This window comes from Globicephala melas, chromosome 8 (genome assembly GCF_963455315.2).
Source record: "Globicephala melas chromosome 8, mGloMel1.2, whole genome shotgun sequence".
Lineage (NCBI taxonomy): Eukaryota > Metazoa > Chordata > Mammalia > Artiodactyla > Delphinidae > Globicephala > Globicephala melas.
This window is the reverse complement of record NC_083321.1, coordinates 50750638-51030723: the sequence shown is the minus strand read 5'-3', so window position 1 is coordinate 51030723 and position 280086 is coordinate 50750638. Positions and strand designations below refer to the sequence as shown.

Genomic DNA, 280086 nt, shown 5'->3' with positions numbered 1-280086 from the left:
GAGCCATGTCCGCTGAGCCTGCACGTACGGAGCCTGTGCTCCGCAATGGGAGAGGTCACAACAGTGAGACGCCCGCGTACCGCAAAAAAAAAAGAAGAAAAAAAGAAAGATAGGGCCACTGGTGGAGGCAATAATAGGATGTGTTAAGAAAAGCAGTTTAAGTTCTGCTTATGCATCCTCACTCCTAACTCCACCTTTGCCTTTGGACAGGGGTGGCAAACTGCCCTCGCACCAAATCCAGCCTGCTACCTGTTCTTAAGTTATGTTAGACCTCAGCCATACTTTCTCACTGCAAAGATGGAGTTGAGTAGTGGAAACAGGCCTTAGGGTAAACCACAGCTCTCCCCTGTACTATAGAAATGGAGGCCACAGCCCAGACTACAGGCTCAGCGGTAATGTCAGGGCAGTATAAAATCCCTGAGAGGGAATTTCCTGGTGGCTTAGTGATTAGGATTCCATGCTTTCACTGCCGTTGCCCCAAATTCAATCCCTGGTTGGGGAACTGAGATCCTGCAAGCTGCGCAGCGCAGAAAAAATATAAAAAATCCCTGAGAAGTGAGGAGCTGATGAAACTAGGTGGGGAATAACCTGCCTGCCTTAGGCCTTTCACTCACTCTTTACCCTTTCAAAGCATCAGTTAGTGGACTGTGATCTAGGGAGACTGCCTCCTGCAAGAGCTGCTTCTTCCTAAACTGGGTTTAAAGGTAAGGCCTTGAAATAAAGTTTGGTGAGATGATACTGAATGGGAACAATACATGTGGTCTTGTGGTACCTAGAACTCTGTCCCAAGGTTTGTCCTTTCCCCATCTTAAAACTTGACATTCTGGTCTTTGACCCTTGCCCAGTATACCATCCCAGAGTTATAACCCATACCCCAGGAGAATTTGGACTCATAAGTCAGAGCAGTTGGATACCTGAAAACTTCCTCAAAAGAAAAAGTGAATACCATTTGAAGCAGAACTACTTGAAAAGACAACCAATAATTTAAAGATGGCATGATAAATATTGAAGAGGTAAAATACTACCAGTATGGAACAAGAATCATAAAATAATCAAATATATTAAGTGAAAAATATAATAGTTGAAATAAAAAACACAGGTAAGTAGTAGACTGGATTCTATTCATTGAATTAGTGAGAACGTTCAATTGAACTCTTTCATTAGAAAGCAAAGAAACAGAAAAATAAAGATTAGGAGGAGAATAGTATATATAGCAACATTCAGAAATTCCAGGGAGATGAAAATCAGGAAAATTAAAGTACTGAAAACAAAGAATTTTGAAGATAGTATTTGTGACAGGCATATGTGTATCTTCTGAATGCAGTTTCTGAAATGGTATCTGCCTCCTGGTACTCATACATTTGCATTATCCTTTTCCCTTGAATATAGGCTGCACCTGGTGACTTTCATCTAAGAAATAGGACACAGCAAAAGTTACATCACTTTGAAGGTTAGATTATGAAAGACTGTGGCTTTTGTCTTGTTCACACAATCTGACTCATTTGCTTTTATGCAGCAATCTGCCACTTTTGAGCTGCCTGTAGAGAGGCCCAGCAGCAAGGAGCTGAGGGCAGCCTCCAGCCAGTGACGGACTGAGTTTCTTCTTAATAAGACAGCCTGGAAAGAACTGAACAAAAAACAAGCCACAGACAAAATATTTGTCGATTGCATGCTTGATAAAGGACAAGTATTCAGAGTATATGAAGAACTCTCATAACTTGATAGAAAAGACATAGAAATTGCTTGATATCATTAGTCATTATAGAAATGCAAATTAAAACCACAATGAAATACTACTACATACATATCAGAAAGGCTAAAATTTGAAAGATTGGCCGTACGAAGTGTAGGTAAAGATGAGGAGCAACTAGGAATTCTCATACACAGCTACATGAGATTTTGGAAAAACAGTTTGGAAGTTTCTTTAAAAGTTAAATATACATTTATATATAGTAGCTATTCCACACCTAAGTATTTACCCACAAGAAATGAAAGCATGTGTCTATACAAAGACTTGCACACAAATGTTCATAGCAGTTTTACTTGTATTAGCCAAGAACTTGAAATAACCCAAATGTCCATCAGAAGGTGACTATGTAAACAAATCATGGTACATGCTTACTGTGGAATAGTATGCCATAAATCAGAATGAACTGTTGATACCAACAACATACCTGAATATCAGAAAATTACCCTTCGTGAAAAAAGTTGGACAAAAAATGTAAAGTATATATTTTATGTTTTCACTTATATAAAATTCTAAGAAATGCAAACTAAACAATAACCCTCCTTTTCTCCCTTTCTCCAGTCCCTGGTAACCTTTCTGCTATCCGTCTCTATGAATTTGCCTATTCTAGGTACCACATATAACTGGAGTCATACAGTATTTGTCCTTTTGTGTCTGACTTCCTTCACTCAGCATGATGTTTTCAGTGTTCATCCATGTTGTAACAGGTATCAGATTTGATTCCTTTTTGTGGCTGAATGATATTCCATTGTATGTATATACAATATTTTGTTTATTCATTCATCTGTTGATGGACACTTGTGTTGTTTCTATCTTTGGGCTATTTTAAATAATGCTGTTATGAACATTAGTGTACCAGCATCTGAGTCCCTGTTTTCAATTATTAGTGTATAACCTAGGAGTAGAATTGCTGGATCAAGTGATAACTTTTTGAAGAAATGCTAAACTGCTTTCCACAGCATCTGCACCATTTTACATTATCACCAGCAATGCATGAGGGTTCTAACTTCTCAACATCCTCATCAATACTTTTTATGTTCTGATTTTTTTAATAATAGCCATCCTAATGGGCGTGTAGTGATATCTATCTCATTGTGGTTTTGATTTACATTTCCTTAATGACTAATGATGTTGAACATCTTGTTTACTTGGCATTTGTATATATTCTTTGGAGGATGTCTATTTTGTTAAGTTCCTTGCAGGCTGTTTTACTGAGAAACTTTGGAGATATGTCTGTTCAGTCCTTTAACCATTTTTAAATTGGATTGTTTATTTTTTGTTGTTATAGGAGTTCTTCATATAGTCTAGTTATTAATTCTTTGATAGATACATGGATTTACAAATATTTCCTCCATTCTGTGGGTTTTCTTTTCACTCTAAGAGTGTCCTTTGATGCACAAAAGTTTTAAATTTTAATCAAGTCCAATTATCTTTTTCCTTTTTTGCTTATGCTTTTGGTGTCATATTGGAGAAATCATTGCCAAATCCGATGTCGTGAACATTTTTTGCCATGTTATTCTAACAGTTTTATAGTTTTAGCTCTTAAGCTTAGGTCTTTGATCCATTTTGAGTTACTTTTGTAAATGGCATAAGGTAGGGGTCCAACTTCTTTTGCATATGGATATTGTTTTCCTAGCAACATTTGTTGAAGACTGTCCTTTCCTCATTGAATGGTCTTAACACTCTTGTTGAAAATCAACTGACCATATACGTGAGGATTTATTTCTGGATTATCTTTTCTGTGCCATCTGTCTATGTGTCTGTCCTTATGCCATTACTACACTGTTTTCATTACTGTAGCTTTGTGGTAAGTTTTGAAGTCGGAAGTGTGAGTCTTGCTGCTTTGTTCTGATCACTTTGGGTAGTTTGTCATCTTAATATTAAGTCTTCCAATCCATAAACACAGGATGTCTTTCTGTATTAGTCTATCCGGGCTGCTATAACAAAATAACACAGACTGGGCAACTTATAAAGAACAGAAAATTTATTGCACAGTTCTGAAGACTTGGAAGTCCAAGATCAAGGCACCAGCACAGTCACCTGGTGAGGGCCCTCTTCCCAGTTTGTTGCGAGCACCTTCTTGCTGTGTCCTCAGAGGGTGGAAGGGCTGAGGGATCTCTCTGGAGCCCCTTTTATAAAGGCACTAATCCCTTTCATGAAGGCTTCACCCTCATGATTTAAGCACCTCCCAAAGCCTACTTACTAACACCATCATCTTTTGGAGGATTCAGTATGTAAATTTTGGGGGGACACAAACATTCAGACCATGCATTCTGCCCCTGCCCACTCAAAATTCATGTCTTTCTCACATGAAAAATACATTCATTCCATCCCAGTAACCCCAAAAGTCTTAAACCTGTTCCAGTGTCAATTCAAAAGTCTAAGTCGAAATTCTCATCTAAATTAGATATGGGTGTTGACCTAAAACAAATAGACTCCAGGTTATTTCTCCAGCAAATAGGGGTTTATTCAGAATCAGTGGAGAATTGCAGTTTGGGGTCTGCAACCATGGCAAGTCCCTGCAAGGCAAGGAAAGGAGAATGCTTTTATAGAGGGGAAAAGGAAGTTGGGAGGACTATGAACAAAGCCCATGATTTTTCATTGGCTGAGTCCTTGCCAGGAAGGAAGACTAGTCTGTCTGCTTGTTGGGCTCTGCTGTCATTGCATGGTTTGAGAGCTCCCTCTTCTGGTCTCCTGACTATTTAATTGAAGCTTCCGTTTATTAATTTTTTTAAAGTCTTTATTGAATTTGTTACAACATTGCTTCTGTTTTATGTGGGGGGGTTTTGGCCACGAGGTATGTGGGATCTTAGCTCCCTGACCAGGGATGGAACCTGCACCCCCCGCATAAGAAGGTGAAGTCTTAACCACTGGACCACCAGGGAAGTCCCTATTAATTTTTTACATGGATGAGATTCAGGGTAGATTCAGCTTATGGCAATTGGTTTCCAGCTATGAATCCATGAAGTCAAACAAGTTATGTGCTTCCAAAATACAATGGTGGGACAGGCGTAGCATAGATGTTCCTATTCCAAAAAGGAGAAATAGAGAAGAAAAAAGGGATAAGAGGTCCCACGCAAGTCCAAAACCTTAAGGCACACTGGGGCAGGGACCTGCACTTTGGACTAATGGGTGGCCCCACCCCAGCCCTCATGGGTTGGAGTCCCGTGCCTGTGGCTCGAGAGGTGGAATCTCATGCCAGTGGCTCTACCAGTTTGGGGGTTTGAGGGTAGTCCCATCCCCACAACTCTGCTGGGCCTTGCTCTAACAGGAGCTCTCTACTGTACCCAAAAGCGGCCCTCTGTGTTGCACATCAGAGGCTCCAAAACAGTCCATCCTTTGGAATCTGGGTGGAGGTAGCCACATCTGGTGCTGAGGACACTGACAAGATTTACTACCTGTGCCCTCTGGAAGGACCATCGCCATGGCCTGCACTACACCTGGGGTAGCTGAGGTGCCAGGTACCAGAATTTGGGGAGGGGGGAGCAGAGCCTGGGATGTGAGAGAGTGCCAGGCAGCAGAAGCTTCTCCTTTGAAATTGTTCTGCCCCACATGCCCTTTCAGTTTGGGACTGTGATGGGAGTGCCTTCGGGGTCATTCTTCTATTGTCTTGGATAATAGGTCCTGTCTTCTTTTAGATGACCAAGCAATCTCCCCATTGTCTTGAATAGCTCCCAGCTTCTGTTGGAGTGGTAGATCCATACCAATCTTCTTATCAGATCCTGCCACACACTTTGCATTCTCTCTCAAATGAGTTTTCTTATTTCTTTCAATATGGATAGGCTGAGAATTTTTCGAGTTTTAAATTTCTGCTTTCCCTTTCATTAAGAATTCTACCTTTAAATGATTTCTTTCTTCTCACATGTTAAAAAAGAAACAACAGACCCAAAATGGAGTCACTTGTGCTAAACCCCATGTCAACAAACCAAGACTTAATACCTAACCTAATTGCAGTTTCAGCCTCTCCCTGGAATGTGACCTTTAACCACTTGACTTTTGAATTACCTGGTCAGCACTAGTGAGATAACCCACCCAATAGATCCCATCTGACCCCATAGGAAGGTCACCTTGCCTAAAACATTGTTCTTTGCTAGAAACTTCCTTTTCCCATTCCCTGCTGCCTGTAAAAGCCTTCAATTTTATACAGCTCCTCAGAGTTCCTTTCTATCTGCTAGATGGGATGCTACCCAATTCATGAATCATTGAATAAAACCAATTAGATCTTCAAATTTACTCAGCTGAATTTTGTTTTTTAACAGATGTGGTGGCAGCAATTGGACTGAGGAAGGACGCTTCTGATGGCTTTAGGGACATAAAGAAACACAGGCATACCCACGAACCCTTTTGAGGTCTCCTTCTCGCCATTTCTGAAGATTGGGGGTAAGTTCCCCTCAGTTCTGAGCTCTGCTCTCTTTCCATCGAGCTCCCAATCTAATTGGCTTTCCACTGTTCCCCATTTTGAGTGGAAAACCCCAGGATTTGGTTGTATTCCCAGATTCCACATCAGGGACTATTGGTGGTTTCTGGCCAGAGTCACACTGGGTCTGACTTAAAAACCAGACTGGATCCAGGCTTAAACTGGACTGGGTCCATTGTGTTTTGTGTAGGTAAAGGCTATTGCTAATGGAAATCTTGGAAGCAGCCACAAAATTGGTGGGCATGCGTTGAGCATGTAAAAGCTAATAGAGCACTTGCCACCGACCCAAAGACTCCTTTGTTAGGATAAGCTGGTTATGGAACAGGTTAGATTGACACTAGGCCACCTGCCAACCTCAAGAAAATTTCCATGCAACAAGGTACACTGTAAAACATCACACAATTCCCAATTCAGCTGCACATCCCTTTCAAGTATTAGTTTAGGGGACTTCCCGGGTGGTGCAGTGGTTAAGACTCCATGCTTCCAATGCAGGGGGCCCGGGTTCAATCCCTGGTCAGGGAACTAGATCCCACATGCATGCCACAACTAAGAGTTCACATACCACAACTAAGGAGCATATGAGCCACAACTAAGACCCGGCGCAACCAAATTAAAGGAAAAAAAAGGTATTAGTTTGGGTCCAAGAGACCCAAAATCTTAGCTAATTAATTATTTAATAAAAATGGTATCTTTAAATTCCAAAGTGTTGAGCACACCACCTTCCAGCCCAACTGCTTAGTTTATGTCTAAGAACTATGGTCCCGCAAGCCATAGATATCTACAAAAAAAGCAAAAATCTTATTGAAAACAACCTAGAATTACAAAGTCCATTATTACAAATGTTCCAATTCAATAAGATCATTTAAGGGACTTCCCTGGAGGTCCAGTGGCTAGAACTCCACACTGCTTCCACTGCAGAGGGCACAGGTTTGATCCCTGGTTGGGGAGCTAAGATCCTGCATGATGCACAGCGCAGCCTTAAAAAAAAAAACAAGCAAGACTGTAAACAAAATCTGCCAAGCTAGTAGCCTTGCTGAAGGCCCCATATCTACCCTCGAAGGAGGGCCCCCAAATGGGCCTCTCCCTGAGTTGACAAGACTCTGAGGGATTTTTCTGATAAACTTCTACATTAATCTCTTAAACAGCAAAAAATTTAAAATTAAATTAATGAAGAATCTTGCCAAATTCTGATAGATACCAGAGCCTACAGAGTGGCTCCTGGGAAAACTGGCAGAAGCCAGCAAAGAGTGAGAATTCTTACCAGATCAGCTCTCCCAAATCTCTGTCTGTGGTACCCGGTTGAGAGAGGAGAAATAAATTTTACACTGTCCCTTGCTTTCCAAATCCAGACCCATTTGTTATTGATTCTTTCTCTTCCAGGGATAGGTTTGTTTTTGTTTTTTTTTTTGGCCGTGCCACACAGCTTGCAAGATCTTAGTTCCCCAACCAGGGATTGAACCCGGGTCCATGGCAGTGAAAGCACTGTGTCCTAACCACTGAACTGCCAGGGAAGTCCCTCCCAGGGATAGTTATTGCCTTCTTGCTTATCTTGTCTTGAGTCTTAAGAACTTGGCCTGGCTTTCTGCCTGCCTCGGACATACAGGTTGTCAGTTCCTTCTTTTGGCTACTTTTTGGGAGTGACTCTGGATCTTGGGAAGGTAGTATCCTTTGTACCCTTTTTGATTCCGCTTACATCCAAGGAGGGGTTGTTCAATACTACCAGAAATATTTACTGTTTGTCCCAGCTAGAAACTAATAAAATATTTAAGAGAGTTTTTTAGGCCTTCTCCCTTAAGCTAAAATAAAACTATGTAAACAGTGGGAAAGAAAAGCCTTAAATTTTAAAGCCTTGTGGAAAGATTTACTAAAACATTCCAAAGACACAGAGCTCTAATCCAGAACATAGAAATCTTTTGATTTACATCTAAGCTGGAAATCTTCCTGATATATAAAAAAGCAAACAGAATTCCCTGGCAGTCCAGTGGTTAGGACTGGGCACTTTCACTGTCGAGGGCCCAAGTTTGATCCCTGGTCAGGGAACTAAGATCCCACAAGCCATGCAGCATGGCCAACAAAAAAAAATAAAAATAAAAAAGCAAATTGAAGCTAATGTGGTTGTGTGGGTGGACCAACTTATGATGTCATTTAAGTTGCAATGCGATTCCTTAATAAACTAAAAGCAACTGTCCTTATCTTACAGATCTTTACAAAAACAAAAATTTGGCTCCAGAAACAATTCACTGTTTCCTTTTTAACAATTAACCTTGCCTATTCATCTCAAAAGACTTGTAACTATGGTAAAAATTCTGGCCTTAGGGAACAAAAGTCCTTCCTGGAGGAGCTTGCATTTTTTTCCCCCATGCCTTTTATATGTAAATGTTCTACCTGGTCCTCTCGGGGGTTTTGGGGGGGTTTTTTTTGGTTTTTTTTTGTTTTTTTTGTGTGTGTGTGTGGTACACGGGCCTCTCACTGTTGTGACCTCTCCCGTTGCGGAGCACAGGCTCCGGACGCACAGGCTCAGCGGCCATGGCTCACGGCCCCAGCCGCTCCGCGGCATGTGGGATCTTCCTGGACCAGGGCACGAACCCGTGTCCCCTGCATCGGCAGGCGGACTCTCAACCACTGCGCCACCAGGGAAGCCCGGAACTCTTGTTTTTTATCTAGACCTTCTCCTTGAAATGCAAGCTTCAGGGAGTTATTTCTTAACAGAAGGGGGGAAAAAAGGGGGAGGAGGGAGAGGTCTTCTCCAGAAACATTAGTAGAAAAAGCTTTAGCCATCTGAGCAGGTAAACTTAACTTATTCCATAAGCTAGTGAGTTTTGCATTACCATAACCTGTCTCATGGCTAAAAGTTTTAAATGAAAGCTATAAGGTCTCTGTTTGTGTCTATCTGTATTTTTATGTCCCCCCCCATATCTATATCTGTGTGTGTGTGTGCATATGTGTGTGTGTGTGTGTGTTTGATGTATTTTCTACCTCTGGGTGGTATTGCCAAAATTAGTTCATAAAACTCTTACTTGATTGGCTTAAAGAAAATTAAGCACTTATGAATTAAGTATTCCTAAAAATCTCAGAAATATAATAGAGATTTAAATGTTTTTTCAGGTTCATATGATCTAAGATTAATCTTTAGTAAATGAAAGCTAGTTTAAGTTTGTTGGTTTAGTTAAAACAGGCATGCCTTTAGAGTTATCAGCATTAAATATAATGTTCTTATTCTACCTAGATGTACTGAAAGTTAAGTGAGCTCATGTTGTCTCTGTTATAAAATTTGTCAACAACAACAAAATAGCTTGGGATGATGGCTGATTTTGTCTAATGTCTCGTGAAGTTTTTATGGGTAATCTAAACATAGTTGTTAAGCAATAAGAATCTGTTCTCCTTGTAATAGGGCACAGTTGGAAACATTAGCTATATTACCAAGGCTTTGACTGGAACGTCACATTTGAGAGAGATGTGCATAGACTCAAATATGACCAGACAGCTTTAAGAAACTGTTGACTTGGGAATTCCCTCATGGTCCACTGCAGGGGGCATGGGTTCAATCCCTGGTTGAGGTACTACGATCCCACAAGCTGTGTGGCGTGGTGAAAAAAGAGAAAAAAAAGGAAACTGTTGACTTTATAAAGCCAATAAAGCCCCTTGGGAAAATTGGCCTGGTATTCTGCTTACAGGGTTCCCAGCAGCCTTAAGAGGTGAATAAGGAAGGTCATTGCTTGGCAGGACCAGGAACCTCAAGATCTTTGTGGGGACGTTGAGAAGAGAAGAATTCACCCAAACTGATGGTGAGTTCTTGGCTTGGCTTACTGGCCTCAGAGGCTGTAAGAGTGCAATCTGAGATTCCTTATGAAAAGTTTCAGCAAAGCAGGCTTAAAAAGAGCTTATATGGTCAATTAATATTCTTGTTGCATTTATGTAAATAATCAAGACAAGTTTATTGCAAACAAATTAGTTTTACTATGATTATGTTTAGTAAAAAATGGGGATAATTGTAGAGAGAAAAATTATATTTGCATCTTTGTAGATACTCGATTCTAGTCCTGTTAATTGTCTTTAAGGTTTTAGTTTCCTCAAATATCTGGCTATGATTCTCCAAACTACTGTTTCTAATTTTTCCCCACCCTTCTGATTAGGAATCACTAAGAACAGACTGCCCTTAAATTTCCTTGGAAGGGACTATATTAGGTCTTCCTCACTATCCAGATAGCAGTTAAACTTCAGGGACTTGAACCTTGGGTACATATCTCACAGCTAAAGAAGGCACCACCTGACATCTGGTCCTGTGCAGATGCTGGAGACCTCCAAGTCAAGTTGACAGGGAAAAGAAGTAGCTAACATCGATGTAGACTGCTTCCACCTCAGAACGACTTCCTACTTTAACATGAAACCCTTTCTTCTTTTCTCTTTCCTTTACTCTGGCATTGGCCTGGAAAGATAACACCATAACCCGTATCTCCCAGGCCATTGCTAAGGGGAGTAACCTTTCCAACTGCTGAATTTATCATCAAAAAATCCAATCTGTCCACTAACAGTGCCACCTTAGCAGAAATGGTTTGTGCCCTGACAGGCTTTATCCTTATCTGTGATACTTATCATTCTCCTTAGGCCTATGAATGCCTAGATAGCTGGAGCATAACCAGAAAGTGCCTCTTACATTATCTAACTATGCCCTTAACTGTTCACAAGCTGAGATGCCACATTGGTCAGCCCCCTGAATTTATTGTTTGTTTCGTTTTTTTTGCGGTACGTGGGCCTCTCACCACTGTGGCCTCTCCCGCCGCAGAGCACAGGCTCCGGACACGCAGGCTCAGCGGCCATGGCTCACGGCCCCAGCCGCTCTGCGGCATGTGGGATCTTCCCGGACCAGGGCACGAACCCGTGTCCCCTGCATCGGCAGGCGGACTCTCAACCACTGTGCCACCAGGGAAGCCCTGGTTTTTTTTTTAAATGTAAATTTATTTATTTATTTATTTTTGGCTGTGTTGGGTCTTCATTGCTGCACGCAGGCTTTCTCTAGTTGCAGCGAGCGGGGGCTACTCTTTGTTGCGGTGTGCAGGCTTCTCATTGCGGTGGCTTCTCTTGTTGTGGAACACAGGCTCGAGGCACGCAGGCTTCAGTAGTTGTGGCACGTGGGCTCAGTAGTTATGGCTCACGGGCTCTAGAGTATAGGCTCAGTAGTTGTGGCAAATGGGCTTAGTTGCTCTGTGGCATGTGGGATCTTCCCGGACCAGGGCTTGAACCTGTGTCCCCTGCCTTGCCAGGCAGATTATTAACCACTACACCACCAGGGAAGTCCCAGCTCCCCTGAATTTATATCTTCAAGTTAGAAAGGACCTACCAGGAGGCATTCATGATTCAGGATTGATGTCAAAATATTGGCTCCCTGTATACCAATGCCAAAATGAGATACGGAGACAGAGTTTTGGAGGAAAAAGAAAGGGTGGCTTTATTCTTTGCCAGGCAAAAAGGGAACACAGCAGGCTAGCGCCTCAAGAAATGTGCCCCCCCCACCCAGGGAATAGGGAGAGGTCTTATAGTCAGGTCTTATGGTCAGGGGTATGGGGTAAGGATCAAGGCAGTAACAGTCTTGCATTCTTCTTCTGCAAAGTTTCAAAAGGGTGGGGTTGCTGATAAGATTAGGGTATGTGCAGGGTCTCAGGTGGTCAAGGTCTCCTAATCTTGATGAGCTTCTCTGGTCCCTTTATTCTTGCCTCAGGTGGTTTCCTGACTGCTCCTCCCGTGATTAGCAACTGTTCCAAATCTGCCCTTTGGAACTCAGGGAAGGTCATGGAAGCCAGAGTCTTGCCTACAAGAAATGGGAGACAAAAAGGCCTCCATGCCCAGGAGCCCCACAGGGCCCCCGCTCGGTTTCAGGATTTGCTTCCTTTGGCAGAGCCCTAATTCCTAATTAAGAGTAAATGCAAATAAGGCTATGATAAGGAACCTCTCCTTAACAATGAACATATTGCAGAATCTGCTGCTAAAACAATAGCTGTCCAACAAAAATCAAACTCTGGCTGAAGTTGTCCTTGATAATAGGATAGACTGATTATTTTTTAGCTGAACGAGGAGGTGTTTGTGCTATGGTTAGCACTACTTGCCGCACCTGGATTAACAATTCTGGGTAAGTTAAAACTCAGCTACGTAAGATTACCGAACAAGCCTCTTGGCTTCAGAAAGTGATTTCTTCAAGTGATCTTTCTTTGACTTTTAAATTTTGATTTGTTTGGGTCTTGGGGACCATGGCTCCAAAGTGTACTCCAAACATTGGGAATTATCCTGAACATAATAATTACAGTAGTCCTCCTGGTGTGCTGTATTCTCTCAAAAGCTTTAAATGCATGTTTGCAGCCACCTACAACCAAGCAAATGATCTCCCTAAGACTGGAATGCCAGAAAAAGTATGAAGAAAATGACTGGCTAAAAATGGAGCCTGGTGACTTCCCTAGTGGTCTAGTGGTCTAGGAAATCTAGTGGTCTAGAGTTCCACTGCAGGGGGCACGGGTTCGATCCCTGGTTGGGGAACTAAGATCCTGAATGCTGTGCAGTGTGGCCAAAAAAAAAAAAAAAAGACCTGTGAATATACACAAAGGCTCAATAAAAGCTACAAGACTTCAGAATGGTAGCTAGGAATGATGCTAATACCTTAAATTTTGATCGTATCTCTCAGGCTAAAAGTCTGATCAAAAGGGATGGATTGTTAAAAAAGAAACAACAGACCCAAAATGGAGTCACTTGTGCTAAGCCGTGTGTCAGAAAACCAAGACTTAATACCTAACCTAATTGGAGTTTCAGCCTCTCCCTGGAATATGACCTTTAACCAGTCAATCTGGAATTACCTGGCCAGCACTAGTAAGGTAATCCACCCAATAGACCCTATCTGTCCCCCCTAGGAAGTCACCTTGCCTGAAACAATCCATTTTTTGCTAGAAACTTCTTTTCCTGCCCTCTTCTGTATGTAAAAAAGCCTTCCATTTTGTATAGCTCAGAGGTTCTTTCTATCTGCTAGGTGAGATGCTGCCCAATTTATGAGTTGTTGAATAAAGCCAATTCATTTTTTGTTTTTTGTGTGGTTTTTTTTTGGCCATGCCATGTGGCTTGCCAGATCTTAGTTCCCTGACCAGGGATTAAACCTGGGCCCTAGCAGTGAAAGTGCCGAGTCCTAACCACTGGACCACCAAGGAATTCCCAAGCCAATTAGATTTTCAAATTTACTCAGTTGAATTTTGTTTCTTAATACACATTTTACCATAAGCATTCAAGAGAAGCCAGGCTGTTCCTTCAACATTTTGCTTTAGAAATTTCTTCAGCCAGACAACAATTTCATCACTTACAAGTTCTACCTTTTACAAAAAACTAGGACACGAACACAGTTCATCCAAGCTCTTTGCCACTTCATAATAAGGATTGCCTTCTCTCCTGTTTCCAGTAACACATTCCTTATTTCCAACTGAGACCTCATTAGAATGGTCTTTCCCATCCATATTTCTACCAATATTCTGGTCACAACCACTTAAGTATCCTCTAAAAAGATTGAGGCCCTCTTTACAGCTCTCCTCTTCTCCTTCTGAGCCCTCATGAGAATTGCCCTTAACAGTCATTCATGACAATATAGGCTTTTTCTAGCATGTACCTCCAAATTCTTCCAACCTCTGCCCATACCCAATTCCAAAGCTGTTTCCATATTTCTAGGTATTTGTTATGACAGCAATCCCACATCTCGGTATTAATTTCTCTTAGTCTGTTTAGGCTGCTATAAAAAGATACCACAGACTGGGTAGCTTATAAACAGCAGAAATTTATTGATCACAGTTCTGGAGACTGGAAGTCTGACAAGATCAGGGTGCCAGCATAGTTTGTTGGATGAGGGCCCTCTTTTGGGTCACAGACTTCTTGTAGTATCTTCACATGGCAGAAGGGGCTAGAGATCTCTCTGGAGCGTCTTTTATCAAGGCACTAATACCATTCATAAGGGTTCTGCCCTCATGATTTAAGTACCTCCCAAAGCCCCATCTATTAATACCATCACCTTTAGGGGATTAGGATTTCTTTATTTTTTTAACTATTAAACAATTTTTATAGTTTACTCTTTTAATTGAAGTATAGTTGATTTTCAATGTTGTGTTAGTTTCTCATGGGATTTTATTTTTTAATTTATTTTTTAAATGATTATTTCTTTTATATATTTATTTATTTATTTTGTTGCACTGGGTCTTAGTTGAAGTAGGCGGGCTCCTTAGTTGCGGCATGTAGGCTCCTTAGTTGTGGCATGCAAACTCTTAGTTGTGGCATGCATGTGGGATCTAGTTCCCTGACCAGGGATTGAACCTGGGCCCCCTGCATTGGGAGCGTGGAGTCTTAACCACTGCGCTACCAGGGAAGTCGCTCGTGGGATTTTAATGTATGAAATTTGGGGAATACAAACATTCAGACCATAGAACTTTGCATTTATTTATATCTTAATTCTTTTCAGCAATGATTGATTGGTTGATTGATTGGCCATGCCATATAGCATGTGGGATCTTAGTTCCCTAACTAGGGATTGAACCCACACCCCCTGCACTGGAAGCACAGAGTCTTAACCACTGGATCACCAGGGAAGTCCCCTCAGCAATGGTTTAGGTCTCAGCATACAAGTGTTTCACCTCCTTGGTTAGGTTTATTCCTAAATATTTTCTTCTTTATATTATTGTAAGTGGAATTTTTCCCCTTAATTTCCTTTTCATATTGGTTAGTGCTAGTGTATAAAATGCAACTGATTTTTGTGTTGACTTTTGTATCCTGAAACTTTGCTAAATTTGTTTATTAACATTTTTGTGTGTGTATGGAATATATAGGGTTTTCTACATTTAAGATCATGTCATCTGTGAATAGAGATGATTTTACTTCTTCCTTTCCAATTTGGATGGCTTTTATTTCTTTTTCTTGTCTAATTGCTCTGGCTAAAACTTCCAGTAGAAGTGACAAAACTGGGCATGCTGTCTCATTTCTGATCTTAGGGGAAAGCTTTTTAGTTCTTTCACTATTGAGTATAATATTTGCTCTTGGTCATCCAATTTGTTGGCATACAACTGTTCATAGTATTCTCTTATAATCCTTTTTATTTCTGTATAATTGGTAGTAATGTCTTCACTTTTATTTCCAATTTTAGTCATTTTAGTCTTCTCTTTTTTTTTTAGTCTTTTTTTTTTCCCCTTAGCTGAAGTTTGTCGATTTTATTGATCTTTTCAAAGAACTGACTTTTGGTTTCATTGAATTTCTCTATTTTCTTTTCTTTTCTCTATTTCACTTATCTCTGCTTTAATCTTTGTTATTTCCTTCCTTCTACCAGCTTTGTGTTTAGTTTGTTCTTCTAATTCCTTAAGGTGTCCAGGTAGGTTACTGAGATCTTTCTTCTTTTTAATGTATGCATTTATAGGTATAAATCTCTCTCACAGAACTGCTGTCAATTTCCTGATATACTGACTCTTTATCTTTATAAAATGCCCCTCTTTATTTTTTTTTTATAAATTTATTTTATTTATTTATTTTTGGCTGCATTGGGTCTTTGTTGCTGTGTGCGGGCTTTCTCAAGTTGCGAGTGGGGCCTACTCTTTGTTGTGGTGTGCGAGCTTCTCATTGCAGTGGCTTCTCTTGTTGCAGAGCACAGGCTCTAGGTGCGCACGCTTCAGCAGTTGTGGCTCACAGGCTCTAGAGCACAGGCTCAGTAGTTGTGATGCATGGGCTTAGTTGCTCTGTGGCATGTGGGATCTTCCCAGACCAGGGCTTGAACCCATGTGCCCTGCGTTGGCAGGCAGATTCTTAACCACTGCGCCACCAGGGAAGCCCATCCATTGTATATATGTGCCATATCTTCTTTATCCATTCTTGTATCAATGGACATTTAGGTTGCTTCCATGTCTTGGCTATTGTAAACAGCACTGCAATGAACATTGGGGTCCATGTATTCTTTAGGACCATGTTTTTCTCTGGGTATATGCCCAAGAGTGGGATTGCAGGATCATGTGGTAGCTCTAGTTTTAGTTTCTTAAGGAACGTTCATACTATGTTCCATAGTGGCTGCACCAATTTACATTCCCACCAACAGTGTAGGAGGGTTCCCTTCTTTCCACACCCTCTCCAGCATTTATTGTTTGTGGATCTTTTTTATTTTTTTAAGCCTCACAGCATGTGGGATCCTAGTTCAAACCCATGCCACCTGCATTAGAAGCACGGAGTCTTAACCACTGGACCACCAGGGAAGTACCTGTTTGTGGATTTTTTGATGATAGCCATTCTGACTGGTGTGAGGTAATATCTCATTGTAGTTTTTTTTTGGCTCCATTGGGTCTTTGTTACTCTAGTTGCAGTGAACGGGGGCTACTCTTTGTTGCAGCGCAGGCTTCTCATTGCAGTGGCTTCTCTTGTTGCGGAGCATGGGCTCTGGGCACGTGGGCTTCAGTAGTTGTAGCACGCAGGCCCAGTAGTTGTGGCTCGCGAGCTCTAGAGCACAGGCTCAGTAGTTGTGGCACATGGGCTTAGTTGCTCTGCGGCATGTGGGGTCTTCCTGGACCAGGGCTCGAACCTGTGTCCCCTGCATTGGCAGGCAGGCGGATTCTTAACCACTGTGCCAGGGAAGTCCCTGATGCTTACTCTATGTGGCATATCTTTTTCTTTCTTTTCTTTCGTTCCTTCCTTCCTTCCTTCCTTCCTCCCTCCCTCCCTCCCTCCCTCGCTCCCTCCCTCCCTCCCTCCCTCCCTTCCTTCCTTTCTTTTCTTTTCTTTTCTTTTTTCTTTTTTCTTTTCTTTCTTCTCTCTTTCTTTCTCTCTTTATTTTTTTCCCGGCCATGCCACACAACTTGCGGGATCTTAATTCCCCGACCAGGGATCAAACCCAGGCCCTGGCAGTGAAAGTGCTGAGTCCTAACCACTGGACTGCCAGGGAATTCCCTGGCATATCTTTTTCTGTTCTTCTACTTTCAACCTACTTGCACATTTTAAAGTGTATCTTTTGTATAAAGTTATATAGTTGGGTCTTGCTTGTTTGTTTATTCTGACAATCTCTGTCTCTTAATTTATGCTTTTTGTCTACTTACCATTAATGTAATAATTAGTATGTTTGGATATAGGTCTGCCATTTTGGTGTTTGTTTTCTTTGCTTCATCTGTTTTTAAATTCCTTTATTGGCTTATTTATTTATTTACTTTTTTAGAAATATTTACTTATTTGGCCGTGCTGGGTCTTAGTTGTGGCATGTGGGATCTTTTTACTTGCAGCATGCAGACTCTTAGTTGCGGCATGCGGACTCTAGTTGTGGCATGAGGACTCTTATTTGTGGCATGAGAACTCTTAATTGCAGCATGCCTGCGGGATCTAGTTCCCTGACCAGGGATTGAACCCAAGCCCCCTGCATTGGGAGCTTGGAGTCTTACACACTGGACTGCTAGGAAAGTCCCTCCTTTACTGGCTTTTTTAGCTTAACCTCTTTATATTTTCATTGGTTGCTCTAGGAATTCTAATGTGCATCTTTGACTTATCAGCATATACTTAATATTGTACACTTCACATAAGGAAAAGGAAACTTGTCATAGTTTAACTCTGTTTTCCTACTTCCCCCCACTCCCCTTGTCCTCTCAGCAATTTTTTTGATTCACTCATGATTTTGCCTATACTTAATGGATAATTAATTCTCACTGAATAGTATTCCATCTTGTGAATGGAATATATCAATGGATCCACCTAGTCTAGAGTTTGAGCTTTTGCTTTTATTACACTCTTGTACCTATTATTTTTGGGGTGAACATATGTACCCATTTTTGTTGAGGGTACCTAGGAGTAGAATTGATGGGTTAAGAGGTATGCATATGTGTGAGTTAACTGATCAGTTTCCAAAGCAGTTGTACCAGTTTACCCTTAAACAAGATTTCTAATTGTTTCACATCAGTACTTAATGTTATCTACTTTATCTTTAGCCATTTAGTTGGGTGTGTAGTGATATCACATTTTAATTAAAAACTTTTAAAAACCACTGTGCTGACCAGACAAAACAATATGTGGGCCAGATGTGGTCCATAGGCCACCTCCAGATTAAACTGTGTTGTCTGTGAGAATTAATGTTTGTCTTAATATGTGTGTGAATAATTTAATAATTGTCTAGTGAACAGCTGGAAGATAAAAAATTCATGCTGCAACCATCAGTGGAGAGATTTTGAAGCAAACTGCACCTGGAGCATCGATTTGCATCTTTCTTGCCCTGTTTGGTGGGGTGAGTGGAAATAACCATGGTATCATCAGGACCATGATAAATGTAGCCCTAAGACCATAGATGCCCAGAGAAAAGAGCCCTTAACCCAGCTGTGGGAGGTTCTCTATAAACTGGTCCATCCACTACCACTCCTCACCATGCAACTTGCTGTGACATGAGACTGTTTCCTGAACTTCACAGTGCTCTCAAGACCAAAATGTTTTTAGGCCTCTGTTCATGCCATTTCTTCCATCTGTTCTTTCTCCTTTCTCTGTTTGACAAACTCCTACTCATCCTTCAAGGCTCACCCTAAATTTTCACTTCCTGTCCCAAAGCTTTCCTCAGCCCCCTTGGCACAGTTGGATACCTCTTCCTCAGAGCTCCCACTGCACCATGTTCCTATCGAACTTCACTGAATCATTGCTTTTTGTTTATGTATCCCTCTAAGTTGGTGTCTGGGAATGTGGCTGAGGTGGATACCTGATATTTTTGCCACCCAGCTCTCACCTAGTCATCCTACTTCTGGGAACAGTGCCCTTAATTTCTTTTGGGACACTACCCCAACCCTGCTCTAAGCTCTGTTATTTTAGACCATCTTTTCCAGATCACAGTAGATTCAGAGATGGCCACAAGACCCAATTCAGGCTAATGTGCAACAGTTTGAATAAAAGTCATGCCAGGACTTTTATTCATACTGTTGGAGGAAGAGAGGCTCTCTTGGCTACACTTGAACCAAGGAGGGCATTAGTCTCGAGCTGCTGAATATCACTGCAACCTCTGAGCCAGCCCAGTGGCTGTAAAGATGGAAACAAAGCAAAGTCTAAGTGATAATATTTGAGTCCCTGGACCAAGCAGTTTCTGGACTTCTCAGGTATGTGGCCCAATATTTTCCCTTCTTGGGATTAAATCAGTTTGAGCATGGGGGTTCCTGTTACTTGCAGCCTCAAAAGGCCTGAAGTAAGATGGTTGTTTCCTTCCCTGGCCACCTTTGTCTCTATGAGTCTAACTCATTGATTCAACTCCAGAAGGATGGGAACCTACTGGAAAAGACCTCACCCAACACCACAGGGCTCTCAGAAAGCAGGCAGGGCATAACCTGGATCATCCATCAGCTCAGATGACAGAGATTCTGATGCAGCCTCTCCTCTCAAGCCCTCAGGAACAGCCAACTTCAACCTGCCAGCTTATGGGTGGGGAAAGCAAGATACAGAAATGTTAAGTGACTTGCCCTAAATTGCTCAGCTAACATTGCTGCCACCAATTCTACCTGACCTCAGAATCCACACTTTTCTCACTATACCAGAGAAGGCGCTAGTAGGTGCTGAGTCATAGAGGTGTTCCAGGGAAACAGGGCCCCCCTGGGGGAACAAACAAAGCCAGAGTCAGGGCTAGAGCCAACCACACCTTTATTAGTCTCTGCAATAGGGCAACTGGAGCCCCTATCTACGAGGGAACCTTAGCAGGCTACTCTGGCTACTGGGCAGGGATGTTAGCATTTCTACTAGTGATTGGGACAGGATGGGGGAGGAGACTAGAAGGGGACCAAATGGGGAGACTGCGGGGCCACCTGCAGGGAGGCACATGTGGGGCCTTCAGGACTGAGACAAAGGTGGACCAGGTCCCAGAGGTGAGCACTGCCATCTCCCCAAGAGTGAAGGAAGAGACAAAGCCTGAGATGCTGATAGCTACAGCTATGGATAGGGGGCCAAGCTTTTGGGGAACAGAAATGCATTTCTTGATGGAGGCACCAACCTAGGGCGAGTCACAAAGAGAGCTCACCTGCCCCCCAGGAAGAGGACCCCAGGTTCAGCTCAATTGCTGCCCCAGGCACCTTGACATGGAAAACAGGTGCTTTCTGAACACTGAAGGAACAAAGGATCCAGAAATCTGGTAGCTGGGAAGGATGAGGCTAAACTCAGGGAGTGTTTTGGGTTTGGGAATTAAAACAGGCAATATATTCATTATGGTGCAATCATGAAACTTCCCTCCAAAAAGCTCACACCTCCCCCTTAGCCAGCAACCTCCTTAGCCTGAAGGGCCATCATGATCTGACCCCTGCCCACACCCCAGCCCAAATGAACTCCCATTCAATTCTTTGGATGTGCCGTTATGTTCACGGCTCTGCACTCTTGCCAACAACTTTACTCCTAGCCTACCTTCCTCACTTTTTGCCATCATACTGTCAAAAGACTGATAACTCCACCTTGTAAAGTGTTTGTTTACTCCAGTCTGCCGCACCAAGCTTGGAGCTGCCAGGGGAAAGAACCTGATTCCTGTGTCTCCAGTGCCTGGGCAACTTGAAGACCCATGAATTGCATTTTCTGTGTCCTGGCGTGTTTGGGGGAAACATATGTGTCTATAACGGATTTCTGGGGTGTCTAGCAGTAGATAAAAGAAATTTGAGCTATGTTTGTGCCTGGGATGATAGCTTCTGATGTGCAGGGTGAGGGTGGGGAGTGGGAGGAACGATCCGAGCCCAGAAGGGGCTAATGGAAACTAAGGGGCCAAGTGGGACAGGGTTTGGATGGTGGAGGGTGGGACCAAGCAGGAAAGGGGTCTTTCTGGTCTACGCGCAGGGTCCAGGGCTCAGAACCAGCAGGGCGACCACATGAGCGAGCCGAGTGCTGCACCTGTGGCGGCTCCCGCAAGCATGCTCATGGCCAGGGGGGCGCCCGCGCTGTAGCAAGGATCCTCCCGGACCACTACGTGCGTCACGCCGGGGCCTGCGGAGAGAAAGCCCGTGAGGACCAGGGACTTAAGAGGAGGGAGCAAAGAGATCATCCGCCTCCTTCTGCTAGACTCCAGCCCAAACCAAGATAAGGCGCTGAGCCCACTCTCCTGCTCCCCAGTCGGAGAAACTGAGGGCTTGATGCGGGAAGGACGCGCGCTCTGTTCCCACGGCTTCTATGCCCTGGATCTGCTACGGACGTTCTGGGACCGTGGGGCTAGGATGGACTGGCGAGGAAACCCCGGGGTCTCTAAGAAACTCCAGACTGCACCTGATGATGGATGGGCCTTCCTAACCGCCAGACCCTGGAGTGAGAGGAGGTAGCCTTTCCCGAATTAGCCACCAGGGGTCGCTACCAGCTCAAGAATGGGTATTGCTGAGCAGCCAGCGAATAGGGGCCGGCCTAGAGAAGAGGTCAGCTCTGGAGTGGGGAGGGGCTCTGGTTCAAGAACCGTTCTGAGTCATGGGATGGGGAGGGGGCCTTGCGGAGGGTCCCACCTGGGAAAATCCATGGTCACTAAAAGGGTGGGGCCTGGCCCCTACTGATAGACCAGGGGCGGGAATTGAGGCAGGGGGAGGGGTGGGCCGGAGACTTACCATAGGTCGGTCCATAGTAGCTGCGGACATATGTGGCGTCGTGACCGTTGGGGGGCACCACCCCATAGTAGTTCTGGTATGGGCTGTAGATGCGCACCTGGGGAGCCCTGCCTGGTCAGCTGCCGGAGAGCTGGGCCCGGCTTTTGTCCCCTCCCCCCCACACCTGGTTCAGGCCCTTCTGGGCCCACAGAGCCACCACACCAAGTTTACAAATGGGTCCCCAGATACCAGCAAGCTCCTGAAGAAAGACCCTACCTCCCCACAAGGCCCTTGTCCTCTAATACTTCAGCCCCTCCATCCAGCTCCCAGCGATGCCATTTTCCTGCCCTGGCTTCCTACCTAGCACTCCCCTGATCAAAAATTCTCCATGGCTCCCTACTTCCTTTGATAGATAGTCTAATATTTGGTAGCAGCTCTCCAGTGATGACACTTGGAGAAACCCAATGGACTTCTCTACTCTCCTGGTTATGGAGAGGGGGGCCTGGGCTTTGGCCAGGAAATAAAAGGGGGTTGTGGAGGAAGGAAGGGAAAGGAAAGGTAGAGGTGGGAAGTAACTAAAGTATTATTAAGCATCCACCATGTTCCAGGTCCTAAGGGAGATGCTGACATGTGTTATTTCCTCTCATCCTTACAGCAGGCATTATTCACTCTACCACACAGCTGGGGATGGAGGCTCAGAGAAGAATGGTCAGTGTTCTCTCTGGGAGGGAGGAATAGACTGTCCGCCCTCTCCCCTCCCCCATTAGATTTTTACCAACCCCTCAAAGCCTAATTCAAAAGTCACCCACTCCAGGAAGCCCTTCTGGCCTCAGAAAGAATCCTTTCTTCCTGAGTTCTCTGTGGACTATGCTTGTGCCTCTTGTTCCTAGCCTTCCTCCTGGCCTTTCCTGCCTGCACCCTGAATGTGAGCTACCTATTGGCAAGGGCTTTGATTCATTTGTGTTGCCAGCAGGGCCTAGGGAATAGCAAGGACTAATAAATATATGCTGAATTAAATGGAAGCTCTTAATCCAAGACCCTCATTTTATCCATGGGGAACAGACTTGGAACAGACTTCTTAGCCCCCTTGCACCTTATATCTCTAACTGAGCTTAACACCTAAATGGTCCAGGTGGTCCCTTAAAAGTCCAGGTGTCCAAACTTAAACCATCTCAAAGTAATTTCATCATCCTTCGATCCCCCCAAACCTGCTCTTCTGTGAATGCTTTCCTCTAAACACCACCACCATGTACTCAAACCAAGACATCAGGTTGGCACCGCTGTCTTCACACACATCTTCCACATCATATTAGCCACCAGATCTCATGATTTTATCTTCTGAATATGCTCTTCTGTCCATCCTCTTGCCCAGTGCCAAGAGAATAAGCCATTGGTTTATTGGAAATTGTGGGCGACCTTGAAAACACTTTTCAGAGGAGTGGTTGGAGGAAGAAGCCAGACTATGGAGGACTGAAGAATGGTTGAGAGAGGAGGGATGGAATCAGCATGTCATGACATCTCTTTTAAGAAGTCTGGCTGTAAAGGGGAGTCCTCCAACCACACCTGTGATTTCAGGTATCCATGCCATTTCCCTTTGAAAGGGATTCCTTTCTCATCTTTTTAAATTCAACTACCTAACCTGTCTTTTAGACTCAACTCACATATCACTCTCCCTGAACCTCAGGTTCTGTTAGGGTCCCATCTGGGCACCCACAGCCCTTAGACTTCCATCATCACAGCACCAACCACTCTATGGTGTCATTGTTGTATCCCTGTGAGGTGTCTCCTCCATCAGACTTGAAGAAAACACCTCCTGCCCCCAACAAGGGCAGGGACTGGGCCTAATCAGGCCTGACTGGAACATGGTAGGTGCCTAATGTATTGAATTTATCTCAAGTGAGTCAAATACAGGGTCAGACTGGAACTAAGGTCACCCAACTCTAAGTCCAGTTTCAAGTTAGGTACAATGACCAGACCCAGAGCAATGCAAGAGGCTCAGACAAACAATGCTCAGTCTCAAGTGACTTCCCTTACTGTGCTCCTTCCCCAAGGGTGATCCAATAGGGCTTTCTGGTAGGGGTGACCAAGATCTGAGCTCTAAGCCTGGAGGGGCTAGAGAGATCTAAGCACTCAGAGCCCCAGTTTTACTGGTAGGGAAGTTGAGGTCCAGAGCCTACATCTGCCCTGCACTGTAAGCCGGTGGGCCTGTCCAGGCCCTGGAGAAAGTAGAGAGCACCATCTCATGTCTCTGTGGGGCACCTGTTTCTACCCTCCAGGCCTAAGAAGCCCAGAGGCAAGCTCATGTGGGTCACCTGGCAACGGGGCAGGGGATTCCCCAGAGACCTCACAGAATCTAAGGGTTTGATCCAGATCCTCTCCCTCTCCAGGCCCAGCCCCTTTTGTAGGTGGGGACAGGGTCAATCAGGAGGTCACATGCAAATGGACCCCTCACCTCAGAAAAGCTCAAGTTTATAGCTTTTAAATTCAATTTTTAGGCATCCCCACTTTAAACAAACTTTTATCCTAGTTTGGGTATGGGGGATGCCTCAATGCTGGGCTGGGAATCCCAGCCCTGCCACTGATGAATTAAGTGACCCCGGTCATGTTATGTAACCTCTCAGAGCTTTAGTTTTCTCATCTGTAAATGAGGACAGTCTTTCCTACACTGCCCACTCCCAGGGCACAGTGAGAATCCAGCAGAACCATGTCTATGCATCTAGGTGGTCCTAGCACTTCTGGGCTCAGTGGTTCTGCACATCAGAATCGTCAGGAGAAATTTTTTAAACCATAGATTTCCAAGGCCCCACCCAGAACTACAAAATTAGAGCATCCAGAAGTAGGATCTGAACATCTGAATTGTTCTTAAGTCCATAAGCGATTCTAATGCACAGCCACATTGAGCACCACTGTGCTAGCTGACCACAGGTACTCTAACCCAAGCCCCCTACTGTGCCCACCCCAGGTCAGGCTGAGTGCTGGAGACAGAGAGGGGATTCATCCCCAAATCCTGCTTTCCAGAAACACTGGGGAGAGGGGTGTGTGGCAGGGAGACAGACACGGACTAAATTATAATGCGCAGTAGTGAGGCCATAACAAGCGGTTTTTTTACTCCTTCCTTCCTCTCTTTATTCATTCACTCATTTGCCCATTCAGTGATTACTGCTTGAGGCCTACTTGTACCCCACCCTCATGCACCAGGAATAGGAGGGTCAAAATAGACTGTCCCCGGGCTTCCCTGGTGGCACAGTGGTTGAGAGTCCGCCTGCCAATGCAGGGGACACGGGTTCGTGCCCCAGTCTGGGAAGATCCCACATGCCGGGGAGCGGCTGGGCCCGTGAGCCATGGCCGCTAAGCCTGCGCGTCCGGAGCCTGTGCTCCGCAATGGGAGACGCCACAACAGTGAGAGGCCTGCGTACCGCAAAAAAAAAAAAAAAAAAAAAAAGACTGTTCCCATCACTGAGCACTCATTGTGCACCAGCTGTATACCCAGCACTGTGCCAGGTTCCACAGGGGCAGAGCTGACCTAACCTGATCCTTGCCTTGAAGGAAGTTCCAGGTCTCCTGGGAGAATAGAGACAAAAATATAGGAACTAGAAATCAGGCAGAATGAAGACAGGACTAAGCACTAACGCAGTGGGTTGTGGGAGGGAGCAACAATGTGTGGAGGTCTGGGAAGTCCTCCCTGAGGAGGTGGCAGCCTTTGAGGTGCATCTTAGAGGATAAGCATCATTTTGTCAGGAAATTAAGGGTCTTTGCAGCAGATAGAGCAGCACATGCAAAGGCTGGAGAGACAGAAAAGGTTGGGCATAGCTGGGAGCAGGGGGTTGAGCAGAGCAGTTGGAGCGCAGGGGATGAGGGGGATGAGGTGGGCAAGTCTGGCCCAGGCCAGATTCCGAAGGCCTTGAAAGCAGAGCTGTGGTTGGTGTCCTGTGAATGATGGGGAGCCATGGAATGTTTGTGAGCAGGGAAGGGATGTGACTGGGCCCACTGCTGGAGGTACATCCTGGTGCCAGAATGGAGGCCGGGAGGGCTGAGCCAGCACTTACCCAGATCCGCCTCTCAACATTACAGGGGCTCCACGAGCAGGTCACACACCTGACCTTGGGGCAAACCCGGCGGCTCCTGGGAGGGACGGTGGCTCCAGCTGGGGCCTGCTTAAGCCACAGAAACCCAAGAAGGGGAGGGAGGCGGGTGTCAGAGGCCCTCTACATCTGGAGAGACTCAGAGCTCTTCACAGGCCCTAGCAGAGCCCTCTGCCAGCTGGGCAAGGGAAGGGGGGTATCCTCTTCTTCCCCAGCCCATGGTAATGGTGGGAAGCTCAGAAGGGGTGGTGATTTTGCTGAAGTTACACAGAGAAGACGGATCAGTAGTGTCTCTCCAGAATAGCCCACCTTCGCCTGTTTCAGGCTGCTGAGGCCCCCAGTCTCCAGGGAGGACAGTACAGCTCTGATCTGCCTGCCCACCCACCTGCACCCAGCACTGGCCCCACAGCCTTGCCCCTGACTGTGCCCCCGGCCCTGTGTCAGGGGCTCCTCCTGGAGCCTCCACCCAGAGTGGGGTATAAACCTGCAGGATGTGGAGGGACAAAGCACAGGTCACTACAGGACAGACAGACACAGGCATGAACACTAAGAGATGGGCAGACACTAGTACAAAGACACAGAGGTACAAACACACCCAGTTCGAGCAAGCCTAGGGACCGGAGGGATGCGCGCGTGTGTGTGCACGTGTGTGCGTGTGTGCATATGTGTGTGTAGAGCGGGGGGAGGTGGAGTGGAGGGTCAGAGTAGAGAGATTTAGGAAGCAGAGCAGCAGGAAGGTGGATAGGCAGAGAAGACACAAGGCAGCTTCATAGAGTCACAGAGTACAGAACGGTCAGCCCTCACCTCCTTCCTCCTGCCCCTCTTGGGTGGGACTGGTCTGCCCTGCGTAAGTGGGTTTGGAGCTCAGAGCCAGGTCCCTCCACCCTGATGACCACTGCCCCAGCCTCCACCCAGAAGCCTGAGTCTGCTCCAAAGCCTGACCACAGCCCCCCTGCTTAATGCCCTTTATTGCTCCCCACAACCCTCAGGATAAAGTTCAGTTCCTTCCCCTGGACTTCAAGGCCGTTTGTGACATGGCTCCTCAGAGGTCATGTCTCCTATTTCTTTCCCTCCACACCTTACCCTCCAGCCAGGCCAGACTCCTGGCCTTTAGACACACATGTGTGCATATACACACTTGCACGTACCACTTCCCCACCTCTGCTCGTGTAGCTCCTACTGCAGTTAGTGCCCTTCCCTCAGAGTCTCACTGACCTAGGTTCCAGTGCAGGCTCTTCCACTGACTTAAGACGATGAGACTTTGGACGAGTCAATTCCCCTCTGAACCTCAGCTCCCCAGCTATAAAATGGGACTAAAAATACCAACCCCTACCCCTTCTTATTGAAGAATAATGATACAACCAATGCCGGGTGGTCAAGCACAACGCCTGGCCCTCAGCAGGTGAACGCCTGAGGGAGTTCCTAAATGCATCCCAGTCTTCCCTGCTACTTCCCAGCGGACTTTTTTTTTCTAGATGAGAAGGAGCTCCACCGTGCCACAGGTAGAAGGAGCAAGCACAGAATCTGGGGTCAGGCAGATGGGGGTTGAGGCCAAGCTTGGCCACCCGAGCTCCTCAAAACCACGCCTTTGGGCAGCTCCTCGAAACCATACCTCCATCAATCACTAAGTTCTGTTGATTCTACCTCTTAAGTGTGTCTTATCCTCATCAGCTTGTCTCTGCCAGCAAGGCCTTAGTCCAGACCCACAGGCAGTCACCTGCACACTGTCCCAGCCTTCTAACAGGTCTCTGGGCATCCACTCTTACCCTCTACAATCCATTCCCTACCTACCAGCCAGACTATCTTTTTAAAACTACAAGTCTGGTCTGATCTGCTCATGCCGTTCCTCTGCTTAAAAACTTTCAGTGACTTCCCAGTATTCTTAGCGGAAACCACTATCCTTAACAGAGCTTTTAATGCCTGGCTTTACTAACCCTCCTTCCCCCACGGCTCTCTCTCTCCCTGAGATCCAGCCACCCCAGCCTTCCTTCTGTTCTTCAACTTGCCAGCATCATAACCCCTCTCAGGGCCTTTGCACCTGCAGTTCCCTCTGCCTGGAAAGCTCTTCCCTTCACCCCACCCCAGCCCTTTCACCCAGTTGATTTCTGTTATCCTTCAGGTCTCATCTTAAGCCTTGTCTGGACTCCCACCTGGATCAGGCCATCAAGGTGGATGCACATTGAATGCACTGCAATGGAATCACTAACTCTGTAATTTGTGACTTCACGTCTAGCTCCCCATTAGGCTGAGTCCAGGAAGGCAGGGCCCACATCTCCTTAGCTACCCTCTGATCCCTGGTCCTTGGCACAGTGCCTGGCACATAGTAGGAACTCAGTAAATATTTGTTGTGTGGATGAATAAAACTCAATCTTATCATCTGCAGAGAGAGAACAATAATCCCAACCTCACAGGACGGTTGAGGGGAGTAGCTGGTACTGTAACTATATCACACCTGACACATAATACTTGCTGGACAAAAGATAGTTCCTTTCCCCCTGCTCACGTGCCACCCCCTTCAACAAGCCTTCTTGGAGGCCTCTCTCTCCCTCTTCCAAGCACCAGTTGGATGTCTTCTGTCCTTTTCCACTCGGGACTCAGTCACTCAGATATATGGAAATTGAGAACTGCTGGCTGGCAGAGACCGAATCTGAGTCACCCATGATTCCATGGCAGGTAGGGGTGGGGAGGAGACAGGGAGGGAAGGGGGCTCACCGGGGTGGAGTTCGCCTCCAGCAGTGCCGTCTTCCATGCTCTGCAATGCAAACCCACCAGACCATGAGGAGGGAGTTCAGGAGAAAGGAGATTGGGCCCCACATTTTAGACTTTCCTCCCCAACCCAGCCTCTAGCCCTAGTCTCTTGTGAAGGGGGAGATCCTCTTGACTCCCTCGGGTAGACAAAGGTGACCCCCTCTGCTGCTCCAGTCACATAGACAAGCCCTCAGTTGAGCTGCAGCCTCCTAATGCATTCTTAGTCCATCGTCTCTTTCCCTCTAGAAATTCCGGTTCCCCCATCTGGACAAAAGACAGCTGGGCTTGGGTGGTCCCTTAGGAGTTCAGATTCTGACATGCCTAGGCTGCTGGTTCTCTGGCTGCAACCCACCTCCACATCCCAAACCTACAAACTCAGTTCCCCAATGCTCTGACCCCAGAGCCCCGGGAACACCCAGTGGACACCGGACAATTGAGCCTTTGTTGGTTGCCATGGCACCTGGCTGGGGTGGACAAGGCGGCTCTGTGCTTTGTCTACCCCGAGCTCAGCCTCCCCGACTCCCACACATCCCATCTCTTTCACTCTCCTGTAGCACAAAGGCCAACTGACCCTCCGCCAGAGAGTGGGAAGGGCAAGAATGTGAGTGAGGAAGACACGCCCCGTCTCTCAGTGTGGATCTGCATCTCACATGGGGGGCCCCCCCGCGGGCTGCCTCTGTTAGGCAGGGTAGGGTCTATCCCTCAGATCAGAGTACCCCCTGCCCCAGGCCATCTTCTAGGAAGGGAGTGAGAAGGAGGGCCTCTGAGGATGCCATGGGGCTGTCTGTTCCTTTGTATCACCCCCAAGCGAGGGCTCACCTCAGAGGCTGCTAGATGCCCAACTCTGAGTGACCAGGGACCACACACCTGAGGTAGGTATGCACACCCCTCCCCCAACAGTCCTGAATTCATCCCTAACCATATCAGTTTCCTGGATACCATACCGATCACCATGAGCCATTCAAATCCACTCTGCCCAGACTCCACTGAGACTACCATGCTCACTGGTCTTTGTCCCCTTTTCCTACCTTTAGGGAACTAGAGGCCCAATGAGGAGGAGGCGTCTGGTCATATTCCTCAAGATCCCACCCCATCTTCTCCTGGGAACCACTCACATGGCATCATCCTGGGTCTCTGCACACAGGTACAGGCGGCCACCCTCTCGTAGGTTCACGATCAGCAGGCCATCTCGGCTTCTGCCCTCTGGGGGCTGCACATCTAAAGGCAGACACACATATATGGGGTTTCCACAGGGCACAGGCCCCAGGTTTCCCCAGTAAACCAGAAACAAGCATAGGAATTGACTTCTCTGAGTCCTTTTTATTGGCCACTGCCAACATCATCTGATCCCACACACTTTCCTTGGGATTCTGCTCAACTCTTTAGACCCTTCCACCTTTCCACATTGCCTGCTTCTCTAGTTAGGTATATCTATCTCCCAGTTTCCCTGTATAATTATGGCCTGAGCCTTGATCAAGGAGATTTGCTGTGTGACTTTGGGCCAGTCACTTAATTTCTCTGAGCCTCCTTATTTCATTTCATCTTTTTCCATTCCTAGCACGGGAGAGGGTAAGAACTGTGTCTGACTCACCTCTGTGAACCCGGCATAGGGCCCAGGTCCAGCACAGAGTAGGAACTCAATAAGGAACTGATTTCTTAATTCACACCCACATGAATTGGAGGTGATAGAGGCCCAGAAGCAATGTCTATGGAAGGCCTCTGAAAGCCGCAAAGAGCCTTCCACCTGAGAAGAGCAGGTGTTCTCAGGCAGACACAGTGTGGGGGCCGTGGCCATAGTCACAGTGCCAGAGAGAAAGGGGCTCTGCTTACCGTGGCACTCTTGGCCTATCTTTATGTCTCGGACGTTGAAGCGGATGAGCACGCGGTCCTCCTCATCCTGCGCAGTCTCATCTTGGTAGTAGCCCAGGGTTCCATCCAGCCACAGGGCAAACCAATTCCGCTTCCAGCGGCGGAGGATGGAGCCTGTGCGATATTCCAGACCCACCAGGCAGGCTGATCACAGAGCCTGCTGGGGGGCAGGAGCCCTGGGTGGGTTCCCAGAGTCCCCTTACCCCCGGCCCCCAGTGTTATAACCACCCCGTCCTTGCCCGTCTACTCCCTGAAATGATGGCAGGACCTCTGTCTTGCTCACCCATTGCCTCCCACTGGGCCTAACACATAGTCAGGGCTCCATAAATGTGCTGAATGGTAAATGAATGATCAGATTCTTTCCTTGGGGGAAGCTGGAAATCTTTTTTTTTTTTTTTAAGTGTCACAAGACATGGAGCACCTCCACAAATTTAAGTTCATGTCCAATTGAACATTTGTTTCTATATGTACAGTTTGTCAGAGAAAAAGCGTTAAGTTGTTTTTGTATGAATGCAGAATATGATTTATGCAAGAATTAACAAAACAACTAGTCATCAAGTGCTTGCCTTAAGGAAACCCTTAGTTTCCATTGCATCCATTCTGCTGAGGGGTGTACAATTATTGCTTATAATTGTGAGCATACTTGAAAAAAAAGGCCAAGCCCCAGGTGACAGTCATTTGTGTAGTGTCTGCCTCTTCCACCAAATGGGGAGCAGAGGGATTGGCCATAGCTCACCTCACCTGTCCCGGCACCCAGCAGGACCTGGACTCAGTGTTTGCTGAACTGAATGAAGTGAGTACGGATCATAGGGTGTGGGGAGCTCCTAGCCCGGGACAGCTCTGATTCAGATCATGACTCTGGTCAGAGGTGGGTCTGAGCCCTAGCTTTAGACATTCTGTGACTGGAAAACTTTACAGAAAAGGGTAAAGACATAAGAGATCTTCCTAGAGCTTTACAAATTCCAAAGCACAGAGGCATTTTTCATTTTGTTCTGCACCTTGTTCTGTGGCCAGCCCTGGGTATGCGTGCTGTGGACACACAGAGAATTAAACCCAGTCCCTGCAGTTGAGGTGCTCACAGTCTGGAGCCAGTATGAGGTGGGGGAGTGGTGAGGCCCACAGGTAAAGACGGTTATATATTTATCAGGGCTATAACAGGGGCACGTATGAGGCACTGGGAACACACGAACCCAGCTTGGTGCTACAGCAGGGGCTGGGGTGGTGAGGAGAGAAAAGGCAGAGAAGGCTCCTCACAGAAGGGGACATCTGAGCTGGGTTTTGAAGAATAAGTAGTTTACCAAGCAGTCAGGAATGTGAAGGACATTCCGGGCAGAGACAAGAGTATGGACAAAGGAGGGGAGGATAAAAAGGGCATGATTTCTTGGGAGAAGGGTTCACTGTGCAGGTCCAACAGGCCACTTTCCTCATCCCTGCCCCTGGACAAGGTGCAGGACAGATGAGGGCTTGGCCCAGGGTCACTCACTCTGTCTCCACAGCCAGCCGCCCCTCACCAGGGCCATTTCCTCAAAAGGACTTTCCAGGGCAGAGTCAGGCGAAACCTGTCAGAGGAGCCAAAGGACACACGGGGCTCATCAGCTGCTCCACAGCAGCTCCTCAGAGAAAAGCCCCCACCCCTGTCGTCCCAGGGGGAGCCACCGAGGAAACGTTTAAAGGAGTGTGAGTAAACAAAGAGGGCAAGCCTGTCTGTCTCCTTCCCATTCTCTGCTCCAGGCACATAATCGGAGCCCTGTGCTTGTAGGGTCAGCAGGGCAGCCACCCACTGCGCTGGGGTGGGGCTGGGGGTCAGAAGCCTGGATTCCAATCTCAGCCCCATAACCTTGACCAAGTCCCTTCTCCCTGGCCTCCACTTCCAGATCTGTAAAAGCATGTCCATCGGGCAGGTAGAGACTGAAGTGACGAACTCTTAAAATGTTAGAAACCCTGGAATTTTGAAACGCTGGCAGCAGAGAATATTAGAATCATGGCAATGAATGAGGGACTTTCATGATAAGAGAAGCCTCCCTCACATTTGAACCCCACTAGAGCCATTTACAAAGTGCATAAAATAATAGTTCAACAGCAACTATGATTGATCGAGCACTATGTGCCAGGTATACTTCTCAAGTGCTTTCATCTAGTATCTCGTTGAAGCCCTACAATAATCCTTGTTATTCTCAGGAAACTGGGGCCTGGAGAGGTCCAGGCACTTGCGCAGATTTGCTTGGTTATTAAGCAGTGGAGCCAGGATTCACACCCAGCAGTCCTGGCTTCTAACCATTATTCTGGTAGGAGCTTTTAAAACTCCCGATACACAGGTCATACCCACTAATAATTAAATCAGAATATCTGGGGGCAGGAGGTAAGCACTGATAGTCTTCCAAGATACCCAGGTGATTCAGTGTACAGCAAAGTTTGGGCCCCACTGCAACTCTATTGAGTACTTTACTAGATGGGTAGGATCTTTCCTCCTATTTTACAGATGGACAAACTAAGCTATAGCATGTGACTTGTCCATGTGTGTGACGGAGCTTGGATTGGAATCCAGGTGCCCTCTGTTCTTGAGCGCGGCTTACTTTTGAGCTGGTGCCTTCGCCCCTCCCCCCACTAGCTCACACCTGTTGCTGCGCAGCAAGGGCTGGCTGGAACACCTGGGTTGGAAGGCCCGGGCTTGTCCCTGCTTCTCTTGCTGCTCCCTCCCATCTTCAGGCTCAGACACAGGTCAGATAAGACGGCCAGGTGCAAACTCCCTCTCCAACCCCCCTTGATGCACCCACCTGTCTACACCTGTTGCGACGCTGCTGCCAAAACGGCCGCTACTTGGTGCTGCGGCCTCCCAACCCGCTGCGCCTGCGCTTTGTGCGCCCCAGAGCGCCCGGGGCTGTTCACTCCCCAGGCCGCGCCCGGGGTCTAGCTGCCTCGGGGCCCCGCCCTCCGGTCCCGCCCCGCCACCGGGGAGGGGGCGGGGCGTGTAGAGATGTGCGACAGGAGGCCTTCTGGGACTTGTAGTCTGCAGGCCTAGATATAGGTAATCAATATACAGCCTCTCGTGGGTGGTAGCCCTGTGCCCAACTGGAGCACAGGTGAGAGGCCGCACCTGCGATTTTATTTTGCTATTAGTCATTATTTTGTTCATTCATTTATCATGAAATACTTTTTTCCCAAGAATCTTGACCTCTAATTTTCTAGAAAAATGTAAATTACGAGGAGAAACCAGGCTCCTAGCTTTGCCATGTTTTCTTGATACTTAGTTTGTGCCTGGCACCGGGCGTTAGTGGAGGGCATAAAAAAGCATCCGACAAGGCCCTTCCTCTTCTTTTCCCAGCTTCCCGTCTGGTGGAGGAGACAACATAAACACACAATTAAAGCACAGGGCATGGTTTGACAATGGGAAAGAAGACTCTGACTTTGACCAAGAGGTTCAGGAAGGCTTCCCAGAGCAGGCTGGAAGAGGTCTTGAAGGATGAGTATGAGTGTCCAGTATTTCAGCGTGTTTGGAAGGTAGAGTGCAGGGGTGGGAGTGGGGAGGGCATGGGGATCAGCAGGTGATGAAGCTGCAGGGGTTGCAAGGATATAACATGAAAGTCTTGGATGACAGGCTCAGGAGCTTGGGCATTATGACATAGTGACTGGAGCTTGGGCTTGCGGGTTTCAAGGTGAGGAGTTAGGTGATTCAATTTATGGGTTGGAAAGGTATTTCTAGGACAGTCAAAAATGGATTGAAAGGGGCCCAACTAGAGAAAGAAGACTGTTTCTCTATCTACCACCACAGTCTGTTCCTCCAGGATCATTTCCTTGAATAGCTCAGCCCTACAAACCCCCGCCTAGGAGCAGACCCAGGATGTCATTCAGAGGATAGAGCTTGTCAGGGCCTGAAAGATCCCTTGAGAATGGAACCCACCCTGCCCTGGGCCCTTTCTCCTGTCCCAGAGATCTCTTTCTTACCGGAGTTGCAGGGCTCATGGTTCCAGGGCGGCCAGAGCAGCATGTCTCAGAAGGCTCCTGCAGGGGGACATTTCCCTAAGCGCCTTGGAGATAAGGGGATCAGGAAGGTGCTACCAAGTGGAAACCGGAAGGGGGTGTCAAAGAGAGGGGGCACATAGATCCTAGAGAAAGTCGTCCTTTCTCTCCAGTTCCAGTCCCACCTACTGATCCCCTATTTGACCTTCAGTTCACTGGATAACAAGTCATCTGTGATTCTGAGGTGGTCTTGGACTAGCATCGCTCAGATTCCCTGTGGGGGGCGAAGCCAGCCCTCCTCCCTCGGTTGGGGGCGGGGCTCAATCCTCCTCCAGCCGGGCTTGACCTGCCATCACCCCAGTCCTGGATGCACAGCTTGGCTCTTTAAGCTTCCCTGTCTTGCTCCTGGTTTTCTGTAATCCTGACCTCAGGCTAACCCGGTGCCTCGGACCTCCATGCAGTGCGTGCCTTGCTGGGGGATCCGCCAGGGCTGATCCTATCTGCCTCTGAGCTCATCCCCTCCATGCCGCCCCAGGAATCAGTTCTCCTAAACCACGCTGTTTTCCATCCTTGTGTCTCTCTGGAATGTCCCACCCCTACCTTCTCCAGACTACAGTTGCCGCTGCTACTGCAGCAAGATGGAAAGGAGGGAGGGTAGGGTGGAGCTGGCCTCAGGGAATCTGGGTGCTGCCCCTCTTCCCTGCTCTCCCTGCTCCCCTTGGTGGCTCCTTCAAAGAGGGATGGGTCAGGGGAACAGTGCAGAGAGCTCCCAGATGACATTCTCTGGATTTAGTAACAGATGGAAAGAGAAGATTTTCCAGCATCAGTGTGGAATTCAGGGAAAGGTCTCCCCACTCCCCAACCAAAGATGGGGGCGCTATGACGAGAAAAAAGGGAAAGGGGAAAGGATGCTTGGCAAACTAAAACCACAGATGCCACTACGGAATCTAAACGCAGCATGACCTGACATAAATCTCTAAAATGTTGGTCAATGACCCTCTTTGAGAAGCTGATAAATGTTGTAGACGCTGCCCAGGAAAAAATACACACACATCACATTTTGCATATAATTCCTGGGACTTCATAGACTCCTGAAGCTATGACGATTACTACTGAGATTGTTTTTAATCTTCGCAGCTGTGCAGATGGGTGGGAAGAGTGTGGATTGACAAGTGAGAAGTGCTGAGAGCATAGTAGGAAACAGCTTCAGCAGTACTGGCTTTGAGAGGCTGTTTAATTAACTACAATGTATTGAGACCAACAAGCCAACAAGTTAACTTTTACATTTCTGTTGTAACTGTAGTACATAGAGCCATTAGCAGAGAGAAGAGTATTTTGCTATTTCAAATGTCTCTGGTGGATGAACAGCTCATGGATAATATATTGGTTAGAGAATAGTGGGCTGGCTTATCAAATTAAAATTTACTGCTTACATTTTCTAGAGAGTATAATATAATGAGAATAACTTATATTATCTCCATTTATCAAAAAATTCTGAAATTTATATCAAAATGCAACTGGAGCAAAACCTCTTATGTAAAAGTTTAAAAATAATTTTAGTGAGATATAATGTACATACTACGAAATTCACTCTTTTAAAGTATACAATTCACTGTTCTGATATATTCACAAAGTTGTGCAACCATCACCACTATCTAGTTTCAGATCATTTTCATCACCCCAAAAAGAAACTTGTATGGCCAGGCCACTCAAGATGGCTGTTCTCTTACTCTGTGAATCCCCTGCAGGACCGGTGCCTGCTTCACCTAAACCCTACGCAAATGACTGACCTTCCTACATACTTGCCCCAGGCCCCAGCTGGTAGTTGTTCTTATCAAAGAGGCAGTGATACTGGTTTCCCTGGTAACTAATGAACCCACCTGACATCAATTCCCCTATAACTGGTAATCTTCCCTTACCTCGGGAGCGAAGACTGCCACCATATCCTGCTCGCCATCTGCCGTGCATAGTGGGGTGCCACTCCAGGACCTTGCTTCGGACGTGTAAGCCCCCCCATCCATTAAACCATCGATGTCTCTGTTGATGACTTCGGGCTCTTTCTTCAGTCTTGAAGCTGGGCAAGCACAGGCCGTGTAGGCCTGTGGGGCGCAGCCCAACAAAACTCTGTATCCTGGGACTTACCTGGCAGTGCAGTGGTTAAGACTCTGCGCTTCCACTTCAGGGCGTGCGGGTTCGATCCCTGGTTGGGGAAATAAGATCTCACATGCCATGCAGCCCAGCAAAAAAAACACAACAAAACAAAACTCTATATCCTCTAGCAGTCACTCTCAATCCCCTTTCTCCCCAGCCCCTGCCGACCACTACTTTGTATGAATTTGCCTATTCTGAACATTACATATGTAACCTTTCATAATTTGCTTCTTTCACTTAATGTTTTCTAGTTTCATCCATGTTGTAGCAGGTATCAGTACAGCTGACCCTCTGTATCTGCGGGGAATTGGTTCCAGGACTCCCCAAAACACACACACCAAAATCCTCGGGTGCTCGAGTCCCTTATATAAAATGACATAATATTTGCATATAACCTACACACATCCACATCCTATACTTTATTTTTTTAAATTTATTTCATTTTATTATTATTTTTTTTTGGCTGTGTTGGGTCTTTGTTGCTCTGCGTGGGCTTTCTCTACCTGCGGTGCGGGGGCTGCTCTTCGTTGAGGTGAGCGAGCTTCTCATTGTGGTGACTTCTCTTGTTGTGGAGCACGGGCTCTAGATGCGTGGGCTTCATTAGTTGCAGCACGGGGGCTCGCTAGTTGTGGCTCACGGGCTCTAGAGCGCAGTCTCAGTAGTTGTGGCGCACGGGCTTAGTTGCTCTGTGGCATATGGGATCCTCCTAGACCAGGGCTTGAACCCGTGTCCCCTGCATTGGCAGGTGGATTCTTAACCACTGTGCCACCAGGGAAGCCCCACACATCCTATACTTTAAAATATCTCTAGATTACTTATAATACCTAAAACAATATAAATACTGTGTAAATAGTTGCAAATACAATGTGTTTTTACAACTACGTAAATTTGCCTTCCCTAGGCAAATTCAAATTTTGCTTTTTGGCACTTACTGGAATTTTTTTTTTTTGCAGTACTCGGGCCTCTCACTGTTGTGGCTTCTCCCGTTGAGGAGCACAGGCTCCGGATGCGCAGGCTTAGTGGCCGTGGCTCACGGGCCTAGCCGCTCCGCAGCATGTGGGATCTTCCCAGACGGGGGCACGAACCTGTATCCGCTGCATTGGCAGGCGGACTCTCAACCACTGCGCCACCAGGGAAGCCCTGGAATTTTTTAAAATATATTTTTGATCTGTAGTTGATTGAATTCACAGGTGCAGAACCTGCTGGTATGGAGGGTTGACTGTACTTCATTTCTTTTTATTGATGAATAACATTCTATACCATGTTTTATTTATCCATTCATTAGTTAATAGACATTTTCGGTTTCTACCTTTTAGCTATTATCAACAATACTGCTATGAATATTTGTGTACAAGTATTTGGGTGGACATATGTTTTTATTCCTCTTGGGTATGATATTGCTGCATCATATGGTAACTGTTTCACATTTTGAGGAACTGTCAAACTATTTTCCAAAGTGGCTGCACCATTTTACAATCCCACCAGCAACCCATGAGCATTCCAGTTTTTCTCATCCTCATCAACCCTTGTTATTGTCTCTCTTTTTGATTACAGCCATCCTAGCAGGTGAAAAGTATTGTCTTGTGGTTTTGATTTGCATTTCCCTAGTGATCAGTGATGTTGAGCATCTTTTCATGTGTTTATTATCCATTTGCATATTTTCTTTGGAGAAATGTTTCTTCTCCATTTTTAGTTGGATTGTTCTTTATTGTTGTAAAAATTTTTTTAACTTAAAAAATGTAGAAAATTTTCATATAACTTTGAAGAAAAAAATGAAATGGTCTTGCAGTGTTTCAGAGGTTTGAGTAGAAAGAAGGGTTACTTTCAGGCTCAAAGAACCTGGAAGGTAAAGTACTTCCATTTCATGGACAGGAATGTCCAGAGAAAAACCCAGCCCATGAGGGAAGATAAGAAGGACAGCAATCTCTTAGTGGAAAGCCATCCCTGAGGGCTTCATCCAGGCTTGTGGCTTGGGAGGCAGTTAGCTTTGTTTTATGTCTAGGCTATAATACCCATTATTCAATCAAAATGCTAATCTAGGCGTTACTGTGAAGGTATTTTGTAGATGTCGTTAATCTCTACAATCAGTTGACTTTAAGTAAAGGAGATTATCCTTGATGATCACCCAATTAGTCAAAGGGCCTTAAGAGCAAAATGGAGATTTCCCTGAGGAAGAAAACTATATAGTCTGTGGACTATAGTCTCAGCCCCTGACTGAGAGTTTCCAGTCTGCTGGCCTGCACTACAGGTTTCAGGTTTGCCAGCCCTCACAACTGCATAAGCCAATTCCTTGAGATAAATCTCTTTATATATGTATGTATAGCCTACTGGTTCTGTTTCTCTAGAGATCCCTGACTAATACAGGAAGATGTCTTCTTGTCAGGAACTTCCTGTTTGAATGTATTGGAAACACCAGATTTGGGAATGGAGGAAGAAAGCCTGGCAGCCAGGGAGAGGGTCTGAGGGGAAGGGTGTTGAGACCCTCCTATCTCAGAAGAAACAGCACCCCATGCCCAGAGATGAGGGCTTGCAAACGCTCCCTGGAAAATTCTCCATCTGGATCATCAGATGCATGAGGAACCACTTCTAGAAGCTCACTGTTTCCACTGTTGTTTGTCTCATATCTGCAATGTTTTGTCTTGAGATGAAGAGGTTTCTTTTAGCCTCCTGTGCTCTTGTCCAGTGATCAGGACCTTTTGGTTCCAGGGAGATAATTTGGTTTTGAGAACAAATGATGCTTTCCAGCTTTTCATAAAGGTCTTTGATTTGCTCTCTGAAGGTCTTCAGCTCTTCATTTGCATGCTCATCTTGTCATTTGCTTCAGAACTTTCCTCTTCTTGTTCCAAGTAATGATCTTCCTGGACAGATAATTTCTCAAGAGACTCCATTTCTTTCTCTTGACAATGTTCAGTCACTTCATTTCCTCTTCCCTGAAGACTTTGATATGCACTTTTTCAAAAGTCAAGATTTGCTCAGCCTGAATACTTCTAAGATGATTAGTCATGTCGGCTTTTTTGTTTCCTTCTTTAGCAATGTTGATGTAGAATTGATTTCTCCCTCCATCTTGGATGTTTAAATGCACACTCAACTTTTCAACATCAGTCAGTTTCCTCCTGGCTCCTCTAGTCTGGTCATAAATACTGTCTCCACTTCCCAAGTCCAAGTCATTATCTGTGTTCTCTTCTCCAAGGGGAGCTGTCAGGTCTTTCATCTTTAGCCAACATTCCTCCAGAGACTTGACCTGACTCTTCACACATGCCCTGGAATTCTGTATGAAGGTCCTGAGTCTTTCTTTTATTGCCCACATAGCATCAAGTTTGCTTTTTCCACTTGTATTTTTGATGGATTTGGTTTCTGCTTCCAGAGACAGGATCTTTCTCATGTTATAAGAGATTGGCTTATCTTGATATGAATATTGAAGTTTTTCTTTTCCTAGCTGGTTTGCTATTAAGCATAAGATGGACTAAATCACGTGGTTAGGCATTTCCAGGGTGTCAGGCACTTCTTTCATTGCAGTGTGAAACTGACAAGGCCTTTTATTTTATTACAGCTATTGCTGAATTGTTAATAGTGTGTTCCTTGACTCTTTGTACAAAAAAATTCTGCCTAAAACCAAGAGAACTGTTAACACATATACTGTCATGGCACATGGAACCAACTCCCATTGATGCCCAGGAGAGTGAGACGTGGTCTCACATTGTCAGGTACTCCCGCATAGAACTCTGCAGCGGCTCCCAAGTTTGCCAACAGTGCAGCTCCGTGTCAGGACAAAGCCCCTCCACAATATCTAGGCTACACAGAGCCCCCTCTGCTGTTACCAAGTCCCTCTGGGAGTGGAGAACACTGAGCAAGCCTGCATCTGGCAACTGGGCAGACTGTGAATGAGAGGGTCAAGGCGGGACAAGAAGAATACAACAGCCCTGTGTCAGATACCCTGAATACAACAGACCTGTGTCAGATACCCTGATACACTCAACCTTGTCCAGGGCTCCTTCTTTTCTCTACTTAAACCTCTCCTTCTGTGGCCCTGGAGGCCTCATCCTATTCCCTCTGCCCAGAAAATGCTGTCCAGCTGTGGGCAAGGCCCATCCTGTGGTTACTTGGCCTCACCGCTGTCTCTGTGTCCCCTGTGCCCAAGGCAGAGCTTGGCACAGAATAGGTGCTCAGTGCTCCATGAATATTCTTGGAGAGAATGAATGAATGAGTGAACAGATGAAGGAGGGACAAAGCCATCATTCGCCATCGCTGCAGATTCACACGTAACACTAACTCTGTTGCCTCAGGAGATGGTTCCCTTAGGAGAGCTTAAAACTCCTTTCCAATCCAGTGTAAGATGGTGGAGAGAAAGGGGCAGTGGGAACTCTGCCCTGGGCTCCTCATTCCTGGGCCACTCCCACCCTGCCATCATGTGTAAATTGGGACAACAATGTTGTGAGGAGTAACACAAGTTGTGAGGAGTAACACAAGAGTAGACATAGAGCCTGGCAGGTAATGGGTTCAAAAGAGTTTAGTAAAATTCCGTCATCCAAGGCATTAGCAACTCCTTCCATTAATCAAGTATTCTGTTATTCCACCCAGGTTTAGCAAGAGCATTGAGATAAGAAAACAAAATAGCAGTTATAAACTTAAGAAAAAAAGAGATAAAACTCTTTTTACTGTTAACAGTATATGCCTGGTAAACATTAAGAGACTCTAGTAAAAACTGCTAGAATTAATAAAAGAATTGGGCAAGGTGACTGTATATAAAATAAACAAAAAGTGCAAATGCTTTTTTTTTTTTTTGAGAAAACTTCGTATCGAGGTATAAAAAGCAACCGTAGACTGTTAGCTCCTCTCTCCTTCGATTCCCTCCTCTGGAACCTGGCGTCCCCAGGCCTGGTTGGTTCCGCAGCTCGCCAATGCTGAACATATTTCTGGGGGCAGAGCGGTGGGTAGGGAGAACTATTTTATCTGGCTTTTGTAGTTGTTCTCAGCAGAAGCACTCACTGCCAAAAGCTGCTCTATCGCACTTGGAAGCAAAAGTGTCAATCTGTTTTTTTAGCTCTTAGAATGAATACTTACAATGAAAATTGGAGGGAAAATTACATTTGTAGCAACCAAAACTATGGAATACTTCAGAAAACACTTAACAAGAGAAGTATAGAACCTATAAAGAGAAACCACCAAATCGTATTAAAAGGTATAAAACTAGACTTGAATGAGTGAAAAGACATGCTGCATTTTTTTTTTTTTTTTTTTGCGGTACGCGGGCCTCTCACTGTTGTGGCCTCTTCTGTTGTGGAGCACAGGCTCCGGACGCGCAGGCTCAGTGGCCATGGCTCATGGGCCCAGCTGCTCCGCGGCATGTGGGATCTTCCTGGACCGGGGCACAAACCTGTGTCCCCTGCATCGGCAGGTGGACTCTCAACTACTGCGCCACCAGGGAAGCCCTATGTTGCATTCTTGAATGGAAAGATATAAATTCATAGAAGTGTTAATTCTCCAAAATTAATATATACATTCAATTAATTCCAGTTAGAATACTAACAAATTTACTTCATCTTTTTTTTTTAGGAATTGACAAAAGAAAGTATGAAGAATAAAAGCAGAGGAGATATTGCCTAAACTTGACCTCTGTTCACTGGTGTCGAGTAGAAACAAGGAGACAGAGTTTTGGGTGAAGTAGAAAAGAATAGATTTATTGCTTTGCCAGTCAAAGGGGGCCACAGTGGGCTAATGCCCTCAAAATTGTGTGTCCCACCCTGGAGGGGGTAGTGACGAGTCTTATAGTGTTCAAGGAGCAGTGCGTGAGCAGCTCATGGGCATTCTTCTGATTGGTTGGTGGTGAGGTAATTGGGAGTCAACATCATCAACCTTCTGATTCTAACCTGCCTGGGAGTCTACGAGCTTGTGGGCAGCATACGGATATCTTCCACCTGGTGGGGGTTTTAGTATCTGCAAAAGAGCTCAAAGGACATGGCTCAGAATATTATCTGTAGCCCTTGAGGAAGAACTAAATGTCCTTGACTTTGTTTAATGGCTAAACTATTATTATTTTGTCCTGCTTGACTGCTTTCCTTTCTTTCTGCATCTTCTCATTTCTCTGATTAAATTTATTCTTTTTTTTTTTTTTTTTCAGTACTTGGGCCTCTCACTGTTGTGGCCTCTCCCGTTGCGGGGCACAGGCTCCGGACGCGCAGGCTCAGCGGCCATGGCTCACGGCCCCAGCCGCTCCGCGGCATGTGGGATCTTCCCGGACTGGGGCATGAACCCGTGTCCCCTGCATTGGCAGGCGGACTCTCAACCACTGCGCCACCAGGGAAGCCCTATTAACTTTTCTTGAAACATAACATACCTACAGAAAAGTACACAAATCATAATGGTGCAGCTTGATGAAGTTTCACAAAGTAAACATGCCTGTGTAACTAGCACCCAGATCAAGAAACAACACCAGCCTCCTTCACGCCCCCTCCTAGCTGCTGACCACAAGGAATATATTTATATTTACATATATGTATTTGTAGTTATTTTTATTTACATATATTGTATTTATTAACAGAAAAGTAGTTTGTTTTCCTCCCCACTAAATGCATTTAAACACGTATTTAAAGAAAGTCATTTTAAAGGCACATCAAGTTATTTGCCTTCACCAGGGCACCCACAAATCTCCATCTGGCTCTTCTGCTGCAGCGGGGTAAAAGCATCTTGAGGTGTTCCTGGTTGTAGCCAAACCCCTGCAGTTGGGAAGGTGTGCTACTGCCCCCTTGGGGCCATACTTGGTTTCTGCATCCAAGCTGGGCACCCAGATCAGTATAGGACTTTACGATGCTTTAGCCAAGGTGAAGAATTAGATAAACTGGGCTCCATTCTGGACTGGCATTTTATTTATTATTATTATTATGTTTTGGCTGCACCATACAGCTTGCAGGATCTTAGTTCCCTGACCAGGGATTGAAACTGGGCCCCACCAGTGAAAGTGCCGAGTCCTAACCACTGGAGCATCAGGGATTGCATTTTAGAGCAACCCTTCTAGTTGACAGTCCCCCGCTTGAGTAGCACCTGTAAAGGTACTCCAGGGGCTAGTAGATGATGGCCACCAGCAGTGGTGATTGTCCTTCATGGGGAGAAGATGGGTTAAGATGGGGAGTAGGGAAGGGCAGCTGAAGGTTCCTCCTGAAAGAGCAGCCAGCTTCGACTAGAGACTGGCTTTGACATTCTCAGAACATGGTATTTGGGAGGACCCTGCGTGGGCCCAAATGGCTGAAGCCCTGAAGCCCCACTTCTCTGGAGCTTCTCCCTGACTCAGGTCCTGTGGGAGAGGTGTGGGAAGCTTCAGTAAAAACCGGGGGGCATGGCCACGGAAGCCCTGGACTTCACAGGCTAGGACCCACCAGTGTGAGCAGGCACAGAGAGGAAGATAGGGGCGAACACACAGTGCGATGGAAAGCAGTGGAGGATTTTCGACAAAGAAATGACATCACGAGGGCTTCCCTGGTGGCGCAGTGGTTGAGAATATGCCTGCTAATGCAGGGGACATGGGTTTGAGCCCTGGTCTGGGAAGATCCCACATGCTGCGGAACAACTAGGCCCATGAGCCACAACTACTGAACCTGCACATCTGGAGCCTGTGCTCCGCAACAAGAGAGGCCGCGATAGTGAGAGGCCCGTGCACCGGCGATGAAGAGTGGCCCCCGCTTGCCACAACTAGAGAAAGCCCTCGCACAGAAACGAAGACCCAACACAGCCAAAAATAAATAAATAAACAAATGTGGGTTTAAAAAAAAAAAAAAACACTTCTCTAATAATAAAAAAAAGAGAAATGACATCACGTGATTTATGTTTTTAAAAGCTCACTCTTTTTTTATTCTTTTTAAAATATTTATTTATTTTGTTACGCCAGGTCTTAGTTGCGGCTCACAGGATCTTCATTGCCACACGTGGGCTCTTTGTTGCAGCATGTGGGATCTAGGATCGAACCTGGGCCCCCTGCTTTGGGAGTGCAGCGTCTTAACTACTGGACCACCAGGGAAGTCCCTCAAAGCTCACACTTGGGAGGTGAAAGGAACTGGTGATTTCTTGAGGTGAGACCTGGTAGATGAAGGGCCACGGAAAGTGGATCCGCTGGGGGGGTCTCTATGAATAGATAGTGCTGCTGGAGGCCTTGTCTCCTGCCTCTCACAGCTGGGGCTTTACCCTGCAGCTTGAGGAGCGGGTCTGGTTGAGAGGACAGAGCTAGTTGCAATCAGTTGATGTTGACAGTGGTCAATTCTAGTTTATGGCTACTTTACTGTCCCTATCTTACAGTTTCCTCTTTGCCTGTCATGCAAACAAGTTATGGGACACACACCACTAGCCCTACTCAGCAGGGCAGTTATAAAAGAGGGTAAAATAGGGGAAGCTAACAAGCAGAGAAGTCAGGCACAGGCAATCCTTGGAATTCTCATTACCCACTGCACTGTGGCCCAGTAGAAAGGGACTGTTCCAGCAATGCTGAAATGGAGAAGGAACATATTTTGCTGACATGAATGATTTTTACTTGTTTTTTGACTTTTTTTTTTTTTTTTTGGCCACACCCCGCGGCTTGTGGGATCTTAGTTCCCCGACCAGGGGTTGAATCCGCACCCTCAGCAGTGAAAGTACAGAGTCCTAACCACTGGACCACCAGGGAACCCCAGGAATGATTTTTAAAAAGTAACTTAAATAGAGTGGATATGGGGAAGAGAACAGCTATGTGTCTATGTCACATTGGAAGCTCCCCTGTCGAGGAAGTAAACTCGTTAGAAAGGGGGCGCTCCTAGAACGCAACAGCTGACACCACTGGGCTCATAGAGACATGCTGAGCTGACTGTCTGGGGGGTGAAATGAGCCTCCATTTAAGGCCATCCAGATATATCTCTTTGTAGACTTAAAAAGATATTTCGTATCAATTACGATGTTTTTGGCTGTAATTAATTCTTCCCAACGGAAAGTGACTAAAGCCATAGAAGTTTTATAATCTTGTTTCACAGGAAGTCAGCTGCACAGCCCCTGGTTTGACTCAGTGGCTCAATCTGTCACTCAGGACCTTGCTGTCTCTCCCCTCAGCCACCCTCCCTGGCAACATCTTCCTTCAGGGTTGTAAGACGGCTGCTGCAGATGCAAATATCACAGCATTACACAACAACCTACAAAATCCCCCCACCCCACCCTGCCCTTGTCTCTCTCTCTTTACTCTTCTTTTTTATCAGGAAGTGAAATCTTTCTTAAAATTCTGCTTCCAACCTCCCACCAGGAGACCTCCCCTTTCATCTCACTGGTCAGAAGAGGGGCACACAGACTCCACTAAACCAACTGCAGGGGACAGAGGCTGGTTTGGACAAGTCATGATTCATCCTATCAATGGGGAGAAAGAGAGAAAGCCTGTTGGGAAGTGACTGCCTGTGTCGGCCATTATGTTTTTTGTTCTCGTCTCTCATTACAAAAGTCGTATATAATCATTGCAGAAAATTTGGGAAATCCAGAGAAGGATAAGAAGAAAATCTCCTAATATTCTACCACCCAAATCCAACCACTGCCTTATCCATTTTGCACTGGTTTTATCCTTCTCTGCACTCCTCTCCTCCCAGCTGCCTCCATCCTCATTTTGCACCAGCCCAGAAATCTGCCCGCCCACTCTCAGGCACTCAAAATGTTGTTGTAAGCCATGGCCCTGAACTTGTTGCTCACTTTTTTTTTTTTTTACTTAAAAAAAAAAACCGAGGGCTACCCTGGTGGCACAGTGGTTGAGAGTCCGCCTGCCGATGCAGGGGACACGGGTTCATGCCCCGGTCCAGGGAGATCCCACATGCCGCGGAGCGGCTGGGCCCGTGAGCCATGGCTGCTGAGCCTGCACGTCTGGAGCCTGTGCTCCGCAATGGGAGAGGCCACAACAGTGAGAGGCCCGCGTACTGCAAAAAAAAAAAAAAACAAAAGAAACCCCCAGGTTATGTATAATGGATGTGTATGGTTTAAAGAATAATGATGTAATGAGCACTTGTGAACCCACCATTTGGCTTGAAAACTAAAGCATCACTAATACCTTAAAGTCCTGATCATCCCCTCCTCTCCCTTCCTGAATTTACCTATATTGGTCGACTATTGACACAAAATGCCAAGTGTTGCCTCAAAATTCAATGAGCATTTGTCTCACTCTCATGGTCCACAGGTTAACTGCTTTGCACTAATCTAGGCTGGGTGGTTCTGCTTCAGGTTGTGGGTCAGCTGGATTTGGATCCAGTCTGCTCTACGTGTCTCATCTTACTTGGATCAGAGTCTACCTGGGGCCTATACTTTCGGCAGCTCACTGAAGCATGAGAGCCACGTCCAACGGCACAAGCACAAGGCACTGCTCATGTTATATCTACTAACAGCCCACTGGCCAAAGCAAGTCACATGGCTAAGCCCAACCTCAGTGGGGCGGGGAAGTGCAGTCCTTCACAGCAGAGGGAGGTACAGTGAACATTTGCTAAACCATAATCCAGACTGTCACAAGCATGCCTTTTGTTTTCTTCAAGGCTTTACCAAATAGGGATGTATCTCTAAATTATATTATTTATAATACAATATATATAATATTACATAATATATAATACATTTATATCAGTTGTTTTCTTCTGTTTTTGAACTTTGTACAAGTGGATTCAGGGTGGATATGTTTTTTCTGAGCTACTTTTCTCCTGCTTCCTCCTAACTTGCTCTCTCCCTGTTTTATCTGTGAGGATGTTGGTTATGAACACAGACACCATTCCCAGCTCACTTAAAGGAAGGGAATTTATTGGAAGGGTGTTAGGTAGTTCATAGAATTGGTGGGAAAGCTGGAGAACCAGGCTCAGGAAGCAGACAAGATGCAGATCAGGTAGTGGCCTGAGGCTGGAGATGGAGGAGGAATTCCCTGTAAAGGGGTGCAAGGAAACTTTGGGCAGTGATGGAAATATTTTGTATCTTGATTATGGCAATGGTTACACAGGATATATGCATTTGTCAAAGTTCATCAAACTACATGTTTTATTTTAATTTATTTTTTTAAATATATTTATTTTTGCCTGTGTTGGGTCTTTGTTGCTGAGTGCAGGCTTTCGCGGCGAGCGGGGGCTGCTCTTCGTTGCGGTGCGTGGGCTTCTTATTGCGGTGGCTTCTCTTGTTGTGGAGCACGGGCTCTAGGTGCGTGGGCTTCAGTAGTTGCAGCACGTGAGCTCAGTAGTTGTGGCTCGCAGGCTCTAGAACACAGGCTCAGTAGTTGTGGTGCACGGGCTTAGCCACTCTGCAGCATGTGGGATCTTCCCGGACGAGGGCTCGAACCCATGTCCCCTGCATTGGCAGGCAGATTCTTAACCACTGCACCACCAGGGAAGCCCAAACTATGTCTTTTAAATGGGTGTAGTTTATTGTATGTGAATTAGACATTAAGTTGATAATTTTAAAAAAAGGACCTGCTTCATTTAATAATCATTTTTAAAAGTCTGTAGTGGCTAGGGTTTGAGAAAGCAACTGTGGGGTTCTCCCCAGACCAGTGTTATATGATTTGGGGTGATATTTCTGTCTCCATACCTGGTTCTGTAGGCCTCTTGTTGATTCTGTGAGATCCCTGATAGCATTTTTTGATTTTTGAATATAACAGGTTTATTGAGATATGTCTCAATAAACAATTCAGTGCTTTTCAGTATATTCACAGAGTTGTTCAGCCACCACCACAATCAATTTTAGAACTGTCACCACCCCAAAAAGAAAGCCTGGATTCTTTAGCAGTCCCTCATCATTTCCCTCTAGTCCCCTGTATTAGTTTGCTAAGGCTGCCATAACAAAGTACCATAAACTGGGTGGCTTAAAGCACCAGAAATTTATTCTCTTGCAGTTCTGGAGGCTAGGAGTCCAAAATCAAGGTACTGGCAGCACCACGTGCTCTCTGCAGGCTCTAGGTGAGCGTCTGTTTCATGCTTTTCTCATAGTTTCTCATGTTGTCGGCAATCCTTGGTGTTCCTTGGCTTGTAGGTGCATGGCTCCAACTGCTGCCTCCATTGTCACATGACATTCTCCCTGTGTCTTGTGTTTTCACATGGCATTCTTTCTCTGTGTGTCTCTTTGTGTGTCTATTCTCTTCTTATAAAGACATCAGTCATAATAGATTAAGAACCCACCCTACTCTAGTGTGACCTTATCTTAATTTACATCTTAATTACATCTGCAAAGACCCTGTTTCCAAATAAGGTCACATTCACAGGTACAGTAAGTCCCCTACATACGTACGAATGAGTTCCGTTCGAGAGTGCATTCCTAAGTCCAATATGTTCATAAGTCCGACAAAGTTAGACTAGGTACCCAGCTAACACAACCGGCTATACAGTACTGTACTGTAATAGGTTTATAATACTTTCCACACAAATAATACATAAAAAACAAACAAACACAAAAAGAAAAACATTTTTAATCTTACAGTACAGTACCTTGAAAAGTACAGTAGTACAGTACACAGCTGGCATACAGGGGCACGTTTGCATCTTTGAAAGTTCGCAACTTGAAGGTTCGTAGGTAGGGGACTTCCTGTACTAGGGGTTAAAACTTTAACATATCTCTGTGGGGGACAATTCAACTACAAACTCTCATCCCTAGGCAACCACTAATCCACTGTCTGTATTTATGGATTTACTTACTCTGGACATTTCATATTGATCTTGGGTGGCCTCAACCTGCAGTGGCTTGAAGCAGGATCTGAGTTCCCTGACAAGAGACTGAAGCCAGGCCACGGCAGAGCAAGTGCTGAATCCTAACCACTAGACCACAAGGGCCAGTGGCTAGTGACAAGGCCCTGGCTTGTCTGCTTTGGAGAAATGAATTTCAACAAAGAGATGGAAAGTAGTGAAACAAGTAAAATGTTTATTAGAAGGAAAAAAAGGTACATGTGGATAGACACACATGGGTGGGCTCAGAGAGAGAGAATCACATCTTTGTGGTAGTTTAAATCATTTATATGGGGCAGTTCTTCTGGGTTTCCTCTGGCCAATCATCTTACTTTGCGTGGCTCTGAGTCCACATTTGGTTTAACTCAGGGTCCTCCCCTGTGCATGTGCACATCTCTTAGCCAAGATGGATTTCAGTGCAGAGACCTATGGGAAGGTTGATACCACCTATTATGGGGTTGTGTCCCCTCCCTTTTTGACCCCTAAGGAGGCTTTCTGAACATGTGTAGTCAAGGAGGTCTCCTTGCCCTCAAGAATGAGAAATACATGGTCTCTTTATCTCTTATCTGAGCAGGACTCAGCTCCTCCTTGCTCCTGCCATTATCTTTATCTTGGAGTATCTGTCCACAGGGGACAGATTCCAGCTGCTCAGCCTGGGGCCCATCTATCTCCTGCCTCAATATAGGTGTTATTATACAATGTATAGTCTTTTGTGACTAGTTTCCCTCACATAGCATAATATTTTCAAGGTACATCCATGTTGTGGCATGTTGGATCACTACTCCATTACTTTTTTTTTTTTTTTTTTTTTGTGGTACGCGGGCCTCTCACTGTTGTGGCCTCTCCTGTTGTGGAGCACAGGCTCCGGACACGCAGGCTCAGCGGCCATGGCTCGCGGGCCTAGCTGCTCCGCGGCATGTGGGATCTTCCCGGACCGGGGCACGAACCCACGTCCCCTGCACCGGCAGGCAGACTCTCAACCACTGTGCTACCAGGGAAGCCCTCCATTACTTTTTATTCCAAATAACATTCCACTGTATGGATATATCACATTTTGTTTATTCATTCATTAATTGATGGACATTTGGGTTGTTTCCACTCTTTGGCTATTATGAATAGCACTCTCTGAATATTCATGTACACATTTTTGCATGGACATATGTTTTAATTTCTCTTGGGTGTATACCTAGGAGTGAAATTGTTGGGTCATATGGTAACTCTATGTTTAATCTTACGAAGACCTGCCTGATTGTTTTCCAACGCAGCTACACCATTTTCATTCCTACCAACAATGTATGGGGTTTCCAATTTCTTCACATCCTTGCCAACACTTGTTGTTATCTGTCTTTTTACTTATTAGCCATCCTAGTGAGTTTAATGAATATCTCATTGTGGTTTTGACTTGCATTTCTCTAATGACTAATGATGTTGAGCATCTTTTCATGTGCTTATTCCCATATTTTTAGATAAATCTCCTCTCTTAAGGGCCAGAAATTTTTGTCATGTTTTTGTTGCTTACAATTGTGAATCCCAGAAATGTTCCTGAAGGTCTCCTTGAGAGGTGTCTGTCTTCTGAGTTGGTTGTGGGCCTAAGAAAGGGGTTCTCTAAGGGTTTTTTGAGTCCTCACTAAGGTCCCTGAAGATCCCATGGGTACAGAAGTTTCATTCCATGGAGACACTCCAAATTCACCAAGGCCTTCAGGGATGAGAAGCTGTTTCCTAACTCATTCAATCATTCAGTAAACACTCACTGACTCTCCCTACCTGTCCCTTGTCTGGCTCTGTGCCTGGGGTTCCGCCTTCAAGGAGATCATCATCTGCTACAGAAGGCAGATGTGGACATAGCTGGTCACTGCTCAGAGTGACCAGTGCTACTGCAGAGGAGAAGGCAGGGGCTCTCTGTCCCTGGGAATAGGAGGCTTCTTAGAGATGGAGACAGCTGAGGTATGAATGGGAGATAGCCAGGTGTCAGGGCAGGGAGTGTGGTGGTGATCAAGGAAGGACTCAGTCAGAGGGACAGCTTTGTATTAGTGGTGATATACGTTCAACTGCTGTAACAGTGATCCTAAGGGACATAAACAGATCATCTTTAACAGTTCAAGGTAAGCAGTCCAAGTAGGAGTATAAATTACCTATTTCTTCATAAGAAATTACCCCAAAACTTAGTGGCTTAAAACAGTAGAGATTTGTTGTCTCATGTATTTTCTGTGGTCAAGAATTTGGAAGTGGCTTACCTAGGTGATTCTGGCTCAAGGTTCTCATGAGGTTGCAGTCAAGACATCAGACAGGGCTGTAGCATCTGAAGCTTAACAAGAAGCTTGGGTGTTGGTGGGAGGTCTCAGTTCCTCATAATGTGTATCTGCTCTCATGATACAGCAGCTGGCTTCTGCCAGAGCAAGTGATCCAAGAAAAAGTGAGACAGAAGCCACAAAGCTTTTTTTTTAGTCTCAGAAGTCATACTCTGCAGGGATGTGAATACCTGGAGGTAAGGATTATTGGAGGCCATCTTGGAAGCTAGTTTATGTAATCTGCCTTCTTAACTCCAGTGATTTATTTATTTGTTTGTTTGTTTATTTTTGGCCATACCATGCAGTTTGTGGGCTCTTAGGTCCCCAGCCAGGGATTGAACCCGGGCCCTCGGCAGTGAAAGCGCAGAGTCCTAACCACTGGACCGCCTGGGAATTCCCCTTAACCCCAGTGATTTATAGCTCTCCTACATGTAACACACTCTCACCCTCCTCCAGCTCCCTCAAAAGACTCATCCCATTACAGCATCAACGTGGAATCCAGAATTTTGTTATTTTAGTCCAGTTCAGCTGCAGATGAGGCTCCTTGGGAGTAATTCCTTAAGTATTCTTATCAAGTACAGTTCTGCTTTATTCGAACACTAGCAAGAGAGAGACAAGTTATCTGCTCTCTACCCACCCAACATACAATGATGGGACAGGCCTAGGACAACTGCTATGGACTCTCCTACTCGAAAAGGGAGGAAATAGGAGGCACAAAGGAGCCACTGCTCCATAGCAATTCTGAAATCAAGCAAGGCACATTGATTCTGAAATCAAGAAGTTCCATGGTTCAGACCCAACCTGAGAATACACTGTGGGTCTCTGAGTCATCTTTTTTTTTTTTTCCCATGAACGTTAGCCTGTTTTTGTAGCTAAGTAGTTTTTTCAGCCAATTTCTTATTTGTACAAGTTTAGGAGTCTAAAGCCTTCTTTTCATCTTATATCATCTCTGTCTCTTTCAAATGTAGGCATTTGAATTTGTGACACATGGTATAGACAAAGGTCTTATATGAAAAAATAAAATCTGCATTCAGGAAACTAGGAGTTCAGCGTGGCCAAAACATTTGGTGTTCCCTGGGTTTCTTTCTGCTAGAATGTCTAAATATACTCACAATTATTGTCTAGTTATACATCAGCCCTCACACCCAACTGTGAGAGCCTCTAGGACAGGGCCTCTTTCTCAAAGAGAAATGACAAATCCATAAATATGGTAGATTTTCACACAACTCTCTCAGCAACTGTTAGAATATGCAAATTGAAAAATCAATAAGGATAAATAAGATTTGAATAAGATGTTTAAAAATTTTGACCTAATTGACATATATAGAGAACACTGGATCCAATAACTATAGAATACAAATTCCTTTCAAGTGTATATGGAATATTTATTGATACGCTAGGCCATTACATAAGTTTAACCAAATTTCAAAGAACTGAAATCATGTAGAGTATGCTCCGTGATCAGTGTTGGATTACAGTAGTAATAAATTTTTTTTTAATTAAAAAAAAAGGAAAAGAAAAATGTTTGGAAATTGAACAGTATACTACCAAATAATCTATAGGTCAGCAAATAAACCACAATAGAAATTACAAAATATTTAAAAACTTGTGGAATGCAGCCAAAGCAGTACTTAAAGTGAAATTTATGTTTTAAATGTATGTAGTAGAAAGAAAAAAAATTGCTGAAAATTAATTATCTATATATCTACCTCAAATAGGTAGGAAAATCACCCAGAAATTAAATCCAAATAAAGTAGGAAGAAAATAATAAAGATGAGAGAAGAGTTAATAAAATAGAAAACATGAAAGAGAGCATCAAAAGAACCAAATGTTAATTCTCTGATAAGACTCCTAAAACTGATACATTTCTGGCAAGACTGATGAATGAAAAATAGAGGATACCCAACTATCACTTTAGAAATGAAAAGAGTGTGTCATCATTACCAATTCTACATTCATCAAAAAGATAACAAGAGGGGAATTCCCTAGTGGTCCAGTGGTTAGTACTCAGCGCTTTCATTGCCGAGTGCCCGGGTTCAATCCCTGGTCAGAGAAGTAAGATCCCACAAGCCGTGCAGCGAAGGTATTATGAATAACTATATCCCAACAAACTTGAAAATTCAGATGAAATGGACAAATTCCTAGAAAAACAAAGCCTATTAAAATTGACACAAGAAGAAATAGGAGGGCTTCCCTGGTGGCGCAGTGGTTGAGAGTCTGCCTGCTAATGCAGGGGACACGGGTTCGAGCCCTGGTCTGGGAGGATCCAACATGCCACGAAGCAGCTAGGCCCGTGAGCCACAACTACTGAGCCTGCGCGTCTGGAGCCTGTGCTCCACAACAAGAGATTCCGCGATAGTGAGAGGCCCGCACACCGCAATGAAGAGTGGCCCCCGTTTGCCACAACTAGAGAAAGCCCTCACACAGAAACGAAGACCCAATACAACAAAAATAAAATTAATTAATTAATAAACTCCTACCCCCAACATCTTCTTTAAAAAAAAAAAAAAAAGAAATAGGAAAACTGAGCAGTCCTGTTTCTAATAAAGAAATTGAATTAAAAAAAAAAATCTTCCCACAAAGAAAACTCCAGGTCCAGATATTTCCAGAGAATAGGAAAAGTGGAAGTACTTTTTGACATATTTTATGTGATCAGCATTACCTAGGTACAAAAACCTAACAAGAACATTGTGAGGAAGGAAAATTACAGGTCAAACAGAGATGCAAAAATTCTAAACAAAATATCAGCAAAACTAAACCAAGATCTATAAATAAGATAATATGGGACTTCCCTGGTGGCACAGTGGTTAAGAATCTGCCTGCCAATGCAGAGAACATGGATTTAGTCCCTGGTCTGGGAAGATCCCACATGCGAGGAGCAACTAAGCCCAAGAGCCACAACTACAGAGCCCGCATGCCACAACTACTGAAGCCCGCTAGCCTAGAGTCTGTGCTCCGCAATGAGAAGCCCCTGCTCGCCTCAACTAGAGAAAGCCCGAGTGAAGCAACGAAGACCCAACGCAGCCAAAAATAAATAAATAAATAAATTTATATATTTTAAAAAAGATAATATTACACAACGAAATTTTGTTTATTCCAGGAATACAAAGTTGGTTTGACATTTGAAAATTAATATAGTTCACCCCATTAACAGAATAAAGTTTTAAAAAATCGCAGATCATCTCAAGAGATGTAGAAAAATAACATTTGATAAAAGTCACTGCCCATTTATGGTAAAATTCTTTTCAAACTACGCATGGAAGGGAACTTCCTTTAGCTGATAAAGAGTAGGCACAAACAACCTACAGCAAACATCATGCTTTCTGGGAATATATAAAAATCTTTCCCCCTGAGATGGGGATGAGAACAGGGTGCCCACTATCACAATTTCTATTCAACATTGTAGTAGAGGTTCTCCCAATAGAATAAAAAGAAAACTTAAAAGATTAGGGGCAATAAAAGGTAAAACTGTCATCATTTGAGGGCTTGGTCTGATTCTTCTGCCAGGGCCTGGCACAGAGTAGGTGTTTGGTGAATAACTGCTGAGTGGACAGATGGAGCAATAGATGGACCATGAGAATGTTAAGTAATGGGCCCCAAGGCAGGGGCCTTCACTATGGACACTGGCCACTACACAATCAGTAGAAAAAATAAAACAACAGTGAAATCCCATACAGTGAGAATTTTTATTGATGAAAAGTTGTTGGAAGAATCACAGAAATCTTGATAAAATGCAGACCAGCCAAGTCCTGTCTCCATTTCTATTTTCTCTCTAGGAGCTTCAGCAGAGAGGTCAGGAATTTGGCCCACTGTTTTGACCCTAAGGATGTTTTTGTCTTGTGTTTATAAATGCAGATTTTTAGATGGAATTATATCATATTGATTACTTTTGTCTGAGATAATATTCCCCAGAACAAATGCCATTAGGTCAGTTCAATACTTTTGATTTTTCTACACAGCCTATTAAATCTATTTCCAACCTATCCATATTCACTTAAACTGAGCTACAATTATCTTCATCTGAAAAACAGTTTTTTATATAAATTTTATAATGATGATATGAGTTAGTCAATTAAAAAGATCTATATCACACTTTAATAATTATAGCTTCTGCCATCGTAAGGTATCATCTGTGGTCATTATTTCTATGTTTTATCAGGTCTACTTTTCCTGGGACAAATTTGCCAATCTACATTTTGTCAAGAAGATTTATTTGATTTTTCCATCAAGTTTTAGTCAATACGTAATTTCTCTGTGTGCAATTTACTACTGTCAGTGTTATTTTTTTTCTCTTGATTATGTAGTGGGTACAAATCTTACTCCACAAACTTAGGGGAGTAAGAAATGACATTATTTTATTCAATTTAAATCAGATTAAGTCCTGGTCATTATTTGGGTTCCTTCCCTTCCAAAGATCTGGGGTGTTAGGCAAGAAAAATATTTGGGGAGTCTCCTTCCCATGCTTAGTGGATACCAATAGACTTCTGTCTACCATGCCACCTCCAAAGAACAGGCCACACACATGTCCAAGCCCCAGACCTTCCTGGTTCTAGGAATCTCCTCTCTTTCACTGCCTTCAAAGGCACTGGCCTTCTTTCCTCCACCCCTTAACACCCCCCGCCCCCAGCATAATCATTTCATGGCCTTTCCAGAAAACAGCCTCCCAGACTGTCTTGGGTGAGAAACAGACAAATTTCTCTTCCCCTTAATTTATCTATTTAAGGACTGGAGTATTTCAAGGGAAGTTTAGGAGAAAGCAAAATGCCTAGAAGAAAATATGAGAGCTGGAAAGGATCGAGTTGGTCTGGGAGCACAGAGTTCTCATTCTCTTTGAAATCAGTCTTGATGGACAAAGGAGGTCATCCACAATATATAAAGACTTTCTAAAATTAGAGAAAAAAAGAACCGCCTCCCCCTTAAGACCACAATGAGAGCAGACTGGTGGGTACACAGGTGGTTGCTATTCTGTCCTCAGACCTTTTCCATCTCTTGGACTTCATTAACGTAGCAGGCCCTACATATTTGGGCCAAGCCCCAGCCTTTGAGGGGTATCCTGGTTTCCAGGCTTTTCCCTCCTGGAGGTTGTCCTGTCTCCATCCTGCTCTCTCTGTACTGTTTTGTTTAGCTAAAGTGTATTCTCTGAGAAGTGCTAAGATTGCTCCATCCTGAGACAACTTCTCCTTGCCTGAACTTGCCACTCTGCTCCATGCATCCGGTCATCCACAAGTGCCTTTTGTGAATCTTTCTGGAGCTTTCCTCCTTCATAAAGAACAAAAAAAATACAGTTGTAAGCAAACAAAACAGAAGGCAAAATACTTGTCTCTGTACAGAGCTTAAGGGTTAAAGAGAAATTTACATTAGACTCTCAGAACAGCCTTGTGAGGTGTATGTGAGTAAACTTTCCCAAGGGACCTCAATCCAGAATGGAATTTGATGACTAGAGTGCCAGTGACCCCTGTCTTGCCCCCTTCCCATTCCCATCCTTGCGCAGCCATTGCAGGAGTGTCTGTGCAGGGCAGCCTATTCTCTGGCAATGCAAGGAGCTTGCTTTGCTGGTGATCTTTGATGGAATAGGTTAGCAAGGCCAAGTCAGAAGCTGGAAGGAGGCCTGCTGAAGCTCCAGGTACAAGAGCCCTGACTGCCTTGGGGCCCAGGTGACTGCACAGCACAGAGCTGGGGAGAGGACCCATCTCTCCTCTTCTGAATGGAATCTGGTGCTCTCCTGAACCTGAGGCTGAGCTAAGGGGATGTCAGCACAGGGCACAGGGGAGCTGGGCCAGGGTTGAAGGAGCATGGGATTTACACAGGGAATTTTTTGTTTCCCTAGACCTTGAAGTTCATGAAATCTTGTTTGTTTTGGCTCACAACTCAGAACCCAGAATCTAATATGGTATCTGGCAAATGGTAGATATTCAGGAAAAGCTTGATGAATGAATAAATGCATGGACATTATACCTGTGGGAGTGGGGGTTGGAGGGGCTTTGTAGGGGCACAAAGTCCTGTGCAATGTGACTTAGTTTATATTCATTCACTTGACAAATATTACTAAGTGATTAATACAGGCCTGGCACTCTTACTGTGTTGGGGATACAGTAGTAAACAAAATAGACAAACATCCTGGCCCTCATGAAACTTATAGTGTCTTGAAAAGAATCTGCAGGTGGCAACACTATCCTTATACTTGACCTCTTGGCCTGGGTTAGGTGTTCCCTCTGGGCTCCCGCAGTCCCTCACTTTCTTCCACCATGACACTGATCACATTGGGATATAACTGTCTGTCAGCAGATTCCCCTAGACTGTGAGCTCCTTGGGGACAAGGCCATGTTCAATTAACCCTGGGGCCCTAGCACCAGCAAAGGATCTGGGGTCAGTACCTTAAGCTGAATGAATGATGAATAAATATCAAACATGGTCCATCTTCTTCCACAGGGGTCCACAGACCCCAGCTGGAGGAACCTCAGCTCTTCTGGGAATAGAAGCCCTTTGTTCTTACCCTTTTTATGGAAGGCTTACCCACCTTCTAGTTGAAATGAAAATTGGTGGCTCCCTCCCTCCCCCTTCCCCATCATCCATACATAACTCAGAAAAAAAAGGAAAAAAAGGAAGGAAGGAACAAGGGGAAAGAAAAAAGAAAGGAAGAAAGAAAGAAAGGACGGAAGGAAGAAAGAAGGAAGAGAGGGAGGAAGGATCTCTCCTGCTCTCTGGACAAAGCAAAGTTATGAAACTCCTAGGGGTCAGGCACTGAGTTTTCCGTGAATTAACTCATTTCACCCTATAGGGAGATAATTTTAGCCACATCTTACAAGTGAGGACTTGGAGGTCCCGTAAGGAGAAATGATTTTCCCAATGTCATAGCCTCTAAGTGACTGAGCTGGGTTATGAACCCAGGTCTGGCCTCCTCATATCTGTACATTTTGTATGACACCAGAGTTCTTCACACTGATTTGAAGTATGAGCCATCCCAGGAGGCAGGGAAAGAACTAAGAGTGCAAGAAGGATTAAGAACAGAAAAGGCACAGATTCAAAGACAATGGATGTTAACACCAGTTTTCCATAGCTGCTGTTAGAGATGACAGATTAAGTGAAACTGAGAAACATTTCCCAAAATAGGTTCCTCTGAATCTATTTGGGGGACTTAAGATATTTGCTAATTACTTGATTATGTGGGTTTCCAGTTTAATTGGTGTATTAGTTTCCTCCCTGCTGTCTTAGCAAATTGCTACAAACTGGGTGGCTTAAAACAACAGAAATTTAGGGCTTCCCTGGTGGCGCAGTGGTTGAGCGTCCGCCTGCCAATGCAGGGACCACGGGTTCGTGCCCCGGTCTGGGAAGATCCCACATGCCAGGGAGCGGGTGGGCACGTGAGCCATGGCCGCTGAGCCTGCGCGTCCGGAGCCTGTGCCCCGCAACGGGAGAGGCCACAACAGTGAGAGGCCCGCGTACTGCAAAAAAAAACAACAGAAATTTATTCTCTTACAGTTGTGGAGGCCAGAAGTCTGAAATCAAGGTGTTGGCAGCGCTGGTTCCATCTGGAGGCTCTGAAGGAGAATCCCTCCATGCCTTTCTCCTAGCCTCTGGTGGCTGCCAGCAAGCCTCAGTGTGCCTTGCTTGGGGCCACATGCCTAATCTCTGCCTCTGTCCTCACATAGCCTTCCCCTTGGTGTTTCTGTGTTTCAGATCTCTCCTTTCTCTTATAAAGACATCACGCATTGGGTTTAGGGTCCACCTAAATCCAGAACTGATTTCATCCTGCCTTCTTTACTGCCAAGACCTTCCTACCAAATGAGGCCACATTCACAAGTCTGCAGGTATGGGGGTTAGGACTTGGACATATCTTTTTTGGGAGATGCAATTCACGACTCAACGCACTATAATTGGTATGCTTTTTGGGGGGTTAAGTTTATCAACATGAGCAGCTTTATGTAAAAGATTCTCCTAAGTGTAAACTTTCCTCCAAATTCTCTTCTAACCTTTATCACTAACAACCCTCACCTTGGTCAGCTTTTCATAGCTTGTAAAGCATCTGGTGCCTTAATTAACTATTTTATCTACCCTGGGAGTTCTGCAAGGTCAGCCATTTTCCAGATATGGAAATAGGTGCAGGAGGGGAGGGAATGTGAGGACACCCAATCCTGGCTGAAGCGGCATTTGAACCCAGGATGTCAAGGCTCTTTCTTCACTGCTGCTGCTGCGCTGGAGCTTTGGTAGCTGTAATCAGTTTTTGCCGATTCATTTGTAATTTACTTGTGCCCTAAATTTTATTTAATGTGCTCTTTTCCATTGTCAGTAATTTTTTTCAGCTTTATCGAGATATTTCCCTTGTCATTTTAATTGATTATCTATAGCGTCTATATACATCATGTTAATTGATTGATTCATTCATTAATTCAACCACCATTTACAGAAGCCTTACCCTGTGAGAAGCTTCAGGCTGAACTGAGCTCTATGCCACAGAGATGAATGGGACCACCTTGGTCCTTGTCCTTGAGGGCAGTAAATTGACAATGAGCATCCAGTGTGAGCTGGCTGTGGGAGCTGAGTGGCTCCTAACCTAACTGGGGGGTCAGAAGAGGCTTCCTGATGTCTGAATTAGGTCTTAAAGGATAGGCAGGATGCAATGTTATTCCTTTACTATTGGCTCTTAGAATTAAATATTAGGGTGGGCATTTGACATTCATCTACTGAATGTCAGGAGTGTGCTATTAGTTTTCTAGCACTCTTCCAAGCTGGCATAACAGGTTTATATATCAGCCTTCATCACAAATGGCAGAAACATCCATTTGCCCAATGTTGGGTCATTTACAAAACATTTTCACACTCCTGGTCTCATTTGCTGTCACAAAAAGCTCTTTGAGAATGCTTTGTTTATACCCACATATTCCTCTTGCTTTGTATCCTAGTCAAACTCAAAAATTTTAATTTTCCAACAAGATAAAGTGCAGGGACTTCCCAGGCGGTCCAGGGGCTAAGACTGCACTCCCAATGCAAGGGGCACAGATTTGATCCCTAGTTGGGGAACTAAGATCCCAAATGCCATGTGGCTCAGCCAGAAAACAAACAACAGGATGAAGTGCAAAAGTTTTAAAATTAAATCAGATAATTTTGGAAATTATAATCATTCAAATTGCACTGAGAATTAAACCAGGGCCTGGTTTCTGTTCCTAACATGGCCAATATCTCCTTCTCTGGGTCTTAGTTTCCTCTACTATAAAATGGCCATGTGAAGGAAATTTAGGCTGTAGGATTAAATGAGATAATGGATCTTAGACCCCAGCACAGCCCCTGGCTCATTAAAGATTGGTTCTCCTAACATGGTCTCTAACATCCATTTTCCTGCAATTCTGAGGCATTCTTAAAGTAATACTCCAGCCCACACTTGTGTGCCAAGGCTCCTTCCTAAAGAGGTGCTTTGAGAGAGAGAGCTCAAAGCCGGCTCATTAACATAGCTGGGACAAAACCATTTCACAGTCTGAGTCAATCAGATAGTAACAGGCAAAGGATAATGTTTTGACACTGTCATTTTGTCCCTGAGTTTGTTTTTGTTGGGTTGCAGAAAAAAAATTGGACGGGTAGAAATAACACAAAATAAAAATGACAATGGCTAAAACTACACGTGGTAAAAATTTCTTATGGATGGAAAAGCAAACTGAATGATCCCATCTTTGTTGGTAACATTGAACATTGCAAAGTTGACCCCTGGGAAAATTCCACTTGGTAGAAATAATCAACACAAAATAAAACTGCCAATGGCTCAAATTGCTTCCAAGAAAAGGTGGACTTTGTGGAAATAATGACTAGAAATTTCATGACAGCTGAAGCAATAATCAGTAAAAATCGATAAAGATAAAAGATAACAGATGAATCAAATCTTATAAAACTGATAGAGAAAAGGATATATCTTATGAAATTTCAATTTAGAAAAAAGTCTAGGAAAGTCAGAAATTGTTTAACTGTGCTATATAGAAAATTTATCAAGAAATTAAATTGGCTTAATAGAGCAAATTCCTTAAATACTTTAATAAATTCATTAATAATAATATAATTCTGAGTAAAAAGTTTACATGCCAAGGATTAGATGCAGGGATTTGGAGAGAGAGTTCTCAAATTAGATGAAGGGTTGGATTGTAAGTGGCAATTTACAGTCTTCAAAGCACTTTCATACCCACTGTTTTATTGGACTCTCCTAATAACGTTATGAGGTGACACGCCAGGAATCATCCTTTCATTTTACAGATGTAAACATGAGGTTCAGAAAAAAAAAAATTAAGGGACTTACTAAAGGTCACACAGCATGCTCACGGCAAGGTCTAATTTAGGATCTGATTACCAGATTCCTAGTCTGGTAAGCTTCCTCATACCTATTCCCGTAGCTCAGATACGCTTTCCTCGCTGGACAGATCCGTCCCTTTTAATTTTGATTGCCCATCTCCCACTGTCTGCCAGTTGGAGAAGTGGAGAAGAGGAGAAGGAATGAAGTGGGTTTAGAAGATGGGATGGTCAGTGCAACACTCAGAGAGGGGAAGGGACTTAGCCCACACTTCATAGGCACATTTCTTATTATTCTCAGAGAAGGGAGCAGAGGATATAGGAATTTTGGGGGGGAGGGGACCTGGAATTTTAAGGCTGGGAGAATAGGATGAAAAATGAGGTAGTTTGAAAAAGACAGTGCCTGACGTATTTGGGGAAAATGAGTCATAAGGCATAGGAGTGTAATTAGATTTAGGTGGGGTGAGGCTGCTGAAGAGATTGCAGCAGGACTATGGACTAAATTAACCTTTGATTCAGGCAACCTGGGCTTTCTCTGATAGGCCTGTGCTTCTCCAGCGGGCTGGCTAGCGGAGCTCGAATGTTCTGGTGTTTTCTTGCAGAACGGTGAGGAATAATTACACAAAATCTAAAATACTGTAATTGAATACTGGATTTATGTTAAGTCACAGATCATCTGATACTATATTCCATATTCTAGAAGAGCTGGACACAGAAGGAAACAATTTTTTTTTTTTTCACGTGCCATGTGGGATTTTAGTTCCCCCACCAGGGATGGAACCCGTGCCTTGTGCAGTGGAAGTGCGGCGTCTTAACCACTGGACCTCCAGGGAAGTCCCAGAAGGAAACAATTTTTAAGTGTAAGACTTATTTCTTCAGTCTATAGACAATGCTTTGTTTAAATATTGCTTTGTAGGCCCTTTACAATAACTTTATTTCTCTCTCTTCATTCCTCTTCCGCACAGTGATCTCTGGCTCACAGATTAGAAACCATCGCTAGAAGAATTCAGACACAAGGAAAATCAGTATGCCTAAAATATATGTTCTAGGGAAGGTAGGACTTTGGCTTTGGTTTCAAGAATGAGTAGGAGAAAAGGAGGAAATTGGTGTGGAAAGACCAGAAGAAGGAAAAATTTGAGAAGAGACAATGAAAATTGAGTAAATCCTCCCTACTAACTTAATGTTCTTTTGTGAATTGTAAGTGACCACCATTATTTGTTTTACTTATTTTTATTTATTTATTTATTTATTTATTTATTTATTTGCGGTACGCGGGCCTCTCACCGTCGCAGCCCCTCCCGCTGCGGAGCACAGGCTCCGGACGCGCTGGCTCAGCGGCCATGGCTCACGGGCTCAGCGGCCATGGCTCACGGGCCCAGCCGCTCCGCGGCATGTGGGATCTTCCCGGACAAGGGCACGAACCTGTGTCCCCTGCATCGGCAGGCGGACTCGCAACCACTGCGCCACCAGGGAAGCCCTACTTATTTATTTTTAAAATATTTGGCTGCACTGGGTCTTAGCTGTGGCACGTGGGACCTTTGTTGCTGAGCGCAGGACTTTTAGTTGCAGCATGCAGGATCTTTTAGTTTCACCATGCGGGCTCTAGTTCCCTGACCAGAGATTGAACCCAGGCACCCTGCATTGGGAGCTTGGAGTCTTGGCCACTGGACCACCCGGGAAGTCCCCACCATTATTTGTTTTAATTAGTGGAAATGTTGAGCTCCCAGAAAAACCAGACAGACCTCGTTTTGGAGCACCACTGAGGGCAATAGAAAGCCATGAAAAGCTTTTAGGTAGCAAAGACAGGTTGTTGTTGGATTTGAAAATTATATTTTTTGAAAATAGTTTTATAGCTTAAAAAGTTATGTGCTCTTTTTAAACAATTCAGGCAATATGAAAATGAAAATTACTTGAAATCTGACACTCTTTACTCCAAGATAATCACAGATGTTATTCTGGGGAACCTCTTTCCTGAAATCTTTCTATGCTTATAGAACATTGTCTCAAGCTTCATATAAATTAGATCATTCTAAACTTGCTATCCTCTTATCAATTTTTTTCTCTCGAGAATAAATTGTGAATAGCTTTTGATGTCAAGAAAAAGATCCATATCATTATTTTAAACAGCTGCTTAGTAATGCATTGTTTGTATATATAATTTAACCAGCTCCTGTTGAAGGACATTTACGTTTACCTCACTGTAATCAACAATCTCAGATAACAACCTTATCCATTCTTTTCCAAATTGTTTATCTTTCTAAGGTAAATTCTTAAAAGTAGCGGAGCTGGGTCAAGAAGTACGCTCTTTTTATATTTGGGTTCAAGCTGCCAAATCGTCTACAGTTTTGCAGGGAGAGCAGAAGGAGGCTGCTGCATTAGCTCTGGTGCGAGACAGTGGCAACGGGTATTGCGAAGAAAGTACAGACTTCCAAGTGATCTAGCCAATGTAGGCCTGTTCTCGGTGGGTTGACATATTTCCTTCCTTTTTTCCTCTCTTTCACTTCTTTTTCTTAACATGGAGGAAGAACTGAGAACTGCATCTCCCAGCATTTCGCAAGTACCACACTCCCTGGGAACTGTAGTACCGGGTCTGAGAAGGGTCCGGAAGGAGGGCGAGAGTCTGTGGGCATGCTGGGAAATGTAGTCCAGCGGGAGGTGGTGGTGGGGCTCCGTGTGGTGAGGTGTGCGCGCGCGTAAAGAAGGCGGAGACGCCGCTAAAAGCGTCCCTTGGGGGATGGGGCCGCTGTGGTGCCTAACCTGCCTCCTTTGTGGTCTTTGAGTCTACAAAAGCCACCCGCGGATGGTTGGCTTTATTCCACTGTCCGAGACCAAGGAGGGACTAGTCCCTCCGCATCGGGCGCGCGCCGGGAGGCGCCGGCTGCGCGCGGACCGGAGTGGGGCATGCCGGGAGTTGTGGTCCCGGCGGGCTGAGGCTGTGGGACGTGTCGCGGCACTGCGCTGGCTCCTCCTTCCCAGCCCTTCTCAGCGGTCCCCCGCCCCTTCCCTCAGTCTCCTCCTCCCTAGCCCGCAGCCCAGCGTCCCCTCCCCCCACCCGTCGGGCTCCTCGGCGGCTACTGCAGAGGATTCAGAGCCGAGTCGCTGAGAAGGAGGAGGCTCCCAGTCCCTGCGCGCCATCCGCCACCTTACTGGACACGGGCGAGGGAGCGAGAGCGTCGCCTCTGTAGCCTTCAGAGAAGACAAGGGCATCGCCGCTTCAGCTGCCGCCGCCGCCGTTTTCGCCTGCAGCAGCTCGCCGGTGAGGAGATCACCCCCCCACCCTACCCCGGTCCGCTCTCCCTGAGCCTGGGCCGGTGGTACTGGGGAGAATGAGAGTGGGGACTGCGGAGCCCCTTCGCGGGTTGGGGGAAGGGGGTTGAGGTCGCGATGGAACGGCGGGCTGGCTGGGGAGACTTGTCCAGGCGCGGGCTGGGGGTGGGGTGAGGGTGGGACACAAGCAGGTTGGAGGGGGAGAGACAAGGGAAGGGGACTTTTAATGGGAACGATCTGGGACAGGAGCGTGGGGTTGTAGGGTTGGGGTGGAATTTGGATGGTTTTGGGCGAAATGGATGTTGAGACTGGAGTGGGATGGCTTTTAATGGGGGAGGGGACTGACTGAGGGTGGTGGATTTGGGGTTGGCCTGGAGCAATTGACAGCTTGGGATCTGGGCCGGGTTGCGGGGTAAGGGGTTGATTGTAATAGAGAGTGCGACTGCAGAGTTGGATAGGACCCTGGGGGGTGACTAATTCAGGAGGGTGGAATTTGGGGTGGACCTAGGGCAGGCTGATAGAGGTGGTAGGAGCCGTGGGTGAGGAGGGGCTTGGCATGGGCTGAGACCTGAGCTTGAAGTGGGCGCTTGCCATCTGGGGGTGGTGGAATTTGTTGAGATTTTATGGAATAGCGTGGGTTAGGAGAGCAGAGGAGGTAGAATTCGGGGTTTTCCTGGGGAGTGCTTATGGAGGTTGGAATAGGAGCTGGTGGGGGGTGGGACTTTGAATGAGGGGAGTGTGAAGGTGAGCTGGCAGGAGGGCGTAAAGTAGAAGTTAGGCCCAAAATGGGCGAACAAGGATTGGAATTGGGCGGGGAGGGGAAGGGGGGGAGCACAGTGGGATGGGATTTAGAGTGATCTTAGAACCACTGGTGGCTTCCTGGGTACAGGGTGAAGGCAGAGGGCACAGAAGATGCTTCTGGGCTGGACTTACTGAAAGAATAGTGGCAGGTGGTGAGCAAGGTTGGGGGATGGTATCTTGAAGAAAATGTCCCTTGGCCAAGGTGGCAGAGGGAGTTTTGGAGCAAGAATGTCTGAGATGAACTGGTAGGACTGGAGAGGTGGTTGCTGATAGTGAGGTAGCAGATGTGGCTAATTAAGGAGTGGGAAACCTGGGGTTGTTCATATGGAGGGGGCAGGGAGGATGGAGAGGGGCAGTGAGCAGTGCTGGGAAGAGGTGGATTGGATGATTCTGAAGAAGGATTGAGAGGGCCTCCAAGAGACACAAGAGGGTTGGGGGTTGGACTTAAATGGACAGCTTTGGAGGCTGTGGTTGGGGAGAGAGAAGGTACATAAAAGACTTTTCTAGAGGACTTCTTAAGCTGTTAGTTTTTGTTTGTTTCACTTGTATTAGTATCATATTTGGAAGTAAACCAACACAAAGGGTAAAGTTGAGAGGGGCTTCACTTAAGGTAGAATTGAGGAGGGGAAAGTATCTTCTTTCTTTTTTTTTGAGGAGGGAAAAGTATCTTCTATTATTCATGTATTATAAAAAGAAAGTTGGGGGAGAAAACCCCACTCCAGTAACTAAAGATGAAGAAGATGAAACTGGAATGTGATAGATGTCTTTCTATTTGACGTCTCTGCCTTCTCCTTTCCTCTCTCCTCCAGGTGCATTTAAAAATTAGTCCTGGAATTTGGTATTAAATAGATTTGATGAGCTTGAGGTGGTTAAGGGAGCATTCCTTGCTTGAGAACTGATGAATGAGACTGAAAAATACAAGGCTGAATTTATTTCCCAGTCAGGCAATGTGCATGTATTCAGAAAGAGCTTAGGCCTTTTTTTTCGCCTCCTCTTAAAATTGATTGCTTGAAGACTCCATTTATTGGTGTCCTGGTTTGCAAGGCAATTAGGCCCATCATTGTATTGCAGGCTAATAATCCAGAGATGAATCTTGGTACCACCGTTTTATGTAAACAGAGAGAAGACAGAAAATATGGAAATGTCATAAATATTCATTGGTGAGATAGTTTGGTATTTTCATTTGATTCTCTTTTGACATTACCTGATAAGATTTAAAATAATTGGACTATATTTCTGTAGATTGAATTTTCTTCTAAAGGAATTCAGGTGGTTAGAATTCTGTCAGATGTGGATAAAAACATAAAGAATCATTTTTATTTTATTTTATTTAGGAGATGTAAGCGTATTCCATTAACTACAAAAACAATACTTCCATCTATTCATCAGAAATTTTATTTAAAGCTTAATGATATGCTCATTCTCATGGCAGAAGAGTGATGCTGGAAAGTAGAGAAGGGTGTTAATGGAGGAAACATCTTTAGGAAAATAGTTTTCTGGACTTAATTGCATTAACTGTGATATGTTAAACCTGAAATGGCTGTTGATTAGAGCTTAGATTGGGGAAAAATGGGGAGGGATGTAAGGCACCAACGGGATCAAAATAATTCTTTTTTTGTTCAAGCTTCAGGGTTCAGCTTGTAAACAAACCATTTTCCTTGGCCTTCACAATTGAACACATGAAAATACCCAATATTAAGAATCTTTTTTTTTTTTTCGGTACGCGGGCCTCTTACTGTTGTGGCCTCTCCCGTTACGGAGCACAGGCTCTGGACACGCAAGCCCAGCGGCCATGGCTCACGGGCCCAGCCGCTCCGCGGCATGTGGGATCTTCCCGGACCGGGGCACGAACCCGTGTCCCCTGCATCGGCAGGCGGACTCTCAACCACTGCGCCACCAGGGAAGTCCCAAGAATCTTTTTTTTTTTATTGTAGCTCCAAAATGGGCAGAATGATTGAAGGTTGGACTTATCCTTGGAATTGAAAGTGTTTTGTTATGAGGAAGCTTTCCGTATTGCAATAAAAATCAGGTTTGAGCAGTTACCCATAATTTGATGAGAGAGTAATCTAACTAATGCAAGCATTTCTCCTCATAACTTTACTCTGGGGTCCAGACGTTGCTTTTGTGGATCTGCAGGCTTGATCTAGAGGTGGGATATCTATATGAAAGCCCTAGCTTTTGAGAGCTCAAAATGGAAAGTAATCGCTTGGGAGAATTGTCTTGGTGGATTTTCTTTTTCCCCCTCACAGCTGTGTTCACCTGTGCAGTAGAAATGTATATAAAGTGTTTTAGTAACTTCACCTCATTTGATTCTTCCAGTATTCTGGTGAGAAGGGGAGAGCAGTGGAGGTATTGGTAGACAGGTACCTTGGTAGAATGAATAGTTTGTTAATTTAGAGGTTGAGAGTCCTGAGTTCAAATCCCTTTTCTACCACTTGATAACCTAGTGATTTTAGTAGTCATTAAAAACCTGTCATACTTAGTGGTAATGGTTGCATAACATTGTGAATGTACTTACTTCCACTAAATTGTACAATTAAATACAGTTAAAATTGTTAAAAAGTGAACAAAAAACAGTTGTAAAGGAGCTTTCAATGTCATGGGAGAGATAGATGATTTAAATGTCGTGAGAAAAGTGAGGCAAAACTAACGTAGTGGTCAAGAGTGTGGGTTCTGAAGTTTGTCCACCATTTACTACTACCTATGTGACCTTGGGCACAGTGGTCTCATCTGTAAAATGGGCATAAGAGAACTAATCTCATAGGGTTGTTTTGAGGATTAAACAAAAGAATCCACGGTAAGCATTTAATACAATGTGTTACATTGTACACATTAAAAATATTAGATGTTATTATTATTAGATAGAAGAGACTAGAATGTGAATAGCCTTGTGTGTCCTACCGTTGAGTTCTTAGTATTATGATCTATTATTTAGTAAGGAGGTATTACTTTGTATTATTATCTCACAGTTTATCTGCATATTAGTATGTTGGTACTATAGTCTAGGAACTTAAAAAAATATATATTTATTTATTTGGTTCCGCCGGGTCTTTGTTGCAGCTCGCAACTAAGCCCATGAGCCTTTATTGAGGCATGCGAACTCTTAGTTTTGGCATGCGTGTGGGATCTAGTTCCCTGACCAGGGACCAACCCAGGCCCCCTGCATTGGGAACGCAGAGTCTTAACCACTGTGCCACCAGGGAAGTCCCTAGTCTAGGAACTTTAAACAGTAAAGTACTAAACATATATTAGTTGTTAGTTTCCTCATCTATCAAATAAGAAGAAAAACTGCTGAGAGGTAAAATGACTTGCTTAAGATTACACAGTGAGTGGAAGAGTTTGGGTTACAGCCCTGAAATTCTGATTCTTCAACCCTGTTTATATCTTCTTTTTAAATTGTGAGATAAACCATATGTATAAAAGTGCATATAGTATAAATCTTTAATTTAAAGAATGATAGCAAATTGAAGACCTATGTTTTTGCTACCCAGTTTAACAAAAAGGAGATTTTTAGTACCTTTAAAGCTTCTTGTGATTCCCTGCCTGATTGAATCTCTGTCCTTCTCCCTCAGAAGTAACCACTTTCCTGAATTTTGTGTGAATCATTCCCTTGCTTTTAAAAATAGTTTTACCAAACAAGTATGTATCCTAAACAATATATTTTGTACCTTTATAACTTTATATAAATAGAATCATAGTGTTAAGTATTTTTCTGTGACTTGCTTTTTTCTTATTTATTATCCTTATTTTTTAATTTTAAAAGAGCTTTATTTCTTCCACCATTAATTAAAATAACATGCTCATAGCAGAAATTGAAAATTACAGAAAAAGTAAAAGAAGCAATATTATTGTCTATAGTCCCATTACTCAGCAGCACTTCTTATTTGTATGTATATTATATATACACATATAAAAATATATTCTTTATTATATGTCTGTAAGTATGCGTGTACATACATATATGGGTAGTCTAGATGGCAAGAGGAAGCCAGTTTGCATTTATGGATGATCAGATTATCCAGATGTGTATCAATCATACTTGGAAGTAGGAATGGGAGAGGGTAGTAGCAGCCTTTGTGAGCTGTGAAAGAACAGCATCTTAAGAGTTTTTTCTTATTGGCGGATTTTTTATTTACTAGATACTGATTCTTTTAATACCAGCTTAGAGCTTCATGTCATGTTTTGGCAAGTCACGTAACTCTTCTGATCAGAATTTCTGTGCATGTTTCTTTTTGCAGAAAGGCAGCCTGGTACATTGGTCCTCACCTGATTGTACAGGAGGGTCTGTCCTCTGATGTACAGAGTGGACCATGAATAGGAAGTCGTTAGTTATGCATATCAGAAGCTTAGCAACCTAAACCCCAAGAATTTTTTGTCTAAGAGATGTGAAATCCAAATGCATTAATAATCTGTTAGAGTTTCAGTTTACTCTCCTGTAAAGTGGGGCTCAAATGAGGTAATAAATGTGAAAATACTCTTTAAACTGTAAAGCACTATATAAATGTTAGTTGGGTTTTTTTTTTTTCCCCCCTCTCTAGTTTACAAAAATGAAATCAGGGCACCCCACACAGAGGTGAAAAGCTTGTCATATTTGGTTTATTGCCTTTCCAAAGGGTTCTTCTCCCAGTGGAGGAGGAATACGTGAAGATCAGTTCACAGTTTCTCCCTTAAAACTTGAAGATTGTTGGATATAGTGGGACAGAGAGGGTGCTAGAGGACTTTCTCCTAGTGAATTTATGGGACCTGGTTCTACATTAACTGTGCTGGCTTGCTCAAAATGAAACAATTGATGCTTTTTGAAGTGGAGAATGCAGTATACAACGTTTGCTCTTCACTATCCTGACAAATACAGTCATTTCCCTCTTAGTTTTCTACCTGTAACTTATTACAAGGTAGAGTAGTACAGTGAGATGGATTATTTATGCATATGTAAAAGAGAGATAATACTCAGTTATTGGGTTGTTAATGGATTATATGAGATAAGAAGGGCAAAGAACCCAGAACACTGAATGGCACATAAGTAGTTGATGCTTAATATGGTAAATACTACTGTTGTTATTTTTATTTTACTTATGAATTGTTTACAGCTAACTTTTCCTCCAGGCTATTATTTTATTATTCAGTGTTTTCCTGCTGCTATATCTCCCCTTACTCATTTTACATTTGGAATATAAATTTATTTTAAAATTATCATAAGTAAAGCAAAACAAAGAATGTAAATCCTCAACGCATTCCAAGACCAAGGAGCTAGTAGTCGGTGTGTGACAGATATGTTTAAGACATCTGTTCAACAAGTATCTATTGAGTGGTTATTAGATGACAGTCAGGGAGTGCTGGGAGTATGGGATACAAAAATTAAAATTCCCTACTCTTAAGGAGCTTATAGTTAATCTAGTGTGGAGTCAGACATGTCACACATAACTGTAGCATAATGGAATAATTGCTATGGTGGGGACCTGGGCAAGGGCCATGGGGAGGATGGAGGTTGACATGGCCTGACCTGCCTGAGAGAGCAAGGAAGAGAGAGATGCTTGGGGGAGTTAATGCTTGAGCTGAGACCTGAAGGATATGTGGATGTACTGGGGAAGTAGAGGTTACGAATGTTTCATGACGTCAACAGCACAATCTTCCTTGATTTTTCCCTCCCAGTGTTCTTGTAGGCCTTACTTTGTACCTCTTTTTAAGGGCTTTCTAGCATATATGCCTACTGTAAAACCAAATAAACCGGGGCTTAACCACTGATGGCGCAGTGGTTAAGAATCCACCTGCCAATGCAGGGGACACGGGTTCGAGTCCTGGTCTGGGAAGATCCCACATGTTGCGGAGCAGCTAAGCCTGTGCGCCACAACTACTGAGCCTGCGCTCTAGAGCCCGCGAGCCACAACTACTGAGCTGTGTGCCACAACTACTGAAGCCCGCACGCCTAGAGCCCGTGCTCTGCAACAAAGAGAAGCCACTGCGATGAGAAGCCCGCGCACCACAACAAAGAGTAGTCCCCTGTTCGCCGCAACTAGAGAAAGCCCACGCATAGCAACAAAGACCCAAAACAGCCAAAAATAAATAAAATAAATGAATTAAAAAGAAAAAAATAAGGGGAGAGATTCTCCCCTCCCTTTTAAAAAAAGACATGCTGTACTATTATGCCCTTATTCTTTCCATATGTTGTGCCTTCCACCTGGAAAGCCCTCCGCCTACTGAGTTCCTTAATCTTTACTTTGTCCATTAGATGAGCTGTACTAGTGAATGTATTTCATGGTTGTTCTTTCCAGTCTGTTGTTTAGCAGGAAGAGATTTTTGAAGCTTTTGAAACTACCTGATATTTAAGAAGAGATCTTTATTGTTTCTGCTTTCTCAGTAAATGTTGATATTCCTTAGTGTTGGCTCTTTGACTCACTGGACTTTTTAAGTTTCTTTCTTTGAGTAGTGTTGCCCACTCTATTGGCTTTAACTGCTGCTGTGTGGTGATGACTCTCAAAATCCCTATCTCCAGCTCAGACCTCTTTCCTGAGCTCTAGACTTGTATATCTCACTGTCTACTGGCAACCTGCATACATCCATTTTGATGGTCCTTAAATTCAGTAGGTCCAGAACAACTCATTTTCCCCATCTCCTTCTGGCCTCTCCCCTTTTGTATCTCCCTCAAAAGCTAAAGTCATCTCTTCCTGTAGTTTTGTCCTAACTTAAAGGCACTGCTGTTCATCCAGTCATTCAAGATATGAATCTGTGCTATTAGTCTTTTCTTCTCCCTTATCTCTATAGCCAAAAATAAATCCTTCTAAATATTTCTGAAACTCATCTCCCCTTTCCTACGGTTATCCCCTTAGTTCAGGCCCTAATCTTACCTGGACAAGGGCAGTAGCCTCCTAAGTAGTTTGTATATCACCCATGTTGTAAACCTGTCTTCCACCCAGCAGCCGGAACATCTACCCAGTGGTGTATATGTCCACATCACTCCCTTGCTTAAATCCCTTCATTGGCTATACAGTCTTAAGCTCCTTAGCATGACATATTAGGCCTTCTATGACCTGTCGTTATGTACTCCTTCTGCCTGATCTCCCATCACTGGTAATACTGAGTAGCATGTAGTTTCTACAGATATTTTACAGTTTCACACCTTTGCTCATGCTGTTTCTCCTTTTATTCATCCCTCTGGGTTAAGTGCATCTCCCCTAAGGAACCTTACGGAATCCTTAAGGTTGTCATAAGTGCCCCCATTTTGTTCACAAGGAGTATCCAGTGTGTGCCTCTGTCATAATATTGATATTGCCCTGTTTTAGGAAAATTGACTGTTTCTGTCTGCTCCTTCACTTAACTGTAAGTTTCTTGGGGGCAGGGGCTGTGTTCTAGTCATCTTATACAGTCCTAGGTCCTGGAGGGTGCCTTGCAGGTAGTGAATGATTAATTTTTGAAGTGAACATAGTAAGGAGAGATGACAAAGTATGTCATGTTCTAACAAGGAGTAAGGTGATAGGTGTTTTTCCAGATGTAGGTTTTTATTTATTTAGAATGGAATTTAGAATTTAATTGGATTGATAAAGGCTTTGATGATGATGGTGTATAGCACAAGGCTCAAAAGTAGAAGACAGCAAGATGGTGTGCTCAGGGATTGGCAAATGCTTTCTGTAGAAAAATATTTTAGGCTTTGTGGGTCACATACAGTCTCTATTATTTTTTTTTGCTTCTCTTTCCCCTCCCCATCTTCTCCCTTCCCCCCCTCCTATGTTTTATTCTTAGCTCACAAGCCATACAGAAACAGGCCATGGGTGTGCCATAGCTTGACAATCCCTGGTACGTTATCAGAAATCAGACTTAAAGTTGTAGACTCCCCACCCCCACCCCCGCCACCGCGAGGCTTGCGGGGTTCCCCGAACCGAGCCCCCTGCAGTGGAAGCACGGCATCTTAACCACTGAACTGCCAGGGAAGTCCCTTAAAGTTGTAGCCTAGTGAAGAGCAAAGAGACTAAAGCAAGTTCATTTTTCTTGTTTTATTTATTATGAAATTAATTCCTTAGGAAATTATGCATATCTTTAGTACTGAAAATAATTGTACAGAATCTTTTTTGTCAAACTACTGTTTATCTAAAAGTTTATTTTGTTAAATAGGCCATTGATTTTTTTAAAAAAAATTTATTTATTTATTTATTTGCTTGTGCTGGGTCTTAGTTGCAGCAGGCAGGCTCCTCAATTGTGGCTCGTTGAGTCCTCCGTTGTGGCATGCGTGTGGGATCTAGTTCCTTGACTAGGGATCGAACCCGGGCCCCCTGCATTGGGAGCGTGGAGTCTTAACCACTGCACCACCAGGGAAGTCCCTAGGCCATCGATTTCTGTATAAAGATGCTATGAAAACATCTTGGTTTATAAAGCTCCAATACAGCTCCCCCACCTTCTTCCTTTTAGGCAGGTGTCTGGGTACTTTCAGAATATGCCTATTTTTATGATATTATAGATTGTGCTTTCTCTTAGATACAGACATTTTGAAGGAACCCTGGGCTGATATATTTTTCACAGTAAGCTTCAATCCCTGGCTGACTAGAGATTATAATCTCGATTTGGCTTCTGATCATGTCCTTCAGGCTTGATAGTTTCTGCTGATGCTCATATTTTCTAGCTTCTGTTTTATAGCCTTATATACATATCCTAGTTTTCTTTTCTTTTTTTTTTTTTTTAAGTATTGTGTTTTTGTTTTAGTTTTTTTTGGCTGCACCACGAGGTTTGTGGGATCTCAGCTCCCTGACCAGGGATTGAACCCAGACCATGGGAGTGAAAGCCCGGAATCCTAACCACTAGGCCACGAGGGAACTCCCTATCTTAGTTTTCTAATGTGTTGTCCTCTCTCTTTTATTTTGAGTTGGTAGCAGAAATCCCTGTCTGTAAATATAGTTACACTATTTATAATTCTGCAAATATAATTATACTGTTTTATTTGATCTACAGTGTATAGGTTGGTCATGTAGCATTATTTTCATTTTAAGGATGAAGAAATCAAGAGTCAAGAGGGTAATTTATTTTTGGCCTTAGGAGTAGTAGGAGATGAAGGTGGAAAGACAGAAAGGACTTAATATTTGAATATCTGTGGTAGGCAATATGCTGGCTGCTTTCTTTCCCTTATATAATTTAATCCTCACATTTACCCTGTTTAGAGTATTGTGCCCATTTTACAGAAGAGGAAGCTGAAGCAACTGAGGCCTATAGGGATTAAGTAGCTTGCTTGCATTTGGTTACATAGTAAAAGAAGAGAAGCTTGTATTAAAAACCTGATCTGCCTTGCTCCAAAGTCCTTGTTCTTTTTACTGTGTTGTATATAAAAGTTCCCTGGTTTTAAATTCTTAGATCAGTATTTTCAACCTACTTAGGTGAGCAGTAGCTTGGCTACACATTAGAATCACCTGAAAATCTGTCTTAAAAAAAAAAAATGCCCTACTTCTACCCTGACCAGTGTTAACAAAATTTCTTCACGTGAGCCTAAAGCAGGTGTGTGTATGGGTGTATTTTTTTTTTAGAAAATATAGATTAAAAAGAAATTGTATTGAGGTATATATACAAGAAAAAGTGCACAAAAAGTGTAACCAGCACTCAGATCAAGAAAGGGAACGTTGGGAATTCCCTGGCAGTCCAGTGGTTGGGACTCGATGCTTTCACTGCTGTGGCCCGGATTCAGTCCCTGGTTGGGTAACGAATATGCTGACTTCCAATACCATAGATTATTTTTGCCTACTTATGAACTTTTATAAGGTATGACTGACTTTTGCACTCAGCTTTGTTTGTGAGGTTCATTTATGTTCTTGTATGTAGCAATAGTTTATCCTTCTCATTGCTATATACCAATAGTTCTCAAAAATTTTGGTGTCTTCACTCTTCCTATTAAAGACTCCAAAGAGCTTTTGTTTGTGGGTTGTGTGTACCAGTATTTACTGTGTTAAAAATTAAAACTGTGCATTTAAAAATAATAAACTTATTAAATGTTAGCATATTTTAATGAAAATAACTATATTCCACAAAATAGAAGAATATTTAAAATTTTTCCAAATCTCTTCACTGTCTGACTGGATACATATCTGCTTCTACATTCAGTCTGCTGCAACTGGTTGTTTTGTTGGTGGTATATTAAAAAAATCCAGTCCCACATATATGTGGCTAGAAAAGGGAGGAATTTTTTTTTTTAAATAAATAAATCTATTTATCTATTTATTTATTTATTTATGGCTGTGTTGGGTCTTCGTTACTGTGCGCAGGCTTTCTCTAGTTGCGGCGAGCAGAGGTTACTCTTCGTTGCTCTTCTCATTGCGGTGGCTTCTCTGCTGCAGAGCACCGGCTCTAGGCACGCAGGCTTTAGTATTTGTGGCACGAGGGCTCTAGAGCGCAGGCCCAGTAGTTGTGGCACACGAGCTTAGTTGCTCTGCAGCATGTGGGATCTTCCCGGATCAGGGCTCGAACCCGTGTCCCTTACATTGGCAGGCGGATTCTTAACCACTGTGCCACCAGGGAAGCCCTGACAGGCGGATTCTTAACCACTTCGCCACCAGGAAAGTCCCAGGAGGAATGTTTTAATTGACTTCTTTTTTTTTGGCTGCACCGAGAGGCTTGTGGGATCCTAGTTCCCCTACCAGGGATTGAACCCAGGTCCCCGGCAGTGGAAGCGCAGAGTCCTAACCACTGGGCTGCCAGGGAATTCCCTTGATTGACTTTTTAGATAACTGGATATTCTTTTTTTATATACTACACCAAAACTTGTCAGTTGGTAGTTTCTTTAGAGGTCCATTATTTTGTGGAATCTGAAACCATATCAGTGAGCCTTTCATACTCTGTTACACTAAAGTCCATTGGTCTGTTTTGTACATTGAATGGATTTTCTACTCATGCATAATTTTGCGTCATCATGCTTTGGTCATTTTGAAAACATTGGTTCATTGAGTTACGCAGATCTTCTAAAATGTTGACATATTTTATTATACCGTATCAAAAAATCACATTTGTTAATATCTCTACCCATTTCATCAGACAAGTCTTCTCTAGTTTTTGCTTGAAAGCCCAAATTCTATCATTGGCAACAAATACTGACAGTTGTTTTCCTTGAAGTGACAGTCTCACATTGTTCATTTTTGAAAGAATGTCTGCCAAACATCCAAGTCTGAATTGTCTGGCAGTTGTTCTTTCAAGTAAAAATGGTGTTTCATGAAAAAAAGCAGGTAGTTCAGCTTGCAACTTAATTGCACAAGTGCCTAAGTGCTTTTCCTTGAGATAACTCTTGTACTTTGCTATGCAGAAAGATGTGTAGTTAAGGACTGAGACTTTTGTGGCTTCAGCAAGACCTCAGAATAGTTCTTTTTTTTTTTTCTGGCATGGCTATGTAGAATTCAATGACACTATTACAGTTTGATGTCACTGCCTTAATTCAATACAATATGATATAGTTTTATTTATTAGTATAATTATGTTTCCAGGCTTTACTGATTGCTTATTGAAGGAATAGGTGGATTTGTTAAACCTTTACTAAAAATACTGCTTTGAAAGCTAGCATGAATGCAGTTGGTCTTTCACTTAGTAGAACTTTAGAGTTGAGCAGTTTTACAGCTTTGTCAGGATGTTAGAAAATCATTGGGCTTGGGACTTCCCTGGCGGTCCAGTGGTTAAGACTTCGCCTTCCAGTGCAGGGTGTGCGGTTTCGATCCCTGGTTGGGGAACTAAGATCCCACATGCCTTGTGGCCGAAAAACCAAAACATAAAACAGAAGCAGTGTTGTAACAAATTCAATAAAGACTTTAAAAATGGTCCACATCAAAAAAAAAAAAGAAAAACATTGGGTTTGATGCTTATTCTTTATCACTTATGCACGTGTGTGTGCACGCACGCGCGTGTGTGTGTTTTAATATTTATTTATTTATTTTGGCTGTGCCGGGTCTTAGTTGCAGCATGTGGGATCCTTTGTTATGGCGTGAGGAATCTTTAGTTGCGGCATGCATGCAGGATCTAGTGCCCCTACCAGGGATCGAATCCGGGCCCCCTGCCTTGGGAGCGTGGAGTCTTACCCACTGGACCACCAGGGAAGTCCCACCACTTGTGTGGAAAGAAAGGCATGAAGTAGTCTTTAGAGAACTGTGCATAGCTATGTATAAAAGTGATTCTGTGTCTTCCTACCCTTAACCTGGAGCATTTGCCGCAGAAAAAGAAAAAGATGCAGATGAAGCCACAGCCAAGTGATCTTGTTGTGTAATGACTTTGGTTTTTCACTATGATTGGGCAGAGGGGGATGGAGGAGGTTGGCTAAATAAGTCATAATAATGAGCATTGTTTTACCTTTCAGCCAGCACCCCTATACAGCCTGGTTCCTTAGTTATGGGGGGAGGAGAATTAACATTCATTGTGTGCCTGCATTGTGCTAGGCCCTTTATGTGTGGTAACTTATTTATACTCACAATTAGACTGTAGGGTGGCCATAATTATTTTATTTTACACATGAGAAAGCTTAGGCTCAGAGATGTAGCGCCTACTCAGGCCCACCAGCCAGTAAGTGACTAGGGTGGGATTTATTCTCAGACTTTGCTACCTCCATAGCCTATGAATGGTCTTTCCTATATTCTGTGCTATCTTCCAAGGACAGTGTGTCACTGATTATTGCTGTATCCTTGATACCTGGAACCTAGTAGGGTTTAGTACTTTTTTTTTTTTTTTTTGCGGTACGCGGGCCTCTCACTGTTGTGGTCTCTCCCGTTGCAGAGCACAGGCTCCGGACGCGCAGGCTCAGTGGCCATGGCTCACGGGCCCAGCTGCTCCGCGGCATGTGGGATCTTCCTGGACTGGGGCACAAACCCGTGTCCCCTGCATCGGCAGGCGGACTCTCAACCACTGCGCCACCAGGGAAGCCTGGTTTAGTACATTTTTGTTGAATAATTGAGTTGGTGCTAAATGAGTGAACCAGTTTTTACAGAGTAGGATACAACCTAACACCCCTGGGCTACTGTGTAGATTGGTGCATGGTAGGGTCTGGTCACCATTTGTTGTTGTGGGGAAAGGGTCAATCTTCTTAATGATAGACTCTTTGAAACTATTTAAATAATTTGGATATTTAGGAATTGAAGAGATCTAATAGGATGAATTTTCCTTAGATTGTCAATAATCTCTTCAGAAATAGGTAATATATCTATGCTGCCCTTGTTTTCCCCCATACTAGCTGTGAGACGTTGGGCAAGTTACTTTACTTTACTGTACCTCATTTTTTTAATCTTTAAAAAGGGAAGGACAGCAATAATAGTACATAATTCCTAGGTAGTTGTGAGGATTGAATGAGATAATTCATATAAAGAACTTAGCACAGTGCTTGGCATATATTACTATCAATGAATGGGAGCTGTTATTCATATTATCCTTCTAGAATGAAGCATGGATTTAATGTGACTTTTAGCATGTGAAGAAGGAACAGTATTTTGGCTTTTAAAGCATTTTTATTAGAGAAATAAAGCACTGAATTTATTGGGGTTTTCTTTTTTTTGAATTTGTTTTCTGAGTGTACTTTACTTGGTCTTCCTGGCAGGGAAGGTCTATAATTTTGGCTGTTTGCCTGGGTTTGTTGGTGAACCAATGCAGGTATAGTATGGCTTTTGGCTCTCCATCAACTTTTTAAACTTTTTAGTCTAGTTGAAACAGTTTGAATTGTTCTGGAGAGTTCACTGATGTTGATAGTTCTTTCTAGATGAAAAATGTCAGTGAATGTGAGAAATGCCCCTTTCTAAATTTTTTTTCTAACTATACCACTCATTACTGAGGGGATCAAATATTTCTCCATAGTACTCTGCCCCAGAACCAAAGGAGGAGGGTGTTTGAATTTTTCTGCATTTATTTTTGTTGGTGGTAATTTTATCCATACTTTTGAGGTTTATGGCTTTGACAGAACTTTTTTTTTTTTTTTTTGAAGTATAGTTGACAGTACATTTTGATCAGGCTGTGGAGTTACGGAGGAGAAAACCAACTATCCATTCTAAATGAGCATATCTGAAAGCCTGCCTGCCCTTCAGTCAAGTGTCAGTGTAGGTACACTGTCTCCTAGATGGGGGTCCCTAGTATGTTTTTTTTTCTTTTTTCGGTACGTGGGCCTCTCACTGTTGTGGCCTCTCCCGTTGCTGAGCACAGGCTCCAGACGCGCAGGCTCAGCAGCCATGGCTCACAGGCCCAACCGCTCCGCGGCATGTGGGATCCCCCCAGACCGGGGCACGAACCCGTGTCCCCTGCATCGGCAGGTGGGCTCTCAACCACTGCGCCACCAGGGAAGCCCCCCTAGTATGGTTTTTAGTAAGAGAGTTAGCTCAGTGTTCTCTCCCTAACTCTCTCCAGTGTCATTCATTGTTCGCCTCTCCTCCCAGCTTACATGTTTTACCTTTAGTACTAATGATGTGTATATTGTTTGGTGTTTGCAGTTCTCCAGACTTGCCAAGCTTCTTGCTTTAATGTCTTTGCACATGCTCCTCTCTGGGCCTGGACATCTCCTTTTAACTTTTAACTTGTCTAACTCCTACTCAGCCTTTAAGACTCAGCCTAGGAGTTAACCTTTTCCAGAAAGCTTTCCTTGACTTTTCCGGGTTGGGATTGGGTGCCCTGTCTCTGGGTTGCCCTATCTCTGGGTTGTAATTATCCATTTATTATTTATTGGTCTCCTCTACTTGCAGTGAGCAGGGATTGCATCTAATCATCCTTTTATTCTCAAGAGCTCATTTTTGGACCTTACACGGAATAGGCACCAGTAAGGTCTTGTTGAGTGAATCCATAGTTTCAGCCTGGTCTGTTAGCAGTGTAACTTCCCAACCATGTTGTTCTAGGCTGAGTTTTAGTAGAATGACTTTTCTTTTGTGGCCATTGCACCTTCCCCTGCCTCCGCTTGTGTTGTGTCCACTATACTTCAGCTCACACTCATCCTCTATTCTTTGCCCATAGCTGGGTCAGTGGAATGGTATACACACTAGACATGTATATCTTCATAAAGAACTTGATTTGTGACAGATCCTGGAATCTCACTTGGAATGAATGAAGTCACATTGGTAAATGGAGAAGTTGGGACCTTATGATTGCTTTTCTAACTCTTAGCTCTTTTCTCCGCTTCCAAGTTTCCTCTTTATTAATTTTTTTGTCAATTTTAACTTTTAGGTAACATAAAATGAATGCTACAAAACCAAACCACGAGTACTCTGCTTATGCATTTGATTTTTTTGAGCCTAAGTATAGGATTTGACCTCTCTGTTATGGTGGTGGGATGACTGAGACTTTAAGAAATGTAGGGTTTTTAAGGCTTATTAAGCCCTTCATAGTTCCTGACACGTGATTTAAATTATGGCTTCCAAAAAAAATTTTATTGATTAGAGTCTTAGTAGCAGGCAAAAATAATCATTTATGCTTGCATTCATTTAGTTAACATGGATATCAGGTTCTTTGCTAGGTAGGTTCTGATGATACACAGAGGTGAGTGAGATGTGGTCTCTGTCTCCAAGGAACTCCCAGGTGCAAGGGAGACGCTATAAATAAATACATTACAGTTCAGTGTTTGGTACATGCTGTAGAATAAGTAGCAGAGAGGGAGGTGTTAATGACTTTTTCAGGGAAGAGTTCTTGGAGGAATAGACACCTGAGCTTATTTCTGAAAGAACATTAGGTCTTGTGTGTGGAAGATTCTGGATATATGGTCATAAAATCTGGATTTGAACCCCAGCTCTGCCACTTACTAGCCGTCTGACTTGGGGCAAGTTGTGTAAGCACTCTGAATCTCAGTTTTTTTCCCCTGTAAAGTGAGGATGACCATGTCTGTATCTGCTTTTGAAAGTTGTGAGGATTTAATATATGTGAAAGAATTTCATAAATGTGCTAAACAAATATTATATCCTATTTGTTTTTCTTTTTTAATAAATTTATTTATTTTTTGGCTGCGTTGGGTCTTCATTGCCGCGCGTGGGCTTTCTCTAGTTGTGGCGAGCGGGGGATACTCTTCGTTGTGGTGCTTGGGTTTCTCATTGCGGTGGCTTCTCTTTGTTGCAGAGCACGGGCTCTAGGTGCATGGGCTTCAGTAGTTGTGGCACAGAGGCTCCGTAGTTGTGGCTTGCAGGCTCTAGAGTGCAGGCTCAGTAGTTGTGGCATACAGGCTTAGTTGCTCCACTGCATGTAGGATCTTCCCAGACCAGGGCTCGAACCCGTGTCCCCTGCATTAGCAGGTGGATTCTTAACCACTGAGCCACCAGGGAAGTCCCTATATCCTGGTTTTTGTGTTTTATTTATTCATTGATAATAGTATTTTGACAGATTGGAGCATAAGTTTTCTTACTCAAACCAGAAATGAGAAAAAGAAAAGGATTGGGTATGTTAGTATATAGATGTCGTTTATAAAGCATTAACACTGTATAAACATCACGATTTAGAGCAAAGAGTTTCTAAGTCCAGAATCCATGAAACTTTGGTTCTGTGCTTCTATGGAAGATACTGCTTAAGATGCTTAAGGAGTGGTCTCTAAAAAAGTACTGAGTGTGGTTCTGAGTGACTTGGATGGCAATAAGCCAGACTGGAAAGAGCTCCATTTCTTGTCAGGAGACTTATATCTGTGCCACTATTAAAGGTTATTTAACATTTCAGAATTGCATTTTCCCCATCAATAAAACAGAGAAAAATAATAGTAATTTGCAGACTGAGAATTAGGGATAAAATGGGTAAAGTGCATACTATTAGCCATAATCAGTTAAAAGTTTAATTTGTAGAGTATTAAAACAAATTTTCTCCTCTTTCAATACAAGAGACTTCTTTTAGAGAAACTTGCTTAAAGAATAGAGGGGACTTTCTATCATTTGTACTATACTAAGACATAGTATTTTACTTCTTTCTTCAAGTTCATTCCTCAAAAATTTTGCAAGGTGAGTTTAAATCCCAGCTCTTGCACTCATTGGCTGTATGACCTCAAAGTTACTTAATCTTTCTGTAACTTATTTTATGCATCTATGAGATGGGGATATAGTGGTATTTACAATGTATAGTTGTTGGGAGGATTAAATGAGATAATTACATAAAGTGCTTAGATTGGTGTTTGGCACATGGTACGATTTCAGTAAATGGTAGCATTGTTATTATCACTTTCATTTTATAAATAAGGAACTGGATACAGATTTAGCAACCTGAATAGATTCGCTTGAAACCTGGGATTCAATCCAGGTTTGTGCAATGCCATTACTCTTTATCCTTTTACCAGGCTGCATTTTGTAATTAACATTTTATTTGTTTGGATACTATTCTGAAGTGCTGTAGAGTGTGTTTGGAAATAATCTATTACTCTTAGGTATTTAAAACTTCCTTTCTGTGATGTTTTACTAATAGTTTATATAAACTCAGAACTAAATTGGTTAGGGAAAGAACTCTTTGGCCTGGTTTTCCTGTGATTAGACACAATTTAAGGGCAGATATTCTGGGGTCATGGTCAGTGATTAGTAAAAAGAACAATGTGTTTTTTCCTTCCTGAACAGGTTTATTGAGGTAAAACTGACAAACAGTAAATGACACAAATTTAATGTAGTTTGCTAAATTTTAGCATGTGTGTACATCTGTGAAACCATCACTGCAATTCAAATAGTGAATATATCTATCACCTCCCAAAAGTTTCCTGGTACCCCTATGCAATCCCTTCTTCCTGCTCTCTCTGATCCCTCATCCAAGCAAACATTGGTCTGCCTTCTATAACTTTTTACTTCTATTATTATTATAGATTAAACAATGGTTTTGAAGTCAGAGCAATCAGGACTGAGATCCCCAGTCTGCCACTGTGTTAGTTGGGTGACTTTGGAGAAGTCATTTTATCTCTCAGCCTAGTTTACTCACATGTAAAATAGGGATTCTATCACCGGCCCAGAGGACGATGAGGAAGAGAGGAACAGTGTGTAGAAAGAGCCTAGCGTGGCGCCTGACTCATAGCTGGCCTTCAGTCCCTGGAAGTTGCCGGCCCAGAGTACATTTAGGAGTCAGAGCTCCAAAATGCTTTTCTATCACCTAGACCTTGTGTTCCCTCTTAGTGAATGAGCTTTCTTGAAATAGGAAAGTTTAGATTAGGCAGCTTAAGGACCTAAAGGGCTTTCTGGTACTCCTTCCTTCCCTCCTCCATGCCCAATGTTCCACGTGCTATTAATTATGAACAGATGTTCTTCATAAATAAGTAAAGAACTCCACCACAGATTTTTGAGTTCTTTATGCCTATGTTTAAGTCTGGCATTGTGATAAAGCTGCATGAGCAATGAGGTTGTCAAAGTTCTGGGTTTTAGTTTCCATGCTGCCTTGGGCAAATTGTAAAATCTTTCTGAGCCTCAGTTTTCTCAGATATAAGGCTGGGACTCGGCTTCCCTGGTGGCACAGTGGTTAAGAATCCGCCTGCCAGTGCAGGGGACACGGGTTTGAGCCCTGGTCCGGGAAGATCCCACATGCCACGGAGCAGCTAAGCCCGTGCACCACAACTACTGAGCCTGCGCTCTAGAGCCCGTGCTCTGCAACAAGAGAAGCTACCGCAATGAGAAGCCTGCGCACCACAACAAAGGGTAGCCCCTGCTTGCCCCAACTAGAGAAAGCCCGCGTGCAGCAGCAAAGACCTAACACAGACAAAAAATAAATAAATAAATAAAAGTAAAGCTGGGGCGGATCATACCACACAAATTTGTTGGGAGGATTAAAGGAGAATTTTGAAAATGAATTGTATGATGATGTCATAGTTCATCTGCATTGTCCCGTGATTGCCTTGCAGTGTTAGAACTCTGTGAAAGGTTCAGGTAGCATTTAAATTTGTTATCCTAGAGGTTTGTTTGTTTGTTTTTAAAAGTATATTTTATTAGGTTTTACTAATAGGTAGCACAAAAAAGCAAAAACCAAAGGTTAAAAGTGCTTAGAATTTAAAGTCAGAGAAATGTTAATTCAAATTTTAGTTTAGTAGCTGTGTGACCTTGGGCAAGTTATTTTCTCTGAGCCTTAAATTCTCACTGTCAATAAGGGATATCTGCTCTTCCTCTGAGGGTTCTTGTGAGGATTAGAAATAATGTGTGTACAGTGGTTGGCAAATAGCAGATAGCCAGTGATGCTAGTTTCTTTCCTTCCATTTCCAAAATCGGTAGATTTGTGGAGTTCAGTGAACTATTACTGAAGGGATTACTTTTGTGTTCCCTATTCCATGATACAGTTTGGCCCAGGATAGCCATTAGGTGGTGTCTCAGATTTCCCATTTAAGTCTGAAAATGCAGCTCGAGGTTTATGATGCCAGCAGTTATTGTAAAGGGATTTTCTTTTTCCTAATGGAGGAACTGATGCCATGTTTTTGTACTTTGTGATTAATTCTCATTGCTGTAGCTGGAGGTACTTTGTATTGTGGGAGCCAGGGAAACCGGTATCCATTTTCCTTGTCTCTTCTGTCTGTGTTTATTTGGGTTGGAGAATTGTCTAAAGGCTTCTTAGTGAATAAAGTAGATTTGCTAAGTTCAGATTCTTCCTTCCTGGGTGAGCCCAGGAACGACCTAGTGGGGGGAAAAACAAATAGGAGAACGTGGGGGTGATTGGTGAGTTCTGCTTGTAAAGTTGTCAGCAACTTTGAGTTTGGGGGCAGCGGAGAAGAGTTGTTCCTCCGTTCCCCTCTTCCCCTCCAGAGCGTTTACAGCCCAACACAAAGGGAGCTTTAAGATGGAGGTCTGCATTGTAATTTCCTAGAAATTGCAGCTTCTGGTAACCGCTCATTCAGTTTGCACCTCTTTGCTGCAGTAGATGAAACAATGGGGACAATAAAGCCATTTATCTGATAGCTGTAGCCTCAATGGCATGTTTGTTTTAATAATGGTATAATTTGCAGGGCTCATAAATTGTGATTTTATTCTCATGGAAATACTGCCCGGTGGTATTTGGATTCTCAGGTCTCCTGTTGTGGATAATTTCACTAACATTCTGGCTGACAATTCTCTTTATTCCACACTTCATTTTAGATTGTTCAGGCTGGTTGGGTAATTAGACCAGTGCAGAGCCAATTTTCTTTAGTTTGGGGCTGGCAGGTGGTTACTAGGTAACTAGAGGATCTTCTGAACAGGCAAGAAATTCTGCTTAGGGATTCAAGGCATAAAAGCCGAGTTTGTTTTTGATTGTCATATGGAATTTTTTTTTTGTGTGTGTGGTACGCGGGCCTCTCACTGTTGTGGCCTCTCCCATTGCGGAGCACAGGCTCTGGATGCGCAGGCTCGCGGCCATGGCTCACGGGCCCAGCTGCTCCGCGGCATGTGGGATCTTCCTGGACCGGGGCACGAACCCGTGTCCCCTGCATCGGCAGGCGGACTCTCAACCACTGCGCCACCAGGGAAGCCCCTGGAATTTTTTTTTTAAGGGTTTGTCTATCCAATGCCAAAATACCTGAAAGAAAAAGAAAATTTTTTTTTCAATCATCTGAATATTTACTTTCCATGGTACCAAACATCCCATTCTATTTGGAAAATCATATAGTTGAGTTTTTAATTTTCATCTACATGTTTTTTTCTGGGAGTATTCACAGAGGGCAAAGGATGAAACTAAATACCATGTGCTAGACATTGTCCTAGGTGAGGCACACATTATCTCTAAATCTTAATTAGAACCCTGAGAGGTAGGTATTGTTTCTTCCATTTTACATATGCAGAAACCTAAATTCAGAGAATTTAAGTAACCAAATTAAGGTATCTCAGTTAATAAGTGGTGGGCAGTTTACGGTCTCAAACCTCATGTTAGGTTTTCAATTATAGCATACGATATTCTGAAGATACATTAAAGTTTCTCTTCAGCTCTTAGATATTTACAGTGATTGGCTCAGTAATATATTGTACATGAATTAGTACCTGTCATCAGATGTATATCTGATTGTTCTTCCTGTCATCTAATTTTTTTAAATCTAATTTTTATTTTATATTGGAGTATAGTTGATTTACAATGTTGTGTTAGTTTCAGGTGTACAGCAAAGTAATTCAGTTGTACATACACATACATCCATTCTTTTTCAGATTCTTTTCCCATATAGGTTATTACAGAATATTGAGTAAAGTTCTCTGTGCTATACAGTAGGTCCTTGTTGGTTATCTATTTTATATATAGTAGTGTTATATGTGTCATCTCATCTTATATTATTACAGCAGTTAAGGTTCATGGAGTATTTTGATTATCTTACCAAAATTAAAGGCCTTCCAGACATACTCTGTTTTAGGAATTCTTTAAAAGTTTGGCACTATATCATGTGCCAAAACATGATAGAGTCGCTGGAAATAACCTCAGACTTGTAGTTTGGGAACTGGGTTTTAAAATCTGGGCACTGCCACTTATTGGATGGTTTTGGATAAACCTTTTAACCCTCATTGGCTAACCATTACTCCTTGCATAAGCCTCATTTTGCTCATCTGATAAGAATAGGGATATGATACCCACATTAAGGGATTTTAGGGTTAGTGCCTAGTATATGCCTGTAACATAGTAGGGGCTCAATAAGTGCTGGCTTCCTTCCTTCTTGACTTACTCTATTACTGAACTATTGGGATAATTCGATGCTTCTTTCATCATGGCCACAGGATTTATTAAAAGATGGCCAACTTCTAGTGCTATTTTGTTACATTTCATGTTGATGCTGTTAAACTGATAAGTGTTCATTTTTCTCTAGGAACTTGCTGCCCAAACTAGGTCATTTGTTTAAGGGACATTTAGACATCTGGTTCATTGTTTATACTCTCTTAGTCAGGAGAGTGAGTGCATATATGGAAAGGGCATTGGATTTGTGATTATACAAACTTGGTTAAAGTTCTAGCTTTGCTTCTTACTAGCTGAATTGCTTGGGACAACTGACTTTCTCTAGCTGAGACTTGGAGGAGGAATAATAATAACTGACCTGTTTTGTTGTGAGGATCAAATGAGAATGGATATGAAGATGCCTTTTAAATTGAAAAATGCTAGGTGAGATAGTAATCATTACGTGACTTTCATAGTTAGACCAGGTGGGGCTTAGTGAGAATCCACTGCTGTTTTAAGAGAGAAATTTTAAATTTGACTTGAACTGTGTAAAGGAAACATTTTGATGAGTTTTATGTTAGCTCTTGGGGACAGCTGAAGAGAACAGGCCAGAATGAGGTCCTGTGTAGAGAAAGTATTGAGTGACTATAATTGGATGGTAGAGGTGAGAATGGGGTGGGGTGGGAGTACAGCTGTGAGGCAGGCCAGGGGAACTTAGAGAATAGTTAAGACATGAAGTTTGGATCTTGGTCTAGTCTTCATCCATAGAGCAAAAAGAGGGAGGCTCCTTGATTAGAAAATCTTAGAACACTGAGCAGTGTGTGGAGAACTGGTTGAAAGAGTAGGGATGGTTGAAAGAGTAGGGATGAGAGAAGCTAACAGTTTTAGCTTCTCTCATGAGGACACTCAAGTTGAAATCCCAGTTTTAAGTCTTCTAGGAATACGTACAGAAGTAAAATAGATTTTGTTTCATTCCCAGCCCCTCCTACCCCACAACAGCTGTGTGTCCATCTGGGGGGGGGGGGACGTTCCAAGTAAAGCTTGTGCTTATTGTGCATCATCACTTGGTGGCTCTCAGGTGGGCACATCGGCATATTTTCATTTAAAGAGGTGCAGGTGGCTGGCAAGTGGGGGATCTGCTTTTACAGACTAGAAAGCTTAATTTTATGCAATCATATTCAGGTTATCTCTTCCCTGAAAATTGGTTCTGTTTACAGCATTTCAGTAATGCAGATGGTATTTTTCCTAAGTGGAACATCAACCAAAAAAAATTTTTTTTTAAATAAATTTATTTTATTTTATTTTTTAATTTTGGCTGTATTGAGTCTTCGTTGCTGCACATGGGCTTTCTCTAGTTGCAGAGAGCGGGGGCTCTTTGTTGCATTGCACAGGCTTCTCATTATGGTGGCTTCTCTTGTTGCGGAGCACTGGCTCTAGGCTCATGGGCTTCAGTAGTTGTGGCGCACGGGCTTAGTTGCTCCGCAGCATGTGGGATCTTCCCAGACCAGGGCAGGGCTCAAACCTGTGTCCCCTGCATTGGCAGGCGGATTCTCAACCACTGCGCCACCAGGGAAGCCCAACCAAAATTTTTAATGTGTTTAATTATTGATGTGTCTGAATGGTGCAGTGTATTGGTTAAGATAAAGATTTTTTCATATGAAGAAAGCCTTCTGGCTCTGAAGTTTGGTACTACACCAGTTTTTTCATTTTTCTCTCAGGAGGATGTTGTTTTTTTCTTTACTACGAGTGCCTGCATTATGCTTTCTGCATCATTGCCTTCTCTTTTGAGTATTGAGGTAGAATAGTTGTTGTATAGGATAGTTTCAAAGTCTCCATTTTATTTGATTATCAGAACACATTTAGGCTTCTGTTTTCTCCCTCCTTTGTCTATTAGTTTGAAGGTGTTGCAGTGATTAGGTAGGAGATGGATTTCTATAGGCTCCACTCAGAATCAGTCTGAGTTATTTTATATTAACTTCTTATATAGTAATGTCAACTGATATTTGCATAATTTTTTTAGGTAGGTATTTTGTTATTAAAATTTTTTCTTCTGACCTGTTTCTTGCACTAAATTGGTAGCTCTTTTGGGGCAGGACCATGTATTTCTTCATCTTTGTATGCACTGTATTCAGCACAGATCTAATAATGATGATGCTAGCTGCACTGTGCTATATGTCTGACATTGTTCCAAAGGAAATATTTGTTTCAATCCTCATTATCCCCATTTTATAGAAGAAAAAACTGAGACTTGGAGAGAGGAAGTAACTTGCTCAGTCTCACATATAATGAAGGGATGCAGCTGTGATTAGAACCCAAGTAATCTGGGACTTCCCTGGCGGTCCGGTGGTTGAGACTCCAAGCTTCCCACTGCAGGGGGCACGGGTTCGATCCCTGATAAGGGAACTAGGATCCCACATGCCGCGAGGCATGGGGCACTCCCCCCCAAAAAAAAAGAACCCGAGCAGTCTGACTTCAGAGCCTATGTACTTAACCTCTACCCTATAATTTTTCAGAAACTGCTTGTAAGCATATATAGGTATATATAAAATGTATCTTATTTGCACCTTAAAACTCTGTGAAGCAGATATGCTGTATCCACTTTATAGATGAGGAAAAGTGAAGTAAATTAATTATACAAAGTTATGCATTTGTTGAGTGGCAGAATTTGGAGTCCAACTCCCTGGTTTCCTGACTCCAACTCCCATATTTTTTCCCCTCTATCATTACTATAGCCATTGGTTAGAGCTATACATCTATTTTAGGAATAATCTTTTTAGGTATGGAAATAAATTTCTTTATCTAGACTATCTGGAGATAAGAGGCAGGTTTAAAGAATCTTTCTGTACTCCCTTCTTTTTCAAATCCAAGGGGCAAAATTCCCCAGTAGATAGACTATGAAAGCTCCTTGAGAGTAGATAGGACAGCTGTGTGAGAGAGAGAGAGAGAGAGAGTGTGTGTGTGTGTGTGTGTGTGTGTGTGTGTGTGTGAGAGAGAGAGAGAGAGAGAAAGAGAGAGAGAGAGATTGGAGGGGGGGAGAGAGAGTGAGTGAGAGAGAGAGAGAGAGATTGGAGGGGGGGAGAGAGAGTGAGTGAGTGAGAGAGAGAGAGAGAGAGAGAGAGAGAGGATCTCTATTTTCCTAGTACCTGACATGGAGTATGTTTTCTGTAAAGAAAGGTTGCTGACAGACTGCATGATTGAAAGAGTTCATGCTAAGTCTAGTACTATTAAAGAGTGATGATGCTAAAATTGCTAGATTACTTTTATATCCTTTGCTTTCTCCTGATTGCTTCATTCTTGGTCACTGATTATGTTTGAAAATTACAGTAACACTAATTATAATGGCATTTAATATATATTTGAGCCAATATATGGTCACTGTCTATAACAGAGGCTTCATATGAGAGAGGGATTGCAGTTATGCATTTGTAATACTTGAAGAAGCAATTTTTCTATGTCTAGGGGAACTTAATTGTACTGAACTCTTTCTGATTGCCTTGTCAGATTTTCTTTTTGTATTTCTATGAAGAAGATATGACAGTGGCAAATTAGTTTTCCAGTTTTTTTTGCTTAAATATGCATTTTAAATAAATTGAAGTAATGCTCTATTGTGACTTCCTTTTTTTACATTGAAATATTAACATTAAAATAATAGAAGGCTAACTCAGTAGTATATCATTAGAATATTTATGAACTTTGGAAGTTCATAGAGCTGGGTGAGATCATCATCTGCTCCACCCTCACACTGTCCTACATTTCAAATGAGGACTGGAAGCCCAGGAAAATCAGTTAATTTGTCCAAGTTAATTTGTCCAAGTTTGAAAACGGATAACCTGGGACTAGAACCTAAGTTTCTCTGTTTTTTCCACGCCTTTTCTCCTTTGAAAACTATTTTCTTACCTTGGCAATTTTGAAGCCAAATATTGCCTTTAAGTTGACATCATACGGCCGAAATCACAAGCTCAAGAGTTTTGGCTCATCTGTCCTGTAAATAAATAAATAGATAAATATAGATAGATTGTGTGGCTTTTGATAGGAACATCCTAATAGCAACAAACATCAAGGAGCAAGTTCCATTAACAGCCTTCTTCCAGGTCTTTGAGAAGAAGCTGGTTTTGTTTCATTTAGCTTCTAGGCAATATCACATTCAAATATGGTCATGACATAGCGTAGCTACTTGATTTTCTGGGTACGTTGCCCTGAATTATTTTTTGCGTATGATTATAGTGCAACACGTTTGAGAATTCCTAAGCCCCTCTTATTTTAGTCTGACATGGTTGTTATGTTCATGTAAATTACCCCTTACCTAGGAATGTCATAATTGATTCCTTTGTTCCAGATTGTAGATTTGAGTGTCAGGTAGTATTCTACATATTACTTTATCTTTTAAGAGTTAGTTATTTTATTGTGGGAACTGTATGAGATCAAAAAATTTGAATTTTCAATCTTGATTACTTGGCTACAGTCCTGGTCCTACTCTGTCACTTGGCATACGTCAATCCAGCTGTTTTCTCATTTTATGTCTGTGAGTGCACATGTGCATACATCATGAATGTTCCCCTCAAATCTTAAAGGTATTACCAATATATGGTAGGGCCCTGAGATTTGTCTTGCATAGTTCCTTGCAGGTTTTACAAGTTTAGAGGGTATATAATTAGAGTACAGGGTAGCTGCTGAAACAGATACTCAAAAAGTCAGTGGCTCAAACAGAGACATTTATCTCTTACAGCGGGGTTGCATGTGCCTCAGTTAAATCTTGGCAGAGAGTGCGGGTAAGGTAGTGTCTATACTAAGAGGAAGAAAGGGAAAATAGATACTCTTAGCAGCTTCTTCCACAGAGTCATAGGTAGAGCCCTTAATGTAGTCATAGGTAGAGCTCATAATGTAGCCCTTCCCACATCCATTATTCTCTTCAGTACTCACCACAGCCTTTGAGGTGAGGGTATTATAACCATTTTGCTAACTAGGAAACTGATTTTGAGGTATTAAGTGACTGATTTAAAGTCACATGGTTGGCTCAAAACCTGAAACCATTATCTTCTTCCCCAAACCTTCTTCTCTAGTGTTTCTTGTCTTAACTAATGCCACCACCATTCTCTCAGTCACTCAAGCTGGAAATTTGGGATTTCCTTATCTTCCCATACTCCTGCAGTCACTAAGCTATATGGATATTATTATTAGTTTAAGTTTATTTTATTTATTTATTTTTGGCTGCATTGGGTCTTCATTGCTGCGCCCGGGCTTTCTCTAGTCTCTGCGAGTGGCACCTACTCTTCGTTGCGGTTTGCAGGCTTCTCATTTGGTGGCTTCTCTTGTTGCGGAGCAGAGGCTCTAGGCGCAGACTTCAGTAGTTGTGGCTCGCGGGCTCTAGAGCGCAGGCTTAGGAGTTGTGGCGCATGGGCTTAGTTGCTCCGCGGCATGTAGGATCTTCCTGGACCAGGGCTCGAACCCGTGTCCCCTGCATTGGCAGGCGGATTCTTAACCACTGTGCCACCAGGGAAGCCCTAAACTGTGTGGATATTGTAACCTTAATATTTCCCAAATCTATGCCTTTCTCTCCTCCCCATAGCTGTTGCCTCAGCTCAGACTCTCAGTATCTCTTGTCCAGACAGTAGCTTCCATTCTTCCCTTTGCTGCCAGGGTCACCTCCAGTGACCCCCCCCGCCCCGACCCTTCTCAGCCTGACCGTGCCAAACTACTTGCAATCCCTGGGATTTACCATATGCTGTTATACTGTCAAACCATTACTCATGTTGTTACTTCTGTTCAAGTGGTCCTTCTCTTCTTACCCTGGCAACACACAGCCTTATTGTATTTTAAAAAATCTAGCACCAATATCACTTCCTGTATAAAGCTGTTGCTTTCTTTTCCAGGTAGAATTGACTGTTTTTCTTCATGTTTCTCCTGTGTTGATGCCTGTCATAGAACCTGTAATACTTTGTTGTATTCATTTATGTGTCTTCCTTGAACCACCAACACTTACTAATTGCTTGAATGAATGGAGTATATGACAGGTACTTAAATCCAAATTCTGTGTTTTTCTTATCATAATGACTCATCTTATGTGAGTGTGTACATATTTCTCGGGAATTGCTTCCCAGCACCGAATCTGGAGTTCTGACCTTCTGGGAGCGCTTTTCTTTGGCAGTCAGGAGCAAACTCTGCTTGAACAGGGCTATTTCAACAAATAGGTGCCATTGTGGTATCATCATTGCCCTGTCACATGTTTAGAGTTCACATAAACAGTTTAATTTGTAAGAGTCCATCTCTCCGAAAGGACTTTAGAATAATCAAGCTTGTGGGAAAATTATTTTTCCATTTTTGGGTTTTGTTTATTTGGCTTTTAATGCAGGTGCTGCTAATACGATTGTCCGTGACCTGCAAAATAAATGTTGGATGTTTGGACTTAATTTTTATTGATTAAATCAAGGGACAAAAGAGGTTTGCTATACATTTTGGAGGAAAAGTAGACAAGTTAGAAAAAAATGCATCCCCTTAAATGTGGTTTTATTCTTGAGGTTATTTACAAAGTAAATGAAAATGAAAAATAAATAACTTCAATTTACTATAGGCACAATTTAGGGAAACGTAACATCTTAGCCATGAGTGTAACTTCAACTTGGTCATTATCATTTCTGATCACTGAAGCTTACTTATTGTGGATTGAAACCATCTGTTTTGGTGTTAATCCTTTAAAACTCAATTGGTGGATGTTAACATGATAAAGGGTAATAAAGCTTGAAAGATGGTAGTCATTTGGTCTGGTTTACTTTTCAACTAATTGCATGCAAACTTAAGTGTCTTTGGGAAAAAGGAAAGGGAGGAATTAATGCTGTAATCAACTATTTTGATCTCAGCTTGAGCCCTGCACACCTGTCACTGGCTTGTGGAAGTTTTCCTCTGTAATTAAAGCTCCTCTCCCATATTATTACTTAATTGGATGCCACTAGAGCCTGGTGAAACAGTGGAATCCTCTTAATTGCATACCAGCTCTTAAAACAAATCACCAAGGTTTAATGTGGTATTGTTTTTATAAGCCTTTCCTGGAAACAGTTTTGATCTTCCAAGTCCAGAAGGAAATGTAGTCCCTGTATTTTGAAGCATTGAGGATTCTGGTCTTTATAGAAGTCATATACTACTTTGAAACATCTTTCCACAAAGAGTTAAAAAACAGTAATGTTGGGCTTCCCTGGTGGCGCAGTGGTTGAGAGTCCGCCTGCCGATGCAGGGGACACGGGTTCGTGCCCCGGTCCGGGAAGATCCCACATGCCGCGGAGCGGCTGGGCCCGTGAGCCATGGCCGCTGAGCCTGCGCGTCCGGAGCCTGTGCTCCGTAACGGGAGAGGCCACAACAGTGAGAGGCCCGCGTACCACCAAAAACAAAAAACAAAAAACAAAAAAAAAACCCAGTAATGTTTACTCGATGGTTTACAATTTGATCATGTGCTTTCCCTTGCTCTGTGTTGTTTTTTTCCTATAACAGCTTCATGAAGAAAGAATATACTCATGTTTCCCATTTTACGGGTGAGGAGACTGAAGGTCAGAAAAGTGACTTGCCTGGTGTTACACAATTAGTAACTGGTGGGGACTGATGTAGACCCCAAATCCTACCTCCTTTTTGGTACCTCATGCTGTCTCAATGAGCATAAAGTGCAGGTGTGGAAATGTCATTTTTGTGGGTTTTAATTTTAATTCTGTTTTGTCATATGATAATGTGGTCTCAGCTTAGTGTGTTTGGTTCTTTTCTCTTTGAACTTTCAACCCTTATACATGTAGTGGAAAGAGGCAGCGTGGTAGTAGGTAAAGAAGCTAAAATGCTGGGAAATGATGGATTGTTTAGTTCCATGTTTGGACCATGACTGTATCTAGCGGAAACATCTTTCTGTAGGGTTGGCATGGTCTTTGCAGTCCTGCTGCTTATGTGGACAAGGCCTTTGCAGTATATTTAAGTGCTGAGCAGTTTTGACAGCTAATTTAAGTGAGCTTCTGTGGCAGTCACCTCCGTTGATGCCCCAGTACCGATCTTCCTCTCCTACCATTAGGACCTAGTAGTGGAAGGAGCTCTTGACAGGGAATCAGGAAACCTTTGTTCTACTGTTGTAGCTGAGTGATTTGCTACCTGACCTGGAGTAAGTTTGGTTAGTACCACCTCTATGAAGACTTCCCTGGGTCCCCTGGTGGCCTTAATGCCTTTTGTTTCTGGATCCTGTGACACTTAGCCGCTGTAGCACTTATTGCTTTGTACTGCAGTTATGTTTCTTTCTTTTCCATTGGAACCATAACTCTAACCCTTTTTTCTACCAGACATTTGCACTTATGAATCATTGCCCTAAATTCTAAATTCCTTGAGAGCGCAGTCACAGGGTTCCTTGTGGTGGACGTTTGTAATTTGCTTCTTTAGCTTCACAATGGCCTCAGATGTTGGTTTTAGCAACCCGACCTCCCCATTATTTTGTGGTTTGGGTAGGAACTTCTTAGCCCTGGTGTACCTGAACTAGGCCCAAGCTAACCAGCACATCACATTCCTCTAGCCACAGTGATTGATTTAGGGGTAAAAATATGTTCTAAGCCTCTCTAAACTGGATGTTCAAGACTTTTGTGGGAGCTACTATAGAAAACCCTCTCTCAATCCTGCTGGACTAGAAGGGTGCTAGCTTCTAGAAGGACTAGAAGGTGCTAAGCTGTTTGGCCGCCATAAGAGGGGACTCTGGCTCATGATAGAACCAACATTGAGGAAGCAAGGCTAAAGAGATGGAGATGATGACTTGAGCTCTGAATTAGAGGCTCTTACCTAGGCTTCCCTAATCCTGGGCTTCATTTAATTAAGCCAGTAATTAGACCTTTTGCTTAAACTAGTTTTGATTAAGTTTTCTGTCATTTACAATGGAAAGAGTTTTAACTGATCTATTTCTCTTCTGCACCTAGCATAGTTCATGGCCTAGAATTTGTTACATGCGTAAATGATCTCTATGAACGTGAACAGGAATTTTTTCTCTCTGTTTTTTTTTTTTAAATGTTGAGCCTTCTTTTTTAATTAATTTATTTTATTTTATTTTTTTTTATTTTTGGCTGTGTTGGGTCTTCGTTTCTATGCGAGGGCTTTCTCTAGTTGTGGCAAGTGGGGTCCACTCTTCATTGCGGTGCGCAGGCCTCTCACTGTCGTGGCCTCTCTTGTTGCGGAGCACAGGCTCCAGACGCGCAGGCTCAGTAGTTGTGGTTCATGGGCCCAGTTGCTCCGCGGCATGTGGGATCCTCCCAGACCAGGGCTTGAACCCGTGTCCCCTACATTGGCAGGCAGATTCTCAACCGCTGCGCCACCAGGGAAGCCCTCTCTTTTTTTTTATAAAATGAGAATAATAATTTCTGCCTGTGTGATTCAAAGAGTTTTTGTGAATTTCTAGTCTCCTTCAGCACTTAGTCTATGCCAAACAATTTACCGTTTAATTATATAATTATATATAATGGTTAACTTGTTTTCTCTCAACTAGATTGTTGAGAGACCCTCTAAAAGTGGGACTGCAGCTATACCTATTGTTTCACTCTAGTGCTCAGCACAATGTTGGGAGAATAGTGGGCATTCATGAATGCTTATTAATGATGGCAATAACAGCTATAATTTATTGTATACTTTCTTTTAAAAAATATTTATTTGATTGTGCTGGGTCTTAGTTGCGGCAGGCAGGCTCCTTAGTTGTGGCTCTCTTGCTCCTTAGTTGCAGCACATGGGCTCCTTAGTTGTGGCATGTGAACTCTTAGTTGCAGCATACATGTGGGATCTAGTTCCCTGACCAGGGATGTAACCCGGGCCCCCCGCGTTGGGAGTACGGAGTCTTAACCACTGCGCCACCAAGGAAGTCCCTGCACACTTTCTTTAGGCCAGACATTATGTAGAGATTCTACGTAAATTACCTTTAAAAGTTACTTAGCTAATAGCACTACCTGTTAGGTAGCTATTAGGTAAGTAGTGTTGTCTTCAGAAGTTAGGTCATATAGTTAACAAGTGAGAAAGCTGAAATTGTTGGTTGAGTTATGATGGGAAATAAATGTGACTGAGCCTTCCAGAGCATATACTAGAAATGTTTGAGGGGTCTGGCTTAGGTGAACGATAGAGGTGAACATCAAGTAAATACCTGACAGGCCTGGAATTGCTTCAGAAGCCACCGTCGAGTCTCTTCTTGGCATAATTTCATTGATTTCCCCAATTTTATCAGTATTAAATAATGAAAGATATAGAGAGTAGAGGCTTTGGCAGTTCCGGTTGTGAGTGTAGTGTATAGTATGGTGGTGATGCCCCATTGAATAGCCCAGTAAATGCCCGCTTCCTGGGTCCTTCATGAATTAATGCCTTAGCAAATGGGCTTGACTGGTGCCCAGAGAATATTTTGCTCAGGTTCTGGCAGAACTACCTTGCTAGTAGGTAACCTTTAGTTTTTTTTGGTTTTGTTTTTTAAAAATATCTATTTGGCTGCATTGGGTCTTAATTGCGAAACCTTTAGTGTTTTTTAAATTATTTATTTATTTAATTTGGTTGTACCAGCTCTTAGTTGTGACAGGCGGGCTCCTTAGTTGTGGCATGTGAACTCTTAGTTGCGGCATGCGTGTGGGATCTAGTTCCCTGACCAGGGATTGAACCCGGGCCCCCTGCATTGGGAGCGCGGAGTCTTATCCACTGCACCACCAGGGAAGTCCTGAAACCTTTAGTTGTTTTTTGTTCTTTTTAAAATTTATTTATTATTTTATTATTTATTTTTGGCCACATTGGGTCTTCGTTGCTGCTTGTGGTCTTTCTCTAGTTGCGGCGAGTAGGGGCTACTCTTCGTTGCGGTGCTCAGGCTTTTCATTACAGCGGCTTCTCTTGTTGCGGAGCATGGGCTCTAGGCGAGTGGCCTTCAGTAGTTGTGGCACACGGGCTCAGTAGTTGTGGTCCACGAGCTCAGTAGTTGTGGCTCATGGGCTCTAGAGCACAGACTCAGTAGTTGTGGCACACAGGCTTAGTTGCTCTGTGGCATGTGGGATCTTCCCGCACCGGGACTTGAACCCATGTCCCCCGCATTGGCAGGTGGATTCCTTTTTTTTAAAATAAACTTATTTATTTATTTATTTTTGGCTGCATTGAGTCTTAATTGCTGTGTGCAGGCTTTTCACTATTTGCGTTGAGCGGGGGCCACTCTTTGTTGCAGTGTGCAGGCTTCTCATTGTGGTGGCTTCTCTTGTTGTGGAGCATGGGCTCTAGGAGTGCAGGCTTCAGTAGTTGTGGCATGTGGACTCAGTAGTTGTGGCTCATAGGCTCTAGAGCGCAGGCTCAGTAGTTGTGGCGCCTGGGCTTAGTTGCTCCGTGGCATGTGGGATCTTCCCGGACCAGGGCTCAAACCCCAGTCCCCTGCATTGGCAGGCGGATTCTTAACCAATGCACCACCAGGGAAGCCCAGTAAATGTTTGTTTAATTGTATTACTTAAAAAAAAAAAACAACAAAAAAAACCTTTTTATTTTGAAATAAATGTAGACTAGCAGGAAGTTACAGAACTAGACATAGAGTCCTGTGTAACCTTCCAACTTACCCCAGTGGTGACATCTTATATAATGAAGAGAATGTCAAAACCAGGTAATTGGGCTTCCCTGGTGGCGTAGTGGTTAAGAGTCCGCCTGCCGATGCTGGGGACACGGGTTCGTGCCCTGGTCCGGGAGGATCCCACATGCCGCGGAGCGGCTGGGCCCGTGAGCCATGGCTGCTGAACCTGCGCGTCCGGAGCCTGTGCGCCGCAGCGGGAGAGGCCACAACAGTGAGAGGCCTGCGTACTGCAAAAAAAACCAAACAAACCGGTAATTGACATTGATACAGTATATTTACTAGACTGCAGACCTCATTCATTCATTTTACCATTTTTTTAAAATGCATCGCTTTGTGTGTTTGTGTGTGTGTGTATAGGTCTATCCCATGTATAGACTTGTGTAACAGCTGCCGCAGTCAAGATACAGAGCTGTTCTATCACCACAAAGGAACTCCTCGTACTGCCCCCTTTATATTTGCACATAAACCTCCTTCTCTCCCCTAGCCTATTCCTATTGCCGTCCTCTGACAATCACTAATGTGTTCTTCATCTGTAAACTAGTTTTGTAATTTTGAGAATGATATATAAATGGAATCATATAGTGTATAACCTTATGAGATTGACATCACTAATCATAATGCCCTTGAGAGTTATCCAGATTGTTGTGTGTATCATATCATATTGTCCTTTTTTGCTGAATAGAATTCCATTGTATGGATGTACCGGCATTTATTTAACCATTCACCTGTTGAAGGACATTTGGGTTGTTTCCAAGCTTTTGCTATTACAAATAAAGCTGCTATGAGCATCTGTATACAGGCTTTTGTGTTTTTATTTCTCTGGGATAAATGCTGAAGAGTGCGATTGCTGGGTTGCATAGTAAGTGCATGTTTTGTTTTATAAGAAACTGCCAAACTGTTTTCTAGGGTGGCTGTACAATTTTACATTCCCACCAGTAGTGTATGAGAAACCCAGTTTCTCTGCATCCTTGCCAGCATTTAGTATTATCATTGTGTTTTATTTCAGCTATTTTAATAGATATGTAGTACTTGTTTCAGTTTTTCTTTGATTAAAGATACATTTGTCTTTAGCATATGGTGGGTTGATAGCTTTTCAGATTTGTTGTTTGTACCCATTGCACTTAATTTTTTTTTTTTTTAATGTACTTTACTTTTTTTTTGGCCACGTGTTGCGGCTTGCGGCATCCAGGGATTGAACCCAGGCCCCCTGCAGTGGAAGCTTGGAGTCCTAACCACTGGACAGCCAGGGAATTCCCAGTGTACTTTACATTTTTTGAAAAATGTAGGCCTACAAGGCTATTTAAAACTTTTTCCAGTATTTTAGTTTTCTTTTTGTCTCTACCTGTATCCTGGATCCCAGCAACAGGAGTATTAGCAAAAGTGCCTTCACTGGGCTTTCCTGAGTGAGACTAATTCTATGGATACAGCCATCTGGACTTATTTAATGTTAGTGTAGTGCAATTGAGAATTTTGTTTATATTCTCATTTGTGGCAGCTCCCTAGAGATCTTGTTTTCTTTCCTGATGAGAATCAAGAAATGCCTTCTGTCTGTTGCTATAATTTGGGCCATGGGAAGAAAAGGCAATAACTCAGTTTTGGGGATGTGTTTGTAAGGGGAGTATTCTCTTATTGACTGACTGAAGTGAAATTCACATAACATGAAATTAACCAATTTAAAGTGAACAATCCAGTGGCATTTAGTACATTCACAATGTTGACAACTGTATCTGTCTAGTTCCAAAACATTTTCATCACCTCAAACAGAAATCCTGTACTCATTAAGTAGTCATTCCCCATCCTTCCCTTCCCCCAGCCGCTGGCAGCCACCAGTCCAATTCTGTCTCAGTAGATTTACCTGTTCTGTATATTTCATGTAAATGAAATCATACCATATGTGGCCTTTTGTGTCTGGCTTCTTTCACTTAAGATAGTGTTTTTGAGGTTCATCTACACTGTAGCATGTATCAGTGCTTCATTCCTTTTTATAGTTGAATAACGTTACATTGAATGGATATGTCACAATTTGTTTATCCATTCTCCTGTTGATGGACATTTAGGTTGGTTTTACCTTTTGATTATTGTGAGTAGTACTGCTGTGAACATGTGGGTACATGTATTGTTTGAGTACCTATTTTCAATTCTTTGGGGTCTATATCTAGGAGTAGAATTTCTGGGTCATACAATAATTGCTTAAGTTGTTGAGCTGCCAAACTGTTTTTCGTAACAGTTGCACCATTTAACATTCCCACCAGCAACGTATGAGGGTTCAGATTTTTCCGCATCCTTGCCAACTTGTTATATTCTCCTTTTTTTTAATGACCATTTTAGTGGATGTGACGTGGTATCTCATGGTTTTAATTTGTATTTTCTTATTAGGTTTTTTTTTTCTTTTTTTTTGGCCGGGCTATGCAGCATACGGGATCTTAGTTCCCCAACCAGGGATCGAATCTGTGCCCCATACAGTGGAAGCATGGAGTCTTAACCACTGGACTGCCAGGGAAGTCCTGCATTTTCTTTTTTTTTTTTTTTTTGCGGTACGCGGGCCTCTCACTGTTATGGCCTCTCCCGTTGCGGAGCACAGGCTCCGGACGCACAGGCTCAGCGGCCATGGCTCACGGGCCCAGCTGCTCCGCGGCATGTGGGATCCTCCCGGACCGGGGCACGAACCCATGTCCCCTGCATTGGCAGGCGGACTCTCCACCACTGCACCACTAGGGAAGCCCCCCTGCATTTTCTTATTGACTAATGATGTTAAGCATCTTTTCATGTGCTTGTTGGCCATTTATATATCTTTAGAGAAATAACTATTCAAGTTCTTAATCCATTTTTAAATTGGGTTGTTTGCATTTTGATTGTTGAATTGTAAACATTCTTTATATATTCTGGATACCAGATCTTTGTCAGATATGTGATTTCCAAATATTTTCTCCCATTCTGTAGGTTGTCATTTCACTTTCTTGATCATGTCCTTTTTTGCCCAAAAGTTTTTAAATTTAATCAAGTCTAGTTTATCCATTTCTTTTGTTGCTTATGCTTTTGGTGTCATATCTAAGATCCATTGCCAAATCTAGGGTCATGAAGATTTACCCCTGTGTTTTCTTCTAGGAGTTTTATGGTTTTGGCTCTTATATTACGTCACTGATCTATTTTGAATTAATTTTTATATATGGTATGAGGTAAGGGTCTAGCTTTATTTATTTGCATGTAAATATGCAGTTGTCCTGGCACCATTTATTGAAGACACTAGTCTTTCCCCATTGATTGATCCTGACACACTTGCCAAAAATCAGGTGGCCATAGATGTATGGGTTTACTTCTGGACTCAGTTCTATTCCATCGATCTATATGTTTCGCCTTACACCAGTACCATGCTGTTTTGCTTACTGTAGTTTTATAGTCAATTTTGAAATTGAGACTTAGAGTTCTCCAACTTTCTTCTTCCTTTTCAAGATTGTTTTGGCTATTTGGAGCTCCTTGTAATTCCTTATGAATTTGAGCATTGGCTCTTCCATTTCTACAAAAAAAGGCTGTTGAAATTTTGTTTTTAATTTTTTTTTTTTAATAATTAAAAAGAAAGTGTTTGGCCGCACTGCACAGCATGTGGGATCTTAGTTCCCTGACCAGGGATAGAACCCACGTCCCCTGCATTGGAAGTGTGGAGTCTTAACCACTGGATTGCCAGGGAAGTCCCAAGGCTTTTGGAATTTTGATAGAGATTGTATTGAATTTGTAAATCTCTTTGGGTAATATTGACATCTTAACAGTGTTAAGTCTTCCAGTCCGTGAACATGGGATGTCTTTTCAGTAATAATTCAATTTTAAGGTCTTCACTTTTCCAGCCTCCCCTGTGAATCACGTTTTGAAAGAAGAATCCACCTTCTTTAATAAAGTGGAAAATCCACTTTTTGGAGTCTTGGAGATTTACAGACATTCATGAAGCATCAAGTTCATCCCCCTTCTTAGTTTTTAGTTAAAACTGCCTAATCTAATAATCTTAGTGGTTCACTATCCTCAGTGACATATACTGGAAATACCTTGAATTTTGTAATCAGATAGATCTGGGCTCCAATCTTGGCTCAGATTGTATAACATTGTGCAGTACAGATACTGTGCTGAGCAAAAATAGATATGGTTCCCATAAACTTATGGAGCTTACAGTCTAGTGGATGAGACATTGATCAAATGATCATACACACACAATGTATAAAATTATAACTGAGTTAAGTACTACCAATTAGTGCTTCGTGTTGCTCTGGGTAAATATCATATGGGAATCTGACCTAGTCTGGAAGTTCTGTGAAGGCTTCTCTATGGAAGTGATATTGGATGTGAAGTCTGAAGGATGAATTGGAGATTTTTAGGCAAAGGCAAGGTGGGGATGGTGAGTAGAGTCTTCTAGGTAAAGGGAACAGCATATATAAAGCCTCTGTGACAGAAAAGAGCTTGGTATATTTGAGAAAATGAAATAAGGATTGCTTATCTACAAAGTATAGAGCTAGAGGAGGGACATAAATAAAAAACATAGGGGACCTGATGTTTTTCTTTGTTTTTTCGTGTTTGTTTGGTTTTTGGTTTTGGCTGCGCCACGCAGCATGCAGGATCTTAGTTCCCTGACCAGGGATTGAACCCATGCCCCTGCAGTAGAAGTGCAGCCTCTTAACCACTGGACTGCCAGGGAAGTCCCTGATGTTTTTCTTTATACTAAGAATAAGTGGAAGCCATTAAAGGGTTTTTTTTTAAAGTTATTATAAAATATTTGCTATATTCCATGTGCTGTACAATGCATCCTTGTAGCTTATTTATTTTATACATACTAGTTTGTACCTCTTAATCCCCTACTCTTATCTTACCCCTCCCCGTTTCTGTCTCCCCACTGGTAACCACTAGTTTGTTCTCTATATCTGTGAGTCTGTTTCTGTTTTGTTATATTCATTTGTTTGTTTTATTTTTTAGATCCCACATATAAGTGATAACATTCAGTATTTGTCTTTCTCTGTCTGACTTATTTCACTAAGCATAATGCCTTTCACGTCCATCCATGTTGCTGCAAATGGCAAAATTCTTTTTTATGGCTGAGTAGTATTCCATTGTATATATCTATCGCATCTTCTTTATCCATTCCTCTGTTGATGGACACTTAGGTTGCTTCCATATTTTGGCAGTTGTAAATAATGCTGCTGTGAACGTTGGAGTGCAGGAATCTTATCAAATTAGTGTTTTTGTTTTTTTCAGATATATACCGAGGAGTGGAATTGCTGGATCACATGGTACTTCTATTTTTAGTTTTTGGAGGAACCTCCATACTGTTTTACACAGTGGCTGCACCAGTTTACATTCCCACGAACAGTGTACAAGCGTTCTCCTTTCTCCACATCCTTGCCAATGTTTGTTGTTTGTGGTCTTTTTATGATAGCTATTCTGATAGATGTGAGGTGATATCTCACTGTGGTTTTGATTGCATTTCTCTAATGATTAGTGATGTTGAGCATCTTTTCATGTCTATTCAGTTCTTTTGCCCATTTTTAAGTCAGGTGTTTTTTCTGATATTGAATTGTGTCAGCTGTTTATGTGTTTTGGATATTAACCCCTTATTGTTTATATCATTTGCAAGTATTTTCTCCCATTCAGTAAGCTGTCTTTTCATTTTGTTGATGGTTCCCTTTGCTGTGCAAAAGCTTTTAAGTTTAATTAGGTCACATTAAGGTTTTTTTGCTTTTGTTTCCTTTGCCTTAGTAGGCAGATCCAAAAAAAAATTTCTCCAATTTATGTCAAAGAGTGTTCTGCCTATGTTTTCTTCTAGGAGTCTTCTGGCCTTACATTTAGGTCTTTAATCCATTTTGAGTTTATTTTTGTAAATACATAGTGTGAAAAAATGTTCTAATTTTATTCTTTTACATGTAGCTGTCAATTTTCCCAGCACCACTTATTGAAGAGACTGTCTTTCCCCCATTGTATATTCTTGCCTCCTTTGTCATAGATTAGTTGACCATAGTGTGTTGGTTTATTTCTGGGTTCTCTATTCTGTTCCTTTGAGCTATGTGTCTTTTTTTGTACCAGTACTGTACTCTTTTGATGACTGTAGCTTTATAGTATAGTCTGAAGCTAGGGAGTGTGATACTTCCACTTCTCTTCTTCTTTCTCAAGATTGCTTTGGCTATTCGGGATCTTATGTTTCCATATGAATTTTAGAATTATTTTTTCTAGTTCTGTGAATAATGCCATTGGTATTTTGATAGGGATTTCATTGAATCTGTAGAGTGCCTTGGATAGTATGGTCATTTTAACAATATTAATTCTTCCAATCCATGAACACAGTTTCTTTCTTTGTGTTGTCTTCAGTTTCTTTCATCTGTGTCTTATAGTTTTCCGAGTACAGGTCTTTTATCTCCTTAGTGAGATTTATTTATAAGTATTTTATTCTTTTTGATGTGAAGGTAAATGGGATTGTTTCTTTAATTTCTCTTTCTGATAATTCATTGTTGTATATTAGTTTTGTATCCTGCAACTTTACCAGATTTGTTGATGCACTCTAGTAGTTTTTTCGTGCTGTCTTTAGGATATTTTCTATGTATAGTATCATGTCATCTGCAGACAGTGACAGTTTTACTCCTTCCTTTCCAATTTGGATTCCTTTTATTATTTTTCTTGTCTGATGGCTGTGTCTAGGGCTTCCCATTAAAGGGTTTTATGCAAGGGAGAATTGCAAGATCTGAATTTGGAAAACAGTACTATGACTGAGATGTAGAGAAAAGATTATAGAGGAGTATCAGTCAGTGCAGGGATGCTCTTGCACAGATATGGTCCATGTAAGAGATCAGATGGTAGGTTGGATGAGGAGGATGGTAGGCAGAGACGAGGAGAAATGTAAGAGATGTATTTAGTAGGTTGAATTGCTAGAACTGTGTGATGGATTATATATTGGGGATAAAGGAGAAGGAAGTGATAAGGATGGCTCCCAGTGCCTGGCTTAATCACTAGGAGGTAGATGGTAGTACCTTTCACTGAAATGAGGACACTGGAAAGGGACTGGCTTGGGAATGGAGTATTATGAATTCAGTTTTGGACATGTTGAATTTGAGGTGACTTTAAGACATCCAAGGGATGATGTTGAGTAGGCAGTTAGATAAATGTGCCTGGAACTTAGAGAAAGGTAAGGGCCAGAGGAAAATTGGTTGTATGTTTGGCAGTTAGATGGTAAGTAAAGTCATGGATGTGGATTAGATTGTCTAGGGAGAGAGAATAGAGTGAGAAAAGAATAGAGAATAGTATAGTCTTTAACATTTAACCACTGGGCAGAAGAGAATAACCTTGGAAAGCAGGCAGAGAAGGGGCAGATAGAGAGGTAGGAGGAAAATTAGGAGAATGTAATGTTCAGAAGCCAAGGGTTTCAATTAGGAGGAAATGAACAACAGTGCTAAATGATGCTGAGAGATCAAATAAAAATAAGCACTGTTCATTGGATTTATCAGTGTGAAGGTCATTCATAACTTTAGTGAAATATGGTGAAGTGATTAATGGGGGATTGTTTAGCTGATAACCTGTTTCATTGAAAAATAGAATGTTAACCTAGAAGGAAGGTCATCTAGTTTAGTGAATTAAAAAAAAATTTTTTTTTGAGCGCTAGAACGCTTTTTCTACCAATTATTACGAGGCTCAATACAAAGAGATCAAATGAGAGCTATTCTAGTTTAAGTGGGATTTAAAACACTACTCCTTTGTGTCCCCCTTCTATTTACTTCTGGTCCTGGATACCTTTTCATAACCCTTAATTCTCTGAAGACCAGTTTGAAAACACTTATCTAGGTGGTCTCTTATTACTAAAGGGGAAACTGAGGGTTGGGGAGAGGTAGTCCCTTAGCAAAGCCTACACAGCAGGATTTAAGTTTAGAACTAATATTAGTATAGTACTTTTACTAAAACTAAAGACTCTAGATCCTCTTCTAGAGCACGCTCCACAGACTCTGGACTCTAGTGGAATGTCTGTTCTCTTTTCCCCAGGCCAGCAGTTCTGACCTCTTGAGTCTTCAGGGTCCCTGTGACATGAAGAAAGCGTACTAAGAGGGGTCTGGAGGCAGCCTGCTTCCCTCATTGTTTCATATTTGTGTCCTTGAGGTGATGGGCACTGTGGTGGTTGTGTGTTTGCCAACTTTCATTACAACTCAAAGAATTAATTTGTCAAGTGGTCATGGTAATCCCTTGCCTCTTGCCAGTGAATGACTTAGGAACGAGTATGTGCCCAAAGTCTGGCCAGGGAGACATGACAGGAATGCTACTAGAAACTTTTGAGAAAGGTTCTTGGCTTAAAAAAAAACAAACAGAAAAAGATACCCGAAAAGGTGGCCTTTTTTTCTGGTGGATATTTTCTGCTACTTAATTTTTTAGAATAAACTGAGTCAGTTTGGTCAAATGGAGATTTTTTTTTAAGTGAATTAAAAAAAAAATTTATTTATTTTGGTTGCGCCGGATCTTAGTTGCAGCTCATGGACTCCTTAGTTGCGGCTCGCCGGCTCCTTAGTTGCAGCTTGTGGGCTCCTTAGTTGTGGCATGCAAACTGTTAGTCACGGCATGCATGTGGGATCTAGTTCCCTGATGAGGGATGGAACCCGTGTCCCCTGCATTGGAAGGCAGATTCTTAACCACTGTGCCACCAGGGAAGTCCTGGTCAAATGGAGATATTAATACTTATCTCTCAGAGTTGCTGTAGGAGTAAATTATTTAATGCATTTGGAAATCTCTGAGAACTCTTTGTTCATTGGATAGTATTGTAGATCACCCAGTAGAGCTAGGTAGAGGAATGGGCCACAGGATTGGAATGTTTTTAAAGTATATGGAGGAATAAAAGATCTTATTTAAATTACCCTTGAACTTGGTGGTGCTGGGAGTGGGAGAGGATGAGGTAAACCGGCCAGAAGGAGACTGGAGCTGGTAATGATTTCTAGGGGTGGTCTGGGGGAGGAAAGGGAGTGAGGGTTATTAATCAGTGAAGCATTGTTAAGCAGTAGCAATATCTTGGGCAGTGCCAGTGGAGTGTTTTTGTGCTCCTGGAGGAAACATTGTAAACAATTGTCCTAAGTGTCTTTGTCCTGCTTGGTCAATTTGGGGTCTGAAAGACCTGTGATGAGCCACTCCTCTTTTCTCCTATAGTGGCTCAGTGTTGAGAGCATCCGCATCTCTGGCCACTGGGGATTACCTAGAAAAGTACTTGGTAATGACTCAATCTAGGTACTCCTAGCTGGTAACTTCTAGCAGAGCTGGAGGGGAGGACAGGTCAGGGGCCTAGGCCCCGGTTCTAACACAGGAGAGGTACCTGCTTGGGAAGAAGGTAGCATTTCTGTTGTTGTTGTTTGGTTTTTTTTTTTTTTTTGAGACAACAGTTGATCATTCCTCAAGGGTTTTGGAATCAGATTGACCTAGATTCACATTGCATCTTTACCATTTATATCATCCTAGATAAGTCAGTATGAAAACAAAATTGTAACATTTACCTTTCAGGGTTACTGTTATGATTAGAGAGAATGTTTATAAAGCTCCAACCATAGGGCCCCATGCATATTAGCTGTTCAAGTAAATGATAGTTGTTTTGCTGTTACTAACAATTAACAAGGTTAAGTCAATGAGACCACTTTCATAACACATCTCCCAGGTTACCCATGGATTTGCTTGTTTGTGGCCCTTTGGGGGTTCTATGCTTAGTATTTGTTTTAATTAGGACTCAGTTGCATGTAAAATTACTAAATTGGATGTGGATGGAAATGGCAATTGAAGGGAGGGATGGGGGAGACATTGCTGTTTTCCTTTGGCTCCAAGCTCCTAAGGGTTGGCCTTAGTCTTCAGAGTTTTACTTCTTTATCCTTTTTTCCATTTCTTTTATTTTCCCCATTTTTTTATCCTTAAGTAACTCTGTTTTGCATTTTGTAATTTTTGAAAAATTGTGGTGAAATATTTATATACACATGTTAAAATTTACCGTTCTAACCATTTTAAAGTGTACAATTCAGTGACATTTAAGTACTTTCACATTGTTATGCAACCATCCTACCATCTATCTCCAGAACATTTTTCCTGTTGCACAATTGAAACTCATTAAACAGTAGCTCCCCATTTTCCTCTCCTTCCAGCCCTCAGCAACAACTATTCTACTTTCTGTCACTGTGGAATCATACAGTTTTTGTCATTTTATGAGTGGCTTTCACTTAGCATAATGTCTTCAAGGTTCATCCATGTTGTAGCATGTGTCAGAATTTCCTTCCTTTTTAGGGCTGAATAATATTCCATTATATGTATATACCATTAAAAAAATCTGTTCATCTGTCAGTGAACACTTAGATTGCCACTACCTTTTGACTATTGTGAATTTCCCATTGCTTACTTGCTTATTTATCTATCTATCTATCTATTTATTTATTTTTGGCTGCATGGGGTCTTTGTTGCTGTGCATGGGCTTTCTCTAGTTGCGGCGAGTGGGGACTCCTCTTCAGTGTGGTGTGTAGGCTTCTCATTGCAGTGGCTTCTTTTGTTGTGGAGCATGGGCTCTAGGAGTGCAGGGTTCAGTAGTTGTGGCATGTGGACTCAGTAGTTGTGGCACACGGGCTTAGTTGCTCCGTAGCATGTGGGATCTTCCTAGACCAGGGATTGAACCCGTGTGCCCTGCATTGGCAGGCGGATTCTTAACCATTGCGTCACCAGGGAAGTCCCCTCATTGCTTCTTATTTTTGCTTTTTTTTTTTTTTTTTTGCGTTACGAGGGCCTCTCACTGCTGTGGCCTCTCCCATTGCGGAGCACAGGCTCTGGACGCGCAGGCTCAGTGGCCATGGCTCACGGGCCCAGCCGCTTCGCGGCATGTGGGATCCTCCCATACTGGGGCACGAACCCACGTCCCATGCATCAGCAGGCGGACTCTCAACCACTGCGCCACGAGGGAAGCCCCCTCATTGCTTTTTAATATAACAGCAAGTCCCCCTGTCTCTTTTTCTTTTTCTTTACAAATATTTATAGAGCACCTTTTTCATGTTCACTGATTTTAGTATTGGAGACATGGCAGTGAACAAGACAAAGCGTTTGGAGCTTACATTCTGCTGATGAGAATGGGTCCCCCTTTGGAAGTCTTGTGGGGGCTGGTGCTCTGATTTGTAGAGTTTGTGTCAGGCCAGAGTTTGTATCAGTAGTGTGCTACCATCTTGAATGTTGCTGTCCTTAGACCCATTTTTCCTTTGTGTCTTAACTTTGACACCTTCTCTCAGAGGCCTTATATGAGCCCCCAGGCTGAATTGTTTGCTCCTACTCTGTGCTAACCACCTTTCACTTATCTTTACCATAATGCTACCTAACTGTCTCTTCTGCTGGAGTTATCTCCTACTGGACTGGCACCCTTGTTGATTGGTTCATGTGCAGCTGCTTGCCTATAGTACATCAGGCATTCAGGTCCTTTGGGACAGGCCCCTGATGACTTCTGCAACCATGTCTTTCACCACTGCCCACCTTGCACTTTGTACTCTAGCAACACTGAAATGAATATAATTTCCCCAGATAAATTGTTAAATTGTTTCTATTCTCTAGACTGTGCCTTTTTCCTAGAATGCCCTTCTGCCCTTCTCCAGGTTCATGCCTTTTTCCTTTAAATGAGTCGTCTTTCAGAAAGCCTTTGTGGACCCTCTCTAGACTATTTTGCCACATTCTTGTTGCTGGCTTCTGTCATGGTCTTTAAAACACTGTATGGTAATTGACTGGTTTCATGCCATCAAGGAACTCACAGATTTTAGCACTAGGTATTAGCTGGATTTCTGCCATCTTCTTCCAGTCATCAAGCTTCAGTCCTCACCTCACTCATTGAACTTGACTTTGCTGTTGACAGACATTCTGCAGATGAAAGTGACCTCCTGGGAATCTGATTGGATTTCCTTCTTATTGCTCTCCCATTGTGTTTCACCCTTGTAGTTTTGTCAGTTCTCACTAGGATTAACGTAATCCTTCTGTATAGAAATAATATGCCTTTTATATTCTTCTCACTTGGCAGAGAGTCCAAAGATCTTGATCAATCCTGATGGTATTTAATATTCTGACTTTTCTTCTGTAAATCTCCTCCACCCTGTGGTTTTTTGAAAAATGCCTATTATGGAAAATTGGAAAACTTGGCAGCATCTCCCTATAGCCTATTCTTCCTACGTCCTACCATGCAGAAATAAACTTTAAAAGTTTTCAGCATTTAAAAAAGTTTTTTTCCTATTTTATATAAAGATCATTATATATACTGTTTGTGGAGTGCTTTTTAATTTAATATTAGGTTATAAGCATTTTTCAGTGTCAAATTTTTTTGTTCAGTATCTATGACTATGCATTGCATGATGTGATTTATTTACTCATAACCTTATTGTTGGACATGTAAGTTACTTTCCATTTTTGGATATTATAATACTGGGATAAGCATCTTTATAAATTTTGGTCTGTATTTTTTGTTAACTTTATTCAGATAAAAATTTAGGAATACAGTAATTGGGATAAAGGTATACTATTTTTAAGGCTCTTGCTATATACTGTCAAGTTGTTCTCCTAGTTCATTGCAGGGACTCAATAAATATAATATTTGTTAAAGGAAAGAATAAATACTCCCCCAAAAGACTGTACCTAGTCATGCTTTCAACGGGAGGGAATGAGTACCTGTAATCCTCATACTGCCTTTCATATTTGACCCTATAAGCACCCTCTGTCCTTATTTGTTCATAGTTAGGGCTTTATTCTCTTGTTAGTTTCAGATTTAGTTGCTTTGTCTATTTTCAGGTCATGTAAAATCAGGTCTTTGCTCCTTCTCTCTCAAAGAAGAGAGACTTTCTCCTTATTTGGTCATGTTCCGTCTTCACCCTTCCATCATTCGTTGGTAGTATCTTCGGACTCAGCGGTCTCTTCCTGTAACCACAGAGTATGGAAAAACTTGACCAGTCTCATAGGTAATGTTTAAAATATGGAAAGAGAGTAAGCCCTAGTAGAAGAAAATCTAGTACTAGTTTCTGAGAGACCAAAGGGGATTCTTGTTTCTGTCCTAGCTGAGTGATCTTAACCTTTATTCACTCTGGGACTGTTTCTTATCTGTGAGACAGACCTACAAGAATACTTTCCCTATTTACCACATAGGCTTGGTTGGATTAATCAGTTCTTGGTGTGATTAATCAATTCAAAATACATTCTTTTTTTATTTTTTTAAAGGAATGTATCAGTGTTGATTTTTATTTCTACACTTATTTACTGGACAGAAGAAAATCATCTCTCTTGATTTGTTTTATACAAGTTAACTTCTAATTTTTTTTTTCACAATACATTCTTATTGAATGGCTGCTGTGTGAAGATTGTATGATAAATTCAGGGAGGTGTTCCTCTTGTCACAGAACTATGATATCTTCAGTTCATTCATTCAACCAGTCATCCATTATTTATTCAGCTGGTCAGCAGATGTTTATTGAGGTTTTATGCTAAATATTAATGGGGAGGAAGACAGCAGATAAGTTGTAATTCAGTGTTGGTAGTAACAACAACAGCAACTAACAGTTAATGATTGCCTACTATGTGCCGGGCACTATTCTAAGCCCTTTACCTGTATTAATTCATTTAATTGTCACAATAAACTTTTAGGTACATGCATAATTACTGTTCTGTACAAATTACAGTAAGGTACAAAGGAGAATGTAAAAATAGTTAACCGTTTAGTGAATGCCCACATGAGCCAAATATTCTTTAGATAGTTTACGTACATTTTCTTTCATCCTCACCACAACTCTGTAGGTTTAGGTATTATCATTTTACACCTGAGAAAGTAGAGTCTCAGGAAGATTAAGAAATGTGTTAATTTCATACAGTGTGTAAGAGGTAGAGTTGGAATTGAACCCACTTTTAGTCCAGTTCCAAAGCCTTGGTTCTTAAGATTTTATTGGTTCAAGGCAGGAGGGTAGGTAAAGCTCTCTAGACTAAGGAATTATGGGATCAAAGATATCAGAGTCCATTGCCTTTTAAGAGAATTGGAGGTAAACTGAAAGCTACTTTCTTAAAATTGTGAGATTGTGCCTTCCATTTCCCCATATATCCCCACCTTTCCAGGACAGGCTAAGTAATCCTCTCATACCAGTGTGAGCATGTAGGTAGTTTTTTTTTTTTTTTTTTTTTTTTTTGCGGTACGCGGGCCTCTCACTGTTGTGGCCTCTCCCGTTGCGGAGCACAGGCTCCGGATGCGCAGGCTCAGTGGCCATGGCTCACGGGCCCAGCTGCTCTGCGGCATGCGGGATCTTCCCAGACCGGGGCACGAACCCGTGTCCCCTGCATCAGCAGGCGGACTCTCAACCACTGCGCCACCAGGGAAGCCCATGTAGGTAGTTTTTAAGTACTGTACTTGTGGCTCTTGCTGTTTGTTGATGGCACGTGGCAGTTCTGAATGCTTTAGCCAAGTGCCTAATAACTGAAAATGTTATATTCATTCAGGACAGCTGCACCATGTAACCAGATGGGATTTTAAATTGACATGTTCATATTTTTAAAGCTAATAAAAAAATGTCAATTTGCAACCTGATGTTGCCATGTTAGAATTAATTTTTTTCTCCAATAAATAGGCAGTGTTTCGTTAAACTCCTGTTAAATTGTTCACACTTGTTGCACACTGCACAGATGTGCTCAGCTGGCTGAAGTGGTTTTCCAAGATTGTGTGTGGTGAAAAAGAGAAAGATGTATAGTTTTAGTCTGAAGTCCAGAATGGCTATTGAATAAAAAGAGTGAGTATAATTTTTTAGAGTTTATGTAACTGACTTTAATAGTTGCTTTTGTAGTTGTGCTATATAATTGAATCATGGTGTTACAGCTTTGGGTGGCATAGACTAATGGAGAGAGACCCATTTAAAATGGTTGTGTTTAAAACTATTTGCATCAGATGGGCCCTGTCTCATCACTTTTTTTTTTTTTTCCATTTTTGAAAAAAATTGTGGTAAAATATACTGTCTCTTCACTTTTTGCAGCAACTTCCTGACTGGTCTCCCTGCTTCTGTCTCACCTCCCCCAAATCATCCTCCATACTGCTGCTCTGTGAGTTTTAATGTAGCTTTCACTCCTCTTTCCTGCTTTAAAACTTCCGGAGGTTTCCCATAGCTTTGAGGATAAAATTCAAACTCCTTAGTTTAGCTTGCAGATTTTTTTCATGATTCGGCCTCTGCTTGCCTCATTAGCCTCAAATTGTCTTTCTCATGTTGTTCCAGCCAACCTGAACTACTTGACATTTACTGTCAAGTCAAATTCCTATACCTTCATCAATGACGTTGTCTCTATTTGTGACACCCTCTCGCCCTTTCTTCATCTCCCAACCTTTTAATTTCCTTTCAAAATATAGCTTGGGTTCATTTCTAAGCAGCCTCCCTTGTGGTTCCCCCACCCTTTGCCACATCACACCACTGGATTCTGAGCCTGTCCTTTGTTTTCTTCATAGTTTCTGGTATTTCCCCTTATCATAGAGCACTTTGCGCTTTGTATTATTCCAATTTAAATTTCTATCTGCCTAAACTAGAACTTATTTATTTCTCTTTCTTTAGCCTCTAGCCCTTATAGATGTTCAGAAAATGTGCCAAATGACTATTTTTTAATATAAAGAGCATACTTTATATTTTTTATATAGAGAGGATATATTAATTTGAGTGCCCAAAAGTGTGATAAATTTTGAACAGTGTCTCTCTGTTTTTATTTCTGCCGAGTTGTAAGATTGTTCCAGTATTTGAAAGAAATTCCTTTTAGAATCAACTGCAGTTTAATTACATGCCAAACTTGAAACAAGAAATAAGCTTCTTCTTTATCAAGTCTTACATTAAATAGTGGAGCCTTGGTTTGGGGAGAGGGACTGAACAAAGGCTTTCTCATTACCTCTAGCTATCGTGGTTCCTACCTCTTTCCACAAGTTGGGATGATGGTGGGTAATTATACTGATTCTAGCCTATAAAGAACATTGAACTTATGGAGCAGAGACTCTGGTGGGCTGTGATAATACGAAAGGTGGGACAAGCTCTCTGTTACCCAGTGTCATTCCTAAGAGACATTTACTGGGAGTTTAGTAAGTGCTAGGTGCTGCGATAGAGAAATGAATTAGGCATAGCTCCTGCCAAACTGCCCGCTAGACTGTGTTCCTCAGAAAACATACACAATCTAGACACAGCCCTGTCCAATTGAACTTTCTGCAGTGATGGAAATATTCTATATCTGGGTTATCCAGTGTGGTAGTCACCAGCCATATGTGGCTGTTGAGTGCTTGAAATATAGCTAGTGAGGCTGAGGAACTGAATTTTAAATTTTATTTAGTGTTAGTTAACATAAATTTGAATTTAAGAAGGTATGTGTGGCTAATGTATGGGAAAGCAAACATCCAGAAGGGCAAATTGGTAGGTAGACAGACATGTAAGTAAGGAAGTATAATTAAGTGTATGTAATAGGTGCTATGATAGAAATATATCTAGGGTTCGGTTAGATAATATCTGGGGTAAAGTGGAACCCAAAGGAAGAAGTAGATTAGTCAATTCTGGCAGTGGGGAGAGGGATTTAAGAAAAGTTTCATACCTTTATGAGTCTTAAAAGATGAATGGGTATACCTGATTGTCACATGCTAGCTTAAACAGTTACCACTGTCTTAGAGCATTCAGAGGTTACTAGTTTTCCAAGAATCAAGACATAGTAAAACATAGTTACTCTTGAAACGTCGCTGTACACAGTGTAATCTTATCTTTGATTCAAAAAGAAATTTGGAGATAGGAACTTGTAAAAGTTTGGAGATAGATCATTATTTTTTTTTGATCATTATTATTAGAGCACTTATTGTATAAAATTGATGAGAAAGCTGGTAAATTGGTAATCCCTTTATTATATAATAATATAATAACTTATATTAGTTGGCACTTGCACTTTAAAATGGAAAAAAATGTTCAATTTTTGCATGAACAAACAGCATTTACTAGAGATAGGCTAGTTTTCTAGCCACTGGCAATAGAGTAACACAGGTATGTTCTTGCTATTATGAGAGTTACTGGTTGGAGGAGCACACCATACATACCCTTGTATTTTTTTTAATTAATTTTTTTTTTTTTGGCTGTGTAGGATCTTAGCTGCGGCACACGGGATCTTCATTGAGGCCTGTGGGATCTTTTGTTGTGGTGCACAGGCATCTCTCTAGTTGTGGCGTGTGGGTTTTCTCTCTCTAGTTGTGACACACCGGCTCCAGGGCACATGAGCTCTGTAGTTGTGGTGCGTGGGTTCCAGAGTGTGTGGGCTCTGTAGTTTGCGGCATGTGGGCTCTGTATTTGAGGCACACGAGCTCAGTAGTTGTGGCGCGCGGGCTTAATTGCCCCATGGCATGTGGGATCTTAGTTCCCTGACCAGGGATTGAACCCGCGTCCCCTGCATTGTAAGGTGGATTCTTTACCACTGGACCACCAGGGAAATCCCCATACCCTTGTATTGATCTGTGTGTGGATATATGCCCTCTATGTAAAGATAACAACATGGTACTGTTGAATATGGGATGAGAGCTATGGATAGTACTGCCTTAAGTCAGGAAAGGAGATGAACGCTATGGTCTGGGTGAATTATAACAGATTTTGTAAAAATGGATGGGACCTGAGTTATTTCATGAAAGGTGAATTGAACTTAGGTAAACCAAATTTTGGTGGTGATGAGTCTCATGGGAGCGGCAGCAACAAAGGTGCTGAAGCAGGTTTTCAGGGCATACTTAAGGGGCAGAGGGCTTCATGTTTGGCAGGCGCTCAGAGTTCTTGAAAAGGTGTATCTGGAAAGAAAGGCAAGAGCCAGTTTACAGAAGGACCTTACATGCTAATTAAGGTGTATAGAGTTTATTCTGAAGGTAGTGGGGAGCTGCTGATAGGTTTTATTAGGGATTTGCTGTCATTTTTTTTTTTTTTCCAGAAGCAGTTGTGGGTTATCTAGAACTCTTGGGGAGATGGCCTGCAGATGCACCATACTTTTGTGTGTGTGGGTATTTATGAGGAATTATGGATTGCATCATGGTGCTTATAGGAACCCTCCTTGTGTAGTACTAGTACACTGAAAAAGATGGATAAGCTCTTTCTTTTAATCTGACTTTATTCATTTATGCAATTATTTATATATTCAAATATGAGTGCTTCTCTGTGCCAGGTTCTGTGCCTGGGGATCTAGATGTAAGTTATAATTTCTGCCCTTAAGGAGCTCATAATCACGTTTTCGTCTGGCGTGAGTTTTTGTTTGATAAATCAGGGGCACCTGACCCATCCTGAGGACTAAGGATGAGGGCCCCAGTGGGTGGTGCTGACCATCCATTTTAGATATTCCCTAGTTCCCACCACATGACGGTGACTCCTTTTCCTCCCCAGTAGATGCTTATTTCTCCTCTCACTTTGCCAGCCAGAGAATTCTTGCTTCCCCTGCAGCCTGCTGCCTGGCTAGAACACTGTGGCTTTTTCTATTTCTGTCACTTTATGTTAATTAAGCTAATTGTGGCTTAAAAAATTTTCCACCTGCGTATGTGTCTGTTTGTCTAAGGGAGAATAGAGGAGAGGAAGTAGTCTCTATGCAAGTTTCTGAGCAAAAAGAGCTCTGCTGCAAGCATCCCAGCTGCTAGGTGAGCCAGAAGTGCTCCCAAGATATCCCAGGATTATGAACGTCCTTGTGAGGACCAAGACAAAACCAGTTAATAAGATAGCTAAGAAAAACAAAGTGTAAACTTTAAAAACTTGCCATTTGTTTGGAATAAGCCAACAAACCAGACATTTCAAGCGTGAAGGGAAAAAGGAATAAAGCTAACATTTATTGAGGAGCAGCCCCTGATCTAAGTGCTTTGCATATAATTCCTACATCAACTCTTCTTTTTTTTTAAACAATTTTATTGATTTATTGATTGATTGGCTGCGTTAGGTCTTTGTTGCAATGCACGGACTTCTCATTGTGGTGGTTTCTCGTTGCGGAGCACGGGCTCTAGAGTGCGCAGGCTTCAGTAGATGTGGCGCGTGGGCTCAGTAGTTGTGGCTCGTGGGCTCTAGAGTGCAGGCTCGGTAGTTGTGGCTCATGGGCCTAGTTGCTCCGTGGCATGTGGGATCTTCCCAGACCAGGGCTTGAACCCGTGTCCCCTGAATTGGCAGGCAGATTCTTAACCACTGTGCCACCAGGGAAGCCCCCCTACATCAACTCTTGAAGATAGGTGATATTTCTTGCTGATGAGGAAATTAAAGTTTAGAGAGGTGAAATAGAAGGTCAGAGTTTGAATCCTGGCTCCTTTACTTCTTTCCCTTTGCTTTTTAGCTGTGAGATCTTTGCAAGTTACTTAACTGCCTGATTCTCACTTTACTTGGTGGTTAAAAAATAAATAAATAAATAAATAAAGGAAGGGTGGCAGCCCATAATACTTAAGTCAAAGGATTCTTTTTTAGGATTAAATGAAAAACCTCCTGTGAAAAAATCTAATTCAGAAACATAGTAGGTGCTCAGTTAAGTTTGGTTGAATGTGAACCTTTTGACACTTTGTTTAATCAGTGATTCCTTTTAAGGAACAGATTAAAATTCCTAGAAAGACTAAGATGTTTTTACAAAGAAACATGGAGAATTAAATGCAGTCTAGGGTTAAATAAATACGGCTAACAGGTATATTTATTATTTGGTGTATTATGTTTATTTGATAGAAGCAACAGGAGAGAAAGGAACTTATGTGCTGAGGAGGCTTCACTGACCTTCCTTGAATAATAAGGTCTGATTATGCAGAAAGTTAGAAAGTTAGTTCCACGTACCCTCTCTTCCATCATCAAGCTCCTCCTTAGGTCCCCGTTCATGCTGTTGGCACTTTAGTTTGGCTTATTGTGCTGCTTTTTTTTTTCTTTTTTAAAGTTTCTGCTTTTCAGATAAATAAGCACTGATACATAAGTCATAAACTATGAGGTATGAGGGAATAAAGAACTTAAGTAGAAACAAGGGATATTTGCTTAGTGTTGGGCATGGAGTTAAGTTATAGCATCCATTTGTGGGATGGGGATACAGAGTGTGATGTTTGTTCTGCAGAGCCTTGGGCTAAAGGGGACAGTTCTTTGCCCAGAGCAAATATGAAAACTACTCAAAAGTACAAAGTGCCACAAAGTAGGATGGTGGCACTTTGAATCTGACAGTATTGGAGGGCAGTATTAAAATTGGGATGCTGGAGTCTCGGGCAGAGGGGGTCTTAGTAGATTGTGTGTGTGTGTGTGTTTCCTGCCTGTGATGATCTAGAACTGTCATTATTTTGCTTTTTCTTTTATGGGCTGCATTGGGGCATGGTTCGGAAGGGAGTGGCTGTGGAACCAGCTACATTTAATTATGTACTTTTTTTACAAGAATGCTCTTGATGTTTCCACAGTGCTTTTAATCTGCTATATTGGTTGTATAGTATGTCTGCTTCTAATGTGGTTCTGTTCAGTTGAAATCTTAGGTCGTCAGGACTAGCCTGAGTAGTTATCTTTGTCAACTTCTATCTGCAATATTTAATATAGTATTTTATGCTGTGGTATAGTGGTTAAGGGCCTGGGCTATAGAGTCAGACTGCCTGAGTTTGAATTCAGTCTGAGTTAACTAGCTATGTGATCTTGAGCAAGTGGGTTGGCCTTACTAGGCTCAGCCTTCTCATTTGTGAAAGAGAGGTCTAATAGTTGGGGTTATGGTCAGGGTTAAGTGAAATAATGTGCTCGCTCATAGTAAACACTCATAAACATTAGCTATTATTATAATTTTACTTGAAGTAACATTACCACATATGCCTAGCTTATTTATTTATTCATAAATAAATAAATTGTGGTTCATAAAATTTACCGTTTTTTAAACTATACAGTTCAGTGATATTAAGCACATTAATATTCTTGTGCAACCTTCCCACCATCCATCTCCAGAACTCTCTCCATCTTGCAAAAGTAAAACTCTACACCCATTGAACAACCACCCCCCATTGTCCCCTCCCCCAACTCCTGGCAACCACCATTCTACTTCCTGTCCCTGTGATTTTGACTACTCGAAGTGCCTCATATAAGTGGAAGCATACAGTATTTTTCTTTTGTGACTGGCTTATTTCACTTAGCATAATGTCCTCAAGGTTCATCCATGTTGTAGCATATGACAGAATTTCCTTCCTTTTTAAGGCTGAATAATTGTATATATACACCAGATTTTGCTTATCCTTTCACAGTTAATGGATACTTAGGTTGCTTACACATTTTAGCTATTGTGAATAATGCTGCTATGAACACAGGTGTACAAACATCTCTTTGAGACCCTGCTTTTAGTTTTTTTGAGTATATACCCAGAAATGAAACTGCTAGATCATATGGTTATTCTTTGTTTAATTTTTTGAGGAAACATTATAGTGTTTTCCACAGCAGCAATACCATTTTACATTTCCACCGATGGTGCACAAGGATTCCAATTTCTCCACATCCTCACCAACACTTGTTATTTTCTTTTTTTTTTTTTTTTTTTTGGTAATAGCCATCCTAATGAGTGTGAGGTGGTATCTCATTGTGGTTTTGATTTGTGTTTCTTTAATGATTAGTGATATTGAGCATCATTTCAGTGCTTATTGAGCATTTATATATCTTCTTTGGAGAAATGTCTGTTCAGGTCCTTTGCCCATTTTTGAATCAGGTTTTTGTTGTTGTTATTGTGAGTTTTAGGAGTTATCTATATATTCTGTATATTAATCCTTTATCAATATATGATTTGCAAATATTTTCTTCCATTCTATGGGTTGCCTTTTTACTCTGTTGATAATGTCTTTTGATGCACAACAGCTTACTTTTTAATATGTATGCAGGTTTTCTTAAATTTTACTTTTATTTTTTATAAATTTATTTATTTTTGGCTGTGTAGGGTCTTTGTTGCTGCGTGCGGGCTTTCTCTAGTTGCGGCGAGTGGGGGCTACTCTTCGTTGTGCTGCACGTGCTTCTCATTGCAGTGGCTTCTCTTGTTGCAGAGCATGGGCTATACGTGTGCGGACTTCAGTAATTGTGGCAGCCGGGCTCAGTAGTTGTGGCTCACAGGCTCTAGAGCGCAGGCTCAGTAGTTGATGGCGCAAGGGCTTAGTTGCTCCGCGGCACGTGGGATCTTCCCGGACCAGGGTTTGAACCCTGTCCCCTGCATTGGCAGGCAGATTCTTAACCCCTGCACCACCAGGGAAGCCCCTTAAATTTTACTTTTAAGTTAACAGTAGAGTTGACCTTTCTGTGTCAGAATTTAATAACACTTAGATTTGTGTAATCACTACCACAGTCAAGGTACAGAACAGTTCCATCACCCCAAAAAACTTCCTTTTCACAGCCTAGCTTTTTAATAAGTGCTTTTGGTGGTATCAGTAAGATGTCTTGTTTCAGGAATTACCAAGGTCAGTTACAAACCCGTCTGAAGTGTGTATGGTTCTTGATTGGTTTACTGGGGAATGCTGTGAACTTTTTTTGTCTTTCTCTCTTTCTTTTTTTCCCCCACATAGGTGACCTTGGGAATCAGATCCAGCCAACTCTGTTTTCATGTAGCATAGCACTGCTGACCCAGTAGTTAAACGCAGGGATATTGGATTTTGTGTTATACAGTTTTGATCATCATTCTGTTAATCTGTGATTATAAATCTGTGTTCTTATGACCTCTTAGTTCTTAGTACTTACTTTTATGAGTAAGTGCTACAGCTAGGTCTTAATTATGCTTACTAGCAAGAAGTTGGGGATGAGCGGTGAGAAAGAGCCCTAGATTTGGAGATAGTGAATGCAGGACCAACTCCTGGCTCTGATAATTTACTATAGGTCTGAAACCATTTATTTATTTGGCTGCACCACGCGGCATGAGGGATCTTAGTTCCCCGGCCAGGGATTGAACCTGAGCCCCCTGCATTGGGAGCGTGGAGTCTTCACCACTGGACCATCAGGGAAGTCCCTAAATCATTTAACTTTTATGAGCTATGGATTTCTTACCTGCAAAATGGATGAGTTGATAACTCCTGTCTCACAGCCTTTTTGGTTGTATTGAGTAAAATAAAGTGAGAGTTATCTAGCCTTCAATAAATGTTAACTTTTCTTTTTCCTTAAAAATTTTTTTTTATTTACTGTTTTACAAAAACTATTTTAATTTTTAGAAATTCCATATATTTGGCAACCACAGCCAAGGCCAGTCTCATCTGTGCTTGGCTTTTATAAGCTCTTATTTTATCTCCTAATGCCAAGGACTTGTTCAAAGTCTGTCTGAAGATGAGCTCTGGTGAGCAATTTGATAGCTGCTGCTGTGAGATGAAAATCCTACCCTGAATAAATGTTAATTTGAATGTGAATGGTAAGAATGTTGAGAAATGGAACCTGAAATAAACACCAGATTATATTTTTAAAGTTTTTTTTACTTTATTGAGCTATAATCCATGTACCATACAATTTGCCCATTAGTGTACAGTTCAGTGCTTTTTTATTCACAGAATTGTGCAGCCATTGTCACAGTCAATTTTAGATCATTTTCATTACCCGCAAAAGAAACATGTACCCTTTAGCAGCCACCCATACTTCTCCCATCTCCACCAGCCCTAGGCAACCAGTAATCTATCTTCTTTTTTTAAAAAATTCCTCCCTTCCTTCCTTCCTTCCTTCCTTCCTTCCTTCCTTCCTTCCTTCCTTCCTTCCTTCCTTCCTTCCGTCTTTGTTGCTGCGCGCAGGCTCTCTCTAGTTGCGGCGAGTGCGCGCTATTCTTCGTTGTGGTGTGTGGGCTTCTCATTGTGGTGGCTTCTCTTGTGGAGCACGGGCTCTGGGCACACGGGCTTCAGCAGTTGTGTCACGTGGGCTCAGTAGTTGTGGCTTGCGGGATTTAGAGCGCAGGCTCAGTAGATGTGGCGCACGGGCCGAGTTGCTCCGCAGCATGTGGGATCTTCCTGGACCAGGATTCAAACCTGTGTCCCCTGCGTTGGCAGGGGGATTCTTAACCACTGTGCCACCAGGGAAGTCCACTAATCTGTCTTCTACAGTAGGTTTGCCTATTCTGGATATTTCATATAAAAGTTATCATATAGTAGTTGGCTTTTTATGACCAGACTTCTTTCATTTAGTATAATGTTTTCAAGGTTCATCCATGTTGTAGCATGTATCAATACTTCATTCCTTTTTACTGCAAAATATTCCATTGTATGGATATACCACATTTATTTATCTATTCATCAGTTAATAGACGTTTGGGTAGTTTCTGCTTTTTAGCTATTATGAATAATGCTGCTGTGACCATTTGTATATGAAGTTTTTGTGTGGATATTTGTTATATGTTTTCATTTCCCTTAGGTAGAAGAAATGAATTCTAGGAGTGAAATTGCTGGATCACAGGGTAATTTTATGTTTAACCCTTTGAGGAACTTCAGACTGTTTTGTGAAGTGGCTGCACCATTTTATTCCCCCCAGCAGTGTATGAGGGTTCCGGTTTCTCCACATCCTCTCCACCACCTGTCTTTTTTGTTTTGGTCATCCTAGTGAATGTGAATTGAATGGTATTTCACTGTGATTTGGTTTGTATTTCCTTGATGGCTAATGATGCTCAGTATCTTTTCATGTGTTTATTATCCATCTTATTACTATTTTTATGTACCTCTCTATGTTTTACTACCTAGCTAGGTAATATCCTTCTTTAATCAGATGGTGCTCTGTACCTAAAGGTGCTTATTAATACTTACTGATTTGTTAGCTGATTATAAGAGGATCCCAGAAGAAGAAAAATATGGCTTCATTTTACCATTCTCTCCTTTTTAAATTACTTCTACATTATCACTAGTTGAATTGAAAGTTCTCAGAGAGGATATCCAGAATTGAGAGATTTTCATTTGAAAATAATATTTAGTCTGTTTAGGGGAAGACTAGATTGAGGACATAAGATATTAATTACAAAATAATTAATGGCTAAATTGATTGCTGATATGGATTATAGAGCACATACAATCTTGGCACTGGGGATATAGCAGTGAATAAATTAAAGTCCCTGATTTCAGTGGCACTCTAGTGGGCAGAGATATGAAAAATTAGGCAATGAATGGGGAAAGGGAGTTATTGAAAAGGAGTCTGTTTTACTTTTATTATTTTATTTTATTTTTGGCTGTGCCGCACAGCTTGCAGGATCTTAGTTCCCCAACCAGGATTGAACCTGGGCCTCTGGCAATAAGAGTGCCAAGTCCTAACCACTGAACCGCCAGGGAATTCCCAGGAGGGGTCTCTTTTAGATATGATTGGTTGACCTAGGCCTTTTTGGTGAGGTGAAATTTGAGAAGAGATGTTATGAAATAAAGGAACACGTCATATTAATAGTTTGAGGGAAGAATGCTTTAGGCAGAGAGAACTGTAAGCATTAAAGCCCTGAGGTGGGGTTGTGCTCAGTTTATCAATGAACAACAAGGAGGGAAAGAATGTTCCTGCTGTTCACATTAAGGAGTCCAATGCTTGCATATTCTTGGTCTTTGCTTTTGGCCACTTCAGAGTGGTTCCCAAACAACATGAATGTTGGTGTTAAAATTTAATTTTACTGCAGTGTGGCTGAAGTGTAATGAGCAAAGAGGACAGTGGTAGTGGGTAAGATCAGATAGGTAGAGTGGATCCAGATTACATGGTGTCTTGTAGCCCATGGTAATAGCATTTATTTTATTCTGGTTGAGATGAGAAACCACTGCAGGATTTTGAACAGAGTAGAGTGACATGCTCTAATTGAATTTAAAAGGATCATTTTGGCTTCTGAGGAGAGAGGGATAGGGGATGGATAGGGCAAGGGCAGAAGCAGGGGAATCAGATAGGAAGCTGTAACAAGAGTTAGGGAATGAGATAAAGGAAGCTTGAGACAGTGTGGTAGCAGTAGAGGTGGTAAGAAATTGTTGGAATCAGGATATGTTTTGAAAGTAGAGCTGACAGAATTTGCTGATAGATTGAGGATTATGAGATTAAGAAAATAGTCAATGGAAGGTTTTTGACTTGAGTGACTATAAGATTGGAGTTGCTGTTTTCAGAGATGGGAAAGACTGGCAGGTGCAGGTTTGTAGAGGGGGGTCAAGGGTTTGATTTTAGACATATTACATTTCAGATGGCTGTAAGACAACCAAAAGGAGATGTTGGGTAGGCAGTTGGATAAACAAGTCTGGAATTCAGAGAAGTCCAGGTTAGAAATGGAAATCATTAGTATATGTAAAGTCATGGAGTAGATGTGATCACCCAAGAAATGTGTATAGATAGAGCAGAGAAGAGATCTGACATTTGAGCTCTGGACATGCTGACCTAGGTGGTGGTGGGGCGGGGGTAGGGTTGAGAAGATCAAAGGATCAGCCAGTGAAGTACAAGAAGAATCAAGAGAAAGTGGAGTACCAGAGGTCAACTAGTTTGGGGGGTAATGGCAGGTGTCCCAGCTTGGTTGCCTGGAGACCTAGAGTCTAGTTATTTTTCGGTTCTAAGTAACTGTGGGACATTGGACAGTTCACTTACCTTTTTGGGCCTTAGAGTGAGCTCTGAAGTGAAAGCCTTGACTTAGATTGTCTCTAAACTTTTTCTCATTGTCATAATTTCTCATCATATATTTATATAACACATTATAGTTTGCATAAAACATTTTCATGTGTTTATTGGATTTAATCATCATAATAGATCTATGGGCCTTATTTTTTTATACCCACTTTACAGATAAAATTAAACAAGTTTAGAGACTTGTCCAAAGTCACACAGTCATAGTCAGTTAGAGACTTGAACCCACGTCTGCCTGATTGCAAAGCCAGTGCTCCTTATGCTATGTAACAAGTACTTTTTTTTTTTTTTTTTGCGGTACGCGGGCCTCTCACTTTTGTGGCCTCTCCCGTTGCGGAGCACAGGCTCCAGACGCGCAGGCCCAGCAGCCATGGCTCACAGGCCCAGCCGCTCCGCGCCATGTGGGATCTTCCCGGACCGGGGCACGAACCCGTCATCGGCAGGCGGACTCTCAACCACTGCGCCACCAGGGAAGCCCTATAACAAGTACTTTTTTACACTAATATTCTAGAGCTCTGTGATTTTGATCACAGAATTCATTCATTGATTCACTGAATATTTGTTGAGCACCTGCAATGTACTAGTCACTGTTCTAAGCACAGGGGATACAGTTGTGACCAAGAAAAAGTCCTTGTCCTCAAAAATCTTTCATTCTAGGGGCTTTCCTGGTGGCGCAGTGGTTGAGAGTCCGCCTGCTGATGCAGGGGACACGGGTTCGTGCCCCGGTCCGGGAAGATCCCACATGCCACGGAGCGGCTGGGCCCGTGAGCCATGGCCGCTGAGCCTGCACGTCCGGAGCCTGTGCTCCGCAACGGGAGAGGCCACAACAGTGAGAGGCCCGCGTACCGCAAACAAACAAACAAAAAAACCAAAAAACTTTCATTCTAGTGGGAGAGACTGACAGTAAACAAACAAATAAACTAATAAATAATACAATTTTAGTGTCATAATAAAAAAATAAAGCAAAGTAAGGGAACAGTGTATGTTGGGAGGGATGATCAAGAAAAGCTTCTCTGAAGAGATGGCGTTTGAGCAGAGCCCTGAATGATCTAGAGTAGAAAACGTTGAGAAGATGTGAAGGTAGAGGAAATAGCAAGCAGAAAGGTCCAGAGGTAGGAATTTGCTAGCTGTGTTTGAGGAACCGCAAGAAGGCCATTATTGGTTGGACAGGAGGTTGACAAACAATGCATAGAGCTTTGGAATCATTTAGCCCTGGGGGGTCATTTCTGACTCCTGTCACTTAATTTGCTGTGTGACTGGGCAGAGTACCTGACTTTTCTGAGTTTTAATTTCCTTATATACAAAATGGAGATAAAAGAAAGGCTGTCTTGAGAATTAAAAGACAATATATGTACAACACCTAGAATGTTGCCTGGCACATTACTTTATTAAATATATGTTTACTGCACATCTACTATTATCAGCTGTGTCATTAGACACTCATTCCACTATCATCTGGTAAATTCAGTTCGTTTTTCTCTGTTTTTTCAAGTTATTTTGCTCTGTTTTTTCAAGTTGTTCTAGTCAGCAGATCTTAAAGTTCTATTCTTGTGCCTGGGCTCTGCTAGGCATTCTCCCTGAACTCACCTTTGTATTGAAAAATCAAGGAAGAAAGTGTTGGACTGAAAAGAAAATGATTTAGAAGTTGATGAGTAGGTACAAAAGTAAGGGCTTGGGATTCTGGTAATTGCAGCCTCTGATATATTCATTTATTATGGAAAGAAACTACCTGTGCATTTCTGTCATCTTTCCTCATCACTGAATGCTAGCTCTACTCCGGCACTTCCCAGCCAGGCTTCCTGCTGACCCAAACCTGCTTGCCTTAGGAAAATCAGATAGGAGCCAAGTCCTCCATCCTTATAAGACCATCTGTTTTCAGAGCCACAGCTGCTATCCTTACAATTGCAACCCAACACAACTGGAATGATTTATTCATCTCCAGGTAACATTTGTGCACCAGCCTTCCAGCAAACTATAGTATCAGCTTTACACTTAATGAAGCATCCAGCACAGGTGGGGAGCTGTACCGTAAAGGATGCTTCTGGCTTACGAATGGCTGATGGACAGGTAGAGGTAAGCTGTTAATCCTGAACGTGTGACCAGGGAGAGTAGAGTAAATACTGGGCAATAAGGGAGCATTTCTTGTCCAGTAAAGAGTCTCGATTGTATATACAATATTCCTGGAATTTCAAGATAATATAACTCATCTTTAAGTTAAATGTTGTACCGCTGTTGAGTTAGGTGAGAAAATTAAAATCCAGAAAGAGGAAGAAAGAGACTTCATTTAAGCTGCATACCAGTTTGGCACAGTTAAGTCTAGAACTCAGGTATTCCATTTCCCAGCCCACTGTTTACCTCCACATGTTTCATTGTGCAGTGAAAAACTTTAAAGCAAATATGAGATGGCATTATTATTTTTTGGCTCAGTTTATAACTTTCTGATACTGTGAACAAATCACAACTTTTGTCCCTCAACTAAATGACCGAGTTGCTAATTTTTTTGAACCTCTCTTCTTATATATAAAATGAGGATAATTAACACTTGTTCTGAATTATTTTATGGCTTAAGCAAGGTAAAGTATACAAAAGCTGTTTAGGTTATTTTTATTAATCAGCAGATACTAAACAAATGCTAATTTGTCTTTTTCAGTTCACTTGAGCAGACACTGGTTAAACGTCTACTTTGTGCCAGCTCAGTTTCTAGACTCTTTACTTACATTATCTTTTTCTTTTTTTAAAAAAATAAATTTATTTATTTATTTATGTTTGGCTGCGTGGGGTCTTCTTTGCTGAGCGCAGGCTTTCTCTAGCTGCGGCAAGCGGGGGCTACTCTTCGTTGCAGTGCACGCACGGGCTTCTCATTGCTGTGGCTTCTCTTGTTGCGGAGAACAGGCTGTAGGCGTGTGGGCTTCAGTAGGCGTGCGGGCTTCAGTAGTTGTGGCACGGGGCTCAATAGCTGTGGCTTAAGGGCTCTAGAGTGTAGTTGTGGCGCATGGGCCTAGTTGCTGTGTGGCATGTGGGATCCTCCTGGACCAGGGCTTGAACCCTTGTCCCCTGCCTTGGCAGGCAGATTCTTAACCACTGCTCCACCAGGGAAGTCCCACATTATCTTATTTAACCTTTAGGTTCCTTTCTTTCTCCCCTTATTATATTTAGGATCTAATTGATACAATAGTACTTTTTCCGTAACAAAATACTTCTATAGTGAAATCTCCGTAACCGAGCACAGTTGTTGCAAACAAGTGATTCTTGCTTTAGAAAAATCTATGGTGTTAGTATGAACCTGTGCTGATATCTGTGGACCAGTGCAGGTAGAGCTAGTCTATGAGCCTTAGCTTCTGCCCTTCCTACAAGGTGCTTTGGGGACCCTGTGTTTAGAGGGCAAGTCATAACTATGACAGCACTCTTTGTCACCTCAGAGAAAGTTTCTGCTTCGGAATGCTTGGTTTTAGTGAATTGCTTCCTTTTCCACCTTAGGTTTTAGGCTCTTTGACAAGCCATCTTCTTCTCAAATCCAATTTCCCTTTACCACCAAGGGCTTGTAGACAGTAGTTCAGATGGAGAACAAAAGCTTTCTCCAGTTCCTGGTGGTTCTGTAAGAGTGGGAAGGCCTCAGGGAGAGGTTGCATCTGCTTAATGGAATTCAATTGTGATGTGTGCCTGACTAGGCTGTATTTTACCAGGCACTCTGCTGGGGCTGGCTGAGGAGACGAGATTTAGAAATGGAGATGTGTCAACACAGAGTTTTGGCTATTTCTGTACTTGCCAGTATCAGCTAGGGCTCCAAAGAGCTTGTTGGAATCGATGTTACTGCTGCTGCTTATTTTCTTTTTCCTTTTCCTTTTCCTCTTCTCGTCTTTTCTTCTTTCTTTTCTGTCTTTTTCCTACCTGTGTCTATTGTCCAAGTTTTCCATTTGCACCTGGTTCTTCTGTTTGGTTGTTTTTCTAGGTTGTTGATCTGTTCAGTGAGTGGCTCAGTATAATGCAATTCAACGACTAAGTGGAGATTTAGTAATGACTAATATAAGGTACAGGGAAACCTAGTGTGAGGTGTAGTAGAAAAGCACTGGTAAACCCATAGACATGTGGCTTCAAATCTCAGCTTTGCCTTATACCTGCTCTGTGATCTTGGGTAAATCATTTGTTCTCTTTGAGACATAGTTTCTTCATCTCTAAAAATGGGAATATAAATATCTGCTTTGTTCAAAGTTGTGGTGAGGATTAAATGAGAGATTAAATGAGAGAAATGAGGAAAGAATCAAGCATTAAGTTAGTGCTTGTTAAATATTCCTTTCCATCTTTCCTCCCGTCTCCTTGAGGGAGTGTACATGGGAAAATCAGACATGTATACAAATGAGAGTGTATGAGTGTGTGTGTGTTCTCATGTATCTATGTGTTAGTTTAATATAGCTCTGAGAAATGGCAGAAAATTGCCCTAGTCATTGGGAATTGGGAGGTGAGGGCTTGGGAATTGGGAGATGAGGGCTTGGGGTTGATGCATATCTTCCTTAAACCAGGCTGAGAGACATACTCTGATACAAGGTAACATAACACAATCTTTGTGCCTTTAAAGAAGACCTTAGGGGAGAAAAAGAAAGAACCTGGTGGTGGAGGCCTTGGGATGCTACATTCCTCAGGGGGATCATTAGAGTGTCTCTGGTAGCTACTGGTCTCTTAGAGGTAGAATAATCTGCTTCACAGTAAGCTGAGCGTTTGTAAGCGTGAGAGTTGCCTTTTAGGAACAGTTAGTACATAGCTTGGAAGGTTGTAGCCACCAACCTTCCCTTTCCCACCCCCAAAATCTGTTATATCATCATCAGAATGATCTTTTCCTAGATTCAAATCTAATCATCTTAATTTGCTGTTAAAACTCTTCATTGGCTCCAAGTTGCCTTCAGGTTAGAGTCTAAATTCCTTGTATAACATACAAGGTCTCCCTTGATCTGATTTCTGCTCATCTCCTACTGCTCTTGCCTGTGCTCTAGTGACACTGCATTATTTGCAGCTTCTTAACCTCTCCATCCTCAGGTATGTTGTGGCCCATGATAGTCTTTCTGCTGTGCTGTACTCTTTCCTGTTCCTCTGTTTTACTTGACAATCTCTACGCTTTCTTTAAAACTCTTCTCAACTACTGTGTTTTCTGTGAAGTCTTCCCTGACTTCTGAAGGTGAGGTGCCATGGGATGAGAGACTTCCCTTCTCTAGGTTCATCTAGAATTTTGTACATACAGATGTCTAACTACATGTAGCATCAGTGATTAGTAGGCACAGTGATGTTTCTTAATGCTTTTATGACCCATTGGTTTCTTTATTTTAGTGCCTTCATTGGGACACTCAGTCCATCCTTATGTAGATCTATACACAACAGATATCTTTAGAATTAGAAAAATAAGTGCAGATACAATATAGCTCCTTGCCAGACTTAGCAAACTCTATTTTACTATATGCCTCTTATCCCTGATGCAGTGAATAGCCATCAGTAAAATGAACCATTAAGTTTGGAGGAGCTATTTATTATCAGGTTAATGGCATAAGTCCATCTGATCTGATTTTTTTTTTTTTTTTTTGGCCATGCTGCGCGGCTTGTGGGATCTTAGTTCCCCGACCAGGGATCAAACCCGGGCCCCCTGCAGTAGAAGTGCAGAGTCCTAACCACTGGACCGCCAGGGAATTCCCTGGTCTGATTTTTTTTTTAAATAGACTATTGTATATTTTATTTTATTTTTCTTGATTGCTCCACCTTTTTATTTTTATTTTTTTAACATCTTTATTGGAGTATAATTGCTGTACAATGGTGTGTTAGTTTCTGCTTTATAACAAAGTGAATGAGCTGTACATATACATATATCCCCATATCTCCTCCCTCTTGCATCTCCCTCCCACCCTCCTTATCCCACCTCTCTAGGTGGTCACAAAGCACCGAGCTGATCTCCCTGTGCTATGCGGCTGCTTCCCACTAGCTATCGATTTTACATTTGGTAGTATATATAAGTCCATGCCACTCTCTCACTTCATCCCAGCTTACCCTTCCCCCTCCCTGTGTCCTCAAGTCCATTCTTTATGTCTGCATCTTTGTTCCTGTCCTGCCCCTAGGTTCTTCAGAACCTTTTTTTTTTTTTTAGATTCCATATATATGTGTTAGCATATGGTATTTATTTTTCTCTTTCTGACTTACTTCATTCTGTATGACAGTCTCTAGGTCCATCCACCTCACTACAAATAACTCAATTTCATTTCTTTTTATGGCTGAGTAATATTCCATTGTATATATGTGCCATTTCTTTATCCATTCATCTGTCGATGGACACTTAGGTTGCTTCCATGTCCTGGCTATTGTAAATAGACCTGCAGTGAACACTGTGGTACATGACTCTTTTTGAATTATGGTTTTCTCAGGGTATATGCCTAGTAGTGGGATTGCTGGGTTGTATGGTAGTTCTATTTTTAGTTTTTTAAGGAACCTCCATACTATTCTCCATAGTGGCTGTATCCCACCAACCCACCAACAATGCAAGAGGGTTCCCTTTTCTCCATACCCTCTCCAGCATTTATTGTTTGTAGATTTTTTGATGATGGCCATTCTGACTGGTGTGAGGTGTTACCTCATTGTAGTTTTGATTTGCATTTCTCTAATGATTGATGATGTTGAACATTCTTTCATGTGTTTGTTGGCAATCTGTATATCTTCTTTGGAGAAATGTCTATTTAGGTCTTCTGCCCATTTTTGGATTGGGTTGTTTGTTTTTTTGATATTGAGCTGTATGAGCTGCTTGTAAATTTTGGAGATTAATCCTTTGTCAGTTGCTTCATTTGCAAATATTTTCTCCCATTTGAGGGTTGTCTTTTCATCTTGTTTATGGTTTCCTTTGCTGTGCAAAAGCTTTTAAGTTTCTTTAGGTCCCATTTGTTTATTTTTGTTTCCATTTCTCTAGGAGTTGGGTCAAAAAGGATCTTGCTGTGATTTATGTCATAGAGTGTTCTGCCTATGTTTTCCTCTAAGAGTTTTATAGTGTCTGGCCTTACATTTAGGTCTTTAATCCATTTTGAGTTTATTTTTGTGTATGGTGTTAGGGAGTGTTCTGATTTTGTTCTTTTACATGTATGTCCAGTTTTCCCAGCACGACTTATTGAAGAGGCTGTCTTTTCTCCATTGTATATTATTGCTTCCGTTATCAAAAATAAGGTGACCATATGTGCGTGGGTTTATCTCTGGGCTTTCCGTCCTGTTCCGTTCCTGATCTGATTTTTTAATTATTGGTAAACTTTGGCCAAGATAAGCATAATTGTTATGCTTTCTTTCAAATAACTTTTCACTTGCATCCTCAAATTTCTTCTGATATAAATAGGATCTGAATTCTGCTTTTCATGCTGGAGTTTTCCCCAGATGTCTGGTAATCCTTGATTGTTTGTATTTTAAAATGGGATACTAAAAAGCTGATTGGAAATTTTAAATACTTGGGTGGAGCTTACTGATTATGGACCTCAACTATAATGGTGATCTGCCTGGGCTATTTGTGGGGCAACTGCAATGTCAGTATCTTTAGATCTTTTTACTAGGGCTGGTCAGATTCTCTTGAAGGATCTTCTAGTCTCCTTCCTAGAGGGTATGGCCTGGCTGCCAGTGGTCTGGAAGCTGGGGGGTGGGGGGCGCTGCAGGGGAAGGCTGTAGGAAGGCCCTCAATGTTCAGTTCGCTTAACACTATTATTTTCAGTATAGTAACCCTGCCTTCAACTGTGGTGCTCCCACATTATGAGTTTATTAGATATGTTTTTTTTTTTTTTTTTTTTTTTTGCGGTACGTGGCCTCTCACTGTTGTGGCCTCTCCCGTTGCGGAGCACAGGCTCCGGACGCGCAGGCTCAGCGGCCGTGGCTCACAGGCCCAGCTGCTCTGCGGCATGTGGGATCTTCCCGGACCGGGGCACGAACCTGTGTCCCCTGCATCGGCAGACAGACTCTCAACCACTGCGCCACCAGGGAAGCCCTATTAGATATGTTTTTAAAGGAAGAGTGAGGCCCCAGGGACTCTACTGGTAGTCAAGTGTGAAGAATTAGAGGCAGTTATTTTGGTTTTGAAGATGCTTTTTTTTTGCTTACTTCCTAGTTCTCTGTGTGTTCCAGAAAGACAAGGTTAATTCCTAAGATGAGAATTCAGTGCAATAAGGAATAGTCCTCATTTGATCCTTATGGTAGCCCAGTGGGACAGGTAATATTTTTCCTATTTCCCCCCCAGGGAAATTGAAGCTCACTGAGATTAAATGACTTGTCCAAGGTCACTTGGCAAAATAAAGAGTGGCAGAGCTGGGACTCATTCTCTTCCTTTGACTCCAAATCCTACTCTCTGATTGCAGTGCATGATACTTCCTCCCTCAATATGAATGGGCTGCCAAAAGAGAAAATATGCCGGCCACATGGGTATTAGCAGTAGTTTGAACTGTTAGTAAACAGCCAAGTCCTCTTCCCTGGGAAGATTTCAGCTGATTAGAGTTCTCAGTCTATTTTTCCAATTTATGTAAAGGAGGAGGATAAAGAACTGTTGTGTTCGGACTTGCAACAAACTTTAATTCCTTTAGTGGAAGCACTAAAGATACACAGTTGCATTGCCAGTTTGGCACAAGGAAATACTTAAGCTCTCAAGTAGAAAGAACTGAGTTTCTAGTACAGCTTAAATGTTCTGGACTCCAGGAGGGATTCATCATGAATCCGGGAACGTTAAGGCTCTAAGATACATTCATTCTTGGGCTTGAAGGTTGAGTTTGTCTACACAATTCAGTAGAATAATTCTGTATACCTTTTTGAGCTCCTGCTTACTAGGAACAATAATAGACACTGGGAAATATCTTGCTTAGGAATCTCATGGTCCAGTTGGGAAGGGACACACAAACAAATAATTACATTATTTGTAAGAAATTAAGTGTAAGAAAGTACTATAATTGAGAGATATACAACAAGTGCTGAACAGGGGATGATTCATTCTGCCCAGATCAAGGGTACAGGGAATGACTGGAGAAAACTTTACAGTGAAGATGATGATTGATTTGTGCTTTACAAGAAGGGTCAGATCTTTAGATAGATAGGAAATGAAGGGCATTGTAGGCAGAGGGAACAGTATGTGCAAAATCCCAGAAAGAAGAAAGAGCTTGTTGTTTTGAGGGAAGCAGTGGGCAGCTTGATTCAGCTAGAACTAGAGAGTAAGGTAAACCAGGCCTCTTCTCTGGTCTAGGGCTCCAGGGTCCCTTCCTATCATGCTGTGCCAGCATCTGCTCACCATAGGCATATCCTTCCTAATATGCAAGTGTTCTCTGAAGCAGCCTGCATCTCCTCTCTATTCTTGCTTGCCTTTCTTCAGAGCTTATTTAGTATAATTACCTCTCTTCTCCAAACCTTTGTTGCCCTTTGAAAGCCAATGCAATTCCCTCCTAAGTTAATAACGACAAGTGTTCATCCATAATTTGTTTCTGTGTCGCTTCCTATTCTAGAAGGATTTTCCATTAGTGATATTTCTGATTATGCCCAGGGTGGAGGTTTATTGTTTGGTTACTTGCATTTCTTGAGCTTTTGTTATAGATTTATTTTCAAGTTAACCTTCTATTCAGCTCAGGAATCCTTCAGCTAAGAGAGTAAAGTGTGGTAAAATGAGACCACCTAGGAAGCATCTCTTACTAGCCTCGAAGAGCTCGTAATTTCTTTTTATCTTGGTGTTTGTCACCCCTCCCTAGAACTTTCTCTTTTTTTAGTGTCTGTCTTCTCGTCTAGATAGTGGACCATCTGAGAGCAGGGATTTATTATAGTTCATCTCTTGTGTTTTCAACAGCCAACATAGAGCCTGGACACAGAAGAAGTGTTTGATACATGTTTATTATTTATTGAGAGGATATAAGAGTTCTAGTTTCAGTTCTACAAGTGTGTGACCTTGAGCAGATTACTTTCAATATTTGAAACTGCAGTTTTCTTATCTGTAAAATACGGAGGCTGGACTCTGTGGGCAGTATCATAGCATTTATCCTACTTATAGCAGTCAGGGTCCGGTTGAAGTGATAGAAGTCACACCATTAATTTGAAACAGGTAAAATTTAATATAAAGAATTGTTAACTAGGTAAAAAGTAGTTAACTACTAAGAGAGATAAAAAGAGAACTCTGAGGTATAATAGAGGTGGTGACTGCAGAAAATGACTACCATCCCTAAGGCTGAGGGAAAAGCAAACAAGGAAGGAACTTACAAGCTTAAGAAAAGAGAGCTCCACAAGGCCAAGATTCTGAGGAGAGTGCATGGAATACACTCATAGGAATGTGCTGCTTATTGCTGTGGTGAAGAAACTGCCTAGAGGGCGCTCGCCTCAACCTGGAGAGCCCCTGTCTTCAAATTTACCATGTCCCCCTGTATGCTGATCTGCTTGCTGCCTTACAGAAAAACCAAACACTGGAAAAAGTCCTTTCTTTCTCCCTTAGCCTTGTAGTCTCCTTCCAGTACCTTCTATTGGCATAACCTGATGTGAACCAGCTGGGGAAGGATAAATGTAGTCTGCAGAATCCAGTCAGAGTAGGGCAATGAAGAATTGGTTTGGAGCTGTAAGGCAAAAATTAACAATTTCTATATTGTAATAATCTGTTTCGATATTTGTCTTCCTCATTGCATCATGAGCTCGGTAGTGGCTGGAGCGTTGTCATATTTGTCTCTGCATTGACTCAGAATGGGCCTGGCACCTCAGAGTTGCTCAGTAAATACTGTTTGAATGAAGGAAAGTCTCTGTAAGATAGGGAAAATTAGGTGTTTCTCTAGGTTGGCTTAAGTCTTATTATCTTGAAAGGGATTGGGGCTAGGCATCCTCCTCAGCAGTTAAAACCTTATTGAATGCTATTGTCTTGGGCCTATCGTGTGCATAGTTGCATTAGATGCTAGAGTAAGGACAGGGAAAACATCCTGCAGTTAATATTCGTATATTCTATGAAATTAAACATATTCCCTTTTCTAAAGGGTAACAATCTGAAATCTAAGTTAGGTACTTTGTAACCAAGGGTATTCCTCAGAAGGGCAAGGAGACTAAGAGAGTCATGTGCAATTTAGTCCATTTCATCCCTACAGCCCATTGTATTATGCCCATTTTACAGATACAGGGCTTTCCCTGGTGGTCTGGTGGTTAAGACTCTGCGCTTCCACTGCAGGGGGTGCAGGTTCGATCCCTAGTCTGGGAACTAAGATCCCATGTGCCGTGAGGCCAAAAAAAAAAAAAAAAAATCCTCATAAACAGAGAGAGAAACTGATGCTGGGCTTCCCTGGTGGCGCAGTGGTTAAGAATCTGCCTGCCAATGCAAGGGACATGGGTTCAAGCCCTGACCCAGGAAGATCCCTCATGCCGTGGAGCAACTAAGCCCATGCATCACAACTACTGAGCCTTAGTTCTAGAGCTCGCAAGCCACAACTCCTGAGCTCACATGCCACAACTACTGAAGCCTGCATGCCTTGAGCCCATGCTCCGCAACAAGAGAAGCCACGACAATGAGAAGCCCACGCACCACTATGAAGAGTAGCCCCCGCTCACCACAACTAGAGAAAGCCTGCACACAGCAACGAAGACCCAACACAGCCAAAAATAAATAAAATAATTAATTAAAAAAAAAAAAAGAAACTGATGCTGAGGGATTTGACCAAAGTTATACAGCTAGTAAGTGGCAAAGCTAGTCCAGGCTTGACTGTTTTAAAATTTGAACAGGGTGGTATTCTCTCTCTTTTCCCCAGCTTATGAGGGCAAGCAGAGTTTTTCTTAGCTGATGGCAATAGAAACTTGTGGAACTGATTTCTGTTTCTGGCTGTTTGGGGCTGAGCAAGTAACAACAGAACGAAATAGCAGCACTTGCAAGGCTGCAATCATAGTGTTTGCTAGTAATTGGCGTTTTGAATAAGCCAGTTTGAGCCTGTGCTTCAGACACCTGATTTGTGAAGCAGTTGCTATCTGGCAACAGGGTATTCTTCTTCTTCCTCTTTTTTTTTTTTTTTTTAAATCCCACACTAGCAGCTCACAAAAGAGTTCTGATGCATTCCTTGCAACATTAAGTTTCTTTTCTCTTGCGCTTCCAGGTTTCTTCCCTTTTCTGGGCCTGAAACTAGATAGACTGCTTAATTATTATTAGGAAGCAAAATTTATGAGGCTGGTAGTGTTTCTTGCTTCTGGGCCAGCACACACAAAGCCTTTAAGTAAGTTATTTAGGGTTGAGTGTCAGTTGTTCCTTTCTCAGGTCATCAGCCAGGCAGAGTTGGGGACCCTGATGCCTGTCTCATTGCTTAAAGGGTCAGAATATTGCAGATGGCCTGGGAGAGATACTCTTACAGGAAAAGCTTTCCATTGAAAGCACTGGAAGAGGCTGGTGATGTCAGGATTTGCTAATCAAATTATTCATCTGGTTATTTTGTGATTATCCATTGGGATGCCCACTGCGATTGGCTAATGTGGGAGTATGATTTCATCATGACAGTGAAAAGCCCTTGGACCAATGTCATCTATCCTTGGTTTCTTTTGTACTACCATTGACTAGGGAATCTTAGGATAGTCACCTTCCCCTTTGACTTTCCTGGGAGTAAATGCTGCTGCTTTACTGCTTTTCAGAAATGATAACATTTATATTTTGGAGGGAGCTGAAGAAGGAGTCTATACATGTCATTTATTTTTAACTGCATACTCATTGGAGTTGAAGTCTTACTTTCATTTTGTGGTTTAGTATCAAACAAGAAAGGGGATGTAGTAGAACTAGTATGGGCTTTAATAGCAGAACCACCTGGCAAAACCCTATTTTGCTACTTAATAACTTAATAGTTATTTATACTGTCTGAGCCTCAGTTTCCTTATCATTAAAATGAGAATAGTAATTCATAATAACAACAATAATAGGGATCCACAATTTTGGGTAAGTGAATTTCTGTGAACCTCAATTTATTTATCTGTAAAATGGAGGCAGTAATTCCTCAGTAATAGGTTTGGTTTGAGAAAGAAACTGGCTAACCTAAACGGAAGTGTCTAGTGGAGTGACTGGCACATAGTATTTGTGAAAGCTAAGTGCTAAATAAATGGCTATGACTGTTCTTAGGAGATCTGAAGGAAAAGATTCCTGAGGGTAGCATAGTTCCTGTGGGATGGGTCAGGGCTTAATAAATATTCGTTGATTAATTCTTTCAGTAGGGAGCTCTTGTCATTTCCTTTAAGGACAGTTTTACTTGATCTGTTGGTGTTCTTTCTCCTACCATCATTTCTCCAGACAGAGCTATGGAGTTGTTTCCCCTGAGAGTTTCCTTCCTAAGCTATAGTTTTGATTTTGTTGTTCCAAGTTGCTCTCTATAGAGAAAGTGGGGTGCGAAGTCTGAGTTGTGGTTCAAAACCTAGTAGGTGTATTTCTGGGTCAGTGTTTTGTATATAAGATCAAGGCGGGTTTGTCAGAGGTCTTTAAGGAGATGTGATCATGATGTTATTTTGCTATTTCTTTGGTATATACCAAGAAGGAGGGCTGGGCAGTAAAAAAATGTTTTATGGACCAGTAAACTAGATATCTCCGTAAAGCTGGCCCGTGATCTACTTAACCTCTTCAGGCAAGAGACTCTGGCGAGTGTAAATTCCAACTGTTTTAGTACAGGGTTTCATTTCTCTTTTTGTCACAGAATTATAGAATCCTTAGAGATCTTCAGAAGCTGAAACACAGAGATTAGAGGGCTTAAGTCATGTGGTAAAAACAGAACCTATATTTCTTCCTTTTAACTCTCTTCCTGTAGTTTTTTGGAAAATTAGCGGTTTATTTCATAGAATGTCTAGCCAACAATAAGCAGTTTATTTTTGAGAATACTCTGATTTTCCTTCTTACGAATGCTACAGGATTGTATTGAGCTGTGAAGTTTACAGGGTTCTTTCATGGCCAGTGTTGCCCTTCTCTTCACACCTTTGGGCCATAAGCAAGTCAAATACTCTTAATGATTTGAGTTTTTCTTCTTTATTTTTTTAAAAAAACTGATGAGAAAATTGAGGCCCAGAGAGGGGAGATGACTTGTTCAGAGTCACATAGTGAGTGAATGGTAGGGTTAGTATTAACAAGAAGGCCATTTTATTTTTAGGTTTTTGATTATCCCTGGGAATATTGTCATACCTTGTCATCACTGGATATTATTACTCTCTAAAATTTTTGCATGTCTGTTGAGAGAAAAATACCTTATTGTTTTAATTTTCATCTCCCTAGTGAAGTTAAATATTTTCTCATGTTTATTGGCCATTTGTAGTTGTTCTGTGAATTTTATGTAATTTATTGCACATTTTCTGCTGGTTTCTTTTCTTTTTTTTTTTTTTACATCTTTATTGGAGTATAACTGCTTTACAGTGGTATGTTAGTTTCTGCTTTTTAACAAAGTGAATCAGTTCTACATATACATATGTTCCCATATCTCTTCCCTCTTGCGTCTCCCTCCCTCCCACCCTCCCTATCCCACCCCTCTAGGTGGTCACAAAGCACCGAGCTGATCTCCCTGTGCTATGTGGCTGCTTCCCACTAGCCAACTATTTTACATTTGGTAGTGTATATATGTCCATGCCACTCTCTCACTTTGTCCCAGCTTACCCTTCCCCCTCCCCATATCCTCAAGTCCATTCTCTAGTAGGTCGGCGTCTTTATTCCCATCTTGCCCCTAGGTTCTTCATGACCTTTTTTTTTTTTTTTTTAGATTCCATATATATGTGTTAGCATATGGTATTTGTTTTTCTCTTTCTGACTTACTTCACTCTGTGTGACAGACTTTAGGTCCATCCACCTCACTACAAATAACTCAATTTCGTTTCTTTTTATGGCTGAGTAATATTCCATTGTATATATGTGCCACTTCTTTATCCATTCATCTGTTGATGGACACTTAGGTTGCTTCCATGTCCTGGCTATTGTAAATAGAGCTACAATGAACACTGTGGTACATGACTCTTTCTGAATTACGGTTTTCTCAGGGTATATGCCCAGTAGTGGGATTGCTGGGTCGTATGGTAGTTCTATCTTTAGCTTTTTAAGGAACCTCCATACTGTTCTCCATAGTGGCTGTATCAACTTATATTCCCACCAACAATGAAAGAGGGTTCCCTTTTCTCCAGACCCTCTCCAGCATTTATTGTTTGTAGAGTTTTTTGGGGTTTTTTTTGCGGTACGTGGGCCTCTCACTGTTGTGGCCTCTCCTGTTGTGGAGCACAGGCTCCGGACACGCAGGCTCAGTGGCCATGGCTCACGGGCCTAGCTGCTCTGCGGCATGTGGGATCTTCCCGGACTGGGGCACGAACCCGTGTCCCCTGCGTTGGCAGGCGGACTCTCAACCACTGTGCCACTGGGGAAGCTCTGTTTGTAGAGTTTTTGATGAAGGCCATTCTGACTGGTGTGAGATGATATCTCATTATAGTTTTTGTGGTTTTTTGCGGTACGCGGGCCTCTCACTGTTGTGGCCTCTCCTGTTGCGGAGCACAGGTTCCGGACGCGCAGATTCAGCGGCCATGGCTCACGGGCACAGCCGCTCCGCGGCATGTGGGATCTTCCTGGACCGGGTCACGAACCCATGTCCCCTGCATCGGCAGGCGGACTCTCTACCACTGTGCCACCAGGGAAGCCCCTCATTGTAGTTTTGATTTACATTTCTCTAATGATTAATGATGTTGAGCATTCTTTCATGTGTTTGTTGGCAGTCGGTATATCTTCTTTGGAGAAATGTCTATTTAGGTCTTCTGCCCATTTTTGGATTGCATTGTTTGTTTTTTTTATATTGAGCTGCATGAGCTGCTTGTAAATTTTGGAGATTAATCCTTTGTCAGTTGCTTCATTTGCAAATATTTTCTCCCATTCTGAGGGTAGTCTTTTCGTCTTGTTTATGGTTACCTTTGCTGTGCAAAAGCTTTTAAGTTTCATTAGGTCCCATTTGTTTATTTTTTTTTCCATTTCTCTAGGAGTTGGGTCAAAAAGGATCTTGCTGTGATTTATGTCATAGAGTGTTCTGCCTATGTTTTCCTCTAAGAGTTTGATAGTGTCTGGCTTTATATTTAGGTCTTTAATCCATTTGGAGTTTATTTTTGTGTATGGTGTTAGGGAGTGTTCTAATTTCATTCTTTTACATGTAGCTGTCCAGTTTTCCCATCACGACTTGTTGAAGAGTCTGTCTTTTCTCCAATATATATTCTTGCCTCCTTTATCAAAGGTAAGGTGACCATATGTGCGTGGGTTTATCTCTGGGCTTTCTATCCTGTTCCATTGTTCTGTACTTCTGTTTTTGTGCCAGTACGATACTGTCTTGATTACTGTAGCTTTGTAGTATAGTCTGAAGTCAGGGAGCCTGATTCCTCCAGCTCCGTTTTTCTTTCTCAAGATTGCTTTGGCTATTTGGGGTCTTTTGTGCTTCCATACAAATTGTGAAATTTTTTGTTCTAGTTCTGTGAAAAATGCCAGTGGTAGTTTGATAGGGATTGCATTGAATCTGTAGATTGCTTTGGGTAGTAGAGTCATTTTCACAATGTTGATTCTTCCAATCCAAGACCCTGGTATATCTCTTCATCTGTTTGTATCATATTTAACTTCTTTCATCAGTGTCTTATAATCTTCTGTATACAGGTCTTTTGTCTCCTTAGGTAGGTTTATTCCTAGGTATTTTATTCTTTTTGTTGCAATGGTAAATGGGAGTGTTTTCTTTCTAATTAATTTTATTTATTTTTGGCTGCGTTGGGTCTTTGTTGCTGCATGTGGGCTTTCTCTAGTTGTGGTGAGCGGGGGCCACTCTTCTTTGTGGTGTGCGGACTTTCATTGTGGTGGCTTCTCTTGTTGCGGAGCATGGGCTTTAGGCGCACAGGATTCAGTAGTTGTGGCACATGGGCTTAGTTGCTCCGCGGTATGTGGGATCTTCCCAGACCAGTGCTTGAACCCTTGTCCCTTGCATTGGCAGGCGGATTCTTAACCACTGCGTGACAAGGGAAGTCCTGGGAGTGTTTTCTTAATTTCACTTTCAGATTTTTCATCATTAGTGTATAGGAATGCAAGAGATTTCTGTGCATTAATTTTGTATTCTGCTACTTTACCAAATGCATTGATTAGCTCTAGTAGTTTTGTGGTAGCATCTTTAGGATTTTCTATGTATACTATCATGTCATCTGCAAACAGTGACAGCTTTACTTCTTCTTTTCCAATTTGGATTCCTTTTTATTTCTTTTTCATCTCTGATTGCAATGGCTAAACCTTCCAAAACTATGTTGAATAATAGTGGTGAGAGTGGGCAACCTTGTCTTGTTCCTGATCGTAGTAGAAATGGTTTCAGTTTTTCACCATTGAGGACGATGTTGGCTGTGGGTTTGTCATGTATGGCCTTTATTATGTTGAGGTAAGTTCCCTCTATGCCTACTTTCTGGAGGGTTTTTATCATAAATGGGTGTTGAATTTTGTCGAAAGCCTTCTCTGCATCTATCGAGATGATCATATGGTTTTTCTCCTTCAGTTTGTTAATATGGTGTATCACATTGATTGATTTGCATATACTGAAGAATCCTTGCATTCCTGGGATAAACCCCACTAGATCATGGTGTATGATCCTTTTAATTTGCTGTTGGATTCTGTTTACTAGTATGTTGTTGAGGACTTTTGCATCTGTGTTCATCAGTGATATTGGCCTGTAGTTTTCTTTTTTGGTGACATCTTTGTCTGGTTTTGGTATCAGGGTGATGGTGGCCTTGTAGAATGAGTTTGGGAGTGTTCCTCCATCTGCTATATTTTGGAAGAGTTTGAGAAGGATAGGTGTTAGCTCTTCTCTAATGTTTTTTTGTTTTTTTTGGTTTTTTTGCGGTTCATGGGCATCTCACTGTTGTGGCCTCTCCCGTTGCGGAGCACAGGCTCCGGATGTGCAGGCTCAGCGGCCATGGCTCACGGGCCCAGCCACTCCACGGCATGTGGGATCTTCCTGGACCGGGGCACGAACCTGCATCCCCTGCATCAGCAGGTGGACTCCCAACCACTGCGCCACCAGGGAAGCCCTTCTCTAACTGTTTGATGGAATTCGCCTGTGAAGCCATTTGGTCCTGGGCTGTTGTTTGTTGGAAGATTTTTAATCACAGTTTCAATTTCAGTGCTTGTGATTGGTCTGTTCATATTTTCTGTTTCTTCCTGGTTCAGTTTCAGACAGTTGTGCATTTCTAAGAATTTGTCCATTTCTTCCAGGTTGTCTATTTTATTGGCATATAGTTGCTTGTAGTAATTTCTCATGATCCTTTGCATTTCTGCAGTGTCAGTTGTTACTTCTCCTTTTTCATTTCTAATTCTATTGATTTGAGTCTTCTCCCTTTTTTTCTTGATGAGTCTGGCTAATGGTTTATCATTTTTGTTTATCTTCTCAAAGAACCAGTTTTGGTTTTATTGATCTTTGCTATTGTTTCCTTCATTTCTTTTTCATTTATTTCTGATCTGATCTTTATGATTTCTTTCCTTCTGCTAACTTTGGGGGATTTTTGTTCTTCTTTCTCTAATTACTTTAGATGTAAGGTTAGGTTGCTTATTTGAGATGTTTTTTGTTTCTTAAGGTAGGATTGTATTGCTATAAACTTCCCTCTTAGAACTGCTTTTGCTGCATCCCATAGGTTTTGGGTTGTTGTGTTTTCATTGTCATTTGTTTCTAGCTATTTTTTTATTTCCTCTTTGATTTCTTCAGTGATCTCTTGGTTATTAAATTGTGTATTGTTTAGCCTCCATGTATTTGTATTTTTTACAGTTTTTCCTGTAATTGATATCTAGTCTTATAGCATTGAGGTCAGAAAAGATACTTCATACGATTTTAATTTTCTTAAATTTACCAAGGCTTGATTTGTGACCCAAGATATGATCTATCCTGGAGAATGTTCCATGAGCACTTGAGAAGAAGTGTATTCTGTTGTCTTTGGATGGAATGTTCTGTAAATATCAATTAAGTCCATCTGTTCTAATGTGTCATTTAAAACTTGTGTTTCCTTAATTATTTTCATTTTGGATGATCTGTCCATTTATGAAAGTGGGGTGTTAAAGTCCCCAACTATGATTGTGTTACTCTCGATTACCCCTTTTATGGCTGTTAGTATTTGCCTTATATATTGAGGTGCTCCTATGTTGGGTGCATAAATATTTACAATTGTTATATCTTCTTTTTGGATTGATCCCTTGATCATTATGTAGTGTCCTTCTTTGTCTCTTGTAATAGTGTTTATTTTAAAGTCTATTTTGTCTGATATGAGAATTTCTAGTCCAGCTTTCTTTTGATTTCCATTTGCATGGGATATCTTTTTCCATCCCCTAACTTTCAGTCTGTATGTGTCCCTATGTCTGAAGTGGGTCTCTTGTAGACAGCATATATATGGGTTTTGTTTTTGTATCCATTCAGCCAGTCTGTGTCTTTTGGTTAGAGCATTTAATCCATTTACATTTAAGGTAATTATTGATATGTATGTTCCTTTTACCATTTTCTTAATTGTTTTGGGTTTGTTATTGTAGGTCTTTTCCTTCTCTTGTGTTTCTTTCCTAGAGAAGTTCCTTTAGCATTTGTTGTAAAGCTGGTTTCGTGGTGCTGAAGTCTTAGCTTTTGCTTGTCTGTAAAAAGGACTTTAAATATGTCCTGCCAGTCCCTTCTGGCTTGCAGAGTTTCTGCTGAAAGATCAGCTGTTAACCTTGTGGGGATTCCCTTGTGTGTAATTTGTTGTTTTTCCCTTGCTGCTTTTAATATGTTTTCTTTGTATTTAATTTTTGACAGTTTGATTAATATGTGTCTTGGCGTGTTTCTCCTTGGATTTATCCTGTATGGGACTCTCTGTGCTTCCTGGACTTGATTTACTATTTCCTTTCCCATATTAGGGAAGTTTTCAACTATAATCTCTTCAAATATTTTCTCAGTCCCTTTCTTTTTCTCTTCTCTGGGACCCCTATAATTCGAATGTTGGTGCATTTAATGTTGTCCCATAGGTCTCTGAGACTGTCCTCAATTCTTTTCAATCTTTTTTCTTTCTTCTGCTCTGCAGTAGTTATTTCCACGATTTTATCTTCCAGGTCTCTTATCTGTTCTTCTGCCTCAGTTTTTCTGCTATTGATCCCTTCTAGAGAATTTTTAATTTCATTTATTGTGTTGTTCTTCACTGTTTGTTTGCTCTTTAGTTCTTCTAGGTTCTTGTTAAACGTTTCTTGTGTTTTCTGCGTTTTATTTCCAAGATTTTGGGTCATCTTTACTATCATTATTCTGAATTCTTTTTCAGGTAGACTGCCTATTTCCCCTTCATTTGTTAGGTCTGGTGGGTTTTTACCTTGCTCCTTCATCTGCTGTGTGTTTCTCTGTCTTCTCATTTTGCTTAACTTACTGTGTTTGAGGTCTCCTTTTCACAGGCTGCAGGTTCATAGTTCCCATTGTTTTTGGTGTCTGCCCCCAGTGGCTAAGGTTGGTTCAGTGGATTGTGTAGGCTTCCTGGTGGAGGGGACTAGTGCCTGTGTTCTGGTGGATGAGGCTGGATCTTGTCCTTTTGGTGGGCAGGTCCATGTCTGGTGGTGTGTTTTGGGGTGTCTGTGGCCTTATTTTGATTTTAGGCAGCCTCTCTGCTAATGGGTGGGGTTGTGTTCTTGTCTTGCTAGTTGTTTGGCATAGGGTGTCCAGCCCTGTAGCTTTCTGGTCATTGAGTGGAGCTGGGTCTTGGCGTTGAGATGGAGATCTCTGGGAGATTTTCGCCATTTGATATTACATGGAGCTGGGAGGTCTCTTGTGGACCAGTGTCCTGAACTTGGCTCTCCCACCTTAGAGGCACAGCCCTAACCAGCTGGCTGGAGCACCAAGAGCCTGTCATTCACATGGGTCAGAATAAAAGGGAGAAAAGAAAGAAAGAAAGAAAGAAAGAGAGAGAGAGAGAAAGAGAGAAAGAAAGAAAAGAAAGAAGATAAAATAGTTATTAGAATAAGAAGTAAAAAATAATTTAAAAAAATTTTTTTAAGTAATTAAAAAAAGAAAGAAGAGAGCAACCAAACCAGAAGACAAATCCACCAATGATAATGAGCACTAAAAACTATCCAAAAAAAAAAAAACCAAACAAAAAAAACGGACAGACAAAACCCTAGGACAAATTGTAAAAGCAAAGCTATACACACAAAATCACACACAGAAGCATACAAATACACACTCACAAAAAGAGAAAAAGGAAAAAATATATATCGTTGCTCCCAAAGTCCACCTCCTCAATTTGGGATGATTCGTTGTCTATTCAGGTATTCCACAGGTGCAGGGTACTTCAAGTTGATTGTGGAGATTTAATCTGCTGCTCCTGAGGCTGCTGGGAGAGATTTCCCTTTCTCTTCTTTGTTCGAATAGCTCCTGGAGTTCAGCTTTGGATTTGGCCCCGCCTCTGCCTGTAGGTCATCTGAGGACATCTGTCCTTTGCTCAGACAGGACATGGTTAAAGGAGCAGCTGCTTCGGGGGCTCTGGCTCACTCAGGCTGGGGGGAGGGAGGGGTACGGAGTGCAGGGCGAGCCTGTGGCGGCAGAGCCTAGCGTGACATTGCAATAGCCTGAGGTGCGCCGTGTGTTCTCCCGGGGATGTTGTCCCTGGATCACGGGGCCCTGGCAGTGGCGGGATGCACAGTTCCCAGGAGGGGAGGTGTGGATAGTGACCTGTGCTTGCACGCAGGCTTCTTGGTGGCTGCAGCAGCAGCAGCCTTAGTGTCTCATGCCCGTCTCTGGGGTCCGCGCTGATAGCCGCGGCTCGCGCCCGTCTCAGGAGCTCCTTTAAGCAGTGCTCTTAATCCCCTCTCCTCGCGCACCAGGAAAGAAAGAGGCAAGAAAAAGTCTCTTGCCTCTTCGGTAGCTCCAGACTTTTTCCCGGACTTCCTCCCGGCTAGCTGTGGTGCACTAGCCCCCTTCAGGCTGCGTTCATGCAGCCAACCCCAGTCCTCTCCCTGGGATCCGACCGAAGCCCGAGCCTCAGCTCCCAGCCCCCACCTGTCCCGGCGTGTGAGCAGACAAGCCTCTCGGGCTGGTGAGTGCTGGTCAGCACCGATCCTCTGTGCGGGAATCTCTCTGCCCGAGAAGGGCCTTTCTAGAGTGTGGAGACATTTCCTCCTTCACAGCTCCCTCCCACTGATGCAGGTCCTGTCCCTGTTCTTTTGTCTCTGTTTTTTCTTTTGCCCTACCCAGGTACATGGGGAGTTTCTTGCCTTTTGGGAGGTCTGAGGTCTTCTGCCAGCGTTCAGTAGGTGTTCTGTAGGAGTTGTTTAACATGTAGATGTATTTCTCATGTATTTGTGGGGAGGAAGGTGTTCTCCACGTCTTACTCTTCCACCATCTTGAAGCTCCCTCTCTGCTAGGTTCTTTGCCTCATCAATTTTGCAGGGTTGGGGGGCTTTTTGTATATTAAGGGTATTCACCTTTTGATATATATGCTGTAAATATTTTTCATGTTTTATTTATGAAACTTGGTGCTTCCCTAGAGCACCCAAAGAGAAGAATTCTTTATCTTGGAATAGCTATTAAAAAAAAAATAGCATACCAAAATAAAAACAAACAAATAAAAAAGATAAAAAAAAGAAAAACATAGAATACTACTGCTACCACTAACACTATTATTGAACTTTTACTTTATAAGTTTCCCAAAAACTTTCATATTCTGTATTTTGTCCTTTCAATAACTTCATGAGGGGGCTTATGATTAAAATAAATTGGATTGAACATGTATGTCTTACTTTATCTCCTTTTACAAACTCCGTTGAAATGGCATAAAACTAGTATTAACTCACAAAGACTAAGAGAATAGACAAGATGGGAAAGGCACAGATGGTGAATGATTTAGTGGATCAGGGAAAGCAGAAAGCTAAAGCTACAGAGGGGATGTGAATCTGTATAAAGGCATTTTGTCATACAAAACTCTAGAAAGCCCTAGGTATTGGAGGTTCTTCGCATCTTGAATATTAGGATGAGAGGTGGAGCTGAAAACAGGAGTTTCAGAGGTATATAAGGAACAATTAAACCGTCACATCTTTTCTCTATTTCAGCAGAACATTGGAGGTTTATCCTCTAGAGAAATAAAATCAGAGAGGCCCTGGCTTTGGGAATACCAAATTTAGCTGAGAGTAAAAGAGAGGTGCCATTCTAAAAACAGGGATTAAGTGAAGGGCTCCATCTAGTTCTTATCTCCCAGAAATAGGTAGTCAGGTTTATTTTCCTCAGGTGGGAGATTAGAGGATTCCTTGCTGAGAAACTGACTCACAGACATCTGGGAACCTCCCCAGTAAAAAACCGGCTTGACATTTTCTCTTGTTACATTGAAGCCTAGAAGTTAACATGCCCTGCTGCTCATACAATGTTTCTCTGTGTGCCTTACTCTTAAATATGAAAGAAAAGGCAAAGATCACCTGATGTTTGAGAGAAACCTCTAACATGAATAACAAATGAAAACAGATATAAAGACCCGCATCCCTCCAAAAGAGAGCATTGGGTAGAGATAGAGCACAAGAGACAATGTAGGAGCAAAAGAAAATTTGAAGAAAACTCAGATCAGAGAAGATAATGCCTCAGTGAAACAAGAATAGGGTTCTGTTAAAAAAAAGGAATAGTCAGAGAACAAAAAAGAAGTTTTGGACACTTAAAAAATATATCAGAGTAAAGAATTTAAAACAAAGAAGTAGAAAATAAATAAGAGGATCAGTTTTAAGATTTATTTAAATATAAAAGTTATTTAAATTTAAGAGAATTGATATAATTATTTTTGATGATTTTATTCCCTCCAATTCCTGTAGTTTTTCTCCTTTAGATCTTTGGATCTCCTAATAGTCAGATGTTGGGTCATAGAGTGACAGAAATCATCAAAGAAATAATATAGCAATTTCCCAGAACTTAAGTACACATATGTTTATATTGAAAAAAACCCATCAAGCACTCAGTACAATGAATTTTTAAAAAGAAACACATCATTATGAAATTTCAGAACACTGAGTAGAGTGAGAATATCATAAAAGCTGCCAGAGAGAATTAACAAGTCGCATACAAAGGTATTGGACTTCTCAAAAGCCATATTGGAAGCTAGAAGAAAGTGGAGGAATTGCCTTACATTCTGAGAAGAAATCATTTCCAACCTGGCATTCTATACCCAGTCAAAACTAACAATCAAATATGAAAGTAGGGGGAAAAAAGACATTTTCAGACATCTCAAAAAGATTTATTTCCCATGTATGCTATCTCAGGCAACTTGGTAGTTTGATATACCATAATGAGATAGGAAAGAAATAGGAAGGCATGGACCCAGGAATCAAGGGAATCTAACATAGAAAAGTGAGTATAAGTCCCAGAATGATGATTAAGGGGTATTCCAGGACCACAGCTATGCAGGAGACCTACGGACTAGAGAGAGTTATCAGATTTGAACGAGAGGTTGGAGATTCCAAGAGAGATGCTTTAAAGCAGCGGTCCCCAACCTTTTTGGCACCAGGGACTAGTTTCCTGGAAGACAGTTTTTCCACACATGGGGTGGGGGTGGGGGGAGAGGATGGTTCAGGCGGTAATGCAAGCAATGGGGAGCGGCAGATGAAGCTTCCCTCGCTCGCCGCTTACCTCCTGCTGTGCGGTCCAGGGCCTGGGGGTTGGGGACCCCACTTTAAAGAAAATACAAAACGACATCAGTAAATTATCTGACATGTTTGACCATATTACAAAGAACCTTAAAGTTATTTTGGAGAATTTGGAGATGAATTGGGGAAAAGGACATTAAAACCAAGCAAATTAAAAACGAGACAACTATTAATTCTAGGAAAGACCAGAATTCTAGTTGTCCAAGGAAGACAATGTAGTCATAATACACTATGTGGTTTAGCTGTGAAAATCATTGTATAGATCCTGAGTATTCTTGAGAAAAACAAGAAAGTGTTGGAATACTGTTCCTCCAGCTAACAAAACATTAAAAATCTTTGGTAATCACGCCTTGGTGTATTCCCAAGAGAAATGAAAGCAGATAGCCACATAAAGGCTTTTGTATAAATTTTCATAAAAACAATATTTATAATAGCTAAAATTTGAAATCAACCTGTTGTAGGTTGAATTGTATTCCCTCTGAATAAATATGTTGTGATTCCCCCTGAAAATAATATAGACCTTGATATTAATGTTTTATTTAATTTTTATTGGGGTATAGTTGATTTATGAATATTAATTTTGAAAACAGTTTATTTTGAAATAATTATAGATTGACAGGAAGTTGCAAAGATAAACAGAGAGGCCCTATATATCTTTTACCCAGTTTCCTCCAATGGTTAGATCTTGTGTAACTGTAGTACAGTATCAAAACCATGAGAATGACATTAGTGCAATGTGTATATGGTTCTGTGCCATTTAATCACATGTGTAGATTTGTGTAACCACCACTGCAATCATGATACAGAATATTCCATTACTATAAAGATTTCCCTCACTCTACCCCTTTATATTCACAGCACAACACCCCCTACCCCCATCCCTAACTCCTGGAAACCACTAGTTATTTAACATTTGTATAATTTTGTTATTTCAAGATAAATATATAAATGGAATCATACAGTATGTGACCTTTGTTTCACTCAGCATAATGCACTTGAGACCCATACAAGTGGTTGTATATCAATAGTTCATTCTTTTTGATTGCTGAGTAGTATTCCATGGAATGGGCATATCCTAAATATTAATTTAACTAAAAATTGTGATGTGACTGTGTTGGTGGAAGGAGAAGTGTGTGTACATGTGTATATATGGGTGGTCATGGGGGTGATGATCATGATATGAAAGAGCAGACCTTCAAGACAGAAAGATGATAAATAATGACTAAAATTGACCCCAAAAGTGCCAATATAAGCATGTTTTTTTGAAATAAACAGATAAATACTAAGAGAAAGAGCTAAAAGTTGAAAGTGATTGCCTTTGAGAAGCAGAAATTCAGAGTGAGGTGGGGGACTGCTGCTTTTTGTTATACAACTGAAGTCAACTATTACCATACTTAAAAATAAGGCCCAGAGACTTAGGGGCCCAAAGTTTTAGAATGAATAACTAGAGAAGCTGCGCCTACAGCTCAGGCTCTCTGACTCTCACCAGGGACCTTTCTGCCTCTCCCTGCCTTGGAATGTTTGCTGATGTTTATATGAGTGAAAACTTGTGCTCCCAACAGAGCTCTTTCAATATTTTTTATATTGGTTGTTACAGCCTCTGCATTTGGGACACTGCAAAGTACCTGACATAGCAAAAAAGAGTCCTAATGACTCAGTTCCTAAGTAGCTGATGCTGGGGTAATAAATTACCATAAAACTGCTTTTTGAAGTGCCAACTTGACAGCCATGTCCGTTTTCATTTCTTTTGATGAACTAGGGATGGCTCTTTTATAGGAATTGTACGGACCCATTTTTCGGTTTGTTTTGTTTTTTGTTTGAAAATCTGTTGCTGGCCCCTGACAAAAATACCCCTGTCGTGAAAGAGGGAAGTCACAGCCTAGGCTTAGGAGTCAGAGAACTTGAATGCAATCTACTGCTCCACTACTCTCTTTGCATTTTTTGGTGGGATGTGTGTGTGTGTGGAGGGGGGGTGTTTGTTTCTCCTTTAGCAAGGTTGGATTCCTTCCTTTCTAAGCTACAATTTCAGCTTCCTTGAGAATTCCCTCCTTGACATCTTTGTTTAACTCTAGTGTTCCCAGATTTCCTGTGCCCCTGATAGTTCTTTGGGTCACTTCTGCAAATGATTTATTGCTCATCCATCATGCGTGAGAATTTTATTTTCAGTGAGGAACCCCATTGTCTAGTGCTGGAGAATCATTCTTGGCTCTTCGCTCGCATGTGCCAACTATAAGATTCAAGCCCAGAGGGAAGGCTTCAGAATGAGCCAGCGCCCTAGTGGTTTACTTCAAATATTAGGTTATCCCCTTCCCAACTGTTGTTACCATTATAGCATTCTTGTCCACAGGCATTAGCCGCAAGCTCCCTTGGTTTTGCTTACTGATGAGGCTGCTCTGTGGTTGTTTTATCCAGCTGAAGACTAATTTCCTAATTGTGAAGATGAAAATAAGAGCTGTTATTCACCACCAGAGCAAAATGTCATGACCAGGTATGAGCACAACTGAGAACAGAGCTTCATTTTTATCACCTGCCACCCCTGGGCTCAGTGGAGAGGAGGGGGGGGCCCTTAGCCTGGTCAAGTGCTCTTGACCAGAAGGTGGGTAGGGGTAGGTGTGTCTCAGCTCTCTTATCCCAAAGAGCGATCCCTTTGGAGGGTTCCACAGGTGTTGCAATAACAGTACAGACAAGAGTATAGAGTGCTGTTATTCAGACTGCCCTGGAGAGTGGGCCAAAGGGCTCCTTTTATGGCTCTTACTTGAGAGGCACAATAAACATTCATAGGCTAGGTTGCACATGCAGAAAAAAGCCATCAGTCCTTTCAAATTATAACTCTAAAATCAATCTCATTATTAAAATAATAGCACATATATTTCCTGAAACTACTGTTCTATAATAAAATTTTATCTCATTTATAACTTGGTACTTGCTGGTTTTAACTAATGTTAGAGATAGGCTCCTAGACCAAAGGACCTTGCCATAAAGTAGCGTTTGCTGGGAGGTCCCAGGCCCCTGAATTGGTTTTCTGGGAACAATTGCCAGTAATATTTTTTCAGCTGATGATTTCAGTTGTCTTTGGGTGCAGGGATAGATGTTTGATAGTAGTGTCAAATAATGTGTAAACCCATCTTTTTTTTTCTCCTGTGGGCTTGACACGTGATAAGAGGACAAAGGCTTTGGGTGGAGTAAGCCTTTGGGCAGGTTATTAGGGAGCTGCTTTGATGTTCTGAATTCTATAAAGGAGCTGTTTCTTTTTAGACAGGGCATCCTTTGGTGACAGGCTTGATCATCCTCCCCATTAGAGGATTGTGGTTTCAGTGAAACATTTTGAGATGACTGCTGAAGAAAACTAGGTCAAATCAGGTATGATTTATGAAATGTACCATTAAGGAGGCAATGAGAAAGTCAATTTTGTCTTTCTGTGCCCTCAAATTCTAAAGAGGTTAATTACAGGAAGTCCTTCAAACCATATGGTCTTTTGTCTTGGAAACATTCCCATTTTTGAATAATGTGCTTGTTATGTGACTACAGCTAGTCTTACAGTATCAGTATCAGCACTTACTACTTGAGTTCTTTTGTTTTACATCTGAACTTATATAAACCTGGCTTTAAAATAATATTTAAATTAGAATTTTGAGAGGTGAATCTACTGATATGCTACACTCACTGATCTGTGATTAACCCAACAGTGTTGCTTCAAAAATTTCTTCTCAGGTCCTTTTGCTACTCTCCACCTTGTTCACTCTGTTCTGCCCATATTCATTGTCTCTTAGTTCCTCCGAAAGCATGTTGAGTTCTTTTCTGCTTCAGTGCCTTTGCCCATGCTGTTCCTTTCCCTGAAATGTTTCCCTGCTCCTCCCTCCAACATGACTAACTACTCATCTGTTATGGCTTATTTAAATGTTACCACCTTGGAGTGTTCTTTCTTGACTTGTCATTCTTGAGAAAATCTCTGTTTCCTTCTTTATGAGCACCTCTTACATGTTATAATTATAGAATATATTAGATTTTCCCACTTGCTCTTCATCTTTTTCCTCCTCTAGAGTGTAAACTCTGTGAGGACAGGGACAGTGGCTGAGTGGTTCACTGTTGCATTCTCAGTGCTTAAGACAATGTCTAGGGCCTGACACATAGTAGGAATTTGTAACAAATGTTTGTTGAAAGCTTGAATGAATGAAGGAGCCCTTTCTTTTGGGGGAGCATCCAAAAGAGCCAGGCAAAAACTGAATGGCCTATAGTTGACTATATTTATTGCTCATTTTTGACTTAGCTTTGAAAGTCACACAGCATTACTTCCTCTGCATCCTATTGATCGGGCTAGTCCAGCTCAGATTCACTGGGAGGAGAGTTAGGCTCTACCTCTTCATGGGATTGTGGCAATCTTTGGAAAATACAATCTGTCACAAGAGATTATTCCAAGCTGGGTACTGGATATCACCTCTAAGAAATGATGTAGCTCTATTCTAGGCATTTATACTACTCTGATATCCCTAGATAGACACTCGTGGAGTATAGAGAGGCAGAGGTTCAGATCATGATTCTGTCACTTACTAGTGATAGAGAAAGAAAAACTTATCAAAAAATTTAAGTGGTTCCTTCATTCATTCAGGCTTTCAATAAATGTATTTTGAGTACTGTGTGCCAAGACTCGGACATTGTGTTAGACACTGAGAATGCAGTAGTGAGCCAGGCAGCCTTTACTACTATCCTCAAAGCACACAGTCAATAAATGGAATCACTGGGACTCCCCCCTCTTTCTGCTAAACTCCACTTCCTCTTTTTAAAAAAAGACTCATTAAAATAAATAAATAAATAATAAAAGACTCCATTTTCTTAGAGCAGTTTTAGGTTTACAACAAAATTGAGAGGGAGGTACAGAGATTTCCCATATACCTCTCCCCCCCACATGTGCATAGTCTCCCCCTTTATTTAGTTATTATAAATATTGATATTTATCAATATTACTCATCAGAATGATATATTTTTTACCAAGGATTAGCTTACATTGACACATCAAGATTACCTAAAGTTCGTAGTTTACCTCAGGGTTCACTCGTGTTATACATCCTATGGATTTGGACAAATATGTAATGACATATATACATCATTATAATATCATACAGAATATTTCACTGCCCTGAAAATCTTCTGTCTATTCATCCTACTCTCCCCTCCCCACCCCCACCAACCACTGATCTTTTTATTGTCTCCATAGTTTTTTTAAACTTTTTAAATTGAAGTATAGTTAATTTACAACGTTGTGTTAGTTTCAAGTGTATAGCAGAGTGATTCAGTTTTACATATATATATTTTTTTCAGATTCTTTTCCATTATAGGTTATTATAAGATATTGAGTATAGTTCCCTGTGCTATACAGTAGGTCCTTGTTTTTTACCTATTTTATATATAGCAGTGTGTATATGTTAATCCTAACCTCCTAATTTATCTTCCTTCCTGCCTGCCCCCACTATCCCCTTTGGTAACCGTAAATTTGTTTTCTATCTCTGTGAGTCTATTTCTGTTTTGTAAATAAGTTCATTTATATTATTTTTAAAGATTCCATCTCCATAGTTTTTGCCTTTTCCAGAGTGTCATGTAGTTGGAATCATACAGTATGTAGCCTTTTAAGATTATATATTTAGTAATATACATTTAAGTTTTCTCCATGTATTTTCATGGCTTGATAGCTTATTTCTTTTTAGAACTGAATAATATTCCATTGGGTGTACTACAGTTTATTTATCCTTTCACCTGCTGAAGGACATCTTGGTTGCTTCAAAGTTTTCACAATTATGAATAAAGCTATTATAAATATCTTTGTGCTGGTTTTTGTGTGGACATGAATAACAAGGAGTGTGATTGCTGGTTCATGTGGTAAGAATACGTTTAGTTTTGTAAGAAACCGACAGACTCTTCCAGAGTGATTGTACCATTTTGCATTCCCACCAGCAATGTACGAGTGTTCCTGTTGCTCCACATCCTCGCCAGCATTTGGTGTTGTCAGTATTCCAGATTTTGGTCATTCTAATAGATGTGTAGTGGCATCTTCTGTTGTTTTAATTTGCATCTCCCTGATGACATGTGATATGGAGCATCTTTTTATATGCTGTTTTCCATCTGTATATCTTCTTTAGTCACATGTCTGTTAAGGTCTTTGGTCTTGATTGCTGTAAGTCTTGAAGTTGGTAGCATCAGTCCTCCAACTTTGTTCTTTTCCTTCAATATTGTGTTGGCTATTCTGGGTCTTTTTCCTCTCCATATAAGCTTTAGAATCAGCTTGTCAATATCCATAAAATAATTTGTTGGGATTTTTATTGGGATTGCATTGAATCCATAGATCAAGTTGGGAACAACTGCCATCTTAACAATATTGAGTCTTTCTATCCCTAAACATGGAATATCTTTCCATTTTATTTAGTTCTTCTTTTATTTCATTCATCAGAGTTTTGTACTTTTCCTTATATAGATCTTATAATATTTCATTAGATTTATACCTAAGTATTTAATTTTCTTTGATGCTATTGTAAATGGTATTGTGTTTTTAATTTCACATTAACCTGTTCATTGTTAATATATAGAAAAGCAATTGACTTTTGTAATTAACCTTTTAGCCTGCAACCTTGCTATAATCGCTTATTAATTCTAGGAGTTTTTTGTCAATTCTTTTGAATTTTCTATGTGGATGATTATTTCATTTGTGAACAAATACAGTTTTATGTCTTCCTTCCCAACCTGTGTACCTTTCATTTCCTTTTCTTGCCTTACTGCATTAGCAAAGACTTCCAGTATGGTGTTGAAAGGAGTGGTAAGAGGGGACCTCCTTGCTTTGTATGGGATCTTAGTGGGAAAAGTTTGAGTTTCTCACCATTAAGTATGATGCTAGCTGTAGGTTTCTTGTAGTCATTATCAAGTTAAGAAAGTTCTCCTCTTTCTAGTGTACTGAGAATTTTTATCATGAGTGCATGTTAGATTTTGTCAAATGCTTTTTCCTGCATCTATTAATATGATTATGTGATTTTTCTTTTTTTTTAGTCTATTAATGTGATGGATTACATTAATTGATTTTGAATGTTGAACCAGCCTTGCATAGCTGGGATAAATTCCGCTTGGTCACGGTATATAATTCTTTATATATTTTTTTAGATACAATATGCTAATATTTTGTTGAGGATTTTTGCATCTATGCTCATGAGAGATATTGGCCAATAGTTTTCTTTTCTTGTAATGTCTTTGTCTGGTTTTGGTATTAGGGTAATGCTGGACTCATAGAATGAGTTAGGAAATATTCCCTCTGCTTCTGTACTCTGAAAGAAATTGTATAGAATTGGTATAATTTCTTCCTTAAATATTTGGTAGAATTTACCTGTGAACACACCTGGGCCTGGTGCTTTCTCTTTTAGAAGATTATTAATTATTGATTCAATTTCTTTAATAGATATTGGTCTATTCAGATTGTTTCTTTTTGTGTGTTTTGGCAGATAGTCTTTCAGTGAATTGGTCTATATCATGTAGAGTTGTTCATAATATTCCTTCATTATCCTTTTAATTTCCAAGGGGTCCGTAGTGATGTCCCTTTTTCATTTCTGATATAAGTTATTTGTGTCTTCTCTCTTTTTTTCTTAGCCTAGTTAGAGGCTTACTGATTTTATTGATCTTTTGATTTTGTTGATTTTTCTCTGTTGATTTTCTGTTTTCAGTTTTAGTGATTTCTACTCTAATTCTTATTGTTTTTTTTCTTCTGCTTATTTTAGATTTAATTTGCTCTTCTTTTTCTAGTTTCCTAAGGCCCACTGCCTTTTTCATAGGCATTTACTATCAAGTTGCGACCCATGCTGAAAGGAATGGTTCCAAATCTTCTGCTTGTGTAATTGACCCCAACTTGAATGGCTTATGCTTCCCATCTTATGTTGAAAAGGTACAGTATCTGCCTTCATGTTAAAAAAAAATACCCAGGGTCATATCGGGTATTTCAAAAAGTGATTGGTATCCCTGAGTCAAGACCAAGGTTTGCAGTATAAAAGACACTTAATGAGATGTTTTCCCCTGATCTCCTTGAGGGACAGAAATATTTATTTTTACATTTAGGAGTGTACTTTCAGAGAACTAATGGCAACAAGTTCAGAGCTCTTGTTATTATAGGCTCATTTTCTAGAGTTCTGTAATGTTCCCTCAAAGGGCTAGAGTTCCTAGTGCTTTTGAGGAGTTTTCTAAGATTCTGATTCTTAGAACTCAGCCAAAATGCCATCTTTCATGATGCCTTTCCTGTGAGAAGTGATTTCTTCAGCCTCATTTCTCATTTATTAATATTCTGTGGCATTTTTACTTTTTAACTTTAGCTATGTGTGCCCAGTTTTTATCATTTCTCCTACTTATAGTCCTCTTGAGGGCAAGACAGTTGTTCTGGATATTTTTGTATTAATCAGCACATGTTCATTGAGCCCCTGTATTAGTTCATGGGCTTTTATAATTCGTATATCATGAATGGTTATAGTTTTTCATACCTTCACTAGAATTCTTTTGTTATTTAAATAGATTGAGAGTGGCACTTTTCCTTTTCCTTCTTTTATTTATTAGATAGTTGTTTGGTTTGTAAGAAGTAACATAACTGTTGAAGTGTTACCCCTTCCTGGAATAAATGTCTTATAGAAGACACTATAATTGGCCAGAGGAAGCTCTTTTGAGGCAGAGTGAATTACGGTACCTTTCCTTCACACCTGGAGGTAGTGATGAGGAAGCTGCTGACAGGGAAGTACTTTTTCTTTCTGTTACTTTAAAAGGACACTTGTCTTTTCCTACTGATCCTTAGATAGGTGTAGATTAAGCTCTGGGGGCTTGTATTAATTTTTCTTTAATAAGAATCTTTACCGGATTCTCGTGAAGATCAAATGTAGCAGTGTATAGGAGGTCATTTGAACATATAAAGTACCATACAGACAGGAGTATGGTTTTTTACCCCCCTCGAAAATTAATAACTGCTCTTTCTGAACTAGTTAAAGCACAGTTCTTCTCCCAAACAGTATGTTTTTTCTTGCTTTTGTCAGCATAGACTCCTATTAGAATTTCTCAGTCAACCATCAGGTTCAATGTCACATTTTTGATGGTTCAATGTGGCAATTTTTCCCCCAAAGGCAATTGCATTATGACACCTGTTTTTGTATATTTCACTTAATTATCATAACAACTCTGAGAGGATGGTGTTAACTACCTCCATTTAAAGTTGAGTAAATCAAGGACCAGTGAGTTTAAATAACTTAGCCAAAATAGTAAGAGGTAGAGTATAGATCTGAATTCATATATTCTGGGTTTGTTTCTTGTTAACATTTATATTAGTCAGGACATGCAGAATTATGCTGTGGTATCAAATTGGCCACAAGATCTCAGTGGCTTAACATGACAAAGATTTGTTGAATTCTTGCTCATATGAATTCCATTGCAGGCCAGGTGACTCTGGAGGGCAGTTGTCCTCCAGGAAGTGATGACTAGCGCATTTATGTTGCTTTTGTCTTATGATGCCACCATCTCAACATAAGACTTCTAATATGTCTTTGCAGAATGGAGAGAAAGGGAGGGAGGGAGGACGTGCATGTCAGAGCTGTAGGGTCATATACCAGATTTTGAATACTTCTTCCTGAAAGTGAGACATGGCACCTTCGTTCACAGATCATTAGCGCTAACTAACTGCAAGAGGTCTGGGAACTGTGGGGGCCGGCCAGACCACTTCACCCAGATGTTTCCCAAGGGAAATTATTTTTACATAGAACATGTTTCCTTCTAGCTTGCAAGTTAGGGATAGTTTAACATGTCTGAGCCTCATTTTATACTGTGACTGCCTCAAGGTCAGGAATTAAATTAATAAATTCGATAATTTTTAAGTTCAATTCAGTTAAACATTATTGAGCAGTTTCAGGCCTTGTTTTCTTGCCAAAATCTATAGCCTATATCTATCTGTCTATCTATATTATAGGTAAGTAATAGTAACTAGATAGTTCTAGATTTTAAGTTCCTTGAGGACACTATAGAATAACGGTTAAAAGCACTGATTTTGAGAATTAGAATTCTGGGTCTGTCACTTCCTAACTCTCTGATCCTCGGCAAGTTGTTTGTTTGTTTTGGCCGCATTGCGTGGCTTGTGGGATTTTAGTTCCTTAACCAGGGGTTGAACCCGGGCCCTTGGCAGTGAAAGTGTGGAGCCCTAACCACCAGACCGCCAGGGAATTCCCGTGTTTTTTTTTGGTTTGTTTTGTTTTTAAACAGCTTTATTAAGATATAATATACCATAAAATCTACTCTTTTTTTAAAATAAGTTTATTTTATTTTATAAATATATTTATTTATTTAATTTTTGGCTGCATTGTGTCTCTGTTGCTGTGCGCGGGCTTTCTCTAGTTGTGGCGAGCAGGGGCTACTCTTCGTTGCTGCGCGTGGGCTTTTTCTAGTGGTGAGCAGGGGCTACTCTTCGTTGCTGCGCACAGGCTTTCTCTAGTTGTGGCGAGCAGGGGCTACTCTTCGTTGCAGTGTGCGGCCTTCTCATTGCAGTGGCTTCTCGTTGCAGAGCATGGGCTTTAGGCACACAGGCTTCAGTAGTTGTGGTGTGCGGTCTCTAGAGCACAGGCTCAGTATTGTGGCACACAGGCTTAGTTGCTCTACGGCATATGGGATCTTCCCGGACCAGGGCTCGAACCCGTGTCCCCTGCATTGGCAGGCGGATTCTTAACCACTGCACCACCAGGGAAGTCCCATCAGCACATGTTTTAAAAAAATTCAAAAATTCAACTATTCCTCCCTTTACCTGCTCTGGCAAGAAAAAAAACAAAAACAAAACACAAAAAAACTAAGGACCAAGAAGGCCCAAGATGTGGCCTCAGCTCTGGGCAGGATGGGCTATGTTTCATTTGGCTTTGTCCTTTGTCTCTCCTGCCAGGCTCCTGACTGGTCCCTCTCCTTCTCTGGTCAGCGAGGCTTCTTTGTATGGGCAGGGACTTTGGGACCTCAGTGGAGTGTTTCTGCAGAGCTTCCTGTGAGAAGTATTCCTGTGATTAGCGGTGACCTCCTAGCAGCAGATGCATTCATCATTTGGCTTCAACTTTCCCATCCCCCATTTGAAGTTCCATTGGATCTGCCTGTCACAGAGCAGCTTCCATGGAATTCAGCAGCCTGTTTCTGGTTACATTAGGCATTATCTGTATTGCACTTTTGGCTCACCTCATGAATGGTCTAGTACTATGGTTATTTTCCACAGAATATCAAAGTTGGCAGGGCCCTTAAAAATCCCTGACCTAGGAAATTCCCTGTTGGTCCAGTGGCTAGGACTCAGTGCATTCAATGCCAGGGGCCCAAGTTTAATCCCTGGTCGGGGAACTAAGATCCTGCAAACTGCATGGTGCACCCCCCGCCCACCAAAAAATCCCTGACCTAACCCCTGCTCATTTCACAGAGGAAGAAAACTGAGACCTAATAAAGGGAAGGTATTTATCCAATCCCACAGTTTCTGTGATAGAGGTAAGACCAGGACGGTGATACCTTGACTCTAGCCAATTTTCCCTTTACCAGGCTCTGCTACCTCCTTCTCGCCAACTTACATAACATCATAAGCTCTTAGAGGGCAGAGATCATTCCTTATGTACCTTTATATCCCTCAGAGAGCCTAAGTTATTGGGTGTGCCTAATAACCTCTGAGATTTATTATCTAATTTTACATATGGTGAATATGTTGCCTAGTCGAAGAAGCAAGGTAGTTGTGGGTGGGGATCTTGGCTAGGAATTAATGGAGCTGGGGTTCCAACTCACATATTCCAAGTCCAGGTTGTCCAGTTTTCTTTCTAGTAAATTGTAACTGGGTTTGTGTGATTTTGACAGTGGAAGGACAGTCCAGCCAAGCTCCAGAGACAGTAAGTGTTCATTTAATTTGGAGAGAAGCATTTAAACTGATGTGGCCAGGGCACAGGTTGAATTAAGTGGAGGGAGATGGAGGGAAGGCAATGAGAAATGAGGTGAAAAAGATTCAGAGCCAAAGAGGACAGATCCCTTTAATGTGGGCTTTTCAGAGGAAGCCTCCTGGTGTTGGGAGCCTTGAGCTGGGCCTGAAGGATGGTTAGTATTTGAATTTACAGGGATGGTGTAAGGTTTGAGAGCATACATTTCGATTCCTCTGTAAACAAAGTTAAAAAGCCAAGCACTGGTCTAATTTGCATAGAGCATTGTTGACAAGTGAAGGATGCTGGAGAGTAGACGTTGGGGCTAGGTATTTAAAAGCCTAGAATTTTAGGTGTGTGGATTTTACTTTTATTTCCATTAATATCACTGTATGTGCTTACTCGTTCTTCAAAGATGAGTTGTGGGAACACTGGATGGCAGCTGAGTAATGAACTCTCTGCCTTTTTACTCTGTACAGATCAGGACTTTGTTTTAGGCATTTCTCTTTGATGAACTTACCATATGTAGCTCTGGCTATTCTCGAGCGGCCTCAGGGGTCCATGACATGTCATAATTTACCACTTTCCTGAGGTGAGCATTTGAAAAGTATTTGATGAGGCAGTGGTGGATGAGAGTGATTTACTTAGCTAAGGAATGGCTCCCGCTTACAGTTAATGGCATTTCTAAATTCGCAGATTCTTAAGCCATCTCTGGGGATTTGTTCACAAATGATAAGGTTTTTAATATATTCCCTTCCTACATACTTTATACTCAAGTCCACAATTGGCCTAGTCCTGGGTTCTGATCTCAGCTCTACTCCTTGTCTGTGTGACCATTGATAAGCCTCTTTCCCTTAGTTCTTATATCCAGAATAACAATGATGCTGTGCTGGATAATCTCTAAAGGCTCTTCTGGTTCTGATATTTTAGGACTCTGTATATGGGATGCAGATCAGCCTTTTCTTTGGCATTCTTCATGTACACAGATCATAATGCATTAAAACGTATTTGTATCACAGTGACTACACACATATTGGCTTATTCATCACATGCTTATGAAACAGTTCCCATTGGTGATCATGCTACACTGACTTTTTGGGTATTTTTATTGTGTCCTCTCCTTTTTATGTCCTCTGCTGCCTTCATGTTCTGGCTGTACCTTCTGTCATCCCTCAGAGCAGGCCAGACCCAGACACCACTGTGTTCTAATAGTATCAGAAAAGCAAACAACAGAGAAACACAACCAGCTGCTTCAATTTAAACTGGCCTTCCTGGCAGCTACAGATTATCAATTCCTGCACAAGCAGTCTACAGGGCTAGAAGGAGGAGATGACAGTTTTGTCCCAACTTGGTGGTAAAACCCCAAGCCTTACCTTTCATGTTAGTTGCAATTACATTTGCAATTTACATAGCTTGCATTTCGACTCTTGCTTTACTGCAGTATTAAAGATGTTTGGAAGGAGGCCAGAAATGCAAAAGAGGGAGCTAGCTATAAGGAACTATATTTAGAAAAATGTTTAAGACAACTGTCTTTGGACATGTTTTTTCCTCATTTTTATTCATTTCCTGCATAGTTTTGAATACGAGTAATAGTAATAAGTATTCCAAACATTTCATGGCACTTTAAACTTCAGAACCTTTTTTCTCCTTATCTAACACATCTTTATAAACAACCGGGAGATGATGCATACACACTATAGTTACTATAGTATGAGTATAAGTAACTATAGTTACTTTTTATTGAGTGCTTATTATGTGCCTGACACTGTGCTGAGTGCTTAACATGTATTATTTAATTTAACTTTTATATCAGCTGTAAAAGTGGTATTATCACCATTGAAACAGATGAAGACACTAGGAACCAAAGGGGTTAAGTAAGGTGCCCAAATTCACACAGTTAATATGTGATGGAGTTAAGATTTGAATCCAGCCAACAGTGCCTGGCTTCACAGCTGCTGGTTCTGTTAACTTCTGAGTTTTACAGACTCTCTGTGAAGTGTGGCATTTTATCTTGCTCACTAGAGAGGTTATAGCTTGCTAATAATCGTGGCATGCATATGGTAGGTATAGGACCTGAATTTTGATCACTTGATTTAAATCTATGCCCCTGGTTTTTATTTGTTTTCATTTTTAACTGTCTTATTTTTATATCTTAGGTGAACTACTTAACATCCTTTTGGATTAGTCTTGGTATGGATTATAAATAAATTATAAAAAGGTCTTACTTGGGATGCAAAGAAAAATAAGATGTTTTCAAGGAACTAATAGTTGGTTGTAAGAAAAAGAAATGCACAAAAATAAATAAGTAAATAAATATTTAAAAAATATATATATGTATACATACACACAATGCAATATTACTCAGCCATTAAAAAGAATTAAGTAATGCCATTTGCAGCAACAAGGATGGACCTAGAGATTGTCATACTGAGTGAAGTAAGTCAGACAGAGAAAGAGAAATATAAATGATACAAATGAACCTATTTACAAAACAGACTCACAGACTTAGAGAAAGAACTTATGGTTACAGAGTTGTGGGAGAAGGATGGGGGGAGGGATAGTCAGGGAGTTTGGGATTGATATGTACACACTACTATATTTAAAATGGATAACCAACAAGGACCTACTATATAGCACAGGGAACTCTGCTCAGTGTTACTTGGCAGCCTGGATGGGAGGGGCGTTTGGGGGAGAATGGATACATGCCTATGTATGGCTGAGTCCCTTTGCTGTGCACCTGAAACTATCACAGTTGTTAATCGGCTATACTCTAATGTAAAATAAAAATTTTTATTTTTTTTCAAGAAGATTTTGGCGGTAGGAGTTTATTAATTAATTTATTTATTTTTGCTGTGTTGCGTCTTCGTTTCTGTGCGAGGGCTTTCTCTAGTTTTGCCAAGCGGGGGCCACTCTTCATCGCCGGTGCACAGGCCTCTCACTATGGCGGCCTCTCTTGTTGCGGAGCACAGGCTCCAGATGTGCAGGCTCAGTAGTTGTGGCTCACGGGCCTAGTTGCTCCGTGGCATGTGGGATCCTCCCAGACCAGGGCTCGAACCTGTGTGCCCTGCATTAGCAGGCAGATTCTCAACCACTGCACCACCAGGGAAGCCCTAAAATAAAAAATTTTTTAAAATGAGGTTGTATGAGTAGAGGATGTAGCAGGGAGCTTGGCATATAGTAATAATAATAACTAATTAAAGTGACTTTTTTAGTTCTAGCTATATGGATTGTTGTATTTAGTACTCAAGGAATCCTATTAGGTGGGTACTATTTTTGTACCCATTTTATGTATGAGGAAATTAAATTATGTATAAGGAAATTAAATTATGTATGAGGAAGTTAAATCTCAGAAATGAACTCTGCTGGGCTCATAAAAAAAAAGTAAAAAAAAAATTTAAGAAAAAAAATAAAGAAAAATTAAAAGAGAAAAAGAAACAAAAAAAAACATTAAAAAAGAAAGAAAAAGACAGGTACAGAATTAGAGGTGCTCCCACTATATATTAAGTGGGGAAAAAACCCTAACTGAGTAGTTTGGACTATGAGTGATTTAAAGAAGGGAAATACAAGTGTGAGCTGTGATTTAATAGGGAGAGGATTTTTTTTGGGGGGAGGGGGTTAAGTATAGTATATAATAATAAAAGACCCAAAACTCTCTTAAGTGTGATTAGGGAAAAAAAAAAAATTGGAGCCACATTTTGTTTTTAGTAGGAACACAACTCTGAAATGTTTCTGTGAATAGGAAAGGCAATATATGTGAAACTTTCATGAATTCATCATTTAGTATATTTGTGTTTTCAGTGCCTAGCTTACACAAATGTTTATTGAATGAATGAATTTTGGGTTTGACTCTGAAGGTGCGGGGGTGCTGTGCCATTATTGTAATACAATGTGCTATAAAGGGTTGAAGATGGAACCTTTAAAGAATACCTAGTCTAGCTTCTACTTCTAACTGATGAGAGAAGTGGGACCCAGGAAGTGGAAGTGACTTTTCTAATTTGTAAAGGAGGACTAGAATCCATTGCTCCTGGCAGCACTAATGGTTTTCTGGAGTAGATTGCCAGTATTTTCACAGAGGTTTCATGAACACAGATAAAATGTATAGAGTAAATATTGTTGAAAGTATTTTGATTCGCTGACTTCTTTACAGATAAAGTGAGGATATAGCGATTTGTTCTTTTCTTCTTATTTCTGTAGATCTTGTGTACCAAGTTTAGATTAGAAAGTTTCAGTAGGTTGAACCTAACTTGATCATAGTTCTCTGGCAGTGCAAATATAGCAGAACTTTTCCCCTCAAAGGCCTGGTTGGAAGCAGTGGCCTTTATTTCTGATGTATAATTTACCTCTCCTTCCTGGTGTTTGAGTCTTGTTGGTCTTGATAAATGCCTGTTTTCTATGCACAGCATGCAGTTAACGAGGGGTCCTGGTGTGGAGCTGCTTAGGAAGTGGTGGGTGAGAGTGGGCAGTTAAAGGCAGCCTGGGTCTTTAACTCCTTTGGTTAATCCATTAATCCAGAGAATTTGTCTAATCATAGTGAATCTGTAAATCTCAGTGCCAGAATGGGAAACTGATGTGAAAAGGATTCATTGGTCTTGTTTCACGGCAGAAAGGAATGGAGGTCAAACAGGGTTCAGAAGTGAGTCAGTAGTCCCAGATTTGACTCTAAGCTCAGTCATTTAAAAGCTATGTGACCTTGGACAGGTTCCTTAGTCTGAACTTCAGGTCTCCCATCAAAATGGTGTTAGTAATATCAAGTACCACAGAGAGGATTCAGTTCTTCCCCAGATATCTGTGTGGCTTGCTCCTTTACTACTCTTTTCGGACCTTTTCTCAAGTATCACCTTCTCAGTGAAGGTTTCTCTAACTATCCTCTTAAAAATTGCAGTCCCTGTCCTGGCACTCCCTGTTCCCTTACCCTGCTTTATTTTTCTGCCATATCACTAAATGGCCATATTTTTTGTTACTATTTGTTGATTGTCTTTGCTCCCACTAATAACAATAACAAAATACAGCAATAATAGAACAGCTACTTCTTATATTTGGGGCACTGTTTAACTAATTTAATCCTTATAGAAACCCTATTAGGCAGTACTATTTTTTTTTTTTATATATCTTTATTGGAGTATAATTGCTTTACCATGGTGTGTTAGTTTCTGCTTTATAACAAAGTGACTCAGTTATACATATACATATATTCCCATATCTCTTCCCTCTTACGTCTCCCTCCCTCCCACCCTCCCTATCCCACCCCTCTAGGTGGTCACAAAGCACCGAGCTGATCTCGCTGTGCTATGCGGCTGCTTCCCACTAGCTATCTGTTTTACATTTGGTAGTGTATATATGTCCATGCCACTCTCTCACTTTGTCCCAGCTTACCCTTCCCCCTCCCCATATCCTCAAGTCCATTCTCTAGTAGGTCGGTGTCTTTATTCCTGTCTTACCCCTAGGTTCTTCATGACATTTTTTTTTCTTAGATTCCATATATATGTGTTAGCATATGGTATTTGTCTTTCTCTTTCTGACTTACTTCACTCTGTATGACAGACTCTACGTCCATCCACCTCACTACAAATAACTCAATTTCGTTTCTTTCTTTCTTTCTTTTTTTTTTAAGATGTTGGGGGTAGGAGTTTATTAATTAATTTATTTTTGCTGTGTTGGTTCTTCGTTTCTGTGCGACGGCTTTCTCTAGTTGTGGCAAGCGGGGGGCACTCTTCATCGCGGTGAGCGGGCCTCTCACTATCATGGCCTCTCTTGTTGCGGAGCACAGGCTCCAGACGCGCAGGATCGGTAGTTGTGGCTCACGGGCCCAGCCACTCCGCGGCATGTGAGATCTTCCCGGACCGGGCCATGAACCCGCATCCCCTGCATCGACAGGCGGACTCTCAACCACTGCGCCACCAGGGAAGCCCTCGTTTCTTTTTATGGCTGAGTAATATTCAGTTGTATATATGTGCCACATCTTCTTTATCCATTCATCCGATAATGGACACTTAGGTTGCTTCCATCTCCTGGCTATTGTAAATAGAGCTGCAGTGAACATTTTGGTACATGACTCTTTTTGAATTATGGTTTTCACAGGGTTTATGCCCAGTAGTGGGATTGCTGGGTCATATGGTAGTTCTATTTGTAGTTTTTTAAGGAACCTCCATACTGTTCTCCATAGTGGCTGTACCAATCACATTCCCACCAGCAGTGCAAGAGTGTTCCCTTTTCTCCACACCCTCTCCAGCATTTATTGTTTCTAGGTTTTTTGATGATGGCCATTCTGACCGGTGTGAGATGATACCTCATTGTAGTTTTGATTTGCATTTCTCTGATGATTAATGATGTTGAGCATTCTTTCATGTGTTTGCTGGCAATCTGTATATCTTCTTTGCAGAAATGTCTATTTAGGTCTTGTGCCCATTTTTGGATTGGGTTATTTGTTTTTTTGTTATTGAGCTGCATGAGCTGTTTGTAAATTTTGGAGTTTAATCCTCTGTCAGTTGCTTCATTTGCAAATATTTTCTCCCATTCTGAGGCTTGTCTTTTGGTCTTGTTCATGGTTTCCTTTGCTGTGCAAAAGCTTTTAAGTTTCATTAGGTCCCATTTGTTTTTTTTTGTTTTTATTTCCATTTCTCTAGGAGTTGGGTCAAAAAGGATGTTGCTGTGATTTATGTCATAGAGTGGTCTGCCTATGTTTTCCTCTAAGAGTTTTATAGTGTCTGTCCTTACATTTAGGTCTTTAATCCATTTTGAGCTTATTTTTGTGTATGGTGTTAGGGAGTGTTCTAATCTCATACTTTTACATGTACCTGTCCAGTTTTCCCAGCGCCACTTATTGAAGAGACTGTCCTTTCTCCACTGTACATTCCTGCCTCCTTTATCAAAGATAAGGTGGCCATATGTGCGTGGGTTTATCTCTGGGCTTTCTGTCCTGTTCCATTGATCTATCTTTCTGTTTTTGTGCCAGTACCATACTGTCTTGATGACTGTAGCTTTGTAGTATAGTCTGAAGTCAGGGCGCCTGATTCCTCCAGCTCTGTTTTTCGTCCTCAAGATTGCTTTGGCTATTCGGGGTCTTTTGTGTTTCCATACAAATTGTGAAACTTTTTGTTCTAGTTCTGTGAAAAATGCCAGTGGTAGTTTGATAGGGATTGCATTGAATCTGTAGATTACTTTGGGGAGTAGAGTCATTTTCACAGTGTTGATTCTTCCAATCCAAGAACATGGTATATCTCTCCATCTATTTGTATCATCTTTAATTTCTTCCATTAGTGTCTTATAATTTTCTGCATACAGGTCTTTTGTCTTCTTAGGTAGGTTTATTCCTAGATATTTTATTCTTTTTGTTGCAGTGGTAAATGGCAGTGTTTTCTTAATTTCACTTTCAGATTTTTCATCATTAGTGTATAGGAATGCCAGAGATTTCTGTGCATCAATTTTGTATCCTGCTACTTTACCAAATTCATTGATTAGCTCTAGTAGTTTTCTGGTAGCATCTTTAGGATTCTCTATGTATAGTAGCATGTCATCTGCAAACAGTGACAGCTTTACTTCTTCTTTTCCGATTTGGATTCCTTTTATTTCCTTTTCTTCCCTGATTGCTGTGGCTAAAACTTCCAAAACTATGTTGAATAAGGTGAGAGTGGGCAACCTTGTCTTGTTCCTGATCTTAGTGGAAATGGTTTCAGTTTTTCACCATTGAGGACGATGTTGGCTGTGGGTTTGTCATATATGGACTGTATTATGTTGAGGAAAGTTCCCTCTATGCCTACTTTCTGCAGGGTTTTTATCATAAATCGGTGTTGAATTTTGTCGAAAGCCTTCTCTGCATCTATTGAGATGATCATATGGTTTTTCTCCTTCAATTCGTTAATATGGTGTATCACGTTGATTGATTTGCATATATTGAAGAATCCTTGCATTCCTGGAATAAACCCCACTTGATTATGGTGTATGATCCTTCTAATACGCTGTTGGATTCTGTTTGCTAGTATTTTGTTGAGGATTTTTGCATCTATGTTCAGTGTTTTTGGCCTGTAGTTTTCTTTCTTTGTGACATCCTTGTCTGGTTTTGGTATCAGGGTGATGGTGGCCTCGTAGAATGAGTTTGGGAGTGTTCCTCCCTCTGCTATATTTTGGAAGAGTTTGAGAAGGATATGTGATAGCTCTTCTCTAAATGTTTGATAGAATTCGCCTGTGAAGCCATCTGGTCCTGTGCTTTTGTTTGTTGGAAGATTTTTAATCACAGTTTCAATTTCAGTGCTTGTGATTGGTCTGTTCATATTTTCTATTTCTTCCTGATTCAGTCTTGGCAGGTTGTGCATTTCTAAGAATTTGTCCATTTCTTCCAGGTTGTCCATTTTATTGGCATAGAGTTTCTTGTAGTAATCTCTCATGATCTTTTGTATTTCTGCAGTGTCAGTTGTTACTTCCCGTTTTTCATTTCTAATTCTATTGATTTGAGTCTTCTCCCTTTTTTTCTTGATGAGTCTGACTAATGGTTTATCTATTTTGTTTATCTTCTCAAAGAACCAGCTTTTAGTTTTATTGATCTTTGCTATTGTTTCCTTCATTTCTTTTTCATTTATTTCTGATCTGATCTTTATGATTTCTTTCCTTCTGCTAACTTTGGGGTTTTTTTGTTCTTCTTTCTCTGATTGCTTTAGGTACAAGTTTAGGTTGTTTATTTGAGATGTTTCCTGTTTCTTAAGGTAGGATTGTATTGCTATAAACTTCCCTCCTAGAACTGCTTTTGCTGCATCCCATAGGTTTTGGGTCATCATGTCTCCATTGTCATTTGTTTCTAGGTATTTTTTGATTTCCTCTTTGATTTCTTCGGTGATCACTTCATTATTAAGTAGTGTATTGTTAGCCTCCATGTTTTTGTATTTTTTACACATCTTTTCCTGTAATTGATATCTAGTCTCATAGTGTTGTGGTCGGAAAAGATACTTGATACAATTTCAGTTTTCTTAAATTTACCAAGGCTTGATTTGTGACCCATGATATGATCTATCCTGGAGAATGTTCCATGAGCACTTGAGAAAAATGTGTATTCTGTTGTTTTTGGATGGAATGTCCTATAAATATCAATTAAGTCCATCTCGTTTAATGTATCATTTAAAGCTTGTGTTTCCTTATTTATTTTCATTTTGGATGATCTGTCCATTGGTGAAAGTGGCATGTTAAAGTCCCCTACTATGAATGTGTTACGGTCAATTTCCCCTTTTATGGCTGTTAGTATTTGCCTTATGTATTGAGGTGCTCCTATGTTGGGTGCATAAATATTTACAATTGTTATATCTTCTTCTTGGATCGATCCCTTGATCATTATGTAGTGTCCTTCTTTGTCTCTTGTAATAGTCTTTATTTTAAAGTCTATTTTGTCTTATATGAGAATTGCTACTCCAGCTTTCTTTTGGTTTCCATTTGCATGGAATATCTTTTTCCATCCCCTCACTTTCAGTCTGTATATGTCCCTAGGTCTGAAGTAGGTCTCTTGTAGAGAGCATATATATGGGTCTTGTTTTTGTATCCATTCAGCCAGTCTGTGTCTTTCAGTTGGAGCATTTAATCCATTTACATTTAAAGTAATTATCGGTATGTATGTTCCTATTCCCATTTTCTTAATTGTTTTGGGTTTGTTATTGTAGGTCTTTTCCTTCTCTTGTGTTTCTTGCCTAGAGAAGTTCCTTTAGCATTTGTTGTAAAGCTGGTTTCGTGGTGCTAAACTCTCTCAGCTTTTGCTTGTCTGTAAAGGTTTTAATTTCTCCATCAAATCTGAATGAGATCCTTGCTGGGTAGAGTAATCTTGGTTGTAGGTTTTTCTCCTTCATCACTTTAAATATGTCCTGCCAGTCCCTTCTGGCTTGCAGAGTTTCTGCTGAAAGATCAGCTGTTAACCTTATGGGGATTCCCTTGTGTGTCATTTGTTGTTTTTCCCTTGCTGCTTTTAATATGTTTTCTTTGTATTTAATTTTTGACAGTTTGATTAATATGTGTCTTGGCGTATTTCTCCTTGGTTTTATCCTGTATGGGACTCTCTGTGCTTCCTGGACTTGATTAACTATTTCCTTTCCCATATTAGGGAAGTTTTCAACTATAATCTCTTCAAATATTTTCTCAGTCCCTTTCTTTTCTCTTCTTCTTCTGGAACCCCTATAATTCAAATGTTGGTGCGTTTAATGTTGTCCCATAGGTCTCTGAGACTGTCCTCAGTTCTTTTCATTCTGTTTTCTTTATTCTGCTGTGCCGTAGTTATTTCCACTATTTTATCTTCCAGGTCACTTATCCATTCTTCTGCCTCAGTTATTCTGCTATTGATCCCTTCTGGAGTTTTTTGGGTTTTTTTTTTTTGTGGTATGCGGGCCTCTCACTGTTGTGGCCTCTCCCATTGCAGAGCACAGGCTCTGGATGCACAGGCTCATTGGCCATGGCTCATGGGTTCAGCCGCTCTGCGGCATGTGGGATCCTCCCGGACCGGGGCACGAACCCGTGTCTCCTACATCGGCAGGCGGACTCTCAACCACTGCGCCACCAGGGAAGCCCCTTCTAGAGTATTTTTAATTTCATTTATTGTGTTTTTCATCGTTGCTTGTTTCCTCTTTAGTTCTTCTAGGTCCTTGTTAAATGTTTCTTGCATTGTCTCTATTCTATTTCCAAGATTTTGGATCATCTTTACTATCATTATTGTGAATTCTTTTTCAGATAGACTGCGTATTTCCTCTTCATTTGTTACGTCGTGGGTTTTTATCTTGCTCCTTCATCTGCTGTGTGTTTTTCTGTCTTCTAATTTTGCTTATCTTACTGTGTTTGGGGTCTCCTTTTAGCAGGCTGCAGGTTCGTAGTTCCCGTTGTTTTTGGTGTCTGTCACCAGTGGCTAAAGTTGGTTCAGTGTGTTATGTAGGCTTCCTGGTGGAGGGGACTAGTGCCTGTGTTCTGGTGGATGAGGCTGGATCTTGTCTTTCTGGTGGGCAGGTCCACGTCTGGTGGTGTGTTTTGGGGTATCTGTGGCCTTATTATGATTTTAGGCAGCCTCTCTGCTAATGGGTGGGGTTGTGTTCCTGTCTTCCTAGTTGTTTGGCTTAGGGTGTCCAGCACTGAAGCTTGCTAGTCGTTGAGTGAAGCTGGATGTTGGTGTTGAGATGGAGATCTCTGGGAGATTTTCGCCGTTTGATATTACGTGGAGCTGGGTGGTCTCTTGTGGACCAGTGTCCTGAACTTGGCTCTCCCACCTCAGAGGCACAGCACTGACTCCTGGTTGCAGCACCAAGAGCCTTTCATCCACACAGCTGCTAGTGTTCGAGGGTCTTCTGCAGAGGTAGGGGGCAGCTGTGGCTCACTGTGGGGACAAGGACACTGGCAGCAGAAGTTATGGGAAGTACTCCATGGCATAAGCCCTCCCGGAGTCTGCCATTAGCCCCACCAAAGATCCTGTCAGTACTATTATTATCCCCTTTGCTAGACTGAAAAACTGAGGCATGGAGAAGTTAAGTAATTTTCAGAGAGAGCATAGGTAGTTAGCAGTGGAGCCAGGCTCTGAACCTAAGCTCTCTGGCTCCAAAGTCCTTGCTTTGATCACTATCCTATACTGCCTCATTAGAACATAAGCTTCTTTTTCTTTTCTTTTTTTAATAAATTTATTTATTTATCTATTTATTTATTTATGGCTGTGTTGGGTCTTTGTTGCTGTGCGCAGGCTTTCTCTAGTTGCAGTGAGCGGGGGCTACTCTTTGTTGCGGTGTGCGGGCCTCTCATTGTTGTGGCTTCTGTTGTTGCTGAGCACGGGCTCTAGGCATGCAGGCTTCAGTAGTTGTGGCACGTGGGCTCAGTAGTTGTGGCTTGCGGGGTCTAGAGCTCAGGCTCAGTAGTTGTGGCACGTGGGCTCAGTAGTTGTGGCACGTGGGCTCAGTAGTTGTGGCTTGCCAGCTCTAGAGCTCAGGCTCAGTAGGTGTGGCACACGGGCTCAGTAGTTGTGGCACACGGGCTTAGTTGCTTCACAGCATGTGGAATCTTCAGGGCTGGAACCTGTGTCCCCTTCATTGGCAGGCGGATTCTTAACCACTGCGCCACCAGGGAAGTCCAAGAGCAGGGATGTTTGTCTTTTGGTTTACTGTTGTTTCCCCAGGACCTAGAATAGTACCTGGCACATAGTAAGCAATGAATATTTGTTGAATGAATGAATGTGTAGTGAGTATATGTGAGGGAAAAAATGTTAAATGGCATTGTTTTTACCTTGACCCCTCTTAATCTTCTGGGGTCCTAACTATTGCTTTAGTCCTGTTCTGTTCAATACAGTAGCCAGTAGCCACATTTCAGGTACTCAGTAGCCACATGTGGCTAACAGCTTGTATATTGAACAGCACAGATGTAGAACGTTTCTATCACTGTAGAAAGTTCTCTTTGGATCAGGCAGAGGGCAGGTAAAGCGAGGCCTGAGGAGGAGCAAGTGGTGAGAATGGAGAGATAGAGAGGAATGGGCTCATGGAGGGCTTTGGATGCTAACAAAGTTTGGACTTTATTTTGAAGCCCATGGTTCCTGAATTTGGCCACATAGTTGAAAAACCTGGGGAAGCTTGTCTAAAATTCTGACTCCCAGGTGGTCTTTTTTTTTTTATTTGGCTGCATTGGGTCTTAGTTGTGACATGTGGGATCTTTTGTTGCAGCGTGCAGGCTCTCTAGTTGTGGCACGCAGGCTCTAGAGTGTGCAGGCTCAGTAGTTGTGGTGTGTGGGCTTAGTTGCCCCGCAGTATGTGGGATCTTGGTTCCCTGACCAGGGATCGAACCAGCGTCCCCTGCATTGGAAGGCAGATTCTTAACCACTGGACCACGAGGGAAGTCCCCATCCTAACCATTTTTAAGTGTGCAGTACAGTAGTATTAACTATATGCAACTTGTTGTTCAGCAGATCTCTAGCACTTTCCTCTGGCAAAACTGAAACTGTACCCATTAAATAATTCCGCATCCCCCAACAGCCCCTGGCAACCACCATTTTTTTCTGTTTCTCAGGGTTTGTCTGCTTTAGATACTTCTTATAAGTGTAGTCATGTAGTATTTGTCTTTTTGTGACTGGTTTATTTCACCTATCATACACTTATTCACAGTGTAGCATATGACAGGATTTTCTTCTTTGTTAAGGCTTAATAACATTATTTTGTATATATACACCACATTTTCTTTATCCATTCATCTGTCAGTAGACATTTAATTTTCTTCCACCTCTTGGATATTGTGAATAATCCTGCAGTGAACATGGGTGTGCACATATCTCTTCAAGATCCTATTTTCAATTCTTTTGGATCTAGACCCAGAAGTGGGATTGCTGGATCATATACTAATTATATTTTTACTTTTTTGGAGGAACCTCCATACTGTTTTCCACAGCGGCTGCACCATTTTACATTCCCACAGATAGTCCACAAGTTTCCAATTTTCCTGCATCCTTGCTAACACTTGTTATTTTCTGGGGTTTTTTTTTTTTTGTTTTCTTTTTTTAATAGTGGCTATCCTCACAGATTTGAGATGGTATTTGATTTGCATTTCCCTGATGATTAGTGATGTTGAACATCTTTTCATATGTGTGTTGGCCATTCGCATGTCTTCTCTGGAGAAATGTCTGTTCATATTCTTTGCCCATTTTAAATCAAGTTATTTGTAAAACTCTGTTGTAAATAAGAACCCCAGGTGATTCTGATGGAGGGTGGTGGTGAGTGGGCCAGCAGCTGTGTCAGAGAGTGAGGAGGCTTGGATCACTCAAGCTGCATTATTCTTGACTAGGTTATTCTTGGCATCACATGTGGTCTCCAGTTTGATTTTTTGTGTGTGATGTCTATACCATTAAGGTTCAAATTAGACAGGTGCTTCCCTGGGGAGTCTTTACCATGTCATGAAATTACCCTCTCTTCCATTTTCTGAGCTTTTAGCCTCTTCTAATACAATCTCTTTCCTTTTCATCAAGAGTGCTTTCTTAGTGTTGGTGCTTTGGGGCAGGAATCTAACTCTCCTTTGCTCCCATCCCCCCCCCTTTTTTTTTTTCAGTTTTTCTTCAGCTTCATCACAGTAAAACTCTTCCTGATCCTGTGCCCAGGCCTGTAGCCCAGAGCATCCTGGGGTCTTTGCATCTAACAAGGGTGGTTCTGCCAGGTTTTTCTGAGCCTTTTTGTCCTGAGACAAAAGATTTGGCCTCATATTTAGAGTCTCAACTGTTTGGAATGCAGAAGCTCCTGATCAGTCTTAGACCTCCCATTGCAAGGGCCCAGTAGGCTTTGAACTAACCAGTAAGCAGAGGAGATCTCTTGTGCTTTGGGTAGAAAAGTGGCCTCATTGCCACTCTTCTGGCTGGGAGTCTGGAGGCCTGAGGTCCAGTCCTGGATCTGTTACTGACTTGCTCTGTGACTGAGCAAGTTACTGGGTCTCTGTTTTCTCTGTTGCAAAATGAAAGGCTTGAATTAAATGATCTTTGAGATCCTGCCAAGCTCTAACTTCTCTGGTTCATTTCAGTTACTTAATAGTGTCCTTGGCTCTGTATTAGCCAGGGAGGAACTCCATAGGTTAACAAGATAGCCTCTGCTTTCACAGAGCTCATAGCCCAGGAGAGAAGTAGTCATGTAAACAACCTGGTCTGACTTGAAGCAAGTCTAGAATGGGGCTATCACCAAGTGTGTTTGGAACAGAGTGATTAGTTCCAGTTGGAAGAATATGTGAAGCTTTATGTAGGTTGGAGTGTTTGAGTCTTTGGTCCTGTCTTCATCTCTTCTGTTGTTCTTTCTTCTCCCATCTCATATGAATAGCCAAGCCCATTCCCTTCCTAAACTGTCACAGTTTTCATGGTAAATCATGTTCCTCCTTAAAAAACAAAAACTAACAAAAAACCTAAAACAAAACAAAAAACCTAAAAACTAAAGACACACAGTCACAGAAATCCTCTCCTCCTTTCTCCAAACTCCTGCAATAGTTTATAGGTTACCTGTAAAATTCCTTTAACTATTATTGTCTTGCCTTTCTTTTCTTATTTGGAACTCTGAGTTCAAGCTGCTTCTCTCATTTTGTCTGCTACCAGGAGTTTCAGCTCTGAGTAATTGGGTCTCATTTTTGCTACTAGATTGTGAGCTCCATAAGGGCAAACAGTATATCTTAATCTCTCATCATCTATGCCTCTTCCAAGTGATTTACATAGTAGAGTGTCATTAAATGTGGGTTTGTTTATTTTAAACCAAGTCTCTTCGCTCTGATATGGATGTCATATTTGCATATTTATTCAGCATGTGCTTTTTATGTTGTTAAGTGATTAATTTATAACATGTAACAGTCTTTTTGTCACTCTTGATCCTTCTTTCTTGCTTTAACCATCTTCTTGGCTCTAAGAAGTATAGTGAACATCATGACATGTTGGAAGGAACACTGGGCTTGGAGTGTGAAGAGTCAGGGTAAAATCTGGGCAAGTTGCTTTTCTTCTTTGAGGCTTTTCTCATCTGTAAAGTAGATCTCAGCCCTGATTCCCCATTGAGTTGTTGGATGGCCACAGAAATGCTTTGGAAAGTCAAAAATCAATCTTTTTATTTCTTTGGCTTTTTGGGCATTTTTAATTTAACAGACATTCACAAAGTACATATTATGTGCTAAGTCCTGTGCTAGAGGGGCAGAAGGAAGAATCAGCTATGGCCTTTGCCCTCCAAGGACTTTACACACTAATTGGACAGGTAGGTATGAACACAAAGGAATCAAGGGAGTGAACAAAGAGGAAAATAATTGGGGAAATGCTTGAATGTGGGACTTGCCAGCTTATGGGGTTCAGTTTGGGCACTTGGCTTGCCTTGTGAAGATCCCATCTATGATATCTTTTCTCAGAGTATAGCTGAAGTTGGAGAGAGGGTCAGTGTTCAATCAGTTAGTTTTATATAACAATAACAGTGTGGCACAGGAAAAAGAACAGGGAACTTGAGTTTAAATCTCTCGTCTGTTACCTAGAGGATATGCATCCTTGAGTGTGTCATGTAATGTTGCTGAAAGCTCAGCTTCATCATGAGTAAAACTGGAGAATAAATGCCTCAAATTTAACAGACATTTATAGGAGTCTACTCTGCTAGCTGGATTCTGAAGTTGCAAGAGTGAAAGGATAGTCTCCCAGGAACTCTGTGGGAAGAATTGTGCCATTTAGAGTGTGAAACAGAAACCACGTGAGAGCATCCTTTGACTGTAAATGCTATATAAACATGAAGACTTCCACCACGGATGGCTGTTCATAGGGCTGCTTCCCACTGGAATGGTGTTACCATAAGTAATGTCCCATCATATCTCCTTTCTGTTTGTGATCCTCTCTCTCAGCCTAGCTGTGTGTGTGTGTGTGTGTGTGTGTGTGTTTTCTTTATGATCAGCTGGCCCCTGAAAGCTCTGGATTATTACAAGGACTAAATATAATAATATCCCAGTGAGGTCAACTGGGATTATCATTTGATACACAGTAGGCAGTGACTAATGGGAGCTTTCATTATCCATGATCTGTGTGTCATCCAAGTCACAGAACAAGGGCAGCCTCTCAAATTACTGCCATGTTCTGGGTTTTGATCTAGGTACTGAGGGTACAATAGTGAACAAAATAGTTGAAAATCCCTACCATCATGGGACTTATAATTTTGAGGAAGACACATAATTAACAAAATAAAAAGTAAAATATTAAGTATGGTGGATAAGTGGGAAAGAAGAAAAATAAAACAAGGAAGGGAGAACCACGGGGTGATAGGGGGGTGGTGAAGATTTAACTTTTAAATAGGGAGCCAAGGAAGGCCTCACTTGAGAAGGTGACTTTTGATTAAGACTTGAAGAAGGTGAGAGAATGTACTAGAGGAGGAACATTCCAGGCAGAGGGAACAGCAAGTGCCAAGGCTCTGAAGCCAGACCTGGTATGTTTCAAGGAATGGCAGAAGACAAGGATGGCTGAAGTGAAGTGGTCAGAGGGGAGATCAATAGAAGAGGGCAGAAGATTGTGATGGGAGCACATCTTTTTGGGTCTTCTAGATTCTAGTAACGAATTGGCTTTTCTGTTGAGTGAGATGGGAAGTCACTGAGGATTTTGGTCAGAAGAGTGACTTTTCCATATGTTTTCATAGAATCATTCTGACTGCTGTGTTGAGAATAGAAGAAGTGGTAAATGCAAAAGCAGGAGACTAGTTAGGAAGCAATTGCATTAATCCTGGTAAGAGATGATGGTGGCTTAGGTTAAGATGGTGGAATTGGGGGTAATGACAATTGATTTTAAAGATAGAACTGAAAAAGATTTGTTGATGGACTAGTTGTGAGGTATAAGAAAAAGAGAAGTCAAGACTGACACCAAAATTTTGACCTGTGCAATTGAAAGGATAGAGTTGTCATTGGCTGAACTGGGAGAAGACAGGAGAAACAGATTTCAGGGGAGGGGATGAGTGAATATAAAAATATGGTGGTATTTAGATCATGAGATTAGATGAGGTGACCTTGGGAGTGCATAACGATAGAAAAGAAACTCAAGATTTGAGCCTAGGTCACCATAAAGTTTAGAAATTGAGAATAAGCTGTCAGAATAATGGGGGGAAAACAAAACACTCCCCCCTCCCCAAACTCAGTATGGTGTCTGGAAACCAAATGAAAGAAGTATCTAGGGCTTCCCTGGTGGCACAGTGGTTGAGAGTCCGCCTGCCGATGCAGGGAACGCGGGTTCGTGCCCCGGTCCGGGAGGATCCCACATGCCACGGAGTGGCTGGGCCTGTGAGCCATGGCTGCTGAGCCTGCACGTCCGGAGCCTGTGCTCCGCGATGGGAGAGGCCACAGCGGTGAGAGGCCCCCATACCGCAAAAAAAAAAAAAAAAAGTATCTAAAAGAAGGAGAGAGTGGTCAACTGGGTGACATGCTGCTGTGACATATCCAGGAAAATGAGAGATGAAAATAGGTCACTAATTGTAGCATGGTGGAAAGGTCATTGGTGACTTTGATAAGAACAGTTGTGGTGGTATAGTGGGAATGAAAGTCTGGTTGGAGTGAGTTCAGAAGAATGGGAGGAAAGATGAGAGAAAGCAAATATATATATATATATATATATATATATATATATAGCTCTTTCTAGAAGCTTTGATGTGAAGGGAAGGAGAGAAATGGATTGGTAGCTGGTGTGTTGGATGGAATAAAGAAAGAAGTTTTTATTTGTTTATCTTATTTAGTTTTTAGACAAGACAAGTAGCAGTATGTTAATAGGAATAATTCTGAAGAAAAGGAAAATCCTGATGACGTGGGAGAAAGAGGGGGGAAATGCCTCTCGTTTGATGAAGGGATATAATCTAGTGTATCAGTGGAGGGTTGGACATGGACTGTTATCCATAGTAATAGGAGAGAAGTTAGTTAATGTGCTCAGATGCAGTTTGATAGGTAAAAGGAAGGGGTCTTGTGAAACTGCTCTTCTGGATGATTGATTTTATGTAGACAAATAAGCTAAATCACTGGGTGAAAGTGAGATTAGGAGCAGAGAAAGCATGAAATTGTCTAGGAAAGTAAATTGTCTTCGCAAATATAGAATGACTGTCAGGTTGCATTTAGAGTCCACATGAAAATAGTGATCATGAATTTAAAGTTTAACTATAGTGAGTATAGTTGTATATGTTTTCCTCCTCCCAAGACCTGTGCCAGTATAAGCAGAGAGTAGATGGTGAATTGGATTTAACCAGCGTTGTTGGTTTAATCAAACTAGTGTTAATATAAGTGATAGAGGGCCAAGGGAGTGATTTTAAAAATCGATTGAGGGACTTTCCTGGTGGTGCAGTGGTTAAGAATCTGCCTGCCAATGCAGGGGACATGGGTTCGAGCCCTGGTCCGGGAAGATCCCACATGCAGCGGAGCAACTAAGCCCGTGCGCCACAACTACTGAGCCCGCGCTCTAGAGCCCGCGACCCACAACTACTGAAGCCCACGTGCTGCAACTACTGAAGCCTGTGCACCTAGAGCCTGTGCTGTGCAACAAGAGAAGCCACTGCAATGAGAAACCCGTGCACCACAATGAAGAGTAACCCCTGCTCGCCACAACTAGAGAAAGCCCACTTGCAGCAACGAAGACCCAATGCGGCCAAAAATAAATAAATAAATTTATATTTTAAAAAAAAATCGACTGAGGAATTTAAACCTGCCAGGGTTAGGAGTAAGGAAGCTGATGGATAGGTAGGTAGGATCAATAGATTAAATGTCCTGATAGGCTAAAGGATTATTAGAGGTGGGGTACTACAGTGAGAAAACTGGAAAAATAAGAGATAGTGGTTGGAGAATGAAATCTTTGGGATTATGATTATAGAAGATGGGTAGTTATTGGTAACGACAAAGTCAAGAGTATAACCAGAGGAATGGGAGGCTGAAGTAGAATGGAAGTCAAGATCAACAGAGGAGAGGCAGTCAAGTAACTGGGAGGGCAGTATGTTGTAACCATTATTTATATAGTTATTAAAATTACCAAGAATTATGGCAAGAATGGTGTTGGAGTGGATTTCTGGGAGCCACAATCTTTAAGCATTAAAAGGGAGTGACTTGGGGGTGGTAAATGGCTGCAAGGAAGAGTGATGTTGAATCTGATAATGTCAGATTCAAAACTGGTTGTTTGCATACAGGAGAGTCTGGAAAGAACAACGAGGTTGAAGGCCCACTGGTAGATAGGGAGTGAGAGAAAACCAGCCACCCTTTGAGAGGGGTGCAGAGGAAATATTATAACGGACTGCCAGATTTTACTTAGAGCAGGAAGGTGAAGGGGGCATTCACAGAAGAGGTTGAAGATACATACAGAAATTTAGCTAACCTTGAGGTCCAGAGGTTACAGTGGGAAAAAAATGTCAGGAGTTGAAGAGGGGAGAGAGATGAGAATCAGAACATGTAATGTATAGAGGCACATAGGATTAAAGTCTGGGAAATGAGGGATGACCTGGGTGTCCTGGGGGCAGGGGCAGCGGGCAGGTGGGGTGCGGAACAAATGACACTCCCAACGGAGAAGGAGGAGGTCTTTTCTAATTGCCTGTAGTAAGATTATCCACATTGGTCTTCCAGTGCCATTTGGAAAGATATGATTTGCTGGTTAAAAAATAATCCATGTGGATAATATAAATCAGTGTGGATAATAGAAATTTGTTTGAAAATGTTAAAAACATGCTACTTTGGAATAGGAAACATTTATAGATGTATTATGAAAACCAGACAGATACATACTTGTCCTCCTCCAAGAAAATGTTTGGTAATATCAAAGCAGATCAGTATCTTGTTCTAAACATTAATCTTCTTTATTCAAACATTGATACCATATTGTCTTTTTATTGAGGGTTATTTTGCTTCCTAATGAACACGTTGGAATTTATTTTCAGAGTAGCAGTTTACTCCATCTGAATGATCTATAGTTGGAAATAGATGTGCAAGGTTGCAAATCAATTTGGTAATCTCAGTAGAACCAGAAGGAAAAAAATCCTACAGTGAGCTTTTGATTTTATCTTGAAAAGCTAAGTAAATGGTGGTCAGCTTTATAGTTTGTGATCAACTTTATCTGAAATTGAAAGTCTGGAATTTTTGCTTGTTTGTTTTTTGCTGTGCCATGTCTTGCAGAATCTTAGTTCCCCAACCAGGGATTGAACCCGGGCCTTGGCAGTGAAAGCACTGAGTCCTAACCACTGGGCCGCCAGGGAGTTCCCTGGAATGTTTTAAGAACTAATGTTTTCATGCTACAATATGGATAAACCTTGAAAACATTATGCTAACTGAAATGGAAAGTAGCATGATGGTTGCTAGGGAGAGGAAAGAATGAGGAGTTAGTGTTTAATGGGTACAGAGTTTCAGATGGGAAGGATGGAAATGTTCTGGAAATAGATGGTGGTGATTTGCACACCAGTGTAAAGGTACTTAATGCCACAAAATTGTATACTTAAAAATGGTTAAAATGGTAAATTTTATGGTATATATTTACCACCACAAACCAAAAAAAACTTCCAGTGTTTTAAGTGTCCAATGCCTACAAGACTACTTGTCAAATTTTGGTCAACTGTACTTGCATCATATTACAAATAATGAACCCTTTTGTCTTCAACACCTTATGTTAGTGTAGTACTCTACAGTTTAGGAACTGTCTTCTTACCTGCTTTCCCTTTGGATCTTCAGAACAGCCACAAGAAGTACATAGATAGGAATAGATAAGGGATTCTAAGAGATTTGTAGGTCAGGGACAGAGATAAGTGTCTAGACCAATATGGTCTGTCTAGTTCCAGAACCTCCCTATCCATAAATGCGGGGGCTGAAAACTTAAAATGGGAGCTTTTCAAGAGTAGAGCCTTGGCATCTTTGAAGCAATATAGTTCCTCCAGCAAAGGCTTCCTTTATTAGAGCTCAGAGGCAGTTGAGCTCTACACTGCTGACTTGCACATGGGGCCTGGTTTGTCTCCAGACCTTCAGCAAAGCATCTGGGCAAAGGAGAATGATCATATCACATCATCACATCAAAGTTTGATTGACTAAATACTATATACCCAACTTTTTTTTTCCCTAGAGGAAATTAGTTTTTAAAATATGCATAATGTAGTAGGATCAAAAGTAAATAAAGAGTTTCACAGTGAAGGAGGAAATAAGGAAAACAGAGTAAGTGAATCCAGAAGTTCTAGTTTATTGCTAAGGTTTGGTTCAACCCTGAGCTTCCTAGTGGCCAGAGCAAGGCCTGGTCCAAGGTTCACAGGATCCAGCATTTATTCATTTATTCTTTCAACTGATAGTTTATTCCTTTTAAGTGTTTGAATAGTCAGAAGACACACACACTGATCTCTGGGTGTAATATCTGAAGAAAATAGAGCTCATCTTAAACAATAGACGACATTAGTGGTTGCCACAATAAACTTGACGGTAGAGTCTATGTCTGGTTTATTTCTGTTTAGCCTATACCTGGCACCAGTAATTGGCTTAGACTGAATACTTACTATGGATCTACTGAATGAATAAGAAATGGTTGCTTTTTAAGGATCTGATGTAAAACTTGGACAAAGAAATGACTTCATAACAGTCATTTTGATGTTCAGCAAATACTGAATACCTTTGGTGTATACTTGGTCCTGTAGGAGATAAAAACATGAATAAATTACGGCTTTATCCTCAAGGGGTATTTTTAAAAAACCAAGGATACAAAGTGTAGTGTGTGATGATATAAAATGCTTTGGGAGGACAATGAGAGCTCAGAGGAGAGTTCTTTGTAGGCCAACTGTCCAGTTTTCCCATTGGTAAGTTGGGAATAATAAATAGTACTTCATAAGGTAGATGTGAAAATTAAAGGAGGTAACATAATGTAAATATCTAAGAAAAATTCCTCTCCTAGCTAAACATTTCATAAATGTTAGCTAATATAATATTCAGGGAAGACATCCTGGAGAAGGAGTGCATGGAGTTAGGCTCTCTAGACCTCCATGCTCATCTCTACCGCAGCACATGGGTGTCCTTGTTTGACTCTTTACCTGTTTCCTTTCTTTGCTAGCACCAAGGTCCTTAAGGGCATGTTCCATAACTTATTCATCTTCATATCCCTAATGCTGGTACTGGGCCTGGTATAAAATAAAGACCTAGTGAGGTTTATTGACTGAAAGAAGGAAGCAAGCAAGCATATTGGGAACCAAGCAGGCTTGCTTCTTTAGTGACTGAGAAAGTTCTAAAGATATGCTTTAAGGGAGCCCTACTCGGCTCTGAGTTACATCTGACAGCATATTCTCCTGTGCTGTTATTCTTCTTCCATGTTTCTTCATTCCTTACTGCTTTTATACGCTTACTGGACTACTACTATTTTTTTTCAGCCGTGCAATGCGACTTGTGGGATCTTAGTTCCCTGACCAGGGATTGAACCCGGGCTATGGCAGTGAAAGCGCCGAGTCCTAACCATTGGACAGCCAGAGAATTCCCTGGACCACTTCGGCTAACCTCTAAGCAAATGAACATAATGGTTGGTGGGTAGTTAGTTCGCAACAGTCATAGTCTCTCAGATCAGCATTTCCAGATACCCAGCTGTTCATTGGACATCTCTGCCTCTGCTTGTTCAAAAATGAACACTATCTTTCAGTGCTTACCCTAGAAACCCCTTACTTTCCCCTCATCAAGCCCTGCATATAGAGAGTTTCTAAATCCTGTCAGTTCTGACTCCAGAATATTTCCTATATTCTTTCCTTCTTTTCTGTTTCGCCTTTTTTTTAGTTAAGACCTTCTGTTTCTCTTCTGCCAGTCCATCCTCCATCTTCTCATGAAATATTGTTCTAAAACACAGATGTTTATGGCACTTTGTTACTTTAATCCTTCATGGCTCCCTGTTCATCTTCATAGCAATTCTTTGGATTAAATTGTAGTGTTTCCATATTATAGATGAGGAGATAATTGCCTTCCTGTAGCAGACAGCCTCAAGGTGACTAGTACCCCTCTTACTCTTTTGAGGCTTTCTAATTACCCTTCTAAAGCCATAGACCTGGGAAGAGGATAGTCCACAGTCCTGGATGTCACTATGGACATTGTGGGTCCCAGGCCATTGAAATCACATGTGATGGATGAGGATGTTTCCCCAGATGAAATAATGATAAAGCCACCATTTGTTGTGTTTACATGTCCTCTGGCAAAACAAACATTGTCTCATTTAATCCTCTCAACAATCCTAGGATGTAGTTATCCCTGGTATTTCCACTATACAGAAGAGGAAACTGAAATTAAGTAAGCTCTCCAAGGCCTCACAGCTTGTGGTGACTTAAAAACCTATGTTCTTGGGCTCCCCTAGTGGTGCAGTGGTTAAGAATCCACCTGCCAATGGAGGGGACACAGGTTCAAGCCCTGGTCCGGGAAGATCCCACATGCCGCGGAACAACTAAGCCTGCGTGCCACAACTACTGAAGCCCATGTGCCTAGAGCCTGTGCTCTGCAACAAGAGAAGCCACTGCAGTGTGAAGCCTGTGCACTGCAATGAAGAGTAGCCCCCACTAGCCGCAACTAGAGAAAGCCCGCGTGCAGCAACGAAGACCGAACGAAGCCAAAAATAAATATAAATAAAAACCTATGTTCTTAACCATTCATTATATGAAATTGCTAGGCAGCAGTTTGCACATGTTACTTCCCCAGGAAAGGTGATGACTTTGGGTGCTATAAACTTACTGTTGAGAATTCCCAATATAGTGGGCTTCATGGGTTTGCTTCAGAGAACTAACATATTTTGGTTACACTTTGACTGAATGGGTTCTTCAAACAAATACCTGCATTTCTTTATATTCCCTTAGTATCCTATGTCTCATGACAGATGGATCTAAAATGCCAAGAAAGGGACTTCACTGGTGGTCCAGTGGTTAAGACTCCGCGCTCCCAATGCAGGGGGCCCGGATTCGATCCCTGGTCAGGGAACTAGATCCCACACGCCTCAACTAAGACGCATTGCAGCCAAATAAATAAATAAATATTTAAAAAATGAAATGCCAAGAAAGACACAGGGCCAGCAAAAGGGCAGAGGGGCATTCCTGGAACTGTATTGTCATACAGCTTATTTGTTCATTTCTCTTTCCACTTAATTGTTTGATCATCTGTCCACCAAGAGGATGGTAGCAAGGTGATACAGTGGAAAGCCTCCAGTCTAAGGGCAGGAGACCTGGGTTTTGTTCAGGGCACTGTCCATAGCCCTGACTTGCCATGTATTTCTAGGGTAGTCCTTTCCCTTCTCTGTGCCTCAGTTTTCGCTTCTAAATAAAAATAAATAAAGCTATTGGGTGTCATGACCATAGTCCTCTTCTAACTAGCTCTCTGCAACTAGAAGGTGATGGAGATAATATGGCACTCGTACTTTTCAAAAGGAGCACCATTATTTTTATACTGTGTCACAGGCCTATATAAAATATGGTTTATATCTTTGCATTGCAAATCTAGCCTCTTGTGTGAAACCATTAAAGAGGGACTCTCAGGATTGCTGATTCATAGTCTCTAGAAATGCCTGATCACTCACTGTTTCTTGTAGTTTGGGATGTTATAGCAAGTGTGGCTGCAGCAACCCATTTCCAGCAAATTATAACTTTGCTTTAGAGTTGTGTGATAATTTACAGTCATTGTATTATGTGGTTGTGAAACTGTGTTTATTCAGCAAATATTTTCAAAGCACGTACTTTGTGCCTGACTTTGTTCTAGGTGTCAGGGATCCCTGCTGTCATGTGCTTTACAAGCAGGAGTGTGATACAATTACATTACAGTTGCCTCTTTTTAATTAATTAATTAATCAATTAATTAATCTTTGGCTGCCTTAGGTCTTCATTGCTGCCCGCGGACTTTTTTCTAGTTGCGGCGAGCGGGGGCTGCTCTTCATTGAGGTGTGCAGGCTTCTCATTGCAGTGGCTTCTCTTGTTGCAGAGCACGGGCTCTAGGCGTGCGGGCTTTGGTTGTTGTGGCTCGCGGGCTCCAGAGCACAGGCTCAGTAGTTGTGGTGCACAGGCCTAGTTGCCCTGCAGCCTGTGGGATCTTCCCGAACCAGGGCTCGAACCTGTGTCCCCTGCATTGGCAGGCGGATTCTTAACCCCGGCGCCACCGGGGAAGTCCCTACAGTTGATTCTTGAACAACACAGATTGAGCTGCGTGGTTCCACTTACACATGGAATTTTTGCAATAAATACGTACTACAGTACTACACAGTCCATGGGAGGTTGAATCCACAGATGCTGAACCATGGATACGGAGGGCTGACTATAAAAGTTATACTTGGATTTTCGACTGCCTGGTTGGATTGCACCCCTAATCCCTGCATTGTTTGAGAGTCAACTGTGTAATGTGGTAAATACTACAGAAGCTTCTCAATGAAAGTAGCATTTAATTGAGCCCTGAAAAGAAGAGTAGGAATTGTCCAGACTAAAAGATAGGGAGACTGAGGAGGAAACCCCTGTGATTCAGAAGGGTGGTATTTCAGACAGGGAGAATAGCATGTGTAAAGACTCAGAGGCAAGAGAGTATAGTATGTTCAGGGGAACTCAGAGAAGATCAAATCTGCTGGATTCTAAAGTGTGAAGGCAAGAAAATGTTATTTTGAAATTACAGCCGTTTTAGGTATCATGCCTGGATTGTGAAACAGCATGATGTCATGGAAGGGCACAGGACTTGGAATCTAAAGACCTAGGTTATAGTCCCTGGCTTTCAACTAACCACCTCTGGAATCTTGAACTAAATCATTTAACTTTTCGGATTCTGTTTCTTTATCTGTGAAGTGGTAATTGTTAACTCTTGCACCATCCTTATAAGCTATAAAAGTGCTGCACTATGAAAGCTTTCCTTGACCCTTCTGCCAAACAAAATGACTTCTCTCGTTTTAAGCACATTATTTTAAAATATAACACTTTTATTGTAGTCATTCTTTTACAAAACTGTTTCCCCACTAAAAGCTTAATTATTTTAAGGACAGAGAAATGACACATAGTAAATCCCAAGTACTTGTGAGGTTTAATGAATAATTGGATTCTATATTAAGGGAGATTTGTTTGCCCTTAAACACAAAATTTGTTTGCCCTTAAACACAAAACAAAACAAAAACCTTGAGAAGAAATTTTGTATTATTTGCAAGCATTTGGCTTTAAAGACAATTTTGTTGTGTTTTTGACTAGGAAAAAGCCATTTTCTTAAAGCTGTTTCAATGGGCTAAACGCTTTAGTCGTTAGAGTGTGACATTTTGCAGATAAGCATTTCATTAACAGGTAGGCACAAGAGGTGGTATTGAGCCTTTAGATGGAAAGATCTGTTAACTGTGGGAGCCTTTTTGATATTGAGATCCTCTTGGCAGATTCCTAGAAATCAGAGTTCTCCTCCATTTCATCTTTAAATTGAAATATTTTCTGAGACGAAATGATATATACAGAACTGCAAAACGCAGAAATATAATGTGCAGTCTGATTACATTTGGCAGACAGTATGAAGAAGTAGATAGCTGCTATAAGAACCGGGCTTCCTTCAGCTGCATAGCACAGGGAGATCAGCACGGTGCTTTGCGACCACCTAGAGGGGTGGGATAGGGAGGGTAGGAGGGAGGCTCAAGAGGGAGGGGATATGGGGACATATGTATGCATATGGCTGATTCGCTTTGTTGTGCAACAGAAAATAACAGTATTGTGAAGCAATTATACTCCAATGAAGATCTATTAAAAAAAACAACTGGGCTTCCTTGTGTATAGAATTAAGGGGAAAAAATGCCGAAACTGTGTTTTCTTAAATTTGGTAAGAAGTTAATGTGATATTAAACTATTGAATTCCAATAAAGCTTTCTTTTAACTTACTCATTAGTTACTTCATTGATCTAGTCAAAAATATTTACTGAACACCCTGCTTTACTAGAAATTCAGGCCCTTTACTAGAAATTCAGTAGTGAATAAAACAGATATGGTCCCTTGACCTTATGTTGCTTAAAATGTAGCAGGAAGAAAAGAATTGGGCAAGCAAGTTACAGCTGCAACAAGTATTTATAACAGACAAGTTCAGAGAGCTCTGGGATCATAAAATGGCCTGTAGCCATGCCCAGTCTGGCTTTCTGAGATCCTTTTGTTTTTTTTAGCTGTGCTGCAGGGCTTGCTGGATCTTAGTTCCCTGACCAGGGATTGAACCTGCACCCTTGGCAGTGAAAGTGTAGAGTTCTAACCACTGGACCGCCAGGGAATTCTCTGAGATCCTTCATAAGAGTTGAGAGGACACAATTGAGAAATGGGGACAGGATGATAATATTCCTGCCATGTTTTCCCTCAGATTCTGTGTCCCAGCCTTTCAGAACTATTCAGTATTCTCTGAATGTGCCTTGCTCTCTCATGGTATAATTTCATGAATGGCTTTTCCTTCCCCTTCTCCCTGTAGAATTCCTATTATCCTTCAAAACATAGATCAAATGACACATTCTTTTGAAATCTTATATATCTCTCTCCCCAATTAAATACGATTAGGTTCAGCTACATATAACAAATCTAAAATAACAGTGGTTTAAAAACACAGCGTTTTATTTTCTCATGTAAAAGAGTACAGAGGTAGTCCAGGGCTGAAATGATCAAGGATCCAGGCTCCTTCTGCCGTCCTTGGTTTGAGACTTCCATTCTCAAGGTCGCTTCACGGAAAAGGCTGATGAGCTCCAGTCATTATGTCCTAATTCTAGATAGCAGGAACGAGTAAGGGGAGAAGGAAGGGCACCTCCCCCAGCTAACACTGTTCCCTTTAAGCAGGCTTTAAGCATAAGTTCTATACTATATTTCAGTTATATCTCATTGAGCAGAACTAACCACATAGCCGCACTTAACTACGAGAGTGGGAAATAGAATCCTTTAACTGAGCATATTGCCATCTAGTGGCAGTTAGAGCATTTCTTCCCCACCCCCCACCCCCCACCCCCACCCCCGCTTAAATTAGTTGTTCTTTCTTTAAATTCTAGCACTCAGTATAATAACAGTACAATTTTGCTATTAATTCTCAGTCCATGTCTGTCTCCCTCATATAAACACCCCAGGGACAGAAATTATGTCCTGTTATATCTGACCTAGTAACACTTTGCTCAGAGCTTGGCACAAGAGATTTCAGTTCACGTGTATAAAATGAGGGTATTGAATTAAATAACTTAATTCCTTTCAGCTTATTTTTAAAAATCTGTATTTTTTCTTTGCTGATTCAAAAATTACCAATTTGTATTATTTTAAATAGCTTTATTAAGGTATAACTTATATATGATAAAACTCAACCATTTTAAGTGTACAATTCAGTGCTTTTTAGTGAATTTACAGAGTTGTGCAACTATCACCAAAATCCAGTTTTAGACATTTTTAGTTACCCCAAAGAGATCTCTTGCTCTCATGTGATGTCAATCCCCATTCCCTCTCCAGGTCCCAGGTAACCAAATATCTATCTGCTCCTTTTTTTTTTGCCTTTATTTATTTAATTTATTTAGTTTTTATACAGTAGGTTCTTATTAGTTATCTGTTTTATACATATTAGTGTATACATGTCAATCCCAATCTCCCAATTCATCCCCCCACACACTTTCCCCCCTTGGTGTCCATAACGTTTGTTCTCTACATCTGTGTTTCTATTTCTGCCTTGCAAACTGGTTCATCTGTACTATTTTTCTAGATTCCATATATATGCGTTAATATACAATATTTGTTTTTCTCTTTCTGACTTACTTCACTCTGTATGAAAGTCTCTAGGTCCATCTACGTCTCTGCAAATGACCCAATTTTGTTCCTTTTTATGGCTGAGTAGTATTTCATTGTATGTATGTACCACAGCTTCTTTGTCCATTCCTCTGTCGATGGGCATTTAGGTTGCTTCCATGACCTGGCTATTGTACGAATAGTGCTGCAATGAACATGCATCACTTTTTGAATTATGGTTTTCTCTGGGTATATGCCCAGTAGTGGATTGCTGGATCATATGGTAATTCTATTTTTAGTCTTTTAAGGAACCTCCATACTGTTCTCCATAGTGGCTGTATCAGTTTACATTGCCACCAACAGTGCAAGAGGGTTCCCTTTTCTCCACACCCTCTCCAGCATTTGTTGTTTGTAGATTTTCTGATGATGCCCATTCTAACTGGTGTGAGGTGAATGAACTACCTCATTGTACTTTTGATTTGCATTTCTCTAATGATTAGTGATGTTGAGCAGCTTTTCATGTGCTTCCTGGCCATCTGTATGTCTTCTTTGGAGAGATGTCTATTTAGGTCTTCTGCCCATTTTTTGATTGGGTTGTTTATTTTTCTAATATTGAGCTGCATGAGTAGTTCATATATTTTGGAGATTAATCTTTTGTCCATTGATTCATTTGAAAATATTTTCTCCCATTCTGAGGGTTATCTTTTCGTTTTGCTTATAGTTTCCTTTGCTGTGCAACAGCTTTTAAGTTCGATTAGGCCCCATTTGTTTATTTTTCTTTTTATTTCCATTACTCTAGGAGGTGGGTCAAAAAGGATCTTGCTGTGATTTATGTCAAAGAGTATTCTTCCTATGTTTTCATCTAAGAGTTTTGTAGTGTCCAGTCTTTCATTTAGGTCTTTAATCCATTTTAAGTTTATTTTTGTATATGGTGTTAGGGAGTGTTATAATTCCATTATTTTACATGTAGCTGTCCAGTTTTCCCAGCATCAGTAATTGAAGAGACTGTCTTTTCTCCATTGTATATCCTTGCCTCCCTTGTCATAGATTAGTTGACCATAGGTGCATGGGTTTATCTCTGGGCTTTCTGTCCTGTTCTATTGATCTATATTTCTGTTTCTGTGCCAGTACCATATTGTCTTGATTACTGTAGCTTTGTAGTATGATCTGAAGTCAGGGAGTCTGATGCTCCAGCTCCATTTTTTTCCCTCAAGACTGCTTTGTCTATTTGGGGTCTTGTGTCTCCATACAAAATTTTTTTTTTTTTTAAAGATTATTTATTTATTTATCTTTGGCTGTGCTGGGTCCTCGTTTCTGTGCGAGGGCCCTCTCCAGCTGCGACGAGCGGGGGCCACTCTTCATCGCGGTGTGCAGGCCTCTCACCGTCACGGCCTCTCTCGTTGCAGAGCACAGGCCCCAGATGCGCAGGCTCAGCAGCTGTGGCTCACGAGCCCAGCTGCTCCGTGGCATGTGAGATCCTCCCAGACCAGGGCTCGAACCTGTGTCCCCTGCATTGGCAGGCAGACTCTCAACCACTGTGCCACCAGGGAAGCCCCATCCATACAAATTTTAAGATTTTTTGTTCTAGTTCTGTAAAAAATGCCACTGATAATTTGATAGGGATTGTATTGAATCTGTAGATTGCTTTGGGTTGTATAGTCATTTTCACAATGTTGATTCTTCCAATCCAAGAACATGGTCTATCTCTCCATCTGTTTGTATCATGTTTGATTTCTTTCAACAGTGTCTTATAGTTTTCTGATTACAGGTCTTTTACCTCCTTAGGTAGGTTTATTCCTAGGTATTTTAATATTTTTCTTGCAGTGGTAAATGGGAGTGTTTTCTTAATTTCTCTTTCTGATCTTTCATTGTTAGTGTACAGGAATACAAGAGATTTCTGTGCATTAATTTTGTATGCTGCAGCTTTACCAAATTCATTGATTAGCTCTAGTAGTTTTCTGGCGGCATCTTTAGGATTTTCTATGTATAGTAGCATGTCACCTGCAAACAGTGACAGTTTTACTTCTTCTTTTCCAATTTGTATTCCTTTTATTTCTTTTTTTTTTCTCTGATTGCCGTGGCTAGGACTTCCAAAACTATGTTGAATAATAGTGGTGAGAGTGGACATTCTTGTCTTGTTCTTGATCTTAGAGGAAATGCTTTCAGTTTTTCCCCATTGAGAATGATGTTTGCTGTGGGTTTGTCATATATGGCCTTTATTATGTTGTGGTAGGTTCCTTCTGTGCCCACTTTCTGGAGAGTTTTTACCATAAATGGGTGTTGAATTTTGTCAAAAGCTTTCTCTGCATCTATTGAGATGATCATATGGTTTTTATTCTTCAGTTTGTTAATATGGTGTATCACATTGATTTGCGTATATTGAAGAATCCTTGCATCCCTGGGATAAATCCCAGTTATTCATGGTGTATGATCCTTTTAACGTGTTGTTGGATTCTGTTTGCTAGTTATTTTGTTGAGGATTTTTGCATCTGTATTCATCAGTGATTTTGGTCTGTAATTTTCTTTTTTTGTAGTATCTCTGTCTGGTTTTGGTATCAGGGTGATGGTGGCCTCGTATAGTAAGTTTGGGAGTGTTCCTTCCTCTGCAATTTTTTGGAAGAGTTTGGGAAGGGTGAGTGTTAGCTCTTCTCTAAATGTTTAATAGAATTCACCTGTGAAGCCATTTGGTCCGGGACTTTTGTTTGTTGGAAGATTTTTAATCACAGTTTCAATTTCATTACTTGTGATTGGTCTGTTCATATTTTCTATTTCTTCCTGTTTCGGTCTTGGAAGGTTATACCTTTCTAAGAATTTGTCTGTTTCTTCCAGGTTGTCCATTTTATTGGCATAGAGTTGCTCGTAGTAGCCTTTTAGGATGCTTTGTATTTCTGTGGTGTCCATTGTAACTTCTCCTTTTTCATTTCTAATTTTATTGATTTGAGCCCTCTCCCTCTTTTTTTTTTTTTTTTTTGTGGTACGTGGGCCTCTCACTGTTGTGGCCTCTCCCGTTGTGCAGCACAGGCTCCGGACGTGCAGGCTCAGTGGCCATGGCTCACGGGCCCAGCTGCTCCGTGGCATGTGGGATCTTCCCGGACCGGCGCATGAACCCGTGTCCCCTGCACCAGCAGGTGGACTCTCAACCACTGTGCCACCAGGGAAGCCCTCCCTCTTTTTCTTGATGAGTCTGGCTAAAGGTTTATCAATTTTGTTGATCTTCTCAAAGAACCAGCTTTTAGTTTTATTGATCTTTGCTATTGTTTTCTTTATTTCTATTTCATTTATTTCTGCTCTGATCTTTATGATTTCTTTCCTTCTACTAACTTTGAGTTTTGTTTGTTCTTTCTCTAGTTCCTTTAGGTGTAAGGTTAGATTGTTTATTTGAGATTTTTCTTGTTTCTTGAGGTAGGATTGTATTGCTATAAACTTCCCTCTTAGAACTGCTTTTGCTGTATTCCATAGGTTTTGGATCGTTGTGTTTTCATTGTCCTTTGTCTCTAGGCATTTTTTGATTTCCTCTTTGATTTCTTCAGTGATCTCTTGGTTATTTAGTAACATATTGTTTAGCCTCCATGTGTTTTTTTCCTTGTAGTTGACTTCTAATCTCATAGCGTTGTGGTCGGAAAACATTCCTGATATCAGTTTTCTTCAGTTTCCTGAGGCTTGATTTGTGACCCAAGATGTGATCTATCCTGGAGAATGTTCCGTGCTCACCTGAGAAGAAAGTATAATCTGCTGTTTTTGGATGGAATGTCCTATAAATATCAATTAAATCTATCTGGTCTGTTGCGGCATTTAAAGCTTGTGTTTCCTTATTAGTTTTCTGTCTATATGATCTGTCCATTGGTGTTAGTGAGGTGTTAAAGTCCCCCACTATTATTGTGTTACTGTCAATTTCCTCTTTATAGCTGTTAGCAGTTTCCTTATGTATTGAAGTGCTTCTATGTTGGGTGCATATATATTTATAATTGTTATATGTTCTTCTTGGATTGATCCCTTGATCATTATGTAGTGTCTTTCCTTGTCTCTTGTAACATTCTTTATTTTAAAGTTTATTTTATCTGATATGAGTATTGCTACTCCACCTTTCTTTTGATTTCCATTTGCGTGGAATATCTTTTTTCATGCCCTCACTTTCAGTCTGTATGTGTCCCTAGGTCTGAAGTAGGTCTCTTGTAGACAGCATATATATTTGTCTTGTTTTTTGTATCCATTCAGCAAGCTTGTATCTTTTGGTTGGAGCATTTAATCCATTCACGTTTCAGGTAATTATCGATATGTATGTTCCTATGACCATTTTCTTAATTGTTTTGGGTTTGTTTTTGTAGGTCCTTTTCTTCTCTTGTGTTTCCCACTTAGAGAAATTCCTTTAGCATTTGTTGTAGAGCTGGTTTGGTGGTGCTGAATTCTCTTAGCTTTTGCTTGTCTGTAAAGCTTTTGATTTCTCCATCGAATCTGAATGAGATCCTTGCTGGGTAGAGTAACCTTGGTTGTAGTTTCTTCCCTTTCATCACTTTAAATATATTGTGCCACTCCCTTCTGGCTTGTAGAGTTTCTGCTGAAAAATCAGCTGTTAACCTTATGGTAGATCCCTTGTAGGTTATTTGTCATTTTTCCCTTGCTGCTTTCAATAATTTTTCTTTGTCTTTAATTTTTGCCAATTTGATTACTATGTGTCTTGGTGTGTTTCTCCTTGGGTTTATCCTGCCTGGGACTCTCTGCGCTTCCTGGACTTGGGTGCCCATTTCTTTTCCCATGTTAGGGAAGTTTTCGACTATAATCTCTTCAGATATTTTCTTGGGTTCTTCCTCTCTCTGTTCTTCTGGGACCCCTATAATGCGAATGTTGGTGTATTTAATGTTGTCCCAGAGGTCTCTTAGGCTGTCTTCATTTCTTTTCATTCTTTTTTCTTTATTCTTTTCTGTGGCAGTGAATTCCATCATTCTGTTTTCCAGGTCACTTATCCATTCTTCTGCCTCAGTTATTCTGCTATTGATTCCTTCTAGTGTATTTTTCTTTTCAGTTATTGTATTGTTCATCTCTGTTTGTTTGTTCTCTAATTCTTCTAGGTCTTTGTTAAACATTTGTTGTATCTTCTTGATCTTTGCCTCCATTCTTTTTCCGAGGTCCTGGATCATCTCACTATCATTATTCTAAATTCTTTTTCTGGAAGATTGCCCATCTCCACTTCATTTAGTTGTTTTTCTGGGGTTTTATCTTGTTCTGTCATGTGGTACATAGTCCTCTGCCTTTTCATTTTGCTGTCTGTGAATGTGGTTTTCATTCCAGAGGCTGCAGGATTGTAGTTCTTCTTGCTTCTTATCTATCTGCTTCTATAGATTTGCCCTTTCTGAACATTTTGTATAAATGGAATCACACCATGTGTTGTCTTTTGCTCTGGCTTCTTAAACTTAGCCCAGTATTTTCGAGGTTAATTCATGCTGTGATATGTATCAGTGGTTTGTTCCTTTTTATTGTTGATATCATTGATATTTTTATTAAATTTTAAAAATTGTTTTCTTAGTGGTTGCTTTGGGGATTAAATATATATCTTCATTTTTTACAAATTACATATTGATTATAATCTACTTCATATACAATCTACTTCAAATATAAACTAACTTAATTTCAATAAAATTTAGAAACTTTGTTCAGGTGTAGCTCCATTTTCCCTGTCTTTTACTTTGCGCCCTTGTATTTCTGTAAATTAAATCTTTATATGTTCATATACCCAACAATATAGTTTTAAAGTTATTGTATAGAACTGTCTTTTAAGTGTATTAAGAGAAAAATATTTATACTATCTTTATATTTACCTATGTAATCGCCTTTACTGGTGCTCTTTATCTTTTCACGTGGATTTGAATTGCTCTGTAGTGCCATTTCCTTTCATCCAGAAGGCTTTAGTATGTCTTTAGGGTTTTTGAAAGGCAGGTTGCTAGCAGTGAATCATCTCAGTTGTTATCTATTTGGGAATGTCTTTATGCCTTTAATTTTGGATTTTAAAAAAAAATTATTTATTTATTTAAATTTTTGGCTGCGTTGGGTCTTTATTGCTGCCCACGGTCTTTCTCTAGTTGAGGAGAGCGGCGGCTACTCTTCGTTGTGGTGCGTGGGCTTCTCATTGCAGTGGCTTCTCTTGTTGCAGAGCATAGGCTCTAGGCACGCAGGCTTCAGTAGTTGTGGCATGTGGGCTCAGTAGTTGTGACTTGTGGGCTCTAGAGCACAGGCTCAATAGTTGTGGCTCACGGGCTTAGTTGCTCCTTGGCATGTGGGATCTTCCCATACCAGGGCTTGAACCCGTGTCCCCTGCACTGGCAGGCAGATTCTTAACCACTATGCCACCAGGGAAGTCCCTTACGTTTAATTTTGAATGATAGTTTTACTGGGATCAGAAATCATGGTTGGTACTTTTTTTTCTTTCTTTCAGCACATTTATTATTCCACTGCTGCTGGCCTCCATTGTTTCTAATGAGAATTGAGCTGTTAATCTTATTGTTGATCCCTTTTATCTGATAAGCTTTTTCTCTTGCCACTTTTTCTCTTTGGCTTTCAACAGTTAATGATGTGTACAGGTTTGGCTCTTTTTGTGTTTAGCCCACTTGGAGTTCACTGTCTGTCTTGGGTGTAGTTTAATGTTTGTTTGTTTGTTTATAAAATCAAATTTGGGAAGCTTTTGATGATTATATCTTCAGATATTTTTCTACTCCTTTCTTTCTTCTTGCTAGAACTCCCATTACTTGTAATGTTGGTTTGCTCCAGAGTTTCCCACAGGTCTCTGACTTCATTTTTCATTTTTTCTTTTTGTTTTTTAGATTGCATTATCTATGTTGATCTCTCTTGGAGTTCGATGATTCTTTGTTCTGCCAGCTCAGATTTGTTTTTGAGTCCTCTTGAATGTTTCATTTCAGAATACAACTTCCAGGGACTTCCCTGGTGGTCCAGCGTTTAAGACTCTGCACTTCCACTACAGGGGGTATGGGTTCGATCCCTAGTCGGGGAACTAAGTTCCAACATGCCGTGCAGCACGGCCAAAAGTGAAAAAACAAAACAAAACAAAACAATTTCCATTTGGTTCTTTTTATAATTTCTATTTATTGTCATTCTCTATTTGATGAGTAATTATCATCATACTTTCATTTAATTCTTTAAATATGGCTTCCTTTAGTTCTTTAAAGTACTTATAATAGCTGCTTTGAAATATTTATCTGCTGATTCCAACATCTGGGCCCCCATAGAGGCAATATCTATATGTAGTCTCCTGTTTCTTTCCCCCCTGGTAAGTGGGTCACACTTCCCTCTTTCTTTGCATGTTTTATGATTTTTTTTGTTGAAAAACTATGTTTTAGATAATATAGCAACTCTTGATTCAGATTTTTCCACCACTAGCAGATGGGAGGGTTGTTGCTGGGTTTTTTTGTGTTTTTTTTTTTTCTTTTTGGTTTATTCAGTGACTTGTTCAGACAGTTCTGTATCTGTCTCCTTTGTAGTGTGTAACTGCTGATGTCTCTCTCTCTTTTTAACCATACATATTTATTTAATTATTTATTTAACATGCAAGTAGTTTATTCTGGTCATATTTTTTAAATTATTGTTTTAATTTTTATACTTGGCTTCTTAAAGGTCACCCCTGGGTCAGTATAGATTAGTGATCAACAATGACTGGCTTCAATCCTAGGCCAAGAAATCTTCTACCCTTTGTTGATGGATTTGTTTGTTGAAATGCATTCAAATGCATTTGTTTGTTGGAATGCATTCTAAGTCCAGGCAATTTGCAGTTCTGCTCCAACCTTTACTTTCAGTGTGTTCAAGACCTTGCATTCACATAGGATCAGTAGATAGCTAGGGCCTCTCCAGTTTCTCCTTAGCAGGTATGAAACCTTATAGGTCACCAGGGATCCCATAGTGGGTCTTATGTTTTGTTCCCCAGCACTCCCTTTAAAATTTGTGGCTTATCTGCAGGCCTGTTGCCTGCCCTAACTAGCATTATGACCTTAGGCCAGCTGTAGTAGTAGCCTTCCTGGATAACTTACTATTGTTCCCCAGATTGTCCCTCTATTGTTTTTGACAATGACCCTGGGCAATATCCAGAGCAAATTTTCTACACTCAGCTTCAAATTAAATCAGCCCACTCTGGCAAGAGCCATCCTCTTGTCCTGGCCTGATGGAATTACCCCCAGGGAGCTGGGGGTTGTGGAGTAGGAGCAGCTTCAGGCTAAAATGCCACAGATTCTCACTGTTCTTAATATAGTTCAGTAATTCTTCTTGAATAAACATTTCTCAACTTGATGTCTGCCTTTGGTTAATTTTCAGAGGCCTGAAATGGTTGTTTTTGACAATCTTGTTCAGTTTTATTGTTGCTTTTAGGGAAGAGTTTGCTAAGCAGTTTAGGTATTCCAGAAGTTCCACCTCCTTGTATTACTTATGGCATCTTTATTTAACTTTTAAAATTCCCTAGCTAGACCATAACCTCCTTTGGGCAGACACTATCTATATCTTTTCCCTACAGTGTCCATCCTAATATGCATTAAAACTTTAAGCTTTAATTTCTTTATCTGTCTGATGAAATTAATAATCCTTGTGTTGCTTACTTCAAAGGATCAAGTGAAATAATGGCTAAAATCTCATTGTAAACTACAGATCTTCCTCAACTTACAATGGGGTTACATCCCAATAAACCCATTGTGAATTGAAAATGCATTTAATACACCTAACCTACCAAACATCATGGTTTAGCCTAGCCTACTTTAAATATGCTCAGAACACAGCAGCCTACAGTTGGGCAAAATCGTCTAACACAAAGTCTATTTTGTAATGTTGAATATCTCATGTAATTTATTGAATACTATATTTTAAGTGAAAAACAGGATGGTTATATTTTTACAGAATGGTTGCAAGTGTAAATCGGTTCTTTACCCTCGATCACATGGCTGACTTGGAGCTGCAGCTCACTGCTGCTGCTGCTGCCCAGCATCACAAGAGAGTTTTGTGCTACATACGACTAGCTCAGGAAAAGAACAAAATTCAGAATTCAAAGTATGTTCCTACTGAATGCGTATTGCTTTGATACCATTGTAAAGTTGAAAAATCTTAAGCGAACCATCCTGATTTGGGGACCATCTGTATAAGCTTTGTAAATGGTAAAGTTCTTTAAAAAGTTTTAAGGAGTTTGTAAACTACAACACTGCAACCTGTTGTGCATGTGGTACTTCCAAGTGTTCATCCTTCAACCCTGTAACCTTTTTCTTGTCATTTTGTGCTCATAGATTTTGCTGTTGATTTGAAAGAAATAGTTCAGGTGGTTTTGAGGACAGCAGCAGGCTATTTGCAAAACGGTCTGGGAATGAATGCCAGATCCACTAGGAGGGAGGTCTTTAGCACCTCTGTCTGTTTTCCTCAGTCGTCATGCCACCACCTGGCTCACCATTGCTTGTTCTGCCCAAGATGAGCTATCGGTAGAGACTTCTCTGAATATTGGAAGTAAATGCTGTAGAGATGTGAAGCCAAGTAGTTGACTGAGATATGCCAAGAAGTGCCAAGCACCTTGAAACTTTTTCCAGAGTTGTTTTTTGGAGTAGCATGAAGGATGGTTCGTTATTTATTCGACTATGCATTGAGTGCCCATTATATGCTGGTAATATTCTGAGTATTGGGGATACGAGACAAAATAAACAGAATCCTTGTTCTCATGGAACTTATAACTCTAATTGGGGAAAGAATAAACAAATACGCAAGAAAATATATCAGTTAGTGATTGGTGTCAATAGGAAAAGTAAAGCAGGAATTGGGGACAGAGAATAACAGTAGGAGTTATTTTTAGATAGGTTGGTTAAAGAAGTAATTTCTGGCAAGGTGAAATTTATGCAGAAACCTGAAGGAAGTAAGGGAGTATGCCATTTGAATATCTGGGGGAAGGGCATTTTAGGTGTGGGAAAGTGCAAGTGCAAAGACCCTGAGGCATAAGCATACATGTGTGTTCAGGGAACAAGGAGGTCATTGTGAGTGGAGTGGAGAAAGCAAGGGATAGTGGTAGGAGTTGCAACTAGAGAGGTGGGCATGTGAGACCAGATCATATAAGGTCCTATAGACCTTTATAAGAACTTTGGATTTTATTCTGAATAAGATGGGAAGCTATTGCAGAGTTGTGTTTGCTGACACAAGTAATGTAGACTTACTGTGGTTCAACCCCAGGGAACAGGGGAAATTCCATACTTGGCTCTGGAGAGGGAGCTAGACAGGACTTGCACAGCAGGCACTTATCTTACTTGACTTACTTAAGAAGTAAAATCAGGGCTTCCGTGGTGGCGCAGTGGTTGAGAGTCCGCCTGCCGATGCAGGGGACACGGGTTCGTGCCCCGGCCCGGGAAGATCCCACATGCCGCCGAGTGGCTGAGCCTGTGCGTCCAGAGTCTGTGCTCCACAATGGGAGAGGCCACAACAGTGAGAGGCCCGCGTACAGCACCAAAAAAAAAAAAAAAAAAAAAAAGAAGTAAAATCAGGTTGGATCGGGAGCATATCGCAGCTAAGATCCTAGACAGCTGGCAGTAATAGAAGTCAGGCAGACAGTGCTTTTATTCTCTCATAACTGCCTGTGTGTGTCCAGCAGCGACCCAGTAGGTAGATTTGAACTGCCTCCATGGTGGGATCTATCAGGGTCCAAAAAGAGCACAAAGGGCCCCGAGTTAAAGGAGGGTTAGGGAGGGGCCTGCTATTCCAGAGGAGAAACCAGTGCTGGGTTGGGAGACTAGGGAGACTGGGAAACTCAAACTCATCTAGCACAGTGGAATTAGCTTGGACATTGGAATCAGAAGACCTGGTTATTCTCTCAATTCTTAGTTATGAGACTTTGGGCAAGTTGCTTCATTTCTCTGGACTTAAGTTTATCCACCTATAGTACAGTGAAAATAATACCTATTTTGCAAGATCATTGTGATCTTATAAGACTTATAGGGACTAATAAGGTAAGTCGGTAGCACAGTACTTGTCACCTGGTAGATCTTCAATAAATAGTAGCTGCTGGTAGTAGAGGTAATATTTATAATAGTAGTAATGGTTGTTTACCTTTACAGAATGCTCATTGTATACCAACCATTGTTTTAAGCAGAATTCTTAGGCATCTCAAATTTAAGTCCAAATCCAAATTTCTGTCCTTCACACCAAAACATGCTCCTTTCATAGTTCTCATCCCAGTAAATGGCATTTTTATTATTCCAGTTTCTCAAGTTAACCTTGGAGTCATCCTTGATGTCTTTCTTCCTCTCATACTCTATAGTCAATCTGTTAGTAATTCCCATCAGCTTGATCTTCAGATTATACCCAAAATATGACTACTTCCCACCACCACCACTGCTACCACCCTATTTCAAGCCACCATTACCTTTCATGTGGATCATTTTAATAGCATCCTAACTCATCTCCCTGATTCTCCTCTTGCCTTCCTGCTTTCTGATCTCAGCTCAACAGTCAAAGTAATGTTCTTAAAATGAAGTCAAATCAAGTCACTCTTCTGCTTGAAACACTCCTAATCTCATTTAGAATAAAAAACAACGTCCTTATACTGGCCTACAAGGCTGTACATGATTTGGCCTTCATCACCTGTCTGATCTCACTGCCTACTCTTTTCTCTTTCATTCACTGTGTGTGCTCCAGCTAAACTGGCCTTCATGCTATTTCTCAGACATGGTTCCACTTCAGGGCATTTGTCTTTGCTGTTTTCTCTACTTGGACAGTTTCCCCTCAAGAGACCTGCATGGCTTGCTCCTTCAGCTTTTTCAGGTCTCTGCTTAGATGTCACTCAATAACATTTTCTCTAACTATCTTATTTAAAATTGTACCTTCTCCCCTTGGTACTCCCTATCCACCTTCAGAGGATTTCTCTAGCATTTACTGCCATCTGATATACAGTATATTTTACTTTTTAAAAAAATTTTGTGTCTTCCTCCCCCCTCCCAACTGGAATGTAAGCAGGAATTTTTATTAGTCTCGTTCACTGCTGTATCTCAATTCCTCTATCAAGCTTATGTAAGACAAATGGCATTTGACATAGAAAGTCTCAGGCAGTGTCTTCAAACTGGGCATCAAAATATCCTTGGAAACACAAATACATAGATTTCTGAGCCCCATGCCAGATAGAGCATAGAGGATCTTCTGTACCATGTGAAGGAGTAGGGATTTTATTCTCAAGGCTTTTGAGGGGAGTAATGCCCTTATCCAACCTGTGCTTCAATAAAGAATATCAAGGATTAATTAGAGTTGGTTAGAATGGGGGAAAAGAGTCCTGTTAGGACTGTTTAATATTTCAGACAAGAGATATTGAAATTTGAACTAGAGAGCAGTAGCAATGAGAAAGGTAAGTTTATGAGGACTTGGTGATTGATTGGGTGTGAAAGAGTGGGAGGAATTTAGGATGACTTTCAGGGTTTCTGGCTTAAAGTGCCAGATGGATAGATTGTCAATAACTGTGAGACGGCCAATACTGGATGGAAGAATGGGCTTGGGGAAGAATGTTGAGTTTAGTTTTGAATGTTGTGAGTTTGAATTGCTTATGGAGTTATCAGGAAGAAACGTTCAGGAAGTAGGTATGTGTGAAAGTAGATGTAGGTGAGTACTGCATTATAATAATTATTTTAAGAGAGATGTGAATTTCATATATCATGAACTAATCTAGACATCTACAAATCTATTTTCTGTCTCTGTAGATTTGCCTATTCTGGACATTTCAGAAAAATGGAATCACAGAATATGTGGCCTTTTGTGATGGTTTTTTTTCACTTCATATGCTTTCAAGGTTCATCCATGTTGTAGTATGTATCAATACTTCATTCCTTTTTATTTCCAAATATTCCATTGTATGGATATACCACATTTCATTTATCCATTCATAAGTTGAACATTTGGATTGTTTCCATATTTTGACTATTATGGATAATGCTGCTATGAACATTTGTGTTCATACATTTTCATTTCTTTTGGTATATATCTAGAAGTGGCATTGCTGGGTCATGTGGTAACTCTGTGTTTAACTATTTGAGGAACTGTCAGATGTTTTCCCAAAGTGGCCATATCGTTTTACATTCCCACCAGCATTGTATAAGGGTCTAGATTTCTCCACATCCTTGCCAACACATTTTATTATCTTTTTGATTATAGCCATCCTAGTGTATGTGAAGTGGTATCTCGTGGTTTCGATTTGCATCTTTTCATGTGCTTATTGGCCATGTATATAACTTCTTTGAAGAAATGTATGTTGAGATTCTTTTCCAATTTTTTAAATTGGGTTATTGGCCTTTTTATTATTGAGCTAAGAGTTCCTTATATATTTTAAATACAAATCCCTTATGTAAATAATCTGCAAAAATCTTCTGTCATTCTGTGGGTTGTCTTTCACTTTCTCAATGGTGTCCTTTAGCACACGAAAGCTTTTAGTTTTCCTTGCCTTTTTTTTTTAATACATTTATCTATTTATGTATTTATTTTTGGCTGCGTTGGGTCTTCGTTGCTGCACGCAGGTTTCTCTAGTTGCAGAGAACAGGGGCTATTCTTTGTTGCGGTGCATTTCTCTTGTTGCGGAGCATGGGCTCTAGGTGCGTGGTTTCAGTAGTTGTGGCTCTTGGGCTCAGTAGTTGGGGCTTACAGGCTCTAGAGTGCAGGATCAGTAGTTGTCACGCACAGGCTTAGTTGCTCAACGGCATGTGGGATCTTCCCGGACCAGGGCTCGAACCCATATTCCCTGCATTGGTAGGTGGATTCTTAACCACTGCGCCACCAGGGAAGTCCCAAAAGTTTTTAGTTTTTTGGGTTTTTTTTAACATCTTTATTGGGGTATAATTGCTTTACAATGGTGTGTTAGTTTCTGCTTTATAACAAAGTGTATCAGTTATACATACACATATGTTCCCGTATCTCTTCCCTCTTGCGTCTCCCTCCCTCCCACCCTCCCTATCCCACCCCTCCAGGCGGTCACAAAGCACCGAGCTGATCTCCCTGTGCTATGCGGCTGCTTCCCACTAGCTATCTACCTTACGTTTGGTAGTGTATATATGTCCATGCCTCTCTCTCGCTTTGTCACAGCTACCCTTCCCCCTCCCCATATCCTCAAGTCCGTTCTCTAGTAGGTCTGTGTCTTTATTCCTGTCTTACGCCTAGGTTCTTCATGACATTTTTTTTTCTTAAATACCATATATATGTGTTAGCATACGGTATTTGTCTTTCTCTTTCTGATTTACTTCACTCTGTATGACAGACTCTAGGTCTATCCATCTCATTACAAACAGCTCAATTTCGTTTCTTTTTGTGGCTGAGTAATATTCCATTGTATGTATGTGCCACATCTTCTTTATCCATTCATCTGATGATGGACACTTAGGTTGTTTCCATCTCTGGGCTATTGTAAATAGAGCTGCAATGAACATTTTGGTACATAACTCTTTTTGAATTATGGTTTTCACAGGGTATATACCCAGTAGTGGGATTGCTGGGTCATATGGTAGTTCTTTTTGTAGTTTTTTAAGGCACATCCATACTGTTCTCCATAGTGGCTGTACCAATTCACATTCCCACCAGCAGTGCAAGAGTGTTCCCTTTTCTTCACACCCTCTCCAGCATTTATTGTTTCTAGATTTTTTGATGATGGCCATTCTGACTGGTGTGAGATGATATCTCATTGTAGTTTTGATTTGCCTTTCTCTAATGATTAATGATCTTGAGCATTATTTCATGTGTTCGTTGGCAGTCTGTATATCTTCTTTGGATAAATGTCTATTTAGGTCTTCTGCCCATTATTGGATTGGGTTGTTTGTTTTTTTGTTATTGAGCTGCATGAGCGCTTGTAAATTTTGGAAATTAATCCTTTGTCGGTTGCTTCATTTGCAACTATTTTCTCCCATTCTGAGGCTTGTCTTTTGGTCTTGTTTATGGTTTCCTTTGCTATGCAAAAGCTTTGAAGTTTCATTAGGTCCCATTTGTTTATTTTTGTTTTTATTTCCATTTCTCTAGGAGGTGGGTCAAAAAGGATCTTGTTGTGATTTATGTCATAGAGTGTCCTGCCTATGTTTTCCTCTAAGAGTTTGATAGTTTCTGGCCTTACATTTAGGTCTTTAATCCATTTTGAGTTTATTTTTGTGTATGGTGTTAGGGAGTGATCTAATCTCATACTTTTACATGTACCTGTCCAGTTTTCCCAGCACCACTTATTGAAGAGACTGTCCTTTCTCCACTGTACATTCCTGCCTCCTTTATCAAAGATAAGGTGACCATATGTGCGTGGGTTTATCTTTGGGCTTTCTATCCTGTTCCATTGATCTATCTTTCTGTTTTTGTGCCACTGCCATACTGTCTTGATTATTGTAGCTTTGTAGTATAGTCTGAAGTCAGGGAGCCTGATTCCTCCAGCTCCGTTTTTTGTTCTCAAGATTGCTTTGGCTATTCGGGGTCTTTTGTGTTTCCATACAAATTGTGAAATTTTTTGTTCTAGTTCTGTGAAAAATGCCAGTGGTAGTTTGATAGGGATTGCATTGAATCTGTAGATTGCTTTGGGTAGTAGAGTCATTTTCACAATGGTGATTCTTCCAATCCAAGAACATGGTATATCTCTCCATCTGTTTGTATCATCTTTAATTTCTTTCATCAGTGTCTTATAATTTTCTGCATACAGGTCTTTTGTCTCCTTATGTAGGTTTATTCCTAGATACTTTATTCTTTTTGTTGCAGTGGTAAATGGGAGTGTTTTCTTGATTTCACTTTCAGATTTTTCAACATTAGTGTAAAGGAATGCCAGAGATTTCTGTGCATTAATTTTGTATCCTGCTACTTTACCAAATTCATTGATTAGCTCTAGTAGTTTTCTGGTAGCATCTTTAGGATTCTCTATGTATAGTAGCATGTCATCTGCAAACAGTGACAGCTTTACTTCTTTTCCGATTTGGATTCCTTTTATTTCCTTTTCTTCTCTGATTGCTGTGGCTAAAACTTCCAAAGCTATGTTGAATAAGAGTAGTGAGAGTGGGCAACCTTGTCTTGTTCCTGATCTTAGTGGAAATGCTTTCAGTTTTTCACCATTGAGGATGATGTTGGCTGTGGGTTTGTCATATATGGCCTTTTTTATGTTTGGGAAAGTTCCCTCTATGCCTACTTTCTGCAGGGTTTTTATCATAAATGGGTGTTGAATTTTGTCGAAAGCTTTCTCTGCATCTATCGAGATGATCATATGGTTTTTCTCCTTTAGTTTGTTAATATGGTGTATCACATTGACTGATTTGTGTATATTGAAGAATCCTTGCATTCCTGGAATAAACCCCACTTGATCATGGTATATGATCCTTTTAATGTGCTGTTGAATTCTGTTTGCTAGTATTTTGTTGAGGATTTTTGCATCTATGTTCATCAGTGATATGGGCCTGTAGTTTTCTTTCTTTGTGACATCCTTGTCTGGTTTTGGTATCAAGGTGATGGTGGCCTCGTAGAATGAATTTGGGAGTGTTCCTCCCTCTGCTGTATTTTGGAAGAGTTTGAGAAGGATAGGTGTTAGCTCTTCTCTAAATGTTTGATAGAATTCGCCTGTGAAGCCATCTGGTCCTGGACTTTTGTTTGTTGGAAGATTTTTAATCACAGTTTCAATTTCAGTGCTTGTGATTGGTCTGTTCATATTTTCTATTTCTTCCTGATTCAGTCTTGGCAGGTTGTGCATTTCTAAGAATTTGTCCATTTCTTCCAGGTTGTCCATTTTATTGGTATAGAGTTGCTTGTAGTAATCTCTCATGATCTTTTGTATTTCTGCAGTGTCAGTTGTTACTTCCCCTTTTTCATTTCTAATTCTATTGATTTGAGTCTTCTCCCTTTTTTTCTTGATGAGTCTGGCTAATGGTTTATCTATTTTGTTTATCTTCTCAAAGAACCAGCTTTTAGTTTTATTGATCTTTGCTATTGTTTCCTTCATTTCTTTTTCATTTATTTCTGATCTGATTTTTATGATTTTTTTCCTTCTGCTGACTTCGGGGTTTTTTTGTTCTTCATTCTCTAATTGATTTAGGTGCAAGGTTAGGTTGTTTATTCGAGATGTTTCCTGTTACTTAAGGTGGGCTTGTATTGCTATAAACTTCCCTCTTAGAACTGCTTTTGCTGCATCCCATAGGTTTTGGGTTGTCGTGTCTCCATGGTCATTTGTTTCTAGGTATTTATTGATTTCCTCTTTGATTTCTTCAGTGATCACTTCGTTATTAAGTAGTGTATTGTTTAGCCTCCATGTGTTTGTATTTTTTACACATCTTTTCCCTTAATTGATATCTAGTCTCATAGCGTTGTGGTCGGAAAAGATAGTTGATACAATTTCAATTTTCTTAAATTTACCAACGCTTGATTTGTGACCCAAGATATGATTTATCCTGGAGAATGTTCCATGAGCAGTTGAGAAAAATGTGTATTCTGTTGTTTTTGGATGGAGTGTCCTATAAATATCAATTAAGTCCATCTTGTTTAATGTATCATTTAAAGCTTGTGTTTCCTTATTTATTTTCATTTTGGATGATCTGTCCATTGGTGAAAGTGGCGTGTTAAAGTCCCCTACTATGAATGTGTTACGGTCAGTTCCCCTTTTATGGCTGTTAGTATTTGCCTTATGTATTGAGGTGCTCCTATGTTGGGTGCATAAATATTTACAATTGTTATATCTTCTTCTTGGATCGATCCCTTGATCATTATGTAGTGTCCTTCTTTGTCTCTTGTAATAGTCTTTATTTTAAAGTCTATTTTGTCTTATATGAGAATTGCTACTCCAGCTTTCTCTTGGTTTCCATTTGCATGGAATATCTTTTTCCATCCCCTTACTTTCAGTCTGTATGTGTCTCTAGGTCTGAAGTGGGTCTCTTGCAGAGAGCATATATATGGGTCTTGTTTTTGTATCCATTCAGCCAATCTGTGTCTTTTGGTGGGAGCATTTAGTCCATTTACATTTAAGGTAATTATCGATATGTATGTTCCTATTCCCATTTTCTAAATTGTTTTGGGTTTGTTATTGTAGGTCTTTTCCTTCTCTCGTGTTTCTTGCCTAGAGAAGTTCCTTTAGCAGTTGTTGTAAAGCTGATTTGGTGGTGCTGAACTCTCTCAGCTTTTGCTTGTCTGTAAAGGTTTTAATTTCTCCATCAAATCTGAATGAGATCCTTGCTGGGTAGAGTAATCTTGGTTGCACGTTTTTCTCCTTCATCACTTTAAATATGTCCTGCCAGTCCCTTCTGGCTTGCAGAGTTTCTGCTGAAAGATCAGCTGTTAACCTTATGGGGATTCCCTTGTGTGTTATTTGTTGTTTTTCCCTTTCTGCTTTTAATATGTTTTCCTTGTATTTAATTTTTGACAGTTTGATTAATATGTGTCTTGGCGTATTTCTCCTTGGATTTATCCTGTATGGGACTCTCTGTGCTTCCTGGACTTAACTATTTCCTTTCCCATATTAGGGAAGTTTTCAACTATAATCTCTTCAAATATTTTCTCAGTCCCTTTCTTTTTCTTCTCCTTCTTCTGGAACCCCTATTATTTGAATGTTGGTGCATTTAATGTTGTCCCAGAGGTCTCTGAGACTGTCCTCAGTTCTTTTCATTCTTTTTTCTTTATTCTGCTTTCCAGTAGTTATTTCTACTATTTTATCTTCCAGGTCACTTATCCGTTCTTCTGCCTCAGTTATTCTGCTATTGATCCCATCTAGAGTATTGTTCATTTCATTTATTGTGTTGTTCATCGTTGTTTGTTTCATCTTTAGTTCTTCTAGGTCCTTGTTTAATGTTTCTTGCATTTTGTCTATTCTATTTCCAAGATTTTGGATCATCTTTACTATCATTATTCTGAATTCTTTTTCAGGTAGACTGCCTATTTCCTCTTCATTTGTTAGGTCTGGTGGGTTTTTACCTTGCTCCTTCATCTGTGTGTTTTCCTGTCTTCCCATTTTGCTTATCTTATTGTGTTTGGGGTCTCCTTTTTGCAGGCTACAGGTTCGCAGTTCCCGTTGTTTTTGGTGTCTGTCCCCAGTGGTTAACGTTTGTTTAGTGGGTTGTGTAGGCTTCCTGGTGGAGGGGACTAGTGCCTGTGTTCTGGTGGATGAGGCTGGATCTTGTCTTTCTGGTGGGTAGGTCCACGTCTGGTGGTGTGTTTTGGGGTGTCTGTGGACTTGTTATGATTTTAGGCAGCCTCTCTGCTAATGGGTGGGGGGTTGTGGTCCTGTTTTGCTAGTTGTTTGGCATAGGGTGTCCAGCACTGTAGCTTGCTGGTCGTTGAATGAAGCTGGGTGCTGGTGTTGAGATGGAGATCTCTGGGAGATTTTCGCCGTTTGATATTATGTGGAGCTAGGAGGTCTCTTGTTGACCAGTGTCCTGAAGTTGGCTTTCCCACCTCAGAGGCATAGCACTGACTCCTGGCTGCAGCACCAAGAGCCTTTCATCCACACAGCTCAGAAAAAAAGAGAGAAAAAGTAGAGAGAAAGAATTAGTAGAAGTAGGAAGAAAGGAAGGAAGGAAGAAGAAAAGAAGGAAAGAAGGAGAGAAAGAAAAGGAAGAAAGGAAGTAAGGAAGAAGAAAAGAAGGAAAGAAGGAAAGAAAGAAAAGAAAGAAAGGAAAGAAAGAAAAGAAAGAAAGGAGGGAGGGAGGGACGGTGGGAGGAAGGAAGGAAGGAGGGAAGGAAGGAAAAAAAGAAAGAAAGAAGATAAAGTAAAATAAAATAAAATATAATAAAGTTATTAAATTAAAAAATAATTATTAAGAAAAAAATAATGGACGGATAGAACCTTAGGACAAATGGTGGAAGCAAAGCTATACAGACAAAATCTCATACAGAAGCATACACATACACACTCACAAAAAGAGGAGAAGGGGAAAAAATCATAAATCTTGCTCTCAAAGTCCACCTCCTCAATTTGGAATGATTTGTTGTCTAAGAGGAGGGAGGGAGGAAGGAAGGAAGGAAGGAAGGAAGGAAGGAAGGAAGGAAGGAAGATAAAGTAAAATAAAATAGTTATTAAAATAAAAAATAATTAAGAAAAAAAATTAAAAAAGAACAAAAAAAACCACCGGACAGATAGAACCCTAGGACAAATGGTGGAAGCAAAGCTATACAGACAAAATCTCACATAGAAGCATACACATACACACTCACAAAAAGAGGAAAAGGGGAAAAAAATCATAAATCTTGCTCTCAAGTCCACCTCCTCAATTTGGGATGATTCGTTGTCTATTCATGTATTCCACAGATTCAGGGTACATCAAGTTGATTGTGGAGCTTTAATCCGCTTCTTCTGAGGCTGCTGGGAGAGATTTCCCTTTCTCTTCTTTGTTCTCACAGCTCCCAGGGGCTCAGCTTTGGATTTGGCCCCGCCTCTGCGTGTAGGTCGCCGGAGGGCGTCTGTTTTTCGCTCAGACAGGACGGGGTTAAAGGAGCCGCTGATTTGGGGGCTCTGGCTCACTCAGGCTGGGGGGAGGGAGGGGCACAGAGTGCCGGACGAGCCTGCGGCGGCAGAGGCCAGCATAACGTTGCACCAGGGTGAGGCGCGCCGTACGTTCTCCCGGGGAAGTTGTCCCTGGATCCCGGGAGCCTGGCAGTGGCGGGCTGCACAGGCTCCCCGGAAGGGCGGTGTGGAGAGTGACCTGTGCTCGCACACAGTCTTCTTGGTGGCGGCAGCAGCAGCCTTAGCGTCTCATGCCCGTCTGTGGGGTCCGCGCTTTTACCTGCGGCTCGCGCCCGTCTCAGGAGCTCCTTTAAGCAGTGCTCTTAATCCCCTCTCCTCACGCACCAGGAAACAAAGAGGGAAGAAAAAGTCTCTTGCCTCTTCGGCAGCTCCAGACTTTTCCCCGGACTCCCTCCCGGCTAGCCGTGGCGCATTAGCCCCCTGCAGGGTGTGTTCACGCCGCCAACCCCAGTCTTCTCCCTGCTCCAACCGAAGCCCGAGCCTCAGCTCGCAGTCCCGCCCGCCCCAGCCAGTGAGCAGACAAGCCTCTCGGGCTGGTGAGTGCCGGTCGGCACCGATTCTCTGTGTGGGAATCTCTCCGCTTTTCCCTCCGCACCCCTGTTGCTGCGCTCTCCTCCGCAGCTCCGAAGCTCCCCCCCTCCGCCACCCCCGGTCTCCGCCCGCGAAGGGGCTTCCTAGTGTGTGGATACCTTTCCTCCTTCACGGCTCCCTCCCACTGGTGCAGGTCCCGTCCCTATTCTTTTGTCTCTGTTTTTTCTTTTCTTCTTTTGCCCTACCCAGGTACGTGGGGAGTTTCTTGCCTTTTGGGAGGTCTGAGGTCTTCTGCCAGTGTTCAGTAGGTGTTCTGTAGGAGTTGTGCCACGTGTAGATGTATTTCTGGTGTATCTGTGGGGAGGAAGGTGATCTCCGCGTCTTACTCTTTCGCCTTATTCCGCTCGTCCCGTCCGCACCGTGCAGTCCACGTCGCATTGGCAACGTCAGCCGGCTGCTCCGTCTAAACCCCGTCTGGCTTCCCCGAGGCCTTGGTGGAAGGTGTGATGACCCCAGCAGGTCTATCCTAGGCCAAGAGGTGGAGGCGGCCTTCCCCTCACCCCGCCGCTCTCTGCTGGGCTCCGCAGAGCCGCGTGTACCTGGGGCAGCACGCCCTCCCCCGTGGTCGCCAGTTTTTAGTTTTGATGAATCCATTTAATCTATTTTTTTCCTTTCGTTGTTTGTGCTATTGGTATCATAATTACCATTGCCAAATCCGAGGTCACAAAGGTTTAGGCTATCTTTTCTTCTTTCTTCTAAGAGTTTTATGTTTTTAGCTCTCTCATTTAGGTCTTTGATCCATTTGGGGTGCTAATCTTGACCTTGTCCCTTACTTTGTGACCTCAGACTGTTCATTTGCCTTTTTTAAGCCTCACTTTTTTCATCTGTTAAAATAAAAGTCGATATGTGAGTGCACAAAACAGCAACAGAAAACAGATCAGTGGTTGCCACAGCTGGGAGTTGTGAGCAGGGTATTGACCACAAAGATGAGAGAACTTTTGGGGGTGATGAAAATACTTTGTATCTTAATTGTGGTGATGTTTGTACAACTATATACATTTTTCAGGGCTCATAGAACTGTATACCTAAAAGGAGTAAATTTTACTGTATGTATATTATACTTCAGTAAACCTAGCTTTAAAAAAAAAAACACAAAAGCCTTACGACAACTCTACAAAGTATGTGTTATTCTTTTCCATTTTGAGGCTAGAGGAAACTGATACTTAGGAAAGTTAGTGGACTTGCCTATGGTCCCACATTTTGTATGTGGCAGTTCTAGGATTTTAACCTAAATCTGCCTGATTGTAGAGCTTGTGATCTTCCTACTCATTTTTAGCCTGTCCCTGACAGTGTGTGGATTCTATTGTAAAAGGCTAACCTTGTGAAAGCCAGGAACCCTGTCTGCCTGTGAGCCACTCACCAGAAGTAGCTGTCTTATTCCAAATTCTGAACCCCTGGCAGATCTCATTTCTGCCAGTCATTAATTGAGATTGGAATCCATGCTGTTGTGGAGTGCTACTCAGACATGGTCTCCTGAGACTGTGGCCCTCATTTTGGAGCAGCAGGAGATCAGTTTCAAAACTGATGAGTTTCTTTGGTTATGAAAAGCAATTTCTAACTTTGTCCAATCAGCAGCACAGAGTACCTTCTCCGTAGGAGAGTGCTCAGATGTTTACAGGGCCCGTTGTGCTGCTTAGCACAGTCTTCCTTACTCTGCTTATTTAGCAGGGAACCGGTCGGGTGGAAGAGAGATCCAAGGCAATCACCGTCATCATTTACATCTGCATGCCACTTTATAGTTTGCAGTGTATTTTAACATCTGTGAACTCTCTTAATTTTCTTAGCACCTTGCCAGGAGAGTGCTTATATTTAGAGAGAGTGTATTCTTGGATAACTCTGGCTGTGTGTCTTTTCCTTAAATTGTGCTGGAATGTGTATATCTCCTGTAACTTTTATCCTGGAATTGTTCTAGTTTCAGTTTGTCAACTGGTGGTAGTTTAATCTAGCCTCTTGCCCTGGGGTGATTTGGCAGCACTGCGCATTGGGTACATTTCAAGTTCTATCCTCTGAATTTGACCAACATCATTTCCTTTTTTGCCTGTTTGCCCCACCTTCGTCTCTTTCGGAACCCATCTTTCCTCCACCTCTCATTCCAGAACCCTGGACAGAGTAATTAATCTCAGAGCAATCGTCATCAAGCCAGCTGTTGACTTTAACAGCCTGTCTTCAATGTTTGACTTGTTTCCTATCCTGAGGTGCTATGGGAGAAGTTAATGACCTAAAAAATTGCCCATCTATCATGTGAGCCTAGTTAGGAGGGAATTGTTTGATTTTTTATGACGTGTAAATAATATGTTTGGAGACATTTTCAAACATGTGTTGGCCTGTGTGTCAGAGCTGGTTCCCTAAACAAGGTGGGACAAATTGGCTGGGTAATAGAGCTTAATGACAGATTTTCCATTAATCAGAATGGAGAACGTGCTTTATTAAGATAATTAACAGATCACTTGTGCAGGTGATACTTATTGCACAGAAATGTCCAAGTTTCTTTCCCTTGAATAAGCTTTGAAAGAGATCTTGGCTATGTTTCCTTGTTTGCATTAAAATGATCAATGGCAGTAAATTCCCGTTTTCTTCCCAAACTGCTAGTAACTAGTATCCTGTCCTCTGTAAGTGCAAAAGGTGGGTGACACACTTGCTGCTCTTCCAGCAGTCTGTGTGTTTATCACCAGGTACTCGGGCTCCCCTGGTGAGGAGTAGAATTGCATCCTTTCCCAGCTCCTAGACTAGCATCCTTAGAATTAGAAAGGGCCTCAGAGAGCCTAAAGTAATTGATTTTACATCAGGACACTGAAGCCCAGAGAGGGGATGGGACTTGGCCAATGCCACACAGTACACTCATGGTAGAGGCATCTGTGGGATAGTGGGACTAGTACTGAACTGAGAATCAAAAGGCCGGGGTTGACATTAGGCAAATTGTGTCACCTCTCTGCCTCTCAGTATCTTCATGTGTACAATGGGAAAAGTGTCTAGCATAGGGCCAAATACAAACAAATGGCTTTTTTGTAGTCCTCTTTCTACTGTACCGTGTTGCTTCTCTATGAGTGTAACCTGAAGATTATAGATGAGAAGTTGATGTCAGGGAGAATGAGCAATCGTTAATCAATGCTGTTTTTTTGTTTGTTTGTTTGTGTCTCCGTAGGATTCTCAGTTGTCCACAATGAACCCTGTTTATAGCCCCGTGCAGCCTGGGGCTCCTTATGGCAACCCTAAGAACATGGCCTACACAGGTGAGTGGTGTGGGAATGGCTCTCATTTTGAGAAGTGGTGGTTAAGGATGTTATCTCATAACATTTTGAATGACTTTTGGTATACTGTGCCTCCAAAAGCCCTAGTAAAGCTTGGGAACTTGTAGAAGGGAGACATGTCTGGGGTCTAGTGCAGATGGAAATGACATTCTTAAGACCATGTCTATTGAATTGCCAACTAGGAGAAAGGAAGGGAGGTAACATTTATTTATTACTGAGTACCTACCATGGGCCTAGCCCTGCGCTGGGCACTTCTGCATATCATGTTTAACTTTAATCTTAGAAGTAGTTGTACAGGGTGTGGTTTATTATCACCATTGCACAGATGAGAAACTACAGTTTCAGTAAGAGGCCACAAACAAAAATAGATATTTGAACCCAGGTCTGCTGATTCTGAAGGCTGATCTTTTTCCTGACTGCATACCATGCTGTTTCCTACTGCACTGCCTTTGTGTATGTTGTCCCTCTGTCTAGAATGCCATTGTCCCCTGACAACTTCACCTTATCCTTTAAGATCTCGGCTCTGAGCTCAGACAGCACTTTTCCAAGGAGAATTCTCTCCCTTACTTGGCCTTGGGCAAGCTTTTTTTTTTTAAATTAATTAATTTATTTATTGATTTTGGGCTGCGTTGGGTCTTTGTTGCTGCGTGTGGGCTTTCTCTAGGTGCGGTGAGCGGGGGCTACTCTTTGTTGCGGTGTGCAGGCTTCTTATTCGGTGGCTTTCTCTTGTTGCGGAGCACAGGCTCTAGGCACGCGGGCTTCACTAGTTGTGGCTTGCGGGCTCTAGAGCACAGGCTCAGTAGTTGTGGCACACGGACTTAGTTGCTATGGGGCATGTGGGATCTTCCCGGACCAGGGCTCAATCCTGTGTCACCTGCATTGACAGGCGGATTCTTAAAGCTCTTTCAGATAATAGCTAGATGACTTTGGACAAGTTGCTTAGCCTCCCTGAATTTAAATTTATTTTATAAATTGAGATCATATTATCTATTTCACAGGATAGTTATGAGAATTAAATGAGATAATTAGTACTCCATAGGGAGAGAGGGAAGATTGTCTTTGTTTCTACTAATCAGTGAAGATCAGTATCAGCCTGGAACTATGGGGTTTTTTGGCTGAGTTGGGTCTTCGTTTCTACGCTCAGGCTTTCTCTAGTTGCGGCGAGCAGGAACTACTCTTCGTTGTGGTGCATGGGCTTCTCATTGCGGTGGCTTCTCTTCTTGTGGAGCATGGGCTCTAGGTGCGCGGCTTTCAGTAGTTGCAGCATGTGGGCTCAGTAGTGGTGGCTCGCGGGCTTAGTTGCTCTGCTGCATGTGGGATCTTCCCAGACCAGGGATCAAACCTGCGTCCCCTGCATTGGCAGGCGCATTTTTAACCACTGTGCCACCAGGAAAGTCCCTGGAACTATGTTTTCAGTTAATTTTTCTGCTGGGATTCTAAGACTACACAGATAGTATAAACTCCACATAAGTAGAATACATTCAAACTTCACACAGGCCAAGGTTTCAAATTCTTCAGGAAACTTTCTTTTTTACCCTTAGCTTCCTGTTGTCTCTGAACTTTTCAGACAAATTTTTTTTCTTTTAAACTGACTTATGACTTCTCTAAATTCTCAGCTTTATGCAGGGGAATTTGAGTTCCAGCTCTTGGCTTCTCCAAGGCCCAGAGGCTCATCTCCCATCCCCTCCATAGCTATGAAAAGCAAGCCCTTTGATTGCCCAGACTGAAAAACCTTCCCAGAGCATCCCAATATCAGTTCACTGTGAGAGTTCCTGATTTTTCATTTCATTTTTTGACCCTGGAGATTTTTTTCTTTCCTAAAATCTCAAGTCTGCCTGTGTTTGTTATATAACATAAACTGTTTGTTATACTTTTTATCCAGCTTTTCTAAGTGTTACGGAGTAGGCAGATTTTCAGGTTATCTTTTCCTCCACATTGCAAGAAATAAAGATCCAAGTGAGATAATCTGTAAGCAAATGCCAAATACAATGCTTTAGAGTAAACATTTGTTATTATTGTTAGTAACAATAATGGTTATGTTAAAGAGTGTTAATTACCATTTGGCAAGCACATACTAGGTACTTTATATATATTAATTATAATCTTATTAATCATAAACCCCATAGTACTCTTCTTTTAGCTAAGTAACTGGTAGTTTAATTCAGGTTGTATTACTTGGCCAGTATATGTAGCTTCTGAAGGAGGAGGAGAGATTTGAACTCGGATCTTTATGATATCAAAGTGATATGCTTTCTGTTATAGCAAGCTGATTTGTCTTAAAATATGTGCTTCTTTCACTGCTTCCGGTGATAAGCTAGGGGAGAGGGTTTTCTTTTCAGTTTCTAGGACTAGGGAGCCTCACCTTTGAGGAGCTAGGAGCCTGCTCCTGGCCAGCAATTTGGGGTAGACTGGGAAGGGGGCAGTAGAAGTGGAGGGTCAAGTCCATTGTGCTGTCATCTGCTTCAGGGGTAATGGGGTGGTGGACACAGGGAATAGAGAAGTTGGGAAAATTCCTGATTTTAAATTCTCTCTGAAATGTAAGAGGGAAATAAAATACAGCTTTGCAGTTATAATTCTGACACTAATTCCAATGTGCGGGTTCTTTCCGCACACGAAGCTGTTCTCTGACACCAGCTGGGTGTCCTACAGTTCAACTCAATTCTGACACTGTCTACCTGGAGATAACGTCATTTCAGAGGTTGAGAGCTCAGCCCCGCAAAACTGTCCTCATTTCGGATGCCAATCACAAGTCCAGGTTGTGACCTGTGCTTCTGACTGATTGGCTATAAATCAGAGGTTCCCATAACCCCCCTCCTTGGGTTTAATTAATTTGCCAGAGCAGCTCATAGAACTTAGGAAACCAGTTTACTCACTAGATTATTGGTTTATTATAAAAGGATGTAGCTCAAGAACAGGCAGATGGAAGAGATGCATAGGGCAATGTATGCAGAAAGGAATGGGGATCCTCTAGAGCAGGGGTCTCCAACCCCCGGGCCATGGACAACTACAGGTCCAGGCCTGTTAGGAACCGGGCCTCACAGCAGGAGGTGAGTTGCAGGCCAGCGAGCAAAAGCTTCGTCTGTCACTCCCCATAGCTCGCATTACCGCCTGAACCATCCCCCACATTGCTCTCATTACCGCCTGAACACCCCACCCCACCGTCCGTGGAAAAATTGTCTTCCATGAAACTTGTCCCTCATGCTGAAAAGGTTGGGGACCGCTGCTCTAGAGGGTGCCAGCACTCTCCCAGCACCTCCACATGTTCACCAACCTAGAAGCTCTCGTCCTTTTTGGTTTTTATGTTGGCTTCAGTACATAGGTATGATTGGCCATTGCTGATTGATTCAACTTTAGCCCCTCTCCTCTCCCCAGAGGTCAAGAGGAGGGGTGGGACTGAAAGTTTCAAATCTTCAATAACATGCTTGGTCTCCTTGGCAACTAGCCCCCATCCTTAGGTGCTTTCCAAAAGTTACCTTATTAACATAAACTCGGGTGTGGTTGAAAGGGGTTTGTCATGAATATCAAGACACCCTTTGGGAATTCCCTGGCAGTCTAGTGGTTAGGACTCTGCACTTCCAATGCAGGGGCAGGGGTTTGATCCCTGGTCAGGCCATAGGATCCTGCATACCATGCAGCGTGGACAAAACAACAACAACAACAAAAAGACATCCTATTGCTCTTACCACTTAGGAAATTTCAAGGGTTTTTAGGACCCCTGTGCCAGGAACAGAGATGAAGACCAAATATATACTTATTATGTCACAATATCACAGCAATACAATGTATTCCAGTGAACAGTTGTCTTCTAGCCAATTGACAGCATTCTCTCTCTCTCCTTTTAAAAGCTCTTTTACTGAGCACTTATTGTGTGCCAAAAATTGAGCTCAGTGTTTTACAGACTATTTATTATTTATTTATTTATTTATTTTTTGTGGTATGCGGGCCTCTCACTGCTGTGGCCTCTCCCATTGCGGAGCACAGGCTCCGGACGCTCAGGCTCAGCGGCCATGGCTCATGGGCCTAGCTGCTCCGCGGCATGTGGGATCTTCCCGGACTGGGGCACAAACCCTTGTCCCCTGCATCGGCAGGCAGACTCTCAACCACTGCGCCACCAGGGAAGCCCCAGACTATTTATTTTTATACTTGCAGTAATCCTATGAAGTGGTTATAACTAGCTCCTTGAACACCTTGGAAAAGTGAGTTTAGAGAATATAATCTGTTCATATACTTTCAAATAACTGAATGTGTAGATAGAGTTGTAGAATGAATGTTTATGTCCCCCCAGATTCATATGTTGAAGCTCTAACCCGCAATGTCATAGTATTTGGAGATGGGGCCTTTGGGAGATAATTAGGTTTAGATGAGGTCATGAGGGTGGGGCCTTCATAGTGGGATTAGTATGCTTATAAGAAGAGGAGGAGACACCAAGTTTTCTCTCTGCCGTGGGAGGACACAGCAAGAAGGCTGCCATCAGCAAACCAGGAAGAGAGAGCCCTCACTATAACTCAACCAGGCTGGCACCCTGATCACATACTTCCAGCCTCCAGAATTGTGAGAAAGAAATTTCTGTTGTTTAAGCCACCCAGTCTATGGTATTTTGTTGTGGCAGCTCCAGCTGACAATAAAGATAGTACAGTGAACACTTGAATATGCTTCACATAGATTCACCATGACAATGGGCTTTTTACAGACTGGACATTTCTTTTTCTGAAAGACCTCAGAAATGTTTCTCTGCTAGAAGTTTGAAATGAAGTCAAGACCAAAACATTCTCTATTTTTCTTGTCTTTCTTTTTCTCTTCTTTTCTTAAAATATTCTAATAGTGAGAGTGTCCAAGGATCACCAGAGGTCTGGTATATGTGCTGAAGAGAGGACAGGTTTTGGAACCTATCAGATCTGGAGTAGAATCTAGGCTCTGCCACTAATTAGCTGCGTGAGCTTGAGTGAGTTATTTAACCTTTCTGAATCTCAGTTTCCTCAACTGTGAAATGGGATAATGATCTATACAGATGGTTGGTTCATGGGTCCATGTTTATAAAGCCTCTGGCACCAGACTTATAGTTGACACTCAGTTAATGGTTATCACAATGCACAGCAATGAGTATACCTCTGTAGGGGAAAGAATATGGGATATGGAGTTAGTGACCTAGATTATAGACCTGATTCTGCCACTTAAAAACTATGTGACATCAGATAAATTATTAAACTTTCTGGGCCTCAGTGTATCCTTTGCAAAAAGAAAAAGGACTAGGAATGCCTTCTTTACAAGACAGCTGAGAGTAATAAATGTAACAGGGCCAACCATTGACTTGTGAAATTTCAAAAACCCAATTAGAAAAGAATTCTGAAATGTGAGAACAGATGGACTCCCTTATACTAACCCATCATTTTATAGGTGAGAAGATAGAGGAGTGTTTGAGGAAAGTGTTGGAGCTAGGTCTTGTACCTAGGTCTTCCCACAAAGTAACAACCAAGGTTTTATCCTTGAAAACCTTGCTTGTCAACATCCTGTCCTGGCCACTTCCCAATCTTCTGCTGGCCCAGACCAGCTCACATGCTCTCCCCACTCCTGTTCTGAACCCTAAATGCATTTCCTAGCTTCAGCATGCAGCAAACATGTTAAATACTTCATATACCTCCCACAAAAGACATGACCTTCAAGGTTGCAAAGCTAGGAAATTGATCTGTTCATATACTTCACTAGCGTTTTTCATCAGTTCGTTTTCCCCTAGAATGCTTTCTTTACTTAAAAAAATAAAGTCAATTTAAGAAGCAGATCTGGGGGCTTCCCTGGTGGCACAGTGGTTAAGAATCCACCTGCCAATGCAGGGGACACAGTTTTCATCCCTGACCCGGGAAGACGCCACGTGCTGTGGAGCAGCTAAGCCCATGCACCACAACTACAGAGCCTGCGAGCCACAACTGCCGAGCCTGCGCACCACAACTACTGAAGCCCATGTGCTCTAGGGCCCACATGCCACAACTACTGAGCCTGTGTGCCGCAACTACTGAAGCCTGTGCACCACAACAAGAGAAGCCACCGCAATGAGAAGCCCACGCACCACAACAAAGAGTAGCCCCCACTTGCCATAACTAGAGAAAGCCCTTGTGCAGCAACGAAGACCCAATGCAGCCAAAAATAAATTTAAATAAAAAAAGTTTAAAAAAAGCAGATTTGTATTTGACACGGCAGTTTATCAGCTAGAGGACCTCAGTAATTAAGCTGACAGCCTGCAAATACAATGAATAATCTGATATACCAGTAAAGTTTAAAAAAAAAAAAAATCTTTCTCTGCAGTGACCCAGGCCCTGTACCTTTCACCCTTCTCTGTTAAGGATCACCTGGTGGAGGTTTTAAGACTAACTGACATTTGTACTTTGTTCTTTGCAAAGAACTTTTGTGGGTTTTTCCCCTATATATTTCTTATAACAAGTCTGGGGAGATAGCCCTTATTTTCCAAATAAAATGACTGGGGATGAGCTTTCCCAAGGTCATGCTACTACTGAGCCCGTGTGCCACAACTGCTGAAGCCCACGTGCCTAGAGCCTGTGCTCCCCAACAAGAGAAGCCACCACAATGAGAAGCCTGCGAACCACAACGAAGAGTAGCCCCCACTCACTGCAACTAGAGAAAGCTCATGCGCAGCAACGAAGACCCAATGCAGCCAAAAAAAAAAAAAAAAAAAAACTACTAAATAGTCAAGTTTTCCCTTTTAAAATAAATAAATAAGTAAATAAATAAATACCTTTATGTTTCTCAGATTACATCTTTCTTCCCCATCCTTCCCACCCTTTATCATTCAGGCCATTCTTACTCTTTCTTGGATTATTTACACTGCCCCCTAACTGGTCTTTCTGACTCCTATCACATACCTTCTCCCCAATGCATTCTTTACAAATCAACTAAAATCATTTTTCTAACTTGAAAATTTGACCACATCACTCAAGTGCTTAAAACCCTTTAATGATTCTTCACTGTCCTTTGGATAAAGTCGAAACTTCTTAGCTTGCAATAGGAGATTTTTATGACCTGACCATTCAGATCTCTCCAGCCCATCTTCTGCTCATCTTGTCTATCTATATTCTCAGTCCAGATGGTGGCTGTCATTATGTTTTAGAGCTATAATTTCATTAGAGGTCATCAAATACAATCTTATTCTCAGATGAAGAATCTGAGGTCTTATAAGTGCCTAAGGAAAGAACTTATTACAGTTCACAGTGAATTCAGTATCTGATTTACTAGTACCCAGCTTGCCCCTGGCATACCATGAATATTGTCTAAATATTTTTTGGGTAAATAGATGGATGGACAAATATCAAAATTGGAAGTAGAAACCAAAACTTTGGCAGCCAATCTAGTTCTCTTTCTACTTACTTTATGCTGCTTCTTTATTTCCAAGAATGAATATGTATATATAAACACCTGGTATGTAGTTAGGCTCTCATTAGGTACTAAAACATTAGTAGCCATTGTTTTATTAGTCATCATTATATCCCCAGAGCCTAGCACAAAGATGGGTACAGAGTAGATTCTCAGTAAATTTCAAAGGGAGAAGTGAAGGAGAAGAGAAAGGAAGGAAGGAAAGGAGAGAGGGAGGGAGGGAGAGAGAAGAGGAGGGGAGGGGACGGGGTCACATCAGAGAATTATGAGATGGGGTTGAGGGAAAGACTCCTTTGATCTGGCTGCCCTTTCTAATGAGTAGCTCTCTGTCATGGCAGGAAGAGTCTGGGACAGGTTGCCAGTGTGGGAGAGATTGTTCTTGCTTTGTAGGTGAATGAACTGAGGCTCAGAGAATTTAATTTGGATGATCTGTTGTGACTGGTCAACCCTTTGGATGGACCAGATGGAACAGGGTGATTTTTCTCCTTATGAGTTATGAAGAGACAGCAGAGATCCTCAGAGAAAACAAAAGGGATCTTCTCCCCTTGCCTACTTGGTTTATAGCAAATTTTCTTTTTTAGAACAATGATAGTTGAAGTCTAACAATTCCTTCGAGCTTCTTAGAAAGGAAGAGGTATCCTCAAACCTCCTACATTACCTATGTAGTCAGCTTTGGACTGGCTTACTTTGGGTCTCAGCTTCTTTGCTAACAAAGCCAGATTTGACTTCTAAAAACAAAATTAACTTTCAGTTATAAGATAAATAAGTACTAGGAATGTAATGTACAACATGATAAATATAATTAACACTGCTGTATTTTATATATGAAATTTACTAAGAGCAAATCCTGCGTCCTCATCACAAATAAAAAATATATTTTTCTATTTAGTTTTATATCTACATGAGATTATGGATGTTCACTAAACTTATCGTGATAACCATTTCATGATGTATGTAAGTCAAATCATTATGCTGTACACCTTAAACTTATTATTATAAGTTATTATAAGTCAATTATAATAAGTCAGTTATATAAGTCAATAACTTATTATTATAAGTCAATTGTATCTCAATAAAACTGGAAGAAAAAAATTGGACTCACCTTTACCAAATTTTCTCTGAAGCTTTAGAAAACAAGGGTCTGCAGAACCCCATGTAATAATAGATAAGAAGTAAAATACTTTACAACTTTACCATTTGTAATTTCATTGAATCCTTATAACAGTTGTATGAGGTAGAAATTTTTATTAAAAAATTGATTTTACAGATGAAGAAAGACTAAGAAAAGTCAATAAGTGTGTACAAGTTTTTACTGCTTGTAAGTGGCAAAGCTAAGACTAGAGCTTAGGTTTACTGGAATCTAAATCCAATTCCAGTGTACTTCCCACTCCACCAGGCTGTCAGGCAAGGCCTCTCTGGGTTTTAAAGGGAACACAAGTAGTGTGTCTGCCTCTGATACATTATATGTGGTGTCGGTACAAAAAGCAAATGGATTAAATCTTGTCTGGGCAAGAATCATGCACATTAAACTGATTTGCTCTTTGCTTGTGGCTGATTTACTTGCCTGGATCACAAAATTATTTCCCACTTTGGTAGGAAAGAAAGCAGTATTTTCCCCCAAAGAAAGAAGTGTTGGCCTTGAGTTATTATTCCTCTGCTCCTTTTGGCTTCCTGTTCTCTGAAGAAGTTGTTCATTAATTTCATGTCTTTCTAGACTGTGAGCTCTTTAAGTATAAAAGTCAAGAACCTCCTGTGCCTGGAAGAGAGCAGGCAGTTAGTTACTCATTAAATATTCATTGAATTAAGTTATTATCATTATGTTTATATTAATTATAAATTACTATTGCTGTAGGTAATTATTTTATAGTAATAACTACCATTAATGTTAAGAAAGCTAGGGTGGCTATGCTATTATCAGACAGAACAGACTTTAAAACAACAACAAAAAATGTTACTAGAGTTAAAGAGGGACATTTTATAATAATAATAAAAGAGTCAATCATTCATGAAGGTATAACAATTATAAACATATATACACCTAACAATAGAATCCCAAAATATGTGAAACAAACTATACCTAACAGATATCTGTAGGACACGCCAACAACAGAATTTAGTTGTCTCCAGTACACATGAAACATTCTCCAGGATAGTCAGTATGCTGGGCCATAAAACAACTCTCAGTACATTTAGAGGATTGAACTCATACAGAGTATGTTCTCCAGTCACAATGGAATGAAGTCATAAATTAGTAATAAAAAGAAATTTGAGAAATTTACAATTTAGTGAAAAATAACACACTCCTGAATAATCAATGGGTCAAAGAAGAAATCACAAGGGAAATTAGAAAATACTTGGAGATGAGTAAAACACACCATACCAAAATTTATGGGATGTAGCTAAAGTATACTTAGAAGGAAATTTATAGCTATAAATGCCAACATTAAAAATGAAGAAAAGGGGCTTCCCTGGTGGTGCAGTGGTTGAGAGTCCGCCTGCTGATGCAGGGGACGCGGATTTGTGCCCCAGTCCGGGAGGATCCCACATGCCGTGGAGCGGCTGGGCCCGTGAGTCATGGCCATTGAGCCTGCGCGTCCGGAGCCTGTGCTCCACAGTGGGAGAGGCCACAACAGTGAGAGGCCCACATACCGCAAAAAAAAAAAAGAAGAGTGATCTCAACTCAGTAACCTAACCTTCCACCTTAACACACTGGGGGGAATAAAAGAGTAAACTAAACCTAAAGCAAGTAAAGGGAAGGGAATAATAAGGATTAGAGTAGAAATCAATGAAATTAAAAAACAGAAGAACAATAGAGAAAATCAATAAATCAAAAGTTGGTTCTTTGAAAAGAGCAACAAAATTAACAAACTTTTATCTAGACTGATTAAGAATAAAAGAGAGAAGACTTAAATTAGTAAAATCAGGAATGATACAGGGGGCATTATTACTGATTTTACAGAAATAAAAAGGATTATAAGGGCATATTATGAACAATTATATGCCAACAAATCAGATATCTAGGAGAAATGGAAGAACTACAGATGGTACCTGACTTATGATGATTCAATTTAGGATTTTTCAACTTTGCAATGGTGTGAAAGTAGAAAATCTGAACAGACCTATAACATAATTAGTAAAAAAACAAACAAACTTTCTACAAAGAAAAGCCCAGGACAAACATCTTCATTGGTGAGTTCTAACAAATATTTAAATAAGAATTAACATTCACCTTCCACAGACTCTTCCAAAAAATAGAGGAGGGGGGAATACTCTCGGCAAGTATTGTCCTGATACCAAAATCAGACAAAGACATCATAAGAAAACTATAGACTAATATCCCACTTGAATATAAATGCAAAAGGCCTCAACAAAATAGTAGCAAAACGAGCAATAACGTATAGAAAGGGTTATATTACACACTATGACCAAGTGGGATTTATCCCAGGGGGGAAGATCCATTCAACATAGGAAAATCAATCAGTGCAACACACCATATTAAAACATTAAAGGACAGAACTCACATAATCATCTCAATAGATACAGAAAAAGCTTTTGACAAACTCTAATACCCTTTCATGATTTAAAGAAACAAAGAAATGAACAAAAACTCCAACAAACTAGGAATAGAAGGAACTTCCTCAACCTGATACATGACATTTATGAAAAACCCATGGCTGTCATCGTACTTAATAGAAAAAGACTGAATGCTTTTCCCATAACATTGTGAACAGGCAAGGATTTCAGGTCTCACCACTTCTGTTGAACATTGTGCTGGAGGTTCTAACCAGGGCAGTTGGGCAAGAAAATGAAATAAAAGTCATCCAGATTGGAATGGAAGAAGTAAACTAGCTGTCTTTGCAGATGACACGATCTTGCATAGAGAAAATTCTGAGGAATCCATGCAGAAACTATTAGAACTAGTAAATGAGTTCAGCAAGGTTGCAGGATATAAGATCAATATATAAAAATCAATCATATTTCTGTACAGTTGTAATAAATAATCCAAAAATGAAATTATGAAAACAATTCTGTTTACAATAGCATCAAAACAAAAAAAATAGGAATCAATTTAACAAAAGAAGCATAAAACATAAACTCTGAAAACTACAAAACATTCTTGAAAGAAATTAACGATCTAAATAATTAGAAAAATATCCCATGTTCATGGATTGAAAGATTTAATATTTTTAGGATGGTAATACTCCCCAAATTGATCTACAGATTCAACACAGTCCCTATCAGAATCCCAGCTGACTTGTTTGCATATTTTGACAAGCTATTCCTAAACTTCACATGGAAATTCAAAGGACCCATATTAGCCAAAACAATCTTGAACAGGAACAGATTCAGAGGACCCACACTTCCCAATTTCCCAGAACTTATTAGAAAGCTACAGGTAATCAAGACTGTGTTTTTGGCATAGGGGTAGACATATGGATCACTGGAATAGTATTGAGTGTCCAGAAATAAACCCTCGTATTTACAGTCAGTGATTTTCAACAAGGGTACCAAAAACAATTCAGTAGGGGAAAGAACAGTCTTTTCAACATATGGTGCTGGGACAACTAGATATCTACATGTGAAAGAATGAAATAGGACCCCTCTTTCACATCATATACAAAAATTAACTCAGAATGGTTCAAAGACCTAAATATAAGAGCTAGAACTATAAAACTCTTATAAGAAAACTTGGAGGTAAATCTTTGTGACCTTAGGTTTGGCAAGGGTTTCTTACATATGATACCAGTAGCACAAGAAGCCAAAGAAAAAATAGGTAAATTGGACTTAATCAAAATTTAAAACTTTTGTACTTCAAAGGACACCATCAGTAAAACAAAAAGACAACCCACATATTTGGGATAAAATATTTGCAAATCATCTGACAGATAAGGGACTTGTACCAATGTTTATATGTCAAGAACTCTTACAAGTCGATAATAAAGACAACCCAATTAAGAAATTTGCAAAGAATCTGAATAGATAGTTCTCCAAAGAAGATATAAAGATGGCTAATAAACACATGAGAAGGTGTTCAACATAATTAGTCATCAGGGAAATGCAAATCAAAACCACAGTAAGGTTCTATTTAACACCCTTAGAATGGCTATAATTAAAAAGGCAGATAATAACAAGTGTTGGCAAGGATATGGAGAAATTAAAACTCTTATATACTGATGCTAGGAGTGTAAAAATGGTATAGCCACTTTGGAAAAGAGTCTGGCTATTCCTCAAATGGTTTCCTGTCTCTATGACCTTGCTTATACAGTTTTTATTTGGGAATGCCAGTTCTTTTATCTTTGCCTGTCAGAATCCTGCCTATTCCACAAGGCCCAGCTCCAATTCCAGTTCCCCAAGCTTATATACTTAGAAACAGATTCTGCTAGGTTGTATGTCTTTATTTGGTAATACAAAATTGCCTTTCAGAATGCTTTTATTAATTCCCATTGTTTCAGATCCTTCCTAACACTTGATATTGTCAGACTTCAAAATATTTGTCAGTCTGATAGGTGTGAAATGATATTGTATTCCATCTACTTGCATTTTGCTGATTACTAGTGTCGTTGAACATCTTTTTCTTTTCTCCTCCATCTCCCGACTCATTTGAGTGATTTCTTCCATGAATTGCATGATTAGATTCTCTTGCCTTATTTTCATTTTCTTACTGATTAATATGAGTTCTTTATTCTGGATACTAGTTCTTTTTAAATGTGTGATAAATATCTTTTCTTACTCTGTGCTTGCTATTTTTTTTTTTTTTTTTTCGGTATGTGGGCCTCTCACTGTTGTGGCCTCTCCCGTTGCGGAGCACAGGCTCCAGACGCGCAGGCTCAGCAGCCATGGCTCACAGGCCCAGCCACTCCGCGGCATGTGGGATCTTCCCAGACCGGGGCACGAACTCGTGTCCCCTGCATCGGTAGGCCGACTCTCAACCACTGCGCCACCAGGGAAGCCCTCTGTGCTTGCTTTTTCACTCTGTTTATAGCATCTTGTCATACAGATTTAAATTTTGATAAGTTAAATTTATCAACCTTTTGGTCTCATCTAAGAAATATTGATACTTTCTAATCCCAAGGTCAAACTGATATTCTCCTTTTTTTTTTTTTCTAATAGTTTTAAAGTTTTTGTTTCTTTGTTTAATTTAGGTCTTTGGTCTTTCTGGAATTGGAGAAGTGAGAGGGGGGGATCTAATTATTTTTTCTTCACATGAAAAACCAAGTATCCCAATATATTTTATTGAATCTGAGCAAGATTCTTTCCTTTACCAAATCTTGTTAAACAGAATAATGAAATGAAAGAGTGAATTTATCTGGGAGGAAAAGGGATTCATGGACCAAATCATCAGTTTGCAAGATTTCATCTTGCTTTTTTATCTCTTTTAAAAGATAAATGCAGGGAGGGCAGGAATCATTCACGAACAGTCTGTAAAGTGCTGAGCACCTCCCATCTGTCTTATAGATGGTGGCGGGGCGGGGGGAGCAGCAGCATACTCCTGGAGTGGTGGTTGAGACAGAATAGGCCATCTGCTTTCCATTAAAATTTCTCCCATACTGGCAGATAGGGAACTTCGGTGATATTTTTAGATTTGTAAAAGAATGTTTCCCGTGAGGAGTAGGAACACACTTACCTATGTGCTTACTTAGTAGCAATTTTATTACTAGCTTGAACCTAGCCTATTTTCTTATCTTTTTTTGTTATGATATTGTTTTTACACTGAAGACATACCAAGCTAGGCCTGCTCTGGTTTCAGCAGCCTTTCTCTTCTAGGGCCCAGCCAAGGTGAATGACCCGCAGGTTGGTGGCCTTTCACCTGATGGATGAGTTCTCCCTGAAGATGTAACAACGTAACTCAGAGCACAGTTGATTACAGGATAGTGCCCCCTTTCTTGTTACCTCACGGGGGAGTTGCCTTGCCCCAACTAAGAACAATGCCTCACTTACACCCTTATATTTCCCTGGGGCTCACTAGTGGGAGGCCGGGTGGGTGGGCCTTGAATCCAGTGAACAGGCTTCCTCAGATTCAGGTCTGATGGGCTGCTCCAGAGCCAGCACTGCAGAACTGCTGCCTGCCTCCCTGACCTACATTCCCACCAGTATAGCACTCTTAGCAGCCAGGCCTCCCAACTAGTAAGAGGAATTCAGATTTAGGCTTTTTATCTGGAGCGAACACATTCAAGGGTCCATTTAATTTATTTTCTTTCCTTCTGCCTATTTAAAGAAAAGGGGGAAAAAAGCCCACAAACCCTGCAGTTAGAATGTTTCCTATCTTTTAGACTTTCAGCTCAGTGCAATAAAAATGATTTTGCTGTCAGGATGAAGTTTCGTGAGCTCTGTCTCCTAAACATCTTTGTAATTCCACTCTCTTTATCCCATTGTTAATGTTTTAGCTTTGCCTTTGGGCTGTTGCACCAACTTCCCATCTGGTCCCTCTTTCTCTGATCTCACCCACTCTGAACCCCTTTCTACATTGCTACTGTAGTTGTTTTTATAAAACACAAATTTGAAACTCTCCAATTTAAAATCCTCCAATGGATTCTTAAATTCCATGTCTTAGCCTGACATTCAGATCTCTTCACAATCTGTCCCCAGTGTTGTTTTTTTTTTGCGGTACGTGGGCCTCTCACTGTTGTGGCCTCTCCCGTTGCGGAGCACAGGCTTCAGACGCACAGGCTCAGCGGCCATGGCTCATGGGCCCAGCCGCTCCGCGGCATGTGGGATCTTCCCGGACTGGGGCACGAACCCGTGTCCCCTGCATCGGCAGGCGGACTCTCAACCACTGCACCACCAGGGAAGCCCCCCCAGCGTATTTTTTAAACCTTCATTTCCTGCCACTCTTCCCCACTCACTGTAACCTCCAACCACACTGAACTATTTGCCATTTGCCTGATATGGGGTACATTTTCATGCCTTCATGCATGAAACGAATATATATTTCTTTGTCCGCACCCTCACACACCTCTGACAAACTCCTCTTATTCATTGTTCAAGGCCAGCTAAAATCTTTCTTCATCTGAAAAGCTATTCCCAACTGTCCCAGACCTGTTCTTCACTCCTTCCTCAGCATTTCTAGAATACCCCAACATTCTCTGATTATATATCATATATATTGCCTATAGATTAATATAAATAATCTATGTTACTTCCCTGTTAGACTGTAAGCTCTATGTAGAGAACCTAGCACCATGCTTGGCACGGTAAGCATCTGCTAGGTGCTAACTATGCTGATGGATAATGATGAAGAAATCTGGATTAAGTCACTTTAGGCCTTCATTGACCACTTATTACCAGTCTTGTTGTGTCAATTCAGTTCTTTTTTTTTTTTTTTAAATCAAGGGAAAAAAAGTAGAGTGAGCGAGGCAGGAAGAAAATGGAATTATTTTAAGGGAAGATGATTTGTAAATTGAAGTCTGACCAAAGGTGGACAATCAGGATGGGGAAGAGTTGAAGGAATTGAGTCTGGATTTGAGCAAGAGAAAATTCAGGAAGAATAACAGATATCTTCATATCTGTGGACAGTTGTGCTGGAGCAGAGGAAACAGACATGTTCTGTGAAGGTGGAACTAGGACCAGTAGTTTAGAAGCTGTTCAGGGTTAGAGTCCTTACAAGGTTGATTTTTAGCACAGAGTAAAGAATTTCTTAACCTCCAGAGCTCTCCAACAGGAGCTTTGACTGCCTCAAGAGATTCTGAACACACCATCATTAGAAGGTGTCCTGGCAGAGGCCATGTGGCCAGCCATGTGGGCCACTATAGAAGATATTACAGTGCTGAGTGTCAAATTAGACTCAATCATCTCTAATACCTCTTTTAACTGTGTAATTCAGTGCCTGTGTGATGCTTTTCAGTAACGTGAGCATGACCTATATTAGGATACTGAGTGGGAACAGAATAGCTTTTTTTTTTTTTTAAATAACTGCACCATCTTTGACCAAATCGATTCTCCTGAGTAATTTCCTGTTTTCTCAGGTTTTGAATCTGAAGTAAAAGAATGTTGGCAAAGAAAACGGCAGCCAAATCCAGAGGTTTATGCAAAGTAGACTCATGTTTTGAGGGAGGTTGTTAGAATGGACTTTGTCTCATTCAACAGGCCCAGTTCTGTCTCCACTCTCTTTTTAGTAGTTGTGTAAGATAAGTCTAAGCTTCAATATCCTCATCTATAAAATGGGACTAATAATGTATTTCATAGAGTTAGGGTAAAAATTAAGTCAGATAAAGAAGTGCCTGGCACAGTGCTCAGAACGTGTTACAGATTCAAAACTGTATCCTTCCTCTTGCCCTCTTCTTTTTTATTTTGAGAGAATTAAAGATTTTTGTTTTGCTTGTATGGTTTTTTTGGTCGCCCCTAGGATTGGGGGACAGTTTTCTTCATTTTAATTATGAGCTTCAGAGCTAAAGCTCTGTCTTCATTGCATAAGTGTTCCCCCTGCTCACAAAGGAGTAATCCTCTTTGTCTTCCTGACCCAAGGAGTTAGTCTTCCACTATCTTTTTGATACTCTGCTATTTTTACTTCCTAAAGATCAAGTAGTTTCAGAAATAGTTTCTGATTTCTCTTGAAAGTAATTTCTAATTTCCATATTAATCAAGAAAATAGCTTTACATTTCTTCAGTCCTAATCCTAGTAACAAGTAAAAGGGATTAGATTGTATTAACATCTGTAAAGCAGTTAAAATGTACGCATCAGAATCCTAGGAAACCTGATCACTACTGTAGCCTTTGAGGTACAGAGGAGAAAAGCTCACTTGTGTCCATTTATTCTCTTCACTCTTGACCTCCAAAGAATATAAATACAGGAGGGGCACACTTGTTTCCAAGGAGCAAGTCATAGTTATTTGGTAAGTGTGGAAAAGGCCAGTTTCTACCACTGATTTACTGAATAATCAAAGCCAAAATACCACTTTACCTCTTTGAGCCTTGATTTCCTTATCTACAAAATGGGGAAAGTAACATTAGTGTTGTTTTGAGGCTTGAATGACTTAGCACGTATGAAAATATCTTTTGTCTGAGTGGTGGGTGAAATATCCATGGTATATTATTTGAATTCCATGTCTTTACCCCCAATGCACTTTAACAGATCCAGGCAGTCTTGGGGAACTGGGACTTGGAGTGCGCTCCACTCGCTTTGGTGGGGCAGAACCTATCCAGAGTCTTGGGAGTGTGCTGAGAGGAGACTTCAGCAGGTAATAGCCAGTCTAGCAAGTGTTACTATGACCTGAAACTTACATTCTAGTAGTGGGAGATCGGCAGTCTCCCATAAATACGTAAACATATAGTATATCAGGTTGTTAACTGCTGTGAAGGAAAACAAAGCATGATAAGGAGCACAGAGAGTAATGAAAGTTGAAGGTAGTATTTTAGAATGTAAGGTGACCTTTGAACAGAGTTCCAGAAGGGAAGAAAGGGTCAGGGTAAAGGCTCTGAGATGGGAAAGTGCTTGACACATTTGAAGAACAGCAAGGAGGCCAGTGTGGCTGGAGTAGATTAGCATGTGGGCAAGGAGAGGAGGTTAGAGAGGTAGCTGATGGGTCATTGAAAGGATTTCACCATAATTGTCTTGGGAAGCTACTGTGGGGCTTAAAGAGAGGAGTGTCATGATCTGATTTAATGTTTTAATGGATCTGTTCTGGCTGCTGTGGTAAAGAGACTGCATAGGATCAAAGGTAGAAGCAGGGAGACCCCTTAAGAAGCTATTGCAATAATCTAGGTGAGAAATAACAATGACTTGGACTAGGATAGAAAGTATGTAGGCAATGAGATGTGGTCAGATTTTAAATATATTCTAAAGGTGGAACTGAAAGGATTTGCTGATGGATTAGATGTGGATAGGAGAAGAAGAGTAGAGTCAAGGATGACTCTAAGATTTTTGGCCTGAGGAGCTAGAAGAATGAGTTGTCATTTACTGGTGTGGAGAAGAAGCTTAGAGAACAGATTTGGAAGGGAATGGGAAGATAAAAGTAAATATTTAGTTTTTGAATGTCATAAGTTTAAAATAATAATAGCTAACTTTTTGAAGTCTTAACTGTTTGCCTGGCTCCTAGTACTTTGAGGTCTTACTAATTTAATACTTATAGCAACCTATTAAGTAAATAATATTATTATTCCCACTTTACAAATGAGAAAACTAAAGCACAGAGAGGTTAAGTAAGTGGCCCAAGGTCACACAAATAATTAGTGGTGTTGCTGGAATTCAAACCTAAGCTTAGATCTAGCTCCAGAGACCATACTCTTAGCCACTCTACCCATATAGCCTTGATGTCTAGCAAACATCCAAGTGGAGATGTTAAGTAGGTAGTTAGATACTATGAGTCTGGAGTTCAGGACAGCAGTCCAGTCTAGCAATATGAAACTTGGGCATAGGTAGTGGACAGATGAAACTGAAAAGGTAAGTTAGGGTCAGTGACTGTAAAGGGAGATATGGTCACAAGAAGACAAAATGATGAGATCAAGACCTAAAAGGCAACCTACCCTTTTAGGTGTGGTTAACCCATCAGTCCTGCTTCATAGAGCCAAGGAAGGTACAAGGCAAGCCACTTATGGATGTCCCCAAAATGCTACCCTTCATCCTTCTGCCTGGAATGTTCTTCCTCCCCTTTTTTTGTCCACATCAAGGGACACCTAGTGCCCAGTATAATCCCTGGCAGACAATAGGTACTAAATAAATGTTGGTAGATAAAGGCCCCTTTTCTGCTCACTTTACATCCTTGTCATGGCACTTTTCGGGCTGCATTCTAACTGTCCACTCATCTGTTTTTCTCTCTCATTACTTGGTGACACTCTCAAAGCCAGGGACCCTCTTGGATTTGTTTCTTTTGTTTTTAAACCTTTCATAGCTCCAGAATACAATGCCCTGGGTAATCTCTTTATTGAGTACCTATTCTCTACAGTTATCTGTGCTAGGCACTAGAGATGCCAGCATCATCAACAGAGGCAGCAGGATGAGTAATATCAGTTGGGGACAAGGAAACAAAATAAACAAAACAAACCCAGAAAAGTTGTAGGAAGGAAGCCCAGCTTTCATATGATGCCCTTTTTGGACAGGGGAAGTTGATGGTTGGGAAGGGATACTCTCTACTGGCCACACAGACTATTTATTCATCACCACCCTGTGTTTGAGAAGCTTGGATGCTTGCTGTCCAGGCTGAGGGGAAGAGGAGGTGGTGGTATGCTCAGGGAGTAGAAAATAGGAACTGATCAAGAGCTGTTGTGTACAGGCAAATGAGCCATAGCTATGCCTTCAAGAAGCTTACAGATTGGGGAAAGGGGGGAGGACAGGAAATGTAAACAAACCGTCGAAGTACACTGTGGTAAGTTCTGTCATTGGGGACGCATGTGTCTTCAAATTTGTTCTGTTCTACAGGGTAGAAGGTACAGGTAGAGTTTGGTGAAGTATGAGAAGTCCCTTTCAGACAATCAGAGCAGTTTCACAGTGGAGGGGGCTGCCGAGTCTCAGGAAAGGACAGAGTTTATTATGGTCAGTAGAGGCGTAAGAGCAGGGATGAATGATGCGTGAGTGTGTTGCAGAGTAGCCCTAGCCTCAAATGGCCTTGAAGGTGCTTCTAACCTCTATAATCCCTTCCTTTTTCTCAGCCTAAGGATGTCACCTAGAAAATTAAGAGGGCTTTTTCTGATGCTGCCATTCTTTGATACCTGCCAAATTCAAGTGAATGAAAAATAATTCTACTTAGAAACACTGAAGGAAGATCCTGTAATTGCCCCTAAAGTAAAAGACATCTGAAATGACATAATAGGGGTATGATTACCCTTGGCTGTACAATCTCTCACATGAAGCTGAATACAGATTTCAGCCATGAGACCAGGTCACTTCGCTTCCCAAATTAAACCCTTGACTTTCTCCTTGAGAAGTGGCAGACCTCCATATTGCTAATTAAGTGACAAGTTGGCTGCCTTGGTTCTGAAATCAGAAAATGATTGGGAGTAAAGAGAGATGAATTTTCTTTGGAATTGGAAAGGATTTAGGGAAAGGTATATTAACAAAGATACATTATTAAAGCTCAATATTTATAAATCCCAAAGAAGCTTTTAGGGATTTGGGGATTTAATCTTTGACTTTTAAAATCAGCTTTCCAGGGCTTCCCTGGTGGCGCAGTGGTTGAGAGTCTGCCTGCTGATGCAGGGGATGCGGGTTCGTGCCCCGGTCCGGGAAGATCCCACATGCCACGGAGCGGCTGGGCCCGTGAGCCATGGCCGCTGAGCCTGCGCGTCCGGAGCCTGTGCTCTGCAACGGGAGAGGCCACAACAGTGAGAGGCCCGCGTACTGCAAAAAAAAAAAAAAAAAAAAAGAATAAAAAAAAAAAATCAGCTTTCCATTGTCGGTCAAAATACCAATGAGCATTTAAAAACTGCAGGGAGCAATGAGACAGGCACTTACACACTGCTAGTGTGAGTACAAATTGATAGTCTTTCTAGAAAGCAGTGTGGCAAAGTATGTGAAGATTCTTAGCATGTCACTTCTCATCATTTCTGCTGCTACTTCCCTGATCTGAGCCCCATCATCTATTGCAAGGAGTTTGCAGTAGCCTCCTAACTGGTCTCTCTGCTTCTCTACTCTCCCCCCATTATAGTCTGTTTTCCACACAGCAATCAGAGTGACTCTTTTCAAACATAAGTCAGACCATGTTATTATTCTGCTCAAGACCCCATCATGGCTTCTCATTTCACTCAGAGTAAAAGTTGAAGTCCTTACAGTAGCCTGAAGGCCCTACACGAACTGACCAGCCTTCTATCTCTCTGACTCCTCTACAACTACTTTCCCCCTCGCTTGTTCCACTTCAGCTACACTGGCCTCTTTGCTATTCCTCAGACATATCCCATATCATATACTCCCAACTTAGGGCCTTTGAACTGACTCTTTCCTTCCTGTGAAATGCTCTTCCTTCAGCCATCTTGCTTGGTTAACTCTATTTCCTTCAAGTCTGTGTGGAAACCTTACTTTCTCAGTGTGTCTTATACTGGTTACCCTATTTAATAGTGCAGTCTCAACACCGTGGCACATCTGATGCCCTTTACCCTGCCCTTTTTCTCTTTTCCATAGCACTTAAGACTGTTTTTTTAATATTTACTATTTATCCACTGCCTTCTCCAACCCTCTTAAAATATAAGCTCCACAAGGGCAGGGATCACAGTGTCTGGCACAGAGTAGATACTGAAATATTTGTTGAATGAATGGGCTTTAAAAATAGCACTATCTTTTGACCTAGAAAGCTCACTTCTAGAACTCATTCCTGAAAAAATAATCAGAAATGCAGCCAAAGATTTATTTGGGTTGTTCTCATACCTTTATTTATAATAATGAAAATTTGAAAACAACCTAAACCTATAAAAACAGAGTTATGGTTAAATAATTTGCTATATCTACATAATGGAATATTATCAAGATATTAAAAAGTGTTTTGAAGAGAATTATGTGGGAAAATGCTTATAATGTTAAAGTGAAAAAATAGAATTTAAAACAACATTTACCCTTATCTCACACCATATACAAAAATGAATTAATGATGGGAATTCCCTGGCAGTCCAGTGGCTAGGACTCCATGCTTTCACTGCCGAGGGCCCGGGTTCAGTCCCTGGTCAGGGAACTAAGATCCCCACAAGCCATGCAGCACAGCCAAAAAAAAAGGATCAATGATATAAATATAAGGGTCAAAGCCTTAAAACTCTTAGAAGAAAATATAGGGTAAATCTTCATGACCTTGGATTTAGCAAGTGTATTCTTAGATATGACACCAAAAACATGAGCAACAAAGGAAAAATAGATAAATTGGATTTCATCAAAATTAAATCTGATAAAGTTTTTTTGTTTTCTTAGTTTTTAATGGAGTATAGTTGATTTACAATGTTATTAGTTTCTGCTGAACAGCAAAGTGAATCAGTTATACATATGCATATATCCACTCATTTTTAGATTCTTCTTCCATATAGTTCATTACAGAGAACTGACCTATGCTATACAGTAGGTCCTTATTAGTTATCTATTTTATATATAGTAGTGTTGTATATGTCAATCCCAATCTCCCAATTTATCCCCCTCACCCCACTTTCCCCCCCAGTAACCATAAGTTTGTTTTCTACATCTGTGACTCTATTTCTGTTTTGTAAATAAGTTCATTTGTACCATTTTTTTTTTAGATTCCACATATAAGCGATATCATATATTTGTCTTTCTCTGTCTGGCTTACTTCACTCAGTATGACAAATCTGATAAAGGTTTAATATCCAGAATACATTAAAAAGTCCTACAACTCAACAACAAAACAACCCGACTTTTTAAATTGGCACATGTTTTGAATAGACATTTCTCCAAACAAATGTACAAATGACCAGTAAGCACATGAAAAGATGTTCAGCATCATTAATCATTAGGGAAATGCACATCAAAACCACAAAGAGATACCAATTCACACCTGCTAGGATGGCTATAATTTAAAAAAAATAGAAAATAACAAGTGTTGGTGAGGATGTGTAAAAATTGGAACCCTCGTGCATTGCTGGTGGGAGTGTAAAATGGTATAGCCACTGTGAAAAACAGTTTGGTGGTTCCTCAAAAAGCTAAAGATAAAATTACCATATAACCCAGCAATTCTGCTCCTCAGTATATACCCCCAAAAATTGAAAACAGGGACTCAAACTGATACTTGTATATCAGTGTTCACAGCAGCATTATTCACAATATCCAAAAGGTGGAAACAACCCAAGTGTCCATCAACAGGTGAATGGATAAACAAAATGTGGTATATATATACAGTGGAATATTACTCAGCCATAAAAAGGAATGAAGTTCTGATACATGCTAAAACATGAATGAACTCTGAAAAAATTATGCTAAGAAGCCAGGCACAAAAGGATAAATAGTGTTTGATTCCATGTGTTAGAATACATAAAGTATCTAGAATAGGCAAATTCATAGAGACAGAAAGTAGATTAGAAGTTAATCATGAAGAACCTAGGGGCAGGACAGGAATAAAGATGCAGACCTACTAGAGAATGGACTTGAGGATACGGGGAGGGGGAAGGGTAAGCTGGGACAAAATGAGAGTGGCATGGACATATATACACTACCAAATGCAAAACAGATAGCTAGTGGGAAGCAGCCGCATAGCACAGGGAGATCAGCTCGGTGCTTTGTGACCACCTAGAGGGGTGGGATAGGGAGGGTGGGAGGGAGGGAGACGCAAAAGGGAAGAGATATGGGAATATATGTATATGTAGAACTGATTCACTTTGTTATAAAGCAGAAACTAACATACCATTGTAAAGCAATTATACTCCAATAAACATATTAAAAAAAAAGAAGTTAAGATGGGTTATGGGAAGAGGGAATGGAGTGTTATTGCTTAACGGGTACAGAGTTCTGTTTGGGGTGGTTAAAAACTTTTAGAAATACATAGTGGGGATGGTTGCACAACATTGTGAATGTAATTAGTGCCACTGAATTGTACACTTAAATGGTTAAAATCACAAATTTTATATATATTTTGTCACAATTAAAAAACGTTTTTTTAATCCTTATATATAATATGCAGTGGTGGACTGGATCAGGCTTGTGTGGGCTCTCTAGACCCAATTGTGAGCTTCTCAGCTACTTATACTTATTCATTGATGTTGGTAGCTTGAAATTGGCCATGGTTGGGAGTGCTTACACCATGGAACTTAGCAAATGCTACAAATAGGGCTCCGCCCCAATCCCCTTGAGCCAGTTGTTAAATATTTACTAGCTCACCACTGAATATATGTGTATAAAAATGCATGGAAAACTGTCTGGAGACATAGATGCCAAACTGCTATTATCTCTGGGGAGGAGAGTAGTATTATGGCAGGAATGTGAAAGTAAACTTACACTTTCTACCATACATACTTCCATAGTGTTTCAGGGTTTTTTACAGTGAGCATATAGACATATATCTCTTGTACTGCTTTGAAAAAACAGACAGAAAAATGTGTATATGTTGGGACTGTGGTATTGGTGATTTTTCTTGAGAGGCTAAAAGCAGTCACATATACTACCTGAAATGGCCCATGAAGAGGCTGAAGGCCAAGCTTGGGACTTGGATTCCATTTCCTCAGAAATCTGCTTTCTTCTTGCCCAACTAAATGATACTTTTTTGTCTCTTCATAGGTTACCCTACAGCCTATCCAGCTGCAGCCCCTGCCTACAATCCCAGCCTGTACCCCACCAATAGCCCCAGTTATGCTCCAGGTAAGGAAAAAGTGAAGCCAACAGTGGTGAGTGGGGTGGGAGGTGAGGCTCTATTTGGGAAAAAAAAGCCCGAAACACTTGCTGGCCTTTCCATGTCCTAAATTGCTCTGGGCTCAGCCTGTCCACGCTTGATTGTTCAGGGAGTCCCCTCTGGGAACTGGGGCAGTTCAGCCTCCGGGAATAGAATTTCTTCCATTCTCCTTGGGACTTAAAGTTGGCCCATCTCTCTTCTGCTGGAATATCTGAGATGTGTATCCTCCTCACAGAACCTTTTCTGCTCTGCCAGTATCCACACCCAGTTTTTGCTCGGTTTCCCCTGAGGCTGCCGTTGACACACACACACACACACACACACACACCCTCACCCTCGGTTTCCCCTGAGGCTGCCGTTGACACACACACACGCGCACACACACACACATACATATCCTCAGTTTCCCCTGAGGCTGCCGTTGACACATACACGCACACACACACCCCCCCCCTCGGTTTCCCCTGAGGCTGCCGTTGACACATACACACACACACACACCACCCACCCACCCACCCCTTCCTGGACGTGGATTTGGAAGAGAGTGAGAGACTTGCCACATTTTCAAGCTGCAGCGAGGAACTTGTTTTTCAAAAATAATAAAGGCCCAACACTCCTTGGATAGAGGTTGAAATAGATTTGAAAGTATAGAAGTTTGTTTCAGTTTGGGAGCAATGCAGAGGTTTTACCACCATCTTGACCCCCACGCTCAAAAAAACAAGCCACTCTCAGCTGGTGCTTTAATACTCAAGGAGCAGGAGAAAGAATGTGGGCTCTGCAGTTAGTAAGTCCTGGGTTTGAATCCTGATTACTCAACTCACTAGTTGTGAGTCCTTAGACAAGTTACCTCACCTCTCTGAGAAATGTGCTACACCTACCTCATGGTTGTAGATGGTTTTATGTAAGTTCCTCTTCATTTACTCAACAAGTATTTATTTGCTGAATGTCCTCCCCACTAGAATAGAAAAAAGGAAGGATGCTGTCTTTGCCTGAAGTAGCTTACAGTCCATTTGGAAGCTGACGTGTGAACAGATTCGTGGCTGTACAGTGTGGTGAATATTGTAAAAGGAATATGTACAAGAGGAGAGGAAGTGGAGGAGGGAACAACCTCTGCCTGGGGTTGAGGGTGTAAGGGGAGGCTTCACAGAGGACCTAGCAGTGGAGACTTGAGGGAGAAGTAAGAGGCATTCTTTTTTGTTTGTTTGGTTGTTTTTTTGTTGTTGCTGTTAAGAGGCATTCTTTTAAACATACAGAGGAAGAGTTGGGCATTCTGGGCAGAGTAGAGCCTGGGCAAAGACATGGAGGTGTGAGGAGTGACACTGAAGAACCTTGAAGTAGTGAGAATGGTTGAAGCATAGGCTCTAGGGTGGCGGCGTAACAGATGAATCTGGACTACAGATGTGCAAGGGCCAGATTTGGAAAGGCCTGGAATGTCATGATAATACCCTCATTTTCTTGTTTAGTAATTATTTTTTTTTAATACCATTTGTTTTATTTGGCAATTGTGACTTTTTAAAATAATTTATTTATATCTTATTTATTTTGGGCTGCTTTGGGTCTTCATTGCTGCGCAGGCTTTCTCTAGTTGTGGCGAGCGGGGGCTACTCTTTGTTGCTGTGCACGTGCTTCTCATTGCGGTGGCTTCTCTAGTTGTGGAGCACGGGCTCTAGGTGCGCAGGCTACAGTAGTTGTGGCGCGTGGGCTCAGTAGTTGTGGCTCGCGGGCTCTAGAGCGCAGGCTCAGTAGTTGTGGTGCATGGGCTTAGTTGCTCCACGGCATGTGGGATCTTCCCGGACCAGGTATCGAACCTGTGTCCCCTGCATCAGCAGGTGGATTCTTAACCACTTCGCCAACAGGGAAGTCCCTGCATGCATTCTTTTTTTCATTTTTTAATTAATTTATTTATTTACTTATTTGTTTATTTTTGGCTACATTGGGTCTTTTTTTTAAATTTATTTTTATTTTTGGCTGTGTTGGGTCTTCGTTGCTGCGCGCGGGCTTTCTCTAGTTGCAGTGAGCGGGGGCTACTCTTCATTGCAGTGTGCGGGCTTCCCATTGAGGTGGCTTCTCTTGTTGCAGAGCATGGGCTCTAGGCGCGCGGGCTTCAGTAGTTGTGTCTCATGGCCTCTAGAGCACAGACAGGCTCAGTAGTTGTGGCTCACGGGCTTAGTTGATCCACGGCATGTGGGATCTTCCCGGACCAGGGCTTGAACCTGTGTCCCCTTCATTGGCAGACGGATTCTTAACCACTGCGTCACCAGGGAAGCCCCCCACATGCATTCTTAACCACAACATTATAGTTGCAGTCGGCTAGAGAGAAATTGAGGTGTTAGACTAGAGCAGTCAGATTAGAGAGGAAAGGGAGAGCAGACAGGAAGAGCCTGAGATTGTGGGGACGTGGGGAAGGGAGAGATTGGAAAGCTCCTGGCATGTGTAAAGTACTGATTAAGTTTTAATTTTAAAGCACACAAAATATCAACCCACGTCTAACTTGATTTTCCCCAATTTTACTTTTGAAAAGTCAACATATTTCTAAGCTGTGACTAAACCAACCCAGACCATTTTCTCACACAGTCCACTAGACAGGGTGGTATTAGCACATTGTGTCAGAAAGCCCCAAACTGGGAGTTGGAAGACTGGAGTTATAGCACTAACTCTGCTACTGATTTTGGTGTGACTTTGGGCAGATCCTTTTCCCTTTGGAGTTACACATACACACAGCTGGTCCGTGTCATATGTTGGGAGGCTGGCCTCTGCTTCTACCAGGTCTTCTGACTGCAGTGGAGGAGCTGACTCAAGGTCAGAGAGGACAGTGTACGTACTCTCAGCTTCCTTCCAGAGCTGGCCGTTTGTGATGCTGAGAGATGCCTGCGGGATAGAAGCCTGCAAAGGAGCCAGGCTCTCAGGTTTAAATTCCTCTCAGCTTTTTCAAGAAGACCAAGAAGTTGCTTCAGAAAGAGCTATTTTTAGCAGCTCTAAATACCCAAAGATGTCCTCTATCCAGGATGCAGGGAAATATTTCACTCCTTCATTGGTTCTGAAAGCAATGTGGGTACTTGAAGCTTTCTTCCAAGCTCTTAGTGACTTCAGGGATCTTACTTAAGAACTGTTTGGCCCTGCAGAAGGCAGAGCCAATAGAGACTTGTTTTCAAAATCTGGAGACCAAAAGATGGGTCATATTAATGGTAATCTGACTTGAAAATGAAGGGAAAGGATAAACAGGATAACTAATATAGGTAAAAATGAAATACCTCCTCACAAAAAAATCTGTTTATCAGTCATTGTCATCTGTTGTCTCACTTGATTCCATAGCAGCATTGTAAAGTACAGTTACTCCCATTTTGCATATGATGAACCTGGGGAAGGGGAGGGAAAAGGAATTTGAGTTTTCTGAACACCTGCCATGTTCCAGACACCATGCAAGTCTTGTCACAAATCTTAATTTTTTTTCCATAATCTTGTGAGTTAGAGCTTCTTGCCTTCAGTTTTGCTCAGAGAGGTTAAATAACGTGTCCAAAGTTGCACAGCTAAAAAGCAGTGGAGCTCAGATTCAAAGCCAAGCTGTCTGCCCACAGTCTGTGCCCCTTGTACAGCACCACGCTCTCCCAGAGGTCTCAGGGAATTAAGTGCCTCTGCATTGGTCCTGGCCCTCTAGGACTTTAAACAGAGCTCTTCAGAGGCCAAAGATGATTGGTTTTGTCCCTGAACCTTTACCTCCTCTAGCACATAAAGCCTCTGTCATGTGTGAAGTCCCTTTGCAATGCTTGGGAGACTTGAAATTTATTCTTAGCATGGACAAGCAAAGAGCAGGAACTTGGACTTACATACTTCCAGGCAGCTTCTGGGTCAGCTGCCTGGAGGATGTCATGGCATCCAAGGACATACCCTTCCTCAATGAATGGGCTTTCCTGGATGGCAAGTCTGTCACCCTCTCCAGGGTAGAGGTACTTTGCACCCTCTGCGTTCACTGTTTCTTGCGTAGCCTGGGGGAAACTGCTTTTTTAAGACAAAGTTTGTTTTTGTAACTGCAATATGTACTACTTTGCACAGATTCTTAGTGGTAATTTCAACTAACATTTCTATCCAACAGAGTTTCAGTTCCTGCATTCAGCTTATGGTAGGAGAGCTATTTTTCCTCATCTGTATTATGGCCTATGAATGTGTTATCTCGTAACAAAAGTAGATCCCCTCTCCTTCCCTCCCCAAATCCCATCCCCTAGGCTTGGGCTCCCCCAGGTGGCTCAGCAGCAGTTCCTGAAGCATGCAGGAACATGTCTGATGGTGCAAAATCATGGGTTGGAGACACACACGAACCGTCCCCTAGGGCAGCAGTGAAGGATCATGGCACTAAAAGGCGTCTCTCCCCTTCCTCACCTCTGGGGTCCCATCTGACCTAGGTCGGAAACCTTTACCCTCACATGGCTGCTGAATTCAAACAAACAAGTGAACAAAAATTTCTGGGTCTCTGTGGCTCCTCTGTTGGCTTTATGGCAGCCCCTGCGGAGGAGTACCTGGATTATGCCTGTAAGAATGCAAAACACCAGTCTGCCCCACGATCAGACTTTCCATCTCCATTGGCAGTCTCACATGTTTGAAGACCTGGTTAACTTTAGATACAATCTATTCCCTTAGCCCAGATCTTGAGCTCTGGCTCATTTGGGGGGCATTTTCCTGGATGGTGAGAGGTGAGGGTCAAGTGTGCTAATAAGCCAGGGACCAGAGCTGGATTCTCTGGGCAGTGTGGACTCCAGGCCCAAGGCACCACGGGAACTTCTGGGCACCTGTGAGGGTCCCAGCAGTGTAACTTGACTAGGTCCTTTTTTGTCATAGACAGGAAGGGACCATAGGAGGGACTTGCTGCTTTCACCACCCTCACCTGGGCTGCTCAGGACAATGTTTTCGTAAAGTCTCTGCACACTTTCTCGACTTTTAACCTTGAATTATTTGGATGTTGAAAATTGAATTTGTGTGTGGCACATCTTTTAGGAGATGAGCTGTGAAAATCTCTTCTTGCTGCTGCTGTGGGCTGCGTGATCTTGGGCAATTTGCTAATGTCTCCAGGCCATAGATAAAATGTTTTATTCCAGATGATCTCTGAGGTCCCTTTAAATGCTAACAGGTTGCCCTCTTATAATCTTATTCTTTCAGTTTTGCTAGTCACAGACCCGTTTCTCTTATTGTTTATGAGGAGTCGTGTTTGTTTGCCTCAGGATATATGAACTTGAACAGAAGACTCCATATGAAGTGAGAGAAGCTCTCCTGCCTCCTCACCTCTCCTGTTATAGCATCTGAAATAGAAATACTAAAGTGTATGTATGGAGCTCTTCTCTTCACAAAATGTTCTGTCCCAGACCCTAAGCTGGCCCTTTGAAGATACAAAGTTCAGTAAGACAGGGTTCCTGTTTTCAAGGAGCTCAAAGTTTAGCGGGGGAGATGGACAAACTAGCAAGTACAGGGGCTTCTAAGAATCACAGGAACTGGGATAGTGAACCAAGTGGGATACATGAGGGGGCTGTGATCAAGAAGTGGGGAAAAGAAAGGACTTCACAGTAGAGGTGAGTCTTCAGCTCCTGGTTGATGGATTAATAAATGTCTACCAGGCGGTATTTGGGGAAGGACATGCCAGGAAGAGTGAGCAGTGTGAGCAAAAATACAGAGAAGTGATGCTTCTTGGCATCGTCTGGGAATGGTGAACAGTTTGTGTGGCTGTCATGTAGGGTTTGAGAGTGAGAACAGTGAGTCTAGAGAGATCATAGGACTAGATCACGAGGGGCCTTGAGTGCCACACAAGGAGTTAGGTAATGGAGAACCATGGAATGTTTTTAAGAAAGAAGTTTTTGTGATTAGGTCTAGGTCTTAGAAATATCACTCTGACTGCAGCTTGGAGATTGGAGTTGGCAGGTTTAAAAACAAACAGAACAGTGAGGAAGCAGTTGCAATAATTCAGGTAAGAGGTGATGAGAGCTTCCATTGGAGCTGTCCACACCTGTGGGGATGGAAGAGTAGACAGACACCACAATTAGAAACTGTAAGACTGGCTGACACTTGATCTTTGATCCTCACAATCAATACTATGAAGCAATCATGGAGTGGTTATTATTGCCATTTTATGAGACAACAGACCTGAAGTTTAGAAAGGTATAGTGACTTGCCCAAGGTCCCACAGCTAATAAGTGGCCCAGCCCAGGCTAGAACTCAGATTTCCTGACTTACTACATTGTTCAGGATGATGGTCCCTTGCTGCCTCTCCTCCTTGTAAGTGTGCTTAACAGATTGTTCAAGTGTCAGAGGGCGTGAGGGCCCCGTGTCCAGGGATGTGAACAACCCAGCACTTGGACGTGGGCCGCATGCTGTGACTGGGCCGTGGCCCTTCACTGCCATGGGTTCTCGCTCTCTCTTTTTTTAAATTGAGGAATAGTACATATATAGTACTACATAAAGTGCAAAAGTACGTAGTCTCAAACGTACACCTCAATAATATTTGACGTATATACACTTGTATTTATTCAAAATATAGACCATTTCTAGGAGTTGGTACCTTTCATGGCACCCAAGAACAGGCATACCTGTCAGAGCAGCGTCCTCTATTACCACGCCTCTAAAAGCTTCAGTTGGATTGTCTTCATCCCACAGCTGAGCTCTGAATCACTACCAGCAGCAGAATGGGTTTCTTTAGAATTGTATGTGGACGTATAGCTAACTAATGAGGAAGTCAAGTCGACAGCTGTTATTTGTTGTTTTTTGTTTTCAGCCTTCATATTTATCCAGTTATTTAAATTATTATGTATTCATATATACAGAAAAATATAGAAGATATTAGTATTTGTTTTCTTTATAATGAAACCAGAAGAAAATACCCACTTCTTCAGGAACATGTATAGGTTAGCTCACTTGCTCAGTTGGGAAACACATAATCAAAGGCACAGTCACACTTGCTTCTTTCCTGGTTAATCTGGAACATTGTTTTACTGTGTGTAATGCTGTCTTGTTCACTCTCTGGTTGGCGTGTGGCTGTGTTGCATCCCCAGCTAGACCATAAATACCTGGTGTGCGGTGACCATGACCCACGTGTGTTCCTGTCCACCGTGGCGCTCCCCTCAGTGCTGAGTGCAGTGTAGGCCTCAGTCACTCTTTGGTTAATTTTGATTTACTTACTTTAATTGTCACACAGTCCTTTAGGCTAATGTCAGACTTTTGGCTCATGATTCAAATTATGGTAAAGATGCACCACTTGGGTTAAAAACTGGACCAGAACAGGTCCTCCAAATTCTCAGCAGCCAAATTTAGGCCTCCTGCTCCCTGGTGGATTCCTGTGGGGTCTTGAGGGCCTGGGCTTGCTCTATCTGACTTCTCATAGCTACATGTTTCACTTTTTAGGGAGTTGTTTTAGGTGGCCAGGGCTTTCCAGCCACGTGAAGTGGCAGATTCTAAATCTGAAGCTATCTTAATAAGATTTTTCAACACTAATTGGGTCCTTTATTAATTCCCACCACTCCACCCATCCCTGCCCCCCAGGAAAAGAAACCCATGATAATTGTTTAAATTGACTGCCCTCCTCCTGTGTTGTCTGCAGAGTCATGTTGTAATGTCCAGCAAAGGCCCTGGACTCTGCATTGGAATTCTGCTGGATCTCCATTTTCTTCTACCAGAATTCTCCTTTTAGTGTCACTTCCCTGCCCATGATTTCCTTCTCATTTCTCAGCATCCGCTGTATATATTGCGGGCCATTGATGCAAGCGCAGAGTCAGCCCAGAACAGCTGTACTTCTATCCTTGGTTCAGCAAAAACAGTAGAGTCTTTGACCTCCTCCTCTGACCCCAGTACTTCCATGACTGAAGGAACCAGAGGCATTTCCTGTTACCTGGACAGGCAGAGGAGTTTATGGAGCTCTCTCTGGAGGTGGATTATCCTTGTCCTGCTGGAATGAGAGGGTATAGGCAAACTTGCTTCTCATACCACCCTGTCTTACGTAGCCCCTTGTTAAAATGTTTCACGTATATCCAACTGTTGCCAATACTAATATACTTTAAAACACCCCATATCCATGTCTCCCAAGACCTCATCTGAGTGGAAAAGATACTGTTAAAATCATTCTTCAGCCACAAGTAGAAATTTGGGTCAAGAATATTTCTCCTCGGGAATTCCCTGGCGGTCCTGTGGTTAGGACTCCCCGCTTTCACTGCCAAGGGCCCGTGTTCAGTCCCTGGTCGGGGAACTTGGATCCCAAAAGCCGCGCGGTGTGGCCAAAAAAAAAAAATTTTTTTCCCCTCTATTGTTTGAAAATATATCAAGGGAGATACGTAAAATGTTAGGCAATCCCTCCCCCCACCCCCTTTGAAACCCTATTTCCTCTCTCCTTCCCTACAGGACACATGAAGGTAAGTTTTTTGAGTCACTCCCCACTTCTATTCCATAGGAAACATCATCTTTAAATTTCTCAAGCTGAGCTTTGAGTCAGCCTGGGAAGTCTCTGCAGATTTCTTTCAAACTGAGCCTCATCTCTATTTCACACCTACCCCAAGTTTGACATTTGCTTTCTTAGTGGCCCAAAAGATCATCTCTAATTCATGAGGCGATATCTCAGGTGGAGCACCAGTAGCACCTCAGCAGGAGACATAAAAGGTGCAAGCGGTTTGTCTGGCCCTGGCTAGGTCTACAGGAGAAGAGGTTTGCAGGTAGTGTCCCGCTGGACAGCCTTGCCTTGTAAGCCACCGAAGCTCAGTCCCTTTAGAGGAGATGGCAGTCCAGCAAGGTTCATGTCATGTGGTTATTAGTATTTTGGGGTCGCTCTGTGAAAACAATTTGTTAAGTACACCTCCAGATGAGATTTCAGGCATAAAAAGGGGTACTCAGTTGATCTGGCCCAGTACATAGTCAAAGGCTCCGAGCTGCTACACGTTAACGAGCAGGTGGCTAAGGAGTATCCCAGAGTCTTAGGCTAGAATGTCAGGCAGTAGAAGGCAGTATTCATAAGCATTTTCATGGGTTTGGTAGTGGGTAGAAAATCCTGACTCCCCTACTTAGTATAAGCTTAGGTCTCCTCAGTTTCAAATCGTTTAGAAGGTCACTTCAGCACTCCTCCCAACCACTCACCCATCTCAGAAAGCTGAACCATCCTGTGTGTCTGAACAGGGCCCCTTGGGTTATATGTTTCCGTCCAGCTCAAGATCCTTGCTTTTGTGTCTGTGATTGGTGGTGCCCACTTCTTATTTCTGCCTAATGCCATTCTTGTGTCTTCCCTTAAGCAACTCTGCTGATGAAACAGGCCTGGCCACAGAACTCGTCTTCCTGTGGCACTGAAGGCACCTTCCACCTCCCAGTGGACACCGGGACCGAGAACCGAACTTACCAAGCATCCTCTGCGGCTTTCAGTAAATACAGCCTGTCTCCTCCTTTCCTTGTTCCCCTTGGTTGGGACTGATTTGCCTCTTAGGAAGAAAGGAAAGGGAACTTTTAAAACTGACATTTATAGGACACTGTTTTAAGAGGTTCTCTCTCCTACCCACCAAAAAATTGGCCCTCCTCATATAGAAACGGTCATCCTCTTTGATCACACACCCTGCTTTGAGGAGACACAAAGCAGTGAGGGAGAGAGAAGGAAGTACTCACCTGGCCAATGAGTTTGATGAGGGAAAGACTGTTACTGCATTTCAAGGGAAGGACAGAGGGCACTTTAAAGTCTTGTGGACTTTTGGACAGAGGGGGTTCCTCCAACTAGCACAGGGTTTTTCAACCTCAGCACTGTGGACATGGGGAGCAGATAATTCTTGGTTGGGGGGGGGCTGTCCTGTGCATATCCCCGGGGGCAAAATTGCCCCCTGCTTGAGAAACACTGCCCTCGTGGAGGCTATACCGTGAGAGCAAGGTATGTGCAGGAAGTCCTCGTGAAGGTCGGAAACCATCTGGCCTGTCAGATTGGTCACTTCACTTGAGGCTCAGTAGAGTGACTGATGGTTTCACCTTCACATCTGATTTTTAACACAAAATGGCTCCACTGGGTAAAATGAGGATGAGTGTTTAGAAATGACTGAGTGGCATTTTGACTCTGTATGAGGAAAAGCTTCGTGCCTTGTTGCAGTTGTCCGAAAGAGGAGTGGCTGGCTTTGGATGTGGTGAGTGCCAGTCTCTTAAGTTGTGCCAGCAAGGGCTGCACAAGCCCTCGGAGGGATGTTGCAGACTAGGCCCAATGGTCTGGGGTTCAGTGAAGTGTTAACCTATTAAGTGAGTAAATTAGAAGAATACATTGTATTTTAAATTTTTCTTTAAAATGTTATTTTCTCCTTAGCTATCATCGCCCCTTCAGGTCAACATCAACTTACGTTTATACAACATAACTCTCACCTTTTGCAGAATATGTTTTCATGATCACCCTCTCATTTAATCTACACTATAGTCCTATTTGGGTGGATTTTTATTCCAGTTTGAAAGCTGAGGCTCAGAAAGGTAACATGCCCAATGCCATCCAACTGGTAAGCAGCACGACTAGAAAAGTGTATCACCCAAGTTAAGTTTCTATTACTGACTTTTTTCCTTGAGATTAATTTTACTCTTATTTAAGAGAGGGATGATAGCAGTAGGGAATTTTTCCAGGTACCTATGCTATTATATATGTAAATGGGCATATACATGCATATTCTGTCTTATATCTGCACATATGGAGGTAGATGCATATAGACACACCTGCTGTAGTGTAGCAGAAAGAAGCCTGGAGTGGAAGACCAAAAGAGTTGGATTCTAGACTTGGTTCTGTGTAACCTTGGATAATTCATGTCTGTGCTTTGGACCTTGCTTTTTCCAAATGTAACATGAGTGGGTTGGACTAGGTCATCTTTAAGGTTCTCTCTAGCTATTAGGCTCCTGATTCTATCACCTTGGTGCTGTATACCCAATATCTTCCACTCTTTCAGGGGCCTCCTCTCTAGCTGCCCAGACCAGTAGTTGGCCAACTAGCCTTTGTTCACACATCTCCAGGTATGGAGTATTCATTCCCTCCAGAAGCAACCCTTTCCACAATGAGAAAGTCTGAGTATTAGAAGGCCTTGCCTTCCACTATGTTGACATCTTCCTAAAGTTCCACTGAAAAGTCCAGTAGCTATATCCCACTGTCCTCTCACAGGCTATCACAGTCCCTAGAAAGGGCCAAGATGTGCTCTCTTTCTTATAATCCGTAAATAGAGGTGGGATTGACTGGTCCTCCCATGTCCCACCAGAGTTCCTCCCAGCACACAGATTTTGTGGCTTCTAATACCACAGAAAACTCAGGGCACTTTGACAAATTCAATGTAATTTCACTAACACTTGCTAAGCCTGTTTGTAGTTAGGTCTTCCTTCTACTTATTCAGCACTCTCTTGTTCAGCTGCCAACAAGGAGACTGGGGGGTCAAGGCAAGAATCATACATAGAGCTTTGTCCAGACATATAAATCTGATAGTCAATAAACTGATCAGTCTAAAAGGCATCCTTCATGTGAGGATCAATGTGTTTGAAGGTGGTAGGGGCTCTACAACTGAAAAAGATTTATGACAGTGCAGAAGGATTGAAGAGAGGGCTGAAAAAGTTTTATCTTGCTAATGTATACACTCTCTTTATTACCCTATTTGATGGAGTCTAAAATTATGGTTAGCAACCTGAGAGAAAGAACAGGGTACCATAAACAAAGCCTCTTTCATAAGTCAGGGCTGGGACTGCTAGTGATCAAATTCCTTTTTCCTCTCACAATATTGCCTTTAATGAAATGAAGACACAAAGGCCAATATACCAAATGTCCAAGATTGGACTACAGAGACGTATAATTTCAGAAATGAGCTCTGCCCAGGGCATGGTAAGCCCTGAACTCTGGGCCCAGCCCCGCACTGATTTGCTGTGCAGTTTTGGGAAAGTTGGTGCTCCCCGGGGCTCTAGGTTCTTCATCTGAATTGCAGAGGATTGAATTCAAGTCTCTAATGTCCTTAAGGTATAGCATTCCAAAGTCCTAATTCTGTAACCTTCAGACGGAGGTAGAACTCTTTTCAGGAGACCCAGGCCCTGAGTGAGTGAGTTGAATCTAAGTTCATTTGAGCAAAATCAGTGAGTTTCTGTTTTGACTTGGTTTTGTTTCATTTTTGTTTGCATCAAATCCAACGGCTTTTTTTTTTTTAAACTTAGGTGCATAAAGTAATAAACCCTGAATTTTGTGATACCCAAGGTAGCCCAGGCTACAGCCCCAGGGGAATTTCCAGTGATCCTCAGGGGTATGGACAGGACCATCAGTCAGTTGTGGAATGTCCTTTGCAATGATTTTCTAATAGAAGTCCCACTGAAATGCTCAGAACGTAGAATATCAGCACTAGAAAGGTCCTCTGATATTATCTAGTCCAGTGAAGGTATTCCTTGAGAGAAGAATTGACGTGAATTGCTGACAGAGCCCAGGACTGGGACCACTGTAGTCAGAGGAGGGAACATTGAGTCCTGGGTCCTCGTGAGCCTTCGCTCATTTGCTCGCGTCTCATCTGTGAAACGTTTGCATTGATCTTGATGATCTCTAAGGTCTTTTCTAGCTCTGCAGTTCTGCTTCTCCCTTCTCAACCTGTCTGGACAAATAGGCAAGGCCTTCTTCTCCAGCATCATCTTTTCGGCCACCCAGTGTGTTTTGGCTACTGATTTGTATTTTGAGTTTGTGTGTGTCTCATTTCATAACATGAAGAAAGGATACATTTGTAGACAAGGTTATTCTTGGATGTGGAAACCAAATTCTACTGCAGTCTCTTGGAACCTTTTGATTTTCCTCAGAGGGATAATCTCAACACTTTGTAAGATGGTTGTCCTTGTGACAGAGAGGGTTAGTGCAGGCTTCCTCAGAGGATAAAACTTCAGCACACATTCTCTGGCAGCATAAAGGAAAGTCACCAGCACTGTTGGCCTGTTATCTTTAAAGAATCTTAAAATCATGGCATTTTAAACCATCAAATTTTAGAATCTTAGAATCCTGGAGTCTGTGTTCCAAGCTGGATCACACCATAAAAGTCATACTAGCTTAACCTCCTATGTACTGTCATCTTTCAGACCAGTCTCTGCTTGTATACCCCCTAGAACAGGAAGCTTACTATCTCTCTATACAGTGAAAGAGAAAAGAATAATAGCTAATCTTTATGAACTGCTTTTAATGTGTCAGGCATTCTTTTAAGGGCTTTGCACTTATTAGTTAATGTATTCATCACAGTAACCCTATGAAGTAAGTGCTATTATTATCCCCATTTTATAGATGAGGAGACAGATGTATTCTACAGCTGTTAAGTAGGAGGGCTGGGGTTTGGACCCAGGCAGTCAGTCTGGCTCCAGACTACTTATAATCACAAGCCTGTGCTGTGTAGCTTTCAGAGACAGGCATCTTAGGATTCAGGGGTGTCCTGCCCTCCTGCATGGAAGAGAGGTGCTCTCCACTCTGGCAGGACTCCCCATAACCTGTTTTATTCCTTTAAATCAGAAGGTATCAGGCTTTTCCTGTAAAGGCCAGATAATAAATATCTTAGGCTTTTGGGGCCTTATGCTGTCTGCCATAACTACCATTCTACCAGTAAAGCAGCCATAGTCAGTATGTAAATGAACGGGCATGGCTGTGTTACAGTAAAATTTGATTTACCAAAACAAGCTACAGTCACACACAAAATTGTAGTTTGCATGTTTTAAATGTGAATAGGATGAATAAAAGATCCTGTGGTAAACAAATTTGGAAATAGTCTCCTGCATATCCCTATCTTGGAGATTCACAGTTCATCCTGTCATTTTAAAACTTCTCAGTGTCATGGAATAAAACCTATTTTCTCTCTTAAAAACCTATTTTCTCTCAGTGTCATGGAATAAAACCTATTTTCTCTCTCCCCCCCCCCTTCCCCCTTCCCTCCCACCTTCTCCTTGTCCTTTTTTTTTTGGCGGGGGGCAGGGGTGGCAAAATAACACTTAGGATCCCTTGTATACTCTTGGGACACACCCATCTTGAGAATCCCCTTTGTTTTACAGACAAGTAAACTGTGTCTCCAAGGTGAAGTACACCTCAAATAGCTCCTTCTAGATGTCTGCAAACCTAGACTCCCTGTCTTCCCCACAGTATCTGTTTCTCCTCCTGTGACCACATTTCATGATTAGCTGCACAATCTAGAAACTTGGAGGAACCTGCTCTAGACTTTTTCCTCAACTGACTCGTACCTCCACTTCCAGTTAGTTTCTAGTTCTTATCAGTGCTACCTTCTCATTAATGTATTTTTCCAGCCCCATTGCTACTTATTTCCCAAGCATATTTGACCACAAAATCAGTTTCTCCAGTTTCTCATGGAACAAACTGTGGGTCTGCAGGTGGAAAGATAAATGACATGATTCCAGGGGAGAGGGCAGGACAGCTTTTCGGTGGTGCCTTGGGTGGTGACTAAATAACAGCTCTCATACCCTCCTGAGTAGCTCATCAGGGGCAGGGGGTCACCATGCCAAAGCTGTGGTGTGACTTGAGAGAGATTTGTGACTGTGTGGCAGCTTGCTTTAACTTGGGGTTAGGGTAGAAGAGACCCAGGGTCTTCAGAAAAATGGGATTTTAGTTCAGGAAGAGGTCTTCATTCTTAGCCTTCTAATTTTACAAAATAGGAAACTAAGGCCCAGAGACTTGCCAGTAGTCACAGCAGATTGGAGGAAATCCTGGCCTGAAGCCTGGACCTCTTTCTTCTCTTCCAGTAAAGCACCCTTTTCACTCTGGCCCCAGTCCCTTCTTGTAAAAACAGCCCCATGTTACTGAAAGGGTCCTTGGTGAGCATCTTGTAGGAGAAAGACCTGAGGCCAAGAGAGGTTCAGTGATGTGTCAGCCAGACCAAGCCAGGACAGGGACAGGGAAGAAGCCCCAGCAGCACCCCATTGGACATCCAGAGCCAGGATCCCTTGGCACTGTCCCTTCAACTCAGAAAGAAGGTGGTGTTCCTAAAAAGACTTGCTCTTTCTGAACCCCAGGATCCCCTAGTACAGAGTAAGAGAGTGGGGGCTACTTGATGATCACTTGGGTTCCAAAGAATCATTCCATTTTATGATTCTCTAAGGACACAGTCTTGTTCCTGAGTGATTCATGTTTCAGGTTTTTCCTGCGAACTTAGGATCTGACTCTCTTTTCCAGAAAATTCAAAGGCAGCACAATTTGTTTGAATGGCTGATTGTGAGCTTCCTGGGGCCTGACTTCTCAGCCCCTACCCAGCTTCAGTCCACCCTGCTGACCCCACATGGCCTGGGTTCCAGGTCGATGTGAACCTTTTTGATCCTTGACTTCAGTCTTTCAGACAGTGGTGGCCCTCCCCCAAACCCCAGGAGGGGAGGAAAGGCCAGCTGTGTAGAGCAAAGTTTTTCAGCATCCCAGAAGATGAGGGTCTCTGAATGGGGTTTTCAGTGGGGTTTCCACCTTAAAACTTGGCAGGGAAGAAGGGGAACATGGTGGAGGGCAGTCCAAAAAGGGAGAGAGATAAAAGGAGAAAAAGAGAGAATACAGGAGAAAGCAAGACAGAAGCAGCAGCAGAGGATGCCCTGAGGTGCTGAGTACGGAGACAGAAAAGCAAGAAGAGAGAGTGCAGTATAGAGCGAGCAGGTTGAGGGTCTCCCGTCCATGCACACCTGCCTGTCTCATGGCACATGGCTCAGAGTCCCAGACTGTTTGAGCTGCAAAGGTCCCTTAAGAGATCATCTGGTCCCAGCCTCTTATTTTATAGATCAGAGCCCTGAGACAGAGAAATAAAAGATGCCACACATGCAGCCACTGAGGGAGCTGCCTCTGGGGCCCGGGCTCTCTGGGTGGAGCCCTGTTCTCTGTCTGTTCTCATCTGTGTTTCCAGCCTGGATTCAGCCCATGTTTGTCTGGGGAGTCGTTGACTGGGACCTGCTGCCTTCCAGCGATGCTGTTCTGCCAACTAATTGAAAGTCTCTCTTATTGCCTTGGTACAGGATATACTGCGGGGACACCATACAAGGTCCCACCGACCCAGAGTAATACTGCTCCGCCCCCCTACTCCCCATCACCCAACCCCTATCAGACGGCCATGTATCCCATCAGAAGTGCCTACCCCCAGCAGAATCTGTATGCCCAGGTAGGTACATGTAGAAGCCCGGGACCACTTCTTCTGCAGGTAAAGGAGCCACCAGCCTGGGTAGGGTGGAGGGGGGTGAAGAAGAGAGTTCGTGGCTCTGATGAGCTGTCGCTGTTGTGTCATTAAAACAATAACCTTGCAGTCTACACACTCCCCCAGTCTACCTCAGTCCACAGTCTGAGGCTCTTGTTACTATTTAGCAAAAACATTTGAGAAGCTCTGGATTAAGATGATCCAGGACGCCCTGTCTACTCTGCCCAAAGGTCAGCAGATCTGTGGGGCTGTGACAGCACAAAGCAGTCATGTGATCCAGGCAGTGGGATGTCACCTCAGACCATTGTCTCCATCTTCAACCTTTTTTGCCTCCAGGGAAATAGATAGTAAGAGACATTTGGGGAAGTGCTCTGCATTTATGACATTTTTCCAGTACGTAGAATGGCAGCATTCACACCAGTATGATACTCCCACCAGTACTCCCTCATGTGTGCACATGCACAGTGCTCTGAAGTTCACCAGCCTCGTCCACAGCCCTCTTCACTCACTGATCGTGGTCCCTACCTTTGTATTTTAAGCAGTCTAAGAAGAAGCACATTGCAATAAGATAAACATAGTAGATCATCATAGCAGCCCTAGGAGCGAGGCAGGACAGGGTTCAAGCCTTATTTTTCAGACCAGAAGCTGAGCCCAGCACTGAACTGTCCACAGCCACGTAGAAGACAGAAGCAGAGCCCCAGACCTTGTGTCCCTGGGCCAGAGCTTCTCTGACCCCATCCCTTAGGGTTTGGGACAGGCTCCCCTCCTCTCCAGAAGCCTGTGTGACCTCAGCCTTTTTTCCCCCAGGGAGCCTACTACACACAGCCGGTGTATGCTGCCCAGCCCCATGTCATCCACCACACCACGGTCGTCCAGCCCAACAGCATTCCCTCTGCCATCTACCCGGCGCCTGTCGCTGCTCCCAGGACCAATGGTGTGGCCATGGGCATGGTGGCCGGCACCACCATGGCGATGTCAGCAGGTAAGGGCAACATCTGTGTTGGTGTCCATCCCCTTCCTCCAAGAACTCATGACAGTGGAGAACACAGTCATGGAATCGATTGTAGCAAAGCATGAAGAATTCTATGCCTGGGGGTTCTAGGAACACAGAGGAGGACCCTCTAACTCTGTCCACAGGGATGGGGAAGATTTCACCAAGGAGGACTTATGGAGCTAGGCCTTAAAGGGTGAACAGAGGCTAACCAGAGAGACGAAAAAGGGAAGGGCAGTCCAGGGGTAAAAAACATGGGTAAAGCACATTCACAGAATGGAAATGGTCTAAATCACTTAGAAAATAGGGGCATGGAGTTGGAAGGGTGGCTGGAATAGTTGTCAGAGATAAAGTGGTGGAGAGTCTTGAATACCTTTAGGTAACGGGGAGATAGAAAGGGGTTTAAGCAGAGGAGAGATGGAGTTTGGTTTAATCATTCTCTCTGGCTGCAAGGTGGAGGCAGGCTTAGCCAGGGCGAAGCTCTGGTTTAGAGGAGACATGATGATGCTAGGACTCTGGTAGCAGCAGGGTTCCACAAAGGAGGGCATAGGGCAATGTTATTTAGCAGGCAGGAGCTTAAGGACCTGTCCAATAATTAATTGTGAGGCTTAGGAGAAGCAGGAGTCCAAGAGGACCCCTTCTCCATTTCTGGCTTACTCCAGAAACCCTGCCCTTTTGGAACCTTGAAAATGGGGGCAGGGAGAGATGCCAGAGGAAGAGCAGGTTTAGGGAAGTCTTTGGATGAACTGGCATTAAAAAGAAAGGCATGAGAAGAAAAGAGGGCTCTGAATAACCTTTAGAGACCCAACTTTCAAAGAATCAGCTAGGTCACCTTCTGGGGGAAGAGAGTATGAGGGGTTGAGTGGACAGGAGGTGGGAGTTGGGATTTTATTCTGCCCCCTAATGTAGGCGTTGTTGAGGCCTCTCACTCCCCAGATCAGGTCAGCAAGCTATTGAATGTCTGCTGGGTGCCAGCCTTGTTGGTTGGGTCCTGGGGACCACATACTGATAGATCAGACCAGAACCCTACCCGTAGGAACAACTAGGTTAGTGGGAACACAACGATGTGAACCAGCGATCACCACTCAGTGTGATGTTGGTGCAGTGAGGGGAGCATACAAAGAAGGGTGAAAGGAGGCCACTGAAGATGAGTGAGTGACTGTCCTGGAGCATGAGGAACGCTTCCCCTGGCAAGATGCGGAAGGGTGGGCAGCAGCTGTGTGAAAGGCTGTGGCTTCATCCTTTTCATCCCAGCGCTCTGGGACGGCCTCATCAGGTTTCCTCTTCTCTCTCTGGATGCTCAGGTACCCTGCTGACTGCACCCCAGCACACCGCGATTGGGGCACACCCTGTCTCCATGCCAGCATACAGGGCCCAAGGGACCCCTGCGTACAGCTATGTGCCCCCGCACTGGTAAAGCCTGCATCCCATCCAAGTGAGTGGGGCCCAGGGTGAGAGAGGTAGGAGGGTGACAAAACAGAATTGTTTCAAAGCCCCTGTCTTGGTCTGAAGCACAGGTGTCGGCAAGGGGCAGGTGACAGTTACCAGTTACTTTCCTGCTCCAGGTTCAGTAATATCACTCTTAATAATAGCTGTAACTTTATATATATTCTAGATACTTAACGTATGCTCTCTCATGATCATCACAGTAGCTCTGTGAAATAAGGATCATTAGCTCTATTTTACAGATAAATACATAGTTCAACATCACTTAACCAGTAAAAACTGGGAATTGAACTCCAATCCTCTAGTACTAAATTCTGTGCTCTTTACCATACCGTCTTCAGGCGTCTTCTACCTGTGGGCCCCAGTCTTCCAATGGACTTTTACCTCAGTCAGATGTTGGCTCTGACTGGGGCCAGGCAGAAACCCTGGGCCATCCCCACCACCAGATTCCTTGCTGCCCTCTGCAGCTGCTGAGGCAGTGCCAGTGAACTGCAGGGCTCCAGGGATTCGAAAATCCTCTGCCCTACTTCCTCATCTCCCCCGCCCTCCTCCTCCAGGAGCTCTTGGCACTGGACGGGAAACAGGCAGCTCCACTGGGAAGGCACAGAGGGCTCCATTTAGGGCTCCCAGCATGAGGGGAGGGGGTCCAGTAGCTTCCTGAAGTGGCCTCAGGGATATCACTGTCACTAACGGCCTTCCCCTTCCTCCCCCAGATCTGGAGTCACACATTGTATGCAACTACTCAAGTCTTACACAGGTGCTGGAGCAGCTCCCTAGCAGCACCACCTCTATTTGCAAGAAGAGACAACGGAAGTGCAAGGGTCACTTTATGCATCTTTAACGGTTTTGGTTTTTATTTTCGGTTTTTGTAAAAGCTGCTTTTTCTAATCTCCTGCCTCTCCCCACTGTCCCCCTTTTAGCCAGTGCCCTTCCAGCTCTAGCCCTCCTCCTACCTGACCAGGCACATCCTCTCTGCTCTTCTTTTCTTCCCCAAGAATCCAGTCCCGGGAGCCTAGTCTAGCAGCAGTCAGAGAGTGGGGTCTGTTGCAGTGGTTCAGCTGAAGGCGCAATTTCCTTTGAAGAGCATGAGACATGTGATCCTCAGGTCCAGGGTAGGAACTCAGAGCTGTTGAGCAGGCCACATCTCTGGGGGATTGTTTCTTTTTTGATTTTCCTCAAGCAGGATTAGTTTAAGACATTACCATGTCCTGACACAAATGAAATCTCTTCTGAGAACCATCGCAACAGACCAAGAACAAAACCACCTGATTAGGTAGGAGTGTTCATAGCAGCTTAATAATACCCCAGATCAGAACCTGGGAAAACCAGATTCTTTCTTTGGGAGAACTTGGGGGAGGGTGGGGGGAGGGAGGGCACTATGGAAAGGAAGAGGGAAGAGGGTCGAGAGGCGCTTGCCTGCTGGCTTTGGTTGGTAAGGTCTCTGGCCAAGTTGTCTGGGCCTGGACCCTCTAACTTGCACAGTGATGTTAACTGACTTGGCACTTCCTCAGAAGGTGATTTTGACCTCAGACCTACCAAGCAGCTGCAGGGTGGTGGGATCCCAGCCTCCCAAAGCCTTGGAAGGCCAGGTGCCCTGTGTAATCCAGACCTTGGCCCCTGGGCCCTCATGGATCCACTCTGATGAGGAGCTTGCTCCTGATTAGAGTGGAAACCTATGGCATTTCTCTCCCTTCCCTTTGCCCTTCCCACTGCCAGGGCTCACCTGTCTGTCCATGGCGCTGGCAGACAGGCCAAGTTCTTGGTTACCTTGTGCCATTCATGGCCACAGTGAAGGAACCACATTCCAGGCGGGTGCTGGCAGCTCTGAAGGTCAGGATAGTGAAGGAAAAGCAATAGCAATAAACACTTCATAGACTCATGGAACTGAAGGGACCTTAGCAACCATCTCATCCATTCCCCTGTTTGACAGATGAGGAAGCTGAGGCCCAGAGAAGCGGAAAGGACTTCCCTAGACCTTGCAGTAAATCAGCATTAAATGCAGCCTTCCTGCCTGGGGCATGTTGCCCATGAAAATTTACCTAGGGATGGATTGGCTTGGTTTTGTAAAAATGAAGTCAGCAGTGCCCACACCTGGTGAGCTCGGGAACAGTCTCTGGGCTTTTGTTTCTGCTCTTTCCCTCCATGGATTCCAAAGGCGGGGATTGAAGACTGGGCAGAGGTGACATGGGGGCAGATGGCAGGAACAGAAATTGCAAATGAAGAAATAGCATTTGGAAATTCTGTGAAGACATCTGGAACTCTCATCCTATACCTGACTCCAGCCCTAGGGATGGCTGAAAAGGAGTCCATGCTTTTAAGACAGTAGCCCCTCATCCTGAGAGGAGAGGAGGAGGAGACGCGGGCTCTCCTGGGAGAAGAGGGACGCACTGGTCTCAGCCAGGAGCCCGGTAGTCTAGCACTGTCCCCCTGCTCCCAGCACTTGGCTGGGCCAGCAGCCCCTTTGGGGATGCGGGGAGAGGAACATTTTACTGTACAGAATGGAATCATTGATAACATTTATAACTTTTAAATAACTCTCTTCATTTTAAATTCATGCATACTTGGACATAATCCCTACCCCTACCTGCCGTGTCTCCCTAAAGGAGGAGAAAATCAGGAAGCCCTTGGGCCAGAAGGACCTCAGAGGCTATCTGGCTGTTCCCAGGAGGGCAAAGCCCAGCAGCATCCTCAACCCAGAGCCAGGAGTTGAGGGCCCACCTTCTTGGCTTTCCAGGGAAATGCAGCACTGGTAAGGAGAAGCCCAGCTGTCTGAAATTCAATGGTCTGTTCTGGGGTGCTGAAGAGGTTTCATTTTAAAACAATAGGAAGTTTTCCAGTGTTAATCCATTTTTTGCAAATACCTCCTCCTACTCTCTGGTTTTCTAAGGGTGGGTGAAGGTTGTTTTAGATTATGTCATACATGTTTAGAAAATGCCAAAATAATAATAATGATTATAATAATAATAGGAAACCTTTGCATTTGTCAGGTGCCTCATAGACTTCAGAGCACTTCGCAGCCTTTAATTTACTGGCCCTGAGAGCAAGGGTCAGAGTTATTACACCCATTTGACAAATGAGAAAACTGGTTCTAAAAGGAAAGGGAACTTGCCCAAAGTGAGCAGAATGCTGGTATCCTGACAAGCTTCCCTGAACCCTGCTGCCTCCAGATGGGCTAGGGTAGGACCACAGAGAGAAGGAAAAAGGGAGGAGATCTAGGAATGACCTTTTTACTTTTGTTCATTCTATACCAGTAAGTAAAAACTAACATCTAGTACCTCGCAGTTCACAAAGCAGCTTCATATCCATCATCTGGTTTAACCCTGTGAAATAGATTATTCTCTCATTTGATCCATGAGGAAACTGAGACTTGGAAAAGCAAAGTGACTTGCTCATAAGTGGCAGAGCCATTTGAATCCCAGCCTGCTGCCTCTGTCCCTGCAGTCTGAATCCACACACGGCTCATGGACAGAAACATCAATGCTCAGTACCCTCTCTTAGCCCTAGTATGTAATTCAAGATCAAAGACAGGCCCCAAGGCAAAAACAAGGTGTGAAAATGCTGTGGTCTGGAAGAGCCCAGGCCCAGTGCCCCTTTTTCAGCCTGAGCCACTGGAGTCCCAGTTCAGCTGGCCTCACCCTTTTGCTTTGACAGAGATCCACAAGCCTGGCCAAGCTTGGGGAGTCATTGCAGAGGGACTGAGCCCAGGAGAACAGGGGCAGTAGTGTGCCTGTGGTAGGATGAGAGCACACCTGGTAGGATTACAGGCGTCTGTTGGGAGGTACCATGGGTGTTATCCAAAGATACTGGATGGCCCAGTGGTCAAGCTGGACAGAGGTCAGAGCTGGAAGGGCCCTGCCATTGTAGGAAGGCCAGCAAGCCAGAAAGGACAAGGGGTGTGCCTACATACATAGCAAGCTGCAGCGTGGCACCAGCAAAGCCCTCTCCACCCCGCTCCACTGCCTCTCCCTAGTACCACAGGCTTGGTGGCCAGGGTCAGGGGTACAGGTGGTTCCAGTCACCAGCCAACCCTCTTGGCTTCTGCCACTTCTACCTGGCTCCTCCTCATTAGGCTGGGGTCTAGGAAGCTGGAGTCTGGAGTGCCCCCAAGTGGTTAAGAGCCTGGAATTTATTTTTCTGCCACGTTTTGCAAAAATGTATTTAATTTCTTCCCCATGAGACAGGGCAGTTGCTGCTGTTCCTCTTTCTCTCCTGGCAGTGACCCAAAAGTACGTATCCCATTCCTATATCTTGAAAAAGGACACTCGCACCTGTCCAGAGTTTTCTGTCTGTGTACAAAGTACTTCAACATTGATTGCCAAAAATCCCCATTTTGTAGATGGAAAAACTAAGTCTCAGAAGGCTTAAGAGACTTGCCAAAGGTCACACAGCTCATAAGAGAAAGAGCCAAGATTTGAACTGTTTAAATCCTCTGCTTTCTGCTGGCACCTGCTGGGTCTGGGTGGCAGGCATGCAGAAGGGATGGGCTACCTATCTGCCCCCAAACAGAGGAAGACCCCACGGAAACCTGGGGAGCTCAATCCTGCCAACTGAGCAGATTTTTATGAGGAGCCCTGGGAACCCAGAGGCATATCCAGATGGTAGCACCCAGAGGATGAGAATTTGCAAGAAAAGGCTTAACTTGAGCAAAACATTTTGGGGTCATGAGGTTTAGGACTGAAGACATGTTCAAGGGCAGCCCCAGGCACCTGTCCGTTGAAAGACCCATGTCCCTGGGAAGCCTGCGTACCCTTACTTTCTGACCCTGGAGAGCCTGCCCACTGTCCAGACCTGGCGAGTTGGCACTTCCAGGGGACCTGGTGTAGCCCTGAATGGCCAAAAGCACATCTGACTTAAGTCTCTGGGCCTGTTTTTCCCCTGGGTGAGGACCAGGATCTAGAGAGACACTGTGCAGTCCTTTCTCCTTATCCCAACTCTGACCCTTGGGCACCCAAAGTGTTCCAAGTTTGAGGTATCCCACTCCCAGAGATCTGGGAGTGCTTCTTCGGAGAGGCTGGCTTTGTTCTGAGTAGGCTTCAGAAATGAATCACATGGAGCATAAAAGTAGTGCAGATCCTCTGATCACCAAGTTCTGGTGTCCTCACTGTACAGACAGGACTCTGGCTGAGTCAGGCCTGGAGCCCTGCATATCAGATCCTCAGCTCTGCTCTGTGGCCAGAGAGGGAGGGCCTAGATGGCATGGGTCTTGGAGCACTCTTGGCCCCAGCACTGTGGTTGAAGCAGTCATTTAGATGTCACCATGGCATTTTCTCCTCAATTGCTGTTGAGTGAAAGTATGTGGAAGCTCTGCTTTTCCATCCTGTACTCCACATCACTATAGGATATGTGGTCCCCAGCTGCTTGCCAAGCTTGGGAATGCGGAGGGGGCAGGTGAGGAGGCTCCATACTCGTGTCCAGCCCCAGGGGAATCCAGGCCAGACCTACCTCCAAAAGCAGGATCACAGCAGAGGAGACCCAGCCAGGCTAACATCTAATTCCACACCTGAGCCTCTGAGAGCTCAGCCTACTATGGGTGTGCCAGGCTGGTGGCAGGATTTGTCCTTTACCTGTCCATGTTCCCTTCTCCTAGACAACTTGTTTCTGAAATTAGGCATTACGTGGTTCTAGGGCCCGGCCTTTAAAATTCCTGACAGGCCAGTTTCAACATTCCATAACCAACCTCGCCTGAGCCAGACTTGGGTCTCACTCCCTCACTTTCTCCAATGGGTATTTTCTATCTTGCATGCTGTTGAGTCCAGCCCAGTGGCTAGGTGATTGGGGTTGGTTGTCACAGAGCCAGACAGGGAAACTAGAACTCTTGCTTCCCTGTGGCTGCATGCGTAGTCCCTGGGTATTCTTGCTGTGGCAGTGAGGCCCTGTACCCAGTCCAGCTCCTGGTAGAGGGGGTATTTTCCTTTCTGAGGAGAACAGATATAACAGCCTTGCTGATAAGTACCAGCCCATAGGACTCAAATGGGTGAAGTCATCTTTGGGCCTGACCCCAGCAAGACCAGCATCTCCAGGCTCCAGCCTTCCTCCTCATGCCTGAGAGTCAGGGAAAGAGTGGGACTGCCCAAAGACCACCTTCTTGGGTCAGCCAGAGTATCTGGATCTGTGGTGGGACTCCAGCTCTTCCTTACCCAAGGGGATGTAAGGCCAGGCCTCTAGCAATGTGGAGTTGTCTGTAGTGACCTTTAAAGGCCCAAGGGCCTGTTCCCATCTCCTGACTAAAAGGTATCTTCATCCCTGTTCATGTCACACGACAGAGAAAACTTGTTCTTGTGACATGTACCATCCCTGTGAGAGAGCGTTGTATATGATTTTGTATTTTTTAATTCATTTTAACCTACAGGTTGGAATCTAATTTTTAAATTTTATTGGAACTCACATTTTAAAAAGAAAAACATTTAAAATAATAATAATAAACCTTTGACCAGTGTCTTCCAAGTAGTTTGATCAAAGAACTTATAGGTGTTTTCAAAACACAGCCTGGAGTGTAAAGATTGGAAAGCCCCATGGCCTCGCTTGTGTGTATGAAGTGTAAATCTGGTTTTGTTTTGTTGTTTTGGATTCTTTTGGGTTTTTGTTTCGTTTTGTTTTGAAGATCAGATAGTGATCACTCTGAAAGATTGAAGCCAAGAATTTGTAACTATGATATTTACTGTTAAGCTGTAGAACATTCAATAACTATTAAAAAAATTTCCAAAAAAAGTCTGGGGTGACCAGACTGGTGGTTCTTGGGGGAGGGGGACACAGACACCTCCTGGGCCAGTGAGAGTCCCCTGGGTTTCTTCCCAAGTTGATCCTAAACTTGTTTTCACCAGTCAGGTAACACCTACGCTGCATCTCCGGGGAGGCCCTGGGACTCACAGTTGGGCCTGGGAAGTGGCCGTCGGCACCTGGACTAAGGTGTGTGATACCAAGTGCCCACCATGTGGCCAGCACTGTGCTTTATGCTTCGCAACTCATAATCCTCACAGCAGGATGGGAGGTGAGCCCTGTTGTTAGCCCTGTCCTTGGTAGTGGGCAGCTAAGGAGGGTTAAGTAAGTACCTCGGCCAAGGTTACAGAGCTAGTGAGGGGCGGAGTTGGAACTTACACTTGGTCTGGCTCCAAAGCCCAGGCACCAAGCCCCAAGCCTCACATTCTCCTGCCCACCCTGGAGGAGGCAATGCCTGTACTCACTCCAAGGGTAAATTGGTCAGGTGGGAAACCAAGGGAAGGGCTTAGTGTGGTTTGTAGTCCCAGAAGGACAGTTGAAGGCAGTCATATGGTCTCCATCCAAATGGTCATCAAGTGCTGTCAGTTTTATTTACATCCTAAACATCTCTCTCTTGTCCAGGCCTGGGCTCCTCTCCCTGGTTATCACAGCCACCATCCCATCCTAGGGCCTGGCCCCTGCAGTCCACGCTCTCCCAGCCTCCAGGTATTCAGCTTCCTCAAATGGAGAGAATACTTGAGGCCCAAAGAGGCTAAGTGACCTGGCTGTAACTAACACTCAGGACTCCTGACTCTCGAGCCCTTTGCACCAAACCGTACCCTGGGCCTCCATAATGCCTTCCCCAGTTTCCTCTCCTGTCCTCACCTGACATGAAACTTATTCTCCCTCCCTTGTGATGGCAGAAAGTGCTGTCGGGTGTGGTAGGGGAGGGCCTTGCTGGGCTCTCTTCCCCTGCACAGGAAGGGGATTTTCCCCAAGGACTCAGCTCCAGGTCAGTGGCAGGGCTGGGGGCCAGGAGCAGGTGGAAGGCAGAGACCGGGGCCCCAGCACCCACCATTCTGGCCCATGGAGGAGGGGTTATGGAGTGAGAGAGGGCAGTCTCAGAACTGTCCTCAGTGGTTGGCCCAGGGCCCCACCGTGTCCTCCAGCTCCCAGCCCTGCCAACAGCCTGGGCCTACCTTGCTCAAGAGCAGGATTTAGAGCCAAGAAAGCTTCCACATGAGGGTGGGGGCCCTAAAAGCCAAGGGTATCAGACACACCCCTACCTGATCCCTCAGCAACTCATCCCACTCTTTTGGGAGCTGGCCTCAGTATCCTCCAGGGACAAGAGACTGGGGCCAGGGCTAGTCTTTCTCTTACCTTCCAGCAAGCAGGAAATTGGGGTGGTGGGAGTGGTCTGGAGGGGAGCAGTGCTTATTACCCCAGAGCCCAGCACTGAGATGGGGTATGCGTTACCTAACCCGGGAAGCCCAGACCCAGCTTCAGCCTCCACCGTCGCTGGCATCTGTATGTGCCTCACCCCAGGCAAGAGGGCATCCAGAGACCAGAGTCCAACTTCCCCCTGGGAAAGGAGGCCAGAGAGTGGGAGGGCTCAGCCTCCCACCCCTTTCCCCCAGGGCACTGTCTCGTCCTCATCTCAATGTGTCACACAAGTCCTCGGTGAAGTGGGGTTGGTTGGCTGAGGGGACAGCCAAGTTTGAGAAGCCACACCCTGAGGTGCAGCTGAACAGCTGGTGAGTAGGGACACCAGTCGCACCACGGCGGCCCCAGGGAACATTCCCCGGGGTGCACTCGTGATGCCCACTGGTCCCCTACAACAGACACCCTGTTCTAGACTTTGGCAACCTTTGTTGCTCCGGAAAATTCCTCCTGATGTCCAGCCTGTCTCCTTCCCTCCCCTCTCCTAGAGCAGGTGATGCTTTGCCTCCTGGGTCCTCAGAGGTGCCCTCCCTTTCCTGCCCACCTGAGAAGCCCCAGAGAGAGAAGCCTGTGCCCTAAGAGAGGTGAGAGAAAGGGAGAGGTCGAATCTCAAAGCTCAGCCTCCCCTCAGGTGGGGATTTTTCTCTGAAGCTGCTAGGCCGGCCCCTTGTCATGGCTTCTGCCCTGTGTGAAGCCTGGGCCTCCCACAGGGTGTCCCTTTCCACACCTCCCCAGGTTCCATGAACTGTCACTTTTTGGTTCTTCAGCCTCTCCTTGGGCCTCTTTCCCATTAGTGTTGAAATATGTCCTTTTCTTCCTTTTTTTTTTTTTCTTTTCTTTTTTGGCCACACCACTCAGCACGCGGGGATCCTTAGTTCCTCGACCAGGGATTGAACCCGCTCCCCCTGCAGTGGATGTGCGGAGTCTTAACCACTGGACTGCCAGGGAAGACCCTCTGTCTTTTAAAACCATACCAAACACCAAAAGAACCTGGAATTAACTAAAAACCCTCTCTCCCCGGAGCCTGAGGGCCTACCAGCTGTTACCTGGCACAGTCAGGCTTCTGCAGAAAGCTCAGCCCACTGGGACCTGGCTCTGGTCTCGCCACATCCCTGTGTCGGCTAGCCAGGGGATGCTAGTCCTGACCTTGCAGCAGCGCCTGGCTTTGTGACCCACCCTGCTCCCCACACTCTCGTCCTTCCCTGGCTTCCAGGACGCTGCACTCTCGTGCTTGCTTTCCTTCCCACCTTTCTGGGCCTTCCCTGAGCTCTCTCCCTGGAACGTGCTCCCTCCCAGTCCAGTCCTGGTGCAAATGCCCATCTGAGTGCTTCCAGGTATCATCATAGGCCAGGTCTGTCCCTCGAGCGCCGCGGGCCTGCACATGCAGGTGCCTCAGGACATCCCGTGGGTCTGCATCACTGCTCCCCACCCAGCTGGCCCTAATCCCGTGAGCCACATCCCAGCACCAAGGCCTAGCAGTTCCGTCCTCTGTCCCAGGAGTCTTTCCATCGCCCCCACAAACCCCTGCTCCTCCGTCTCTTGTCTGGATGGCTGCAACAGCCTCCTGTGGATCCCTGCTCCCACAGCTCCTGCACCCTCCACAGTGGTCAGGAATGAGCTGGCTAGTCATACTTTTTAGCCTTCCTGAATGCTCTAGAGGCTCCTTGGGCATCCCCTGGCATAGGGCCAGTGGCTTCCAAGAGCCCATGTGGCTGCCTTCTGCTGCCACCCCCAGCCCAGCCTTCACACCTGAGTCACTCTGTACTTGAAAGCTTCTCCGGCTCCTCCTATTTTCATTGCCGTCCGGCCTTTGTACATGCTGTTCCCCCTCTGTGGAACACAGCTCCCCTTCCCACATTCTCCAGCCCTCAATATGCCTTACTTACCCCATCCATTTGCCAGGCTCCACTTCCTCTAGAGCTGTGCTGTCCAGTACAGGAGCCACTAGCCACATGAGGTTATCAAGCCCTTGAAATATGCTACTTCATATTAAGACGTGCTTTAAGTGTATTTTACATACCACATTTCAAAGCAAAAAAATGGTTAATTCATAATTTTTATACTGATTTCATATTGAAATGAAATTATTTTAGATATACTGGTTTAAGTAAAATACATTGTTGATATCATTTAAAATAAGTTCACTTGGTTCTTTTTACTTTTTAAAATGTGGCTATTAGAAAAATTTTAATTACATACGTGGCGCACACTCTATTTCCGTTGGACAGCACTGCTTCTAGGGCCTTCAGTGAGAACCAGGTGACCTGAGAGGCCACCTCCGGCCCCACTTCAGCTGCTGCCTGGTGTCCACCTGCCAAACAGCAGGCGCTGCCAGGGGAGGGATGGCCTGTCCCACACACGGAGCCCGACACACAACTATTCACTGAATGGGCAGACCTGAGAAGAGACACAGGGAAAAAGAAGCGCCTCATGACACTACTTTCCCACCTTTTATTATTCAACAAATGGATGGGCGTGGAGACACAAGGGTGGGACAACAGCAAAGTTTCAATAAATAAGAGAAACGGTGACAGCAGTGGGCCCATGCCTGCACAGCCCCACATAAATAACGAGGTTGCTGAGCCAGAGTGGAGACGCGGGCTAGGCAGTCGCCCGCACTGCCCAGGCCAGGGGACGGACACACCAATACCACAGGGACACAGAAACCACCGAGGCCAGAGGCCTCACCCCTTACCCTCCAAAGCGCCTGAGATCTTGTGGGTGGCTGGGCAGGTTGGGGCTCTGTACCACAGCCCCGCCCAGGTCAAGTCTGTTTTTTCAATTTCAATAAAAACAGCAGGGTCAGGGGCAGGCACGTGCATTATGCCCCTTCTGTAGGCAGAGCCATGAATGGGCAGCCCCTTGGGAGCCTTGAAGGTGGTGGCCCTGAAGCAGCAAAAAACGGGGCCAGATAAAACTAGTGGGAGGGGTGGCAAGGGGTCAAGTTCTCCATCTACACGACCCAGCCCAGAGCCTGCAAGATGCAGGAAGGCCCTGGGCACCGAGACGCCACTCTCTCCCCGCTTCACAGTCAGAAGAATTGGGACCCAGTAATGGCCAGGGGCTTGCCCAGGATTAGAACCCAGGAACCCGGTTCCTAGCTCATGGCTTTTTGTTGACCCCTCCCTTTGCAGGACCTGTCAGGAAGGAGGGGGAGGTCCCCTCTACAGAGGTAAGGGGTGGCTCATCACTAAGGCATGGGGCCAGGGGTGCCAGGTAGAGGGCCCCTCCCCACCACTGAGGCCTAGCCACCTGGCGGTGCAGAGGACCCTGTGGGCTCCTAGGATCCAGCCAGGGCAGGGCACGGCATCAGGGACATCCTGCAGGGAAGGAAATGGGCGGCAGGGATGGGAGGGGCTCTCAACCTGCTCCTGCACACAGCACCCGCCGGCACGCTGGCCTGCCTCCTCACTGGGGTGGACGCTCCCACCTCCAGGCCTTGGCCTTGGCTGTTCTGTCTGCTGGGCCATTCTGGATCCTCACTGGCTCAGCTGCAGCTCTACCTCCTCCAGGAAGCCTTCGGAGCCTCCCAGGGCAAGGCTGCAGTATCCTCAGACGAGACAGCCCCTCAGATGACCAGGTTGCTCTCACTCAGCCGGACCACATAGCGGTTCTCCTGGGGGACAGGGGTGAGGGGTCAGAGCTGTCAGGGGGCTTCTGGACTCCAAGGAGTATCACAGCAAACAGCTGGCGCAGACCAGCCACAGGCCTCTGCCCAGGTGAGTGGGCAGGTGGACAAGGAGGGCCCCAAACCAGGGCCCAGGAGACCCCAGGAGGTAGTGAAGGGGAAGCGGGGTGACAGGAGGGGCAACATACCACGTGGTGAGTCCCCAGGAGGCAGTGGCCCTCTGTACCTCCACCCCTGCCCCATCTGCAGTCGGGGTTGGCACAGGTGCCAGCAGACACCTTTCCCCTCTGGTCCTTACCTCGGCCTTGTTCTCTGCTGGGGACTTCAGCCATTTAGGGTGGCTTCCACCACTTCCCAGCAGTGTCCACTGCTCACTGGAGAGGCCACGTCGTGGGGAGTCAGGGAGATCACCCCCTGAGGGCCCGGCCTCCGTGATGGTCTTCACCTCTGAGGCCACCGAACTCATCCGCTGCTCAGGAATTCGGGCCACACGGAACCTGTGGGGAGAGGTAGTGCGATCATCCTCCATTAGAGGAAGGACCCCAGGTGTGGAGGGCGCAGCACCCACCAGGGTCACACAGCAAGTTCATGGGTCAGAGCCTGAGCCCTCCCCACGTCTTCCCACCCACTGACAAGCTCCCAACACCTCCCGACACTAGGCTGCAGGTGGACAGGCTCTTAGCCTGAGGTGGCGCAGGTGTGATGGGGGCTATGACCCTGCCCTGGGGGCCCAGGGACTCCATGTGAGAGAGCGTAGCTGGGAAGACCTGGCTTTTCCCTGGCCGCCCCCACTGCAAAGAGGCCCACTGAGGCCAGGAAGGGTGAGGCCACCACTGAACCCACTGTTCATGGATCAGGCTAGGGCCCTGCCACCCCCAGAGCTGTCATGTCATGTTGTGGCACCCTGCTGTGTCTATGCCCTCCTCACCTGCCCACAGACAAGATGGTGATCTCGCCCTGGCGTCCTGCCTTGGCCCCGACCTTGGGCACCCTGGCCGGGTTGGGCAGGAGTCTGGGAGTAGGAGTGGTGGCAGCTGCAGCCTCGGGGGACAGCAGCACCTCGGGCCACTTCTGGCTACAACGGGAGCAGCAGGGGCCAGAGAGGGAGGCCAGGCCCTGCACAGTGTGGAGGTGGTGGCGATGCGGGCAGACGTGTGGCATGCTGGGTGGGCCCGGCGGCAGCCTGTGGAAGACACAGGTGGGAGCGGCCACTGGGGCAGGGCAGGCCCAGGAGACCCCAGGAGGTAGTGAAGGGGAAGCGGGGTGACAGGAGGGGCAACATACCCAAGTGGTGAGTCCCCAGGAGGCAGGCTGATTACCTGTGGTTTGGGTCCCTCCTTGCCCACCTGCCCACTTACCTGGGTAGAGGCCTGTGGCTGGTCTGCACCAGCTGTTTGCTGTGATACTCCTTCAGCAGCTCCTCCAGGGCCGCCGCATTCTCTGTGGGCAGCTGTAGTCAGAACCCGGCTCTGGGCCGTGAGGGGCACTCCCCCCAACCTCCTGCCCCAGCACAAATCCCCCTACCTACCCGCCACCCCCTCCCTGGCCCAGGCTGTGTGCCTTTTCCTCCACCTCTCACCAGGCAAGAGCAGGCAGAGAGGCGGGAGCACCATGAGCCACAGTGGTCAGAGAGGGGGCACGCTGGCCTGAGGTATCCCGGCGGGAGGGGCAGAGCAGAGCTCTGGGAGGGATGGGGTCAGACCTCCCCCCTCACCTTTCTTCTCTGTGATCAGGCGCACCAGGACCCCAATGGTGTCCTCATTGGCGTCATCAGTATGGTAGGCAGGGTTGACCCCTGGGGAAGAACAGAGAACCATGATCCTAGGGAAGGAGGCAGTGGGACACCCTGGGCTCACAGGCTACACCAGGACATGGCAGCAGAGGGCGCCCCTGGCCTGGCTGTATGCGTACCTAAGGGCCTCAGCTCTGATTCTGAGCCCATTATCACCTTCACTACTTACTCAGCATCACTGCTCCCTGCACCCAGCAGCACCAGGGGCTTAGCGGTTTCAGGGCCATCAGAACTCCACCGTCCCTGCAGATGTGTGGGATGAGGGAACCAGCCTCTCCCAGGGCCTGCCCTCTCCTCTCTTTAGCCTCAGGGAGCTGTGGGCTGCCTCTCTGCCCATGACCTCCGACAGCCCCAGCAAACTCTGCCATCCCAGGCCTATCACCTCCCTGCACACCGCCCTGTCGGTATAACTAACTGAGGACCCGAACCTCAAGAGCATGAGAATGGGCCATGCAATCATTCCTGGGCCAGCAGCAAACAGAACTCCTAGGACTTGCACCCAGGCAGCAGCCAACAGTTAAAGGGAGTCCTAGGCCAGGAAAACAAGTGCAGTTCCAGGCAAAATGGCCTGAGTTGCCACTTTCCTGCCTGCCTAAAGCGCCTGTCCCCCTCCTGACCCCTGCAGACCGCAGTGTCGGAAGTTGAAAAGGGCGCTGGCATGGCAGGCGCCATTCTATCTTGACTTGGCCCCCAATTTCTGTGAGCAGTGTATGTGCATGTGGGATCCCGGCCCTACTAGCCCTCAGGGGACAGCGCAGAGGGGTAAGGGGAAGAAGAAAAGGGACCCAGGGCCCTGGGGTAGGGGCAGGAGGAACATGTCTCTCCCTCTGGGTCCAGGGCTCGTAACTCAAACCACAGCCTGGAGCTGAAACCTGAGCCTCGCATGGTCCCTGTCCAAGACAGCTGCCCTGCCAGCCCTTCAGGCCAGAGGTCGGAGGTCACCCTGAGTACCCAGAAAGCAGTCCAACCCTTGAACCACACACACAACTGCAGTCCCTGAGGAGTCCAGGCCCTTACAGCTGGGTAGGGCCTCACACAGGGAGGGAATCCCACTGAAGCCACTTGACCTCTGCTCTGCCTCTGCTCTGCCCCAGTTGCCACGTCGGGCCGCCTCACCCTTCCTTCTACTTTGCCAGTCCGCAGTGTCTCCTCTGCGGCCCACATGCGGCACACCTCCGGGAAACTCTCCTGATTAGCCCTCTGCAGGCCTCTCCATGTCAGACCCTCCAGACCAAGTAGGTTCTCAGCCGCGCCCTCTGGCCTCCCCACCCAGCCCCAGGCTGGGCCTCACCGCTGCCTCCGCCTCCAGGACCAGGCCCGACCTCCTTGTGGGCCGTGCAGTGGTAGCCCTTCCGCTTGAGCAGGTTACACACCAGGATGCCTAGCAGCCCCATGAGGCAGAAGATGGGCACAATGGCAATAACCGCGTACTGGGCAGCTGTCTCCTCGGGGCTGCCTGCCCGCGTGCTGTTCCCAGGCTGCCGCGTCTCCCCCGCGCCGCTCACCCTTGCTGCCACCTCCATGCCACGTCGGGCCCGTCGCCCCCGCTCTGAGCACCACGGAGGATGGAGGCATGGAGGAAAGACAGAGGCAGAGAGAAACACACTCAGAGAGGCCCAGGGCCCAGGTTACTGTGGGCAGGGGTCGGGGCGGTGGGTGGTACTGGCATGTCCAGAGCACCCACTCTCCACTATGGTGGGGAAGTAAAGGGCAACTCACACCCTCCTTTTTGGCCATCTGACCAGTCAGCCAGCCTGAGCAAGGCCTCCTCAGCCCTCAGGACGGCCAGACCCTGAGGCCCCTGTCCACCCCTCATGATGGGTCACAGGGGTGAACAAAAGGCAACGGTGCACATGCCTGGGCACAGCAACACCAGATCCTGCCTCCCCACAGCCTGACCCATGAGTTAGTTGCCTCGGAAGGTGACCAACTCAACAGGTGAGAGGAGGTGCACGTATGTAAGCGTATGTGCTCACACTCAGCTACGTGGGTTATTTCGAGGGGATAAGGACAGGAGACTGGTTGGGATGTGAAACCCAAGCTGTGGCAGCCACCTGCTGGACAGTCTCTGCCACTCAAAGACGGGGTGAGAAGACACAGCCAGTGGACCTGCTAGACACCCTGTGGCTGCACACCCTCCCCTGGGCTAGGGGAGTGAGGACCCCACTGCCCCAGACGGACACTGCGGGGCCCTTGGGCTCAAGCTCGCCAGACCCCTCCCCACACATACCCCGCCAGTCCTAGCCATCACCTGCCACTCACCGTAACAGCCGCGAGTACCAAGGGGTGTCCAGGAGCACGGCCGACAGGGAACATGGGGGACCTCTGACGGGGCAAACCACCTGCAGGGAGGGAAGATGTTACTGAAGCCCAAAAACTATCCTTAAGAGAGGCTGGACCTTCCTACTGGGCACCCTCACTGGTCCTGACCCACCCCATTTCACAGATGGGAAGACTGTGGCCCACTCAAGAGGTGAGTGAGGCTGGGACCCCAGGATCTCAAGTCCTGGTCACCTGGTCATGAACACCCACACCCCACCCCATGGCTCACCCAGGCTGGCAGTTTCCACATAGTGTGTCTCGAGTTGCCGTGCCCACCTGGGCCTCCAGCCTCCCTTGAGGGCTGCAGCGCGAGTGCGGCTGGCAAGGGCTAGAGCCCCAGGAAGCTGAGAAGGTGCCTGGGGGGCAGGACCTGCATAATGTGCCCCGCCCTGGTTCCTGCAGGAGGGGAAGAGTGAGAACAAAGCCAGGAGCCAGGCCTGAGGTCCCTGCCCCTGGCCCTCAACAGTCTTCCCAGGAGAGGTGGATGGGCAGGGCGAGCTCACCAGGTTGGGCTCCTCGCCGGGTGGGCATGGCCAAGGGGTTGTTGATGTTGCAGTGGCCAGAGGCCAGGGCAACAGCTGGAAGAAAAGAGGGCAGGACACACTGAGGGAGCGGAAAGCACCGGGACATGGCATCTCTGGGGCCACCTACCCCCCACCCACTTACAGTCACCCCAAGCACAAGGACCACCAATATACAGGGCCACCCCCAGGCTTTGGGGACACTCTCTAACCTCAGTCCCTTGTGCTACAAGTAAAATCTGCCTGTCCCAGACCGGCTGCATTGCCATTGCCTAGGCAAGGGGAGAACCACATCTGCTTCTGGAAAGTGCTGAAACGCCTCAGACAGGGCCAGATCAGGATCTTGAGCCCCTGGGTCTGTGAGTCACGCCCTTGTAGCTAACCAGGATGATGAGGAGGAAATTCCTCCGAATTCCTCTCTCAGGTTCCGCCCCCCTTCCTGCTGCCTTGGTCCACACACCACAGCTGAAAATGTCATTAACCAGCCTCCGTTCATCATCCCTGGGGCCAGAGACTGCAGATGGGGCCTCGGGGCCTCGGCTGAGTCTCTGGGACCACATCCTCCTCCGTGACCTTCCCACAACACAAGGCCAGCCCGTTCACACCCTGGGACCCACACAGAGCATGACAGGCCCCAAAGGAAGGATCTTCTCCATTCATGTCCTCCCCCTATTCCTCTCGGAGCTCCCTCTCTTCCCTCTCACAGTTAGTGTGAACTATCTGCCCCGAATCCTGCCCGCAGGGGAGATCCCCCCAGTCCTCCAGTTGGGCCCCAGTTTGGGGCAGGCACAGCGTATAGCCAGCTACCCTGAAGGGCAGAGGGAATGTCACACGGGAGGTGCCAGAGACCTCCTCAGGCCCTAGACGCGGCTCCAGCACGTGCCAAACACTGGGAGGCCGACGGCACCAGGAGCACGTGGGGCAGGAGGCGCTTCCTAGGGTCAGACTGCCTCGATTCTTCAAAACAGCCATGTAACCAGCCCCAGTACCCGCCGCAGCACGAGGTTCCTGAGCGCAGGGCTCAGGACTCACCTTCCCCACGGTCCCATCCCCAACTCACCACAAGGAGGCAGGATAGGGGCCAGTGCGGTGGGCTCAGCTTCATCCTCAAGCCCCAGTGGGTCGCCAGCCTCAGGCAGATGGAGGGGAGGCTCAGACGGGGATGGGACAGGCAGGCAGGCAGGCAGCTGCAGTCCTCCTTCCAGGACGGGGCTGGACGGGAACATCGAGAGGTGTCACCGGGCAGGCAGAATGCTGGGGTGGCTTGGCCTACGCTCACCGGCCCTGCCCTCTGATCCACTGCAGGCCCTAGCAGAGGTGGGGGCACCCTATCTGGGGCCAGCCTCCCAGGGCAGCTTCCCAGTGGAGGAAGGGCTTCCTGCCTCTTCCATAAACAGCCAGCTGCCCTAGGCCCGGGCAGGGGAGCAGGGGAGGAAGGAAGCCTACAGCCTACAGCCTCAGCCCCGGGAGGTGGGAGGAACGAGAGCGCTGACAGCGACCCCACGCCCGGCCTCCCCGCTTGCATCCCCAGCTCTCAGGCTCCTGCCTCTCAGAACTCCTTGGGGCACACAAGCATGCCCGCCTCTCCTACTTCTCTGCCTTCACTCTTGCTGTTTCTGCTCCAAGAAAGGCCTTTTCTGTCACATTTCAAAGCCCAGCACAAAGGCCTCTTGTTATGGAAGCCTCTCTAGACTTCCATTTCCCCAAAGCTCCCCCACCCCAACCCCATCACTGTGCTGGTCCTCCCACGGGTCCCACGGGCCCGCCTGGCAGACTTCTCCAGAGATCTGGGATGTGTCTGACTGTATCTCTTGAGCCGCGGGCAGACCTGCAGGGGTGGGGAGTGGCAGCCAGCATTCAAGCCTTCTGTCTTCTCTTGGGCACCTGCTGTGTGCTGGGCACTGCCCTCAGCACGGGAAAAGGTATGAACAAGACAGGCGCTGTCCCTGTCCTCAGGGAACTCACACCCCAGGGGAGACCAACGACCAACAGATAAACAGTGAGCGTCCCCGTGCCAGAGCGAGGGAAGTGCCAAGAAACCAAATAAGGCATGTGAGGGCACAGAGGGTGATGGGCACAGGCCTGAGGCTGAGCCCCCAGGCTCAAGGGTGTGGCCTCCTCTGTAGAAAAGTCTCCAGCAGAGGACGAGGTTGGAAGAGCAGGAAGAAGAATTTGGATTGCACAAAAGGGATAGTGGCAGAATAAGGGAGTTCAATGACCTCTTTCCAGGAGGCCTGTCTCCAGGCTCAGGAGGGTGAAGGAGGAGTGTACGTGGAGGGCCTCAGGCACAGGCCACAGGCAGCCTCTGACCCCCCAAGGGGCAGCCTCGAGCAGCCAAGCCCAGCATGTTGAGGGGGCCCTGCCTGGAACCCCGGGGCTGTCTGATGCCCAGCCTCGCAGGAGAAGCACTGCCTGCAGTAAACCCCAGGTCACGGAAGAGCCGAGAGCCCCTTGGCCTACAGGCGGCCCGGACTTCCCACCAGGAAAAGGAGCCGGAGGAAACTGATCCGGCTGCGCTGTGGGCCTGGCCTGGCACAGACCTTGGCGGGCCAGGGGTTTGAATTACACCCAGGGGAGGGGCTGGGGCAGTGGTCACACTATCCTCGGGACTCTCCAGGTCACTAGCAGTGGCTCTCGGCCCAAGGCCAGCTCAGGGGAAAACCTGGGACAGAAGGTCCGGCCACAGAGTAGAGTGAAGGCTGCACCCTGGCAGTCAGCACCCAACAGGTGGCATCCTCTGGCCCATCCTCCACCGGTCCCTCCTCCAACATGGTCACAAGTGTCCCCCTGCCCAGGCCCAGTTCCTACTCAAGCCCATCTCTCCATGGCCCCCTCCTTGGTTTTTCATGGGAGCTCACCCACAGACTTGACCACGAGCCCCAAGACCTCAGGCTGGCCCCGTGGCCCTGTCCAGCCCCCAGACCCAGCACCCGTCCATATCCCCAGGGTGGGCCAGAGAGCTGGGGCAGGGGTGGAAAGTAAGAGACCCAACGTCCACCGAGGAGAGACTCCCCCCTAGTCCCACCTCTGGCCGTGACTGGCACCTGCTGGGTGACCTGAGCTCACAGGGAGGGGCTGTGCAGCTGCCCACCTCCAGACAGACGGGGAGCTATGGTCTCAAGACTTCGAGGAGGAAAGTGGGGTCCAAAGGCCCAGACTCAAAGCCAGCGAGGGCCCACTCAGGCACAGACGCTCGCGGCCTAGCGCCCTGACGCCTTCTAATTACCCCAAACCAGCACTTACTCCAGTCTGGCTGCCCGAGTCTCTGCTTACAGCAGCTCCCCCTGCCCCCACAATCAGCCTGAGCCCCCAGAGGACCTGCCCAGTCAGGCAGCCGCTGGCCTCCACCCAGAATCCCCCTGCACGCACGTGGACCCCTGCTGCTCTGACTCCCCTCTACGCCTTCTCCCCACCCAGCCTCCAGCACCTATGCTCTGAGCCCTGGAGCCCTGACTGAACAGCAAGTTCAGATCAAGCCCCTTGGCTGGGGGAGGGGAGACTGAGAAGGCTCCATCCCCAGCCCTCTGCCTTCCAGAAGGCAGGGCAATCAGTGACCTTCCAAAGCCCTGCACCTCGGGGCACCTCCTGAGGGCTTCCTGGGGGAGGGCTGTCAAAGATGGGCAGTGGTGGTGGTCTTCTCCGGCCTCAGGGCTCCTGGCAGAGGAGAACCACCCTTCAAGGCCCCAGGGGCAGAGAAGGAAGTTAGCTTAGAGGCCACTCCTCCCTGAAATCTCAGCCTGGGGCCTGTTCCCACTGTCACCAGCTCCCTGGGGGACCAGAGCCCCTGCTTCACCTTGCTGGGTCTCAGTTTCCTCACCTGCAAGATGGGGATGTTTATGTCCCAGAGCAAGGCTGTCATGAGGTTTAAATGAGGTAACGAGCCTGATGTAGGTCATGTGACTTCCTCCCTGTCACCCCTTCTTTCTCTCAGCACCTCCCACCAAGGCTTATAACCGTTTGCTTACTTGTTTATTGCTTGCCCCCGCCCCCCTCCACCAGACAGCAGCGAGGGCAGGGATGTCTGTCTCACTCACCACAAAACCCTGCCCCAGTGTCTGGAGCAGGAGGCCTCCAGAAAACAGGTTCACGGGGGCGTGGGACAGGGGGAGGGGCTCCTCACACTCAGCCCATCCCCACCCTCCAAAAAAATGCCCAAACCATTAGAACCAGAAATTCCCTGGAAGAAAGCCAACTAGCAAAGCTGAGACCAGGGCCCCAAGCGGGAGATGCCAGAGCCCCAGGGAGGCGCAGCCCCAGAGTCCTCAGAGAAAGAGGAAGCTGTGTCACCACCCGGGCCTCCTCAGGCCTCAGCAGCTTCCCCTTTCCCAGAACTGAAGCTCATGGGGTCACCCGGCCCCAGCCTGGGGCCCCATCTCCGCGCATTCCCTCTCCAGCCACACCCGCCTCCGCGGTGGCCTCCTCCGAGGGTCTCCCACAGCTCCATGCTCACCCCACCCCTCGCCTGCCCCCTGGCCTCCTCCCTGGCCTCCACTTCAGCCCCCCACAGCTTAGGCGTCTCAACACCCAGATCTGACCCCTGTCCCTCCCCGCAACTCCAGCCACTGAGAGCTGCTTTCTGTCCCCCACACTTGCCTCTCTCACCTGGCACTGGTACCTGCTGTTTCCTCTGCCCAGAAACCCCTCCCATCACCCTACTGACAGCTACCCTTCCTTCAGAGCTCAGCTCAAAGTCACTTCCTCCTGGCCCCCAACCACCACCTCACTTGTGCAGTCCTTGCCCTGGGTGTGACCAGGCTACGCACCCACCCCTTCCCCGCTGACGTGCTGCCCCCGTACCGGGTGCCCAGCACGTGAATAGGTATGTGCTGAACCAGGGGGATCAGAAAAGGCACTCAGGAGAGGGTCCACCTTCTCCCAAGGTCAAGAGGGCCAGGGAGCAGGCTGACGATTAAGAAGCCTAGAGGCTGGGCTCGGGGTGGGGGACTGAACCCGGATCTGAAGCCCTTGCCTGACTTGAGGAGAACCAGCCTTCCTTGCTCTGCTCTTCACTGGCTCGGTGGCTGTGGACCCCACCCCCATTCCCCATCCCTCAGAGGGCTGTTGTGAGGCCGAGAGAACGCACATCAAATGCTCAGCACAGAGCCCGACACAGAGCAGGCCCTCAGTAAGCATTCACCGTGCCTCAGGTTCCCCACGTGTAAATCGTGGAGGGGGTTATGGCACATACTCGATGGGAGGTACGAGGTACAAACAAGATTCTCTTATATTTACGTACAATGCTTGGCGCAGAGCCTGGTACACGGGAGGTGC

At 42.9% G+C, this 280086-nt stretch overlaps 3 protein-coding genes and 1 non-coding gene across 10 annotated transcripts in view; 1 reads left to right on the top strand and 3 right to left on the bottom strand.

Moving 5' to 3' along the window:
* Nucleotides 1-19776: 19776 nt before the first annotated feature.
* On the bottom strand, nucleotides 19777-33313 carry PLEKHB1 (pleckstrin homology domain containing B1). Of its 3 annotated transcripts, XM_030836131.3 has the most exons (8): nucleotides 33165-33313; nucleotides 31874-31949; nucleotides 30352-30504; nucleotides 29637-29739; nucleotides 28486-28525; nucleotides 25738-25842; nucleotides 21713-21809; nucleotides 19777-21110 (listed from the first exon to the last, which is right to left on the bottom strand). In XM_030836131.3, the coding sequence occupies exons 2-8, from the start codon at nucleotides 31908-31910 to the stop codon at nucleotides 20974-20976; spliced, it is 672 nt and encodes a 223-aa protein (XP_030691991.1). In that variant the 5' UTR covers nucleotides 31911-31949; nucleotides 33165-33313; the 3' UTR covers nucleotides 19777-20973. The 3 variants fall into 3 exon arrangements, with proteins under 3 accessions (XP_030691991.1, XP_030691990.1, XP_060159655.1); XM_030836130.3 differs by lacking the exon at nucleotides 25738-25842; XM_060303672.2 differs by lacking the exons at nucleotides 19777-21110; nucleotides 21713-21809 and adding an exon at nucleotides 25138-25252.
* Nucleotides 33314-64759: 31446 nt separating this feature from the next.
* Nucleotides 64760-265124, top strand: FAM168A (family with sequence similarity 168 member A). 3 transcript variants are annotated; one of them, XM_030836141.2, is made up of 9 exons: nucleotides 64760-64979; nucleotides 215136-215223; nucleotides 239750-239830; nucleotides 243952-243978; nucleotides 249107-249232; nucleotides 255804-255946; nucleotides 256787-256961; nucleotides 258275-258405; nucleotides 259130-265124. In XM_030836141.2, exons 2-8 carry the CDS (start codon nucleotides 215154-215156, stop codon nucleotides 258385-258387), a joined length of 735 nt encoding a protein of 244 aa, XP_030692001.1. In that variant the 5' UTR covers nucleotides 64760-64979; nucleotides 215136-215153; the 3' UTR covers nucleotides 258388-258405; nucleotides 259130-265124. The 3 variants fall into 3 exon arrangements, with proteins under 3 accessions (XP_030692001.1, XP_030692003.1, XP_060159653.1); XM_030836143.2 differs by lacking the exon at nucleotides 243952-243978; XM_060303670.1 differs by lacking the exon at nucleotides 249107-249232.
* TRNAR-UCU (transfer RNA arginine (anticodon UCU)) lies at nucleotides 130956-131028 on the bottom strand. The gene has a single exon. It is a non-coding gene; the product is annotated as a tRNA-Arg (tRNA).
* A 3653-nt stretch (nucleotides 265125-268777) lies between the features above and the next one.
* The window catches only part of RELT (RELT TNF receptor), a 24832-nt gene continuing 13523 nt past the window's right edge, over nucleotides 268778-280086 (bottom strand). For 2 of the 3 annotated variants that reach the window (XM_060303669.2, XM_030836134.3), the window contains exons 2-11: nucleotides 275876-276027; nucleotides 274798-274872; nucleotides 274524-274690; nucleotides 274235-274314; nucleotides 273264-273521; nucleotides 271895-271975; nucleotides 271539-271620; nucleotides 271109-271363; nucleotides 270479-270677; nucleotides 268779-270168 (exon numbers count right to left, since the gene is read on the bottom strand). In XM_060303669.2, the coding sequence (XP_060159652.1) occupies nucleotides 270121-270168; nucleotides 270479-270677; nucleotides 271109-271363; nucleotides 271539-271620; nucleotides 271895-271975; nucleotides 273264-273521; nucleotides 274235-274314; nucleotides 274524-274690; nucleotides 274798-274872; nucleotides 275876-275920 (1290 nt within the window). In that variant the 5' untranslated portion in view covers nucleotides 275921-276027 and the 3' untranslated portion in view covers nucleotides 268779-270120. Of the gene's footprint in view, nucleotides 270169-270478; nucleotides 270678-271108; nucleotides 271364-271538; nucleotides 271621-271894; nucleotides 271976-273263; nucleotides 273522-274234; nucleotides 274315-274523; nucleotides 274691-274797; nucleotides 274873-275875; nucleotides 276028-279417; nucleotides 279464-280086 lie in introns of those variants that run through there. The other variant, XM_060303668.2, reaches the window with a different exon arrangement.

Coding starts and splice junctions, on each gene's coding strand:
- PLEKHB1 (XM_030836131.3), bottom strand. CDS start 31,910: ATGGCCCTGGTGAGGGGCGGCTGGCTGTGGAGACAGA. Junction 29,740..30,351: donor GATAGGCCAAGAGTGCCACG/GTAAGCAGAGCC, acceptor GTCTGCCTTTAG/ATGTGCAGCCCCCAGAGGGC. Junction 21,111..21,712: donor CTACTATGGACCGACCTATG/GTAAGTCTCCGG, acceptor TTCTCTCCGCAG/GCCCCGGCGTGACGCACGTA.
- FAM168A (XM_030836141.2), top strand. CDS start 215,154: ATGAACCCTGTTTATAGCCCCGTGCAGCCTGGGGCTCCTTATGGCAAC. Junction 239,831..243,951: donor TAGCCCCAGTTATGCTCCAG/GTAAGGAAAAAG, acceptor TCTATCCAACAG/AGTTTCAGTTCCTGCATTCA. Junction 256,962..258,274: donor CACCATGGCGATGTCAGCAG/GTAAGGGCAACA, acceptor CTGGATGCTCAG/GTACCCTGCTGACTGCACCC.